Source organism: Rhipicephalus microplus, chromosome 3 (assembly GCF_043290135.1).
Source record: "Rhipicephalus microplus isolate Deutch F79 chromosome 3, USDA_Rmic, whole genome shotgun sequence".
NCBI classification, from domain to species: Eukaryota; Metazoa; Arthropoda; class Arachnida; order Ixodida; family Ixodidae; genus Rhipicephalus; species Rhipicephalus microplus.
Genome location: NC_134702.1, coordinates 53,433,034 through 53,721,391, shown reverse-complemented (window position 1 = coordinate 53,721,391; position 288,358 = coordinate 53,433,034). Strand labels below are relative to the sequence as shown.

The 288,358-nt window shown below is 47.2% G+C and overlaps 5 protein-coding genes across 8 annotated transcripts; 1 reads left to right on the top strand and 4 right to left on the bottom strand.

The window, feature by feature from the left end:
- Window positions 1-12,991: 12,991 nt before the first annotated feature.
- Window positions 12,992-45,402, bottom strand: LOC119161404 (calpain-A). The gene is made up of 19 exons (XM_075889581.1): window positions 45,192-45,402; window positions 33,178-33,357; window positions 31,567-31,636; window positions 31,060-31,321; window positions 30,325-30,493; window positions 29,131-29,196; window positions 28,434-28,519; window positions 27,384-27,461; window positions 24,744-24,919; window positions 24,348-24,511; window positions 21,604-21,821; window positions 19,340-19,382; window positions 18,605-18,827; window positions 17,856-17,914; window positions 17,302-17,370; window positions 16,444-16,522; window positions 15,692-15,805; window positions 13,251-13,309; window positions 12,992-13,132 (listed from the first exon to the last, which is right to left on the bottom strand). Exons 1-19 carry the CDS (start codon window positions 45,222-45,224, stop codon window positions 13,106-13,108), a joined length of 2,175 nt encoding a protein of 724 aa, XP_075745696.1. The 5' UTR covers window positions 45,225-45,402; the 3' UTR covers window positions 12,992-13,105.
- Window positions 45,403-75,678: 30,276 nt separating this feature from the next.
- Window positions 75,679-85,885, bottom strand: LOC119174414 (sn-1-specific diacylglycerol lipase ABHD11). Its single transcript, XM_037425310.2, has 6 exons — window positions 85,687-85,885; window positions 85,422-85,572; window positions 84,290-84,463; window positions 82,732-82,920; window positions 80,912-81,096; window positions 75,679-75,963 (listed from the first exon to the last, which is right to left on the bottom strand). The coding sequence occupies exons 1-6, from the start codon at window positions 85,812-85,814 to the stop codon at window positions 75,819-75,821; spliced, it is 972 nt and encodes a 323-aa protein (XP_037281207.1). The 5' UTR covers window positions 85,815-85,885; the 3' UTR covers window positions 75,679-75,818.
- A 315-nt stretch (window positions 85,886-86,200) lies between these two features.
- Arc42 (Activator-recruited cofactor subunit 42) lies at window positions 86,201-104,719 on the top strand. Its single transcript, XM_037425284.2, has 10 exons — window positions 86,201-86,377; window positions 87,382-87,524; window positions 88,368-88,517; window positions 89,896-90,007; window positions 91,294-91,409; window positions 93,708-93,914; window positions 95,130-95,267; window positions 99,352-99,447; window positions 101,651-101,707; window positions 103,882-104,719. The coding sequence occupies exons 1-10, from the start codon at window positions 86,323-86,325 to the stop codon at window positions 104,035-104,037; spliced, it is 1,230 nt and encodes a 409-aa protein (XP_037281181.1). The 5' UTR covers window positions 86,201-86,322; the 3' UTR covers window positions 104,038-104,719.
- A 2,486-nt stretch (window positions 104,720-107,205) lies between these two features.
- On the bottom strand, window positions 107,206-186,173 carry Traf4 (TNF receptor associated factor 4). Its single transcript, XM_037425297.2, has 4 exons — window positions 185,915-186,173; window positions 111,318-111,476; window positions 108,817-108,969; window positions 107,206-108,104 (listed from the first exon to the last, which is right to left on the bottom strand). The coding sequence occupies exons 1-4, from the start codon at window positions 186,026-186,028 to the stop codon at window positions 107,487-107,489; spliced, it is 1,044 nt and encodes a 347-aa protein (XP_037281194.1). The 5' UTR covers window positions 186,029-186,173; the 3' UTR covers window positions 107,206-107,486.
- A 10,408-nt stretch (window positions 186,174-196,581) lies between these two features.
- On the bottom strand, window positions 196,582-285,734 carry LOC142803735 (2',3'-cyclic-nucleotide 3'-phosphodiesterase-like). 4 transcript variants are annotated; one of them, XM_075889576.1, is made up of 10 exons: window positions 285,456-285,733; window positions 277,731-277,978; window positions 264,360-264,516; window positions 263,194-263,365; window positions 262,228-262,340; window positions 214,215-214,386; window positions 213,258-213,370; window positions 209,897-210,218; window positions 197,702-197,978; window positions 196,582-196,859 (listed from the first exon to the last, which is right to left on the bottom strand). In XM_075889576.1, the coding sequence occupies exons 2-10, from the start codon at window positions 277,760-277,762 to the stop codon at window positions 196,778-196,780; spliced, it is 1,440 nt and encodes a 479-aa protein (XP_075745691.1). In that variant the 5' UTR covers window positions 277,763-277,978; window positions 285,456-285,733; the 3' UTR covers window positions 196,582-196,777. The 4 variants fall into 4 exon arrangements, with proteins under 4 accessions (XP_075745691.1, XP_075745690.1, XP_075745693.1 ...); XM_075889575.1 differs by having other exon boundaries at window positions 277,731-278,028; window positions 285,456-285,732; XM_075889578.1 differs by lacking the exon at window positions 277,731-277,978 and having other exon boundaries at window positions 285,456-285,734.
- Between the last annotated feature and the right edge of the window lie 2,624 nt (window positions 285,735-288,358).

Below are 288,358 nucleotides of genomic sequence, written 5' to 3'. Positions count from 1 at the left end.
GTATTAAGATGTTATTTTGTGAAAGGCAATGAGAGCATCCCGGTGAACGAGCTTTCCAGAACTCACGCGAGAGACCAGCCCGTCACGGCATGTGAAACCTCGCGCACGGTTGTGAACTATTTCGTTTGGGTTCAGGTGTTCCGGCAGCAACGTTACTAGATACTTTTCCAGTTGTCAAACTCCGCCGCGGCGCGTGACGCTTTTCCATTGAGCGCCGCGTGGGGGCGCGCGTGACACGATTGGCCCGGTTCGGTGAGAGGTGCAACCGCGAAGGAACCGGCCTGCGAGCGCAGAAGGCGACCGCATCGTTCTGCTCAAGTTGTTGTGCGCGTTTGCTTTTGTTTCCCGTGTATAGACGTAAAATGTCGATGACTGCTGTGACTGTGTAGTGAGAAGCAATGCCCCGTTGCTTTGTGACCGGCTGCAAAAGCGGCTACGACTCTGCGAAGAGCGCAGCTGAGAAGAGACACTTTTTCAAACCGCCCAACGAAACTTTGAGGCTTCAAGAATGGCAACACGCGATCCCAAGGAGCGACAAGGAGCTCACGAGCTCTTGTGTTGTGTGCGACCTCCACTTTCAGGAAGCAGACCTTGTGAAAAACTTCGTGCACAACATCCGCGGTGACGTCGTCGTCATACCGCGAGACAAGTGGAGCCTCAAAGATGATTCCCTACCCCGCTTGTTTCCCAACTGTCCGAAATATCATTCGAAGCCTTTGCGGAAACGCAAAGCTCCTGCCGTGAGGTCACCCTTCCAACCGAAGCGTCGGAATGTTCAGGACGACGCCGAACAAGAAAACACAGCGCCGAACACCTTCGACTATGGGGAGAGAGACGGCTCTGTGTCAGGCAGCGTCACACTCGATAGTACCCAGTCCTTGTTCGAGGAGCTGTCGACAATGGCGCAAGAGGGACGGCGGCTGCAAGGCTGGTCGACTGAACTCGTTGATTCTGTTGTCGTCCAAGGACGCCCACCAAGAAGAGAAAGTCCGCCTGCATGACAGAGTGGAAGCCAAAATGATGGAAATTACAACTGCTTCTGCTGACACATCTGAGCAAGGGCCAAGCGACCACGCCTATTTCAAGGGTGAGGTGGAGGACAGTGTTGTGTACTACCTGTGTGGCTATGTCATACACAAGTTCACCAAGCATGCAACATGCCATCTCTGCATAGAGGACATCAGCTCCGCCACACCTGTGCTTGCTTCTGACAGCTACCTAACCGACTACAGGAGCTTCAAGCAAGGCAGCTTAAAGCATCCAACACAGAAGATGTTGACGTTTTTTAAAATAGTCAGCAAAGTAGTTTCAGCTTGTCTGGACAAGGAGGATCTCTGCGGGGACATATTTTGGAAAGTGCTGGAAGAGTTGGAGAAGCACCACCTTTCTCGACTCGGCTGTGACCAGCACAATTCAGCATTCACGTGTCAACTGCTGAACTTTTTTATCATCACCCGCATGCATTTCTTCTCGCGGGATGTGAACCGCCGCCTCGGAAGCAGCCAAAAAGTGGCAATAGCGAACAAAAAGGCCTGCCTGCTGTGAGCAATCACGCAGCAGCCGAATAAGGTTCTTTGAATGTGTGTACGTTTGTGTTTTAAGTGTGTGCTGGCGCGTTACTTTGGCTCTTTGGATATGTGAAGCACTCCTGCTTGTGCGTAAAATAAATGTTTGTCAGGGCGTGCATACATTTCGTCGGCGTCCGCTGCTGAGCTAGGAGCCGGGCTGCTGCAAAGGTGAGTACGAGCGCTTTGAGTTGACGTTTTTCTCTTGTCCTCGCCGGTAGTTCGCGCTTTCAAGAAGCAACTTGTTATACCAACTGCCGCAAGCAACCACGCGTGCGAGTGGGCGTGATAGTGTGCGAAAATATTCTAGCTGTTACGAACCAACGTGCTGACGCACGTTCGCGATACGCGGTGCTTTCTTTATCGAAAGTTCGCGAGCAATACAAGCCGCCCAGTCTGCGTTTTCCGGTTTTCTGTATAATAGCAGGCAACTTGCCTCAAATAGAAGGAAAATGTTAGCCGAAAAAGCATGCAGAACCTATGAACAGCACCCGCTACTGCGCTGAACTGCAGGGGAAAGTTGCCTGTTCAGCTGCGCGCCGACGCGCTCGATCGGGCCGACCGTGGCGCGAGCGCCCCTGGCGGCAGTAAACAGAGAGGGGTCAAGTTTGTGCGGCGGTCCAGGCGGAGTTTCACAACTGGAAAAGTATCTAGTAACGTTGTTCCGGCAGTACGTCTGGTCCCATGTGAGCAGAAAACCAGACAATCTGACGAAGAATGTTGGAGAGAGGTTTGCCGTGAAAAATCCCCTGGCTGCCTCTGTGGCTATCAGTCCCGATAAAAATAATTTTTTGAGTAGCGGCAAGTTGTACTTCTGGAGCTCGAGCTTAGTTAGTTGTCACAGGCGCCATTAATTAGGGAGGCGATCGCCGGGCCAATTCCAGGGGCCGAAGTATCGGCACCCCGAACTGCACTACGAAAGCGTGGACAATTTAGAAGTGGTCGTATTTAACGCGCCAGCGGACGCCGGCTGTGGTCCAAAGAACGAGCCAGAGCAGAGAGTTGAAAAACAAAACAAAATTATATTCTTAAATATGGCAGATCAAACGATACACAATTATACACACTCGACAACAGTCGACTACGATATGTCACCAATTAAACAAACGTAGTACACAGTACAATCAGCTACACTCGAAAAAACGGACACAGACAACAATACGCGTTACAATGCAATAACATGCATCGAACTACCAAGACACTTAAAGACTAAAGAATTCGAAAACTTATTCAGTCCAGAGTCCTTGGAACAAAGTCTGAATGATAATCTTCCAAGAATCACTCAAAGTCCAGCACTGTTGTGATTCCGCTGCCCCCAAATTTGCTCTTCCAGGAAACTTCGCGTCTTCAATTGGCCACTCTCCAAGCACCGAACTTCTTCGCCGGTAACACGTGCAGCTGTTGCACGTGGCTTCCCACGTGCAGCTGTTGCAACGCGTCTTCGCTCGCTGGCGGTAGACACACTCTTCTGCTTGTAGCACGAGTCTTCACCCCTCAGGTGTAAATCCTCTTCATTACCTGCTTTGTCACTGAGGACAGAAGCCTTCGCCGACAAGGCGGAACACCCTACGCACCCTGGCGCAAATTTTCTTCTTCTCCTGTTTTCCCTTCTTCACTGCTCGCTTAAATACCTTTCGCGCTATATTCCTGAAAATTCTCATCGTTTCGTCGGCCTGATGCACAGCCAAGGCTGGGGAAAGAGCGAGACGTTTCGAGGGCCATCCACGACACGTGACGCAACTCTGCATCACCACGCCCCTTTCCTTCGAGAACCTTCCAGGGCTTGCTCGGCCGCTGGTGTGAGGAGGTTGATCGGCGAAACTACGCTTTCGAGGTAAAAGGGGAGAGACGGTGTGCTCGGGGGGTCTTTGGATGCTTGTTTTCTTCTTTATCGTTGACCTTGAGGCGCCTCTTTGGCGCTTGGTCACCCGAATTCGGCGGCGCGCCCATTTTTGAGTGCTCGTTTGTGACATTAGTCCAGGGAACCAGAAGTTAAAAATATACTAGAAACGCCATGTTTTTGGAACTTTTGCACAGGCTCTCCATTAGAACAAAACGTTGCACGGAGGTAATGAGGTAGGATGACACGGTCTTTGAATGCTGAAGAGAGTGCAGCGGTATCTTTAATTTAAGCTCGCATCTGAGCGCACCCGCAAAATACAGCTGTTTAGGCATGCATTCACGCGCAACCACTGGTGATAGTGTCTGTTTGACACCTAGGTGCACTTGAAGTTCTTGATGCGTACCATACCTGTAACTTTCACTTTTTAGGAGCTTGCTCGGCAGGCTTATTATGCTCGCGCCTTGTCCGACAGCCGCCGGCGTGTACACCAGTGTTGCCAGTATACACTTCTCCGGCCGCCTCTCCGGTGATTCCAACAGTGCTCACTAGATGGGGCGCTCCCACCCGAGGCGTCAATTTTCGATGGCCCACTCGCTTGCCTCCTCGCGACTTCGTTCACTTCGTTCTCGTTGCTTTGCTTCGTAGGCACGGCAGCACGTGACATATCCCTACTCTGAGTGTTAGGCACGGGTACTGATATCCTCCCAAGCCCCCTCACTGCCTGCTCCCAACCACGTTGAAGAACGTCTGATAGCTCCACGTCTGCTACTGAGCATTATAGGCATTGACTCACGGCAGCGGTCAGTGTGGCATAAAAGGGCAGGTGGTTAACGTGATGATCCACGTGGTCAACATTGTGCAGTGTTGGCAGCGGAACTTGCCTGACAACGCTGCCTTCTAGCACTGTACACATCATGCGCCGACTCGTTAACAAACCTTCCTACAGAAATGGTGTACTATTATTAGTGCAATATTAAATACGAAACACTTTTTGCGCACTACAAGCATTTTTGGCGTCTGTATGTTTATCTATCTATCTAGCCGCTTACGTCAGAGTGCTCTCGTGATCACCCCTTTAACTTGGCTGAAACCAAAATTAGTACAGAAGGGTAAGATAGTTTGAGGAATATGACGCCCTGATCAAAACATCAATATTGTCAGAATCCTGTCTCCTGTCGCGTACGCCATCGAAAACTCCCCGCCAGACCGTGGCTCATCCCTGTGGGTGGGTATGTGCCTCTGATATGCGGTAATGTGCCACAGGTAATTGACACTTACTGTCTACCCAGAACGGAGAGAACACACATGGTTAATTTTTTTCGCGTGAAGATTAAGAAAAAGCTGACACCGCCAGCGTTGACCCGACGAATGCAAAGAATAAATGTCCGGGTCCCAGCTGGAATCGAACCCCAGAATTCTGCGTGGCAATCAAGTATTCCACAAAAGAGCCACGCCTGATCTCGGAACTGCTTTTCGAATAGACCTTATAATGTTCCTGAAACGTCAATTGTGGTTGCAGTGTGAGCTATGCAATTTTATAAACATTAGATATGTATTCCCACGATACAGCCGTCACGTCGGCTCAACGTTAATTGTGGTTTGGGGCTATCAGCTGAAGTTGATTTATGTAGCAGTGTCCAGGGCTACCATTATCGCGAGCACCATCGCTTCATATCAGCTAGTTGCTTCACGTGTTGCTAATTCTCATGCTGCTGTTGGCAGCATTTTCAAGGTGCAAACAACTCGACTGTTCAGCATATGTCTCTGCGTGCAACGTTTGTACATATATTTAGGGTCTTTTCATAGCATGTCTCATATAAAAAAAATTAAAACATTCCAACCGCATGCTTCACCTTCCCACCACATGCTTCACATAACGTCGATTTCCAAGGCACGTGCGATCGGTCGAATTTTTCGGTGTTGTATTGTGAATCACGTATAATACTTGTGTGTGTTCGTGAAGCACGAGTTACTTTCACAGTAAGTTCTAAGCAGAGGAAGTTATTTTCTCTGTGTTCACTTGCAGAAGTGTGGTAGAACATCCGCGTGCCACGTGAACGACCCGGGTTCTATCCGCACTCAGACCCGGTATTTTTATTATATTTTATTTGCATCTTCCTCAATTTTGCGGTCACGCTCGTGGTGATTTTTCGCTCACAACCAATGACGCCTACACTGACGCCGGAACTTCTGCAAAACGAGCTTTTTAACGCTAGCGCGTTAGTCTATAGTGATAATAATAGTAGACAAACTGTCAAACAGCTGGGGTGCATACCCGCGTACCTGTGGCACGTATATATACCCGCCCGTGGTATACGGGTATGTGCCACACGTGTCTGACGGAAAAGGTTTGACGACGTACGCGTGTCACGAGGCAATCACCGGGCTAATTTCAAGGGCTGACATATCAGTCTCCCGAACTGCACCACGAAAGCACAGACAATTTAAATTTGGTCCTTTTTGGCGCGCCAGTAAACGCCAGCTGTGGTCCAAAGAATGAGACAGACGCGAGAGTTGATAACAAAAGATATATTCTCAAATACGGCCGAACAAACAACAAACAAATAAGCCCACTTGGCGATAATTCAATACAATACGACACCAATCACAAGGTACTCAAAACAACGGAGAACACAACAAAGTACACTCAAAACAACGGGCACAAACAACACGCACCACAATGAAATCTCATGCATTAACTAATCAAGACACTTGTAGACTAAAATATTCGTCAAACAAATTCAGTCCAAAGTTCTTGGAACAAAGCTTGAATGCTTCTCTTCAAGGAAACACTCACTCAAATTCTAGCGCTGGTTGTCGACTCGTTGCGTACGAGGTTTCTCTTCCAGGAAACACTCGCGTCGTCAAATGTCCGCACTCCAATAACAAAACTGCTTCGCCGATGATACGTCGGCCATTCACGCGCTGTGACTACAGAGCACGTCGTCGCCCACGGGTGTTAAACACACACTCTTCTCCTGCTTGTAACATAAGTCTTCACCTGCAGGTGGAAAACCTCTTCATCTCCTGCTCACCACCATCTGCTTCTCGCTGATATACGTGCACCCTGGGTTCTGAAAGTTTCGTAAACGTGCCGCACAGTGAAAGCTGTGGAAGAGGCGAGACTTTTCTCGAACTCCCCTCGACTCGTGACGCAACCAGGAAGTGACACAACGTTACTTCTATAGTAACGTTGGGAGTGACCCACGTTTTCCTTCTTGGTGATTCTAGAGGTCACTTGGCGATGGATGGGAGGAGGTTAATCAGGGTAGCGGCGCCTTTGAGGAGAGAGAAGGCGCGCGTGTGGGGTCCTTTGATGCTTGTTTTCTTCTTTACGCCGGCTTTTTTCGCGTCTGCCTGACGCCTCGATTTCACGTAGTGGTGAGAACTCGGAGGCACGCGCTTTGTTGAGCGCTCATTTGTGACAGTCGCGTTACTATCGTACTAGATAATCTGGGAGCGATTCTCGCGGTGTACGATTCCTGGACAATTCCATTTTCGGCAAAGCGCGTTCAGTTACGCAAGAAAAACGGTGAGCCGTGACGTCATGGTTAGTCATGGCGCTCTTGATTACGTCGGCGCACCTAACTCGCCAGCACATTACCAGCGTAAAAAAACTATGTGGACGAAATGTGCAGTAACGTGACTCGTAAACAAACCTGCCGTGTTTGAACGTGCGTATGAACATGTTGCGATGTTTGAAAAGTGATGCAGCGAATGCGTACCGACCTTCCATTGGTGTCAGGCGGGCGGCCTCGTTAAACCCAATTCAAGGGCGAGCGTGATTAGAGTTCATGTACGGCATCATCGATGTGCGTCCAAAAGGGAATCTCTGGAGGAGCATTCGTTGTGGCGAACGTATTCCGTTATTTAGGGGCGAAGCTCCTTATGGCGTGGCTTGTGCATCCCTCGTTGTAGTGCGTGACCGTCGGTGGCACATACCCGAAAGAGTGGTTCTTAGAAAGTCCGCTGGATGGCGGTGCTTGTATAGGATGAATAGTTGAAAAAACAGGTCACTGACCAATGTCAAATAAAAACAAAGACGTTTCGGGATCCGTACGGGTCCCTTGTTCACAATGGGATGACGGCTGAGCAACAGGTTCTTATGTAACGTTGAGCGCATGACGCAAAGTCCGGGAGTACACGTGGTTTAGTGTGCCAGATGATCTATTGATTGTGTTACTTGTCGTTTGAATGATTAGTGATTCCAGGTTCAGTCTGGTTGTAAAATTCTTCTCCGTGGCCATGATGCGTGCGTTGTCCCAGCTTATCTCGTGGCCCGTCTTCTCGGCATGCTCTGCGAGTGCATTTGTCAATGTGTGGCCCTTGGCGACGTCATTCTTGTGTTGCATCAGACGTCTGCAGTAATTTCCACTCGTGCCAATGTACACCGATTCGCAATCGGCGCATGGTATCTTGTAAACAACACCAGGAAAGTGTTGCCGAGGGAGAGGATCCTTCACATTTAGCAACTCAGCCTTTAGCTTGCTTGCTGGAACATGCGCGATCTGTACACCACGTTTTCTGAATAGACGGGCTAGGGCTTCGCTTATATTTCGAATATAAGGAATCGATGCACGCTTTTTCGTAGACGATGTGTTATGCATGGCTTGACTAGTTGACTGCAGTTTATTCATGACGGATTTAGTTGTTTTCCTAATAAAAACCTTGGGGTATCCATTCCTGATCAGGTCATCTTCAATGGTCCGGAGCTCCTCCTGCAGGCTTCCTTCATCGGAACAAGTGCGAATCGCTCGTTGAACTAAAGACCGAATCACTGAGCGTTTGTGGGCTACCGGGTGGACTGACTCATAGTCGAGGTATCTACCGGAGTGCGTTGGCTTTCGGTACACAGCGAAGGCGAGGCCTGTGAGAGTACGTTTTACAACTGCATCCAAGAACGGAAGGCAACCGTATTTTTCTTCTTCCACAGTAAACTTGATAGAGGTCTCGATGCCATTTAGGCAGTCAAGGAAAGCTTGGACGTCTGTCTTCTTTATCACGCAGAAGCAGTCGTCGACGTATCTCAGAAAAACCTTGGGTCTCGGCTGAAATGTTTCCAATGCTTTCTGCTCAATTGCTTCCATTGTGATATTCGCAGTTGTGACCGAAATCGACGCTCCCATTGCGGTACCGAAAACTTGCCTGTAGAATTCACCCTTGTACGAGAAGTAAGTGTTGGATAGGCAAAACCGTAACAAGGTGCACAGCTCGGTGACGTCGAACGGTGTGCGATCGGCCAATGTCGTGTCCTTGTGAAGCAATTGTCTGGAAGTGTCTACAGCAAGGTCGACGGGAACACTTGTGAAGAGGGAGCAGACATCAAATGAAACCAGTACTTCGTCGACATCCACAGTGATACTCTTCATTTTGCTTATGAAGTCATTGGTGTTCCGGAGGTTAGTTTCAGTCTTGCCTGCAAGGGGAGCCAGGATGCCGTGAAGATACTTTGAGAGGCTGTACAGGGGTGACCTAGTGAAATCTACTATGGGTCTGAGAGGCGTTCCGCTTTTGTGAATCTTCGGTAAACCGTATATCGCTGGAGCAGAACCATTGGTGCACAGCAGCTGGAAGTATAACCTTTTTGCTGATGCAGGAAGCGTCTGGAAAATACTAGAGAGCGTCTTTTGCAGGCCAGTTTGGACTTTCGAGGTAGGATCCTTGTTAATGCCTTTACCTGACCAGACGGCATTCCGTCGAACTCTTGACTATAGGATGAATACTTAATGAAAAGACGTGAGATGGCTGTACTTGGATTGTTCACTAGATGAACAGACGGACCTACAGATGTGCGGACGGACTTACGGACGCACAGACAGACAGATAAGCGACAACACGAACGGATGGATGGACAGGTAGAGGGACGGCCGCATGAACAGACGCACGGGTGGAGGGACAGACAGACTCAAGAAAGGACGTACCTACGATCACACAGATGGACGGACACACGGACGGAAGCACGCATGGACCGATGAATGCTTCGCCCCACCAATCATCATTCACTCCGTGGATATGCTGCGGTTTTTTTTTTTAATTTGTATCGAGAGTTGTGAAAGGTGCGTGGCGTCAAAGTGACGTTGTCGAACGAAGAAAGGCCGGAAAAAGCCAGCACGCTGCCCGCCAGCTCCAGCCAATCGGTGGAAACCGATTTGTACATGCCCATGAAGTGGACACTGTGACAATAGCCCACTGATTTCACTTCATTTTCTACCGTGGGGGAAGAACATACAGGTGCTCACACTCTCCCCGCAATGCGTTAACAAGCGCAATCCCAGCGCGTCCAGATGATGTTCCAGCCGTTATCAGTTATCTCCCAGCATCATCGGTGGCTTCTTAAATGGCGCTACGACGAGTGGGGTCAGCCGTCTTGGTCTCGGCAACACGCTAGGCAGAAACGTGCATGCTGCTGATTCGGGTCATTTTTGTTGGCATGTGTGAACGCGCTGTTTTGAAGCCAGAATTTGATTGATATGTGGGGTTTAACGTCCCAAAACCACCATATGATTATGAGAGACGCCGTAGTGGAAGGCTCCGGAAATTTCGACCACCTGGGGTTCTTTAACGTGCACACAAATCTGAGCACACGGGCCTACAACATTTCCGCCTCCATCGGAAATGCAGCCGCCGCAGCCGGGATTTGAGCCCGCGCCCTGCGGGTCAGCAGCCGAGTACCTTAGCCACTAGACCACCGCTGCTGCTGAACAACATTTATTTACAGATGTAATTTACCGGGAGGGTGGGAATGGTCCTTAAGGGGCCGCCCGTACAAACACCATGTGGGCTCCCTCTTACGGGAGCCCATTGGCGTTGGCCGCGGCGGGGCTTGAAGCCAGAATTTTTGTTCGCGTATGTTTAATGCTATTATATCGACGAAGGTGACATCAAATAGCTGAAAGGTTCTCAAAATGGCTATAACGTGCTTCGTGCTGAATTGCCGTTCTGGCTTTGGACTTGTGCGAGGCGTGTGCCTCTCTTCAAAGTGCCGTCTGACAGTGATCGTCTGATGGAGATAGTTGACATAAATATATGAATTCGCATCGCAGAATCTAGCCATGAACAACCACGTTGCTTTAGTGTGCTGTATATGAAATATCATAAATAGACTAAAATAGTGGTGTGCGTGAGCGGAACTATTTCTGTTGACGACGTTCACACCCTGCACAACGCATTCTCGTGCTAATGAATCCTTGAACCTGGTAAAGCTTTACCTTTTAATCTGAAAGAACGAATTTCCTTCGCGCTGTAAATGTCATTCACACCGCTTGGAATGGAAATAAAATCCCAGCATACCCACGGAGTGAATGATGATTGGTGGGACGAAGCGTTCATTAGTCCATCCGTGCTTCCGTACATGTGACCGTCCATCTGTGCGACCGTCGGTCGTCCATCCATCCGTCTGTAGGTACGTCCGTTCTTGCGTCTGTCTGTCCGTCCGCTTGTGCGTCTGTTCATGCGGCCGTCCCTCTGTCTGTGCATCTATCCGTCAGTGTTGTTGCTTCTCTGCCTGTCTGTCCGTCTGTGCGTCCATCAGTCCGTCCGCACATCTGTAGGTCTGTCCGTTCGTTTATCTAGTAAACACTCCAAAAACATCTAACTCACGTCTTTTCATCATGTATTCATCATATACAAGTGCAGTCATTTAGCGGACCCTCTAAGAACCACTCTTTCAGGTATGTGCCACCAGTAGTTACGCACTACAACGAGGGATGCACAAGCCACGCCGTAAGGAGCTTCGCCCGTAAAAGTTGGGGAGACAGAGGAATTTCTATGCGCCAGCTCCACTGCATATGTACGTTGTCCGCGGCGCCAACTGACTGCTCGCAGCATAGCGCACCCGCGAGATGGAACATTATCTGGCCGCTCAGTGTCAACACCTGATGATTCTTACACCGTTTGTGGCTGAGCAAGTGGACAGAGCAGCGTGTATCAAAAAGCGCAAAACCCTGATTGGCTCGACGCTTAGCACTGACAGTTTAGTCTAATAGCGCTGACACTGACTTTTCACGCGTTTTATGAAGAAACAAGTGGCGAAGGGGAGATAGTGTTTGTAAGACAGGTTATGAAGGTGAGAGAGAAAGTACTGTTCAATGCCACCTTCATAACTTCAGGTCTGCTCACTGTTCCCCAGCCGGGAGCTCTGGTAGACACCGTCGTATTTCGCGGCAAGCGTGCCTTTCCTTGCTCACGCCACTCGACAGATATAGATTTCCAAGCCTGACGAATGCTTCGTGGCGTGCTGTGCTTGTTGGCGACATGAGAAGCCCGTTTTTTTTTTCGGTGTATGTGAACTGCGGTGTGGATATGTGATGCGCATTGTGCACTTGATATTCGCATGGTCTGCAAATACGCATGATGGGGCGATGTTGCGTGGTTGATAGTCGCGGCAGTTACGACAATCGACCGAAGGTGCGAGTGTTCTCGTGTCTTTAGGGCGACCGAAGAACGAAATGGGAACCTGCCGTTCGTCGAGGTGACGTCCGTTCTCTTCGTGACCTGAAGGTAAGCACGTGTGCGTCCACGCTACATACTTTCACGCCGTAACAACGGCACCACTTCGAACAAGTCCCGTTCTTGCCTATGATTTTAATGGACAGATAGATTGCCAAAGACTTCAAAACGTAATGCATTACTTAAACCAGCGCTTTTACAGACGGGACACTTGGGAGAGGATATGGAGCCGTGTGCCGCTTTAGCTCGGCGTCTAGATCGTTACCATGCGCCGACGCTCTCTTATCTTTGCTCTGCGTGAGGGGGGGGGGGGGCAACCATGACCCTTCGACTTTCATCAGAACGATTGTGTTGTAGATGTCGGGCCCAAAAAGGTCACTTCGTTCGCTGCGCAGGCCACGTTTGCGAAAAGAGCGCGCTTTTTATACACAGCGAAGTAACAACCGGGATGCTTGTTAGTTTGCATTCATATGTACCTGTAAATTACGTTTCTTGAGTCGTCTTTGTTTAAACAGTGCGTTAAGTGTCGAGCTGTAAACGTTGTTAGCTCGCTCTCGTCCTGTGGCTATTGTTTTTGTGTGTCAATTGTGCGTGAACGGCGCACTGCATGTTTCGATCTGCTTGACGTTCTCAGCGTTAGATTCCGAATTGTTGCTATCGCATTCATTGCTTCACCATTGTGGCGAATCCTTCATCGACATGTGACAACCTACACTTACCAATACATATTCTAAGGTCTCGAGGGCTTGGTCTTCCAGTTGATGCAGCAAATCGAGAACTGAATGTTTTCGTATGAGTACCCTTTTATTATATTGTCACATACTAGTTTATGCTCAGTCTTTGTTTTGTGTTCTCACAATTCTAGTGAACAGTGAACATTGATTGACATGTGTGGTTTAACGTCCCAAAACCACCATATGATTAAGACAGAAGCCGTATTGAAGGGCTCCGGAAATTTCGCTCACATGGGGTTCTTTAACGTGCACCCAAATCTGAGCACACGGACCTACATTTCCGCCTCCATCGGAAATGCAGCCGCCACAGCCGGAATTCGATCCCGTGACCTGCGAGTCAGCAGCCGAGTACCTTAGCCACTAGACCACCGTGACAATGCTGCGCAGTGAACAGACAAACGTCGAAAGTAAAATTATTTTATTTGCCGGTGTTAATATAGTGTCATCCGGAGCTGTGAAGAGACAGTTGGTGTCTCGGCACCCATTTCCGAGTTGGCCACCATAGCATCAGATCCTCAGCAGTACATCGTGAACTTGAGCCACTGAAAGGAAAAGATGAAACAAAAACGGAGTAGTATATACTGTCATGTGAGCACGCCATTCATCCGAGATTATGATTTTCGCTATCTGAAATTCTGCTTGAGAAGTGTGACAACTAACCTCATTCCTACTGACAACCACCTCGTTCTCGTTTTCTGGGTCCCAGGCTTCGTAAATGTCTGAAACAAGAAAGGAAAATGGCATGAGTCAATTGATATACGTGTTATGCAGGGGGTTTAAGGTAGCAATATATATATATATATATATATATATATATATATATATATATATATATATATATATCTCACGCGGACCCCGACAGAATAAGAAATAGGGAATAAAGACTTTCGTTAGTTTGACACTGTATATTTTCATTAACGTTTCGTCTGGTGGGCCAGACTTTGTCAAAGTAACAAGTACAATGAGGTAGGTTTCCTTATAATCACGCCTAAATGAGATATGCTCGCGGGGGTTATCGACATCAAGTTTGAAAAATAAAAACACGGTCATTTACCTGCAACATATACGAATCTATGTTGCATGTGAGTGACCGTGTTTTTAGTTGTATATGTATATATTCTGATATCTTGTTCTTCTATTTAGTGTCAGTGAACCACTTATGCGTATACACACCTTATATATGTGACTAACTGCAACTAAATTAAGTGAGCCAGCAAAAATTCTGGTTACTAAACATTTTCTTTCTTTATTGATGATTGATTTGTGGGGTTTAACGTCCCAAAACCACCATATGATTATGAGAGACGCCGTAGTGGAGGGCTCCGGAAATTTTGACCACCTGGGGTTCTTTAACGTGCACCCAAATCTGAGCACACGGGCCTCGACATTTCCGCCTCCATCGGAAATGCAGCCGCCGCATTTCTTTCTTTATTCTTTCTTTATTAAACGCGAAAAAAAAAGTTTGGGGTGGCTTTCCGACGCCCAGTGTCGGCTATACCAAAATAGTTGGTGAGAAAAAGAAAGTCAACTTATTCACAATGACTATAGTGAGAAAAACACGGACGCAGGTATCGGCTTGTTGCCAACTTGTTGGCCTTTTACAGTGCCACCATCGTCATTTACCAAAAGGCGAAGAAGAAGCAGGAATCGTGACAATTATCCGCATCCAATCTCTTTTATATCCTGTTGATGTTACGGATTTCATTCTTCGTGCAAAGGCTTATCATCACATCATTTTCACAGCAAGATGTTGGGGACTCTAAACGTCATCTGTGTTAGAGGTTTCACTAGTGGTGCCATTTATTTGGTGGTCTGATATAGCCGATAAACCGAAAGTGCTACTGCAATATGGTGGCTTGTACGAATTAACATTGGGTAGAAATAACTATAGACAATGAGCCATAGTTTAAAAAGGAGACACCATCCAAAATGTTTTGAGGTAACGAATTTTACTGAGTATTGAAAAGCCGGCGTGACGGCTTCACCAAGCGTATATTACAAATATGCCATTCATGTCGTAGGAAAAAAATATTAGCCCCGTATCTGCATGTTACACCGCAAATGTCGTCGAAAGACGGTAGTCTTGCATCTGGAGAGAGTGAACAAAACGTTTATTTGATGTTCTGCGCAAGAAAATTGGTGAATAGTATTCTGGAGGCGCTGCGTTAGAGTGCCTCGAGCGTGCAGCGGAGGCGAACGAGCGCATCAAGTCACGTCACACGTGAAACATGAGCGCTATCTGGCAGCTATCCTGGAAAACGGGGCGTGCCCATCGCTGAGGGGATAAGGTGTAGAACGCAAGGCGACGGTTAGGTGCCACCACCGTGTCGTCTTAGCAAAGCTTTGGATACACTTGCCGTTTCGTGCAAGCATTGCATGGCCAGCGCAGCGTTATAAAGGCTACGATCCTTAAAATTACTTATGTATGCCTTTTCTAGTAAAAAAATTCACATACATATTATTGACGTGTTGCTATGGTAAATCAGATAAGCGCAATAATTGCTTTTTTAATTGACAGTCGCACAAGTATGATCACTGAACTTTGAGCAATATTGGTGGGCGCTACGGATGGGGTCGGTCACTTTGGTGCCGTGGTACCGTTAGGGTGGACAAACAGACAAATGTCCAGACAGACAGACAGAACGAAATTTTTGCGTCGAAAGTCCCCAAAAAAGACTATCGTCTTCATAAAAAAAAAAGGCTGGCTGAAGAGCTGGAAAAAAATAGCCGACTCCCTTCTCCGTAGAAGGGAGCCGGATATAGCTACTTGCATTTTGCTGGTGCACCTCAGTCAACTCTAAAGAAGGAACAGAGTTGGTCCCGGATAATGGAGCTTCAGTTCAATAGTAAAAACGGTTACTTGACTGAATGGTCGGTCTCCTTTATTATTCGAAGGTTTTAGTTGAAGTTTCAGCTGCGGGTGCTGCATTTTCGATGGAGGCGAAAATGCTGTAGGGTCGTGTGCTCAAATTTTGGCGCACGTTAAAGAACCCCAAGTGGTTTAAATTTCGGGAGCCCTCTACTACATCGTCTCTCATAATTATATGGTGGTTTTGGAATGTTAAACCCCACATATCAATTAGTTAATGTTTCGTACTAACCGATCATGCACATGAGCTTGACGGCGCAGCCGATGAAATCTGTCAGGCTGATCTTGCGGTCATGGCCGTAACGTAAAACGAGGGCCTTCAGCACGTGCTGATTGACGCTGTATCCTGCGAAGAAACATTACGTATGTCACGAACAATTGCGTCATCTCGACTAGCGTTTCGTAAAGCGTTAGTCTCTAGTGAGTGTTAGCAACTGCATCGGTTGATGGCAACTTCTGCGCAAATCAGCACATGCTGTTCAATACACGCGATCGTTTGTTTAAAATACTTTCGTTTGTTCAGGTGTCGTCCCGTTGTTCGATATACGCGGCTTCGCAACAGTACCACTTCGAAGAATTTGGCAAAATTGATGGCGCAAAACATGCCTTTTTTCGTTTGTGAAGACCTTTAAAGCTCGATTCAGCTTGATTGATATTTACATGTGCATTCATTTATCAACAAAACATGCACAAATATCGCGGCAGACGTGTACTATTGGCTGCGTCGCTACGAAGATTTTAATGAATGGCACAGTATCCTCACAAGTTATAGTTCATGTTTCCGCATACTTTATCTCCGTTTATAATTAACTTGATAATACTGTACCTATATAAACTTCAATAATGTGTTTCTTGCTTTTAAGGGCATGCAGTTATTTTCGGCACACAACCCATGTACGTCTGCATAAGTGTTCCTTCAAGAAACTCCAAGATGTCTTAATTTCGTCACATAAATTGCAGAAGATGGCGGACTGCTCAACTCACCTGCGGACCGAAGAGCATTTCTTAAGGCATACGTGCTGAGGTATCCGGTTGAGCCTTTGTCGTACGATTGAAATGCCTCCTGCATAAAAGGAAAGAACGCCCCGAATCGACGTCACCGTGAGCATAGTTTAGGTCCAGTCCACTGCACCTCCACAAGCAACTTCCACTTACGCTAGTGAGTTCCCATTCAACGCCTGTAAGTTGTTTGGGACCACGCAATCATCTGTATCCTGTATACCTGCGGACGTAGTCAACTGAATTCTGCGTTCCCTGAAGTCTTGGCTATTGAGCTATTGTAAATTTTGGTTAAACGTTGGACGTAGTCGTAGCCGTCCAGAAAGCGCCTTGCCAAAAGACTTTTTTTTTTCGCATTGGCTCAATATTTAACAACTTATATTGAATGGCCATGCGGCTTAGTCTCCGAGGCCAACTTCAGGGTCTTTAGTTCCTTTCCTTGCTTCAGCTAGTGTCCCCAACTTTCTCCGTGGTTGGTCACTTTCTCAACTTTTTCCGCGGACGGTCAGAAGTGATTCATAAACGTTCCTTACATCGTTTACTATTTGGTCGATGCAGCTTTCCTCCATCATGCGCATTCACTTCGTGGATCGGCAGCAAATGTTTTGTTCCATCGCTGGCCGCACACTATAGCTACCTTCGGTTATTCGTTATGTTACGAATTTTCAGTCTTGAGCTATATGTTTACAAGTTTCACGTCACGGTGCGTTAAGCTCCTGCAAAGTGGTCAGAATAAGTCGTCGCTTGCCTATTCCAGTCCTATTTCGTATCATTTATACGCCGGCTGTATACGTTAAACTGTATATACTGTTCTTAATGAAATTCAAGTTCGACAGCGCTTACCTTCCACGTTTGAATGTGTTTGTAAAGCAAGGCAAACTCTTCCAGTGTCAACGTGCCGGTGTAGTCGTCCTAGGGCAGAATTGTTAAGGTAATCACGAGCGGCATATGTTAGTAAAAATAGGTGATTTCCATCCGGGTTATGAGACATTTCCACGTAAGCTTTTTTTTTTTTTTGATAACAGAAGGAATCAGTTTTATTTTCGTCATCAATGCGCGAATAACAGATGCCAGTGCAGCGCACTGATGGCATACCTTTAACACCATAAAAATTACTTTGCGTTGAAGTCTTCACTAATCAGCGCAAATAGTAAGTGTTTAAAGTGAGTGTTTAAACATAAACTTGCACTTATCACTCGTTCATTTTATAAATACTGCATTATATGTATGAAGCATGGTGCCTGTGGCCTGTGCTTATGAAATGTCAATACACTTGTAGAGTTCAGTATACGAACATGTATAGATACAGTGACAAATATATGCTCCTTACGTATATTAGGCAACAATAGAGTGCTCTCAAAACTCTTTTCTTTCTTTCTTTTTGCATTGAAGGATACATCAATGAGTGCCACCATGCTTCGACATATGTCCAAGGAGAAATCCAATGGGCCGCCATCTGAAATTAGAGAAAGAATATTCAAAAAGCAAAAAGAACATCGGGAAAGGAGCAAAAGTTGCATCCAACTTTCTGCCCTACAAAAAGAAGGGGAAACTTGTAGTTCACTTTATGCCTATTATTCCAACGAGTAGGTAGCAAAGCAAAGAGAGACAGTAATTGGCGTGGCTCGATTTAGCCATTCTGGTCTCCTTCTATTCTATGTTTACCCTTGAGCTAACAGCTTCTTGCGTACAATCCAAGTTTCAGCGTGGCAGTTCACTCGATGTGCCCGAGTGTGCTGCCCAAGTGAGTCAGTGTTATGCATGCTTGAGAAATAGCACTTGGTACAGCACAGCCAGCCAAATAAATTACATGTCCGCAAGTATTGGTCAATCGAGCCCTTTTCCGTGCGTGCATGTTTCCTCCCACGCAAAAAGCTTACCGTATAGCCGCAATTTTCGTCTAGTGAATAAAAATTGAATAAATTGAGTGGTCACCATTCAGCACTCCGTCACTTTTTTAAAACACTCTTTCTAAGGCATACTGCAGGGAAGGGGACAAATATGCTGATAACGAAGGATCTTCTATCACTACTACTCACATTAACTTCGAAGACGCATGCAAAATGAAAGTCTAATGGATTCACATCTTTCATTAACATCGCCTGGGCTACGAGGGTGATCAAAGGGTATATGCTCCTTAACGTACTCTGCTCTGACAAGTTCTTGAGCAACGTCTTGAGGGCGTTGCAGCAGACGGTCCCATCTTCAGCGGCCACCTCGTTGAAGGCGTCCTTAAGGCTCTCGTCGATCTCCTCTTCACTGTCTTCACCACCATCTTCACCGTCTTTCTCATCACCGTCGACCTCGTTCGTCGCCTCGTCTCCAGTAGCTTTTTCGTGATTTTCTTTGCCGTCATCTTTCTCTTTGCCCTGTGGTGTACAGGTATAACATGTTACAACTGATAAAGACCAAGTGATGACGTCTTATCTTTGAAAATGCTTTTTTTTATGGTCACGCCTTACTTCGAAACGTAGACTGTACTTCAGTTTGCTCAGTAATATCAGAATGAGAGGTCAACTGTATCACTATATAGAGGCGCTAACTATTGTTGATTTAAAGCATTTCTTCGCACTGCTTTGCTGGTGCTTTTTTTTGTGCCCGATAATTAGCACACAAGGTCTTACATGGTTGTACTCATGATTAAAACACTCGCACGTTGTGGTAAAAGTGTTTTTCCAATTTCCTTGCTTCAATGTCAGACGTGTAAAAAAACAAAAGACGCACACAATCAGAACTATCTTATCTGCGAGATTGAGGAGGCACTTTGTCACGTTGTACAACCCTATACGAACTGCTGTAGCCAACGATGCGGTTTCGCACGACTGCACCAGATTTCGGCTATCGTGTTTACTGTATAGATCAACGATAGAGACATACTGACCTCGATCGGCTTTGAAATTATGGCTGGTGCTTCGTCGTGTTCCCTGAAAAAGATCGTCATTCATACGACTTATTACTGCACTGTCGTTCGCAACACGCGGAATTGTTAGTAGGACACAGCATAACCCCTTCCCTTTTAAAGACGATAGTCTTTCTTAGGGACCTTCGACGCAAAAAATTTGGTCTGTCTGTCTGTCTGTCTGTCTGTCTGTCTGTCTGTCTGTCTGTCTGTCTGTCTGTCTGTCTGTCTGTCTGTCTGTCTGTCTGTCTGTCTGTCTGTCTGTCTGTCTGTCTGTCTGTCTGTCTGTCTGTCTGTCTGTCTGTCTGTCTGTCTGTCTGTCTGTCTGTCTGTCTGTCTGTCTGTCTGTCTGTCTGTCTGTCTGTCTGTCTGTCTGTCTGTCTGTCTGTCTGTCTGTCTGTCTGTCTGTCTGTCTGTCTGTCTGTCTGTCTGTCTGTCTGTCTGTCTGTCTGTCTGTCTGTCTGTCTGTCTGTCTGTCTGTCTGTCTGTCTGTCTGTCTGTCTGTCTGTCTGTCTGTCTGTCTGTCTGTCTGTCTGTCTGTCTGTCTGTCTGTCTGTCTGTCTGTCTGTCTGTCTGTCTGTCTGTCTGTCTGTCTGTCTGTCTGTCTGTCTGTCTGTCTGTCTGTCTGTCTGTCTGTCTGTCTGTCTGTCTGTCTGTCTGTCTGTCTGTCTGTCTGTCTGTCTGTCTGTCTGTCTGTCTGTCTGTCCACTCTTAACGACATCGGGTACTTGAAACAGCCGACCCCATCCGCAGCACCCACCTTGTTGCTCAAGGTTGAGCGTTCATGCTTGTGCAATTGTCAATTAAAAAGCAATTATGGCGCATGCCTGGGGCACCATAACAACACGTATATATTCTGCATGTGCGTCTCTTACTAGAAAAAGCATACATAAGTAATTTTAAAAACCGTAGCGCTTATCGGTGCGCTGACCATGCAACGCTTGCACGGAAAGGCGAGTGTTTCCAACTCTTTTCTAAAACGAAACGGTGGTGGCACTTACCCGTCGCCTTGCGTTCTACACCTTATCACCTCTGAGATGGGCACGCACACCCGTCTCAGAGCCAAGCGTCTTGTTTTCTAAGACAACTGCCAGATGGCGCTTATGTCTCACGTGTGACGTGACTTGTTTCATTGTGGCTTCGCTTGTGCGTGTACGGGCTACATCTCCAACAAATTATTCATTTATATGCAAAATTGTAGTGCTCATTACCGGTGCATTGACAAGCTGAGAAAGATTTTCCGGATCTTTCTTTATACTATAGACTTCTCTCCTTTTTTTGTTACTCTTCAAAAATTCAAGAGATCAGTCAGCGCCACGTGTTGCCATTACGTAATTACAACAAGTGGCGTGGACTGACACTCCCGCGCTTAAATGCGCATATCTACCCTAAAAGTAGCTTAGTCGTAGAGCGTCGGACGTGTTATTCGAAGGTCGCAGGTTCGGATCCTGTCGGTGGCAAGTTATATTTTCGTCCACTTTTTTTTCACGTTTACATTACAGTCACATCTAATAACATCCCATATATATACTTTCCCTGGCATTATTGTCTGTTAGTTCCTATGAGCCTTATGTCATCGTTGCACTACAAAACTTGAAAACGAACGACCAACAAGCCCTAATTTCTTGAAGCAGTCGACTGTAGAAAAGCAAAAGACGAATTCTGCAGTAGAAGTGGCCAAAAGCAAGAACAGAGTATGAAATAGGATTTAAGCATGCACGGAGAATGGGTCATCAGACTGCGTTAAAAGAACAAATACGGAGAACGGTGTGAAGACACGCCCAGGTATTTCTACATGGCGCGTATATTCGCATGTCGATTATGTCGGCTTTGTAAAGTTCACTGAAACATTGCGAATGTTACGCTGCGGAGAATGCCGACCATTTTGTGAGCTCTTGCGACTCCCTTTCTTGCTAAATAAGCCAAAACTAGTTTATATTTCAGTCTTGCGCGCTGCCTACTTCCTAACTATTTGCTGTTTTATTTTTATATTTTGTTGTGCACACTTTTTTGCTAACCGCAGCGCGACCTATCAAGAGATTAGTCGGCGCCCTAGAGCTTATGAGCTACGAATGTTTTGAGTAAACAACAACAACAACAACAACAACAACAACAACAACAACAACACACAAACATTTCAGCATAGATCGAGAGTGCCTCGGTTACCGTCAGTACACTCGTATGCATGGGCTTCGCGAAGTTTTCGTATAAACACTATAGTGGTAAAAAAGCGTGCAACTACTGACCTGCACTGACACTTCTTTTCCGTGTATATCCTCAGAAGGAAGTCTCCCGCCTTGTCGGCTTCCGCCGTTAGGGGAATTATGCAGAAGGTGCCCGGAAGCAGCCGGAACCGGGTAGTGTTCTCGCGGGAAGGGCTCAAGTGTTTGCTTTGGCCCACTTGTCGGTAATCCGCCATGTACTCGATGGTCAACGGGGCTGGGCAGTTGTCAGGGTCTTCGATCTGCGACGCAGAACTACGAGGTTTAGGAAAATAGATAATTCAATTCACTACAGGGACAGTCACAAGGCGACTACGCCTGAATGTATCCAGCCCATATCGCTACACTTCTCCACGACAAAGAAAAAAAGTTCTAGAGTGTCGGCGTTTGACTGCTAGAGGCCCTACATTATATAAATGAAGCCTTGGAGAACGACGGCAGAAAGAGAGCATCTGACACTTGTTTCTTTATTTTGTCTTTTTTTTCTTGTGTGTCACAAATGTTGTACCCACCCCCTCTGTAATGCCCTACGGGCCCTGAGGGTGTTCTAATAAATAAATAAATAAAATGTTTGCTCTATGGCATGCCCAGCGTGCTACTGATTGATTGATTGATTGATTGATTGATATGTGGGGTTTAACGTCCCAAACCACCATATGATTATGAGAGACGCCGTAGTGGAGGGATCCGGAAATTTCTGTCACCTGGAATTCTTTAACGTGCACCCAAATCTGAGCACACAGGCCTACAACGTTTCCGCCTCAATCGGAAGTGCAGCCGCCACAGCCGGGATTCGATCCCGCGACCTGCGGGTCAGCAGCCGAGTATTTTAACCACTAGACCACCGCGGTGGGGCAGCGTGCTGCTCCAGTGACAATAATGAAGCATGGAGTGGTTATACACAGTGTGAGGTGTGGAACTGTACACAAAAACAAACCCACCACATTCAAAGAAATAAACTATTTCTGTGAGACGAGGCTATCTAATAATAAATAATTGGCCGGTCGTTTTAGAGTGCTTTTTGTAAAAATTCCCTTGCAAAAACTGATTATCCTGATAGTAATCGAATGTTTAAACGTGTAGCGCGGTGCCACAAGTGGCCAGTCGACCGGGGAAAAATAAGAGTGCTGCGTGGCTCGTGCACGGTGGCGTGAGTTGGTTAGAACGTTCTGGCTCGTACGTGGCTGGTCTAGAAGTAAGTTGCAATCGCTTCTGCCCACACCCGCGTACCAATAAAGCCGAGACTATGCATGGCCTAGTCAGCCGCTGTTACGTCTTCCTGCTCTATACAAGCGCAGATGATGATGATAATGATGACTCTATTCAGGTCCAGAGAACATGCAAGACAGACCTCGCGCGACTTGGCTAATCCCACGTGTGGACCACCAATGTAACTGTTTTAAATGCGGAGCATTTCTTAGTCGAACTATGTCGCGGATCCGGCGTCGGCCGTCCACACCTCCACTGCGCATGCTCGCGTCCCGTGCCGGAGCAGGAAGACACCTGTAGAACTGTCGCTCCCCTTCCCTCTCTCGCCTCGCAAGGCCGACGCAGGCTGAACGGTTGTGCCGCTCGTGATCTCCGACGTCAGCGTAGCTCTCGCCGACTGATTCGCACACCGCGACCTTCTGACGCCGTGCAGCTCTCGCCGTGTGGTGCACCATCCTCGGACTTTTTCGACCGGCTCCCAACTTTCATATCTCTTTCTTTTTCTGTCGATTGCCTGTTCTATTTATTAACCTATTTACCACTAATATTTTTATCCCTCCTTCTCCCACCCCTACAAGGCACTGCGCAGCGTCGGCAACAGGCCGACCGAAATAAATGCCTTCTTCTTCCGCTAACAATCTCTATATATTTCCCAACATCAGCGTCCCACCAGTCGTTGAGCCCCGCCGCGGTGGTCTAGTGAGTAAGGTACTTGGCTGCTGACCCGCACGTCGCGGGATCGAATCCCGGCTGCGGCGGCTGCATTTCCGATGGAGGCGGAAATGCTGTAAGCCTGTGTGCTCAGATTTGGGGGCACGTCAAGGAACCCCAGATAGTCGAAATTTCCAGAGCCCTTCACTATGGCCTCTTTCATAATCATATGGTGGCTTTGGGACGTTAAACCACAAATATCAATCAATCAGTCAATCAATCAATCATCACTCGTTGAAGGCAACGCTTCTCCTTCATTTAGTAAATAGAGACGAAATATCAATTAGGTATTCCCAAACCATACCCGATTACGCAACATTCATGCGATATCTTCACCACACTGCGACGCATTTATTTGAGTTCCCCCCTTGAAAAGATGCGGGCAGCTTTTTTTTTTTTTTCAGAGCACCACGAACACGCGTTAAAACACTCCGGCGCTCTCACTTTCGACCTCGCAGCGCGACTGAGATCTGAGAAGTTCCGGCCTTGTGACTCCTATTGCTAGCGTTCTTGCACGGCGGATAATTTTATCCAGCGGCCGTGGTTCTTGTCAAGACGTCATCGCGATAGCGCTCCGAGTGCCTGTGCAAGTTGTTTGCAGCAGCGACGACCTGTTTCCTTTTCAATTCAACTTCGTTTATGTTCACCGCCAAAATTAAACGTGATAGATGAGGATTTCGCGGTAAAAACCATGTCAATAGTTCGAGAACGCCGTGAACACCTTTATATAGGCATCCACACGCTCTTGCGAGCAGCTGATTCCTTATCCTATACAGTTCAGATTGATCGCAATTTCCTGTTCGAACAAAAGTGAAGCACGTGCATGCAAATGAGGCACGTGTGGCTACCTCGTAGAGAACGAAGCCGATGTCGAGCCACATGTCGTCGTGAACCTGGAAGACTCGACGATTCTTCTGCAGCAGCGCCACGATGACCGTGCACTCCCCGTCTTCATCTTCGTCATCCGGCTCGTGAAGGGTGATCATGTACTGAGGATTGGTGGCGAACTTTTCTGCAAGCCAAAGGCAAGGATACCGCTTCGTAGTTCGTCTTTCGGCCGGATATTACAGTTTTTTTTTTACAAGCACAATAAAGAAACTATTCATAAACCTTTAGAAGTACATTATACGCTCCACGACGTACACGCACACAAAAAAAGAAAACGCTATCAAGATCTGGCGTGTGATTCGGCACGCAATACAACATCGACACAGTAAGCATATATGCTCAAAGTTTTCTCATACCATCCTTCTCGTCAGCGCCGCCAGCAGTTGTTCCAGGTATCCAGGAGCCTTCAAACTTCGCCACCTCCCACGTTTTCTCCTGGCCGGATTCCTTTATTTCACCCACCGTAGAACCGGGATCGAGATGGCAGAAGTCAATCATCTGGAAATACTTGAGGAAGTCCTCCTCCGAAATCCTGTGTCAATTGCAAGATATTAACGCGATAGCGTTAAAGAAATCGTTTCGAAGATATGCCGGCGTTTGTGTCGTTGGTTGTGAGTGAAAAACCATCATCTTTTGCGTGACTGAAAAATCGAGAACGATGCTAATAAAATAACTAAACGATAATAAGCCTTGGAGCACAGTGGGTACAAAACCAGGGTTGTTTAGGTCCAAGTGGGGTTCGAACCCGTGTCGTTTACGAGGCAAGCGGATGTTCTACCACATGGCCACGCATCTGCATGTGAACACAGTGAAAAGAACTTCTGTTTGGAAATGCAGTGAAAGTAGCTTTCGTGCTTCACAAACACACGCGTCCTGTATACATGCTTCACAATGCAAGATGAAATAGCGCAGAAATAATGCGCGCTACAAGCGTCTATTGCCAACGGGCTTCAGAATATGTGATTATCATAATGTCTCCGTGGTTGAGCCGGTCACCCACTAAAAAAGGCACACACGCTACTGCGCCTATTCCCTTAAGGCGACGTATAGTGGGAGCATATCAAATTCAAAAAGGTTTCATGCACTAAGTGTTTGAAATACGCGCTAGGAACAGGATGTCTGTATCGTGTTCAACTCCTAAAAACGAAGCTTTGCCGAACCCTTGCCTTTTGTTGCTAAGGTAAAAGACTTAATATGGCTACGTTAGCGTTCTCCTCCGCGATACTTTGCGAGACTTATGCGAAACCGTAAGGGCTCACAGTGGTTTCGTAAGGAATTTCAAGGTCTTGGAAAGCACCATCGAAAAACCCACGTGGCTTTCTACGAGAGAAGGATGACGTGTTAGCATGTCACCATCTTGTCACGATATCTTGACGTCACTGGGCTCCACAATAAATTATGGCGTCATCAACGTGACGTCACACCCTGACGACACTAAATGGAGATTTCGTATGAGCTTGACTTCATTTAGTGACGTCATCATGATCTCATCGGGACGTGACTTGCCGACGTCACTACACGGCGTCGTCATCCATCGACATCACTGATAGGTCTAGTTTGGCCGATCTCAGAGGCAGTGCAGCACCACTTCAACTTCAGAAAGCTACAGTGGGGGTGGAAGGAATATTATAAACGGCTGTGAACGGCAAAATAGCTTATGACATGTCCGTTACTCAGTGGCTCATTGTCTTGCAGAGGTCTGGGCCCATATTGTATAATTTAATGAATCATCAAGTGCACAGCAGGTTTTCACCTTCAGATGTTGTATGAGTGTAGCTTGCTTTTTTATTTTTATATCGGCGGCACAGTACCTGTCTACAAGATGCTATGGAGTTGGGCACGAAATTCGTAGGTTTAATTCGCTAACGAGGTGTGATACGCATAATAATTAAGACTACAAATGCATGGAAACATTACGTGGTATTAAGATTGAACGTACTTTATTGAGCTACTGTGTAGCTGAACTGCTTTTGTTACTGACACGCTAGTGACAGGTTTTATTACCTTTATTTACCTTTATTTGCCGAAACGGTAAAGGTGTACTGCCTATTCATTTGTACAAAGAACCGTCGCGTAATGACGAAGCCACGTGGTATGACTCCAACAAAAGTTCGGGACAAGTAACAGCAACTACATTGAACTCATGGAGTGCTCCACTTGCAAGGACGCGTCATCCCCGTGGGAAAGGTGCCTGTGATGAAGGGAACTTTAAGTCGACCCATGCGCTGATTCGCACGCTGCTGATGATTCCCTTTGGTGGGGGATGGCGTAATGTTTGTCAGTGCTTCCTTTTACAGTGAAAGCTGTTATCAGACCGCAACGCAGGTCGCGTGCGCTATATGTAGTTGTCCGCTGCTGCTGCCACCGCTGGTGTCCGTAACCGCTATCGCACGAAATAATGAAAAAAAAAAACTCGCTAAATAAAAAAAACACCAATGTTACGTTCCCCTGCGTGTCATCCCAATATTCTACCCTTGAGCCGAGGCGGTGCTTCAAACTGTTGCAAACTGCCCCTCCCCCCGCCCCATTACAAAAGCTCCAGGCATAATTCTTCATCGTCGTCAGCCAAAGCACGAAAAATGCACAAAGTTCGTTGAAAGTGTGCAGCAGGTACCATATGCTTCCCCGAAGAATGACGAAGGATGGCATAGTTAACGTATGCCTACTACAAAATAATTAATGGTGTAGTGCGTACTCTGCAAGTGCGCTTGTCGAAAAAAAGGTTCTGAAAGGCCGCTCTTCTAGCTTTCGTTGGGACAGTGCTGAGAGTTCAGCGCAGGCCTGTCGTTTTATATATATTGTACTACGCGGTGTCCTGTTTGGCGTACATGCATACCGCAGCGAGACAGTGCACGTGCTTAGGTTGTATTGAAGCCAGTGCTCTCCTCTCCTCTAAAGACTCCCTCCTCTCTTATTACTCCGAACGCTGACCCTTGAAAACACGAGAAACCGGGTCGCGTGATGCGTCTCGAAGTTGCCAATTATGCCTGACTCACCAGAACTCGCCGTCGTCTTTCACCACGAGTCCCAACTCCTGCCGCTTTTCTTCGCTGACGTTGGCCCATTTCCTCGACCTGCAAAAATTGTGCGTCAGGGTGTCTGACGTTGAGCCACGCTTTCAAAAATATACAAGCACAAGGCTATGAAAATTAGTTGCCAGCTCAATGGTAAGATAGTGATTGAATGAAGAAGTGACTCGTCGTGGCAGCTCGGCGGCTAAAGTGTCGTGCTACTGAGCTTGAGGATACGGGTTCGATTCCCGGTCCATGGTGGCCAAATTTCATTGGCTGTGTATTGGAAAAACACCCACGTACTCCGAAGTAATTATTGATTGAGATCTGCGGTTTAATGTCCCAAAACCAGCATAAGATTATGAGAGACGCTGTATATGAAGGACTCCGAAAATTTTAACCACCTGGGGTTTTTAACGTGCATCCGAAGTTGAGCACATAGGCCTACAACATTTTCGCCTCCATCGAAAATGCAGCGGCCGCAGCCGGTATTTGATCCCGCGACCTGCGGGTCAGCAGCTGAGTATTAGCCACAGACCACCGCTGTGGGGTGCGTGCTTCGAAGTAGATGCGTAACTACACTGCCGGTACAAACTATGCGTAAACACACAGCATTTCTCCATGACAATGTCTGATTTATTTTTTTTTGTCTCTCTCAGTGGATATAGTTGATCCTGCAAACACCCAATATAATACACCAAACACCATAAATGTACTGAGGTTCTTCATACCATTGGTTGGAGGACGGGAATAGATCTATACTTTGTAAAAGTAATCCTGTACTATTCTGTGTGCAGAAATTTTGGGCACTGTCCCCGTCGAGCAATTTATCAGATTTTCCAACATTGCACCATGTAGCTCAGAAGGAAGAACACCAACTTGAAATATTTCAAACTATTGTCAAACTTCAACATCTTTCAGTTTGGAACGTCGTGAGGTTATTCTCTCCTAAACATATTTTACGTTTATTTATCGCACCTGCTAGATTAATTGTACCAGTATGCTTCAGACATAAAAACAAAAACAAATGCATACTTGTCAGACCAAGCGCCTTTCCACTCTCCACTTCCCCATGGGTTTCTGATACGAACAAGTCGCTCCTCCCGTCCATCCACTGATACCTGAGAAGGACATAGACATACTTATTGTTTGGTTCATTGATTGACTGACTCTGATTATGTATTGAATAATTAGAAAACGCTGTAGGAATTGAAACGTCAGCACAAAAACAACGTAACAGTGAAACCGCTGGTCACATGAATTCATTATTGAAGAAGCAACACCTCCGGTGGCTTATGAGGAATTCAAGCTTCCCTAAGCCCTGATGGCAGTATTCAGAATATACCTTTGACACGCTGAGTTGTCCGCTGTGTCTAAACGCTCCATATTCATTTTGTTCAAAAATAAATGCATACCAGCTTAATTTCTACTGTCTCTCTCTCTCTCTCTCTCTTTTTATATCGGGCGATGCGATTATCTTTGTTAAAAGATTCGTATTCTGGATAGCATGAGTATATTATGCTTCCGTAAGCTAGAGAAATCTAAACGTCCAGTGCACTCAGGTTTTCCTTTTAGCAGTGGACGCGTCTGTACATGCGATGCATTTTTCCGTAAGTTATCCCATAAAGACGATGCAGTAAATTTTACAGATACTTACCTCGGAGAATCTTCACGTCCATCGATCCCCACAGTACGTGAAATGCACGTGCATATATAGTATCATTTTATTTACCTGTGCGGCACCAGTTACGCTGTACTCGTGAAAAGCTTGCAGTCCTTTTTTGCCTCGCTCCGATTCCTACAGAGAGACAGAAAAGGGGAGTTGTGGTGTCTGTGGACTACGATTGAGGGAAGAAAAGAAAATATTTGTCACTTGTTTGCACTACTTATAAAAGAAATAATGTAAAACCGAACTGTATCGTCTGCAACACTGCATCTTAAATGTGACTAAAAATTATGTCCACTTATTTTTGTGTCACTGACCGTAGTATTTATTGTCTAATTCTTTTCTGGTCCCATCGTTCTTTCCTCTTCGTTTGCTCCCCCCCCCCCCCTGAAGGAGCATGCAGGCATTGTGGCTCTTTATGCGGGAGTTGTCAGCTTGCTCCCTCCGGCAATATTTTGTTTGTTTTGTGTATGCAAACTAAGTAAAAAAATATTAATGCAGCTTGGCAAGTCTGAAGGAAGTATGGAGATGAGTGGCCTCCCTTGTGTTTTTTTCGTCTTTTGTTCTTTTTTTCTCTGTTCTGTTTGTCTGTTATATCTCTGTCTCTGTTTACTTTTATTTATTCTCTTTCTCGTTCTATCTTTCTTCCATTTCTCTCTCTGTTTCTTGCTTGTCTTGTCGCTTAGATCTTGGCTCATACCCACAAGGTAGATTGGCCACACCGTACCTTATAATTGAAACTTTTTACATTTTCTTGCTTCCATTTCGTTTATCTTTAGTCTTCATCCCTATTTTTATTTTTATTTTTTTGTGCCAGTTTATTTCTATCTATCCCTATATCTCTTTCTCTGTGTATTTCCATCTTTTTTTCTTTCTTTTCTTGCTTTCAATCTCTTTATTCCTTTTTCTCTTGCCTTCTCTTAACCTGTACCCGTTCGCTTGCCCATCATATCTATTGCATCCGACGCAGAACAGACTGGCGCACGTGTTCTGCAGGAGAGCCAAGCAGGAGATAAAAAAAAAAAAACGAAGAGAGCGCGTGCCGGATCGTTATGGCAACGATTTTCGTTCGCGACTAACGAAGTTTATACGTGCTTAAACAATTCCGCTGCTGGTGACAATAAAGGAAATTCTGCTGCTGGCCAGGACTCGAACCCGTGTCCTCGAGATCGGCAGCGCAGTGCCTTAGCTGTATAAGCGGTCACGGAGTGACACAACGAGCTCTCGGGGCTTCGAGTGGAGAAAGAAGGAAACGCTTACTACAATGGAACAGGTGATGAGCGATTTCCTCGCCAGCGCCTTCTGAATGATCTGGAACATGTTTTTGGGCGGATGCTCGAGGATTAGCTGCTCCGTGAGGCCTCCTGTGAAGGTGCCCAGGGCTTCGTTGCCGCTGCCTCCAACAAGGGCGGCGTAGCCACCGTGAAGCCTGCAGCGATACTTCAATGAAACTTCTGAGGTGTTGAGCAGCAAAGAAAAGCTTTTTTTTTGTTTTGTGTTTTAACTTGCATGAAATGGCGAGAGATATTTTGTAAGGGTATAATGAGTAGAGCACTGGCGCATGCCAGCTGTCAGTGTACATGTGTAGCAAAGATTTTTTTAGAGTAAAAATAGTTACGAACCCTTAACTCTTTACATCTGATGTCCCAAAACTACGTGTTTATGAGGAGAGCTGCTCTAGTTGAGGGCTCTCTTTTTGTTTCATTTTGTATGTACTATATCCAATGAATTCAAGAGCCCCCTTGTAAGCGCTTATACTTATGGCTAGAACTTGTGAATAAGGTATCACTATATTTTCTGTCCCTTGCGCACCGGAAGCTTGACTGAAGTACGTGAGGCCTGTGGTCGTCGAAGTTTTGACCTGCTACATTAAAATGTCGTGTCACTGCTTTCCGTACTTTCTTTAAACTATGTTTACGTCTGTCTGTAGTGTTTAGAAGACAGCAGGAAGCAGTTAATCGTCTGTCCTGCAAAGACGCTCCGAAATATGCTCACTTGGCGTAAGCTTTTTCCAGGAGGGCACTCCAGAACTCGTTGCTCGCGCTGGATGAGACGAAGGCGAGCTTATTTTCGTCTTTCCTGCACGGGAGCCTGTCGTCGACCACGACGTCGATCCATCGGTTGGCCTTCCACAGCCGGAAGTGGAAGATGCCGGCGTACTTGTCTTTCTCGAAGCTCTGGCCCTCGGGCACCACGTTTTTGAACAGGTCCTTGTGCAGGGTCAGAGTGGCCATGGATGCCAGCACCCAGCAGTTACCTATAGAAGTACAAAAGTTAGATCTGTCCAGACACGTTGCCAGGAACATTTTTTTTTGAAGGAGGGAGGGGGGGAATTGTTGAAAGCTTTTATCTACACTATTTTTGTTATTTTTCCTCGGTAAAACACCCTGTTTCGTCCGAATTTTGACCCCCCTTTCCCTTGGATACGGGCCGGATTGTGTCCAAAATCACAAGTTTCTGGCCAAATAATTGAACTGTTGTGAAGTGCACTTCGTCACTCACCAAGTCCACCTTGTTCGACGTCAAAGCGACTGAAACTTTCATTCAGGAAGGCAGGGTTTTCACAGATCTCCTGAAAAGAAAAAAAAATAATTTAGCAAATGTTTAATGATACTAACATAGGCGTGCCGCTATAGCCATACTATGTCAGGTTGTGACATGTTTCCGATTATCCAGAGCGACGTGCAGCGATGACCAGCTGAACTTAAAATTTTCTTTTTTCGGCACCTTGCATTGAATGCCTTAGCACTGTCCTTAACTGTCAACTACTGAAATATTACAGCGACTGTATGGCTCTGAACATGAAGTCGTGTATTTGATTTCCCGACTGAGGAATTCTGCCTCTACTACGGGTCATGTAGAGAGCACTTCAATAAAAAAATTCCGCCATATCCACGAAGTGAATGATGATGAGTGGGCGAAGCTCCGGAGGTAAACCTGGTAAACCATGAATCCTCTGTACATTTTGCCCACTCGATTTTATTACATCGCTCCCCCTAGCGTACGTCGCCACACTAAATCGAACGATTGCCTTCAACCAATGACACGCGCCATATGTGACATCCTTCCTATTTTATAAGATCTCGCGTCTTTCATCAACTACAAGTACCGCTTTCTAGTTTATAACATCTTGCATCTTTTCATCATCAGCTACAAGTACCACCATCTAGTAAACACTACAAGAACTAAACGAGAGGTGGCTACATACAGGAGACGGTACCGCCATCTAGTGAACACTGCAAGAACTAAACTAGAGGTGGCTACAAACAGGGGACGGTACCGCCATCTAGTGAACGCTGCAAGAACTAAACTAGAGGTGGCTACATACAGGCTACAGGGGACGCACAGCCCACGCCCTAAGGAGCTTCGCCCCTAAAAGAAAATTATTAAAACGTCCTTTATATAAACATCGACTTGTCACCATAACTTATAATAGATGCTTCGTATGCCGAACCATGGCCTCCGAGATGGCGGGCGCGCAGCCGGTTGCACCCGCCATCTCGGAGGCCATGGCTGAACTATGAATAGCTGTTAAATGCTCGTGATGAAGGCATCGCGATGATGGGACGAAGGCGAAGGAACTCGCAACACAAGCGCTGTTGTTGTTTTTTTTCGCCTTCATCGCATTTTTGTACTGCTTTTTATTGCAGTAACATGTAGAAATTGTCCATTCAGATACCCTTATGCAGTTTATAACTCTCTTCAGTATTCCGAAAAAAGGAAAGAAAGAAAAAAGCATCTATAACAGAGGATGCTTTAACGCATTACTACGCTGAAATGGAAATTTTAGATTTTCAAAAAGCTCGTCAGCACGCACTACAAATGATACGCTTGGCATCGCATACTAAAAAAGATCCAACTCTTCAGCATAGATTCAGAGGATTCTTCTGCAGCATGTCGCGTAGCCTTGCTGAGGCATACGTTTTTACGGGATCTTATTTTAGAAAGCTTGAAAATGACACGCCTTCGGCCGCGCTGCCTCCCTTATGAATGTGTTGCTCTGTTTGGCAACTTACATTTTGTAAATCAGTCAATAAATCCGAACGGGAAAGGTTACTATAAGACTAGGGCAGTGCCGATGCAATGTTTGAAAATGAGATGTTTTTTGCTTACCCAGGGCCTCTTCCAGACGATTCTGAATTGTGGTTTCGTGGTGCCCCAGGCAGTCTCCCGAACACACGGAAACTCGTGATCCTCAAACAGCTCCTGGCGTTTCAGGCATTCTTTCAGCAGGACTTCGTAGTCCTGAGGCTCGCCGCTTCTCGTCTTGGTGCCGGAGAAACGCTCCCCGAACTGCGCAGACGCAAGCTCGTTGTTGTTGTTGTTGTTGTTGTTGTTGTTGTTGTTGTTGTTGTTCCTGTTGAATTTCACTATTTAGATTATGGGAAAACTTTAGGAGGTAGGCTGTGTTAGCTGGCTGAAACCTCATAAAATTTTTGTTGTTGTTAACCTTCTCTTGTGGCTCACCCACTGTGGGAGATCGGGCAAGGACTGAGTGGTCTTATAAAATTTTATGGAGTTTATAAGCAATTATAAAAAAAAGAAAAAGTATTACCCAGAAACAATATGTATGAGTGGAATTATCAGCGCAGAATTTTTTTGTGGGCCGAGTCCTATATATATATAATCAGGACTAAGTAAAGGTACCCTCATATTCTGTCGCAATGCAGATGGCCGGGGAAGACGTATTTGAGGCAAGACACTTCCGGAAATATTCTACATCGACCCGATACTTCCCAATTGTATCTTAAGACAGATACATCTACAAATTCCATATTATAGATCTACATAATGAAGCAGCACAGGCCTATATACAAAAGCCATCGTAAGTGACCAAATGAACAAATCCTTGAAAGAGAGCGAACGTGAAGCGCAGCCGAGCATGAAAGACGGAGATAGCGCGGAAAACGCGAAAAGACAGCGACAATGGCGAGACGACAGGTTCGGCACTGACCACCCGGGGCGCCACAGTAGTGCCTGCCGCCGTGTGGTCGCCGATGACGTCATCACAAGGTATGTGGCGAGGGCGTCCACCGATGCCATATATGGAAAAAAAGCGCTGCTTAAACGGGGGCCTGTCTGCGGTGGCTGTTGTGGAACTCACCCACGCGCTGCCTTCCATGGTCTTCTGGTTAGCGATGCCCTCGCGCCTTAAGTTATCACACAATCAAAACAATTAAGCAGCTGCGCTCACAATTCGCATAAGGCAGTAGCGTAATTGTCGGTATGTTTCAACCCAGTGGTGAATAGTGCTGCAGGGGGATTCGAACCATGGACCTCTTGCATGCGAGGTTGATGCTCTACGTTACATCGCTGCATTCCGTAACATCACGTGAAATCATGTAGCATCATGTAAAAATAGTCACGTGACATGTTCCTGCCCAAAACCATGAAAAGCGTGTGCAGTGTGGGAAACGGACCGAAACAAAAGAAAAATGGCCAAGCCTGACTAGCAAAAACTCAGACGAAGCTAGGTCGAACACAAGCTCTGCATTGGGTTCCAGCCTTGCGCCACTAGTGAAAGCTGCGAATCTTTTTTGGCAGTGATGTGTTTTAGGTGTTGAGATGAACATGGCGACCAATATCCGGACGCAACAATATCTTAACATTTGGATCACTATCTAACGCGAAGTCTCGCGGCCACTTTTGCATTTTCTCATAATTACTCGAAAGCTACAGCTCTTCATTCTCTTTTTTTTTTCTCTCACTCCCAACCGAGTTGTCGACTAATCACCACAGCTCTGATCATGAAGACATGTTTGAAAAATTTCCATTAACACCACCCACTTTTCGACCTGTCGTGATTTCAAGTGGTAAATTCCTTTGGATATAAATTTGATTAAATTAGTTTACGTTCTAGGTTTAGGGGCCTATTTCTGAATGAAATGGCAGGTGCAGCTGCAAAGACATGTTGCCCCGCCGCGGTGGTCTAGTGGCTAAGGTACTCGGCTGCTGACCCGCAGGTCGCGGGTTCAAATCCCGGCTGTGGCGGCTGCATTTCTGATGGAGGCGGAAATGTTGTAGGCCCGTGTACTCAGATTTGGGTGCACGTTAAAGAACCCCAGGTGGTCAAAATTTCCGGAGCCCTCCACTACGGCGTCTTTCATAACCATAAGGTGGTTTTGGGACGTTAAACCCCACAAATCTGCAAAGACTTGTTTGAATGGCCTGGTTATTGAGGTACAGCTGGCGTCCAGATTTTTCATATAGGTGCCACATTAAGAAGACAAATGGTGGTAAATTAATTTTCTGCACCGTCAATAACGAGCACATTAGTATTTCAGCACATCCATCATTTTTGGATGAGTCATCATCATCATCATCATCAGTAGCAGCAGCAGCAGCAACCTGACTACTTACACTGCCGGAGAAAGGCCTCTCCCATGATTTGGATGAGTAAACTATGTCAATTATGAGCTATTGAAGAGGCAATCACTAGACTACGTTGTCAGACTCTATATAAAGATTTTATTTACAGATAGCTGGTCAGCCAGCTTTTGTTTAATTGTTCTTTTTGTGGAGTACATAAGTCAATGGAGCATTATCTGAATACCTGTTATAAAAATTCTCTTTTGCACAAAATTACTTGACATCTTCCGACTAATTAGATTAAATTTACCTGCACCAATTAAGTGCATTATAACGTACCCGATTTTGGAGATTAGTGGTGGATACCATGACGGGTAGCTTGTCAATGCCTCACCGGAATTCCTTAAATGCTCGAAGTAGAGTTAAGTTAAATGGACCACATTCCCTCTTGTTTTTCTTCTTTTTGAAACCACTTTTGTTCAAACTATCTTCATTTTTTTTCATTCATTCTGTTATATTTTTCTATTTAAGTTTTTTATATTTCTTTAATTTTTTTCTTTAAATTGAATAGACAGCATTTAACCTATAATTGAACGATTGTCTTTCAAAACTACTCGATTCTTGGCCAATCCCTCACTGTGGGTGCGCGTCACAGCTTCGAGGTTTTACTCTACTTTATCCCGCACTAGGTATGATACACGTGACCGAAGAAAAAGAAGCGCCGCGAAGGCTCGCCATGGCGACATTTCTACGGAGGTGCGACATGAAGAAATTCTTCTTTATCGCAGCAGCAGGCTCGCTCTCCTTCATCTCAGCGATCCATTTCGAGAAGCTTGCTAACGCTGTAGCAGCACCGCCTTCAATCTCGCTGACAGCACAGCCTCAAGAACGCGACACACCGACACAGCCTGCCTTGCAAGTCCCGCGAGATAATACGAGCTGCCCGCACAAGATCGACTCCCAGGACGTGCATGGACCGGACAAGGATTGGCACATCGGTGGGTGGGCGGTCCGCCAGCTCTGCAGTCAACCACTGGACACCCTAGTGTTTGTTCACGCGGCGCCCAGCCACTGGGAAAACCGCGCACACATGCGTGCCACACTTTTCGAAGAGGCCGCACGAGCCGCTTTCAACTGGACGGGCGTCTTCTTCGTCGCACAACACAAGGACCCCTTGGTAAACCTCTGGACGAAGCTCGAGGCCGAATTCACGGGTGACGTCGTCATATTTCCTCACCATGATTCCTTCCCCAGCGTCGTCAACAAGTTCGTCCGTGGCATGCGGTGGGTGACCCAGTACTGTCCCAAGGTGCGGAACATCGTCAAGATCGACCATGACGTCGGAGTGCAACCATTCAAGCTTCGGCAGTACCTGGACAAGAGTCTACCCCTGCATAAGAGATCGATCTCTTGCCTTGTGTGGATGTACGCTAGAGTATCCCGAAACGTCAGCGACAAGCACTGCATTCCGGAGGACGATCTCCCCATGGACTTCTACCCGCACTACTGCAGCGGTCGCGCCATGATCATGACGACGGACACGATGGAGAAGCTGTACAGGGCCTCGAAAATTGTCAGGGGTTATCAGATAGACGACACCTACGTGAGCGGACACGTCGCCATGTTGGCTAACGTCGGACACGTGGACATAGGCAGCCAAGTGAGCTTCAATGCCTGGGATAAAAGCACGCAACTCATGCTCCAACCAAAGGCGATCTTCACGCACGACCACTCTACTTACGGAAATTCTGTTGGCCGGAGAGCACAGTGGGGAATGAGTATCTGGACGCAAATGATGGAGGCCCCTGGAAGACACGTGTTCAATTTATCCTACCGATTCGTTGACCAGATGTACAGACGTTCTTTTCATGAGACACAACGTGCCTTAGGAGGAAGATTGCAGTTGCCATCGCGTAACTGGCTGTAGCACCTCCCGCGTAAACAGTTAGCGGAAAACGTACGATAAAACGCTATGAAATAAAAAACAAATGGATTCCTGCTATTTGCTAAAATGTTTCAGTGGCAGCTAGAGGGACGCACGCTAACGCTGACGTTAGCGTGCGTCTCAACCCTAACGCTTAAAGCGGAAGTCGTGGCATGCGAACTGATAGGCTTCTATTACAACGATATGCATTTCCGCTATCACAAATGCAATAAAGCCGCAAGCACCTACGGCGCCATCTAGTTACGAAAACACTACATGCACTGTAGAGACCTTAACAGTGTGCCACTAAATCGAGCTGACCCAAGGTTACCGTTGCGTCTCCATGCCGCGTTTGGTAAAGTGTCTGACGGCCCTAAACGCATCATTGTTTTTTTTTCGACATATGCCACAATCTTGTATTCCTTCAGACCCATATTTCCTGCTTCAGCTTGATATATGGCCGCATTTGCCTTATCTTGGAAGCAAGTAATTGAATACGAGGTCGCCTTCTCTTCGTGGCTATACTGAAAACACGAACGAACCTTGTGAAGAAGTTTTATTGTATGCCGTCGGCATCCCCGAATCGACTGTGTGTCTCAAAAACGTAGCTATTTTATCGGCAGTACACAGGTGGCGAAGCCTTGTTACTCAAATCTAAATGAAATGCTATACCAGTATGTGGAAATGAAGGAGTTTAATAATGCAGGCTGACGACTATAAACATTCCAAGGAGACGGCTCTCGCTTCAACAGGCACCACGACGTTTTCTTACATATATGAAATCGCTTGCGTGAGTTAGCGTTGAACGCTATATTGCATAAATAGCGTTCGTATAAGTAAGAGTTCGGGCTACGTTAACTTTGTGCCCAGGCTCAGTTTGTAGCACGCAACGCTAACGCTAAATTCTCGCGTTTGCTGTTTCCCGCCATACTAAAACTCGCGATTAGTGTTTTAGTATAGCGGAAAACAGCAACCACAAGGATTCATCGTTAGTGTTAGCGTTGCGTGTTCTTAACTAAGGCGAATGCGACCACAAGTCAATCTAAGGCAGGTAGCATGGGATCTTGGGGAATATTCGATTACTGCGTATGTCGAAAGAAAGCGATGTGTTTTCGACCGTCAGATGCAGCACTGGACCAAACGAGGCACGGAGACGCAGCAATGGTGACTTCGGGTCAACTCGATTTAGTGGCGCACTTGAGGTTTCTGCAGTGGATATAGTGTTTCATAACTAGATGGCGCCGTAGGTGATTGCGTTTTAATAGCAGGAATGCCTTACGCTGTACTAAAAAACCACCAATTGGCAGGCAGCGCGGTTTGTTTTAGCATGAGTGCTGAGACGCACGCTAACGATAACACAAGTTTCTTCCGAAACTTTCTAACAACACGTGCGTAGCACCACTGCAATTGTGGCATTGTTCAGATTAACAAAAAGCAAGCAAATAACAATAAATTAGGTTGTGCTCGACGAAAGTACATGTACTTTCGTCGAGCACAACCTAATTTATTGTTCTTTGCTTTTTTGTTAATCTGAACAATGCCAGTATTTCTTAATGAAACATCACTAGCATTCGAAATAACTTGCGTAATTCATCGTTATCAGTTCGGTAATGATAAGGCTGTATGCGTGTGCAGAATTGCATACTTATTTATATTCATATGTGGATACAGAAGTATAGATGTAAATCAATGCGAATGTACATGAATAGATACGGATATGTGTAGGTACATTCATAAGGGGGACTCGCTCTTTGGATTTCGCGTCGACAGGCTGTGCCCCCGCGATCTCTGACGACAGCGCAGCTCTGGCCGACTGGGCTCGCCTACGCCATCTCCTGCCGCCGACAAGAGCTCATGCTGAGTGGTGCCCCGTCCTCGGACTCCTGCGACCATGTCCATCTTTCCTATCTCCTATTTACTTTCGTCGTTTTCTGTCGTTCGCTATCTCTGCGCCTTGCTCTCTCCTTCCTCTCTCTCTCTATGTACCTTTTAATCCTGTCCTTTTAATTCCTCCTTACCCCCATCCCTCGTGAGCTATGGTGTCGCACTCTGATGCAGACAGTTAAGGGGCTCACTTTTTCTTCTTTTCTCTTTAAGAATCACATAAGTACATTCATAAGGGGGAATATCTACAGACGTTTTATATGCATAGGTGTCGCTAGAGATGTGTGCAGAATGTATTGTAACAATAATTCTATTCATACACTGAGTACTTGAAGTCGAACCAGTAGACAGGATCCTATTCATGCTGCTGTGTCGTGGCCAAGCTACTGCATGAAGCTGCATCTGGTTAACCTCCCTGCCTTCCTTTTTTCTCGTTTCTCTCTCTCTCTGCATGAAGTCACCATAATTGGTACTTTAGTCTGACATCAAGCTAATGTCAATATCGATTGGTCTGCCACAAAAAAATTGATTTTAATATCATAACAAGATATCTTATCAGCATTTTATGAGTCTCGCACTTGCCCAAAGTCGTCTCTATGTAGAGTGGATTTGTAGGACAATGCAAGCACAACAACGATAGATAGTGTCCGTACCCCTTTCAGGCACAGGACGCTTAGTTGACTTGTTCGCGTGACATTAAGCATCATGTCTTGCAAATCGATGATGCCATCACATTTCTCTGAAATCTCACTCGTGCACGTACAAACCTTATGGGATATCTTTTAGACGGCAGAAAGCACCTCCCAGCTGAAAAAGCGAAGCGTTTTCAGTGTAGTCATGTAAGAGCCCTTTGGAGCTGGCGCGGGGACAAAACGTCAACGCAACACCCATTGTTTTCGCTTGTTTTCGCCGCAAGCTTAGCGCGATACTAAGACGTTGAAAGGACGAAGCAGTAACGTCCGAGCGCCCGTACACTGGCTGCTATCCAGAAGCAGCTGCTGGAACAATTAACAGAAGGCAAATTCTTGCACATCCATGAAATACTCTGCTGCGGCGCCTCTCGATGTATAAACACCCAATAAGACGAGGATAACCGATCTCAAAGGTTCCCGTAGACACAATATTGCACTAGATGCTAGATAGTCAAATCGGCGTTCCCAAATCCCCCTGTAAATTTAGTGCTATATCATCGTCATCAGCAGCAGCAGCAGCAGCCTGACTACGCCCACTGCAGGACAAAGACCTCTCCCATGTTACGCCAGTCAACTCAGTCCTGTGCTTGCTTCAGCCACTTTATACCCGCAAATTTCCTAACCTCATCGGCTAGCCCACCTAACTTTCGGTCTCCCCTTCAGCCGCTTGCCTTCTCTTGAAATGCAGTATGTGATCCTTAATGACCAGCGGTTGTATTGCCTTCGCGCTATACGTGCCCTGCCTTTCTAATATATAAACAGAGATAAAGGAAAAATACATTTTAGTATATAAGAATATTGGGCATATCCCATGTACACTGGGAACTTGTTATGCGGAGGGAAGGTGACCGTGTTGTAATTTTTTATTAATTGATACGTTATGGAATGATGATAAATATATGCACGAATTTGCACGCACTGACACATGTTGAGCAGTTGCAGATGTTTATATGAGCAGTTGTTTTTACGTGGCCAATGGTGCAAACAGGAACGCGAGTATTAGCAACACCAGAAGCGATAAGGTGATATGAGGCGCTGGTGCTGGCGAGGATGAGTAGCCATAAGGTCGGTATAGCCCTGGACACTGCTACATAAATCCACTTCTGCGCATTGCACCTAACTACATTTGTCGTTAACATGACATGACGCCTTCATCATAGAAGTACATATATAATGTTTACAAGATTGGATAGCCAGCACTGCAACCACATTTGATGATTCACGAACATATATAGTCTATTTGATAAGTATAGTTCCGAGACCTGGCGTGGCTCCGTGGTAGAATGCTTGGGCTCAATTCCTGCTGGCACCCTGGCATTTATTCTTTGTGTTTGTCCCGTCAACGCTGCCAATATCCGGTTTTTTCTAAAGGTTCAAGCGTTGAAATTGCCCACTCGACGTTCCTGGGTTGATATTAACTGTCTATCAACTTCGGCACCTAGCCGCATACCAGTGGCACATACTAGTGCTCCCGGGTATGTGCCACTGTCTGGCGCGAAGTGTTTGACGACGTACGTGACAGTATTGTGTCCTTATTCATGTCTTGACCAACATGTTTAATTCATCTTACCCTCCCACACTAATTTTGGTTCAGGCCAAGTTGAGGAGGTGGTGACGAGAGCAACTAGACGCAAGCGGCTAGATAGATACATAGATTGATAGATAGATATGCAGATAGACGCCAAAAGTATTTGCGGTACGCAAAGAAATTTTCCGCATTTACAAACTGCGTTGAGACTGGCACTTCAAACGTGTCACTCAAGTTTGGCACTCGGACCCAGATTCATACAAAAAAGTCTTCCCGCCACAACTATATACTGGCGAGAGAAGATACCAGAAGACGAGTTTTTTGCTGATACAATCGGGCAAACTAGGTCATATATTCTAAAGGTGTATGGCCGATAGCAAACGGTATTCAGGAACAAAATGCTGTTTCAGTTACGAGTGCAGTGCGTCGATTTCTGCCGCTCTCAGCGTGGTATGCTACTTTTGGCAGATATGGGGTCCTTGAACGCTAAAGGAATAATATCGCCAGGTCCATGGAGGCAGCGAAGGTGAGAGGGTTCCTGAAATGAGGAGACTTCACACCTATAAGGTAGAAGTGGAACCTGCACCCCTATACTGTTTCGAACAATAAATGTTTCTTCCTCCTGCTCCTTAGCAATTCCGATAACAGCTGCTCTTGACAATCGCGAGAGGCTGGAAAGAGAGCAATATATCACATGTGACCTTTTCAGAGGGCTGAGTCAGCCTATATGCTTCTTAACCTTGACAGATTCAGCTCATACACGTTGACATGCCCCAAGTCCTCATGACGCAAAAAGGTATGAGAACAAAGGGGCGCCACCGCAGCTTACGTTCTCCCCAACAGCCAATGCGTGTGAGGCACGTTTATATGGTGAGACTGCTACTTAACACGTTATTTGCGTAACACGTTCTGCTTAACACGTCATTCGAAGCTTCAGACATCGCTGCAGCAACTGCTTGTCAGTTTGACTGGCACAATTTTTTAAAACAAAAAAAAAACAACGAAAAGAAAGGGAATCACGCAGTGTTGCGCATATCGAATTTAGTAAAATCGTTTCGCATTGGGACACTGTATAGGCGTGAGCGTCATGAGGGGGGTGGAGAAAAGGGTCATTATCTTTACTTTTTCGGACCTTTCGAGTCATTTTATAATCTGCAGGGTTATGGCTAAGCACGTTAGATGATGGTGGCGACAACGACCCTTTGACCTGCATTCAAAAAACTATTTAAGGCCCTCCCTCCCACCCGCCCTTCTACCCTGGACGCCAGGTACCAATGACAGGCCTTCACAAGAAACATGTCATCGCTTGGATTTCATTTTTTAGAGTCATGGTCGAGCTCATTTTTATTCGGGGGGGGGGGGTGCAACTTGCCTTACCCTAATCCTAAAGCTATTTACAACTTTTCCCGTGCTGCCCCGCCACGGTGGTCTAGTGACTAAGGAACTCGGCTACTGACCAGCACGTCGCATCCCGGCTGCGGCGGCTGCATTTTCGATGGAGGCAACAATGCTGTAGACCCGTGTGCTCAGATTTGGGTGCACGTTAAAGAACCCCTGAAGATATAAGTTTCTGAAGCCCTCCACTATGGCGTCTCATAATTGTATCGTGGTTTTGGGATGTTAAACTCCACATATCAACCAACTTTTCATTGCTGTAATTGCTGTTTAAATAAAAAACACAGCAAGTAAAGCGCACATGTGTGTGCGTCGCCCTATTAAACTCAGTTTTATTATCTTGCTTCTCGTCAGTCGGTCAATTTAAAGCAGCAGAAACTGCAAGAGGTAATGCGTCAGTATGTAGCGTTGGCCAAATGATGTATGGGAAACGGATAAAGAAGTCGTTTTCACAAAACGTCCACCGATGGGATATAGGATCCCTTAATAGGTTCATTGATGAGTCAGTCGCTACCCATGCACTATATTTCTTGATTATCACCTTCAAGGCTTGAGCAATATTGCATGATGTGTGTCGGACACTAGAAAAATTGCATGTTACTTCAAATAATCAGCATGATTTGGGTGCACGTTAAAGAACCCGAGGTGGTCGAAATTTCCGTAGCCCTCCACTACGGCGTCTCTCATAATCATATGGTTGTTTTGGGACGTTGGGACGTTAAACCCCACAAGTCAATCAATCAAATAATCAGCATGCTTCTTTTCAATGAAATTGTGAAATTAGCACGAAATCAGTGCTTGAAAACCTGTCGTGAGAGCAGGCGTTGTACCCCTCCAGGTGGCAGTTGCCAGCCCTCTTTCCCTCTTTCCGCTGTGTCTTTTTGTATCTGTGTATGCAAATCAAATAAATAAATAGTTGTTATGGTACTCGACTGCTGACCCTAAGATAGCGGCATCGGATCGCAGCGGATGCATTTCAACGGAGGTTGAGTGCTACAGGCGTGTGTACTTAAATTAAGGTGCACGCTAAAGAACACCAGATGGGCAAAATTTTCGGAGCCCTCTACTGCGGCGTTCTTCGTAGTCAGTGGGTGATATTTGGATATTGTAATCGTGCTTCAAGGCACACGTGTTCACCGGAGCATTCACACCGTCTGTACCATTATTACGTAGGTTAATGGCAATTTAGGTAATCACTATTCGCCTCGTAGATGATAATGCATGATATGCGTGAATTGTTGAACATGCGTGAATGACATATTGTAGGACTTCCTTTCTAGTTTGTCTTGTACAGTTTCAATTGTGCTTCAATATGGTCGTTTGTTGGGCTAGTTGTCTTTCTATACTTTGAATTACTTAAGTTGTGGGAAGTTATTTTTTTTTGTTTTCAGACTACTTATTAGGCAACGTTTACTGTACATTGTTAATTTCGTGAGATGTGAAACAAAGAAAATAACGTAGGCTGTTATACACTCTGCGCGAACATCACGTTCTGGTATACGTACACGAGCCAACGTCGGGAATATTGTGTGTTTAGAACTAATGTTCGACAACTTAAAAGTATTCAGGGTACTCTACTACGGGAGAGTAGCAAACCGCCTCAGTTACACTTAGAATCGGCAACTTCTGGGTATACTCAGGAAGCTCGAAGTCACGCATTAAACGTGGTTAAATTAACCGCGTGAACAACGTCACTTTCATGTTCGCTATCGTTAAGTCTCATTCTTTCTTTATGCCTGACTCACATATTATATATCATCATTCATTTATCATCATCTACATATCACGACAGCATTGCCTTTTTTTTTTCGGGACGGTAAACCCCCGTCAGTTAATAAAATTGTTATTTTTAGCACTGCCTTGTGTGTGTCATCCTGGTGATCATTATATCAAAATCCAGAACTGAAGCTTATGTTAAGGCATTCGCCTGTGCTCTAACTCTAAAAGTCTGTAAAAGGAATATGGTTAATTTTATCTTAAATAAATAGAGCCATCTTGCTGAAAGCTCGGAAGTGTTAGCTAAAATTGGTAAAAAGCCAAAGTGTCGGCGTAGAATCGATGTTTTATTTGTCTTTCAACTACCGTAAACAAATGCTCAGAACGGAAAATCATTACGCGAACTGAGACTTGTGCTATAGCACTTGAACAAGTGCCCTGTCTTTACTCGTTTAACGCGGTTGGCAGCTCCATAAGTAAGATGCCAAGGTAACTGGCCACCGACAGGTTCTCGCGCTTTAGTAGGATGCCAAGGTAACTGGCCACCGACAGATTATCGCGCACGTGGACAGGCGACCATTAGTTACGCGCCAACTCAGAGCAGTGGGCGAAAAAACACAATCACCAAAGAAGCAAAGAAGGGAAGCTCGTGTGATGGACACCCCATAATTTATCTCACCCTGTAGATTTTTCCCTTGGTCTTGTCCGCCATCGCCGCCGCTTCTCACCGGAAGCCCTTCGTGTAGGAGGCCTTCAACGCAGCGAGGGCTCTCAGTCACAACAACGGCGCGAGCTACACCAAATGACGCGGCAGTGCCCCTGTTCGTCAGCCAAGTGCCGCTTCACTCCCAACAATGCCGCTTCCCCGAGTAAAGCCGGCGCGATTAAAATAACCCCCCGCTGTCGCGCACTTACCCGGTGGCCGACGCTTTCAAGACCACGTGGGTGCTTCGAACACGCCCTTTCCTTCTACTTACTATCTGGCTTCGTGCCTCTCTCTCTCCGTCAAAGATTGTGCCTGGTTTCTTATCTTTTTCCGTTTAGTTCCACTACTCCGCATAGTCTTGACTATAGTTGTTTTTCTTTTTCTTAATTGTCTGTCACTAACAGACGAATGAGCGTGCGTTGAATTTTGAATACAAAGCACACTGACCGACATGCTAGTCGGGGCTTGAATGTAGTCGAGACGGGCGCACTAGAATGAAGGAGTAGAGGCTCAATGAAAGGAATGGTGGAGCGAGAGAGAGAGGGGGGGGGATTTTGTTATGGCTTCGAAGGGGAAGCGTCGCGACGTTTACTACGAGTGACACTTAATTCAGCCACTTGACATCTCCGCGACTCTAACGCCCGGCCTTCGCCCGCGGTTTCGTATTTAGCTGATAGCCCATTTTTCTATTTCTCTATCTTGCACCGTTTGTTTTGCTGCAGCCCCGTCTCGGCGAAACGAAGACGCGCCGTTCAGACGATGCTCCGCACTCTTCGTCCGTTACCGCCCGTGCAATCGCTTTTTTTTTTTTTTGCTTTTGCGAACGTGTGCATATTGGGGCGTTAACTGATAACCTAATACTGATGCGTTTTAATTCGCGAGATTGGATTTCTCAAGTCAGGCATCAGAAGAGCCATTAAGCGGCGTCTGCGAAAGCCTGCAAAATATGTGCTTGCACAATACAACCCCAAGCAGAGTGTCAACCCAACACGGTCCAAGTTCGTAACACGCTTGCTTCAAGTTCTCGCCGTACTCAGCGTGCAAGACGATCCCGTTACCTTAGCATGCAAATAGAGTGGTGCCCCTCTGCGAGATAGGCGTTTGTGAAGGGTTGTGTATACAGCGGGTTATCTCTTGCAATACGGCCTTATTTGCGTACTTTGACCGATTCATCGCCAGACGAAGTTGACAGGCTGTTTTTAAGAGATGGATGGTTTGGCGGCGTCGCGGTGACGTAGTTAGACGTTGTTTATCGTGCTACGTTGCGTGCCACAGCCAGAGGCGACCGGAGTAAACGGCGTGTGTATGTCCGAGGAATAATTGACGTGGTTGGCTAAGAGGATGTCAGTGTCACGAGAAAACTTCAAGGTCGATTGCGTGCGAGGATAAGCGACACTGTAACCATTCCCCGTACTCGGCTTCTTGCTTATGCGAGGAATCCTAGCGCTCTCAGTAAATGGAACGCCAGTAGCGTATCAGGCTGTGAGTCGGCGTGAACTCAGACGGAGACAAAAAGTGCTGGTTTACTTAATAATGTGAACAATTAATGCTGCTCATTTCACGTGATGGCTATGGGGCACCCTGTGGAGAAGAGGGTGAGGACTTCGAGCACAAGAGGTGTTTTCAGCGCGCCGCTAAATCTAAGCACGCTCGTGTTCCCCAAATTTCGCCCCACCGAAATGCGACCGCCGTGGCTCGGAATCGAACCCGCACTCTTGAGCTTGCTGAGCGCGATACGTCACGTCCTAATCTACACCGAAGCTGTTCCTGGTCATGATTTTTGTGCCCGCTGTCCGGCGTAGATCACAGTGGTACTTCATGTCCGGTGTCTGTCGTAAATCGTAGTGGAATTTTAGCCGCAGAAAGTCAGTAAATCCAACTACTAATATGTGCCGCTCCTGCGACCGCTCCCATTATACTAACTAGCTTCGCACAACTCACCACTAAGCTTACAACTTGCCCCGCCGCGGTGGTCTAGTGGCTAAGGTACTCGGCTGCTGACCCGCAGGTCACGGGATTGAATCCCGGCTGCGGTGACTGCATTTCCTATGGAGGCGGCAATGTTGTAGGCCCGTGTGCTCAGATTTGTGTGCACGTTAAAGAATCCCGGGTGGTCGAAATATCCGGAGCCCTCCACTACGGCGTCTCTCATGGTGGTTTTGGGACGTTAAACCCCACATATCAATCAAAGCTTACAACTTCGGCTTCCGATTTAACCACTTTGTTCCACTTCATTCAACCACCTTCGCTCAATCCCGCCATACATTATCAGCGTGCCTTTACAGCGAGGGGTGTTTTGGGCAGCGTCTACTTCTAGAAAATACAAAAAAGTAGCGAAAGCTGCGACGAAATCATTGCCCACCTTTTATGTGAGTGTACCCATTTCAACGCGCCAAGGCAAAAACTTATATACTGAAGTTCTGGGTAGACTAGATGATCGGCCTTTGTTGGAACAAAGGGTTCTGGGTCATTGGTCAAGCCCATCCTCAGCCCAGAAGGCTTTGAAAGCTTTGCTACGCTTTCTTGCGGACAACTGGCTTCAGAGACAGACTTTAGTGTCTTATTCTCTTTGATTACCGATAAGGTTGCACAAATGATGAAGCAGCACCACTCACATAAAGTCGGACCGGATGATCGAGGGCTTTAAATGACTCAGCTAAATTCCATGCCGTTGTGCGAAAATGGAAAGACACTGGTGTACGAAAGACAGAAGAAATGAAGAATGAACATCGTCAGAGTATACTTAAGTCTATACGTGGGCACCGTCACATAATTTCAAAGGCATCGCGTATATGTATGTATAGTCGCAGAGTCATGCGATGGTGTCAATTTTAGAGGTGACATGCGGGGTCTCCTTACGGGGAATTTTTCCTACACCCAACTGTCGCTCGCTTTGCTATCCAATACATTTAAATTGCAGGCTCTTTATAGAAGTTAAAATGTTGGGTGCACTGTTTCGTACATCTAGGATGTATGAAGCGACGCGATCATTGATATTGCCACCTACTTCTAGTAGTGGGTCGTATGCCAAGTTGAAGGCTCACACCACAGAGAAGAAAGAAGTGCGCGTGGACCCCCGCTCTGGCAAGCAAGCCCAACCAACGCGCTTGGTTAGAGCCCTGTTGCTCGAACATCAATAAACCTTGTCGACACCCCCTGGAGCGACGTGACAATTGGTGGAGGGGCGGGGTAGCCCCTCACGGATGTTTAAGACCCCTCCTGGAAGCGGCACCACAAGCCCAGTGCGAGTCCACACTCCCGTTCATCGGACAAGCCGCAGGATCAGGGGATTGCCACCCGAAGCTGACCCTACAATTCACACTAGTATGATGAGTACGTCCGTTCAAACCACTTTAACAGGAACGGGAAACCCCCCGGTGACTCGGTACACCCTCGAAAGTCCACAGGTTCCGACACCGTTTCATGGCACCGAGCTCGAAGACGTCGAGGACTGGTTGGTCGACTTCGAACGCGTGGCTGCTTTGAACGACTGTAACGACGCGGCCAAACTACGGCGTGTGTACTTCTATTTGGAGGATGGAGCACGTACCTGGTACATGAATCACGAGGAACAGATGACATCGTGGCCCGAATTCCGCCGCCGGCTGTTGGACACTTACAGAAGTGCTGATCGCCACGAACGAGCGGAGCGAGCGATCCAGGCCCGCATCCAGATGCCCAACGAAACTGTCACGACCTATGTGGAAGATATGACGCGCCTGTTCCGACGGGCCGATCCAAGTATGACAGAAGAAAAGAAGTTGCGTCACCTGATGCGGGGAGTTAAGGAGCAGCTTTTCGCTGGCCTTGTACGGAGCCCTCCGAGCACGGTCGTCGAGTTTTTGTCTGAAGCCGCCACGATGGAAAAGATGCTTCAGCATCGATCCACCCTGCATGAGCGGCAAGTGAACACGTCCACTGCTCAAGTTCTCACGACTTTTGGGAACAACACCGAGCGTCTGCGCGACCTTATCCGCTCTATAGTACGCGAGGAGCTGCAAAAGGCTGCCACACCACCACTACCTACGGTGAGTTCTATTGCAAGTATCGTCAAGGACGAACTGCATCATGCCCTGCGTGACCCTGTGAGTCTGGATAACGCCACACCCGCCCCGGCTGACTACCACCGTGCGACTTATGCGGAAGCCTTGAAGCGTCCAGCTTCCTCTTCCCCGCTGTTTGTTCAGGCACCTCCTACAGTTTCACTTCAGTCGGCGCAGCCTCTACGGTACTACGAGAACACACGCGCGCCCCCACCCCTCGTTTACGCCAACCCTGTGCATCTTGCGGAACAACCAGCACACTACCTTGACGACAGACGTGCTTCGCCTCGGAAATCTGATGTTTGGCGCACTCCTGATCGCCGACCTTTGTGCTTTCACTGCGGTGAAGCGGACCATTTGTACCGCCAGTGTCCATACCGGCGCCTCGGGCTGCGCGGCTTTTCAGTATATTCAGCGCCTCCTCGATATGGCCAGCGACCCCGGGACATTGAGGATTACCTGGCTCAACAGCGCATGCCACCGCCTTCTGGACGGCAGCCGCGCTCACCGTCGCCGAGGAGCTTTTCATCTTCGCCACAGCGCCATGCTGGCGCACGGTCCCCCAGTCCCCGCCGGGAAAACTAACGCAAGCGACCCTTGGAGGCGAGGTCGCTGGCAGTCGACGTGCTGACGACCTGAAGATCAACGCTAACAGTAAAGGGTGCGGATTCGACTGAGCGATATGTGCGGCTTTCTCTGGATATACCGGTGCTAATAGACGGATATGCAGTAGGTGCTTTAGTTGATACCGGGGCTGACTATTCTATACTAAGCGGGAAAATGACCAGACTACTAAAGAAGGTAATCACGCCCTGGCATGGCTCTGTGATTCGAACGGCTGGTGGCCACACCGTCTCTCCGCTTGGAACCTGCACGAGTAGAGTTCGGGTCTGCGGCTATACTTTTGTAGCAAGTTTCCTTGTGCTCCGTGAATGTTCACGCGACGTTATTCTTGGTGTTGACTTCCTGCAGGAGTATGGAGCTGTCATTGACCTTCAAGAGAATCGCATCACCTTCTCAGCCGACCGAGCAATCGACAAGCAGGACGACCAACAACGTGCCAACATTCTTCGTGTTTCTGCTGAAAGTATAACGCTTCCTCCAAGAGCCAGTGTTATTGTCGACGTCACATGCTGTGGATTGCGAAATGGTGAAGCGATTGCAGAAAGTAATTTTGAACACCTGCTGACTCAAGGTGTTTGTGTGGCTAGGAGTATCATACAGCTACGTGATGGCCGATCTCAACTGCTCGTTACAAATTTTAGCAACGAACACCGACACCTTTTCCATGGCACTTCGTTAGCGTTTGCAGATGAATTAGGTACCGTTCCCATCTGCTTCTCGTCGGACGCAGTGGAGGCCGCCGATACGTCTCTAAACAATATTGATGTTAATTCTAACCTCACACCAGAAAACCAGACAGCACTGCGAAAACTCTTGCTTGAATTCAAGTCATGCTTCGCTGCTTCCTCTAAGGTGCGCCAGACTTCGATCACTAGACACAGAATCATCACTTACGACGACGCCCGCCCAGTACACCAACAGCCTTACCGTGTGTCAGCGAAGGAACGAGAAGCCATTCGTACGCAAGTTCGAGAAATGCTTGACGACGGCATCATCGAGCCTTCCAACAGTGCGTGGTACTCTCCGGTCGTCCTAGTCAAGAAAAAAGACGGAACGCTACGTTTTTGCGTCGATTACCGGAAGCTGAACAGGGGGACTAAAAAGGACGTGTACCCGCTGCCACGCATCGACGACTCGTTAGACAGATTACGCCGCGCCCACTATTTTTCCTCTTTGGATTTAAAAAGCGGGTGCTGGCAGATCGAGGTTGACGAGCGAGATCGCAAGAAAACGGCCTTTGTTAGCCCTGATGGCCTGTATGAATTTCGAGTCCTTCCTTTTGGTTTGTGCTCAGCGCCCGCAACCTTCCAGCGAATGATGGACACTATGCTTACTGGTCTGAAGTGGCAAACTTGTCTCGTATACCTTGATGATGATGTCGTTTTTTTCTGAAACCTTCCAGCAACATCTTCATCGCCTCAGGAGTGTGCTACAGGCTATTCAATCAGCAGATCTTACACTCAAACCGCAGAAGTGTCACTTTGGTTATGAAGAGCTCAAATTCCTTGGCCACGTAGTCAACGCGAAAGGAGTCCGACCCGACCCCGACAAACTTGCCGCTGTAGCCGCGTTTCCGCATCCTACAGACAAAAAGACTGTTCGGCGCTTTCTGGGCTTGTGCGCCTACTATCGACGATTTATTAGAGGGTTTTCGAAGATAGCGGAACCCTTGACTCGCCTTACACGCGACGACACACCGTTTCTATGGGCTACCGAACAACAGGCTGCTTTTGCCGAGCTACGACAGCGGATGCAGTCAGCCCCTGTTCTTGCGCATTTTGACGATGATGCTGACACAGAGGTGCACACTGATGCCAGTAACATCGGCCTCGGCGCAGTGCTCGTCCAGCATCAGCACGGCAAAGAACGAGTCATTGCCTATGCCAGCTGCTCACTGTCTCGTACCGAGGTGAATTACACGACCACAGAGAAAGAGTGTCTCGCAGTAGTGTGGGCGATCACCAAGTTTCGCCCGTACCTCTATGGTCGTCCATTTAAAGTAGTGACGGACCACCATGCCCCCTGCTTGTTGGTAAACATTCGTGATCCCTCTGGACGACTGGCCCGATGGAGCTTGCGTCTACAGGAATTTGATGTTACCGTCGTATATAAGTCTGGACGGAAGCATGAAGACGCTGATACGCTGTCGCGTGCACCCATATCTTTAGTCAATCAAGAAGAAGACGACGATGACGGTTTCCTCGGCGCCCTTAGCTCATCTGACTTGAGCAGACGCCAGCGAAAGGATGAAGAGATTTGACCGCTCATCGACTATCTGGAGGGTCATAGCGCCGTTATACCTCGCCATCTATTTCATGTCATGACGTCTTTCTGCCTCCGAGGTAATGTCCTGTACAAAAAAAAAACGCCCGTTCTACGAGCCGTGCTTACCTCCTCGTCGTTCCGAAGGACATGCGGGACGAAGTCCTCTCCGCGTGCCATGACGAGCCCACATCTGGTCATCTAGGTTACTCGCGAACGCTCGCCAGAGTAAGTGAGGCGTACTACTGGCCCGGACTTTCGGCAAGCGTGAAGCATTACATTAAAAGCTGTCGTGAATGCCAGCGTCGAAAGTCGCCACCAAGCAAGCCGGCTGGATTACTTCAGCCAATTGATCCACCCCACAAGCCATTTGACCGAGTCGGCATGGACATTCTCAGCCCATTTCCTTTATCGTCCGACGGCAACAAATGGGTCATTGTTGCAACTGACTATTTGACCCGCTATGCTGAGACACAGGCGATACCACGAGCCACGGCTTCTGAGGTAGCACAGTTCTTCATGTGCCACATTGTTCTGCGCCACGGTGCTCCATCTACAGTGATAACCGACAGAGGAACAGCGTTCACTGCACAGCTTATTGATGAAGTTTTTCGGCTAAGTAACACTAGACATCGAACGACGACTGCTTACCATCCGCAGAGCAACGGCTTAACCGAGCGACTAAATAAGACAGTCACAAACATGATCTCCATGTACATCGACGTCCAACACAAAACATGGGATCGCATTTTGCCTTATGTGACGTTCGCTTATAACACCGCCGTTCAAGAAACAACCCGATTTACACCGTTTCGCCTTCTCTACGGCCGCGAAGTTCAGACGATGCTGGATGCGATGCTTCCTTATGAAGGCGCTGATCGATTAACAACTGACGCAGAAGAATTTGCAGAGCGTGCCGAGGAAACTCGCCAGCTCGCCCGGCTATACACATTGGTCAGCAGCAACAGGTCGATGCACGACGTTACAATATGCGTCACAATGACGTATCTTACAGTCCGGGAGACCAAGTTTGGGTTTGGACCCCTGTTCGACGCCATGGCCTCTCCGAAAAGTTGCTCAGCAGATACTTCGGTCCGTATAAAGTAATACGCCGCGTGAGCGACGTAAACTACGAAGTGGTTCCGGACGCTACGTCGTCAGGATTGGCATAACGAAAACAACCGACCTCTGACATAGTTCACGCGGTGCGCATGAAGCCCTATTTTGCGCGTTCCTAAAAGACCACTTTTCCTGTGTTTTTTTTATTTGTTCTCTGACAATTGCCTCAGCATTGGTGAACTTATCGCGTCTAACATTTGATTATTGGTGCCCTTTTTCATTGTTTAACCTACTTTGTTTTGGTTTTTTTTTTCAATAACTTTACAGCATCGGGATGATGCTCTTTCTTTTTTTTTTTTTGTTGAGGAGGAATATTGCCACCTACTTCTAGTAGTGGGTCGTATGCCAAGTTGAAGGCTCACAACACAGAGAAGAAAGAAGTGCGCGTGGACCCCCGCTCTGGCAAACAAGCCCAACCGACGCGCTTGGTTAGAGCCCTGTTGCTCGAACATCAATAAACCTTGTCGACACCCCCTGGAGCGACGTGACAATATGATTTATAAAATATACCAACCTGCGCGATCACTTGTGCCGGACCGGACGTTGTGCGCTTCCTTGTGTGCGCGCTTTCGCACGAATTACGAGCATACTCCTATTAGCCTTTCAGCGTCTCTTTTTCAGTTTCCAAGGGACTGCTTTCAGCTCTCCCATAGTAGAGTACCGAGTACCCTAAATTGTTAACTACTTCTTCTAAACACACAAGGAAACCAACTGGGTTCAGACTGCTTTGTCTTCCTCATTTTCTTTATGTATATGCTGGGGAAGCTATGAAAAGTGCAGCCATGAGCGAAAGTAAATGGGCCATTGCTATGCGTGTGCTTTCACCATCTGCGCCGTCAAGTGGAGGGTCATTTGCTGCCGGGAGCATTGCTCTGACGAATTACGTCAAATCCGTGCTTCAGACAGCCGACGACTCACGAATAGATGACGCAAACAGTGGTTTCAGCAGGCACCCCCATGATTCGTGTAGCTTTGTTCATACATACACTAAAAATAAAAAGGGTCGTGTGTTAAGAGATAAAATTAACATATATTTTGCTTTAATCTTTTTGTACAACACAATTTACATCTATCTATCTATCTATCTATCTATCTATCTATCTATCTATCTATCTATCTATCTATCTATCTATCTATCTATCTATCTATCTATCTATCTATCTATCTACCTATCTATCTATCTATCTATCTATCTATCTATCTATCTATCTATCTATCTATCTATCTATCTATCTATCTATCTATCTATCTATCTGTCTGTCTGTCTATCTGTCTGTCTGTCTGTCTGTCTGTCTGTCTGTCTGTCTGTCTGTCTGTCTGTCTGTCTGTCTGTCTGTCTGTCTGTCTGTCTGTCTGTCTGTCTGTCTGTCTGTCTGTCTGTCTGTCTGTCTGTCTGTCTGTCTGTAAAGCTTCTGGTAAGCCCTTAGTCTATTGAACTTCTGTTTCAGTTCAAGTAAATTATTGAAATTTCGATACTGTTCTTAAAGAGACACTAAAAGCAACTATTAAGTCGACATTGTTGAAATAGCGGTCCAGAAACCTCTTAGTGTTGCTTTCGTACCAAGGAAGTGGTTATTTTGGAATAAAATCACGTTTTAGTGGTCAGCTTCGGGTTAGCGCCCATCAAATTACCCGGCTCAAGCGGAACGTGGCGCGTCAATGTTGCCGTGCACAGCGTTGCCCGGCTTTACAGTGCGGCCGCCGACACTAGTAGCAGGAGAACAAAAGCGGCGGAAGTCACAGCAGCAACAACGGACATTGAACAATTTCCTGTCATTGACTCCAAGATAGCAAACGTGTTTTGGTACAAATGGGCCCCGCTATATGGCACGATTGATAGTTTGATATTCGAGGTTGAACGTTCCAGAACCACCCTATGACTATTAGAGACGGCGTAGTTGAGTGCTCCGGAAATTTCGACCACCTGGGGTTCTTTAACGTGCACCCAAATCTGAGCACATGGTTTCGCCTCCACCAAAAATGCAGCCGCCGCAGCCGGAATTCGATCCTGCGACGTGCGGGTCAGCAGTCGAGTACCTTAGCCACTAGACCACTGCAGCGGGGCACTAGATGGCACGACCTGCCCAGTTTAACCAGGCAAAAATTGATATTTTGAACCACTCGCGCCATTCCCCATAGTAACGTCCGGTGGTTCTTTTTTCCATGAAACAAATAGGAACGAACAAGCAGCATTTAATTATATTTCTCGATACACGGAAGGTTCCTTATTTAGTGCAGCTAGTTCGATTACTAATGATTAATATGTGGTGGTACGTGAGACGTAATCAGGATCATTTCGCGAATGTCCTATCGTAGCATGTGTTCTCGTGCATTTATCCTAATTTCATGGTAATTAGGACACTGATTTTGATAATATTGTCGTTTTATACGTTTTCATAGATTGAGTTTTCACTCTGACATCGATTGTAAGTGGAGTTTAGTGTCCCTTCAAGTAGAACAGGGACTATTTTTCTACACTACGTTTCGGAAAGGGATAAAGCGTTCAGTCAGTTACCACAGACAGTGTAACTTACACTCAGAATACAAGTCCCGGCTCTCAGTGAACATGTTCAGCTATTTGGGATATCGAGCAAAATTATGGGAACATTGTACATGGTGTACGTGAATTTTCTCTGTAACTGCAACAATTAGATTTCGACAAAGCATTCTTGCTTAAATTGAAAACGCATGACTATTGTAGCCAGGCATAACAGTTAACAACAACGCGAACAAATCTTTTCAGATTTAGTGTGCTGCCTCTTCGCAATTTTTTTCTTACTTTTCAAGGTGTTCCCTTATTTTTTTTTTTTTGAAAGATTACCTCGACGTCAACAGTCAGAGTTTATTGAACTTAAGCCATGCCACACTCGCAACGAGAGCACGCGTCAGTCACACGTAAATTTCTTCTTTATTTTGTTCCGAGATAAAAAAGGGTGCCGCTTGAATAAGCACCGAAACGTCTTCATCGCTATCAAGCCTTAGTGTGCTGTGTTGTAAGTGAAGCGTCGAGGTCTGCATAAACGCGGTACAAGTGCGCCTCCGCCGGGTCGGTAAACGTTCGTGTTATCAATAATGCATTTGCTATCTATGTCGCTCTTAGCTAGTATAGCTCTTGCATATATAGCGCTTGTGTAAGTGTCAAAATATTCTGTGCCCAAAAGTAAGCTCTTAAGTGCTCCTGCTTAAGTGCACTCGAAGTCAATGTTCACTGTTGACTTGGAAGTGAACAGTAGATGTTCTCTGTTGACTTGGAAGCCTCCACGCTCACTTCATTAGGTTCGTGCGAACCCGCGAAAGATGGTGAGTATAAAAACACACCGTTGTAGTTCACTTATATGCACTTCTAGACAAAAAAAAAGGATGAATTGTTGTGCGCACACAATGGCGTTAAGAAATTTTGAAAAGTTGTATAAATTGCTTGAAACTTTGCGTGGTTTAAGAATGACGAAACTCGATAATCACGAATCATAGAACATTGTTGAGGCCGTTGCCTACAAGGATACAACATAAGATAGATAAATCATGTCTTGTTATGTAACCGGGGGCTAAAGTCTGGTTAAACTGTTTTCCCACAAAAGGGGAATTATGCCCATTAAAGCGGTGAGACCACTGCCGAGTGCCATGAAGAAGCCAGACGACGAAAAGTGCATTGAAGCTAGTTCATTTACTCAGACGAGAAAAAAAGTATATGAAACCAACATTCCAAGAAAATAAGACTAAAGGCACTATTCACGTGTGACTCCAGATTGTTCTCTTTAAATAATTGGGTGCACAAACATTATTGGCTCACGGCTACTTATACCAGCAGAGAACAGCTAACAACAATACACGCTTGTAAATACTATATGTATACACATCACGTGTACTGTGGGACACTGAGCGCGTAGATGACTTTTACCAATAGTAGTGACATATTAGTAAACACACACACACACACACACACACACACACACACACACACACACACACACACACACACACACACACACACACACACACACACACACACACACACACACACACACACACACACACACACACACACACACACACACACACACACGCACGCACACTCACACACACCTCCAATTATGTTACGCAACCGAATTTTGTCGCAGCGCAAATCGAAGCGTATTATACTGTTAAATGGCAATCAACGACCCACCGTTGTGGTCTATAGCGGTTATTGATCTCGACGGCTGACCCGCAGGTCACGGGATCGAATCCCGGCCACGGCAGGTGCTCTTTCGAAAGGTGGAAGCGAAATGCTTGAAGCGCGCGTAGATTTATGTGCACGTTAAAGAAGCCCCAGGAGGTCGAAATTTTCGAAACCTTCCACTATACGATGTCTTTCAATTATATCGCGGTTTTGAGACGTTGAAACAAAACAATTGTTATTAAAAGACAGTGAACCTAATATGTGTGTTGCATCTGCAAGCCAAACACCCGTAACTTCCGAGATGTAGAGACTTCGTTCTTGCGTAAACTTGATTTCGTGGTAAGGGTATTTACTAGGCATTACACGATGACACACATTCCTGTAAGATCGTTTGTTCTGTGTTACTGACAATCGTCTTGTATTGAGGTCGACTCAACAGATAAGGAACGATAACAGCAACAAGAGAAGCCATCTCTGCCATTGATTATCAGATGATTACCGATAAGGTTTCACAAATGATGAAGCAACACCATTCACATAAAGTCGCAAAGAAGGCAAGAAGAGAGCGACCGGAGAAACACACTGGTATTGATATAGCTTAATATATTCATGACGGTTTTTGTCTTTTTTTCACTCGACGTAGACTTTACCTTATCACGTGTCAGGTAATGGGCTTTGAACAAGGCTCCGCAATACTCCATTATCTCGCTAGTTATAGGCTCTCTATTTTTGTTTAGCCTAAGCGTCATCATAATTTACGGCTAAAATGGGCAAATGTAAGTGTAAAGGCCGTATGTAGACCCGCCGCGGTGGTCTAGTGGCTAAGGTACTCGGCTGCTGACGCGCAGGTCACGGGATCAAATCCCTGCTGCGGCAGCTGCATTTCCGATGGAGGCCGAAATGTTGTAGGCCCGTGTACTCATGTTTTGGTGCACGTTAAAGAAACCCAGCTGGTCGAAATCTCCGGAGCCCTCCACAACGGCGTCTCTCATAATCATTCGGTGGTTTTGGGACGTTTAACACCCCATCTCAATCAAATCAAAGGTCGTATGTAGCGGAAATAGTTTTTTTTTTCTTACCCTGTAAACTCGAACTTTCTTCCTTGTTTCCGGCATCACTGAGTCACAGTTCTCCAACAAGGGAACGGTCAATGACGGTACGGGCAGCTGAAGTGGCTGAATTCTGAGTGTGGTGTTGGGCAACAGAAGCAACTCGTGTGTTTGTAAAGTGTGCGCTGTAGCCAAACCGGTCGGCAAGGGTCGTGTTTTGTGCTGTAATATGGATGCCGCCAAGACTCGCCTTCTTATTTTTCTTCCTGCGTCCGCCATCCGAGCGATACGAGGAAATAGTCGACATTTTCGGTGTATGGTGCTAGACAGACTTGTTCAGCTCCGCCGTCCTTCAATAATGGTCAACAGACGAAAAACGTCGGCAGGCTGCCGTACACGTCCATTAAAAAAATGTAGCAACAAAGATGGTTTCTATTAACGTACGTGTATTGTTGATGTACCCGCTTTCATGCACGCGTGCAGACGCGTCCCTGAACGTTCTGATGTATGTATGTAACTGCGACTGTCGTAACCGCTATAACAAGCTGCTTAGACAGACGTCGTGAGTGTTGTTTGGAATACAGAAGCGCACTTACAGTAAAGGGTTTATTGGCAAATTTGAGCAAAGCCTCCGCTACATTGTGATAACTATAAACAAAATAATGTCAGAGCCCACGCTTTGCAGTAATCGATTTCATGCGATGTGGTCACCACGTAGCCGTCAGGTTTTTCGTTTGTTTGTTTTTGCTTTAAGCAGAGCTTTGGGGAAAGCGACGTCAGCGTAAATTGAGAAGCTGTGCACAGACGGTGTGGTTACCAAGGGCGTCGACTACTCTGGCGCCCAAGGGCCTTTCCACGCGCTACCCGCACAGCCGCAACGCACGTGCCGGGACCCAAGCGGATGGTAAAAGAGCGTCGCCGATTCGCTCTCATTTGTCCCTCCCCCTCTTGTTTAAGTGCGGCAGCGGTCCTGGCACGTGCGTTGCGGCCGTGCGGGTAGCGCGTGGAAAGGCCCTAAAGGTTAGCTTATTGTCTGTCATAACAGTAGCACTCACGTCAGAGCGCAGCCGTCAGTTTTATTGGCACGAAGGTAGCTCTACGTTCCGACGACGTGCATATCATAACTAGTAATCGTTGGCGTATTTATCCGGTATCGATAAGTTTTTGATTAGCCCCGCCGCGGTGGTCTAGTGGCTAAGGTACTCGGCTGCTGACCCGCAGGTCGCAGAATCGAATCCCGGCTGCGGCGGCTGCATTTCCGATGGAGGCGGAAATGTAGGCCCGTGTGCTCAGATTCGGCTGCACGTTAAAGAACGTATCTGCGCACGCCAATGCAATATGCAAATCTATTAATGTGGCACGTGCAGTAGTCTACGTGCAAAATAACTGCTAAGAAATTTGATGGCATCTCTGTGCAAGTTAATCGACGATTGGCTCACGCGTGCACTGCCACTATTGCAGATATGCCATGTCTCAATCATCAGACGCGTTTCTTCATTCGTACGACGGTACAAAACTGCACATTTATTGAATTTCAGTGTGCACTTGTGTTCTCGACAATGTAAATGAAGATTAGAAGATGATCATCCGGTTCGCGATCTGTTAAAACCTTTTATTTTTTTCTTTCCCTAGTAGTATTCGAAGCTGCGCGACAATAACCATCGGTAGGCCAAATCGAGCCGGGGTGGCTGATAAACAGCCCGAAACAAAAATAAATAGCAAAACAGAAATAGTGACTCAAACGTGTGACCAATCAACCACGGAGCTGGCATGGAAAATATTACCAAAACAATATAAGAAGCTGAAAAAAAAGTATATATGCTTCCAAATTTTATGCATGTCAGTATTGAAAGTGTGTATAGAGGTCACATCAAATGCAAGGCAATGAGACAATGATTGATATATATGTGGCGTTTAACATCCCAAAACCATCATATGTTTATGAGAGACGCCGTAATGGAGGGCTCCGATAATTTCGACCACCTGGGGTTCTTCAACGTGCACCCAAACGGGAACACACGGGCCTACAGCATTTCCGCCTCCATCGGAAATGCAGCCGCCGCAGTCGGGATTCGATCCCGCGACCTGCGGGTCAGCAGCCGAGTGCCTTAGCCACTAGACCACAGCGGCGGGGCAAGCAATGGGCTAAACACCTGCGCACTGATAACCATGCTGTGAGCAAACATGAAAAAACATATGGCGCTACTGCGACGTCGTCTGTTTGCGTTGGTGTGCTGCCTAGCTTGTGTCGCCGTTGATATTGTTACGGGTAACGTATTTAATAAGTTAAATACGATGCACTGTGCTCGGCGAACAAGATGGCGACAGTTCATCAACAACCAGCCACCAACGTCGTCTTTCTCTTTCTTCCAGACAGGCTGTGCCGGTGGTTGCGTATCATAACCCCCCGGCGGTAGAAGCACCGTCTCGGTGCTTGAGCAACTCGGATGCGGTAGAAGGAGGGTGATAGGGCTTGAGTCGGGCTATGTGCACGATGTCACTCGAAGGTGACGATGATGACGTTGAATCGGCTGGCACGATCTCGTATGTAACGTCAGTCACCTGGCGAACGACGCGGTATGGTCCAGTGTAGCGTGACAGCAGTTTGTCAGAAAGCCCTACACGCCGAGTGGGGGACCAGAGGAGGACAAGGGAACCCGGTGAAAAGTGCACGTTTCGATGATGGGAATCGTAGAGCTGTCTTTGGTGCTCCTGTGAAGCCTGCAGGCGACTGCGGGCGAGTTGGCGTGCGTGGTCGGCTCGCGCGATGGCTTCGCCTGCATACTCCGTGACCGAGGGCAGCAAGGTGTCAAATGGTAGGGCGGGTTCTCGGCCGTATAGAAGATAGAATGGTGAATAGCCGGCAGTGTCGTGACGTGACGAATTATATGCGAACGTCACAAATGGCAAATGAACGTCCCAGTCCTGGTGGTCGGCCGCTACGTATTTGGAAAGCATGTCGGTTATGGTGCGGTTGAGGCGCTCTGTAAGACCGTTCGTTTGCGGATGGTACGAAGTGGCAAACTTGTGCTTGGCCGAGCAAGAGCGCAGGATTTCTTCAACGACAGCTGATAGGAAGGTGCGGCCCCGGTCAGTGAGAAGTTGGCGTGGAGCTCCGTGTACTAAAATAATATCATATACCAGAAAGTCCGCCACATCGGTTGCGCAACTCGTCGGAAGTGCTCGTGTGATAGCGTACCGTGTCGCATAGTCAGTGGCGACAGCGATCCATTTGTTGCCTGAGCTGGAGATCGGGAATGGGCCAAGCAGGTCGAGGCCAACTCGAAAAAAAGGTTCAAAGGGAATGTCGATCGGCTGAAGGAATCCAGCTGGTAGCGAAGATGGCTTTTTGCGGCGCTGGCAGGGTTCACAAGCGGCGACGTAGCGTCGAACAGAGCGGGCAAGACCAGGCCAAAAGAAACGACGACGTACACGGTCGTATGTGCGAGAGACGCCCAAGTGGCCCGCCAAAGGAGCGTCATGAAGTTGGTTGAGAACAGTCGCACGAAGATGTGCTGGTATGACGGGGAGCAAGTCATGGCCATATGGATCGAGGTTACGGCGATACAGGATGCCGTCTTTTACCAAGAACATTTGTAGAGATGCGTCGCGAGGCCTTGACTCAAGCTTGCTAATGATGGTTCGCAGTGAAGCATCCAGGCGTTGTTCGTGGCCAAGGTTGAGTAGCTGCGTCACAGACAGAAGGTCTGGAAAGGTGTCAGTATGGGCAGCCTCTTCCACAGGGTAGCGTGATAAGCAATCAGCATCTTGGTGTGACCGCCCTGTTTTGTACGTTACGGTGAACGTGTATTCTTGTAATCGTAGGGACCAACGAGCGAGGCGTCCTGTGGGATCCTTGAGTGAGGCCAGCCAGCATAGCGCGTGATGGTCGGTAACTACCCGGAATGGACGCCCGTAAAAGTATGGGCGAAACTTGGCGACTGCCCACACGAGAGCGAGACACTCACGTTCCGTGATTGAATAGTTGCGCTCGGCTGTAGATAGCAGGCGGCTTGCATATGCTATAACACGGTCATGTCCGCGTTGATGTTGCATTAGCATTGCTCCGATGCCATGCCCACTAGCGTCAGTGCGAACCTCGGTTGGAGCTGATGGATCGAAATGGGCTAAAATCGGCGGTGTTGTAAGGAGCGTCGTGAGCTGGGAAAAAGATGAGGCTTGATCAGCGCCCCAGAAAAACGGGGTGTCCTTCTTCAGGAGGTTTGTGAGTGGGCGTGCAATGATGGCGAAGTCCTTAACAAACCGTCGAAAGTATAGAGCACAAGCCCACAAAACTGCGAACGTCCTTTGTTGACTTCGGAACAGGAAAGTCCGTGACGGCGCGAATTTTCTCGGGATCCGGGCGGACTCCTGCGGCATCGACGATGTGGCCAAGTACGGTTATTTGACGACGAGCAAAGTGGCATTTCGACGAGTTCAGTTGAAGTCCGGCTCGACGAAAAACTTCAAGAATCGCCGATAAACGCTTGAGATGGGAGTCGAATGTGGGCGAGAAAACGATAACGTCGTCTAGATAACATAAGCAGGTTGACCATTTAAACCCTTGGAGCAACGAGTCCATCATTCTTTCAAATGTGGCCGGCGCATTACAGAGACCAAAGGGCATAACTTTGAAGTGATAAAGTCCGTCAGGAGTGACGAATGCGGTCTTCTCACGGTCCATCTCATCCACAGCGATCTGCCAATAGCCAGATCGAAGGTCGATAGTGGAAAAATACGTAGCACCGTAAAGGCAGTCTAAGGCATCGTCGATTCTAGGCAACGGATAAACATCTTTCTTCGTAATTTTGTTGAGATGCCTATAATCTACACAAAAGCGCCATGTTCCATCCTTCTTTCTGATCAGGACGACAGGAGAAGCCCAGGGGCTACAAGAGGGTTCGATTATGTCTTTTGCAAGCATCTTTTCGACTTCCCGTTGTATGACGGTGCGCTCGGACGCGGAAACACGGTATGGACGTCGGTGAATGGGACTCGCGTCACCAGTATTGATGCGGTGAGTAACAACACTCGTTCGGCTTAAAGCCGTGCTGGCGAAGTCGAAAATGTCACTATAGGACTCTAGGACGTGACGAAGGGCTTCCGCTTGATCAGGAGCGAGGTCTGTAGGTACCATGTGGTCAACGTCGACGCCCGATGAACGTGATAGAGTTGGTTCATTGTCTGAGGTGCAGCAATCATCCACTCTGAAGGGTTCAACCGTATGGTCTTGTAGAGTAGTAATTTCAGCCAGGGAGATACCTTGTGGAAGAATTTGGGCTGTGAGGGCAAAATTGACAATAGGAAGGCATGTGCGGTTTTCAACGATTGTCAAAATGGTGTGCGGAACCGCGACGCCATGCGTAAGCATCACGGCATGAATTGGTGCCACCATGTATTCACCGTCTGGTACAGGTGGTGTAGAGAAGAGGTCGATATGTGTGACACAGTTAGGCGGAAGGCGTGCGAAATCAATGCAGCAAAGGCGACTTTGGGGTGGGTTGGTCAGATCAGAAAGTAGAGGCATTTCAAGGTCAAGACAGCCGGCTGAGCAATCTATAAGGGCCGAGTGAGCGGTGAGAAAATCTATGCCTAGAATTACTTCATGAGGACAGTTTTCTATAACGGTGAAAAGAACGGCAGTGCTTCTATCGGCGATAGTCACACGGGCGGAGCACATGCCGATAATCGCGGCAGTTCCCCCGTCGGCGACTCGAACGGCTCGGTTCGAGGCGGGTGTGAGAACTTTCTTTAGGCGGCGACGAAGAGCAGCACTCATTATGGACACATGCGCGCCAGTATCGATCAACGCGCGCACAGGTACATTGTCTAAAGTAACGTTCAACAGATTCCGGGTGGTCGGTAATGTCACACGAGGATTTGTTGCAGAGGTCGTCGTCAATGCAGCTTCACCTCCAGAAGCTGCACTGCCTAGTTTTCCGGTCGGGGGCGCTGCGAATAGGTCGGAGAGGCAGGACGGCGTTGTGGGGGCGAACGAGATTGACGGCGAGCAGGGGATGGCGAGCGGGCGTAGCGAGGTCTCGTCAGAGGTGCGGCAGGATCAGCGGATGTGGTCGGCATAGGGGAACCAAAATCAAATGTTGAGGACGCCTGGTGGTGAGAAGTGGCTTGGGTAGGAGGCCCATAGCGTGCCGGCGGAGCCCAGTGATTGCGGCAGTGGCGAGCAATATGACCAACACGTCGGCAGTTGAAGCATATGGGCTTGTCGTCCAGTGTACGCCATTCGGACAAATTGCGCTGTCGAGAGTAGTTGGAACCATATCGAGGAGCGGATGGACGACGATAAAAAGGCTCGGCAGAGTAGACTGGTTGAATGGGGTGTAGGCCGACATTCGATAATTCTTGACGAACGACGGCTTGTATCAGTGAGATCGTGGTCGGTGAAGGATCAGGCGTTGGAAATGGAGTAGGTACTGGTTGCGCTGCCTCGACCTCACGACGAATGATGCGGGTGAGGTTGTCACATCGGGGAACTTGGCGGACGGAGTCATCACACGAGGAAGTAGCAGCTGTGTTCGGCAGGCGCGTGATGCCGTGGGTGACGCGGCGGGCTTTAGCCTGTTCTAGACGGCGGCATTCTGTCAGGATCGTGTCGATGGTCGTGACATTATTAAAAACCAGCAGGTTGAAGGCATCGTCAGCAATGCCTTTGAGGACATGGTTAACTTTTTCGTCTTCTGACATGCGCTGATCGACCTTGCTACAAAGCGCCAAGACGTCAAGAATGTATGACACGTACGATTCAGTAGACGTCTGGGCGCGAGTGGCGAGAGTCTTCTTGGCAGCGAGCTGACGACCAGATGAATCGCCGAAAAGATCACGGATCTTCGATTTGAAAAGATCCCAACTTGTGATTTCGGCTTCGTTGGTTTCGAACCATGTCCGCGGCGTGCCGTCGAGGTAGAACACAACATTGGCCAGCATGAGCGTCGGATCCCAGCGGTGGGTAGCGCTGACTCGCTCGTACCGGTGCAGCCAGGAGTCAACGTCGATGGTGCCGTCAGCGGAGAAAGTTCCAGGATCCCGCAGGGGTGGCAGGGTGACGTAGGTTGTTGACTCAGATCGAGAGACCGGTGGGGATGAGGCACTGGCAGTTGAAGTAGCCGAAGAGTCCCCGGTGTTGAGACCACTGCGCGTCTCCATCGAGGTACGGGAGTCGTCCACCTCCACCAATAATGTTACGGGTAACGTATTTAATAAGTTAAATACGATGCACTGTGCTCGGCGAACAAGATGGCGACAGTTCATCAACAACCAGCCACCAACGTCGTCTTTCTCTTTCTTCCAGACAGGCTGTGCCGGTGGTTGCGTATCAATATAAGCTGCAGTGTTATTACTCAAAGGTGTGCTGCCGCGGTAGTGTAGTGGATATATACAGTGCTTGACTGCTGGCGCGAAGGTCGCAGGATTGAATCATGGCATTTAGACGGAGGCGAAAATGCTAAAGCCAGTGTGCTTAGGTGGACTTAATAGACTAGGTGGACCTTAGAGGACCCCAGGTGGTTGAAATCTTCGGAGTCCTCCACTACAGCGTCCATCACGATCATGTCGTGGTTTCGGGACGTGAAACCCGAACAATAATTATCCTTAGGGGGCATTGCAACACGATATCAGCGCGAAAGGCATCAGATAAGACGGAAGCATTACACTGTTTTGGCAGCTCATTTTTCGTCTGTGTATACGTATAGTAGCAATTATTTACAAACAATATAGCGCATCTTGTGAGCTTCTATCTCATTTTTTTTTATTCTACGTTTTCATTCATGTGTGTGCAGTCCTTCAAGCTGTAGTGTGGGCGTAACACCGCAGTGCTTAAGCAGTTAGCCTTCCTTCAATTGTGCACCGAACTGCCGCGCTGTATAATGTGCGTGAACGTGTTTGCTCTGGTGAGAACTCTCCTCGGGAATTGAAACTTCTACATGCAACGGTATCTTAATCAACGCTCTCGAACTCATTTAGTGCTACTAGTATACACTACATGCTTCATCATGTGTATGAGAAGCGCGGATACGATGTTAACATTGGATTGGAACAGCGCCTTTGTATTTGTATTGGAAGTCACGTGCTTGTCATGAGACTCACAGTGTTAGCATTAGTTAGTAGCGGTATCATCAGGTCTAACTATATGTTACGCCGAACACTTTTTTAAGGACCCTGGTATGCTTAAATAAATAGCTTAAATGTGAGCTTGAACAGCTCACATTTTACGCGCTTCGAACCAGATTTTGACTTCTCGCATTTTGACTTAGTACAATTCAGCTGTATACTAAGTAGCAAACCTCAACTCGGAAGTATTCTATAGTTCAGGTTTGTCTTGGAGTTTATCTTGCCACGGAAATGAACGTGGTGCACGGGCGGCTGTTATGACGGCGTAACATGAATGCGAAAGCTTCGTAATTGGAGTCTTGTAGCAGTCCACATTTCCGGTCCGACAATATTCAGTGAAACGCTCAACCCGACATCCGGGATGCGATATTGGGGAGACTGGATATGCGGTGCTACGATATTCTTAAGCAGAACGGACAAACAAACAACAAACAAACAAACAAATAAACAAACAAACAAACAAATAAAGAAAGCTTTGTAAGACAATGTGCTCAACTACGTGGAAATTGCATTCTTGCGAAGGAGGAGAGGACATGCTATTTGAGCTATCACGTACTTGAAATAGCAACGACTTATTCGATATAAATATATTGTTGGAATATATACCCTTGTAACTTTTTTTCGACCTATCCAAAATGCAACAGGAAGCTTACCGTCATGTTTTAGACGGTTTAAATGGCATTTTCAGGTACTTATATTCGTCGTAGTAAATGTGATGCCGTCAGCGTTACAGGATATAAACTGAAGTTTTTTTTCATAGCAGCGGGCATAAGAACGACGTAATGAAGCGAACTTAGAATACTTAACTAATATGAACATTTCGCGACTGGGTAATAAATGCGCAAGATCAGATCTATTGCACATGTGTACGCCTGCGAGTTACCGTGTGTTCGTATTGTATTTGCCTTCTCAGCGTTTATTTTGTGTATGTGCGGATATGACAGGCAATATTTGTATATTCGTCATAGCAAGATGTTAGATGCTTGGATAAAGAAAGCTTTGAAATTGCTGTGTGCATAACAACCCAAACGCTAAATTGAAAATTTTAACTCTTGAGGCAGCTTTTGCTGCAAAGTAAGTAGGCATTCAGTAATGCCCTCAATACAAGAGGATAATGAAAAGACCACAGAAAACTTGTGTGTGGTTAAAGATTAAGCCATGTAATATCTACCGACGGTTCAAAAGAAACAGGAATATGTTGACGTTGTTTGCTGACGCACGGATGCTCTGATATAATGAGACGAGGGCAGCGATCGCAGCGAGATTTCTCGCAAGCAGCGTCTGAAAATCGTTGTCCTAGATGCCCTTCAGGGTGCGCTTGATTTCCTCCTCCTAAATCATGGCGAAACTGACGCGTTTGAGGAGTTGATCACATCCTCGATGCACCCCGTCGTGAAGGTTTCGATCGGTTGCTGCGCGCGCTGACGCAGGCGTTTCTCTGCTCGAAGCTTGCGAGCCATCAATTGTTTAAACCCGACGCGCTCAGGATCACCGGAAAAATGTTTTCCCGGTAACTCTAGGCAAACTTAATGCTACTTCTTTGGTATTCTCTGGTATATACTACGGCAATGCTTTGGCAGCTTGGCGGTGCGCGCACCAGTAATGTCCATTATCACAATGTACAGTCCATCACGTTGTATACCATATATGCTATTTCACCATGGTCCTTACGAAGCTATGGTTATGAATCCCTGATTAAAGGCCTGATTAAAGGACTTCGTCACTTCTGCACGTCGATTTGCCTGCGGTAGTCCACAGAGGGTGGGTCAAGGTGCTTACTGCGGAGCGACTACGATCCGCGTGTAGAAGGTTATTGCTGCGGAGCCTCGTTTGCTTATTACGCTCGATATACATATGTACTACATAGATGTCAATAAATTAATACACTGTGATTCTGCTGTAACTAAAGTAATTTCATAATTTTGTATGCAGCTTATTTCCTAACAGTGTTTTAGGCATATAAATGCTCCGACAGCAGCAAAAGTTGGCCGCCATGGTCTCGGCTACATGTGAGACACACACAAAAAATATTTAGTGATAGACTCATATCAATCATGATTGTGAGAGAACGCCACCTACAGGCTTTATATACTGGAACGCTATATACTGGTCGGCGACTTCAACGTAGATGTTATAGACCTTAGGACCTAACTTTGTCGTCGACACTTCACACAATTTACATTAAATGGGGCAGCGCTCGGGTAACATACGGTATAGTAGTCGAGACATATGCGACACACATACGAAAATATTTAACAATAGACTAACATCAATCATGATGGTGTCAGAACAATTGAAGACACCTACCGGCATGAGAGAGGGGGGGCGGATCACCGTCGAGAGCAGTCGCACCTCACTTCGGCTCCGCCAATTTTCGGCCCTCGCGTCGGTCCTTTCGACCCTATCCGGATAATTTCTTCACGGGTGGCTGGAGCACATTGTCTGGATTTCTTCGACACCCACTTTATTGCGAAACTCGCCCGGGGTGGCCCGGGAGAGCTTTCGAAAGCCTTCGACCATGCCGTGCACCGACCTAGGCCTCTTAGGCCTAGCTCGAGTGCGGCCGCCTGCACATCAGCTGACAGACGGAGCGACCGCCCGGCCGCCCGCCGCTGCCTCGTCGCCCATCTCCTAGCTGTCCACCGCTATGGAGTATATTGTCGAAGGACAGGACGTGTCCCCCGAGGAACTCTCGGACGAATCCTGGCAGTCGCCAGGCCTCCGCGCCCAAGAGCAACGCCGCGCAGCCTTGCGCCTTGCCACCGCCGCAACTAAGCCCACCACCACGCCGGCTTCTCTGCCCTCGTCGAAGCGGGTAAATACATCGCCTCCGCAGCACCGCCGCCGCGCTCCGCTCCCTCGTCTCCCGGCGGACACGATTCACATCGTCGGCCGCCCAAAAAGCCCCGTAGAACTCACCAAGCTACAACCTTGGCACTTGTACACCGCCTTGCTGCAAGCAGCGTTCCTGCAAGACCTCCCGCCCGCATCTCGCGACACGGTGCGGATCCACCCCGTCAACAACACTTTTACGCTCAGCGTCGCGGACTCGGCTCGTGCACAAGCATACCTCCGCATCACCTCCCTCACGGTTTCCGGCAACACTTTCACCGTCCACCTTTACGCCCCACCGCCAGACGATGCCCTCAGGGGCATACTGTACCACGCCTTCGACGACTTCACGGACCAAGCCATCCTTGAAGACCTTCAGGCAAGCAATCCTACCCTCTCTGTTGTGGGCGGCCGCCGCATGGGCAAGGCCCCTCACATCTTGGTCACCCTCATGGAGCCGAAACTACCGCGGTGGATCTTCTACCACGGTGTCCAGCTTCGCCTCCTTCCGTTCCGCAACAAGGTGGAAGCCTGCTACAATTGCCGCTCGACCGGCCACCGGACCGACGTGTGCCCCAAGCCGCGGCAGGAGCGGTGCCATCGGTGCGGCGCTGCTCACCCCACACCGCCCGAAGGATCGCCACCCACTTGCAACCCCCGCTGCATCGTCTGCAATGGGAATCACTCCACGTACAGTTCCAACTGTAAACACCGCTACGTGCAGCGCCCTCAACGCCAGAAGGCCCCGGCACCTGACACACACCCCCCGCCACAACAGCCTGTTCCGCCCGCAGCGGTAGTGCGCTCTTCCCAGCAAGCAGCAAGTGGTCCCTCACCAGCTCCACCGCCCAAGTCGGTTACTACCTCTCCGCCCCCCGTACCAGCGGTGCCTAAACCCACATCACAGCCCATGAATTCGACATGGCCCCGCGGCGCCCCCGGCTTGCCCTCGGAGCCGCAGGTTGTTGCACTGCAGCAAGAAAACGCCTCCCTCCGACAGCAGGTCACTGCACAAAGCGCTCAAATTGCAGCTCAGAAGACCCAAATTGATTCCCTCCAAGCGAAACTGCAAGCTCTTGAAGAGAAGCTGGAATCAGCCATCACAGTGAAATCCTCTCTGCCCTCTACCATTTGCTCCTCCTCCGACATGGACGTTCAGACTCCCGAAGGATGCACTGGCAAGCGCCGTCGACCCAACACTCCCCTTGAATCTCTTCACTTTTCTGAAGAGGTCCAGGTATCCATCAAGACGGCCTTGGTGGATCTTGAAGAGCGGTTGGATAGCCGCTTCAACTCCGTCCACCAGCTTCTCACTGCACAGCACGAAGCTCTAAATTCCCTGCGCACAGACTTCGCCGCCTACCCCCCCGCCACGTCCTTCCAATCTCTACAGTCAACAGTTGATAGCCTACAAACTGCCATGCTTGAAAGCATCCGAGCAAAGCTACCCCTCCATGCCCGCACCACCACCTCCTCCGGCGCCGCCCGAACCTCGCAAACACCGGTCGAGGCAACATCTTCCGCTGTTAAAAATGGCTGACCGATCCATCGTCACCATTTGGCAGTGGAACTGCCGTGGTTTTCGTCCCAAGCGTAACCACCTCCTTCTCCACCTACAACAACTAGACCCCTCGGACGCGCCTGATATCATCGTACTACAGGAAACTCACGCCGACGTCTCCCTCTCGGGTTACGTCGCCTACAACCAAGTAACTCACCATCCTCTGCCCCATCCCGTGACGGCCGTCCTCACCCGGCGGACGCTCGCTGTCAATCGACACGATCTACCCTTCCCTGCAGTCCATCACGTCTTTCTCGAGACACTACCTCAGCAACGTGAACAGCCCTCTCTGTTTATTCTCAACGTGTACAACCCCCCTCGCTCCACTGAAGACGCGTCTCTCCTAGCCTTGCTCCGTGCCGCTGCAGCGAAAGCAGCCAAATCACCCCTTCTTATTCTCGGCGACTTCAACGTCAAGCATCCGGACTGGGGTTACTCGAAGGCAGATGGCCCCGGAAGGAGGCTGTGGCAGCTCGCTCACGATCTCAACCTCTCCCTGCTCACCGACCCCACGCAACCAACGCGCATCGGCAACAGTGTGTGCCGCGATACCACCCCGGACCTCAGCTTCTGCCGCAGCGTGCCCGACGCGCGCTGGTATAACACGCATCAGTCCCTCGGCAGTGACCACTATGTCCTCACCATTCAAGTTCTCACCTCCCCCAGCAAGCCGCGCCCACACACGGCCCGCTATACAGACTGGGACGCTTTCCGAGAACGCCGGTTGCACTCCGCCACTTCCAACATCGAGGACCTCTCGACGTGGACCGACCAGCTGCTAGAGGACCTCGACGCAGTCACCGCCTCGATCCCCACCACGAAGGACTATCCGGCAACTGACGCCCGTCTTGCCCACCTGTGGGCCGCCCGCACCGGCCTTTGCAACCGTTGGCAGAAGCAACGTCACAACCGTCGCTTACGCCGCCGCATTGCGCACCTCGATCGTACGATCGAGCAACACACCACCGCGCTCGCCCGCCAACAGTGGGAGCAGCTCTGCTCGGGTCTCTCTGGTCAGTTGGGCTGCAGACAGTCCTGGCATCTCCTCCGCCACCTCCTCGACCCTGCTTCTGCCAAGTTGGTCGCTCGGCAGCAGTTACAACGAGTGGTCCGGGCTTACCCCGGCGACACTCCGTCGCTGATGGCAGACCTGTCCGCCAAATACCTTCAGCTTCTGCCTCCTGGCACACCTCCTCCCCCTCTCGCGTCCTACTCTGGGGCCCCCAACCCAGTACTGGACGCCGATATCACGGAAGCGGAGGTCTACGCGGCATTACAGAAGCTCCGCACCACTTCCGCCCCCGGCCCAGATCGCATCCCCAACAAGCTCCTCCGAAACCTCGACGCCCCTTCGGCTGCTACCCTCACTTCGTTCCTCAACGAGTGCTGGCGCTCCGGCAACCTCCCCCAATCATGGAAACACGCTCGCGTGGCTTTCATCCCCAAGCCGGGCAAGAAACTCACAATCGAGAATCTCAGGCCCATTTCACTCACCTCGTGCGTCGGCAAGCTTCTAGAACATGTCGTTCTCGCTCGCTTGCAAACGTACACGGACGCACACCATCTCCTTCCCCACACCATGCTTGGTTTCCGCCCCCACCTATCCACGCAAGATGTCCTCTTACAACTCCACCATGACCTCCTCGACCCACCCACATTTTCAGACACAAAGGCTCTCCTTAGCCTGGACCTTCACAAGGCGTTCGACCACGTCTCCCATTCGGCTATCCTTGCCGAACTCGCAGCCCTCAATCCCGGCACCCGCACCTACAACTACATTCGCGCGTTCCTCACCGCCCGCACGGCCGAAATCATCATAGGGGACCTCCCGTCTCCCACGTACGAGCTTGGCCCTCGTGGCACCCCTCAGGGCGCCGTCTTGTCGCCTTTTCTATTTAATCTTGTCCTCCGCTCGCTTCCTGGCAAGCTGGACCGTATCCCCGGTCTTAAACACACCCTGTACGCGGACGATATTGCTCTCTGGGTCACGTCGGGCTCTGACGGCCATATCGAGCAGACGTTGCAACGCGCAACCGACGTCGTCACGTCCCACGTGCACGCGGCCGGTCTTACTTGCTCAGCGGCCAAATCGGCCCTTCTTCTCATGCGGCCTCCCGACCGGCGTCGCTACAAAACTCCCCACCCCACCATCACGGTTCATGCCAACTCTACTCCTGTCCCCGTCGTTTCGCATCTCCGCGTGCTCGGGCTGATCCTACAGTCCAACCGCCATAATACACACACCATAGACAAGCTCTCGCTCTCGGTGCAGCAGACCGCACGTATGCTCGCCCGTGTCCGTGCGCGGCGTGAAGGCATGCGAGAACACGATCTACTTCGCCTTGTCGACGCTTTCGTCGTTTCCCGCCTCACGTACGGCCTTCCTTATACACGTCTCCTAAAATCGGAACGCGATAAAATTGACGTCCTCATCCGCCGGGCATACAAGACTGCCCTCGGCCTTCCCCCCAACACGTCCACCGATCGTCTTCTCCGTTTGGGTGTACACAACACGCTCGACGAGTTGATTGAGGCTCACCGCTCCGCTCAAGTGCAACGCCTTTACCGTTCGCCGACCGGTCGCCACATCCTTTCCTCCATCGGCCACGACACCTCCTCCCACCCTCCGGATCTGGTCTCATTACCCCATGCTATTCGAGCGGCGTTCTACATCAAGCCGCTACCTAAGAATATGCTGGCGGGCCACCACGACGCTCGCCGCCAAGCCCGTGCCGCCATGCTTCACGCAAAGTACGCCGACCACCCGGCCGTCGCCTACGTAGATGCGGCCCGATACAATGCACGCAGGGACGCCTTCGTAGTCGTTTCCGTGTCGCCCTCCTCAGCTCCTTTGGGGCCGACCATCACGGCTGGCACCGTCAGAACGCCTTACGCCGTCGAGGCGGAGGAAGTGGCCATTGCTTTGGCCGCGACCTCGGCTGACGCAAGCGTCATAATCAGCGACTCGAAACAAGCCATCTCGAATTTCGCGCGAGGTCTCGTCTCGCCTACCACCTTACGGCTACTTCGGCCCCTACTGCAGCAAGATGAGCAGTGCCGCATAGAACTGATCTGGGTCCCCGCCCACTCGGGTCACCCCGGCAACGAGACAGCTCACCAACGCGCTCGAGGATTCGTCGACCGAGCGGTGGGCCACTCAGAGTCGGACGCCCTGGTGCCGGAGCCCCTGGTCACCTACCACGACATCACTCAGCACTATCGCCTCGAGCGATATTTCTATTCACATCCTCACAGCAGCCTTCCCAAGCGGTCCGAGATCGCCTGGCGTCGCCTACAGACCCGCACCTTCCCGTGCCCCCTCGTGTTTTCATACATGCACCCAGGTGCCATCGATCCACGCTGCTGCCTGTGCGGCAACGTTGCCTCGTTGAACCACATCCTCTGGGGCTGCCCGGAGGATCCCCCGCCCGCCGACCTCCTTTGCTCACCCCCCACCGAGGGACAATGGGAGGCCCTTCTCTCCAGCAACGACATAGACATCCAGACACGGGTCCTGAAACGAGCGGAAGAAGTCATCGAGAAGCACAGCCTGGCAGCCTTCGTGGCTTAGCCTCCCTTACCCCTCACCCCTTCGACTAATAAAGTTGTTACTCACTCACTACCGGCATGAACCCTATATACTGCTCAACGACTTCAACGTAGACCTTAAGAACATGAGGACCTATCTTTGTTGTAAACTATTCATGTCAGCTTAAGTCACTTTATATCACTCAATTTACATTATATGGGGCAACGCTTACGTATTGTACGGTTACTCACCCACACGCGCCCAGAGCTTCACCCACTCGCCATGATTCCCTTTGTGGAGATGTGTGGATTTCTTTTTCTCAGTCAATGTATTGATCCTCCAACGGCCCCCTCCGAAACTTTTCGGCACATAGCGTGGTTTCGCATTGCCTCAGAGATTGGAGGCATTGCAAGGTTTCTGCCCTTCATCTGGTTTACTGCTCTGCTGCCTCCGTGATCGCACCACATTCAATCAAGCGGCAATGCCATGCTGACGTCACCATCTTGCATGATGGTGACGTCACATGCATTGGTGGTTTGTGTCGTCACCACGTAATATTTTGCATCACTCGTGCTGGTGTTGATTACGAGGGACGCCGGCTGTCTACCACCGCGTCTCATGAGGTATTTGAGACTTTCGCCCTATAAGAATACACTGCCAGTAACTTACCAGAAATTTTTTCAAGGGGTGGGGGGGTAGTGACGGAGATGGTTTCAACTATGCTTTAATTATGTTTGTGAACTTGCTGTGTGTGTGCATGTAATGTATACACATGCAGAATTGAAAAGTTAGGGGGAAGGGTTGGAACTACCCCCTTCGCCAGTCTATGCCAATGTCTATTACATAACTAAGCAACTGCAGCACCCTGACAACTGCAGATTAGTTCTCTGTTCCCTAGTATACTTTTTAAGTATACTGGGGAACTAAGAACTACAGAAGGTCAAATAACTGAAGCTGTTAATTTGCCCTCCCACGTCCCCCTCCGCAGCGGGCTTTTCATGAACAGACCTTCAACGTTTTGTTCTCGTCCTCACACAGACAACATACGGCCCACTTGGGCATATTTCACACTCGAGTATTTTTGTAACACCACGACAACCGCAGTGTTCCCATATGTATTAACCGATGCATTAGCGATAATTACACATTCAGACATTTCTCTCTTTTTGCAGGCTTTGTATACAAAATTTATTGAGCAACACTTTCTAGTTAAAAACGCGCAACTACTGTACAATTAACAAGTGACAATACACAGCAAATATGCTGACATAAGAGAGCACGATTTACAACAGACACTAGGACGCACCACCGCCCATGAACTCTTTGATCAAGTTTAAGAATTCCGCGGGTTTGTCTGCGTGAACCCAGTGTCCGCCGCCTTTGATGTAAAAAATGTTGGCGTTTGGGAACTTCTCCTTGATGCCATCATGATCCCGTTTGCTGAAACAGCAGAACAAAATGTGAGAGGGTAATTCTTGTTATGCACCTGTGGACAAAAAAAAAAAGTCACTTTCGCCTCAATGACAAAGCAATGAATGCGATGGCAACTAACTAGAATGTTATATGAAGTAAGGTTCCTAGACAACTCCCTTGGCATCCGACGTGGTGTGAATTAAAGAGGCCCTGCAACACTTTTTGAGCATGGTCACAAAACGCTGCTCATCGGTAGTAGAGGCTTCCGATAACCCGCGAGTCAAATATTATAGCGCAGCATGCAGCTTCCGATTCGTAATGAATAGCCGCATATTCGAAGAAAAGAAAAAGAAAGTGCTCGATGTCGTGAGGCGCGCGCGACGTATTTTCTTTGCCCATGCCATCACTTTTTCGTCGGGAAGAGAGAAGAGACAATGCAATTGCAGTGTGCAACAAATATTTGTACCTCCGCTCGTACTGGATGGATTCTTAAAATTTTTGCGGTGTTGAATTGGTAGGCAATAAGCTGTTTTAGTGAATCCATTTCATGGTTACCAGAAAGAGTCTTTCAGGGCCTCTTTCACAAAACGCTCGCGTAAAAAAACATGTTCGCTGAAGCGAGCGATGACACCTTCGTGTTGGTTATAACTCCATTGAAAAGTGAGCGGTGATATCGTCACCTACAAACATACAAGCCGCCTGCGAGTGGCCGGAGTGCTTCTTCTCCACTAGGTAAGTGTTCGTTGCCTGCGCTTGTACGCTTTTACTCGCAGGAAAAATATAGGAGGAGAGAGTCTATGTTATTGATTTAGACTTTCTATAGAACATCACGGCGACTTCAATGGCAAAAACACGCCGAAGGGGCCCTGAAAGTGCTATCCCAATAAAATTGGGCTTCCAAGTTGTAGCTATGTGTGGAAGACACTCAACTGCCATCGTCACTACTCTCCAAGGCAGGGGCGGCTGCTAATGCATTGCTTAGATCCATAAATTTATCTTTATTTCCTTGGAAAAGTAGAATGACAGAGTAGGTCACAAAAAATCTGCCATTAAAGGACAACTCCGGCGATTTTTCGACCATGCGAGGGTAATCGTGCTTCTATGTTCCCGAGACACTCTTGCCACGAGCCCGATAGCTCAAAAGCGCAGCAAATTCGAAAATACTTTTAACAAGCAAAAGGGCACAATACTGAAACCAAAATCAAACCGAGCTCACTGCCTGCACATGACATACTATTTGGCAAGAGCTGGGAGCCGTATACTGGTCCTGCCGGTTCGGTGTATGAAAGCTGTGAAAACCGGGACGAGTGGGCACTCGCAGCAGAGGCGGACCCGCCCATCCGTGCCGGCCAAACATCACAGAGGAAGGAAGGAAAATTTTCCGTGCCAAACACCGTCACCGTCCCTTTGTGGTCAGCAAGGTAAACGCTGTAGCGACTAAAGTTAGCGATGCCATCCGCTGCGTCACTTCCATTGACATGCCAAACATGACGTCACACAGACAGTGGACTTCGTCACTGTCTGTGTGATGAAGTCCACTGTCAGCGCATCTCTCAAGCATGTAATTTGATATAACCGACGGAAATGTGCAAAGGAATGTACCAAGCAAACTTCATTGAAATCCACCGACCTCAGAAAATAGTTGGAGTTGGCCTTTAATTACAGCATCGTTCTCAGAGTATACTGCACTCGACAGCTCCTACCATGCCTCCTCTACAACAGATGCGTTTCCATCAACTTAAACCACTAAATCCGAACAATTTGTTTTAATTTTTTGCATGCAATTACACCAAGCTCCCCAATGTAAAGCAGAGATGAAAACCTCCAGTTACCAGCGAAACTGTTTATATTTCTCAAGTTTTACTATCGCCAAGCATGCTAGTTCATATATTTCTTTATTTATCTCAATATACCACACACGAACTTGGCACAAGCAAAAGGAGCAGCACACATAAAATAAATAAAAATACAAGGATAGCTTAATACATGCAAAGGTAACTAATACAGTACAATACAGGTTCAACAACAATTATGATATGTGCATTAAATTAATGACACTCATATATAACAAAATAAAACAACATAAGTACTTAGAAAACATTTAATTTAACTTAAAATACATGGCTAGAGACACTGAATGAAGTGTGGTGACATACTTACTGAATCTAAAAATCTATTCCACTCCGCGAGAAAAAAAAAACTCGTTCTAAATGCTTTGGTTTTAGCGAAGATTGGTTTCAAGCATTAATATGGTTTTCTTTTTCACAAACATGTAAAGCTAGACATACTACGAGGTATAAGCCTCAAATATTTCCCACCGATACGGCCATGCAATAATTGCTTGCTTATAATTGACACTGTACTTCTTGTAAGACGTGACTGTTATGATGCTGCTCATCTTTTTTATACTCCTTCACTAAATTAGGCTTCTTGTTTTCCCAGAGACAATCATAAAGCTTATGCTAGCGCAAATAGTATACTTCAGATTCAAAGTGAATATTGATTTGGTCGCATAGTTTCGACTGAATAATTTTGAATCGAATTCAAATCATATTTATGGCATATAAAGAATAATGAGCACATTTGTCATGACCCAAATAGCCTGAACAATATTTTTCAGTTAAAACAAGGCAGGTGCAAATGTCATTATTTCTAGTTCATAGGGAATTAAAAGCAACTTCAAATAGTAGCAGGATTTGACTTTCGGTGCGATGAAAGCAATAACCAGTAAAATATGTTACGTTTTAAAATCTACTATACTTAGCGCATATAAGGTGGTATAACAAGCTTATTAACTTAAAAAGTTACGAATCGACGTGAAGGTGGTGTGCTCATTTAACTGTGAAGTGAAGCTTCACGGCATTTCGAATAGTCTTTAGTTAGGTGTACTCACAGCATAGCACTTCTCTAATGCAGCCAAACCACCGTTACAAAGGCTTACATGGCAGTTTGTATCTGTTTAGTCGTTGGTTTCAAATGTTCAAAATTTACAATCATTTCAATTCTAATCAAAACGAATTCGGATACTGTGACATTATCTCAGATATTCAAAACAGTCGAATAATAGCACAAGCCTGATGAAGCTACCTGTATGAGGCGCTCCGCCCGCCACTGATAAAAGCCATCCCCCTTCCCCACCTCTCCTACGGAATGGCAACTTTAAGTGCATTTCTCTTTTCATGAGACATCCCAAATGATGAGATCGTTACATAGCACAAATTAAAAAAAACACAGTGGTGGGCTAGTTGGTTAGTCATGACTTTTTATGGCTACGTGCATCAAAAATGAGGGTGGCAAATAAGCATTAGGAAAGACAAAAATCATAAGCACTGATGAATGTGCTGTATTTTTTTGCATATGATACCTTGACAAAACATGCAGAAAATTTAGAGCTAATGTTACAGTGCATGTTACACCCGAATATCAATTTGCAAGATGACTTCACTGCACGGCTTCATGAAGATACAATAAAGGATGGCTTCGCCAGCCGCAATGCAAGGAAAGTGGCATTGATACCAACGGCTCAAATTGAGAGTAGGTGGGGATGGAGGAGCGACACTGGTCACGAAAATCAGGGTGAAATCGGGTGTTTAGCAAATCCTACGTTATTGGAGAAATAAAAAACTCGATCAAGTATGCATTAGAGGAATCGGGAAGTCTTACTACAGACAAAAACAAGTTCAAATCTCTATGCGAGGAGGATTTTGTAAGAAACTACCATTATCATGAGTGCAATAACTCAGTTCTTTGTCGTGTCCTTCATCATCTGGTTGCATTGCATCTCTGAATGAGTGCGGCAATTTGCACAGTGGGGGATGCAACAGTTCAAATGGGTAAGAGAATTAGTACAAAGAGAGAAGAAGAAACAAAGACAGAGGTAGTAAGAAAAAGAAAGTGGAGAGAAGTAAAGAAATTAAAGAGATAAAAGTAGGAGAAGACCGAGACACAAAAAAGTGATAGAAAACCAGAGAGCAAGTCAAAAAGAAAAGAATATAGCGAAGCAACGAGAGAGAAAGAAACAGAGGAAAAGAAAAGTTAGAAAAAAAAAAGAGGTAGCAAGAAATAGAGAGAAGGATAGAAAAAATAGACAGAAAGAGATAGATGGCATGAGAAATCAAAAATAGAAAGGGAGAGAAAAATAAAGACATTAACATTAAAGCCCACCCAGCTCAGCTATTTCGTCAGGCTTGGCACCACTAATGTGAAGCTGCTTTCATTTTTTCCCTTTGAGATCTTCTAGAATAAATGGTGGAGTGATTTCTATGAAAGCGTAAAACTCATTTCCTTGAATGCACGGTCGCTCAATGCACAAGGACATTTATTGAAATTTTTGCTGTAGTTGGTTGTAGTAGTAAGGGAAGGTGTGAGTTACGCGCAAGGACCGGTTATTACACTAGAGAATACAATACACTCAAACCTCATTATAACAAATTCACACCTGCCACAAAAATATGCCTGCGCTATATCTAAGAATTCACTATAAACGTTGACAAGTAATGCTGTATCTGTGACTATTTTTAATTTACTCTGTTTTAACCGATAATTCGTTACATCCATGCTTTCTATATTGAGGTTTGAGTTGTTATACATACACGGCTTTTGCCAGTAATCTGAAAGGTGGTGAAAAATACACCGACATCAACGATAATGTACATTTATGTTTCACCATAACGCAGCCCCCCCCCCCCCTTTCTTTTTCAAATGCTTTCAAGAAGTTTAGCTACCCACAGAAAAATGTAGAAGAATACTACGTACAATGTCTGCATTTAGTTCAGACATACAGCCGGATATTGACACAAATTCCTTGAAAGAAAAGTAGTAGATTGTTACTACATCTTGGGAAAACTGTGCCATACAGTATTTGAGCTTATAGGAGAAAGCTATTGTTCAGCATAACTTGGTAATCCTGCTTCTGGCAGATGCAATCACAAATGCACAACCTGAACACACGCATGGCATCATTGGTTCTTCTCACCTCACATAAGGAGAGTCGCCTCCACAGATAAACAGGGTGTCCCCATCATAGGTGAGCCCTTTCAAGTCGGGCATCTGGATGATGTTGGGAAGGTTTCGCTTCAGCGCCTTCAAGTTGAACTGCCATTCATACAGGCGTTCACCCTTTTGAAGGTTGGCCAGCAGAAATTGACGCACGGCAACTTCCTACAACAGCAGACAATAGTTCGAACTGAAACAACCCACGTATACTTATCTAAAAAGTTTACTCATAGCATATTTTCGTATTTTTCAATTTCACACGAAAATTATCACACATCACAACCATTCAGAACACATCAAATGCAATCGCTGCAAGCTTCCCCAGTTTAGGATAGCATAACAGTTCTTCTAGACTGGTTGACATCCCTGCCTTTTTTTTTCTCACCTGTTCCTTTCTTTCTTCCACCCTTCCTTCGAATCTGCAAGCTCTAGTAGGAGACTAAACCATCCTTAGCAGAGAATTACCTATGTATTAATGTTTATTCAATAAAAGTCAAGCAAAACAACCTGTAAACAGTTTATGTCATACATCCTCCGATTACACGTGCAGTGAAATGTCTGACGATTACACGTGCAGCAGGCAGTGAAATGTCTCACGATTAGCGTCGTTTCAATTTGTCTACATCCTTAGCGCTTGCAGAACACCAGGTTACCACGGGTGCAAACACAAGTTGTTGGGCCCCTGGCGCAATCTCGTTGCGCATAACTAAACTAAACAAGCACATCGGTGTTATTGAGTAAGTATATATAAATTTATTTCAGTAACTTCTGTTGAGTAAATTTTCAGCAGCCTTATAAATGTGAACACGTTGCATTTTTTGACAATTCACTCATAGAACGGGAAAACGTGTTAACAAAATGTCATTCTTATGCAAAGCATTATAAAGTGTTGCTGCCAGTGTGAACTGGTACTAGCATTACACTAAGGCCATGGCATATACTGGAACATTGAAAGCACTAAAATATTGTTTTGCTCTTCCAGTCATGCCGCACGTGTGATTCTGACTTTTTTTGGCAATGAAGAGAAAACTACAGGGCGAAGCCTCTGCAGACGTGTACAAGAAGTAGTCCGCTACGATGCAAATTTATGCCGCGGTAGAAAGTGACGGCTGTGTGCAATAAGCATTTACTACCATGTCCGCTCGTGACAAGAAAGGCAAGACTTTCTGTCACGTGCAAAGGCTGAAAGTGACAACATATCTTGTAAAAAAAAAGACGAATATTTCATTAGTGTGTGCTGTGTCTTGTCTCAATGAGCTACCTGTCGGAAACAAAGGAGTATTTTTTTATATCTCGTGCAGCTAAATTGTGAGACTATATTCGTTAGTGGTAACATATGCACAATTTGGCTCTGTATCCTTTGCTTCATTGCCAAGAAAAGTTTTAGCGAGTATAGTTGCATGAATTCGCCTGTGTATAATTATGCTCATGCTAAATGTTTGTGTGACCAGCAACTTACTTTGGGGTGAACTAATTTTTATAAGTGCTTTTGTTCTTTCGAAGGCTGAGAGTAGATCTGAATGAAATACAGTGACGAGAAATAAAAAGTGTAACAGGGTCTTTATAGCGGCACTGTACTTCTAGAGGATGCTAGCAAGACATAAAACTACGTCATGAAAATATATATGAGGTCAGCGGCCAGCGGCCAGCCTTTGTCACAGTTCACTACTTCCACAAAATCCCAACAAGATAACAATTCAAATGACTTTGTACACGAAGCAGATTTACGTGTATTTTTTCATATAACCTATTAATTACTGTGCCTAAAGACATGCTTTCTAGACAAAAATGAACACTCACGGGTATGTCATTCGCCAGAATACGGTCAGCTTCCTTACGAGCTGCTGGTGAAGACATGTCTGGAGAGAGTTGAGGCAAAACAGTGTCCATGGAATTAATGTGGTTGACGAGGACATTGTCGTGCACGACAATGGATGGCATGGTAACTGGAGACACATCCACTACCACAAGCCTTTCTACCATGGATGGCTGCAAGCACGAAGTTTACATGTACAAAAAATAAGCGGGGAAGTCACATGCTTAGAAACAATGCTACCAATGATAATTTTTAGAGCATACAAGTATAAAAAAAGGAGATCTATATAAACGTACTGTCACTCTAAAATGAGCAGTACAGTTATCAGCTGTAACAGCCGTACAACTCACATGAGTGACGGAAGTGACAGCTGTACAGATGTGTCAGAAGAGCAAAAGACTACTGTTAACAGTAGTCAAGGTTACTGTCTTTTTACTATGTTTATTATTAACTGATTAATAGCTAGATTGATTCTGAATCAACTGCAACTGCGAATCGCTTCCTACGAAGGCTTACCTTACACTAGTTGGAATGAACAATAGTGCCGCATCCATCGACTGTGATGGCAACATTTTAAAAATGTATTGTGCCACTGTCCTCCCAGAGACAAACACCCTCCGATGCATTGCGACATCTGAAGAAATTTCATGCAGAAAACTACTTCACTATCTGCATGTCTAGTCGGCCTGTAAGCAGCAAATTCAGTTCCATACTACTTGACGGTGACTTGTCAGTGCAAACGCCTTGGACTGTGTGCTGCTACTCAAGCACAGGCACAAGCTTACGTCTTTATGACTACTCCATCTTTCATCTTTTAGTTCCCTTCCCCCAGTGTGAGATAGCCAACCAGAGGCTTATTTTCCGGTTCTCCTCCCAGCATTTTTTCCTTCTTTTTTTTTCCCTCCTCCTAAACCTCTTTCTGCCATGCTTTCATTACCATATTTACTCTACCCTACTGCAAGTTTTTTTCTACATTTTTGGTACCTAATGCCGATTCTCGCGTTATAATTGAGTACCAAAAGACCATTTTTTTTCCCCTGGAAACAGTGAAACACTACCCCTTGCATCCAAATTGAGTTCGCGCTGCAATTGAGTAAATACGGCACACAAGAGAGAGTGTTAGTCCCAGTAAAACTGAAATTGCACCTTTCACTCTTTACTGCTGGAAAGCGACTTATTGACAGAAACAAACAAAACACTTCCTGTGATGAGAGAGCCAAATGCAAGATAAAAAGCAATGTCATAGTTTATTGATGGAAAAAAAAATCTAAATTTTACATGCAAGTTGTTGTTGATTCTACTGACCTAGAAGGGCAGCATTTACTTTGTAATCATTGATAATTGTATTCTGTGGCCAAAATCAGGGACTCCAGCTGATTTTCATTACAGTGCAATGTCAAGGCATGGCAAAGCACCCCAGCGTTCACCACTAAATAAAAATTACACTACAAGACACCGCATATTTACAAGAAAACAGCAGAAGAGAGTAATTCAAGGTATAACTTCATCTGCTTAAGGATAAACATAAGCCGCAGCTCTTACCCTCGTCAAGGCAAATGTCATGGCTGTCCTTCCACCCATGCTGTGTCCGATAATGCCGACCTTGTCGAGACTATGCTCCTTGATAAAGAGATCTACATCATTGGCCATCAGTATGTAGTCCATTTCGTCAGTGTGTGGGCTTTCTCCATGGTTACGGGCATCCAGAACGAAAACCTGCATGAACATGTACCCATCAAAGTTAAGTTGAGCAGTTTCGCTAGTCATAACTGATACAATGGTGAGTATTGATGGCGTACGGTAATAATTCTGACCACCTTCGTTTCTTTCACGTGAACCGCGAAGCAAACGCGTTTCGAAATGCAACTATGAAGAATGCTGTCTTTGGCCCGCATCAAAATACGGCACCCGTGGCTCGGAATCAAATGTTTGTCCTTGAGCAGAGCAGCCCAATTAACATGCGTAAATAAAAGCACTGCACATGGGTAGACTAGCTTCAACCCTTAACCTGTGCGTATTAGCTTCAGCCTGGCCTTAGAGAAGCAACATCACAACGTATAGTTGTCATGTGTCCACATTGTTTAGGCAGTGAACATATCATGTGCAGCGAGCGGGGGCTGTTCCCCTTCTCCACTTTGGAATAGTGAATTGTTGAGGCCAATACAGGCGCTGCTTAATATATTTTGCCACTATTTGTTCAACATACTTTTCTTTCTTTTTCTTCATAGTAAAGTGGGACTGGCGCGGCGTGACAATACCAACATCCACAAATCAGCAGATCACTCAGTACATCAGCATGTTATCAAAATAACGTGCTACCATGAAGGCGGATACGATATTAGATCGTTCGCGCCAAAGCCCCCGAAAGTCGCATATCCCGAGAAGTAATTTAGAACACCACTTCAGATCGCGGATGACAAGCACAGGCATGTGCCGCCCCGTAGGCACGCGAACGTGTTCCTTTTACAAAATAGACGGCACCATTTCCGACCAAATGATCGTTGACGGCCTTCTCCGCGAAGTTGCAAGCATCTGATCGCGGAAATCAACATTAACTGCATACATGGACTTTTATTAGCACAGGCGCTCATTGCGCGCACAAACTTCGAACCGAAACTTGCAACACTAGTTCCGCGAGTCAACACTTCGCATATTAAACGGAAGAGCCCCGTACCTTACGTTTCGTCGCGTTCACCATCGCCTTAGATAAGCTTTTCCAATTGTTCTTGCTGCCAAATAGTCCGTGGAGGATGATAATCGGCGACCTCTGATCCTCGGCTTGAGTGGATTCGTAAGACGCGAAAGAGAGGGAGACATCTTTGGACCTGAAACGAGTTTGAATCTTTTAAGAATCTTTAAGTGTACGCACATGTCTCGTATTTCGTCTGCTGCTAGAGTTGAGAAGTTACGACCAGGCGGCACTGAAAGTGACTACGTACCCTGGCTGGGTGCTGTAACTCGCTGCGTGTGCCTTCAGAAGCGTCTCTCGGCATGCACTAACAGCTGCCCGCGGTTGAAAGGATAAACATTTTGAAAATAGTCTACCGCACGACAACGACACACGCATATTTAATCGAAAAACTGGACTTGGCCGAAAGCCGGTCGTGGACCGGACACTACCCAAAGCTACGAAACTGACGAAACTAACTATTCCGATTTTTTTAGGTTTTGTAACAAATACGTTGCACAATATTTAAAACCAAATAAAAGCCAAATACCATTCAGAAACATCTGTAGACTACTGTTTGTATTTTGAAACATTTAAGCTATAAAAACTGCAAGCAGTAAAACACATTTTTTTAATTTAAAAAAATACGCAAGCGTGCAATAATTTTTTGTTTTGTTTTATTTGCTATTTGAAATGATCGCGAGTTTTGTAGGTTTTTTTATGACTAGTTTTGTTTTTAACGGTAGCAACACAACTTTCGGTTTGCCACAATGTGCGGCGAGCAGTGCAGTGAAGCGGTTTTCCGGTTTCGCGTAAGAGCTCTGTGTCGTGCGTGCGTGCAGACAAGTTAAAACTTGGAGACGTGACTCACGAGTGCGGTTCATTTTTCTAAATAGAGCCGTCACTCATGTCGGCGGCAATGCTTCGCAAGGTTCTTTCCAGACCTCTCGGAGGGTGCAACAGTAAGAGCTTATTACTGCCTAACTTTCCGAACTTCGGCGGTTGTGAAGCGCGTAGTGATACACCGTCATACGCGTGAGCTTTTCCTTAACGCGCTCTTTAGAAATTCGCTATTCTGCCGCAAAGTTGGGCTCGTTTAGTGCGTAGGACAAAGAAACATATTTAACGAGCTTTCGCGGTGCGACTGAGAAGCATGGAAAAGCTGTTGAAAAAGGTTGTTGAAGCCGTCGGCCTTGAATTTGCCATCTTTGTTTAGCTTATCGGCTTTCCTTGCATCTGTTCGTGTAAGATAGTAGCTGTTCATGCTTAAATGCGGATGTCCTTGCGCAAATAAAAGCGATTAACGAGGGCGTTGCACGCCGCGCGTATTGATTTTAATGTTTCAGTCGTGGCCGTTGTCCTCTGTGTGACCAGGTTTCTAATTACATCCTGCGCCTTTCGTGAAGGGTGGACGTCTTGCCTTTCTAAGGTGGAGCAGTGAGAAAATAAAAGGATGACAAACGGGAAGGACAAAAACGCTAACTCTGCATTTCTAATTGATACGCGCAATGCGGTGCGCTATAGTGCAGGCATTCCCCAACCCACTTGTTTACACCCTTGTGCATTCACGCAAATCAGTCACACACTGACACATTCAATTTGAATGATGGCACAAAAACACAAGACCGGATTGTCTACGCACGAATTTGTTCATTCCCAGGCCGCGACCGCTTTAATTGCTTGTTTCGAAATAAACCAGTTGCTGTAAACTGGGATTCTTGCAGCCTGACATTTGCCTCTGTTCAAACGTTTTACGTCTACTAATGCGTGTCGTTTGTCATTGCAAGTGTCCGGTGCACGGGCGTAGCTAGAATTTTTTTTTTTCGGGGGAGAGGGGGGGGGGGTATTCGTTCGTGTTCGTGCGTGCGTTTGGATGTATGCGTGTATATATACGGGGGGGGGGGGGATTGAACCCCTTCACTCTTGGCCGCGCCACTGAACGTATACTCTCCCCTCTACATTGCAGGATGGCAGGCTGTCAGGAGCATCTTTGTTCAGCTTCCAGAAACGCACGAAATGCTGCGCAAGACATGCAGAGAGTTCGCCGAAAAAGAGCTCAAGCCCGTTGCCGGAGTCATCGACAAAGAGCACCGGTATCCGCGCGAACAGGTTAGACGCTCGGAAAATTATGGTTGCACAGGAAGCAGCAGCCTCATTGCTTCATTTGCAAGAGCCGTGAAACGCTCTCGAAATAGCGAAAACAATCAACTTTTTGCCACCTGTGTTGGAGGTTAGTTTTAGCGTTCATTGACCGTTTTTATGTGCCGTTAAAAAATGTAACGTGTCAGTTGGGACGGGTGGTTAAGCAGGTTTTGTTTCCTCCACATGCTTCTAAGGGCACAGGGGTATATTTACGAGTGGAAAGTTCCTCCCTGACAATTCACTTCTTTTCTAAGCTGTCTACAATGAACACCTGCCATTTTAGTTGCTTTCTGGTTGTGCATTAAAGTGAAGCAAGTTATGCCAGCTATCCAAGTTAAGTGCAGAACTGTACACATTCATGGCTCACATCTGAAATGGTCTTTACTTTCAGTAATAATATGTAGCATGGCAACCGCAACTGTAGGCGGGGTGGTTAGCAATAAAAATCAACTCAGATCACTTCTTTACAGTCACCCTAGGCCATCAGTGTGTTGGACATTATTCAAAATAAATAACCAATTGAGTAAAGAGAGAATAAAATAACTAAAGAATATGCTTGATCCCCTCGTCATAATAATAGCAATTAGTATAACACAAAAGTGAACCATGTTATCACACTAGTCGATTTTTAATTGTACGTTCAGCAGGCCCATAGCGGAATAAATATACTGGAGGGAGTATTTTACCAAAAATAAGCCATAAAAATAGGTATTTTTCTAAAATAGTCAGTCTTAAGCAAGTGCTGGAATAAGGAACAAGAGTGTCGCTCAATGCTCGTGCCACTGATTAATAGTCTTCTCTTGTTTTCAGGTCAAGAAATTGGGTGAAATGGGTCTTATGGCCGTAGCCGTGCCAACTGAACTGGGTGGAGCAGGCCTGGACTACCTAGCCTACGCTATTGGAATGGAAGAGATCAGCCGAGGCTGTGCCTCCACGGGGGTCGTTATGAGCGTTAACAACGTGAGCAAACCTTGAATGTTCGAGTTGTGTGTCTAGTCTCTGTGATGACTGTGCGTTATGGAGTGACTAGGAAACTGCTTGAACTGTGTGCATACCCGAGACAGTGGCAGCTGAAGAGCTTTGTCAGCTCCCCACAGCGGTGACTTACACGGCTGCTGGTACACGGTTGCTGACCTGCAGGTCGTGGGATTGAATCCCGGTTTTGGTGGCTGCATTCTCGATGGAGATTAAAATGCTGTAGGCCCATGTGCTCAGATTTGGGTGCACGTTAAAGAACCCTAGGAGGTCAAAATTTTCGGAGCCCTCCACTACAGCATCTCTCATAGTCATATGGCGGCTTTCGTGCATTAAACCCCACAAATCAGTCAGCTTTGTCAGCTGTTGTTTAAGAAGAAAACCGCAAACAGAGCTTAGATCTGTTTCACATCAGGAACACTGTTAAAACATTTGGACAAAGAAACTTAAAGTGTGATCAGGATAATAGGCATGGGCTTAGTGCTTCGTAAAGGTAATATAATGCTACTGGTGTCTCTTCAGTGTGTAATGCAGCTTTATTTTTTACCAAACAGTTGGTGTGCCTAGTGCTTACTGAAGTCAAGGAGGTACATGGGAGCACTCTAGGGCTAGCTCTTTTAACTAAATTTTAAGGAGAACCCAGTTCCACGAGCCTGCCTCTCTCTCCGTCCCTCTTTCTCTCTCTCTCACATGCACACATACACACGCCTTCAAGGAAAAAAAGACTCCTAGCACTGGATGCACTCTGAAAGCTCTCTGAAATGGCCACTTGAATTCGTCAGATAAGAAGCTGCTGGCTTGGCTCTAATAAGAATTTTCTTTTGTTACAAGAGTTACTACTAGCGGTTGATGCTCCAGCTTTTTCTTCTTTTTTGTTCTGTAATTTTTTATGGTATTCTTTTAATATCGAATGCAGAGCAGCATTCATTTGCCAACAAATAATCATTGTAGTCTTCACTGGATGCTGTTAAAGGTCATTTCTTGTGGGCTGTTTGTTCAGCATCACCTATTGGACGGGGTGCTTGATATGCTCCGATTTTCCTTTCTCTTTTAATTAGCACTGCACACTTCAATTAGTGAGTAGGTAAGTATTTTGCCTTTGCTTTCTTTAGCTTCATATGGCAGTGTGTATGTTGAGTCACTGACGGTGTACTGCACTTTCACCGACTCGACAAGCCTATACTGATAGGCTGTTTAATTATGTAGAAGTGTAACTTACTAGTTCAGATTATGCCTCTTTATTCCTTGGAACTAAAAGCCTCAATGACAGTTGTATAACCTATTTAACATAAGACGGTTGCTTTCGATACCTTCTGACTTTTTCTAATTTTTGGGGGGTTGATTTGTTTTTTCTTGGGACAAGTCTCTGTACTTAGGTGCCATACTCAAATACGGCTCTGAAGCACAGAAACAGAAATTCATTCCACCGTTCACCACAGGAGAGAAAGTTGGCTGCTTCGCCCTCTCTGAACCTGGTGAGTGTGCTTGCTTTAATAACGAAAAGTCATCATGAAAATCGGACAGGACAAAATGCATGAAAAAGATACCGAATAGTCACAATTAATCGGGAGCGTCCTGCTCTATGGTAGTTGACATACAGGTCTCGTGTCCTTCTTGTCTCTGTGTCGTCGTTTTATTCTCGCACTATAGCTATCGTCTGACACATAAAGCTTTTTTTTGGCTTTTACTCTTTTTATATTGAATGCTAAGAAAGAGGTGGAAAAGCACATGTTACCTCCACAGCTATCACTTCTTTACTGGATGTCATATTAAGGCAATAGCATCGAAGAACAAGTTCACAAGAACTCCGGTGTCAGTGTCGGTGGTGTTAGTGGTTGTGCCTCTAGTTGCGAGTGTAAAAGTAGCATTGGCCGTGAGTGACAATTCCAGATACGTAGATTCAAATAAATATAGGAACTGGAGGGCATTTTCACTTTAGCTTTCTTTGCAGCTTAGTTTAGGTCTCTACTGAGAAGCGAAGGCAGTCTAAGGTGATAGTGTGTGCATGCATTCAGATATTGCTATCATGTTAAACTTCTAAATTGAATGTGAAACTCAAGGGTCCTTCAAATTTTTTAGCTTGACACAATAGTATGCTTGCCATATGGAGGATAGCAGTGGGGCTCTTAGCAGTTGACCGAAAACCACTTTAAGCAGTTGATGCAGCATATACAGGGTCGGCCAAATGTAGGGTGAACAACTCGTTAGTATTCAAAGCTTTATAGGAGCTGATGTTTATTATACCATACGGAAAGTTATAGAGTTGTTTATGGACACCATTATTTGACATCACATGACAGATATTTGCTCTGTGAAGTGTAAGCTTTAGTGTTACCAGTTGGAATACTAGAGAAGTGCTCACTTTAGATATGGTTGACCCCGTACATAGAGGCATGTTGCTTCGATTATGAAAATTATACTCACGCTCGTGAGCATCTTAATTGTCTGGAAAGTTATCGTGTGATAAATTCGATCTGTAGTGGCTGAAGCCACATTACAGCTACACTTCACAGCACTCTTTGTGCCTCAATATCTGCCAAAAAAATGATAGCGAGCCATCTTCTTCTGCACTAAGCCTGATGATCTCGCGTGGATTGCCCACTTTATATTTGCTTCTGGTATGCAGAATTCGGCACCTCTTAAGACTTTCTCAGGGACGCATGCCTTGTAGTCCTAGTTAGGCGAAACTCGGAGCACCGTTGCTTTACGTGCTAATTGTGCCATCGTATTTCATTGCTGTTCATGCGTATATTCCTTCTAGGCAATGGAAGTGATGCGGGAGCAGCTTCTACAACCGCGGTTCTGGAAGGGGACCATTATAGGCTGAACGGTACCAAGGCTTGGATAACGAATGCATACGAGGGTGAAGCAGCTATTGTAAGTGTTCTGGTTAAGTTATGCTACAAGACAATAGGCTCTCCTTAAATGGAACCTGAGGGGACTAGACCATTTGTTGCATTTAGCAGGATTTCCCTGTATTAAAGGATGAATAAAAGTGTAGAATTAAAGTACAAGATCTGCCACATTAGAAGCGGTTGTTTCATTCACTTAGCAGTTCCATTTAAAAAACTCCTGTCTGTTGATTGTCTACTGTATAATGCATTTCCAAAACAAGCAATGAGTTTGTTAGCCTTTACGCAAAGAAATTTATAGCCATTTTTAAACATCTCTTTATTAGCTGAAGCTTTATGCCATAAAGTCTACAATAAATGAGGAGACTGTACTGTGTCATTGTCGTGGTACCACACAGTAGATATGTTTTAATGGGGATCTGAATGTCTCGGCGTTGAGTGATGATTGTGCTGCAGTCTACCCTCAATAGGTCAAACATAGACATAAAGAATTTGGATCTACGTTGAACAGTATTACATTAAATATCTGATGCATAACTACAACACTATATATAGCAAGAATCCTTGGTAATACGAATCTCACAGGGTCGCCAAAAATGTTTGTATTATCCAAAATTCGTATGACCAGAAAGCATGGAAAATCATTACATCACAAGAAAAACTTCGCCTATATTTTCATTTGTTGTTTTCCAGGGCCGCAGCAATATCTTGAAAGGCTTTGAATGATCACCACTATAGTCCTTAGTCGTCAAAAATCATACTTCTGCTCGTAAGTGTATGGCATGTGTACGCATGTGTAACTAATGAACCAGATGTGTTGTGAACCGCGACAGCTAGTAGCCCTTTGCAAATCTTAGTAAAATTCTTCACATGACGCCAGGGTAGTGTGGCAAAGGTGCCTTGAGAAGCGCTTTGCACGCAATAAATATAGGCCAAAAGATTTTTTCACCACCTTCATTCGTTACTTTATTATCGTGGTGTTGTTCGAAATACTTCCTGGGAGATTTGTGGGCGTGCCCACACAATCAGGAGGTTCGGTCAAGATTCCGGAGTCACTCATGAAAATTCGGGAGTTGCCAGGTATCTGCATCCCCGACAATCATACATGTTGACGTCGCGATGCTTAGTTATTTCAACAAGACTGCTCCTTTCCCCTTTCGATTGTTGTGTCCACATTTCGTAAGGTGTCTGATCACAAGGACATTGCTTTCGTCAACTTGGCAGGCACGTGTAAGCACAGTATGACAGCGTTGGTTCAAGCGCAGCAGCACGCATCAACGTGTTGGAAAGAAAAAAAAGTGCTATGCCAATGCCATCAGTAACCTAAATGGGAAGGCATACGAATTGAGCGCATTAAGGAATTCATGATCCAAATATCAGTCTCTGATACTAAGATGCGCCGACCTGACTGAATGGCAGTGTGGTGCTCATGCTGATGCTCGGGTTTCCATGTACGTGCACTATTGCCACGTCTTTTGCGACAGCATGGACAGCACCTGCTCGTGCTTGTGCGGTTGCGAATGTTTGTATCAAACGCCACTGGGTGAAGATTGATTCACATCGACTGTATGTACTCTATTACATTGAAGGCTAAGCGGCTTTAAACAAGGCCACAAAAAAAAAAAGGAAAAATAAATTTTGTCACCCGGAAATTTGTACAAGCTATGATCACATTGCCAAGGTTCCACTGTAGTGCTATGCATGTGTTGAGATCCTTTTCACTGTTACACTTGAGATGTATCAAATGCCAGGTCATTATTGCTTATCTCACCCACGGAAAAAAATTTGTATTGGTTTAACAGGAGTGTTCAGTAATATCATGCTTCAAAAAAAAAAAAAGATTTGCAGCAATTTCATGTTGTCATGACAGCGCTGATTACAATTACAAGTGCTTATCAAAGTTATGTTGGTGCAAAGAAATTTGTGGATCCTGCCGACCTTGCAACAGCACAGTAGGGCCCGCCCTGCCAATGTCACGGCATACAGCTCTTCTATAGACTAGAATTGGCAGCCCTCTCTGAAGTGGGAAGCCACTTTTTAAGCCGGCTGCAGAAACTGATGTCACAAAATGAGTGTGACGGCATTTAGCCTGTTGTTCTCGCAGGCTTGCCACCAGCTAGTGGCGTAGCCAGGGATGGGGTAAAAACCTGGAATCAAAATCACATCTTCCCTCGGAAATACCTAATCCCTTATTACTTATAAGGTCTTCTATTTTATTCGAATTTTATAACTTGTGCTTTTTGAGGAGTGAAACCGAGAGCATTGCGCGGCAACGTTGAAGTGTAGAGGTGATTTAAAGCAGCAAGCTGGTCGATGCACACAGGTGATGGCCACCGTGGACAAGTCCAAAAAGCACAAAGGAATCAATGCTTTCATTGTGCCAATGCCGTCACCTGGTCTGAGCTTGGGCAAGAAGGAGGACAAGCTGGGAATCAAGGGCTCGTCAACGGCCCAGCTCATCTTCGAAGACTGCCTTGTGCCGAAGGAGAACCGGCTAGGTGAAGATGGAGCCGGCTTCAAGATCGCCATGGTGAGTTCACTTGCAATTAACCGAAATCGGATAGCCCCGCTGTGGTGGTCTAGTGGTTAGGGCACTCAACTGCTAACCCAAAGGTCACGGTATCAAATACCAGCTGCGGCGGCTGAATTTCCAATGAAGGCAAAAATGTTTGAAGCCCGTGCACTTAAATTTAGGTGCATGTTAAAGAGAAATGCGATTAAAAAAAACGTTTCGCTAATCTGTAGTCTAGAGCGATGAAATTTTTTTCGTGTATATATGCTTTTAGGCTGATTTAAAATGTGTAATTAGTTCCATAGTAATTTGTACAGTTTTCGTTTTGTGCCATGACAATCTGTAAAGTATAGTTAGTTTTGGACAAACTTTTTATACCATTCAGCTGCTATAGCCCTGAGCTGTTAATGGCTGATATTGCTCGACATTAACTGTAGAATGTGAATAACTATCAAGAAAGTTCATAAAAATTACTGTAAGTTCGTAATAATTATATATGCAATATCAAGTTTAAAAAAAAATACTTCCGCTCTTCACATGGTAATAAATATTTGGGCGAAGTTTTATCCCACATTGTCAATTAGAAGTACTCAAAACATGATGTCTTAACTCAAGAAGTCGTCCAAAAATGGATCTTGAGAAAAACGCATTTCAAAGATATAAGTTAATGAACATCTATGTGGAAAAAATGTGCTTCTTAAAATGATACCTTCCATCATGAGAGCTTGGCAGTCATTGTTATTTGGAGCATGTGGCTTTAGTGAACTCCTCATGCAAAGTGAAATGGCAAATCGGAATCTATTTTTGCAGTCACACTGCAACTGTAACTGTATGTCACTTTAGTCAAAACGTGATCAGATTAAATGCAGGGAAATGAGTAATTTCCAAGGGACATTGACTGGGAGAAAAAAAAAAGTAACGTATTAGGCCGAAAAACGTATCATGCAAAATCGTATTAACAAAGTTATACTGTGCATCTGCAAGATTGTTTACTTGCTTGCAATTGGTACAAACAGCACCAAACTTGATGTCTGATATTGTAGTTGGTAATATTTTTCTTTTAAAGCAAGAAAGGTTGTCGTTATCAGTAGGTTTGTAGTACCAAGTTTCTGCGCCTGCTGGGCTTACTGAGAGCATTCCCTCGCTTGTGCAGTATTGGTTTGCGCGAAAATAATTGCCATCAATACCGAATGCCATAATGGCCTAGAATCTCTCTTTCCCCACTTTTCGCAGAGTGTTCTAGACGCTGGTCGCATCGGCATTGCAGGCCAGGCACTCGGGATTGGCCAAGCAGCCTTGGACTGTGCAATAGAGTACTCTGGCAAGCGGGAATCCTTCAACCAACCTCTCCACAAATTCCAGGCCGTTCAGGTAAGCTGTAAGGTTGGTGTAATGGAGTCGAGTGAAAACGGCAAAAAATCTCCTGTGCACATCTTAACAGCGGCATTCAGGTTTTTGATGCGAAGCAGCTCTTTGACTAGCTTGTGTAACGCTGCCTCTTCGTTCGCGTCGCTGCCCTCGTCGCAGGTGTTGGAGCGGTGCCAAGTAGCTCACGCCCTCCTAGCAGTGCATGGTGACGTCTCTCGCCCTCTTCACCGCTCACAACGCTTCAGCCCACTCGTCACACGGGCATCATCTCACCCGCGCCACCTCTCTCCATCTGTCGGTGTAAAGAAGCCCTTAGCTGGCTGGTGCGCTCGCTGCACGGGCGTTGAGAATCTCATGGCATCAGCAATGTGGACAGTGTGCCGCTGCTTGCTGTGCGATCGTGCTGACAGTCGGGACGCCGGCGTGGCATGCTTCCCGTTAGTGCGCGCGTATCTTTGCGGGCTGTTGCTGCCGTTGCAAGGGTTAGCGAAGCCGATTGTGTTCGCGAATGGCGACATCAACACTGATGAGGCGCGAGCCGGGAAAGCCAAACATAAGCGTCGGCAGTGGAAGACCAGCGACACGTACGAGATGCGAGTCAAAAACATCAATCTCATTCGGAAATACTGATGGCGCGCGGGTAACATGGACAAGACGCAAGCCAAGGAAGCCGAGGGCAAGCATCTTTAACGCATCTTGCCTCCCGTGTTTTTGCGTTTCAAACAAACGTTTACTCGGCTTCGCTTCAAACCGTTCTTTCAGCACCCGCGTCGACGCCCATTTCGGCTGGGTCAACGCCGTGCTCACCGCAGCTGCTTCACAATCCATCGGGGTTCCCTTCAGGGAGACGGGTTTTGTGGCCCTCTTACTTGTTTCTTGCAGCAGCGTTGAAGCCAACGGGAAGGGCGCAAGCTCGTGAAAATTAGTTTGCCTGCATGCATTCCTGGCCCATTAATGCAACAACTGTTTCAGTGTTGTAGCTGTTAGCAGCATTTATATTAATGTGACAGCAAAGCCTTGCTGTCACATTCATACTCTTTTTTTATTCTCATTTTTTCCCTCAATTACGCTCATCGGTACACTCTTTCAGTGGTGCTTTTCAACCTTCAGAACAAGTGTAAGCAAACACTCCTCTAAATATTCTCACTCACACTGCGTTATCAGCTTGGCATCTCGTTGGCGCTTGCTCTCCGACGTCACCGCTTACCATAGCACAGAGCAGGATATCGATGCGATAGGTGTGGCTGGTTCTGGAGGGCATGATATTGACGTGATAGGTGTGTTCGCTGCTGAAACGGTGCATAGAACTGGCCCTGAAAAAGTTCTCGTGGCACAGTGCGCTTGCAAAGCCCTCTTATCCTTGTTTTGTTTTTTTGTTTTTCACTCAGACACACTGGGGTAGGCCAGCTGGTTGCTCTGTGCCACATTGCCCAGAGAACATGTCAAAAAGGGCCTGCCTATCTGTCGTCACTGGGCAGCTTGTTTATTTATTACGTGTGCAGTTATGTGCTGCCATAGGTATGCTTCTTGTTCACAATACAGTCGAGCCCACATATAACGGCCCCACTTAAAACGAACTTTCAACTAAAACAAACAATATCCGCGTGACCGTGAAAATATACATTGGTTCAAAGGCACAAAATCGCACTTACAACAAACGTCTCAGAGCGCCGCTAATCGGTTACAGCAAATGGAGTCAGCGCTCTACCGACTTGCACGCTTTTTTCTGCCACTCAACAAAACGTCGAAAGTGTGACAGCTTGGCTTGAGCGTAATCCGTGCGTTAGGTGCTGTGTTGGGAAGCGCTTGCTCATAGCTGTTGACCACCTGGCAGCCTGGCACCCAATTTGTCGCTTTGGGGGCCCCGGTATTCAGCTGTGGAGATGGTGAATATTTTGTGGGTGGCGGTGACGGCTACGTGCGCGCTAAACTGTTTTCGCGAGGCCGACTTCATCGTCAGGCGCGATCCGAGCCTGAAATTTCCGAACAGGATCACTCCGGCGGCGATTTGTGGCAGTGCGTTGTCAACTCCGACCTGGGAGAGCAGGTGGGACATCTGTTGCGATGGTTTAATAACGGCTGATGATGATGCCGATACTGCGGAACCGTGCACGGATTAGGGCATTGTGAATGAATTACGTGGCGAGAGCAATTTGGAGGAATTGGATTGCAAGAACGACAATACTTTAGAGCCAGTGCCTCATGCAGCTCGGTGAACGAGCACCCTGCCATTTTAAATGAACTCGAGACCGCCCTTATCACTTCTGCTTTTCGAAACACGTGCGTCACGGACTTTTTGGGTGAAAAAAGTTTGTTTATTCACCCGCAACTTTTTTAAAAGCTGTGTTTCATTTACTACGAACTTCGGGATACAGCGAATGGATGCCGCGTCAGGCTCACGTTCGTTACTAGCGGACTTGACTGTACTTATTTCAGGTCTCTACTGCTTGTCAGACGTTAAATCTGCATGTTGAGTTTTTCAGTCGAGAAAGATGAAGGGGGAGCTGTTCCAAATAGCACCAGCTATCGCATATGTGATAATGTTCTGTGATTATGTACTCTTATATTACTTACTCAAGTTGACTAAAATAGCTACTGGATGTTTTGGCGTCAGATAAAAGTTTAATAATTTGTGAAATTAAAAGTTCTTGAGAGACACCAGCTCTATTTATAAAAACTGATTACATTAATTAGAGTAAGCAGTATGTTTATGTACTTACTTGGAACGTTTTGTTTTAGTCAGCGTAATTTGCAAGAAACTGTAGTGCTATTCTTTTCACTTTCAAAACATGTCATGCACGGCACTTCAGTTTTAATACCATGTAATGATCTTGACTTATCAACACTTCCAGCCACTGCATTGGCCCATGAAATCTTGCTTCTTGACTTCGGCAAAAGTTTCAGTTATGAAGACCTATCTTGTGCCATCTTCGATCAATTGCACTTGTGCTCACCGGGGCACCCAGAAGCCAAGATGATCAGACGAAACAGCACGCCAGTGCGATTTGATGAAGATGGCATGAATGAAATGTGTAGCATTTCATTCTCCCAATTTTTGTGCCCTGCACCCTTGGAATTAGGCTGCAACATACCAATTATTTATTATGTCCTCTATTTTATTAACTGCTAACGAGCAAAGTACCCCACAAGCATGTCAGAGCACGTACTCCGCCATGAAACTCGAAAGCCTAGGTTGTATTAAAAACAATGATGTCATCCTAGTACTAGTTCTTTTCGATAGTAAAAAGAATATGAGTGGAAAATTCATGCAGTTTGAGGCATGACAGAAAGCTACTTTGAATATCAATTATGAGAAGTGAAGTGCAAAGAAATGTCAGACATCCCGATGTCACGATTCAGGCTCACATCCAGGAAATACTTTTTGTTTTTTCTTCTTCTTTTGAGGGCTTTGACTATTTGAGAGAAGCAGCCATTTTAATTTTTTAATACTCCCCCCCCCCATTATATAATGAGATAAGTGTACCCCTGTTCTTGTCCCTCACCACACCCTTCTTAGTTTCAGGGCTGTCCTGAATATATAGAAATTTAGGGCTTTCCACTGGCATTCGAGAAGCATTGAGCTCATTTCACTTTTTGTAATAATCAATATATAAATATACATCTACACCCAAACCTCATTATAACAAAGTAGATGCATTTCACATGAAAATAACTTTGTTATATCCCAAAATTTGTTATATAAGTACATTTGGAACACTACAGCTATTGCAAGACTGTTGTTCATTTACTTCGTTATAAACCATACTTCGTTATATCCAGGTTCGTTATATTGAGGTTTGTGTGCACATTGCACTTTTTCTTAATAAAAAATAGTGAAATAACTGCCACTTAACAACTTACTAAGTTGTGTTCCAAAATGCGTGACAAGCTGTGCCAAAGCACTTCCGGTCAATCACGTCACTGCAAGTGGTGTTGCCAAAGACACCAGCATAATAGGCATAAGCTTGTTATTTGGTGCATTCATTAGACTATACCTTTCTCAGGCTAAAGTTGCTTATGACTGCAGTTCGAAACTATTTTTTTCTTTCTGTAATAGTTTGTTTTGTACTTTTGTTTCCCTCTCTAGTTGAAACTGGCAGACATGGAAGTGCGGTTACAAAGTGCCCGTCTGCTAATGTGGAGGGCGGCTATGTTGAAAGACGCTGGCCATAAGTTCACAAAGGTGGGTTTTGTTACGTTAAGTGAAAGTTGCATGGACACAGTATAAACGTCCTCAAGACTCTGTGCCCATTCTGTCTGGCGTCTAAAAATATCCACCTACTAATAGGTATAGCGGTGTCATAAATCATCAGTTATGATTAGAAAAAGTAATCATAAATGGATTGCTACATGACATGCAAACCTTGGCACAATAAATTGTATAGGTAGGATAGCTTACACAACTTGAGAAAATGCTTGTCGATTATAGTCTTTCTTAATGTTTTCATACATGTGGTGGGGAAATTAATGAATATGATATGTGTTGTTATAATAATATGATATTTTTAACATATGGTTTATATTAGGCACATCCATGTATACCAGCATTGCTGATAACCTTGAAAAGCTTCAGCACTAGCCTTTTTCCATCCCATGGAAGTGTCACTGACGCATCACATGGCTATATCGTTATTGTGGGCAGTGGTGCATGTGTAACGTCACGCTTTGTGGGTGTGCCGCGTGAAGGCGATGCACCGGTGCACACTCTTTGCTTCACCCTTTGCTGTAATACACTCATACCTCGTTACAATCATCTTAAATGAAAATGTTTCTTATATGTAGAAATTTGTTCTAAAGGTATATTCCTAACACTGAACCCATTGCAAGACTACTCTTCATTTATTTCGTTATAACTAGACTTGTGCGAATATTTGAATGCTTAAAATATTCGAACGAATAGTAGGGTATTCGAGTTCGCTTCGATTCGAAAGTCAAGTTATTGAAAATTTCGAAGTATTCGCAAGGAACGACTAAAAGCATATTAATTCAAATGTACTGCCTGTAAAGGTGGTTTCACTGCAATATAGGGGTGCTCAACTATGATACAAGCTGTTCAGGAGAAATCCGCTCTGCCGCGAAGCCCTCCTTCAAATTTAAGAGGGCACTGCAACACTTTTCGAGCATTCTTAGAAAACACTGCCGATCGGTAGTTGAGGCTATTGAGGACAGGCAAGCCAAATGTTATAGCGCAGCACGCTGCGTGCGATTCGCAATAAATTTTTATTCAGCCAAAAATTGCTCGCTTCTCTCGGCAAATGATTCCGCAAGCTCAGAAAGCACGTTTGACTTGTTTTCTTTCCCCGTGCCATCCCTCCCTGCTTAGCTTCCATTAACTTCCAGCGCTTTCTTCAGGACGAGAAAAGCTAGTGCACTTGCAGAGTGCGAGAAATCTTCGCAACTCCGTGCATACTAGACGGATTCTAAAAATATTTGAGGCGGTGAATTCATGAGGCAATAAGCTTCTTCAGTGAATACGTTCTGTGGCTACTTGAAAAAGTGTCGCATCGCTCATTTAAATGAAAATATCACTCTCAAATCAATTCAACTTATTAAACTTAAAAGCTAGTTATGGCAGCTTATATGCTCTAAGTATAATAAATTTTAAAATGTTAGGTATTCTAAGAGTTACGACTCGCATCCTGCTGAAAGTCAAATCCTGCTACTGCTCAGTTTTTTCGACTTCCTTTGAATGAAACAAAACATGCCATTCCCATAGAGGCCCTATTTCAATTTTTAAAAAATATTGTGCTGGTTAGTTAGGTCATGATAAATATGCCAATTTTTTTATGTAATATATACTATTCAAATTCAATTTGAAGTTATTGAACAAAAATCACTATTTGCCTCGAATTCGTTTGAACCTGAAAATCACTATCCGCAGAAGCCTAGTTATAACTGACATTTTGTTATATCCGTGTTCGCCACATGGACCTGCAGGTCCCCGCAGCGAATCCCAGCTGCGGCGGCTGCATTTTCGATGGAGGCGCAAATGCTGTAGGCCCGTGTGCTCAGATTCGGGTGCACATTAAAGAACCCCAGGTGGACGAAATTTTTGGAGCCTTTCACTATGGTGTCTCTCATAATCATATGGTGGTTTTCAGATGTCAAATCCCACATATCAATCAAATAATTAATCAATCAATCGTGTTCATCATATCGAAGTTTCACTGTACGTGCAAATTTGCATTTACAAAGTACAAGAAATGGGCCTAAGGAGGACAACAGCTCGATAGAATATTTTCTTAACAATGCTTGGCAATGATATTTTTGTTTTTTCCGCAAAGAACGGTATGCCTTGAATGCTACTTTTTGGCATATGTCCTACGCTTGGGAAATCGGTCATTTGTTGTCGCAAAGCATCTATGCGTTGCCTGCCGTCTTTGCAGGAGGCTGCCATGGCAAAACTGGCTGCTTCGGAGGCAGCAACCTTCGTGGCACATCAGGTAAGCCAACCTTGGCAGAACAGTAGAAGGCTCGTTCTAATCAAATTAATATTGTGCTAGGCAGGGCTGTTTAACATACAGGGCAAGTGTGCACTTGGAAGTTATTCACAGTGATTGAACAAAGAGATCTCTGAAATCCTCATTATGGCATGAAAACTTGTTTTTGCAAGGGTCCAAATGAAAGTTTCAACTATTTGTGCAAAGGTTGGCTTCATGGCAATTCATTCTATTTCTCGTGATCACATCTGTTTCATTTTAATTGCAAAGCATTTCTTTGCATACTTTAGGCACATTGAGCGTCTGTCCCTCTGCCCATTCCTCTGTATGCCCGTCTGTCTGTCTGTCTGTCTGTCTAATCCAATCTAATCTAGCCGCCTACATCTGGGCGCCCTCGTGATCAACCCCTTAACTTGGGGCAAACCAAAATAACTATAGAGGGTACGACTCGCTGGTCATGACAAGAATGTCAGGATCCCTTCCCGTATGTCGTCAAACCCTTTCTCCCAGACATGTGGCACATACCTGAGGGGCAGGTATGTGCCACGGCCCACAGGTACGCGAGTATGTGCCACAGGTGATGGACAGTTTTACAGCGAAAGCTATTATGAGATCACAACTCGAACCACGCGCAGTTGTCCGCCGCCACCGCTGGTGTCCCTAACCACCTCGCGCGAAATTAGAAAAAAAACCTAGCACAGTGGAGCACAAACCCGGGTCCGCTGGGTGCCAGCCCAGTATTCTACCACTGAGCTACACCGGTTCTAGTGACTAGCTGTCAAACTTGCCTTAAGCAAGCTTGATGTCGGGAAAGCAATCGCGTTAATACGACTTACAAACCATTTTAGAACAGCGAAAGAACAACCAGTCCTTGCACATTGCGAATAGCTTAACGAGTGGGCCGTCCAATGCTCCAACCCATCAGAAAAGCTTGTTCTTGCTCCCCTCTTAACTGTGGCACACACCAACTTCAGCCATAATTCCTCATCGTTGTCAGCCTCTGTATGAACAACTGGCACAAAATTCCTTGCATGTGTTTAGCGGATACCACGCTTTTCAGAAGAATGATGAAAAATAGCATAACGAATGCCGGCCTACTAGTTAAATAAATTTATTAATAATGACCTAGTGGGCATCAAGCATGTGTGCTTGCAGTATTTACCCAATGAGTGTTCAGAAAAGGCTCTCAAAGGCCGCTCTTCTAGCTTTTGCTGTAACTGTGCTGCGCCTACCGCGCAGGCCTGGCGTTTTTCATCTTACCCACAAACGGTGAGAACAGACATGGGTAATTTTAACGTGCAAGCATTAACTAAAAGTTGACATTGGCAGCGTTGACCTCATGAATGCAAAGAGTAAATGTCAGGGTTTCAGTGGGAATCGAACCCCAGCATTCTGTGTGGCAAATTCTACCACGGAGCCACGCCAGGTCTCGGAAGTACTTTTCAAATAGACCCTTACGTTTGTAAAATGTCAATTGAGGTTGAAGTGCTGGCTATCCAATTTTATAAACATTACATACTTCTATGATACAGCCATCGCGTTGAATTAACATCAGTTGCAGTTGAACGCCATTCACTGCAGTTGACTTGTGTAGCAGTGTCCAGGGCTGCCATCCTCGTGAGCACCAGCACTTCACTCCAGCTTACCACTTCTGGTGTTGCTAATGTTCATGTTATTGTCGGCAGCGTTATGTAACTGTCAACAGCAGGTTATATGAAACATATGCGACAGTTTAATGTGTCTGTGTGTGCATTTGTGCATATCTTTAGCACCTCTTTGTAACGTTCTGCTCAATAAAAAAACTACACAACCTTCCATTCACATGCTTTGCATAACATCGATTCCCAAGGTACGTGGGATCTGCCAAATTTTCGACCTACAGTTCCATTTGTTTTGAAAAGCTTCATCTTATAGAAAGCTTTGTAAGTACCTCATAAAGTTCTAATACGGACTGTTTTGCTGCATGCAGTTGGCAACAATGCCAAGCAGTAATTTACGCTATCCTATGCTTGCAGAACCCAGGCAACTTGCATGACTGAAAGGCAATCATTCCCGTTTAGCATTCTGTGTTGCAACTGCAGGAATAGTCCTTATAACTGTCTCTACTGATGCATAAAAGCTTATGAACCATTAGCTTACTCGAGTTCATTATTGCCGCATTTCTTTTTTCGTTTTAGGCATTGCAAATTTTAGGTGGCATGGGCTACGTGACTGACATGCCGGTTGAGCGGCATTACCGTGACGCCCGTATCACCGAGATCTACGAGGGCACCAGCGAAGTTCAGCGTATTGTGATAGCTTCTAACATGCTCAAGGAACACGGCATTGTGTGATTTGAATTGCTTTTTATATTGGTCCACTTCCGAGCGGGTCATAGCAGTGATACTTCGTATTTTGCTGATAGTGGAGATTCATGATTGATTTTATTTGTTTAAATGGCAGAAAGAGTAATTCCGAAGGCCTAGGGGTGCGCGAACAGGGAATGTTAGGTTTGAAGCAAATAGTGATTTTGGTCAAATAATTTCGAATCAAATTTGAGTGGTATAAATGAGGTATCACAAAAAAAATTGGCCCATATGTCATGACCTATCAAACTTGCACAATATAGATAATTTTTTAATTAAAACAAGGCTTGTGCCAGTGCCATTTTTTCTATTTCAAAGGAAGCAGAAATAAATTTGCATAGCAGCAGGATTTCAACCTCGGTAGAAGCAAGTGTTAACATGTAAAATATGTTACATTTCAAGGTTTACTAAGAGTACATATGCTGGTATAACGAACTTTTAAGCTTCAGTAATGATAATCGATGCAAAGGTATTGCGTTCATTTAACCTTAAAGTGGGGCTTTGCGGCAGAGCAGATTTTCCCGGGATAGGTGTTTTCATGGCTCAGCACTCCTCACCGTAGCGAAACCACATATACAAGGGGTCACATACACTTATACAATAATTTAGAATACTTTGAAATTTCCAATAATTTAAATTCGAATAGAAACGAATTCGGATACTCTTCGAATATTCGAAGCATTCGAGTATTCGCACAAGTTTACTACGGCCACATGTTTGCTGCTAAGCAGCAACTGTGCCCGCTATGTCGACGAAGCTTTGTGAAAGCCCTTCGGTCACAGCAAGCCTTGGAGCACTGTCTGGTTACAATGTGACTCTGCATGTACAGTGGATGCCATGGATGGAAGAATGAGAAAAGGAAGCGTAGTCATGACGAAAGACTCGGATTCCTTGTGGAGAAGAAAAGCCGTGACCTTCTTGGGTGTAGGCAAAGAACTCATATTTTTTAATAAAGTCATTGTATAGCAGATATTTGCATTGTACGGTTCACTTTCACGCAGTGCGACGGCTACACTACTGTGAACGAAAGGTACTATAGTGTGCTTTAAAAAAAAAAAAGGTAGATGTCACCTTGGCACCAAATTATTGATCATAGGTGTGTAATTCCAAGAAGCGATACTCCTCAAGCATAGTGACATAACTTGCCAACTGCATCAGTGTTGACTGATGGTGACATCCATGTTTTGCTGCATCATCATAATATTAAGTTATGCTTCATTGAAGCACAAAACAAGCATTTTGTGCTTATTACATTATAATAATGAATATTAGATTTTTCATTTGAGACTTTCTTTTTTGATTGCTGAATTACTTTTTTATTGTCCCCAACATATTTTTAAAAATTCATTGCACAGAGTTTTACATTTCATCCAACGTCACTTGGCACAAAGTTGCCCATCTTGCCTATTTTTGTTTCATTAATTTGTTGGCCCTTTGTAAACATGTAAAGGTGGTGTCGCGTTGAGACTAGACCATTTAAAACATCACCGTCTGTTATGTGACGAGAAGTCATTTCTTACTGCAATACAACATTTAAGAAATCTACGCTGTTCACACATTCAGTATATCCAATGTCTTTATTGAAGCTGGAACAATGAAGGCACGTGCATACTTTCAATATGACTACAAATCTACAGACGATGAGGATGAGCGTGGTGGACAACATGTGACTAGGAGCGTACAAATAATGTTTTCATACAAGCTTCGTTGTAAACAAATGCACATCTATAAGGCATACATGTGTAGTATAGATTTTTTTTTATATACAATAAAAACACAAAAAAGACTGAGCATTATATTAAAAGATATATATGCTATTATAAATACACAAAGTATACAAAGCATGTCAGAAAATAGTGCAACAGACATAAAGCTATATGGGGGGGTAAAAACTGTTTAAAAGGAAAGCTTTGGCCTCGAAAGCGTTTGGAAATTGCTCCAGTAGGAAGAAATTACTCAAGTTAATAAGAAAATAAATACTTGTTACTTGACCACAAGATAAACAAACGAGAACCAGTTTGTAATAGATGAAAACTTGCAGATGCCATACTTGGACAATTCATGCTATTAATTAGCTATAGACTCAACTGGTTTCAACGGTGTCATTGTATCTGATACCTAGCTGTTGCAGGTTCCAAGTATAAATGTGTACCATCGATGGCTGTAATTCCTTAGTAGGAAAGAGAAATGTGTTACTAGATTCGAAAAGGTGCTCCAAAATACGCAAGTATTGTGGTATGCCTCCGTTATAGTGGAAATATTACCATGGTAGAAATAAAAGTTTAATTCCCAAAGCCCACTAGAAAAGTTCGATGATGGCATTTCTATGCCCACGAAAGATTTTCCTGAGATGTCTTGTGTAGCAGGTATAAAGCTGCAACAGTTTGCATTGTCCTACAATGCCTTTTCCGTCGTTTATTCGTGCGCATTTCTGTGCATGTGTAACATTTTGCTTCACCCCTAAAAAAGCCATGTCATGGAAGTTCGATGCTCTTATGCAGTATTCAAGTGCAAAGCAACGTCTTGGGCCTGTTAGGTCACTTGCGTATTGGTCCCAGCGTTCCACATGTACAGTACGCACCTATTATTGCAAGCAGTGCTGTAAAAATGTGCACTGCAGCTTGCGAAGCATGACTGGAGTGGTCTATGCGTGTGCTGCTGATTGTGTGTCATTGTAATCATGTTTCCTTTGGAAGAGGCAGGCTGCAAGGGCAATATTTGCACTTGATGTGTGTATTCAAATTGATTCTGTGAAGAAAGCTTTCTTAAAATGTGTAATTGCAATGGCCTGAGGAGTGGCATGATGTTTCAGTGACTTGAACTGGCGCACATCATCATAACGCACCTCTGTGTGGCTCTCGTTGCAGTCTGTTTATGTTGGTTCCACACAGTATTGCGATGACAGAAAAGATTCGTTGTAAGCCACCTTTGCACGGAGAGACAGTTGCCCTCAAGTTTGTCAACTCTCTGCTCCAGATTTAGCAGCACTCTCTCAACAGTTCTGTTGACCCGGTATAAATTTCACAGTTACGGGAGGCCCCGAACGACTTATTGTAGATTAAAGAGCAAATACATCTGGTACCAGAGTGTTACCAGACAGCAAATTTCTGTAGAGCCATCCACATAATTTTCCAAAACATGCTCCCGAGTTTTGAATTCGAGGTTTTCAGTTTTGAAGTTTTGCAATCTACTAAATGATCAGTCAATGAGAGCCGCTCAATTTAAGACTGCAGGAGTCCGCACTGTTGTGGAACTCGCGTCCCAGAAATTTATGTGGCCAGCTGGCCCTGGCAACAAGATGAGTCTTTTCTTGCAGGGAATATTTGAGCCTTAAAATTAGTCCAATCACCACGACATTTTAGTGCCATTGATGAGCACTTGAAAGAATGCCACCGCCAGTACATCGAAAACGGTCATTTCCTCCGGGCAGTCAGCTATCACACGGCGATAATCTTGCTCTCGTCCACGGTGACCTTGATGAAGATGGTGTTGTCGCGCACGTAGTGGCACTTCTTGAGCATCTCGTGCGACACGAAGCGCGGGAAGCCGAACCCGAGCGCGTCTGGCTCCCGACTGGGCCGCTGGAAGTTCTTCCACGTCGGGTCCGGCACGAAGCTCTCGACGATGTGGCACGCCTTCTCGGGAGTCGACGGCTGGTCCAGGAGCGCGAATGACACCGTGTGCGCGAAGGGCCACGGCAGCAGTGAGTCGTACTCGCCCGGCAGCAGCTTGATGTAGACTGAGAGGTGCGTCGACTCCCCGGAGCCGTTGCCATTCAGGAACAGCGTGGCCATGAGCCGGTAGCCGTACGGGCTGGTGCTGAAAGGCGGGCTGCATATCTCCAGGCCACCCTCCTGGGCCTTGGCCTCGGCCATCTTGTGCGAGTAGTCCGAGATCTTCCAGAGAAGCGTGCCCGTCGTGTTGGCGACGAGGCCGTGCAGCGCGGTGCGCAGAGCCGAGATCTGCTGCTGCTGCCGCGACACGATGCCACACAGCAAGCCCAGGTGGCTCTTGCTGCTCTCCTCCAGGTGTTGGTCCAGCGCAAACTGCGAACCCTGCAATGAAAAAAACGGCAACCTATAACCTCTGGTGTACCATATGATGTTTGTGAAACATCACGTACGTTTGTACCATGCATATTAAAGAACTGTCATGCGGGCGATTTTCCTGGTGACATAAGTGCATTGTTGCAACTAATCTGTTTCAATGTGGCTCATTGCAAGACGTCCCGCCACTTGATTGTCTTTAAATTTCGCATGTGTAAATGTACACTTATGCACATAAATGCACTAATAAAAATAAAGTATGATGGAACCCTCCCCCAAGTTTTGTGGCTATGCTCTCGAGACCCGCATACTTTCAGTTTGCGTTGTACGATTATATTGCACTCATTCAAAGCACGCAGGCACAGTAACCGGCGAAAGTCAGTTTATTTGAGGATTTGCAGAACCGGAAACTTTCATATCGGTGGTATCATGCTGCACAAGTGTGCCACCTGTTCTTCAGCTAAGTCTGCATCAAATGCTGCAGGAGTGTGTGTACCGTACATTCCGCGATTCTCCGCTAGCATGAACGAGATGCATGCCTGGCAATTAGTTCATTCGGTCGCCGTACTCATTGCATGCGCATGTGCATTGTCAGTGGAAGACGTCCAGGCCATTCAGGACAGATCTCGGCTTATGAAAGGACAAGAGGTCACAGCTAGCCATAAGTAACGGAAAGAGAGACAGAGTTGTAAGCATGCAGGTGCATGAGGCGCGCCATCACCTTGAACTTGCATCCCAGATCCTTAAAAACGCAACCCACAGCCGCGGCAGGGCAGAACTCCTTCAGATGGTGCTCCAAATCTTCGCGCGGGATCTTTGTCGTCTCGCATTGGTGGCACTGTACCAGGTACCGCGGGCACTTGGGAATGTGGTTCTGCGAAGAAAAATGAGTGAAGTGAATGTGAGCGTTGTCCTCCGTTGGCTGCAGTGTCATTTGGATTTGAAACTTCAAAGCTAGATGTCCGCCTTAAAAGCGAAGTAATGAATGTGATAACAAATTATAATGCAGAAGGTGTAAGGCGAGCAGCTAACTGCGTTGGATCCGATCTCGTTTAACTTGTCAAAACGCTGGTGCAAGAGAATGTCGCTTATCATGGGAGCGCAACGGTTTTCGTTTTGTCCGCTGCTTCAACGCGATGCAAGTGGGGAGAGCAGAATAGGTACAGGCATATAAGGGCCGTCTACGGATACCTGTTAGCAAGCGTGACTACGCCCTTCTGAAAAGTTGTTCGAGCGACGCACCTTCCCCCCCCCCCCCTCGACCAGTGCCCCTTCATGCGCCTTCCTTCGATGAAAGAAGTGCGAGGTGTTTCCTCTGCTTCAAATGCCACGAACGCGGGACAATGTGATCTTCGTGCGACGGAGATGACCGGCTCGTTTCATTTCTGCTTCAGCTGCGTTCGTCGCCAGCGCTCGCGCTCTTTTACTTTCGCGTAAAACATACGACGCGCTGAACGATGCCATCGATTCGGACTTCATACGAAACGTGACGGTGGCGGCAAAGAGTAGCCGAGAATGTGCATAGAATCACTATCGCAATAAATTGTTACGTTCTTTTGTCAAATCATGCGGACGACAAGCTGATTTTTGCACATTTTTAATATCCGGATCACTTTCGACGTGTAAAGTTTCGGCCGAGTATGCTTCGTTCCCGCGCTTTCTTGTGTGTATTTTACACCGCCAGGCAGTCCATGAATGGGTCACGTTACTCACGTACGTGTAACACTAACATCACATTGCTGGTCTTCCGTGGCCGACCCATGACATCTCAATATGCTGGTAGCCTAATGCCAAATACCGGTGCATCGAACCTGGGGAACGCTTTATGGAACCAAAAAAAACTGCGCGCGGTCGGAGTTCGTTTACGTGCTCGTTCACGACCAATTGTCAACCGGGCTCAAAGCTGCCTTCCTTCGTTTCGCGGTGCCATTGATCGACTTCTCAGCTACCACGCTATAGCCCCACCGCGGTGGTCTAGTGGCTAAGGTACTCGGCTGTTGACCCGCAGGTCGCGCGATCGAATTCCGGCTGCGGCGGTTGCATTTTCGATGGAGGCGGAAACGATGTAGGCCCGTGTGCTCGGATTTGAGTGCACGGTGAAGAACCCCAAGTGGTCGAAATTTCCGGATCCCTTCCATTACGGCGTCTCTCGTAAACATATGGCGGGTTTGGGACGTTAGCTCCCAATAATTATCAGCTGTGTATGGCCATACTTGGCATGCGCAATGCACGCCGTTTGAGGAGGCACCCGATTCGTTTTAGCGTGCCCGTTGCTGCATTCTCCTTAGTAGGTCAAATCCTGGTTTACGTGTGCTTTATTTGTTACGGGTCTGATGATAAATATCGCAATATGATTTTTTTTTTTTTTCCTATTTGACGTAAAGCGTGCTTCTCCGTACTAAGACCTTTCGTGAGGAGAAGCCGGCTTAGACGAGCGATGACTTTCGAGGAGGGGCTGTGCACGTGGAGGATTTTTTTCAAAAGCTCGCCGAACGACCTTGACGCCGTAGTTTCGATGCACGTGTTGCTTCCTCGTATTGCCGAACGAGGTGAACTAACGAACTCTGTCGGAAAAGACAGCACACGTTTTGCGTCGCCGCGAACCGTTCGCTGGACAGTTGGCACGAGACGCGAGCATGCGCAATGGGGGTGTCGACGGCGGATTTGCGACTAGGTGCGACTATGAAATGCTCCGCATTTAAAAAAAAATCTTCAGTTCGTAGTACTTCATTAGAGAAATTTCTAGGCACTTCTCATGCTGGACGTATTATTATATTAATGTTGGCGACTGACGGCGGAAAGCACTTTCATATGAAAGCTTTCTTAATACGAGCAGTGATGACTCTTGTGTCTCTGTCTCGTACCATTCCATTAAACGCGGAAGCACCTAACAGACAGATACAGAACTTTATTGAGGTCCTGAGGAACACTACCTCGAGGAGGGAGAACAGCGGGCCGCTCCCACGTCGGAACAGGTAGGCCGGGCCTCACCGCCGCGTCGTGGGCCCTCTGTACAGCCCAGAGTTGAGAGCCTGACAGACTAAATTTAATATTACTACGTTGCGCTTTTGTAAAGCTGTGTATGTGCCGTGTTTGTAGTATTGGTTACAACAGTCACGATGCGGATACCATTAGTTGCAGATTTACATACGCCGCTCATTCTTTGCGATAGCGTCGATTCACTACACGTGGTACCTGTTAAAGATTTTGTTGGACGTTTACCTTGAGCGTGTCGAAGACGAACTCCTTGCGGCAGTAGGGACAAGGCACGAGCCGCTTGGTGCAGTCGTTCGTGCGGTGCTCTTGGAGCAGCCGCCGGGACACCTTGGCGCCGCACTTGTTCTCGCAGTACACGGGTTCCAGGGGACACTGGCTGGCGTGCTGCGATGAGAACCGGCGAAGAAAAGGTCAGTTTTTGGGCGCATTCGCGTATGCGGGAAACGGCGAGAGCTGGGTGCATATTAGCTTATTTCCTCGAGAAATAAACAGTTGTAAGTCAGCGCCCGTGGTGTCTATATTTGTTTCTTTCTGTACGTGGTTGTTCATTCGGCGCGACGTTGAATATTTACTGAAGACATGCACCCAACTAGCCCAACAGTGAACTCTACAAGCGAAAGCTACTGGCATAAAGTAATAGCAAATAATGAACACTACTTTTACGCCAAAAAAATGACAGAGTTCATTTGACGTCCTAGCTTGCTCACACGTATCTATTAGGGATATATATATATATATTAGTGTGAGCGCAGTTACCGACTCTTCTTTATCAATTGTACGTGTCATCATCATTTGTATAATTTCCTCATCTGTATATATCATCATCAGTGTGTGCCAGCTCGAGCTCGCCTCGAATAAAGCTCGTCCTCATATGTGGCCACTCACAATATATATATATATATATATATATATATATATATATATATATATATATATATATATATATATATATATATATATATATATATATATATATAAAATCTGATGGAGAAAACATCTAAATATCATAGCAGTTGCAGAAGGAAGCAATATTTACAACAGAATGTCTTCAGATTTTATTCGGATTGGAGCTGCGAGGAAACAAAGTTCTCATTTTGTAAGGAAGAAGTATAAAAAAACAGTTGTTAAGCGCGATTTTAAAAAAACGACGCAAGTGACGCATTAGCACGGAAGATGTACCTAAAGTGGTAGCGGTTCTGTCTTGGTTGCGTGCTCTCTTCCAGATCGAGTGATCTCTAAAGAGTGAAGTCATATGTGAGCAGGGTCTGTCACTCCACATAGCCGAACATCGCATCGGGGCCGTGATACGCTGTCTCACTTTGGAACCAACACAGCTGTAGCAGCGGTGTCTGTGACGTCCGTACAGTTCAACAACATTGCTTGCAACCCTTGGTGACCGATGTACGTCCGTTCTAGTTTCCATTAAACTCATCCGGCAAAGGTAACTGAAATGTTGTGACTGATCTCCCCAACCCTAGACGTGAGAGGGCAGTAGAGGTGCATGCTCTTTTATCGCATTACCCACCCTCATTTTACAAAAGATAAGACCCCCGTACGATATCGCACGCGCGTAAACAGACTAGCACAAAAGGGGACGACAACTTGACCTCAATCTCATCGATTTAGTCCGTAAGAAGGCGTCAGTGTCGCAACAGCGACGTACACTCTCGCATTCACCCTGCACAAGGGCACCAGGTCCATCTAGGCACGCCACGTGCGTTGACCCCTTCTCCCCTTCCCCTACCATTTTTTTTTCTTAATTGTCCGTAATGTCTTTCCCTCTCGTTTGTTTGGACGAACTTAGAAACGACCGCGAATACCACTCGCAGCCCGTACACCTGCGAGTTCTTGCGCGGACGAGATATGACGTTGTTCAGCACGGCACTGGTCCAACGCACACGCGTCGGTCAGGCGTGTCGACGTCACATCTTCACCGGGAGTCTTCTCCGCGGGTGAAGATGGCCCACCGCGCGCGGTCAGAGGGAAATAAAGCAAAGAAACGCACGCACGCACGTGGGGCTCCGTTTTCCCACTGAAACGCACTGTCCTCGTCCGGTCATCTGGGTGACAGGGGCCACGCATTGGCACCGCCCCCTCCCCGCGTAGCCCTTTGTGCTATATACCCCGAGAAAACATACGCGCGTAGTCGTGACAACGGCGTTATATATACCACAGTGCCTACAAGACTTTAACGAGCGGTAGAGACAGCGCCAGTCCCATACTGTCTATTGTGTGCGACCGTACGCGAGAGAGCGTTGCGACCGTTTCTCTTTCTCCTCGAAACTCTCGATTCAAAGGTTTGGGGTTCGTCACTTTCTGCAACTCTTCCCCCTCTGTCCACTCCGTTCGTTCCACAGCGCCGGCGCTCTCCTAGGGAGGGGACGCGCTGCATTCCTCGCTTGTTGGCGGTGTGCACCATTAGCACAGACAGTCAACCTTGAGGTCTCTCTCACGGGCTCTCCTGGCCCCATGAAGAGTATCTACGATAAAGGAGGCGACTGCGGGGGACGAGCGGAGGGGGTCTCGGTTTTGGCAGCGTTCCCGGCATTGCTAGCCAGCTATTCCCGTACACTTAGCGTACCAGAAGCTTCTCGGTAACACACACACACGCACCTGCTCATTGACTTTCTCCAGCCAACCCTTTTTTCCAACTTGGACACGCTCTGTGGGGCTTCGCGCTGTCGCTACCTGCGTACGGCTATCCACTGAAAGAGACTGCGGTGCTTCGGCCGAAAACGGCATACTTCTTTTCTGAAATACCAAACAAGTGCAGTCTTAGGCGGCGGTTATTCCCCGTGCACGATTCTACGCGTCTTGTATTTAGTTCTTATCATTGCAGGTGTTACAGTGGCGTCGTGTGATTCGGCGCCTCCACTGAACGTTGCCATGTACAAGCGCATTCGCATTAAGATGTATTTGGATAACATTCTGTACATAGCCTTCATAGATTACGAGAAGGCGTTTGATTCAGTAGAAATATCAGCCGTCATGCAGACACTGCGGAATCAGGGCGTCGATGAAGTATATATAATCATCCTGGAAGAAATCTACAGGGGATCAACTGCTACCATAGTGCTTCATAAAGAAAGCAACAGAATACCAATCAAGAAGGGCGTAAGGCAGGGGGACACAATCTCCCCAATGCTATTTACCGCGTGCTTACAGGAGGTTTTCAGAAGCCTAGAATGGGAACAGTTAGGGATAAGAGTTAATGGAGAGTACCTTAGTGACCTGCGCTTCGCCGATGACATCGCATTGCTGAGTAACTCAGGGGACGAATTGCAACTCATGATTACGGAGTTAGACAAGGAGAGCAGAAAGGTGGGTCTTAAAATGAATCTGCAGAAAACGAAAGTAATGTACAACAACCTCGGAAAAGAGCAGCGCTTCGAGATAGGTAATAGTGCACTTCAAGTTGTAAAAGACTATGTCTACTTAGGGCAGGTAATAACCGCGGAGCCGAACCGCGAGATTGAAGTAACTAGAAGAATAAGAATGGGGTGGAGCACATTTGGCAAGCACTCAAATTATGACAGGTAGATTGCCACTATCCCTCAAGAGGAAGGTATATAACAGCTGTATCTTGCCGGTACTTAGCTACGGAGCAGAAACCTGGAGGCTTACAAAGAGGGTTCAGCTTAAATTGAGGACGACGCAGCGAGCAATGGAAAAAAAATGGTAGGTGTAACCTTAAGAGACAAGAAGAGAGCAGAGTGGATTAGGGAACAAACGGGGGTTAAGGATATCATAGCTGAAATAAAGAAGAGGAAATGGACATGGACCGGGCATGTAGCGCGTAGACAGGATAACCACTGGTCGTTAAGGGTAACTAACTGGATTCCCAGAGAAGGCAAGTGGGTTAGGGGGAGACAGAAGGTTAGGTGGGCAGATGAGATTAAGAAGTTTGCAGGTATAAATTGGCAGCAGCAAGCACAGGACCGGGTTAACTGGCGGTACATGGGAGAGGCCTTTGTCCTGCAGTGGACGTAGTCAGGCTGATGATGATGGTGATGGATAACATTCGTCTTTATTGGAGCCTAACGGAGAAATACGTTTGTACAAAAATATAGATACCTTTGAAATTGTGATCAGCACTTCGTTGTCATCATTATTAAACGGTACTCTGTTGGGTGTGACACGCGCGTTATACAGGGATAGCGCAGTATCTTTCATCATGGGCAGAAGGAAACTTTTTGGAGAGCGTAAGTGCACGCCTCGCCGCTAAGCTTGAGGGCGTGGGTTCGATTCCCGACATCAGAAGCCGCATTTTGACGGGGATCTAATGTAAAGAACACCCCTAACGCTTACATTTAGGTTCACGTCAAAGAACCCGCCCGGGTTGCCGAAATTTACCTGAAGTTTTCCACCGCGTGATTTTGACCGTGTTGGGATTTTGGCACGCAAGAACCCAGCAATTGTTATTATTATTATTATTATTACCACCACTACCTCCTCCTCCCCGGGCGCATCGGAAATGCGTCCACATTGGCAAGCGTGCTTCTGCATTCCGCTGCGTTCGGTTCGTGCCTCTGAAAACATGGCTTCCGTGCGCGGCAAGATGACGCTCTGGAGCAAATCACGGAGGAAGCGCTGCAGCTCGCCAGTAGCAAATAACCCGTCGCGCACAACCGGCGTTGCATCAAGTAACGTAATGTCCGGCGGCTCCGGCGGGCAGACAGGCGATGGCGCGTTCGCTCTGCAGGTGAGTTCTCTCCCACGCTCCTGACGTCGCCCCCATTCTTTAGAGGCATCGTATAGGATCCGCAAGATGCGTGCTGCTTTCCATTTAGCTTCTTTCTTTCTTTCTTTCTTTCTTTCTTTCTTTCTTTCTTTCTTTCTTTCTTTCTTTCTTTCTTTCTTTCTTTCTTTCTTTCTTTCTTTATCTCTTCGCTATACGCTTTGCTTCTCTTTCTGGTGGGCACCGCGCTGCCTTCGCGGTGCCCTGCTAAGAAGTCACGCGAGCTCACCGTTCTCTCGAATTGCGACGTCACGCTCGCGCCCTGCGGCGGTGGCGACGCATACCGGTCGTCAACGAATTTTAAGTGACGCGCTTGCTTGCTGGCACGCAAGCGCGCCGACTGTAAAATAGCGAGGACGGGTCAAGGCGCTCAGAGGCGTGGAGGGTGCGTGGTCGTTTTAGTCGTCGATTCTTGCCTTGGTCGAGCCTTCCCACATGGTTGATGTGAATGAATGTCAGATCGCGCGCAGCGCCACGCCTCGGCAGTCTGTGGAATTACGGCCGCGACCAAACCAGGCCCCGGAAACTCGGCGCCATAGTTTCGGTTTCATGGAATATGCACGCCCTTAGCGACATCTCTCATAATCTAATGGTGGTTCTGGGACGTTAAACCCTACATATCAATCAATCAATCAATCAATCAATCAATCAATCAATCTTAGCGGTTACCGGGCATCATAAGATCTGATTGAACGGAGTGACGTTGGTGTGAATGTTAGCATTTGTTGGCTTTCGCAAGTTTTTACAAATAAAAAGAAATTCGATAGTTCCCCCCCCCCAAAGAATTTCTCTTTTGTTTGTTTGTCTGTCTTTTTTTCATTTTTACTTTCTGAATTTTACATCAGACGTTGCGCGGAAAGGGATCGACTTGCGCTCGCAGCGCTTGCCTCCGCTCCTTCTCGCCCCTCGCTCAGCGATATCAAAAGTTGGATCGCGCTCAGTTATCTGGCTCGGTTGGCGTGTCAGCTACGGAAAAGATAAGGACAACGAGTTGTGGCGGGCAGAGAACGATAGCCACAGTGATCTACGCCGGACAAGTCAACCATACATTCGTCGAAAGTGGCTTAAACGGGCCAACACATGTTTTGCGCGGCTCTGCGGTGTGCTAACCCGGGGATTTCTAGCTCCGCGAAGGTTCTTCAGCGTCTCCTAAAGGCAACAGGTGAGCACAAGAATTTGGACCCATTATTTTAGCAGTTATTGATTTTGCATGAGTACATATGATTAAACCCAGTTCTCTGCAAGCCTGACTGGAAGCCTGACTGGACTGACAGAAGTGCAGTGTCGCTCGAGTAATTGGTCAAGGCCCTGTCGGGAAAATGCGTTTATTAAAATACTTGAACTTGATTTGGCTCGGCTAGTTTTAGCTTGCAGAAGGGTTTCTTGAAGGGCTAGTTGGTACATGATACTGAGGGGAACAGCGCAAAAAACGGGATGGAGAAAGATTGAACAGCGCTTGTGACGTGTGTTCAATCTTTCTCCGTCCCGTTTTTGCGCTGTTCTCTTTAGATTTAGCTTCTTTTACTTTCGGTGCATAGTTCAAACGATCTCAAGTAATTATATCTCACTTCCTGCCCATGAAATTCCTGTAGCAGCGGTCTGAAAATTTGTGAGCCTTTACTTCAAATAGCGTCACTCACACGTGATGGACGAAATGCTTCTAAAATTATTACAGAGAGTGTCGTGGAGCCAACGTTCTGACGAGCGAGCTTTTCTTCGTCAAGACAACGCTGTTGCCCTGACATACATTTAATAATAATAATAATAAAGACAGGTTATCTTGCGGAAACGCTGTTTTCAGCGACGTTCTTTCTCGAAAAACTTCTGATCGCTTCAAGCTCTCTGTGGCGGTCTCGTTCGGCACACAAGTTCGGTAAGAAAACTATGCGCATCGTCATAACAAACGTGATTGAGTCGAATACAAGGTGTCCTACTCGCTATTGTTGATAATGTTCGCATTGGTTCCTATACTATGGGTTCAACGTTTGCTCATTATCTTTATATGTCAGTTGTAAATTCAAGCTATTTTTACGGATTGACCCCTTCACACTACGTGTATATGTCTGTCTTTTTATACAAAACGTGCAATTAAAAAGTTCATTTTATTTGTGCCGATCGAGTTGCGTCTTACTGAGAAATCAGTCAGCTTTACTTTCGCCTCTTCAGAGAACACGAACAAAATAAAAAAAAGTTCAAGAAAAATTTTCGAACGGCTGCATCGCCCGAGCGGCTAGCAGACCTGAAAGAAGGCACGGGCGCATTCCGCTTGCATTCGAAGGGGGACAGGAGTGCTTCCATGGCAGCCCTCCTGCTCACTGTTTTTCGTCCTTTCCCTCTATTTATGGGCGTCACCAGTGACGTCATGAAAGACATTTCCTGTGTCTAATTTATTTCTAGTTGGATGCCTGGCAACTGCCAGTGGTAAAATCTGCGCTGCCGGGAGCGAACTTACATGCGAAGTATCGGGAGTTTCCGCCCCCTAACCAAACGGCCGGCGGTCCATTGATATATACCTTCTAATCTGTGGGGCAGCGCACAAACGTCAACGCCAAGCAGCTATGTGATCCATTTCGCTCCCGTGTCGTTCATAATAATTGGTGGGGTGAAGTGTCCTAAAACCACGATATTATTACGAGAGACGCCGCAATGTGCGGCTCTGGAAATTTTGATCACCTGGGGTTCTTTAACGTGCGCCTAAATCGCAAGCGCGCGGGTATCGAGCATTTTCGCGTCCATCGAAATGGAGACAGATAAAAGCGCTCCTATGCGACTCTTATGTGGATCCTATGCGACTGACAGTCACGTAAGAGCGAATTAGAAGTCACACAGGAACGCCGATACGTGACTCAACAAGTCAAATATAATTAAGAGCGAATTACCTCACACTGCTTCGCGCTCAAGACCCATTGGTGCGCGCAACGTTCATAAGTCCAGGACCAATTCTGACTAGACAGAACCGGACGTGCTTGCGGTCGGACCGTCAGACATCCTATACTTTGAATGACGAGATACATCACTTTCGCATGAAGAACGATCGCCTGTCCTTCTCCGAGGGAGCCATGTGGAATGATGTATATGTGCTGTCAGTTCCGGAATATCTCACTCAAAGCGGAGAGCCGTTGGAGACGCTATAGAAGAGTCGCGATTGAGACGGGAAAAGAAAGCGTTTCACGGCACCCTGGCTGCGATTTGCCTTCTGCATGCGCGTGAATCGGTTGTGCGGATCTGCCACGCGTACACTTGAACTCGCGGATATCCCTACTGAAATGTTCCGTATGCGATGTCCAATAATTCCGTATGTTTCCGTAAGAATCTTACGGAACTATATGGGAAACATATGCATTCTTTATGGAAACATATGGAATTATTGGACTCGCATACGGAACGTTTCAGTAGGGATGCATGCGGCTCTCCCCTTGTTTTCTGTGTCGTCTTATAAAAGCGTATACGCACGCACCTCGCGTGCGTAGAGGAGATCGTTGCACCACGACATCGCTCATCACTTCGGCGACGGTCGTGCACAGCGCTTGCGTAACCTGCTTGTAGCCGAGTGACGCATTCCCGCGCTTAGTTTCCAAAGCGCATGCAGCAGCATCTGCAAGCGGCGCACATTTCTCCGTCCCCTCGTGGTCGCCTCACGCCGTCGCCGCATGCCAGAGGGGCAGATGGAAGCGGGCGACGGCACGGGGCTTCCAGAAGAGGCCTGCAGCGCGCGTGCCAGCCGTCACTGGCACCGCGAAGTTTCCAAAGAAAGAAAGAAGAAATGAAGAAACGCGCGGTTCTTTCAGCAAATGGCCACGTCCATTTGCGCTGCTGCCGCCTCCTCGCATTACGAGAACAGCTGCATGGCATTCCTCGGCTGGATGGATATGCGGCCTGTTTATATAGGATGTTGCGGGTTAAAAATAGGCGCGACCGAAGCCGCAGCCTCCTCCTATATAACCCCCCACCCCCTCTTGCCTTCACCCCTGTCTCCCTTGTAGTGTATATGATCGTCACTGATATGCATCAATCCTCTCTCTCGTTTTCTGAACAGATGCGTATACCACTGCACTCGCCAAGTACGCGCAATCTGCTTTAGAGATCGCGGCAGTTTGCGGTCCTTTAGTGCGTGTTTCTGCAGTTTGGTTCGAGGAAGGAACACTATATAGAAATAGGCTTCTATCCGGGGATTTTCGGGCGCGAACGAGACAAACGAGCAAACGTTGAGCTGGCCGCATGATATGATTCTTCAGCTTGTGTATTCCCGTGAATATACCATGCGGGGCACGTCCGTGAGTCAGAAATGCTTGCACCATGACAGACGCCTCCCATTAAGCTCTTACGCCTTGTTGGTTCATTTCTATCTTCATTTTATTATCACTAGTTTATCATCATTAGAATACACGTCCCGCGTGTGTAATTTCTCACGTGGAACAAACACTAGCACAGCTCGCAATTTCCGAATTTATACTATGGTAAACCACCTAATTTTGCCAAGCGAATGCCGCACATCGCGTAGCGTAAGCGTTCATTTCGATTGAGATTTTTTTTTTCGTGTCGGGGTCCACCGAGACTTTCATGACGTACTTCCGTCACGGAAGTACGTCAGCAAAATAAACGCGCCCAGACAGCAGAGAAAAAAAACGTAAACAAAATCTTATGTTGCTGGGGGTCGAACCCCATGTCCTCGCGGTCCACGGTGATGGCTGGCGGGCGTTTAACCCACTACGTCACCGCCAAAGCCGTGGAGGAGGCTATTTTCAGAACGCCACGAGTACCTTCTTGATGTAGCCTCCATGCCCGCTGTTCCCAGCCAACGCTCTATATAAGCCGTTTCCTATATAATGCTCCCTGAAAAGGGCAGCAGCCGCAGCATAGAGCGGTGGCGTATATATATACATCTAGCGTTTGTATAGACAAGACTGTAATGTTCTCAGAACGTGCGACCCTTTGCAGAACGAGCTTCTTGTACGCCGGCGCCCCAGATGTGGTATACGATGTCGCTACACAGATGTCACTACACTCGTGCACTGCTGGGGCAAACGCGGTCGCTTGCCGCCTTACGACATCCGACGTTCTCGGCAGCGAAGGACATTACAACGCGGACGACTTCTGTAACGTTCCTCGTCATCCGCTGCATTCCTCGCGTGCGATGTCCTCCCCACGTCGAGTCACTTGGAAACACGATGGAAGCCTTCGGTCTCTCTCTTTCTTCCAGAGGATGATTCACGGCGTACCGACTCCGCGGGACTTGCGCTGCGCGCCGTGCATGCTTCTTCCCAGAGCGATTCAGCTCACGTTTTCGCTCAAATGCGATCTCAGTCGTATGTTACCGTGCTCCGGTGAAAATAGCGTGCATGTCTCGTAAACGAGTGTACTCTATACGTCACGAAAGCGTTATAAGGAAGGACTGTAAAAGATCGTAGCGGCGAAATCAATTGAAAAAAAAAACAGAAAAAAAATATATAAGGAAGACGTCTTTCTGTGTCTTGAGAGTGTTGTCATACCGTGCTTTTTCATTGCAGTTCACTACTCGGTGGCGTAAATGCCAACGAAAAATTGAGAGATGTTGCGCAAAACGGTCTGTATGCAGCACCGGAGATGTCCGCTACCTATTCAATCAATCAATCAGTTTATTATCATGTCATAAAAGGATGTTACAGGGAGTAAAATATACAGAAGAGGGTCCCAAAGTACAAGACTGCAACGGGACCTGCAACGGATTAGAAGTATATAGGCCAGCCACGTGATCATCTTCAGTACACTGATGTAAATTGTGTCCGACACGCTATTTTATTCATCAGAGAGTTAACTGCATGAGCAACTTCTCTTTCCCGCTTTTTTTTCTTTTTCATAGATTTGTAGAGATTTGTAGATTGTAGAGAGTGTAGAGATTTCATATATTTGTGGCGAAGGCGCGTTCTTGGTGTGTCCATGTGTGCCTGTAGGGAGTGCATATATATATATATATATATATATATATATATATATATATATATATATATATATATATATATATACTTTCGATATAGAAAAGTAGAGAAAGGCAGGGGAGAGGCAGAAGAAATTTTGGAAAGTATGCATCGGTGCTTCCTATTCGCAGCGCGCGTACATAGATGCACCAGCACGCGTGAGCTGCGCGACCGCTGTCGTATATTGAGCATATAGAAGAAACTCGGTGATTATCAATATAAAAATAAAGAATACAAAAAGAGCACGACGTCTCAGTTCGTTGCGGGGTGAACGATCGTCGGAAGCAGTACGCCCGCCCGCGGTTTCGCGACAGCTGGTCTATATAGAAGTAGTCTACATCAGTCAGTCTTCGAGACCAGCCGAGGGCGACCGGCCGCGTCGTCACGTCTCCCTTTCCATGTCGAAGCAGCGACGCGTCGCGAGCCACTTCCTGCGTCTCATCCGCCATTTCTTTTATTATATATAATCTCTCATTGCGAGCACCCAGGCTGGGCTTCTTCTAAATCAACATGCGCAACGTATATATACAACGTGCACACACGCACCTTTTCTAAGGCGACAGGAAAGAAATTCATTACGCCCGCTTGGCCGATCATGCTATGCTCGTGTGCTTTCTTGTACATTCGAGCGCGAGTTGTCCATGCGTGGTCGCGCTTGCGTGGCCGCTGCCGCGCGCTGACCACACGCGTGTCTATGTTCGCGGAGCCTGCGAAGGCTTTGGAGTTGTCTTGGAAGTCGACGAACCGATGCAAGTGGCGCTAGACGCGTCTTCACGGAACCGTGCTTCCACTTTCCGTGCCACGCGGTCTCGCGCGCTCCGACGCGTTCAGTTCAGTACGTGTGGGTGGTATATAAGGTGTTGCGAAGGCAAGTTCGCATAAATATATATTATTTCCCATTCATGGGCGCCGTCATGTTGGGACGCTACACGATGACTTGTCCGTTCTGTGCATGGCGAGTTCGATTTTTTTACAACTACGAAAAATGCCGAACTAGGCATGCAGACGCGCGCAGCCCGTGTATACGGTGGATATATTCATCTAATTGTTGCTGGCACAAATGACAACGTTAAAAAACCCGGGGTGGCGGCGCCTAAATGCACCCGTAAGAAAGCCTTTAAAACGTCTTGCGGGCCAGGGTACTCGTGCTGGAATCTCGTTAATCCCGCGGGCCGCACCCATCTGTATCCTCGAATTCAAGGTTTGAGTGTGTATCATACACAGAATTCGAGAATTTTGTGCAGTGCACAGAATTCTCGACCTAAGCGTAGTGATACATTAAATTAGAAACGCCATGCAAGAATGATATTGCGAACTGCACGTGGTTATCGTACTATTCCGGCATTATTAGCTATAGCTGTTGTTCAGCGAAATGGCATTGGTTATGGGATCACAGCGTGCGGTCGCGTGACTTTGCGTAATGCAAGGTCGAGCTCGCCGCCACGCGCGGAGATAGAACGCACGACGACAGCGCCCATCACGATTACACATTGATACTGAGAACAGCTCCATGCATTTCGTGGTACATCAACCTCGAGCCACTCCGAGCTTTCCATGCGAGATCGAATGCGACGACATGCAGCCGCGCGGTGACTCGCCATTGACTTACGTACACGCGATCGACCACAAACGGCCTTCCAAGTGCGCAGACCCAAGTGCGCGCTTCGTCTCGCTGTTCGTTCTTGCTGTCCAACTGCACACTGGCACGCCAAGAAGCGCAGGCCGCGCACGCTATGTGTCGAGCATTCCCGCTATGTACGTGTGTTTGTGTTCCCTCGCTGTTTTCCCCAAGGGCACACTCTTCTCCGCTGTGTAAAGTTGACCTATAGTGGCGCTCATCAAAGCTGTTGTACATATATAACCCGTTGAAGACGCAGCGCAAAATACCAGGGACATAAAAGGACGCGCGGGTGCACGCAGGAAGAAACAGCGCAAAAAAACCCGGACAGAAAAGGCACATGCACAACAACACGTTCCCCTTTGTGTCCTGTTTTTTTGCGCCTTTTCTCTTATAGGATAGAGTCCACCAACTAGCAGACAAGTTCACCCTTCAGCACGAGTGTGGGGTGTATATCACTAGCAAAGGGCAGCGGCCCGAAGAACAGTTACCACAAGACTGCAACTATATCGCACGAAGTCGAGCCAAGACGAGAAGCACTGCGCACCCGTCCGTTCGCAAGCGCCGGGCCAAACTGCGTGCGCCTTGCACGCCACGGCGGCGAGCCGCGAAAGCACGCTTCGACGCAGCGCGCCGTGTAGCTGTAGCGTAGTACGGCGCGTTGCTGCTCGCGCTGCCACGGTTTTTCGCGATGCCTGCAGCTGCAGCGACCCCGCTTCTCATGCGCTCTCATTTCCGCGCGGTTCTCCGCACGAAGATGATTGCCTCAGCAGTTTTCCGTTCCTTTCGGCTTCCCCTCTTTAGAATTGCCCGCGTTTATAGCGCAACCTTATGAAATCACTGTATTGTGAGTGGCTTTCATTGGACTTCATTTCCGCGAACATTTATTTCTTGATTTCCTTCCTATCCCCAGTGCTTGGTAGCCAACCGTGCCGAATCCTGTTTAACAGCGTTGTCTTAGATATATAACTTTAATTAATTTATTTATTTATGTATTTATTTTCTTTGTCAACTTTACGCCCAGGCTCGGTGTTTAACGATTAGGGCATTGTGTTGGCTTCGCGGTGGTAACTTTTTTCTAACAGAATTAGGAAAAGCGCGTTGCTAACCAGCCAGTTAAAAGCGTCAGATGCGATCATCTTCTTTAAACCAGAACTTTTAATTATATGACTGGGTTACAAGGATTACGGAGCAATGGACAAACAAGTTGGTGGGGCGCTCGACACCGTTAAAAAAGCGGTGCGAGTTTTTGGGCACACAAAGACGGACTAAGGTGTGAAGTCCTGGTTCTTTTCGCGCCTCGGCACAAGCAGGAGGAGGAGGAGGAGTCGTGGCTTCGCACGCGTCGTCACCCCACACTTGCGAGGGCTCGCCTCAAAGTTCCCGGAACCATTAGCGACCGAAGGCACCCCGCTTTTCAAGAACGATGCCACACACAGAACTGAACACACATTCACACACACACTCGCGCGCACACACAAAGTCCCGAAACTGTTCAATAAGCCAAGGCAGTAAGCGCTTCGAACACTAGCCGCTCTCAGCGCGCAGAACAGGCATTGCTGCTGTTTCTCGCGATCAAACAAGTTGTGACTGCTCACTGAAAATGATGGTGTGTCATAGTTATGCGGTGATATAGTGATGATTGCCTCGTCATGACAGACTCTTCCTCTTCTTCATTCTTCTGCATCCTCCTTTCCCGTTCTCAAGTGCAGGCTATAGCCGACCGGAAATGTTCTTTGGTTAACCTTCATGGCTTCCCCTTGCCCCATCTCTTGCTTTATTTCTTAGTCCTTCACGGTGGAGCAGTGGGTATGGTGCTCGGCTTTTGAACCGATGGTTGCGGGAACGATCCCAGTCGCGGCAATCACGTTTCAAACGAGGCGAAATGGTAAAGACCCGTGCACTGTGCTATGCCAGTGCGCTTCAATTAACAACAGATGGTCAAATTTTTCAGAGCCCTTCTTGTCTCTGGTGTCGTCGTTCTGTTCTCGCGCTATAACGCCATGTCATACCAACTAGCCCAAGCTGCCACACCTCTACTACGGCGTCTCGTATCGTGGTCTGGGGTGTAAAACCCCAGTTATTATTAATTTCTCTTTGTTTTACTCCAGTTCCGAGGAAAGACAAACGCTTGTCTACGCTGCACCATCACTCAAAAGCGCATGGCCCATTGCGCATTACTTCTGCTTGCCTCTTTCGTTGTCAGGGCCCTTCTTCGAAGCCCGCATGTTCCGTCATCTCGTGCGAGCGTCTTGTGACGGCGGGGCTAATCTTCCTTCTTCATCTTCTTCCTCCTCGGGGCCGAGCGTGCGCGCCACACGGATGCGCATAGTGGTTCTCCGTCCGCGTGCGTTCGCACTTTAGACGCCCCATTGTCTCTCACGGACAGCGCTATCAGCGCGACCTTCGGAGCGTGTCGCCTCCGAAGCCGAGCTCTGGGCCTCATTAAGGCGCCCCTCGACGACGAAAGTAATGCGCGCCGCAATCCTTAGCCGTCGTTCTGGATCTGCGGACGTGCTTGCCGCCGACCAAAGCGACTCGCTGTATAGTCGCTTTCGGTATATAGAAGCCGGATAACCGGATGTAAACTGTATGCGACGTGTATGGTTGTTCCAACAGTTTCGTGCAGTGGTGCTCGGAATAATGATGATGATGATGATAATTAATATAGTGTCTCGTGGTGCGAAAGTCGTATATTATCACCAAGGAGCGCCAGGTCACCAATAATTAGCACGACAGCATAGCGGTGAATTAAACGACCTATATACGCCAGCTTGCTGCAAACGGGTCTAAACAAGTCGCTGTAAAGTTCTTAAAAGTCATATCCACTGTAAGAATAAAAGAAGGTAGTTTTGAGAGCTCGTTTCTTTGATACAATCTCAATGAAAACCAACATATAATTAAGACAAGAGAGGGCGCTTATTGTACTGTTTTAAGTCTATTGTAGTTTTGGCGGCATATATGCAAATAATGTAAAACGGGCGAACTCGCCGCCTGCAGGAACCGCGCTTGCAACCTTCGGATAATGCGCCTCGATGCTCTACCAATGGAGTGACGGCGGCTATACGTATTGTAAGCGGGCGATATGTATTATATAAGCGGGATCTACTCGGTCTGGCTTATGTTTAGGTTGGTAGTCAACGTCCATACCACCTAAATAAAAGCCAGAGAGGTTGTAGCCCGCTTACAGTATAAAGTTTACTATAAAATGGTACAGTGTGAAGTGAAAGTAGTGATGCAGATTCCATTACACAGTGTGGTATGGTGTCAGTGATGCGTGGTATAACGCAGCGTATATACCGGTGCAGTTGGCGCACACGACACGTTCAATCGCACATTTGGAAGGAATAACCGTTGTTGAGAATACCGGTAGATCCAAGTTTCGTATTGTCTATATACTCTATATACGCTGTCACCGTAGGGTTCTTCACTACACGACATCGTGTAAAGTGCGTGCAAATGTCAACGAGAACGTTCCGGGTGAACAATTGAAGATCATTTTTCGAGGGTCATGCACTGGCATGTAAGACGGTCCGATTCAGTGTTTTAGGCTGCACACTGCGTGCACACTGCTGCGTATACGTCTCAGTGCGGGTCAGTGCACGCTCGCGCTTTGTACACAACCGAACACGCCAGCGCTGAAAACGCGACACGCGCGCCCTCTTTAATGCAGCTCACGGCGCGCACTCTTTTCGCGGATGCGGTCATTAGCATAGTTATCTCGACTGGAAGTCTATAACCCTTCCTTAGACAGCCTTCAATTTTTTTTTTAATTTCCGCCACTCACTAGTTGCAGCCATGCGGAACAACGCGCGTAACTCGGAGGGAGCTCATGCGCTTCTTTCTCTGCACGTTTTACGCTTTGTCGTGGTGTTTATACCACGGCGCGCGAAACAAAAGGATCCGGTTGGAGCCGTTGACGCCTGTAGTTAAGACTGTGCGGTTCATGGAAGCCGCGTTTGTTTCGAAGGTCCAAGGACCCGTGGGTATGCATGCGTGTCTGCAGAGAGCAAAAAGAAGGCGCAGAAGATGAGAACGCTATATGAGAAGACTTTTCGTGAGATTGCGTTTTCGCGTAATCTCTTTCGCGTCGAGCTGATGTACAGCTCCCGGAAGCAGCGACACGAGTTAGAAGTAGTGAAGATTGCACGCGATGCCTCCAAGCTACGACACGATGAGAACTCGCGCATCATAGCTATCTATCTATCTATCTATCTATCTATCTATCTATCTATCTATCTATCTATCTATCTATCTATCTATCTATCTATCTATCTATCTATCTATATATATATATATATATATATATATATATATATATATATATATATATATATATATATATATATATATATATATATATATATATAAATCAACTTAATTAGCAAACGTGGGATACAGGCATTAGAATTAGTCACCTCTCATTGCCTTCAATTACCTTAACTACCGAAGTTGCGATAACAGTAGGTTTTGGGCAATTGCAAGATGGTACATGTTGTACTAAGAAAAGAAAAAAAACAGCGCGAACATTCCAGTCAGGCTTCGAGTGATTCACTTTACGAGTCCAAATTTCGCCCTTTTTTTCTATGTGATAGTTCTGTAAGATTCTACGCAGCCTCGTGCACCTTTTTTTCTTTAACACTGACAGTGTTAATGCTAACGCATTGAAAGCTTTCGGAAATGCGAAGAACGCGAGTACGCTCAAACGCACCGTGGATCAAGCATGTAGCCTGCATTTCAATTACAAATGTCCCATAATTAGTCTCAAGTATATTACAGTTTGAATGAGCATGCGAATCCCACGTCAAGGTTACCGCAGTTTCCTTCTTGACGCCGTGTAGTAGAGGGGCAGATGAGCGCATAGTTTCGATTTCATAACCGTGTACCGCGTTGGTTGGTTACAGCCTCATATAGGCCTTGCAAAGAGTCGTTGCCTGTCACTGCTTCGTATTAAGTTTTTGACAATGGTGCGCGCTGTTGATCTATACCAAATACTATACCAATTAAAATGCCTCTTGCGGCTAGCTCTCCGGTAACTCTCAATTCGTTAGAATATACTGGACCCCAATCAAGTTTTCATCATCATCATCAATAACGAGGCGACGGGAGTGTGGTGGAACAACGGAAGAACGTTGACCGAATCTAGGCAGGTAAGTGGCCCTCTATATATGTCGGGGGTCACGAAAATTGTGAACTGAGGGAGAGCAGGGGAGAGTGTTCAGTGAGCGTCATACTCACTCTTCAGTGAGTATGACGCTCATTGAAGAGGCCGCCACCCTCCATATATGTCGGGGGTCACGAAAATTGCGAAATGAGGGAGAGCGGGGGAGAGTGTTGAGTGTGTCGCTCACTGAAGAGGCCGCCACGAAAGAGCCGCCGTTTGACAGGCGCGAGTCATCAATCTTGTTGCGTCTGCAGGTTTTTGGACGGCTAGACGTGCGAATGGCGTTGGACTCACGAACAAACATACGCGCGCACCCTCCCGCTCTCCACGTGCACAGCCCGAGTAGAAAGTGTATTAGCCTCGTTTTCGTCTTCAGTAGAGTCGCACTGTTTTGGCCGATCCGTGCCACCTTCAACCGTCCGTCCCTCTGAAGTTTTCTCCGTTGCAGTTGACAGAAGAATGAGTCAGCGTTCACCACCATAAGGGCACTGTACACAGGTGCTTCCGCCGCAGGAACCACCGTGTATTTTTTACCTCGACGCCACGAAATCGCTGCTGTTTAGCGTGCCGCACGTGAGAAAGACATCACCCGCCGAGGCGGCAACCCGATTCCGTGCCTCTCCGTGGGAAGGAAGCGACGCGAACATGGCTCGCCCGCTGAGCGCGGTGCACCGCGTGACATCTCTCGGCGCGCGGGAACTTTCACTCGGGAAATGGGGACGTTTTCGGATGCCGCTTCCGTGCGCGGCTTCCAACGGGGAGCAACGCTTAGGTGCATCTTTGTTTAGACCTTTAGCATCCATCTATAGTGTACGCGGATGACTCTTATACCTACGAGCGAGAACTCCAGATTCGTTAAACGACATATACGGAAACATCGTAAAGTTGCAAAGTTATTCTTGGATTATATTGCTTATTTTAGAATTAGTTCGGAGAAAGGTAGAAGCCTGAAGAGGCGAAAATTTCGACAAGGAACTTGTCTTCCAAGCAGCAACTCCTTTAGAAAACAAAACCGCTTGTTGAAACGTCGACTCGAACTTGCGTTCTTTTACCAAGAACTATATGAACTTTTAGCCTGACAGAGGCACATATTTTTGCACAATCTCTACGGTTTTAGTACAGGAAGAGACTTACATCTGGCGGAGGCAGCCTTGAAATCGTGTGCATATGTAGACGTCTACAGTGATTTCGGCCGGTGGGACAAGCTTTTTTTTTTCTTGTAGGAGGCAGTGGACAGTCATAATTAAACACTCGTGCCGCTATTCCTAGGGCCGACATGGTCATTGCCCGTTGGGACTGACGGTCACTCTCACGAATATTTTATGCAAAGTTAGTAAGTGATTGCCCAATACCATTGCGCGCTAACTTCAAAATTTCGATTTCTGCCGAACATTATGCATCGACTTTTAGATACACTCGCGCTAGCGTTTCACAGGGAGGTTTATACGCGCCTTTGTGTCGCGGCCCTAGAACCTATAGCACACTTTCACTCCTGAGGCCTCCACGCTCTTGTTTTCCTACGCGCCGTACCGGATTGAATACGCAACCCACACGCACCGGCACCGCAATACGCGAACATCGAGCGAAGCCGGTCGGACCGCTCGCGATCTCCCGGCCTCTTCTCCTCCCATCCTTGGCATTGCCGCCGCTTTCTCGCTACATCCACGGGCGAGGACCTTCTTTCTCCGTCCGTCTCGAGAGAGTTCAAGTTCTCGAGCGAGTTTTTGCCCTCTTTCTCTTACTTATCATTAGGTTTCTGTCCCTCGCGCGTTGCACGCATCGTGTGTGTGTGTGTGTGTGTATATATATATAGATAGATATACGGAGTCGCTGCTCAGCGGGTGGCGGAGCACGCGTAGATGCATCTGCCGCGGCAGCGGCGGTGCCTCTCGACTCCCTCAACTCGGAGAGGGACGCGTGCCGTGTTTAGTCGGATACAACGATGAGCGGGATGACGCGGAAGGGGCTCCGATTGTGTGGCTTCAAGTAAGTACGGTGGAAGAAACACGCCCTGTCTTGTCTCGATTGAAGAAGAAAAATAAAACACGATAAAGCAGGGAGAAAAAAGGTTACCCTCGCATCGGCAACTGAACCTCTGTCGCAGTAGACGAAGGCGAAAGGCTTATATGCCTCACAAAACGCGACGATATATTTTCGCGTTGCTGAAGTCAACGATCTATAGATCGTTGACTTCAACACAAGTGACGCAACTAATAATCGTGATGATGTCACCATATAGCGATATGAGTATAGCTGTGCGCAGGGCTCCTCTTCCAGTTGGGGGGAGGAGGAAGGAGGGAGGTCGTCGCAACACCTTACCACCCTTCTGTCAACGTGTAAAGCTGAATTTGCACCCTCACTCTATCACGTGACATCCCCCTTTTGTGGGCACGCTTATGATCACGACGACACAGATCGTAAATGTCTGCGACGTCACATAACATGACATCGCACGATGACGTCATCATGCGACGTCAGTACATCGACGTGGAAGAAAGAAGATGGCTATCACCTTCGAATCGTCTTAGGCGAACGCATCGAGGATTTCGCTCAATCGAAATTCTGTTCAAGAGTAAGTCAAAGTTTGCATCCGGATACACTTATGGCTCGCCGAAATGCAACCGCGCAATGGCTACTGGTATGCAATGAAAGAAAGCATCATGGGACGGCACGTTACGTGACGTTATGGGGACGTCAACAGTTTTGGCGTCCTGTGACGTCATCGTGACCTGACCAATTTTCGCGTTTGATCTAAGGCTTTCGCCTTAATAAGGTGGGACAAAGGAGAAGCTGGGTGGTAAGAAAAGAGAGAGAGAGATAATTTTGAAGGAAAACACTGAGGTAAATCAAACACGCGTCCTGTTAAGAAGGTTCTAAGAACTGACATGCTGACTAGAAAGAAAACAACGCAGGCGGTTTGATCGGGAAGAGGGAGAAAAGTGAAAAGGCAGCTTGTACGCGGGTGAGTGTGGCACCCCCGGGGAAAACACCAGAAACAATCAGCAGCAGCAGAGAGAGCCTCCCTTCGGTGGCACACACACACGTGTGCGCATGGGACGGAGGAGCAGACGATCCGACCGGCCCAGTCGATTAGAAAACGCGGTCGTTCGCTGGGATCAGCCGGACGAGGGAAAAACCGCAGAGACCAGCACTCTATCGGCGGTCTTCTATTTTCTGTTCCGAAGCCCTCTCGCAAGAGGGAAAGAGACAGAGGGGGATAGGGAGGGAAGCGATAGATGCGCCCTCCTCGTTGATTAGACGAGCGTTACCGTGGCGACATGATGTCCTTCGCGTGGGAGAGAGCTGCACTTCGCAGCGAATACTATATACTTAACATTGCGGAGGTGAAATACCACCTCGACCGCCTTTCATTCGGTGCAATACTAAATCGTGTGCGGGGTTGAGTGGTGGTCTCGTGCATAATTGCTCTCGGCGGGAAAATATAGAAGGCTGGAATATAAATGGTCACATGTCCGCCTAATATACGCGAGCGGTGGGTTGACGAGACGATTGCGACGAGTATATAGGCGATATATATTGCGCAATCACATGAGATGATCATTTAATTAAGAGGACTGGCTTTATTATCATTCTCTTTTGCTAGTTCATTTGTCGTAGTTTTTCTCTTTTTTTTTTTTTACATATAAGCGCTGTTGGCGCGCGCCGAGCATCGCTTCTTTTCTGTCCCGGCATTGCTTCTGAAAGAACCAATTTGAAAACATTGCTAAAAAATATTTATGTAAACAGTATAGAGTAAAGTGGGAAATCTTATTAAGCAGGAACTTGCCAACGAAGTTCTATTGTATAGTGCAATACAACAACGAGGAACCAACAACGCAGCAGGAGAATTGCGAATAATTGAATGTAGATGGCTTCAATATCTTTTTGTTCGAACTTTCCGCTTGGCTATCAGAGAAGAGAATATTCATTAACTGCGACGAACCTTTGCTCTGAAATGGGGGCGCGCAAGAAAGAATTAAACACACAGAACATAAAGAAAACGAACGAACGAGACACCGTTCTTCTCAATCAGGAGAATGGGAAACAGCAATCGAGTTACTGAATCAGGGGCATTTCTCGCGGCATGCTTGTTTCGCGATAGAATCGTTATTGAGACCGGTCCTTCGCCCGTGACGTTCGAGAAACGTAAGAACGCTTACGCACACATTGATTCGTATTTTTCGCACACGAGCCACCAGGATACACTTACTGATCGGTTCAACTGTATGTGGACTTGTCGAGCAAAAAAGTCTCACACCTCCTACGTAACTTACGTGCACATAACATTCTCTAAGTTGTTCCAGCAATATCTGACTGAAAGACATTATATGGCTGTCGCGTATACAAACAAATGATGCGATAATGCGTGGTATCAGTCGTATATAGTGTCTTCGTCACAAATAAGAATGTCTTATTTGCATGTTGTGTGAAATGTAGTGCACAGTCTTTTTTAAAAAAAAAGAACCCTTGGTAGATCTGTGTGCATTTGGTCGGTATTTGTAACGTGTTGATTGAAGAGGTACAGGTACAGGTATTTTCATTACAAATGCACCACTCCTTATCGTGTTAGGAGTGGCGCGCGGCACCTTTGGCGAAACTTGTCTTTTGTAATGCAGTGCGGGCTTGTTGTATTGGAACCTTGGCGGACGCGTGTTAAAGAACCCCAGATGGTCAAAATTTCCGGAGCCCTCCACTACGGCGTCTCTCATAATCAAATGGTGGTTTTGGGACGTTAAACCCCACAAATCAATCAATCAATTGGCGGACGCGTCCACTCCAGGCACGTACGGACGCAAACGGAAAAGAGGCACGTGAACACACATTTACCTCGCCGTGCCTGTGTGTTAATATACCTTTCTCGCATCACGTATACTTTCTATCTTGTCACTGTCTGATCGTTTCCCCGGGATTCGCTCGGAAATCGCCGATGAACGACAACAACAAACACTGCGAGTTTTATGTTCGATCACATGAGAGACGGGAAGATGAAAAGGTTGCGGTGTTAACCTGGTACTGTAGTAACCATGTCGGCTACCCTATGCAGCTTTTCACGTTGCGCCAATACCTCATCCGAGTCTCCAGGTGTGCTCCGCTGTCTATCAATTCTCTCCCGACGAGTCCTTACGCATGTGAAGCACCCATGCCTCCAGGCCTGTACACAAGGGCAATTCCTCGAACCCAACGCGGGGGTCTTTTTTAGAGCAGTGATTGCGCGCCACCGAACTTTCCTCAAGGCTGCCAGGTGGCCGCTTTGAGAAGCGGGATGAGAGGGGCGCCACGCGCTCTTGCAGGAAAGCACCGTCTCCGGCGCAGGGTCACGCATGCCACGGGAGCAGCTGTTCTCTCTCGAATGCATGTTGCGAGAAAAAAAAAAAAGTAAGAACAAGGAGCGCGTGGACCCTGGCGCTGCGAATTGACTCGGAAAAGCGCGTCTCCATCAACCAACCATAAAGGCGCTAGAAAGCAACGGTGTGACGCGGGGCCCGGGCAGCTATCGCGTGGCGCTGTACCCTCACTAAATCTGTGCAGTGCCGCGAAACCTACGTGACACACACTGGTATAACATGCAGGCGCGTTCAGCACGTTTAATAGATATCTCCAGAACCAACCATTGGACGACATTCGATAGAACAGTTGCAGTCACGGTTCTCGTGTAGGCGAAGCCGCGTACGACTTGGCTACATGCCTAATTACAACGGAAACAAAGACAATATAGTTGTGGGCTGATTTTAAATAGTGCGTTCAGATCTGGAGAGCGAAGGACGCGGGCTTTATCACTTTTCAAAGCTAGGGCTTCTATAAAGTCAGCGGGTCGGAGTATACGAAACTGTAAATCTACAATACAACACAGGTGCGAAGTGCTCTATCTGCATCGCCTCTGGCGTGCGCTGTTCCATTCTGACAACAGACTTTAGCATTATGTCATTCGTGGCCGAAGTACTGTATACTCGATGTGAGATGTTTTTCCAAATTTTCGAATAAAGCCTATTGAACAAGAGAGTTTGAAATTATAGATTGCTTCCGTAGGCGCATCTGTAGTTAATCACCATTCTCTATTGGATTCGCCTGTTCTTACTCCAACGTTTATTAGCTCTACGAGGCAGTTCATCCTCTCTCTATCTATGCACTCATTAAGATATCAACCATGAACAGTAGAACAGTAGATATCAACCATGAACGTCGATGCTGCAATGCCGATTACGCGCGCAGTGTGGACGTCACGATTGGTCGGCTGGGGCCTTCACTATACATGCCTGACGAATGGTGTATTAGAAGGTGGAGACTCAAACGGGCGATCAAGTGGTGCCTCAGTTTGGAGATGACGTTTCGGCATAGGTGCGTGTGTTCGTCATTGCTCTTCATCCACTCAACCCTCGCCAAAGCGTTGGTGTCAGCTTGAGACTTCTTCCTTGCTTTTGATCACGTAGTATGCATCGGGGTGAACTATTTGTAAAATTTTTACTGTGCACAGTGGTTATCACTCTTGCCGGTAACGACCTTTACGTTCAGTACAACCTCCGACCACACAACCGTACTCTCTCCGTACTCTCTTTTTCGAAGACACTCCCAAAATACGGTTTTCGAGAGACACCAATATAAGTTCGCATTCGCTGTGACGTCACGGAAAAAACCGGACTTAATTAGCGTGTCTAGGTGCGGGGTCTCTTTCGCATTCTGCTTGGTGGTGCAGCCACGGCTGAGCACCCTCACGTCGAACCGTTATCACCGACAGCCACGGCCTCCAAAATGATGCACTCTTCTAAAGGCGCACGCATCGGAAGAACAAACACAACTCGAACTATACGGGCGAACGGTCGCAGCAGCATCCAAAAAGACCTAAGGAAGGGGCCTTCCGGTGACCGTCCGGTGTGCTGGGGGGGTCACTTCGCTGATGGCTGGGTGCTCGGTCAAAGGAAGAGCGCGCTCCCAACTGATGGTCCCGGTGATGGCCGGCGCTGCGGGAAAGGAGGGCGGCTTCTTGCTCGGCATGCTCGCTTTCCGGCGCCCTGCCTGTCGCACTTCCCTCGGCTAAGCGGTCCGCGCCGCTCATGCCTGGTCTCGAAACAAAGCGACACGAAGATACGTATTGCACGTTGGGCAAAACAAGCATTCACGTCCGCGGTCCTTGCTACTACCAAGTGAACAAAACAGAAAAACTAAAAAGAAAAAAAAAGTAAAGCGTCGTGCCCGAGGCAATTGTTGTCGAGAGGTTCGGTGAGGAAGTTTAACCTCGGTCCGCTTCAGGGCGATCGTCTTTGGAAATGACGGCATAAGAAGAACGCCACGCAGAGATCAACAAACGGCCAAGTGCGACGACGGGTGAAAGACTGGGGGACCCTGTCGATGAACGCGTGCCAAGAGGGGTCGCTGGCGACGTGTGGAGAGGGCTGGGAGGGAGAGGCCTTGGAGAAAGAAAAAAGGCTGCAGACGTGGTAAGACCTGGGGCGCGCGCGCGCCACCTGTCTCACACGACGGCGCGCCAGCTTCTTGCTTTATGTTACGCTTTTCTTTTTATTTCATCATCATCACGTTGTTGTTTCGTTGAATCCGTGTTCCGCACAGCCGGTCCCCTTAAGGTGGCGGTCCCACTCCAGTGGCAAGAGCTCGACATTTTAGTCGTTGTTTACTGGCTCACTGTGCTTGCTCTGCTCAATGGAAGAATATGAGTTCTATTGCATTAGAAAGTTTACGTTCTCCGCTTTCTAATGACAACTAGTATTTTCGCCTAGTCTGGAGTGTTATTTCATGGCAATTAAAACAGTGTGAGCAAAAAACAGCGTTTTTGCTGTACAAGCCTCCGTTGTACTGCCAGTGCAGCAAAACTGTCCAACATAACAAAATGAAATTTGCTGAGCCTTTTAACGAAGCGTTATGCAAGGTTTCTATGAAGAGATATTGCCAGTAAAGCAATTAGAAATTGGTGCACACTCTAATAAAAATGGGCAAAAGAATGAAAGTTTATGAGTAAATAACTTTTTTTTCTATTTTGTGCAGAACAACAATATTGAATGGGTTTCCAGGCTACAATGTACATTATGTGTACGCGAAGTTGTTTTGTGTTCTAATGAACAGTTCTTGAATTATTACTCCTTTAATACGGCAATTTATGGCGCTACTTGGTCAGGCATTACCGACGAAGGGACAAAACTATCCAAGCTGAAACTCTGAAATCTTCAATAATAAATCAGCAAGCCTTTCCCTAGGTTTCTATGAAGAGAAAATTGTCGTAAGTTAATTAGAAAATTTGTAGGACAGCAGTGAATTCAGCTCATTTTTCTTCTTGCCAGGTTCGTGCAAATTTCCTTTTTCTGTCTTTTGTAGGCTAATTCACAACAAGTATTGCACATTAGCAGGACCATGTAGTGTCTTGTAATCACCAGTACTCACTAACTTTACGAAGCGGTGCTTGAAACAAAATATTTTTCAAAAATAATAAAGCTCGCAAACACTTTCTGACGGTGGCGCCATCTGTCAAAAAACCATCAAGTTGTTTCACGTCAGTTCCGATGTTCGTCAAAAGTGGCGCTTCTAAACATAACTAAGCCGCCAAAACACGGATGGACTTCTTTAGACTTCAGTGGCTAAATCCTGCTGAAAAAGAAAGAAAGAGAAGGAGAGAGAGAAAGGAAGAAGGGAATAAAGCGTGTTGCACTGTACATCAGGAATGCATAGCCAGCAGGTTAGGCTATTGTGCCAAAGATTCCAGGAATTGCTTGGTTGCTCGCCTTTGTACTCAGGTGACTGTAGAAGCGTTTTTGAAGGACACAAAGAACTGGACCTTGCCTCCCCATATTTTTGAAGCCTGTAGGACATTATCTGAAGCGCGCTTTCCCATCGCAGGGAGGTGACGAGTGTCTGGCAGTGTATGTGTGTTTGAATATTTCACGTGACGCCGGTTGAACTAGGATAACAATGGACTTTTTTTCGGGAGACTAGCCTGCGCATGCGAAGTGGTGCAAGTGGTGGTGACTTGACGCCATGTTTTGGGGGAGTAACAGAGCCAAACAGCTTCTATAAACGTTGCACAGGGCGGCGACAGGTGCGAACTGAAGGGCACCTGGCGTCGTTTGCAAATTATCCCGAAAAATACCAGGCCTACGAGATTTTTCTACCGGGCCGTGGCGGATAACTTCGGAGGCCACGGACTCCCAGTTTCGATTTCGGTGATCTCCACTGGAGGCGCTGTTCGGACCTGAAAAAGGCCCATTGACTCTGATGATTTGAGGCTGATCCCTTTGTATCGGGCGGGCAAGATTAATTCGCCCTAATACCCTCTAAACTAGCTGAGGCCTCTTGACGTCATCACACTACGACGGGAGCGGATGCCGCGTTCTCAGAAATGCCCATTGCTACGCGCTCGTTGTGTACTCAACGGCGCGCTGCGAGTCCATTCGTTCATGCTGTCTCCCGTTTCCCGAAAGCGCCGACAAGGCAACTCCGTCGTAGAGGGTGTTGCACCTGGCGCCCACTTTGCAAATACCTGTAAAACTTCTGCTTCCCTGACTGCTTTTCTCGCTCTAAACGTGTTCACCACTCCACATTCATACGAAGGGGCAGGATCAGCACCAAGACTTCTCAAAACGTACTTCAGGAATGTCACGCCTCATTGTAAGTTTCCTCTTCCACTGAGAGAAAGGAGAAAACGAAAGAAAGGAAAGACAGGGATTAGTGGTAAATGGGAAAAAAATTATTCGTCTGCTAGTCTGTGGTTGAGGCTTTCGTGTGGAAAACAAGCTTACTCGCATATGCGCAGTAACTCTTTTGCAAGCCGTTAGTTAGCGAGCCATGAGTAGCTTCTGAATGTAGCGACATAAGTATCAAGCGGACCATGCGCGACACCCACACTACATTCACAGTCGAACCAAAGCTGCTGACAGTGGAGAAATCTATAATTACTATGCACGTGCACAAGGTCGGCGTTGTTCCACGCGACCCAGCACTGCCGGTATTCAGGGCCACTGAAGAACTTCCTCGAGAACTACTCTTTTTCTACTCTTTTTCTTTCTACTCTTTTTCAGCGAGGAAGAGAAAGAGTTGGTTCAGAAACCAAACCATTATTTCCAGCAACCCTTGCGGCAGCGCGGTTCAGCGCTCTATTGTAAATAGTTATACGTTACCAGGAGAGAGAGAGGCACCTCTTTTCCGGACAGTTGCACGGGAGTACAAAGGCTCTCGGGTCCGTGCCTTTTTTTGTTGCTGTTGTTGTTATTGGGGAGCGGGGGGGGGGGGGGGGGCGTCACGCACATTTGAAACGTTTCAAAGGAGATATGGGAGCAGCGGCACCCCCGAAAAGAATGGATTAGTTCCAGCAGGAACAGGCTCTTGGCCACTGCATGCTACGACGGCGGAGAGTGCATTTTCCTCCCTTTTTTCCAAACGTGACTTAGTGGCGTCTTCTGGTGGCTCAAGCAGAAACTACTCGCAAGATGGCGACGGTGGTACCGTCACCTTAAGCGGCAGATGGTCGGCGACGCAGAGCGCGAGACAGGCGCACGCCGGCCCTTGTTTATGAAGGCATTCGGGGCTCCCGGAGTGTGACTTGTGTCCGCTTCTCTATATCTCTCTCTCAGTTCACAGAAACGTTCGATTCGACAACATGCCGGCTGGAAGCGTGCTTGGAATGCGACTATTTGTTTGGTTATCTTAGTCTGCGGGTCACCTTACGGCAAGGGGGGGCTCGTGACCTGCCTCGAATTGCAGTGATTTCTCCTGTCCACAAACAAAAAATAACCGGCGACTGCGTTGAAAAAAATTAAGACGCGTACATGTAATTGCGTGGAGTTGCAGCGTTCACACCTGCGTCGGCGGCAGCTCCATGGCTCGAGCCTGCCACGCGTCGCCGTGCTTGGTGCGTGAAGGCACGCGCCCCACGGTGATCGAAGCGTGCGTGGTGCGTGGCGTGCCAGCTGCGCATGCGCGGCCGTCTGTCGTGAGGGCCGCACCCTCGCGTAAGTATAGCATGCAAACAAACAAGCAAGCGAATAAACTTATGCAAGCCGGAACAAGATGTCTTGAAGCTTTATTGCTATACGTGAGTGCTGCCCCACCCTGCACACAAGTGGGGGAGGGGGGGGGTGCAGTGCAGCCGCAAAATGTACCAATGGCCCACCGTGCATGCGTCGCCTTCTCGTGTACTTTTCTTGTAATGCGCATGTAGCTTCGTCATCTATGAGAACGTCGCTGCGTTGGGCCCCTCTTCGGCTTTGTACCACTCATATTTTACTCCATTTCTGGTATAGAAGGTCATTTCTGATTCCGAAGGCCACTTCTGGTGCTGGAAGTCGTATCAACTGTGCGCATTAGGCGATCTCTGAAAACGATTTTTTGATCATCCGGTCTGGAACACCGTAAAATCGTGTTTCGCAGCGAAGTGTGGCAGCTTGGGCTAGTTGGTATGACGTGACGATAGTTATAGCACGAGAACAGAACGACGACGCAAAGACAATAGACACGTCCTTCGTGTCCTTCTTGTCTCTGCGTCGTCGTTCTGTTCTCGCGCTATAACTTCGCGGCGAAGTTTTTTCGTAATTTTTTGTATTCGTAACGGTACAAAGCGTATATATATATATATATATATATATATATATATATATATATATATATATATATATATATATATATATATATATATATATATATTATATTATATTTTCTGTGTACCAAGGGCCTGGAGACGGTGTCCTGGTCATGACTTTTGTAGCGTTAGCTACACTGGCCTCGCTGAGCCAATTTTTTGTTTTTACTAGCAGAAAAACCCCTTCATATAGCATAAATACTGTGCTCGCGAAGGTTTCACTCATTTGTTCTAATTGGTGATCGGAGGTGGGCTACAAGCACTAAACTGATGAAGGGGGGGGGGGGGGAGGGCTGCTAGCTGACACAGACTCTGAGGAGGGAGCGTTCGCCCCTATACTTTCCACCCCCCTGTATCCGCCACTGGTGTGTGTGTGCGCGCATGCGCGATGCAGGACTGCATCACGAAACAAATGCATGTCGCTCATCTTGTACCCTATACTTGTCTTTAAACATTGCCTGCTGGCCACGAGCTCCCGCGATGGCATGAGACAACCTCTATACTGCGTCCTAAGTCTCGACGCTCGCGCAGAACCCCGTTGCAACATCTGCGAGCAAGCTGTGCTGGTATCGGTCGGGTCCAATGCCGCATACTTGCGATCTCCCGCGTGTGCCGCAACTGCCCATTGTCTCCGATTCGTAACCGACCGTAAATAGCATGCAAGCAGCGCCGCCGCGGTCCGCTTCCATAATCTCGCAGGCTCGCGCGTATACACTGAACGCTATATCCTCTGAGTTCGGTGCACGTATAACGTCGCGTGCGTACCGTTGTGGCCGTAGCGCGGCGTATCATCCATCGCGCCAAATTTGGGCAGCACGAGCCGAGCATTAACCCGGTTCGCAGTCGTGATGCGAAGAAAACACCTGCGCACCAGGCCGCTCGTCGCTTTGACGCAAAGCAAAAAAGAACGACTCAAAATAGAGGAAGGGACGAAGGAAGTTTCGAGGTTCTTTTAGTGTTTCGAGCAGAGAGACTGAAGAGCAAGTGACAAGAGAGAGAGAGAGAGAGAGAGAGAGAGAGAGAGAGAGAGAGAGAGAGAGAAGGGTGGACGAAAATCAACCCCTGCTAGAAAGCTCCCGCGCACTCCCGTGCAAGCCCGCGTCTATGTTATGTCTTTTGACTGGATGGCGAGGCTGCGAGAAGAAAGAAAAAGATGGGGAGTTAGAGAAATGCGGAGCAGAGCTGTTTAGATAATGCGTGCGCAACTTTCGTATCCTAGCTGCGTTGCTGCCGCGGGGGAGAAATTAAGCGAGTGGTCTAAACGGTTTCGGCACGACTTTTGACTCTTGCCGTTTGGTGCGGTACGATAACACCTGGATGATTACGTCGCAGTCGTATGCGGGGTTCTCTGTTGCGGAATTCGTCGTATGAAAAAAAAAGTGCACATCGTTAAATGTGGCATTTAAGACGTAATAGAATGCATAATAGCTTACAGCTATTGTGCATTCGAGAAGCCCGGTAAAATGCCCTGTAACAGAATGCCTTCGAAGTTTCTTTCGATAATGATTGCCGACGGGCACTTCCTTGCCGCTTCGTCGTTCTTTTTCTCGAGCCAAGTGTGCGGCACCATGCTCGAATGTCCGTGAGCTAGTTTCCTTCATCGTTTGTACTATACAAGTGCAATACTGTACAGGCCTCGTACGCTATACATTACCAATAAATGGAAAAGTATATATGAAACTGCCTAGGTACCCCAGATACTGAGGAACTATATAGATTTTTTTTTTGGTACCAATCAATAGCTCCCGACATCGTCCGTATAAATAATATTTTGTTGCCAATAGAACGCAGAACGAAAAAAATCAATCTGCGTTATTTACTGCTATAAATTTCCATGCAGGGACTCTAACCTTAATATGCATTAATGGTTAACTTAATGGTTGAATCTTGTCCTTCAGTGGAGTGTCTATTTTATCTCGTATACATCGGTACGACACCTTGGATCAGGATCACTGGCGTAGCCGGAGTAATTTTTCCACGTCACATGAATACATACATGTATACGCACAGACACATACACACGCAGGGTTATAATTATGGTGCGTGACCGCCCTTCCCCTCTCGAAAAACATTCCTGGCTACGCCCCTTCCGTAAGATGCACGGCTTTTCTTTTGCCTAAGTTCCGTTTCAATCTTTGAACACTTTGATGACAATGAAAAGTTGCAAAGAGTACGTAGAATTTACTTGTGTAACGCGCACAAATCTATAAAGTAACGCGAAGTTGTCGTCTTCAGCAAGCCGCAGCGATACCCGGTGCCTCAGCGCGCGATATTTTACCAGGAAAATCGCATAGGCATGCAGAGAAAGGCCTGGACCACCTGGACCCTTTCCATGTCCACTGACGGGCGAAAGCTCGTATAGTGGTTCTCACAGAAAACAGGTTATTTTACAGCGCTTGTTGCCGTAGAGAATGTACGCACCTCGCTATTTCGTGCAAACTCCAAAAGGTGAAATCATTGCATGATTTGCGCTGCGCTGCAGACGAAGACGAAAGGAACACAGAGCGCACAGGACATTTCGTTTTCGTCTCTTGTATACGTATAGCTACATCAATAGTGCAAGCATTCCAACTAGCCCAACTTTTTTTACTGTGAATTATTGCAGCAAGCTCACGCACAGCTACACGCGACTAAAAGCGGCAAACACATTTTACGAGCACCTCGCGTATTAATAAACAAGGCCTGAGGCATTTTCTTTGTCTCTCAATAAACCTTATAAGTACATCCGTATACACGGATACACCCCATGTTACGGCCTTCCTGCCGGCATAGTGTATCACAACGCCTGGCGATTTCCGTCTGCAGGGAACTCCGTGGGGCACTCCAGGACTGCAAGTCCGCGCACGTCCGTTGTTCTTTGGTGAAGGGGGGCAAAAAACCGATCGCCTTTCTCCGCCGTCAACGTGGGTGGTCGCGGTCGCCTCGTTTGCCTCAGCCGCCCCGATGATTAGAAGAGGACGGAGACCGCCTCTTCAAGCAGTTCTGTGCGTGTGGTTCAAGGCCGCGTTCAAGTATACCGTGGAACAAGCCGAGCTGAAGCTCCTCTCGGTCACACCAGCGGCAATGTCTGAACGCCATGAGCGCGTAAAGTCGACCCCCCCCCCTCCCCCATCCCGCGTTTCTCTCTCTTTCTCTCTACCCGTATTTCCAATGAAGACGACAGTGAATACGCGAGAATAGCCTGGCATATCACGTCTCTATCCGTGTTTTAAGTGTGTGCGCTCTCCTCCCCACCTCCTCTCTCTCTCTGGAATACCGCAAAGGGCAATACACGTCACGGCTTAATTCGCACTTGCAAGCGCGCACAGGCTGCCACAGGGCCGACCCTCAGCAGGATCGGTGCTTGACGGGAAGGCGAATGCGAGTCCGCGCTGCCGCGACTGCAATATAGAGCGCGCTTGTCCTATAGTGGACGTTCTATACTTGTTTAGCTTCTTGTGCGATTCGCGTTCGGGCGAATTTCGCCATGCGTGCATATGTGTATATACGTTATATAGCCACGGTTTCCGGTTCACGCTTGAGAACACGCCGTGACGCGTTCCTTCTTTATGACGAAACTTCTCAGACATGCTCCGACAGTGAATTGCACCGCTCGTGAAGAGAAGGGGTTGTTACGGTTGCTATACAGATGCCACGTTCTGTGACTTGTCGAGACAAGCGCGGGTTTTTTTTTTGAGGCGAGGTGCCGCCTCAGAAGAAGGCGAAGGATCGCCGGATCGCGTTTCAATTTACCGGGCAAAAAAATTGAGTGTGACTCAACCCAGCTATGCCTGAGAGTGCGTACAGCGAGAGGTGCAGTTAATTTTATTGTTTAGTTTGGTTCTCTGTATATACCGTTATATACCCAAGCGGGTAGGGGGAGACAGAAAGTTAGGTGGGCAGATGAGATTAAGACGTTTGCGAGTGTAAAGTGGCAGCGGCAAGCACAGGACCGAGTTGACTGGCGGAACGTTGGAGAGGCCTTTGCCCTGCAGTGGATTTAATCATGATGATGATGATGATGATGATGATGATAGATGGTTACGCTTCTCGAGGCGTGCCGCTCGTTCTTAGTCCGTCTCCTCGGATCGCTGCCTCCTTTTGATTTCTTTCTAACGACGAAGCATGGCTCCTTTCAACCTCTCGAACTCACTTTCGACATCTTCCGATCGAACCTCACTGAGCCGCCCCTTCTACACATACGATTCAACGCCGGCTCTTCCTGTGTTGCTGCAACGCAGTTCCACCGGGCTCCTTCTCTGATTTCTTGCTAAAAATTTTGATCTCATGCTAAAAAGACGGGGATGCACAAAACGAAGGCCAGGTTTTAGTCCTTGTGGAGAACTGCATCAATGTATCTCTTGAATTCTGAGCACAATCCTCCTTGAAATGATTGATCGTATGTGGTAATGTGAGGTACAAATGTGCTCTGTCGAGTGCAGAGCACATTTCTTCGCTTACCGACTCACCTTCTTCGCTTACCGACTCACCACTTCAACCATCTCTAGTGCCCCGGTCCTTGCGTGACTGCTGCAGCCCGCTATAGGTTTGGTCAGTTTGATCACCCTGTTGTATATCTTGGCCTCAATTCCAGCTCATTTTCTAGGGTACGCGTGAGAAAGCAGCGAGCGCTCGTGCATAACGCCCTTACACGGCGCTTGGATACACGCGACACGCGAGATTTAAGATGCGCCGGGCCGGCCGCTTGCATAACTTACGGGGGCAGGAGTTCGCGCGAGACAGAGGAGTGATCACCTCTGAAGCGGTGGACCGAGTCTTTACGTTTCTGTGGTCGCTGCGTTGAGCACATGCGCTCAATCGTATACACGCGTTCAGGCTACTCCATACACATGTGTGCTGCGCGGTGATGAGGAGTTTCCCACCGCTTATACGCTCATCTGATGTCTTGCCGCTTCGGTTCGAGTATATGTGACGTCGATTGGTATACGAAAAGGAGACGCCTGAATACGTCCACTGCAGGACAAAGGCCTCTCCCATGTTCCGCCAGTTAACCCGGTCCTGTGCTTGCTGCTGCCAATTTATACCCGCAAACTTCTTAATCTCGTCTGCCCACCTAACCTTCTGTCTCCCCCTAACCCGCTTGCCTCCTCTGGGAATCCAGTTTGTTACGCTTAATGACCAGCGGTTATCCGGCTACGCGCTACATGCCCGGCCCATGTCCATTTCCTCTTCTTTATTTCAACTGTGATATCCTTAACCCCATTTTGTCCCCTAATCCACTCTGCTCTCTTCTTGTCTCTTAATTTTACACCTACCATTTTTCTTTCCATTGCTCGCTGCGTCGTCCTCAATTTAGGCTGAACCCTCTTTGTAGGTCTCCAGGTTTCTGCTCCGTAGCTAAGTACCGGCAAGATACAGCTGTTATATACCTTCCTCTTGAGGGATAGTGGCAATCTACCTGTCATAAATCGAGAGTGCTTGCCGAATGTGCTCCACCCCATTCTTATTCTTCTAGTTACTTCAATCCCGTGGTTCGGCTCTGCGGTTATTACCTGCCCTAAGTAGACATCGTCTTTGACAACTTCAAGTGCACTGTTACCTATCTCGAAGCGCTGCTCCTTTCCGAGGTTGTTGAACATTACTTTCGTTTTCTGCAGATTAATTTTAAGACCCACCTATATATATACACATTTTGGGTTTATATGTGAATTTAGAAGTAGGAGTGTCAGTCAGCGCCAGCGCCATCTATAAGCCAAGCGACGAGTGTGAAAAACTGTTTTATGCGCATGTTTGGCGTCACGTAGCACGTGAACTTATTACGAGCGGGCAGCTGATTAATAGTCGCTCCTATACAACCTAATGACACCAAGTCTACCAGTACGAGACCCTCGTTAATGAATAAGGGAAAGAAGTGTATACCTAAGAGCTCGTTTTTCCGTGTTTTGACACAATATTAATGAGATGTAACAGACAGTAATGCCAAGGAATGAAGGGAAGGCCGCTGTGATAGCTCAGGGGTTAGAGCATCGAACGCGTTTCTCGAAGGCCGTAGGTTCGATTCCTGCTCACGACTGGTTATTTTTTCACCCATTTTTCTTTCTTCATATTTACATTCCATTGGTTCTAATAAATTCCCCTGTTTATTCCTTGGCATTACTGTCTGTTAGATCTCATATATATATATATATATATATATATATATATATATATATATACACTCACGCCTAAACTTCGAGACATGCCTACTTGACTGTTATGACATATTTTAGCTAAATTAACCTTAAAACGGATTACTTTCCTATCGATCGTTCCGTTTTTATGTTCATACGCGGCGCCGCTGTGGTTATCTGACAATTGTTTCTGTGAGACCCACGATAGACCAGCCAGTCGTGGCCCTGGATGGTTCTCTAACGAAAGACGAGGTACTGCAGACGGCAAACATTGCGAGTTTTCTGGATTCGATCCTGTTCATGTATCAGAAAGGAGAATTCGTTTTACCACGAGCAGCCTTCGTGATGACGATTTTTCCTGCACACCCGTTTAGCCGCCTGACTGATTTTTAATCGCGCGCTCAACACTTGGAAGGCCCGCAGAATGGCTCGGCGATCGCCCACACTGTGCGGGGGCTGCCTCGTTAAGTAAAAAGGGCTGAGCTGTTTACGCGTAATCCATCATCGCACAACAAACCCCAGCCACGGCGCTCGAGGTGCGAGGTCGTTAAATAACCTTCATGCATAATGGCGAACATAACCTGGCCAGAGGCGGGAACTTGGGCCGCTCGTGCGTATGTAGCGAATTCGACTATGTATGTGAGTGAACGTAGTTCAAATAGTCTGCCTTAAGATGTACAGTGTTATCTCTCTTTATCTGTGTGTGTGTGTGTGTGTGTGTGTGTGTGTGTGTGTGTGTGTGTGTGTGTGTGTGTGTGTGTGTGTGTGTGTGTGTGTGTGTGTGTGTTTTAAGAGACTCTACCGTCCTGCCAGCAATGACGTAACGCACGCAACGGACCCGCAGTCTGAGTCACTTTGAGCAGTGTGTGAAGGAGCGGTGAGCTTAATGTGACATGCGTAAATATTGCTCACCCGTAAGAAGACACAGAGAAAGTGCCACGAACTGGTGATTGTCAAGTTCATCAACGTTTTTTGCGAATTCGTTCGTGGTGATTTTTTTTGTTGTTGTTGTCAATATTACTACCAATGCAGGAACGGCTATATTGTTCCTGGAGCTGTTACATGTTGCTCTCGTATTCATTGTAAGCATCACAGCGGTTTAGATCTGCAAACATTACAAACCGTTGAACAAAAACGACTAACATTCGGGCAGCAATGTTCGCAGCTCGTACGTTTCCTATACTCGTAACGCCTCACTCAAACTCTCTCAGTCACTCACCCTATTCGAAGGTCGCGAGTTCTGTGCCATCCGGCGGCAAGTTGTCTTTTTTCGTCAATTTTTTTTGTTCTTCACATTTGCATAACAATAGCTCCTAATAATATCTCCTATGCTTCTTTGTGGCATATTTGTCTGCTAGTTCCCATAATACTGTGTCTAACAAAGAAGAGGCTCCCTCTTCTTCCCTTCATCTATGATCACTTCTTTGCACTTCTTGCCTTCATCTATGATCACTCCCTATCCTAATCATTCACTAGCATTCATTCACTCTCACTCACTCGCGCTCAAAAACTCACTCGTGCGCACTTAATCACTCTCTCAATCCCTAAGTCATGCTCACTCACTCTCTCAATCACTCAGATCTAGCTCGGGTACACTGAACCGTGAGTCAGAGTTTGCATCTATACGTCATCGAAGTCTCCAGTCACCCACCAAATACCTATGTCAAAATGGGTCGTCCGCTCGGAATTCGACCTTGGGGGCACGCCCCTCTGAAAGCATTACGTATACATAGTACACGTTTTATTAGAACAAGCTTGCGCAGAGAAGGCTGTCAGTTTCGTACATATATACCCTCCTGTCTCGCGTGTATTTGTTCATTTTTATTTTTTCCCGAACATGCCGGAAGGCCCCAAGTCTCGTTGCGACGCTATACCGCAAGAACTCCCGTTCTCTCGCTACAGTGGCATTGAATTTATTTTTCTCGAGTGACATTCAAGAAAGCCCGGGGCCACTCGAGACCGTGTCAGCGTAACAATAACAAAAAGGGCGGAAAGACCACGAAAATAAGCACACGGCGGTCAAGAAAAAACGAAACTGGCAGAAGTGACAGGAAGTGAAGCTAATCTGTGCGCGCCACGACAAAGCGAGTTCTTTATCACTGCTTCTATTTAATTCGTTTTGCGTCGCAAACCTTAACGGAGCGAGTGGGGGGGGGGGAGGCAGATGGGTGAGAGATATAAAAAGAAAAAAAAACGACGTTTAAGAAACGCAGGAGGGCAGACGGGAAACGCGCAGTGACAGCTGTGGAATGCGTTGTGGGGAGCGCGCGCTTTCTTGCCAATATATGATGATCGAGTCGCCCCCCTGCCAACCACAGCCGCCGCCGCATCAGTCGCCTGCCTGGATTTCCCAACTGCGTGTACACGTGCGTGTGTGCTCCTTCGCCGGTTGCGCTAACGTTGCCCAACGAAATGCCGGGCAAGGAACATGTATTTTGCTTTTCTCTCTTTTCTTTAGGATGGGGGAGAAGGGCGCTCGCGTATTATTATAAACGTCGCCCGAGGGGGGCCTCTGGTTCACTCATCCACTCGCCTCCCCGCAACACTTCCTCTCCGCTCCCCCGCTACGCTTTCTCTTCGTCCTGGCTATTCTCTAGGCGCCCCACGCCCAACGCTATCAGATGCACACTAAACGCGCTCGCACGCGCGTATACACTCACAAACACGCACCCGTCTCAACCGTAGACCATGGCCAACCTATGCCCCGTGCACTCACCACTCACTCAATGCTGCTCCCCGTACAACTGTCCGTCTATCGTCGTCCAGGGCAGGTCAGACGGAGGAGAGAGCGCACCGACGCAACAATAACAACAATGGCCGCGTCGCCGGTCCGCCCGAAAACCTGGCGAAAGGCAGTCGGAAAAAGAATGGGGGGGGGGGGGGGGCGAAAATAATAAAGGCGAGCCGCCCTGCCGCGGCAGACACAGCGACCATCTGTCTTGAACAGGCTGTGTTGTAGCGTTTCGCCCGGTTGCGCGTATGTGTGTGAGCTTGCGTTTTTGTGTGTGCCCGAGGGGCCACCCCGAGCTCGTCGAATGGCCCGGCATCCGCCCCGAGCGCGTAATGAATGCGTAGGCGACACCGCGGCCAGGAACCCACGCTGCCGAAGTAGTGATAGCGGACCGCGCACTTCGATACGCGTTCTCTCGTGCGGCATCCTTTCGCCCGTACGCGTGGCCTCCGCCGATCGCGGAGGCCACGACGTACGACAGAAGGTGTCGAGACCGTACACTACGCGTCCCTTTATACGCTAGTTTGTTTGCGCTGGCGGACGCGGGAGGTCGCGCGGTTAGTTCAGTGTGTCGGTTAGGTTGTTTGTACGCTTGTACACGGCGGAGGGAACGAGAGAAACATGCTAGGGGTCAGCTACGCGTTATCCCAACAGTCTGGAATTCCGGTCAATGAAGAAGCGCTCGCATACGAAAGCCCACTTCCGCCAACCTCCCTTCATTGACTTTCCTGTCGCAAAGTTCCTTTGACGTGGACGTTTCACGCTGCGTGCGCAGTTTCTGTCATGGCCGATAATCGAGTGGGGTGGTACATGCACACATTTCTTCGCAAGTGTATGGTACGATCAGTCTATCTGCGAGGCATAGGTGCCCGTTAAAATGCCCTCGAAGAACATGACGGAAAGAGAGAGGGATATCAGCGAGCGTCGAGAAAGACATTCTGAGATATCGCGAAGTGGGCAAAACGTATGCATGTGGTCGCTGTACTAATCTAGTCGTAGAGTGCTGCTTAAGCACCGCAAAATGACAGACAACTTCATTTCGTGCCCGCCAAGTTATATGGATTTCCGGACTATACCCCGCCTAGGCGTCAGCCACGAGCCCTTGGGTTATGGCGGCATCTTCAGACCACTGGATCGCCGTCACAGAGCCGATATTCGTATAATATAATAAAAGTAATAAAAGCACTTGCTCGCTGTAAGGATTGTGCGGAGTGTCTTGATTATTTGTATACGTTATTATAGGCGATACGAGTTACGTGTAGGGTGTGACAAGTTTGCCAGTATGTACCCAGTCTTCTCAGTCGCACACGGACACACCGCTCACCGAGAAGCAAGCACGTCCACTTCAGCCATGTCCACGCGTGGATGTCCGAATTAGGACCACGCGCGAATGTATAGACAAGCGTTCCGACTTGTACTCAGTGAAACAGTATATTAACAGTGTATACTTCAGTGCCACATTTGTCCCGAACGCAACGCGCATGGCAGCGAATGCGCACAACACGTGGGCACAGCAGTACGACACGCTTCATATAGCAGTATAGCTTGTTCAGCGCTATCATTGATCTCTGTAAAACGTATCAATTCAGTTAATTATGGTTGCATGGTCAGCAAGGAGAAGTTACAGGTAGCTTGGTCCGAAGACGTGTGGTCATAGGAAGAAATTTGGAAATGTCTGTGGATAAGGGGGGGAGCGGATGTTAATTAGCACTGTGAGCACTAAAGTCACCACCGTGCAAACTGCGGCGGTGTGGCTATCGCACCCCTTCAACGTACTTCTGTACATCTACCGTCCGACACCGCTACGGCGAAACAAACGAAACACTTGCATGACCTCGCTGGGACCCCATCTCTGACCGCGCACAGGGAGAATGCAATGAGCACCATAACGCAGCCGATGCGTGCGTATACATATAGAGACGCTCTCGCAACCGAGCGTGCCTGCGAGCCAACCGACGTGAGGTCACGGGGCGGGAAAAACGAAAGGGAACGCGGAAGAGATCGGCCCGAAACCTGCGCCGGGTGTACTGGATGTGGCCATCGCTGCCGTTATGTTACTACAGGCAACGTGCTCTGCACCGAAGGTGGCGGAAGGACGAGCGTGCACGTCTCTGAGCCGTTGCTTTTCCTGCAGTGCAGTTACGTGGCCCGGCTTCCTTGTGCAGTGACGGTTCGCCGGTTTCGCGTTCGAACAATCGAGAGGCGTTATGCAGTTCGCTTAAGAGTGCCGAGGCACGCTGCAGAATGGAAGAGTGCCTGCCTTGTGTGTTTTTCTTTCTTCTATGCGGTTTTCAATGCCTTCTGTTGTCTGGCGCGCTGAAATGACTGAAGAATGACCGTAACCCACCCGCTGAAAGGTAAACAAAAAAAAAATGAAGTAAAAGTGGGATGGGATACGGACGTTTGTCAAAACCTCATAGGTTTTTAGTTGTCATTGACTTCTGTGGACGTTTGACTGCCTAATTATTTAATGTCAACACCATTGCGGATGTATCAACGACGAAACGAAACACTATAGTTACAAAGAAATAGAAGGTCAATAAAGATAGCTGTGAGTTGAATATTACGACGTATATTGTGAGCTAGATGAGATGGAATACTGAATTCATGTTTATGCAACGATTACTTGTAATGTGCTGACATGAATGCGCTGATTTGATATGCCAGATACACCTTCCCTTGAGCATTTAGTGTATTGAACACTTCGGCGCTTGCAAAACTGCGTTTAACCACTGTGACCTTTATCTACACTTCGGTCCTTCAAAAAAAAAAAAGAAAAGGAAAAAAAATCTTTCGTTACACATCGCGGGCGACGTGACATTGAAACACACTGCCAGCGCAGCAGTCGAATGCACGCAACGTGTGAAGTCAACCGAATCAATATAGGCGCCACTAACCCGTGTTTGATATATGCGGCGATGTTGATTTCCGTGTACGGGTGTTGGCCGCCATGCCTGCTTTCGTAACGCGTTTCTTCCCGGTGCACGGCGCTCTATAGTTTACAGCGATGCTACGGAACTTGGCGCCTCATTACGAATGAACGAGCATGAACAGCTCTTTGGACACTGAAGACCCAGGCCTTCTGTTTGAAGATTATACCTCCTTTAGGCCGAATCGAGTGAGCAGTATAGACGAAGAACGATTGGTGTGTGTGTGTGTGTGTGTGTGTGTGTGTGTGTGTGTGTGTGTGTGTGTGTGTGTGTGTGTGTGTGTGTGTGTGTGTGTGTGTGTGTGTGTGTGTGTGTGTGTGTGTGTGTGTGTGTGTGTGTGTGTGTGTGATTGAATGAATCGCCCTGCTTCACTAGAGGCCTTAACGTGGTCCTATATAATAAAATAAATAGTCTTATGCGCATTATGATGTTGAGCGTTGTTGTTTTTCCACCGTATTGCCTGTTGAATCTTTCAATGATCGGTGTCTTTAATCTAAAACTATGACTTCTCGTGTAACCCAATTTCATCGATAATATATTATAGCATTATTCAGGCACACGCTTCCTCAACTTCGGGAACCTAATGGAACGGGATACTGAACATTCCTCGTGGAGAGTTTGCAGAGTACTATAAGGGCCCTTTACACAGGGGGAGTCCTTATTCCGGGACTACGCTGGACAAAGCCATTACCCGCGCCCATTGGACTACAGCTCTTTGATCTTTCAGTCCTAAGCAATTGAGTAAGGCTGTCTCCAACGAGGAAGAGATTCTTGAAATGAAAGAGGCTGAAAAGCGGAGTTTAGTCTGTCTCGCGTGCCTTTCTAGTAAGTGAAGGGTTAAAGGGAAGGGAAGGATTCACCTGACAATTGGAGACATCCGCTTCAAACGCCGTGTATTGATGTTGCATTTGACTGCGTTACATGCCACTTTTTACTAACAGCAAGGATAAGCTCTTACGGATGCAACTTGCACTTGCATAAATTGAAAATGTACGGCAGATGATTCGACTGTAAGGACTTAACGATTCTTTCTTCTTGCGCTTGATTCGTGGTCCTGTGAGCTCCGGATTTAAGCGTTATCGCAGTAGTTCGAGACGTTTTGAGCGGTAGTTTATAGCTGATAAGCATGGAACCAAGTTAGGCAAAAGCAAGCCCTACACTACACGCCGGCTCTTTACAGCATAGCCCATCAGATGCAAAATCGCAAAGGCGAAACTTGAAAAAGCAGATAACGCCGTTCACCGAGGGGTTTTCGACCTGTTCACGGTCTCGTATGAAACTGCAAGCTAATCCCTAATGTCAGCCATTAATTGAGAGATAACTGAAGAGCTGTATAAGCATACGACCATATAGGATTATGCCACCGGCAGTTAGGTGCTTGTCGAATGAAGGCCACGTAAGATATTGTGCTCTCATCCACAAGAGCAACGTCCGCCGACTTCCAGCCGTGACTGCCGTTCGATGAAAGAATGAATGAATGCATGAACGAATGCCTGTAGGCACACTGTTGTTAAGGTCACACAAATTTTCCCGAGAATAACTGATTTTATGGCGCTTCGTCCAATACGTACGTATACTTGACTCTGCAGCTCGTAATTACGCCAGCTTGCAATAAAGCACATGTGTCAATTGACTGCATACACATTTATAAACCGCCGCGCTGTTTTCTGGCCTCATTTCCTTGTCTATATAGGCTATATAGGCTGACTAATAACCTTGAGAGTACACGTTTATATGCGCGAAATCGACAAGCGCAGGACAGCGCTCCCTGAAGGCAAGCACACACCTTGAGGCTTCGCTCTAATTGCACTCGTGCCTATAAACCTGTAGGCGCGGAGCCTTTAGCTATAACGCACGGTCGGCAACTATGTATACAGACGGAATCACACTTTAATGCACCTGCTGCCGGCCCCTGCATGCAGCTGCCGTTTTCTGCAGAAATATGCAAAGTCCGACGCTGTAATGATATATATACCAAACACAGTCAAACCGCATAGGCTTTTGTGCCTTACATATTCAAGCATGAACGGAAGCTTGCAGCTATCGCAACAGTGTCGACAGTCATGGGGACCGCTGCTCCAGACAAGTGTGATCCCATAATCGTACACACTCGCCGCCTATACATCGAATCCGTCGGGCGTATACTGCGCTCTGCGAATGGCAGTGCACGTCGAAGACGCGGAAGAGTCAACAGCTGCATACGGGCGCGTCCTTTTGAACAAGCGACGACCGCATTATGTCGGCGCGCCACGCGTAGTACACGTGCGGCATGACAGGTCTTATACTCGAAGGTCACACACCCTTTCAACACCCTCTTAGAAGGGTGTTGAAGTATAAGAACACCCTAACATTTTGCTGAACACACTTCGTGTAGGGTGTTCAGCTAACACCCTTTCAGTAGGGTGTATCTGAAAACACCCATGGGGTGTTCCTCTGGCGACAACCCAGTTTACACCCTTAAGGGTGTAAAAAATTTACTGTGTAGTCACGTCGTGCTCGACGGCTGGCAAAGGGTGTGCGTGTTTTCCGTATATACCTGCTCTTACCTAACGCGCGCACACCTCTATACTCTCATGTATTACGCATGCGCGCGATGTTGTCGCCAGCTAATGCCGTGGTTGCCTCGTGACTTGTGTTCGAGTTCCTTGATGTATTTGTGTCAGACGCGACGGTCCCTAAGTGCTGCGTGCAAATGTACTGTATTTATATGCCTTGCATTTTCGTTGCGCACCTGAATTAAAATAAGGCGTCGGGACTATAGAAGGTCTCGCAAAAAGAGAGTTACTCACCTTACACATCCTATCATATACCTTTAAGGTGATGCATATATGCAGCGTACGCAACCCTCATTGGCACTGATGTAAATTCACGCGAAACTAACACGTGTGGCACGAAGCAAGAAGCTATACAGTCACACAAGCAGGGCGGAGAACCAAAATTTCAAGGCTGAGAATCAAAGGGGGAAGAGAGCAAGCTTGCTACAACGGCGTCATTCTACAGGTGCGACGATTTAAAACGTGAAGACGTTAACGTTAGCGCGTGTTACGATCGATCCAGATTTTAGCCTCGCCCCGCCGCGGTGGTCTAGTGGAAGGTACTCGGCTGCTGACCCGCAGGTCGCGGGATTGAATCCCGGCTGCGGCGGCTGCATTTCCGATGGAGACGGAAATGTTGTAGGCCCGTGTGCTCAGATTTGGGTGCACGTTAAAGAACCTCAGGTGGTCGAAATTTCCGGAGCCCTCCACTACGGCGTCTCTCATAATCATAAGGTGGTTTTGGGACGTTAAACCCCACATATCAATCAATCATCAATCAGATTTTAGCCTGCCCCTTCCCTTTCCATCACCACCTGAGTCGACTGAATCGGCACCGATGGGGAAGAGGAACAGCGCCGACTGGTCACCCAGGCGGCCGAAATGCTTGGCCTTTAGTAAGTGGCTGAAAATAAAAAGTCTGTTACTACTATACTGCTACTCGCTTCTCACAGGCACAGAATTTTTTTTTTAATATTTGTTTAGATGACCTCACTAGGGGCATCTCAAATAACTGGGCATGGCAAGCACGTTTATGGGAGACGCAAGCGGTCGACACACGAAGACACGTTCGCTGGAACTGGCATTTCGACAAGCGTACATATGCCAAGGCTGCAACTAGACAGATCAAGTGACGCTAAATCTAATATCCCACTCTTTAGCACCATAGAACGGCGTTGACAGACCCGCCACGGTTGCACAGTGGATAAGGCACTCGGATGCTGACCCGCAGGTCGCGGGGTTGAATCCCGGCTGAGGCGGCTGCATTTTCGGTGGAAGCGAAAATGCTGTATAGGCTCGTGTGGTCAGATTTGGGTGCCCGCGGTAAAGAACTTCAGGTGGTTGAAATTTCCGGAGCCCTCCGCTGCGGCGTCTCCCATAATCATATGGCGGCTTTGGGACATTAAAACCCGCATATTATTATTATTATTATTATTATTATTATTATTATTATTATTATTATTATTATTATTATTATTATTATTAACGGGGTAAAGCAAACGACGTTGTAAAAGCCTATATTAACTTTCGAAGGAAACAAACGCTCTAGTGTGATGTGCGTAATTGCGAACGGCACATGCATAATCAGGAAGGTATACAGAAAGCCATGCATGCGTGATTACTTATTATATACAGTGTCGCCAACTTCCTTTTTTATTTTTTATTTTACGCCCCGCGGTGCTACATTTAAACCATGACGCTCCTGTAATTGAATTTCCATAAGAAACAGCCACCCAATCTTAATCAAACTCTTTTTTGCTGTGTTCAATAGCTGCCATCCCGTTGCCTCAACAGACCGCATGCTTCATTCTGTTTGCTTCTCCGAAATATTGAACAATTAAAAGCGTATCTCCAATAAATATGACCCATGTTCGTTAGCGTCGATTGGCGAGAACCCAAATCGGACCAACCCTTCTCGCTGCTTCGCATCGTTACCATTCCGCTATCACACATTCAGTGATCTCGTTCATTCGATTAGGTTTTTTAAGAAAGAAAGAAGAAACTGACTGTTTTTGAGAGATTCTGATTAATGGGTCCACAAAAAAGAGATTGGAAAAGACGCTGGCAGGCCTCGCTGGCAGGCCTTCGCGTTCATTGTTGTGTGAAAATGTGTGTGCGTGTGTGCATGGCCTTGAGGGTTTTCCGCGTAGCCGGTTTGGAAGATCGGCCAGCGCACGGCGACACTCCGTCGGCCGCGCGAAAGGCGGATCTGCAAGTTGAAGCAGGTCGCGCGCGGACCACGTTTTTTTCCCACGAAAAAAGGAGCTGTATATTGCCACCGCCACCGGGGTTTTCTTTTGTTGTTGTTTTTGTTGTTGTTGTTGTTGTCCATGTTATCATTTGGTGTTTTCACGACGGTATGTAGGCATAGAAGAAAGCTTAGAATGAATTAGACGAAATACATAATAAACAGAAAGATATCCCCGCGAGCGGCGATACCGTGAGATGAGAGTATCGGCGACCAAGGATGAGTTCAGTTGTTGTTTTTTTGTTGTTTTTTTAATACTGAATAGAAAGGAGAGCCCTATCGGCTGTTGTCCACTGAAGCTGCAGTGGCCAGTAAAGCCGCGGTGTGTGTGTGTGTGTGTGTGTGTGTGTGTGTGTGTGTGTGTGTGTGTGTGTGTGTGTGTGTGTGTGTGTGTGTGTGTGTGTGTGTGTGTGTGTGTGTGTGTGTGTGTGTGTGTGTGTTAGAAAAAGCGGTGAACGATTAAGAGTACTTGCTACTCTACTATGGGATGGTCAACGCAACCATGGTTTGTGCACTGTGCTTGGAACTTAGAAGCACATGTGTTTTGAAAGCTGAAGGCGATTATCGGTTATTCGAACGTCGTTCCTGTTCGAATGTTCGTCTTTCTGGGATCTATATCGGCGGATGAGTGCTTTTCTTTGTTTTGTTTTTATAAGTACATGATGACTGTTTTCCAAGGGTTTAAATCTTTTTTAACCCGGTTGTTTTAAATTTGACCTTACTTATTCAAATCAATTGTAAAAGAAACATAAACATAATGAAGCCCTCCGTGTGGCTGTCAACATGATTGCTCCCGACGTATTCCGATACCGTGTTTTTCTACTGCGATAAGTATTTTGTTTTTTGTTTTGTTTTTTCGCCTACGCTTATGCCACAGGAAGTGGGAAGGGGGACGCTTGAGAACGCATCGACGCGGTGTGTGCGTTTCTTGTTTTTAAGCATACGCGCTTCGCATGTGTACAGAGGGCGGCCAAACCGGCTACGCTTGGCTAGCTGCGAGGCCTACTCGCCTGAACGCCACCCGCATCGATGGCGGTGGCAGCGGTTAGCCTGGTCACGTCCAACATTGCTTTCTTTCGTCCATTTGCGTGACTTCTTGTTTATGTTTTTTCTAGCTGAACTTCTCGCCACCACACTAACCTTCTAGCTCAAGAAGGCGGGGCATGGTGGGTTGACACGTGACACTTCCGCCATATTTTTCGTGCTGGACCCGACCATCACAGGTTTTAGCGTACGGTGCAGCCACAAAGCCAGAATGCCGGAGGCGATCGACGACTCGCGTTTATGGATTATGTGTATCACAAATTTATTTGTGCATGTTGCATCGCTTTTTATTGCCAGCGGAGGGCAAATGCTTGTAAGATGGAAAATCACTGAGCAGGGGAACGCGACGAGAAACCTGATAGTATAATCCTCTTCTGCGAGCGTCCCGGCTAGAGTATACAACAATAGGTTTCTTAAATCATTTAAATTTGTGCCCAATTTAGACAACTTCGTAGGCGCAGCATCAAATATTACATATAAAACATGAATTTACGTGTCTTTTCAGCTGGCGTGCTTGTTAATTAACGATGACAATCGAGCCAGAGTGTATAATGGAAAGACGCTAGTCAGGACAGAATGCGTTGTATACTTTTTTGTATTTTGTGTCGTATGCGAACGTTTTATAAAACCACGACCGTCTGTATATAAACGTCCAAGTACGCGCTGTGACCAAGAAGTCTTGCGTGACATTGTTCACAATACTTTGCGGCAACAGCTGGCGTACATTATACAAAATGTTCGTCTGAGAACCCATTATAGCTTATCGCACCAACTTGTTTGCTTGAGAAAAACTCCGTCCAGCGTTGTGTCCGTGCGTGCACTACAGGGCTGGTCAGTCGAGCTCGGCTACATCCGGCACGCGGAGACACAGGTGACATCCCCCGGCCATTCAAGTGGAATACAATTAGAGGACACTAATACGCGAGAAATTCGCGCGCTATGTGCCTTTTTTTTCCCGCCGATGCGGATGCGCTCGGGCGGGCGCCAATTATTTTGCCGCAGAATGAATGGGAGACTAACAAACAAGATTAAATCAGGAACGAAGACGACGGAGAAACGAAAAAAAAAATAGAATAAGGAGATAAATAAAGAAACGACTCAGTTGGCGAACGGGTGTACGACCTCTCGCTCCTGGGCTTGTAAGGCCGGACGGCCGTCAAGCCGGTCGGTGCGAAGTGCATGGCGTCGGCGGACGCGATTCCACGCTTGGCTGCGCGCCCGTCCGAAGCGCCGCCGTCCCATTGTTCTTGCTCGTCCCTGAACCCCGCGAAACAACGCCCCTGGCTGGTCGTGGCGCCGGACGAGGCCTAATTGCCGCGACCGGTGTGGGGCCGTATACAGCCCGAGGGCACATGCCACTGCCATCTCAGCCCGCGAAGTCCAAGAAGCGCTCGTCCGAGAGCTATATAGCCGAACATTGTTTCTTTCTTCGCGGGTCTTGAGCCGCGACGGTGGCGCACCAACCGTGAGCCGCTGTGCAAGGGTGCGGAAGAGTGACGGTGGGAACCAGACCAGACCCCTTAGTGGAGATCATTAACTGCTATATATATATATATATATATATATATATATATATATATATATATATATATATATATATATATATATATATATATATATATATATATATATATAGAGAGAGAGAGAGAGAGAGAGAGAGAGAGAGAGAGATGGCAGTCGGCGCGAAACGGTGAATGGTTCCCAGGTATAGGCAAGTGGAGCGTATCGAGCAGGCCCGGGAGCATGGTGGACAGTGTGTATATATAGCCAGTGCAAATAATGACATACGATACAACATGCAAGTGGTTCAGTGCCATGCGATGACTTGTGCACAACATAATGTGCACGTGTCCAACAGTTCTTCGGCGTTGAGACCCGTGTCAATGACTTAAGCAACCGTTGGCTAAGGCGTGTGGAAACGTAATGACCACCCACACACTTAAACGTGCTCACGTGTGACAGCAATGAAATCAAGGAACGTGAAATAGACAAGTCTTCTGCGTAGATTTGTGTCGCCTAGCAGTCATGGCCCATGTGCCCTGTAAAACGATGCATTTAAGTAACGGCCGTTGAAGCAATGCAAGTTTATACCATAAACTCTCATTGACAAAGTTCTGTATACCAACAAACACGTAACGTTTAACATAAACGCATGCGTCGGGAGATTTCGAACACCATAACCTTGCATCTCTTCGTTGACCTTTTGGACCACACAGGAGCTTTCTTTTCTTGGTATCAAGAACTACACGCTGGTATTCTGAGGTTCGGACGTGCTTCAGACGCGCGGCGTTTCTTCCGGCTTCCAAAGGCCTGGGAGGTCAGTGCGGCGGCCTCGCAGTCTCATTCTAATATGATAGTGGACTCGCGGGTCACCATGTACAGCTATTCTTGTAGCGTGTCTAGTGGCGTGCGAAAGTCACGGCTTATGCAGGGTTCTCTCTACGCGCGCCGAGAGAACGTCTATATAATTCGTCCCGGTAACTTAATACCGCAGATAAGCTTCGCCCGATTTGGGCTACTGGAGTTGCGTGTGGGCCCGGTTCTGAGCGTGAAGCGCGCTACGACGGTGTGATATACGATTTGAAGCTGTAGCGAGAAGAGGCTCGCTGCAAAACATGGGAATGTATACGTTCTCAACATGCAGATCCTTTTGCCGTTCTTTTTCTTGCGCGACTCCATTTAGCGAACACAATGAAGGACGTGACCTTGAGCTTCTGTTGTTCTTTCCCTTCTCGGCTTAATTCGTGCGCTGGGGGTCCCTCCATTGCGCCACTTAACGAAGCTTCACTGTATAACGGCGACAAGACCATTGTTCGCGATTTAAGGGTCACCCGGATAATCTGCATCTAAACGTGCAGGTCATCACGTGACCCCTGTCTTACCGGCGTAGTTAAAGCAATTTGTATGGAGTCGCCGGGCCCCTTTGATGCTCAACAAAGTCGAGTTCATCCTTGCGTATATACACGCTGAGACAAACACCACTGTAGTTCGTTCGAAATGCGAAATGTGGCGCTGAATGACGCTCCCTCATTTCTATGCACATATATACCCTATAAAGTGAACGGGCAGATGACCGCCACCGTATAGGTTAGTGGTAAAGCATCGGACGCGTTATTAGAAGGTCACAGGTTCGGATCCTGCCACTGACAAGTTATCTTTTCGTCTACGTTTTTTTTTTCTTCATATTTACATTACAGTTACTTCCAATAACATTCCCTATACCTTCCCTGGCATTATTGTCTGTTAGTTCTCATTCATATTGCGTCTAACAAAGAAAGCGAGCCCTATAACTTACATTAATTCATGATGTATCTTCTCTCTTCACCTAAGACGGAATGTGGATGTTGCCACTGCGAAAATATGCATGCCCTCAACGCGTATGCCGGTATTCATGGGGATGTTCATATAAGGATGTTTTCTCCATGCATGGAGGCAACATCGCCCCGCCGCGGTGGTCTAGTGGCTAAGGTACTCGGCTGCTGACCCGCAGGTCGCGGGTTCGAATCCCGGCAGCGGCGGCTGCATTTCCGATGGAGGCGGAAATGTTGTAGGCCCGTGTGCTCAGATTTGGGTGCACGTCAAAGAGCCCTCGAAATTTCCGGAGCTCTCCACTATGGCGTCTCTCATAATCATATGGTTGTTTTGGGACGTTAAACCCCACATATCAATCAATCAATCATGGAGGCAACATACAGCTCGCGCACACATTCGTCTTTTTAGTGCACTCAACGCAGTCGACACTATATGCATTTTGTCTTGTACGGGCGATCTGCAGAGGATACCATATATAAGAAATGTCTATAGCCGCGGTCACAGTCTAATGACAAAAACGACACCGCCCCGAAACTTCAGCGTGTCTGGCGTTAATCTGCGCAAGAAAGACGTGCTCCCCGACCTAAACGTGGCTGTTTTTTGCTGCATGACGAATTATATTTTTGTCTTCCCTTCTTAAGACGCTATTGACTGTTTATTAATGATGTCGGAATATTTTATTTAAGTCTGCCAGGAAGTACACGATCAACCAAACCCAATGCTGGACTTGTTACTGGGCGAGGAAGGCGGCCCAAAAGCGAACAAACGCTTAAGTATGAAAGAAGCGCTTTGTGACGATCAGGTCCGACAGCAACTGCCATGAGAGACATAATTACGGTGGCCTGCTGGCAGTACAGGTAATAAGTCACACTCTGTACACCATTACGATGCCACGACGAAGAAATAGTTTGCTGGAGAATGAGATGGATCGTTTCAAGATACGGCCTCTCCTCCCTGCGATGACATTTTGATAAATCTTGTTCTGTCCATGTCATTCCGCCGCGGCCCACGAAGACGAAATGCCTTTATGGTGCATGCACTCTGCAAGAACCCTGGGTGGTCGAAGCTTCCGAAGTATACCGCAGTCTCGTGCCCCTCATAATCGCATCGTAGTTTTGAGAAGTAAAGCGCGCCAACCGTGCTATCAACTTTTCGTGTCATCCGCTATACGTTGTCCCCCTTGGCTCAATCTCGGGTATCCAATATAAGTGTTTCTACTATGCGAGACAATTACACTAAAGAGAAGTGTGCGTACCGGAAAATGATGGATTCATTCGTGGGGCTTACCGAATCAAACGCACAACAACAACAACAACAACAACAACAACAACAACAACAACAACAACAACAACAACAACAACAACAACAACAACAACAATAACAATAATAATAATAATAATAATAATAATAATAATAATAAATCTGAGGTTTCGCGTCCCAAAACCAAGATATGATTATGAGAGACGGCGTAGAGGAGGGCTCCGGAAATTTTTTGACACGTGATCAGGCGTTTTTTAACGAGCACTGAAATCTCACAGTATACACATGCCTCGGTCTCCATTCGCCTCCATCGAATCGAACCCGCGACTTTGGGTCAGTAGTCGAGCACCCTAGCCACTGTTCCACCGAGGCGGACAATGTAGTTCTGCGCAACACCTTATATAGCTACATTTGAAATTTGGACATATACGCTGATATCCCAAAAGGAGGGGTTGCAACTAGCCACCTAAATTTCTAGTTCACTATAGATTACAAAAGTAAAATATACACGTATGTAAACAGGCGCGTCTACAAAATAGGCCAAGCTTCCTCCCGCCCCCGACCTTAAATCTCAGATACGCCTATGTGAGGAATGTCGTGCACAGCTGAATCGTGTTCCGCGTAAGGTGTATATGAACACGTTCATTTCTTTCTTCTAGCTTTTAATTTTAGTTAAACGAACGCCATAGATATCTGACCAAGCGCGAAAAGTGATCGTCGGGTTTCGGCGACGCAGGCACGAGTGACGAATGAAATCATCAGCACATCGTGACGTCATGGGTCACCGAATATGTGACGTCATATGATGCCGTCATCATACGAAATCGTCGGATCAGGGAGACATGGATAAAAGGAGACACATTCAAGATAACACAGCGCTGTGGTAGGCTCGCACGTGCCTTTTTTTGTTCGTGTTATCCTGCGCTATCTTGAATGTGTCTCCGTTTATCCATGTCTCCCTGATTCGACGATTTCGTATGATGACGACATCATATGACGTCACATATTTGGTGACCAATGGATGACGTCACGATGTACCGATGATTTCATAATTGATGGTATACCATCAATTATGACCATACCAACAAGCTCAAATGGCCATCCTCATCTACTACATTAAGAGAACGGCAAAACAATAGCGTATCTGGTCTTCGTACTATACGCGATTCCGCCATTTATTAACCAGCAGCGGTTGCATCACGAACCGATCCCTAGTTGCAACAGCAATGCGTATAAGACGATAAAAGCGCTGCGGGCGACGCTCGGGGCCTATATAAAGCAGCTCGTTATCCGCGGCCGCGGCAGATTATATCACACGGCCGCTGCCCGTTTGCGCTTCCACTTGTGTCGCCGCCGCCGCTGCTGCTGTGTCAGAAGCTATAGAACAACAAGAAGAAGACGCTTCTTCTTCCGTGGGAAAAGTCGGCACCGAGCACCCACATCCGTTCGTTTTTCTCTCTCAATCGCGGACCGACAGTGCATGGGACCACTTGTCTGGCCAGCCGCTCCTCAAGTGTGTGGCGGTTATACAGCCTCTTCACATAAGCGGGTTGTAAGTATATTAACATATATACTCAACGCGCGTGAGACTAGTGCTTATATCAAGAGTCTAATATTGCGGAGAGAAGAAAAAAGAAAGGAAACTTTGAGAGCTATGTGCGCGGAATAAGAACGCCGGAAAGAACTTGCTCGCTCTAGAGTAAAAAGAAGAAAACGAAAGGAAAACAGCTAAAGAGGAAGAAGTGTAATAGATGTAGTAAATACCTTCTTTTTTTTAGGAGGCGTTGATGTAGTTTAGCGTGTCACTGAACTCCTCGATAATAACTGCCAAGTGGCGCAGTGACTGTGTCGTGTTATATTAAACGCTATGCCGGACATGCTTTGCATGAGAATCGATAGTAAACATTTGTGCGGTAAGATACATATCATTCCGCGTATACCCTCGGTGGCACTGCTTGTACAAACCGACTTAAGTAACCGGCCTATGCAGCGCTAATGTTTTGACAGCGTATGTATAGTACTTAAAAAGCGGCGTAAGCGCACAATTCTTCCTTTTGATTTTCAAAAAGACTTTGAAGCAAACTCTTTTTTTTTTCAGAGCGCAGAGCTTTGCGTTGGTTCGCTATAAACGCGGAAATACCTGGGCAGGAACTGCTTTTTAATGCGCTGCTATATTTCTAAGTAATGTAGATGGAGGATCTCGTGAAACACTTCGTCGCGCACGCACCTTAGGACCATGCGCAGTGTACAATTAGGTGGCCTTCGCTATACGCAGCGAGTGCAATGCGTATAGCCATGCAAGTTGCAACAGCAGTTTCTTGCTCTTTCCAAGAGCAAAAAAAAAACAAAAAGATGGGCAAGGTATACACGCTTTGCTTAAGCACATTGCCGGTACGTGTCATGTTACGCAAGCCGAGTGGGAAAAGAACAGCGAGAGCGGCAAAGTGACTTAATAATAATAAAAAAGCGCGGCATTCCGGTCTGAATAGTGACCACACGCAGTGCGCCGCGGAAGCATCGTTCGGGTTGGCGAAAGAATACGCACACATCGCGCTTCACGTGAAGAAACAGGAAAAAAAAAATGCGTTCGGAAGTGTATAGAGCCATTACGGAATCGTAAACCATTCAGTGGCTCGAGTTTTCTTTCTTTTCTTTTTTTTTTTTTTTGCCCGAAATGTGAAAAGTTTCCACACGCAGCGTGCCCGTATACGCGCCAGCGGCGCGTCTAACGGGGCCTTTCTTCATCGCATCACGCTCCGAGACTCGGTCTCACCTTCTTTACGCAAATAAAAGTCTTTTCTCTCTCTCCCTCTCTTTACGCACGCACACATGCACGTATAACATCGCTCGAGCAACATCAGATCAGGCGCCGCGAAACCTCACGTCAATTCGACGGCTGGCTTCGAGCACGTATAAGGTGTGCGTAACATCGGCGAGCGATTTCTAACGAAGAGGAAGAAGAGGAGGACGACGGAAAAGAAGGCCACTTAAAGAAGAAAGAGAGTGGGAAAGACAGGTCGTGTCTGTCGTGTAGTTCGGATGCTAATCAGACACCCGTGAAGCGAGCGTGCAGCGCGCCCCGGTCAAAAGGATAGACGAAAACGTGACGCGCTGGGACCTCCGTATCAAGCCCTCGCGGAAGTAGAAGTAGAAGAACAAGATGAAAAACAAGAACAAGGAGAATAAGATACACAACAGAAAAGCGATTATGCGCGTGTTCGAAACATGCTACAGTGCATCGAGAGCGCAGGGAATACGTGACGATGCTTCCAACGGGATCGAAGCGTCACCCATGCATCCGTCCAACCGTCTATGTATACGGGACAGCCGCTACCCGCATGCCTTTTCTTTGCACGCTCACACACACGCTCACGCACGCAAAAGGTGAAGCACGCGTATGTACGTAATGCATCTGTACATGCATACACTACGACGAACCGTGGGGATGGACTCGCGACCTTCCTTTTAGCCTTGCAGCTCTTTCGATACCGCCTGTCCGTGTCTTTTCGTCGATTAATTAAGTTCAATAGGTTTTTGCGAAGCGCAATACCATACTATGCACTGTGAATGACTCTTGTGTGTGTGTGTGTATTTGTGATTGTACATGCGTATTATTTATGTGCATATGTAGTCATTGTGTATAGAACAGCCATGGCCTGATTAGAAATCTATCTATCTATCTATCTATCTATCTATCTATCTATCTATCTATCTATCTATCTATCTATCTATCTATCTATCTATCTATCTAATCTTTTTACTGCACCTCTTTCCAACACGAGCCATTCTATCTATCTATCTATCTATCTATCTATCTATCTATCTATCTATCTATCTATCTATCTATCTATCTATCTATCTATCTATCTAATCTTTTTACTGCACCTCTTTCCAACACGAGCCATGGTTATCTCAAGGCGGCCATCGATTTCTCAATCGTGCAACAAGCATCTTGAGAAACGAGAGGAAGATTTCAGAGGAGGGGGGCCAAGGCGTGAGGAAGTGACCCCGCGAGGGCGATGCGGCCGGACCTCGCACGTGCTTTGCCAGACCGCACGGACACGAACCGTGCCTCCGATCATCGGTCACTGAAGAGGCCAGCCATAACGGAAGAACATCGAACCGCCGCCGCCGCCGCCGGTCGAGTTCGTGCGCGCACAGCAGCCGCGCGCGATAAACAAGGGCGCCCGGTCTATACGCTGCGGACTGATCTATTAATCGCGACGGTCAACGAAGCGTTCGATGAACAATGTATCACTCTCCGCTGCTGCTGTGTATCGCGACCGACCTCTTCTATACGGTCGCCCACGCGTGCAACTGCAACCCACGGGAGCAACGTGGTCGTGTCCACGAGTGATGGCCGTCCCAGTTACCGTGGTAACCTATATGAGAAAGTATGCGAACGAGACTGCTTGCAGTACGAGCCGCGTAGAAGACTATAGGTGATATATTGTTTCTTATCACGCGGCTTATCGAATAAGGCGGTGCTCGACATTTTGAAAGTACGTCGAACGTACACGTACGTACAGTGAGTCGGACAGTTCCAAAGGGTTCATTGTGTCTCTTAGGTGCCAAGCTTTGCAAGTACACATGGGCACAAACATAACAGTGCATCAATCCCGATGTCCTTACAGTCTGTAAGAGCGGCATTTTTAGCGTCAGGTTCAGTGATTACAATGAATAAGCAACCGTCGTGCTCTTCCGAGGCAGTTGTCAGCCGGCTCCCGCGCGCTTTTTTGGCATTGTGTTGTTGATTGATATGTGGGGTTTAACGTCCCAAAACCACCGTATGATTATGACAGACGCCGTAGTGGAGGGCTCTGGAAATTTCGACCACCTGGGGTTCTTTAACGTGCACCCAAATCTGAGCACACGAGCCTACAACATTTCCGCCTCCATCGGAAATTCAGCCGCCGCAGCCGGGATTCGATCCCACGACCTGCGGGCCATTGTGTTGTTCTTCGATAGTTATTTATGTATGTATGTATGTATGTATGTATGTATGTATGTATATATGTATGTATGTATGTATGTATGTATGTATGTATGTATGTATGTATGTATGTATGTATGTATGTATGTATGTATGTATGTATGTATGTATGTATGCATATTGTCACGACTAAAAACTGTCGCACCGTGGTCCTGTGACCTGTTCTTTCCGCGTTGCGACACTGGTGGAAATGCTGGATGTCGATTCTATAGTCCGTCTCAGGGAAAGAACAGGACACAGGACCACGGTGCGACAGCATCAAATAGCAATATCCCCAAGAAGGCATTTGAGTACCTCCGTTGTTCAGAACTTAATGATGCAGTGACAAACGCCATGCGTGCGTTCAGCTCTGCACAAAACGTTAATGCGCAAGAGTCGCAGTTTGCGTGCGTGATCAGCCCACCTTGACGTTGAGTGCTTAGCGCAATTAACTCACAGTATACGGGAAACAAAAGTAAGGATTGAAGGGAGTATAAGAGTCTTATCCTTCCTTTTACCCCTACCCTTCTTCTGCGGTGCAGCTGACAATGACACCAGCACCCACGCGTATCACATGTCTGCCGCGCGCTTATGAGCCGAGATATCGCAAAGATAACCTGAGATAGAAGAAGCAAGGAGTGAGATGAAACCAGGTACGCAACGCAGCCGACTCCTTATCGCTACATCTATAGAGCGGTGACCGTCGAAAGAATATGCAAGTTAAGATGCACCGTCTATAGGACGATCTCAAGTGTGGTCGCAGCGCAGAGTTGGTGATTCGCCCTTGCCACGGCGTATATATAGGAACACAAAGAAGCGGGCTTGCCGTGCATGCATGCATGCTGTGTTCTGCGCGACGTGGAACGAACCGAGAAGCTGGTCGGATTGATTTGCGCGTATGAGAACCTCGGCGAGGCTACTACGTCTCGCATGAATATGCATATCGCCTTCGCCGGAAAGACAATCGCGCCGCATGGCAGGGACCGGAAACGATGTCCATGATCGAAGAGAGAAGACATGCTCGACTTCCGGTTCGCGAATGCCACCTGACCCGCGGTATATAGAGAGGCCGCGGTGTATGTATCCTCGCGGCGAATCTCAGGATATCCGTGGTTGGCAGGCGTCGTTCTCACAGTGCATGAAGGAGATCTCGCGCCACGGTACGTTGTGCTTTCCGACGGGTCGCAGGAAACCGCATTTCCTTTCACTGCAGGTGCTGTTGAGTTTGTGTGCTCCTAGCGTGTGAGTGTACATGTTTCTCGCTGGTCAGCGTGAAACCTGGCAGGAGGCTTTTTTTCCCCCGTACGGGTGTTCGAGCGGAACGCCATAAACAGGACTATATATATATTATGAGACCACGTCCGGTACGGCAGCAACCAGGTTATCTTTTTTTTCTTTAATCCAGACGCACGAGCCAGACAGCCAGCCCGCGTGACATACGATGATGATCACTACAATGGTTTGGTCATGCAGATGAAGATGAAGTACATAGTCAGCGCTCACACTATATACAATATACAATACGCTGCTACAGCGATGAGATCACATTTTGTTTTTCTGTTGTGAAATAGGTGCTGAAGCCGGCAGTGTGACAAACATGAAAAAATGCAGCCAGTAAAATCAAATTGAAACTAGTACTGACTATACACGCTTTACTGACAGGTTCAGCACCGACGTGCCTGAGTGGATAGCCACAGTTGTGGGACAGTTTTGCATAGTACGCCGTTTGGCCTATAACTCGACCAAATCAATCGGTAGTGTGACGTATAACGCATCCTGAACAATCAAGCTTTATTGTAATTTGGCAGTATTATTAGAGCTTTTGTTTCAGTTTTAACCTGTAGCTATTTGCGAAGGTTGTAGCACGTGTCTTACAATGACTGACCGACAGACTTATATGTCTCCACTGCAACAGGTTACTAATAAGACAGTCAGCCGCTGTGGTACTGTTGCAATGGCTGCGTCAGAGGTGCGACATCTGTGAGCGTAAATGTTTCCGAGATCGTTTCGTCACAACTTGTACCCCGTTCGAAAGCCACGAGGCACTCGAGAACACTTGCACACTTTCGAGTGTCTGATCTAGTTCATGAATTTATATGCAAAGTATACCAGTAGAATTTGAAGGCGCGTGAATCGCAATTTATAAAGAAACCGTTTATCGAAAATCGTGTCAAACCATTTTGTTTAAACTTTCTTTTCCCAGCTTCGTTAGTCGGCTTCTACGTTTAATATTTCTTCAGTGCGGAGCGGTCTCACGTGCGTGACTTGCATTATGAACCGTCAGCCACCGTTAGAGATGTAGGTTAACCTGGAGTACAGTTTCGAAATCGCTGACGTTCGAACTTGGGCTGTAAGTATTCGCAGCTTTTGGCCCCCAAAGAAATCGGTAAACGGAGCTCTGAGATAAGAGATACGGCCGACATTGCGGTAGTGGTGGGCGGAGGACCGTACACAACCTTGTGTCACGTGCTTGGCCCACTGCTGTATAGACGACCCTGAAACAAGAACCGCTGGCCTTATATATGTGTTTCTTTTTTTTTTACGAGGTCATTCAGACATCTGTTCGTTGGCGCAGTATTTGTAAGGAAGCTTCTTCTTTCTTACTTTTCTGCCCACCCAGCGTTATTTGGAGGACCGCGTAATATACAGGTTTTTCGCGGGGAACCCAACAGCTGTTCGAGAGATAAGAAATTCTCCAGGGCGCAACGCACGGTCGATCGAACGGCAGACGCGCGCACACCTACGCGACGACTTCGATGCGTTCGCTACGTGGGCGGAAGGAAAGCATGGTACACAGCGGCATCGAGTACGTGGTGTGCGCGCCTAATGGTGACTCGCTCGTTTGGTGCCGGCGCGGGCGGGTCTGTACTTTCCGCGGTTGACACACACGATCCCCGCGCGACTCGGAGCTGAATATTTGCCGCCTCTCGGAGTCAGTGGGGCGGAATGCGCGATGGATCGATATTGACATTGCCGTCTGTCTGTGGCTACGGGGGCTTGTTCGCTTTCGACTCTTATGCACACTTCAGCGCGTCATTTATTAGCAACGTGTGCCTTGCAAAAGTGTGTTCGAGATACCCAGAAGTCTTCCTGTTTGTCCGGCACTGTACATATACGTGGTGAACTGGGCACTTGGCCATGTGCTCGTGCATGCCTGTTTGCTTTGAAGGGTGTGTCGGAATCGTGATGTGATAGTGTATGCGTATGCGCGCTCGACGTGCAAACCGGGAAGTCGTATCAGCGACGCGTCGGGGGTACACGGATGGACACACGAGCTTTTAGTCATGTCCTGAGTAAAGTACAATATATAGCCAGGAAAGCAGACTTTTTTTTTTCATCTGGTTTGCTGGCTAAAGCTAGCACCTTATTTGGGTGACTGATTATAGGTATATACGCGTGTGCAAGATATGGAAGGCTGCTGCATCCTCTAACATTATTAAACCTAAGCACGAACTTCACAAGGCATGGCACATTCAAGATAATCCGCTGGTTTAGAGCAGAAGTTAGGTTCGAACTGTCAATTTTTATTTCTGAGTTTTTTTTTTGTAATTGTCAGAGAAAATTACTCTTGCTCGTCTCCGACGAGAAGTGTGGCGAATAGCGGATGATTAAGACTATATTAACAGGAAGACATTGCTTTACAGTTCCGTTCATTTTTACACGACGCATATATGAAAACAAAAGAACTTAAATCACTGATCGGGAACTTTGCCTGTTCACGGCATGCGTCTTACACAGCCTGTCCGAAACAAATTTGTGCCTTTAAACTAGTGCGCAGTATTTCCGAAAAAAAAAAACTGATCATCTTTACCATAATGCGTGTACATATAACAATGACTCGGCCTACTCGAGCTTTACTTGCGGTAATATTATCAGGCCATGTGTTCTAAATTGGAGCGTCACACAACATAACGTGATCCTTCAGACGCTATGTACTGATATTCTCGGGATTCCCGAAATAAAGGACAGCGTGCGAGTTTGTACGTGAACGCCTCGCCAATGCTATAAATGACGACAAGCTATTGTGCACCTACGTTATGTCTCCCGTGAGTGCACCTCCACTGTACAACATATTCTTCGGGCGAATTAACGTGTATACCAGTGCGAAAGTACTTCGAGTTGGTGAACTGATCCGCCATACGACTATTCTCGGTGATCACTCGAGCTGAGACTTGAGAGTATATTAAGCAATCCTGAATCACACCCTCTATGAACCATGGGAGTTTTTTTTTTCCCTCTGAATCAGACTCGCACAGCTGAAGCGTAGGTGTCAAAGCGATCGAACTTCGAGTCATACCTGTGTCATTCATGTGATCCACAAGAAAGAAAGAAAGAAAGAAAGAAAGAAAGAAAGAAAGAAAGAAAGAAAGAAAGAAAGAAAGAAAGAAAGGATGAAGCTTCTCCACTTTCGGCTCAGCGAAAACATTGCACGTCTCGGGTTATTCCTGGAAATCCACGCATGGCCCGACCTCGACCGCCAACGCGTTGAACTCACAGGGGCGCGAGAAGAGAACGGATCCTCAACCTCCGAAGCATAACAAACAGCCCTCCCATGCTGGGCGAAGGACAAAGCCACGCAGCTTTGGGCGCTTCTACGAGAAGAAAATCATAAGCGACGCGTGGCGCGTCCAATGACGACGTCGAGCTGCAAAGTGAAAAAAATACCCACGCAATCGCATGTGCGCGCACACAGACGCACGCTACGACCTCCCGTTGTCCAAAACCTCCCGTCGTGTGTTGGTACGCGTGCGTGTATGTACTTCGTCGTGTCTGTACGCAGTGCGGTACATGCCGGTCGGTGCTTGGTGCTGGACGAGTGAGCTGGAAGCATGCGCCGGCACGTTTTTTTTGCGCGTGTGGGCGAGCCCTCGTCTCCGTGGCTGCTGCGCCCTGCATTTCGCCGATAGACCGGGCGGGCGGGCGGCGGTCGGCTACGATGCGCTCGTTGATACATCCCTTTATTTTTTTTTATTTCTTTCCGTCTTTCTTCTGTTAGCCAGGCAAGGCGCCCACGCTATATCCGCCTTTCGGTTGGACTCTTGCGCGAAACAGCCTGCAATTTAATGATGACCCGTTTCTCACCTTCTCCCTTTTCAGGGCAGCTGAGTACACACGTAAATTATTGTTGCGACACTACCGAAAGCAACGGCGCGTCCGCAACCCTAAATTAAGACAACGGCTTCATTTCCCGTACCTCGAGCATATCCGAGAGTGACATCCGGGGTCGCAGGCCCGTACGTGCGACTTCGGTATTTGGGAGGTCACTGCGACGCCTCGCGTACATCACGCGACGTTAGGAGACCGCTGACGCATTACGCGGGCCATTCCATGTTCATAGGCTGCATTTCTTTCTTTTTGTTTTTTTAACATGGCTTTAGGAAGGACGATTTATAGGTACGTGAGACAATTTGATAGTGTACAAAATGAAGCACACTGATGTGGTATGTACGCACAGTGCCGTGTTCGCCATATATAGGCAAACCACATGAACGCGGCGCGGTTTCGAAATAGTTTCCGAATGCGTTTCTTTTTTTTTAATTGATATCTTCCACAACATTCCATTCACGAAGAGCAGGAACCAAAAGGCAAGATAGATGACCCTGCGCGGTTATCTTTTGTGTCCGTTTAATCAAAGCTATACTGTGTACGACTGCAAGTTATAGGTATGTGGTTCCCGAACCCCGTAATAGACCGAAAATACATTCACATACACGTAATAATCTTCCGGTATATCCGCGATCTTTTCCAAGCGCCCCTGAAGAGACTCTGGAGGAAGGAATACGGCGTTTCTTCGTGGACCGACTCAAAAAATAGTACACCTCGAGAACGGAATTAGTGGGCAGGTATACCCGGCGACGCGCTGTAATCAATTACACCTTCAGGCTATCGACAATGCGCAGACGCGTCCCACGCACGAACAGCGAGTTTATTATAGTTATCCAAGTGTTTAAGTCACTCGTGTGACGTCCTTGTTGCGACTGTCCTTGGGGAACTGTGCAGAGCCCGCTTCAGAAGCCGCATCGCGCTTGTCATGGCGCTTGATGGAGGTCTTCGCCCGGCCGCGCTTCTCCGAGGAGTTTGAAAGACTCTCTGTGATTAGCGAGGGGCGAGGCAGGCTGCGTGCGCGGTGATTCATCATTCTGACCGTGTTCGTGCTGTTGTCTTCCGTGGCAGTCGAGAAGCATGCGCGTCAAACACACAGCTGGTTTCAGATGGTTAAATGTATTATTAATACTGCATATTATCTGTGCCTCGGAAAAGAGCAGCGCTTCGACATAGGTAATAGTGCACTTCAAGTTGTAAAAGACTATGTCTACTTAGGGCAGGTAATAACCGCGGAGCCGAACCACGAGATTGAAGTAACTAGAAGAATAAGAATGGGGTGGGGCACATTTGGCAAGCACTCTCAAATTATGACAGGTAGATTGCCACTATCCCTCAAGAGGGAGGTATATAACAGCTGTATCTTGCCGGTACTTAGCTACGGAGCAGAAACCTGGAGACTTACAAAGAGGGTTCAACTTAAATTGAGGACGACGCAGCGAGCAACGGAAAGAAAAATGGTAGGTGTAACCTAAGAGACAAGAAGACTGCATAGTGGATTAGGGAACAAACGGTGGTTAAGGATATCATCGCTGAAATCAAGAAGAAGAAATGGACATGGGCCGGGCATGTAGCGCGTAGACAGGATAACCGCTGGTCGTTAAGGGTAACTAACTGGATTCTTAGAGAAGGCAAGCGGGTGAGGGGGAGACAGAAGGTTAGGTGGGCAGATGAGATTAAGAAGTTTGCGGGTATAAATTGGCAGCAGCAAGCGCAGGACCAGGTTAACTGGCGGAACATGGGAGAGGCCTTTGTCCTGCAGTGGACGTAGTCAGGCTGATGATGATGATGATGATCTATGCAGTAAAGCGAAACTATGCATATTGGAAGTGCACGTTGATTATTTTTCGAGAGCTCGAAGCATTTTACGTTGCGAACTGTTATGTCGTAGCCCCAAAAGAGAAATATAAAGAGAAGATGAAGGCAGGGAAGTTAACCAGGCGGTAGTATCTGGTACCTGCACTGGGGTCGGCAAATAGGGGGCTAAAAGTCGGAGAGAAAAAAAATATTGCACTTGTTCCTGCGTCCTCGATCGGAGTGTATACACCTGTGTACAGTAAATGCGCCTTCCGAAATAAAGTATACATCAGTTATTTTGCTTGTTTGTCGGTTAACCGTTATACACCACAATTAACGCATAATCACGAACGCGTAAACACGTTTGCAGGATAAAGTGCGCCAATCACTGTAATTTCAGGAACTATGTGTTCGAATATATTGAAACTAATAGTGCGGATAAGTAAAGTATCTATGGCTCTGACAAGCGATCCTTATGCTTATCTTTCGCTTTCTTTGGAGGACATAAAAATATTGTCCAAATCTGGTCGCACTGAACACTTCTGGGGTACGCCAGAAATTTTTCTCGTTAAGGGGAACGCGGGGGAGGGAGTCCCCGTACGTTAAGTACGTTCGTGCGTTTGCATGTGTTTGTGTACAATGTATACATATGCGTAATCGGAAAAATTCTGGGGCCTTAAACAACCCCCTCCCTCCTTTCGCCCCCACTGCTGCGCCAATGGTCAGAAGATAGATGAGATCACTTCGGTTGCGCTTTCTTAAAGTTAAATAAAGATCATTCTTCCTCCTCGACATGCAGATTGAGGTCACGACCCATCAGCGAAGTCCTCACAAAGCGCGCTGTTACACGACTCGGCCTGCTACAGCGGCATCAAATTACGCCTCGAGTAAGGGGCTTCAAAGGCGCCACTGAGTCACGGCGCACGGGTTCCCATGGCTGAAGGGTTAATTAAGAAACCGGTTCCGGCATTCCTTATGTAGTGACTGCTTTGAAGCCGTTATACATGCTCGCGACTGCACTGAAACTGTGTGCAAGCATGTCTGTGTGTCACAGCTTGAAGTTACCATGACGGCTGAGCTGATCAGTATAGAATTCACACGGTCGATTATAAGACGTCTCGAAAGCATAATCCACCTTCATCCTTTTTTCCCCTTATCCTAATTCTGCACCTAACGCGATTCAGCACTGCCTCAGAGATCGGAGGCAATGCGAGCTTTCCGCAACCCACGTGATCTTATACATTGCCTCCGGGATTAGCCCACCTTTAAACCAACTGACGACGTGAGCTGATGACGCCGTCATCTGACGTACGTTAAGTCACATCACAGTGACGTGAAAATGTTGTCACGAATTTTCGGGGTCTTTGTCGTCGTGATGACATCAAAGGGTCACGAATCCTCATGACGACGTCACAGATTGCGAAAATTTGTCGGTTTGTGACGTCACGATGACATCAAAGGGCGACGTCATCACATAATGATCATATCACTGCGCCGCTCGTGTTGACGCCGGCGGCCAGTTTTTGTGTTTGATGTAGCACCTAAAGCTTTAGCCTTAAAGGCCGCAAAGTGTAGCCGTGACTTTACGCAGAGGCTTGCCTTTCGAGAGGCGCGTCGACTCCGAGGTTATCCAGCAACGCCTTCCACACGCGGTGCAGCAGGAGGTTACGTCACAAACTCGTACAACTCATCGGACGCGGGTATACTATACAAGAATGAGGTCGCACACGACGACGGCTTCATTATCTTACAAAGCAGGCTTACACACGCACACACGCTGTGAACAAGGGCGGGCGCAGCTATAGATGTACGAAGCGCGCGCCCCACTTCGCGCAGCGAAGGTCCATTGTTTCTACAGAGCGCTTCCTCTGGCTTCTATCGTTGGGCGCATAATACAGCAGCTCGGTGTGTGTGTAGAAGACTTCCTCAAAGTGAAGTTGGGGCGAGCTTTTGTCCCGGGACCGCCTTCACTTTTGCGCTATCCGCTCTCTCAAAAGGGCACCGAACAACGGCCATATAGGAGTGTATACGGCGGCTACCGCCATGGTGTCTCAAACCATAATAATAATAAAACAACAAAAAGAGCATCCAGATGGATTGCATATATATCTCTCTCTTTTACCTTGTCCTCTGCCACACTTATCTTTTATTATTATTATTATTCGACAGGGCCTCAGATTATTGTATACCGCTAGCTGCATGGCATTCATGACCCAGTGAATGGGGGCTCGACGGATATGGACTGTTGATGCCGGATGCGTGACTGAGACATCAGGGCGTCGATATACGAACCTAGCACGCGTGTAATAAACGCACGCGTTGCACAAACGGTGATACGCGAAAACGACGCGTGGCCATATAGCTGGCGCGACTCGACTCGCAGGGACGCCTATACGCGTCTCATTTTCCCACCGATGATTTCAAGCACAGAGACCGCCAGCGCGTTAGCGCGTCGTTGTGATGGAGTCGTATACGTATCTATACATCTTCGACGCCCGAGCGTTACGAAAGCTCGATATCCCCGCCACACAATTGAAAAACGATTCTCCCCCTTTTCTTCGCTTGTACCGTGTGTGGCGCGCTCGTATAGCTTTATTCTTCTTTCAATCGATCGCTGCACGCGTTACATTACATACACCGGCAGCACTGAAAGAAGGCCGGACGTGGAAATTGCGCTGTGGCCAGTGTACGCTATCCAAAAAGTATGCCACGAGTCAGTATGGCGAGAAATTGCCGTTCGGTAAATTGCTGCGGGTCTAAAGGGCGTAACGGTGAGACCTGCTAGTCGGAAGCGTTATGTGAGGGGAATTTCGTTGTGACGAGAGAGGCATGAATGGCGCAATAATGTATATCCTATATAGCTGCAGCGCGAATACTATAGACACGATCAATGGACGCGTGACAATTGGTCGTGATGCACTGGACACACACGCTGGGTCACATGGCTGCACGTCGAGTGCCACTACGGAGTGTGCATAACGTTCTTGCAAAACCTATTCATGCGGAGAGTATGTGGACATTCGCATACCTAACCGGCTCTATCTTTCATCCCATCCCCCTCCCATGCGCAGGGTAGCAAACCAGCTGCCTATAGACTGGTTAACCTCCCTGCCGTTCTTTTCCTCCTATTTTCCTTCCTTCCTACAGGCAGGCTATACGTGTTAGCGATTTCGAGCAGGCGAAGACGCGTGTCCTGTTCTATTGCCGGCATATGTGCTATACGAATGTATACGGCACAAAGCTGAGGGTATACATATAATCATCTCGCTTTCGTTCTCTATTTAGTGGTCGCGGAGCTTCTGTCGTATTGATGCGTGTATAGCATCCGATATATCGTCGCAGTGTATTACTGTAACCTCTTTTTTCATCCGACATTTGTTTGCATAATTGATTGTTTAGTAATGTTTACATGTATTGTACTGACTATATTGACATCACGCTATGCTTTCTGCTGAGAGCAGCCGTTTGGAAAGTAAGTAAAATAAATAAATAGCAACCACGCACTGCGTGTGATCGTATTTTACGTTCATATTCTGTGGACTGTACGGTAATTTTGCGGCATGGCAGTCGCTGGCCGCTTTCGAAGCGGCGAGCAATCTAAAAAAAAAGAGGGAGAAAGAGAGAGAGAGAAAAACCCTCTGGGAAAGGTAAGCAAAAAATATAGTGATCCAGTCTCTTTGGACGTCATCGTCCACTGTCATTTACCCGTCGCGTTGCAGTGACATTTCCTACAACGAAACACAATCCGTATTTTTAGTTACGACGCAGACGGAAAACAGAATGGACACAAACGAGCACCGACTCACAATTGACAGTTTTAATAGAAGAAAACAAATTGTGAAAAAAAAGCGTATCAACATTGCGCAGAAATGTTCAAAAAGGAATGCAAAAAGTTACATGGGGTATCACTTGAGGCCGCATGTGCTTAGAAGATATGCGAACTCTTTTTCTGTGAGATGTAAAGCGACGCCTCACTGACGCATGCTCCATCCATTCGTTTAAACACGGAAAGCCTCTTTCACTTCCCTAGTTACCTGGGATCTGTGCTTCGACAAAATCTCTGTATCGGCAAAGACAGGCGAATAGTCACACGTGCTGCAGTGCGATGTCATGCACTGCAGTGCGATGCGCTGTAACCGAAAATGCATCCGTACCGACTAGCTCAACTTTCACTACTATTTGCAATGTGTATTATATACTCGCGACAATGCATTGCTTCTAGTTACGCGCATAATATGCAAGTCTGCGAGAAAACTGTGTGTCGGGCTATAGTTTATGATGGTGAGAAATAGCTGGGCGAATAACTGACTGTATATACGTAACAGGTATACGGAAAACAGCTTGAGGTGAGGGACTGTGTAGTTCTCGAGACGGAAAAAAAAAAAGCTGTTTGGGAAAGTCCAGAAAAGAAACGAGTTTACAGATTTCTCTGCTTCGTAGATATATCTGTTGTCCGTCATCATCATCACCGTCGTCATCATCATTCCAGCCTGTTTTCATGCTCACCACCGGATGGAAGGCATCTCTTTCCCAAAGGCATCCAATTCACCCGATCCTATGCGAGCTGGTTCCAGTTTATTCCTGGTAACCTGCCGATTTTGTCGCTCCATCTAGCCATCTGCTTGGCTGCGTCCACAACCGCGCGCAACAAAAAGGTTTCGCTCGTTGTGGTCCTCAAACTTTTGCGCCTGAACGCGCGCAAGCAGCCGTCGTGCCCCTCCAGGTGGCAAACTTTGCTTCGTTGTAAAATCACCGAAGTGTTTGCCTTTTATAGGGACACTAAAGAGCAACAATAATTTAGTTTAGATTGATAAACTGCACTCTAAAAACTCAAACGCCACGTGTTTCACTATCGTAGGTCCATTATTAGCGGAGAAAATCAAGCTTGAAGTTTCGTTTTTAAATTTCTCGCCGAAGTTTTCGCGCGGGACGTTAGAAATTTGAAAATGTATCTTCCGTATTATCGCGACATTGGCTCGATGAACTTTTCTGAAACTTCGCCTTCTAGGTCACCCACAGATGACGATGTAGTTCAATGCTTTAAATCATAGGCTACGTAGGACCCTGTAAACGCCTTCAACCTTTATGACGTCACGGTGCTTAGCGCGGGAATCTCAAGGTGCACCTCCAATAGCATTTTCTTTTCGCGCGTTTTCTTGCTTACTAAACGTCACGTCGCGGTGAGAATGGTGTTTACTGGATCGTAAAACAGTACTTTACTAATACGCGCCAAAGCGTTTTGCTCTTTGGTGTCGATCCTCTTACGTCACTCTTGAAGCCGTGCATTACGAGCGACAAGTGGATTGCAGTGCGAACAGGGTGCAAATGTGTCTGCATAAACTATGAATACCACCAGCTCTGTTTACGTTGAGAGCGTTGAACCCCAGGGCGGGGCCAAGCACGAGGGGTCGCACTTTGCAGCAGCTATGTATCGATCGCCGTGAGCGCGAACGCGACTACGTATCGAGGGGAAAGCTCAGCGACCGCGTGGCGTGCCACTCATATATGCGTGACAATCGTATACGGGAGAGGTCAGCCGTTGCGGTTTCCTGTACGGATATATATATACACGTTCGAGGCGACCCGGATATGCGCAGACAGAATGGTCGGCTGTAACGATCGTGATGAAACATGCAACAGCGACGACAACAATCGAGAATCTTTTTGTGTGCAATGATTCACTACGCTGTTACGGTCGTTTATACGTACATTGTTAATTGATTGATTGATTGATATGTGGGGTTTAACGTCCCAAAACCACCATATGATTGTGAGAGACGCCGTAGTGGAGGGCTCCGGAAATTTCGACCACCTGGGGTTCTTTAACGTGCACCCAAATCTAAGCACACGGGCCTACAACATTTCCGCCTCCATCGGAAATGCAGCCGCCGCAGCCGGGATTCGAACCCGCTACCTGCGGGTCAGCAGCCCATTGTTAATTGTGTTTGTCTTGATTATAGTATGACCTTAATGTGTATGTGAGTAAGCGCGTTCAACATTCCGATGTAACTCTTCTTTTTTTTCCTAAAACGCATCCACATTCGCAACTCCGAAAGCACCAGAGAGGCTTGAAAGCAATCTGTTTCCAAACCATAGACATTACAACACAGCAACGAATACCAGTACATTTAGTGACTATCGTGGTTTGGTCGATACAGTGCTCGGCTGCTGACCCGAATGTCGCGGGTTCGATCCCGGGCGCGACCATCGCGATTCGCCGAAATACTAGAGGCCCATGTAGTTTGGGACGTCATTAAAGTACACGAGATGGTCCAAACTACCGGAGCCCTCCACATGCGGTGCGCATCGTATTTGTGCCTGTTTTTGACACGCCAAACCCCAGAAATTATATCGTTTAGTCACTGTCTCAAAATAAGAGTTCGGACTAACATAACGAGCCGTGCGGATATAAACCATATTACAGAAAATGAGCGAAGGTAGTGGAGACAAAATTTAAAAAAAATGTCAAAATACAGGAGGCAGGACCAATTTTCTACTCGTTTGGCAGATGTCTTCTCAAGTGTCATTTACGAAACGAAGAAACGTGAAACAAATATGGGTCGTGATGAGCATTTTACTGCAGGGAAAGACGTTGACGACGAAGTGCACACCTAAATATGCGAGACGTCTTCACGCGGCATCGTATTCTTTTACTCGTGTTTCCAGCAACGCTGCGCTCTTCATTTTCCCTTTGTTCATTCGGCTCACTTTCACTTCTTACATAAGTCGGCCATTTGCCGCATAGGTGTAGTCTCTCGAGCGTCGTTTCCAGAAGACTTATACACTTCAGGAGAGTGATTAAAAACGGATTCCAGAAGCATTGCGTGTGTACACGAACATACTACTTCCTTCGCCGTAGTAAAGAAAGAAAGAAAGAAAGAAAGAAAGAAAGAAAGAAAGAAAGAAAGAAAGAAAGAAAGAAAGAAAGAAAGAAAGAAAGAAATGACGTTACAACGAGGAACGAGGTTTGCGACATCCTGCCAGATGAGGCCGCAGTGGATGACTTCCCCCCCTTCGCCTTCCCGCCCAGAAACACTATTTTTGAGCAGACGCACGACGCTATTAGTCAGTCAAAAGTGTTCACTGCTGTCGCGTAGGTGGAAGCAACACGTGCACGGAGATTGACACGCGTGCGCTGTCGGTCACACTTTCTTTAACGAGCTTTTGTAATCTGTCTGCATGGCTGTGTACGAAGCTCGAAGGCACCAAACGACAGCGCAACGGGGGCAGCTGTCATGTCCCCAACGTAGCAAGAAAGTAAGTTCCGCTAATGGCCGCTCAAGGCAGCACGTGCAAATGACGAGGAAGAAGATGGAGAGGAGCGTAAACAAAGCGAATAGATAAATGTTATTGTTCCTGCCTCGCAGCTGGAGGGATGTGACGCGCAGCGGAAGTCCTCGTTTGAGCTGTTTCCGGTCGTCTGCCGCCGGCGACGCATGCACGGCCGTTTTTCTTGAGGGCGGCTTTGTTCCTATGTAGGGGCCTCTCGCTGTCAGGAAGACAACGCGTTAGCGCAGTGTTTTTTCGCTAGGTCACGAAGAGGAAGCGATGAAGAAGAGGAAAATAATGAAGGAGAAGGGGCTTTTTCGGTGACCGGGAGCGGCGGTGGCGGCCGGAAAATGCCGTTTCCTGCCAGACTTCTGCCGGAGGCCGTAGGGGCTTAGTCGTGGAAAATTTAAGGTTACAGCAACTACTCGTGGCCCTCGGATCCTCCGGTGCTGACGCTGTCAGAAGCATGCTTCAGTATTGATCGATGTGCTGTGTGAACGATGTCGCAGTGTGGTTTTCGTCATGCTAAACACCGCATTCCATAAAACCCCAGGATGCATGTCAAGATTGGAAGGTTATGTGGTTCGGACGCCACCGACGGAAAATTGCTTTCTTTTTTGCTTCAGCTGGTTTCAACTTATGTTGTAACTACTACGCTACAGTGAAAAACAACAACAAAAAAGATGTCACCTGCACTTTCCTTGGTTTCACTGTCTGTTTGATTTCTTTTGGTTGTGTCTGACAAACAAACGGGCCCATCGAACAATTCTTAGATGCTTGCAAGAGTACTTTATAATGCAGAATGCGGTGTACTTCCTGTAAGAGAGCGAAAGCGACTTCGTTCGAGCGCATTTGGACGGATAGGCTAAATGATATAGATCCGCTGTTTGACCGCGGCTTTGAAGTCTTCTCTCTTGCTTCAATTCGCGAAGTGCGGGAAAAGAGGATATCCCAACCTGTTCTAGCAGGTAATGCAAGTCTGTACGACGCAGGCATTATCAAAATTACGAGTGATCTACTAATGAATTTCAACGTTCGCTGTCGTCAGTTTGAGCAAGCAAGTAAAGCGATAAAGAAGACAAAAAAAGATCCCACGGGGTCACCATTTACCCGATACCAAAGTGCACTATAAGCCTTGTAGTTCAGTGTGCCCGACGTGAAAAAGGGTTGACTGCGCCAAACTTCGCTTCGCGAAGTGGCGAGCAATCGGCGGTTCGCCCCAAAAACCAACGCTCCCTAAGCTTCAACTCTCAACCGGAAATGAAATGTTCACCCGTTTGACGGCCGGGCCCATCAACTACTGTCTCCCGCCCCGGAATGCGCTGCAGCCAGAGGCGGCGCTTCCGGCAGGCCCAACAAGCTGCTCGCTTTCGTTTTTGCACAACGCGAGAGCTTCCGTTCGGTCCTGGAAGCCTCCGCGAGAAGCCCAGGCACTCTTCAAGGAGCGACCCCCTTTCTTTCTCTTCTGGTTTACCGACCAGCCCCCGGAGAACGCGGGCGCGGCCGACGAACGGGAAGTGCAGCACCCCGAAACCGTATAAACAAGCCTCGGCGTGCTGTCGAACTCCGGCTGCCTCTGTTCGGTTGCGCGCGTGTCGCGTGCAAGCGAGCGCGCCCGCATGGATGGATGAATGCGCGTAGCAAACGCAGAACAGAAGGGAGCACAAGCAGCGCTGCAACACCCCCCCCCCCCCCCTACTTCCCTATGGACCATACCCTCTCTTCTTCCTGTGGGCGAAGCAAGCAACCCGCAGCTGGATGTACTTTATATATACACAGGCGGCACGAGCCACGCTTCTGTTCTTTCCAAACTTCTATATATGTAGTTCGAGCGTTTCAGCACGCTATCATCGCTCATAAATTTATCTTCGCCTCTTGGCGCGTAAACAGTATGCGCGCGAGTGTATAAAACACTGCACGAGCGAGTTTGCAGGCATCGACGGAGATTACCCACATGCGGCAGCTGACTGGGAAGGGATGCGAAACAAGCGGGATATATTGTGGTTGGGATGGGCGCGCGCTGAACAAAACCACGAGTGAGGAAAGAAGCTCCCTGCGTGGCCTTCTTCATCCGATGGAGACGCTTGCTGCGTTGAGTGTTTACAAAGGCGGCATCTGGACGACGCATGCGAGAGCACATGTGGTCTCGAACCGATTGGGTCGACGTTAGGGACCTAGGTCCTGGCCTTGTGGAGCGCAAATTGATGCCGGATGACAAATGTTCTTTCGCGCGACATTAAGCGAACCAGCTGGCGAGAAGGATTACGACGATGATGAAAAACATTTTTAATTATGTACAAGGGAAACTGGGAGGGCCATTTGATAAATAAGTATGTGCTGATCGATTGTTCACAGAGGCGTAGAGATGCATCTTCTGCATGTTAGGGCGCTCTTTCTTTGGTGTGTATAAACAGTTGAGATAACATTGTGGCGGGCGTGCTTATAGACCTTTTTAACGGTGACGAGGATACCCTCCTTTCTGGGATGTTGCACGGGAGCACGAACGCCGACGTAACAGCCTCGGCAGTGCATTTTGGGTGTCCCGCATGTTAACAACATCCCAGAGCTTCACTCTGGGATGTTTTTACGGCGGCGCCCAGAGAGCCACCAGTAGAAAGGTTTACATCGCGAGGTCAGGTGCGTGGCCTACTCAAAAACAACCATGTCATGCGTGAGATCAGTTTTGCGCCCGAGAAACAAGGTATATGAAGAACGGGAAGAGTGAGCTGGCTGGGTGTGAATATAACGCGATGACAAACACTAAAATCCAATAGCACCTTGACTTGGGCGTGTTGGTACATGCTCTAATAGGCTTCGGTGCGATTTAGACGAAGACCCAGGAGACAAAGCTCGTCTTTGTTCTCTTTGTCTTCGTCTAAATCGCACTGAAGCCTATCCGATTAAAAGCCAGTTGGGCCATAATATCGATGCTTCAAGTCGACGTTGTCTGCTTAGGCAACTGAGTCAATTCACTATACAAGTAGAGCATACTTAAGAAGGTGATAGCGTAACTTCAACCAGTGAACGTGCTGGATTACATTCGTTGGCACTTAGTGAGACGCTCCTTTAGCGCACTCTAGATGGTTTCTGAGCCTTATAGCTTCACAAGTGCATACTTGTGACGCCTCTTTATGAACGTAGGAAAGGCACATAGTTATATTAGCAGAATACACTGTTTTGTGCATTCTATCTTTCACGGTTAAGTACGCGGTACACTGTGATAAAAGTTACACCCTTAGGGTTGTATTTCTGTCTCACAGTCATGATTGTCATCTACCTTGCATGCAGTACTTCTCTGCTTTAACGAAGACACCCAAGTACTTTCAGGTGGCGAAAGGCGTGCGTGCTTTCGTTTATTCTACAGGAAGTCTCGAGCTCCAAGTCTTCAAGATGGGAAACGCGTGCAAGCCTGATATTGTTCGTGTGGGACAAGAAAAAAAAAAACCACAGCATATTCACGGAGTGAATGATAAGTGGGGCGAAGCGTCCATCCATCCTTCTGTCAGTCTGCTAGTCTGTCTGTCTATCCGTCCGTGTGCCCATCTAGTGAACACTTCCAAGTACCGCCATCTCCCATCTCGCATCCCCACCGGTGTTTACGTACTACTACATGAATACAAGGGATGGACATACCCCCGAATTAAGGAGCTTCGCCCCTAAAAAGATCCGCAAATGGTGGGAAATGTCTTTAGAGTGTAAAAGAAAGAGAATCAAAGCTTTGAAGTGAACTACTTTCAGCGCTGGTTTCTGCATATATCCCTATAGTTTCGTGCATATGCTGCAGTGAGGACAAGTTCGATTGTAATGTTCTATAGCATACTTCTGCAAACGTGGTATACTGACATATACCGCGAGCAATGAGAAAATACTGCAGTATCTCAGCAGTATCGTCGAGGGGACAAACCAGCGGCGAAAAAACCGTACGATCCATATACCACACAGCACCGTCGAAGGGAGTACACGAGTCGCGAACGGGAGGCGGGAAATAGCTACTCGAAAAACGCGCGCAAAGCTAGGTAATGGGCCGGCGCAATTCATCGCGACTCCATGAAAAAGCAATTCACCGAGGGCAAGCGCAGCAGAGTATGCACGAAATTATAGACGACAGTAGTCATTTCGCTAGGTCGTTGTTGCAGGACTTGGAACTAACATCACGCAGAGCTGCACAGTTTCGCTGGACGTGCCGCCGTTTTGCTTCGTGCGCTTTGCAGAAAATGACCTCGAATCGGGAGAAAGATGAACGCAAAAGAAAGAAAAAATAAGAGGGAAGGGGTGGGGGGTGGGTCTGTAAGCGAGTCCAGAAACGTTCATTAGTTATTTGGTCAGCGAATGCGATTCCTCGCTAACGTGCCAACCTGGCCATCCTAACGTTAGTTTTAAACAAGGTATACGCGCAGTGGACTGCACTGTTCGATCAGCCCACGTCCGGTTACATTGCGTGTGTCGCAAGCGACCGAGCTCACCTGCATCCGCTCGGAGCCGAATGCTTTGCAGACGGGACATCGCTTGGCGGCCGGAGGCCTCGCCGGCAGGATGAGTTGGTCGTCGATCATGGGGCCCCTTCGAGACGGCATCATGGGACAACGGAGCACTTCTAGGCACGAAACCACCTAACGTCACTTCGCTGCACGATTCAGACGAGAAGACTTCGGACAACTTGAAAGCCCGAGCGCGCCGCGCCACAGCGCGTCAACAGAAACGACGGCACGGTTACCAACCGTGGCACACGGCATCAGCGGAACATCTGCCGTCGCCGGAGGAGCGGCGGCAGATCTCGCATGGAGGGGTGGGGGTGTTTTCGGCGAGGGAGGGTATTGAAAACAGGGAAGGGGGGGCAGCAAGCGGCGGCGACCGACGACGAGTCACTAGTCGACCTTTCCTCCTCACCTATTTCACTGCTCTCCCCTATTCTTCGCCTTCTTTCGACAGCCTCCCCCTCCCCTCAGAGACGCTGTGGTCTTCAATGCCCGAGGAGGCGCGGTCGAAGTGATGGTGGAAAGGACATCGTGATTGTCGTGGCATTGCCTTCCCGAAAGACGCGACTGGAGGGAGGGTGATGAAGGGCACCCGTTATAACGAATTCGTGAGCTCTAATTCGATGTAAGAGGAGGGCAATGATGTTCCGTTGAAGGAAATCCGCTCCTCCGTAATCTGAATAGCCCCTTCTCTTCATTTTGATCTTGATTTCTTCAGGAGTGTTGGTTGAAGCGTAACAGCCGCTGTATTACGAAGATTTCTTCTGACACGCCCAAGTTTATTCGCCGGTCGACGACTACAGCTCTTTTGTGACGAAGTCGCCTCGTCTGTATCTTGCTCCTTCGCGATTCTCTGTTCACGAGACTGCTATGTTTTGTCTGGTAACTCGTTTAATTTCGCGCAGTACAAGTCTTCTTTCTGAAGTTTCCAGTAATTCCACGACTTCAGTAAACCTACGTGCTTCTATTAGAGGCACTCGCTTCGCCCCTACAGCGCAATTTTGCACCACCACCGTATGCTCCATTTGTTGAAAACAAAGAGGAGCCGAATTCACAAAACTTCTGTTTCGTAAATTCATTGCCTCACTCGTCAGTCGGCTTCGCTAATTGTATGTCCATCATTGTGATTGATTAAAATAGTATGTTTGAAATTTTTTTATCGTAAGACGTTTTTGTGAAGAAGTTCCTACCCGAGAGCTTAATAGGTAGCATTTCCACGTCGAAAACAAGTGATCTGTTCGAATAGTGGATGGTTTGTTTTTGCCTGCTCTTAGTTTATTTACAATTGTGTTTTGTCAAACGTTTGACTTGCTGCGATTACGCTTTACAGGATCACACACACCGCAGATCACGCTTGCTAAATTTGCGCGTGTCCCGTGTGGCGGAAAATACATTTTTGAGCTTTTTAACATTTATAACGCACAGAAAGGACAAGAATACGGAGGCACGACATGGACGCAGTGCCTGTCCTTTCTATGCGCTATACATAGGCGTTAAGATGGAATACCAGCGTGCCCGAATACACGTATTTCGAATTATATGTGAGCAATTTTCAAGCAATCAACATTAAGCATCCCCCAAATTTTCCTCCTCTTCAAATACATAGAACCTACCAATCAAAATGTCGGATAATTTCCTCTTTACATGGTTTTACCCAGAGGTCAGTCTAACTTCTAGTCGTTATACGGTTTTGTAAATTTGCGTAATAACTTGACCGATAAATGCATCCGAACAATCCCCTGTGAAATTATCCCGCTCATCCTTCATTGCAAAAGCGGATGTTAGTGCGTGGAAATACTTTTCTTTATATCATATGCCTTTTGAAAAATAGGCGCATATTCAGGGACAACAGCTGTGCTAGACAGTTCCGACAGAAAAAGTAAGGACATTCTTAAAAATAAGCACGAAAAAATTATAGGTGTTTACGGTGAAGTAAGCTTTACAGGAACAGAACACGGCGATATGAAAGCTCACAAGAGGCGCCACTGCAGGTGGTGCTCTGCCAAAACGAGGTCCGAACAACTTCCCTCTTCGCAACTTGAGAAAGGGTACTCTGCGCCACTTGCTTCGACCATTTCATCCCAAGTGCTCGTTCAAACAACTGCGACATGATGTTTTCATCAGGCAGTGGGACAGTGTCTTTTTTTTTTTCACTTTTTTCAAAGCACTCTCACGATGAACCAGTGAAACACGTTGTATGTCCCACTTTTTGTTTTTTCAGTAAACTACTCTTGAATTTGGTGAAATTTGTTTCACACTACTTCTTTGTAGTTTATATCAATAGGCCACGTCCGTTTTTTTTTTCTCTTTTACATCACTGTGCCAAGAATATAGGTCAACCTACAAAAGGTTAAGCAACAAAAAAATTACATCTCCCGCCAGAGGGAATCATGTGTATATGTGAAGCAGTGGGCGCTAACGCCTACACTGGTGGCGGCGTCGACGCTGATGCTCCATCGCGGCGTTGCGCAGCAGAGAAACAGGCGCAAGCACGCAGTAATGCAACGGTGTATAGGCTACAGGAACATGTCGATCGCTGCTGATGGGCAATTAGAGACAGACGACCCCAACTGGGCGCAGAGACCCGCAGTCTGCTTTTAGTTGACGCGCACGCCGCAAATTCTTATTGTTCAATAACGCACAGAAAAAAATCTCCTGTCAGTATTACCTTGGAGGTCAAGATTTAGTGCTTATATTTACGTAAGGTCTCTAAAAAGTTGGCAGATCCCACGTACACTGGGAATCGCTGGTGTGCGAAGCACGAATGAGAAATGTTGATATGCCACTTTAAAATCTGCACAACGTTACGAGGTGGAGGTAAATGATGCCGTACATGACTTCCGTGTCATGATGATCATGTTCGGATGTGTCGTTTACCTTCGTCAGGCTATTCACGTCACGAGATACTAAATTTAGTTTATGTGGAGCTAGTAAAATGGCCGCGCGCACGATATATGAGCGTGGTATGTTGTGGTGTTCTCACATGACACGCGTGTCAGGATTATCATGTTTGCACCAGTCATATATTTCGTCATTCGTTGACGTCACGTAACACCAAATTTGGTATATGTGGAACTAGCAAAACGGCCGCGAGCGCATCATGAAGAGTCCAATATACTCCAATGTAGCGTTGACGCGCGTGCACGCTGGGCAAACGATGCAACGTTAGCAAAACGCGAGCACTCTATAGTCTGATGCCAGGCGCGACCAGCATCTGTCGGCGCAGACCGACGGCAACCGGCGCGAAATGCGACATGCTGCATTTCGCGCCGATGCGTTACCCAGACAACACTGCGTCTCCCTCTTTTCTCGACGGAGGGACGCCAGACGCGCTGAAACGCGCATGCGTCAAAGCAACGCAGTGCGGCGCGCGATTGCGAGTATATGACAGGACCGGCACCTGGCGTGGCAACGCCGGCGAGCACGCGCACCGCGACACGTCGAAACGTATTGGCGCCTTTACTGTGGCATGCAGTAATGTTCACGCATGACACACATCTCATGATTATCACGCTTGCACCAGTCACATAACGTCGTCATCTATTGGCGTCAGGTAATACCAAATTTGGCATATGTGAAGCTATAGCGAAATGGCCACGAGCGCATCATCAGTTTGGCATGTAGACATGTTGCTACATGACACGCATGTCGTGATTATCATGTTTAGGTGTGTCATTTACCTATGTCGCCCGTTCAAGTCACATAATAACAAGTTTGGTACATGTGAAGCTAGGGAAATGGCTGCGAGCGCATCATGAGCGTAGCTTGTAGTCATGTTGTTACATGACACGCATTTCTTGATTATCATGTCTGCATCATGTGTGTTGTGGAAATGGTGATTGTGGTCAAGTCCTAGGCCCTTCTTCGCCAAGTATGAAAGTGATTTCGTAGCAGCGGCACTTGTATAAACATATGTATAAAAACACATGCGTAACCTTCCTTCACCGAAATAAGGTAGGTTTTCTCCATAGTTAATCTATAACGGAGGACACATGCCATATAAGTTGAGCATAAAGTTAACCTATAACGGAACCGTATACCATAAGTCTAGCCTAACTTATAGTTAATGTAGTGCTATTGTACGTGATAGAATAACCTTATTGACACATTACTGTTGCCTAAGATTTTTCGGTGCAAATGTTCTTAATATCATTATTAAGCGAAACTGCGTGATGTTTTGGAGAATCCGATTGTGCGTCTTTCCGTATAGTACGCTTTAAAATTTTCTTCTTTTTTTTTCGAAAGCATACGAACGAGGTTCTGCTATGTATACAGGGATACTTGCCAACTGGGGAATAAACTTTACTGGTGACAAATGGGATTGGGAATGGGGAAACTGGTCTGTCAGCGCCCTGTGTAGTCGCTTGGCGCCATCTATAGAGAACAAGGGCAACAAAGGTTCGGCCGCAACGTACGCGGCCTTTGAAATGTGTAGTTCTGGACAAGGGCGCAGGTGCGCGTCCAACATGCGATCAGGCATGCAGTGGTGGGTGGGGTGTGCGCAAAAGTGGACGAGGCGTGGTCACGTGGGAGTCGGGCGTATTGCTTGAGCGGTGTCCGGTCGGGTGTAACCCTAGACAGGGTCGAAGTTCATGTGGGTGCGCCCCTGTAGGTCAAGAAGATGACTATGTTTCACTGTTGTGTTGAATTACTTGCGCGCCTCTTTAATTTTTTTTATTCATTCGCCTCCTCGGCATTCTCAACAGCAGACTAAGAGAACACACATAAAAGAAAACGGGCAGGACATAATGAAGTTACATTATTTTTTTTCTTTGCGAGCGTTCTCAGCCAGTTTCAGACGCACTGCCAATGATGTTCGCATAACTGCGACGCAGATAGCAGGCAACCATCCCCTCATCATCGCGGGGGACTTCAACGCCCCCCCATGTACAATGGGGTTACAATCGCACAACACAGAAAGGACGCCACTTACAAACACACATCACTCAACACAATCTCATGTTACTTAACGACCTCTCTACCCCCCCACACATAGGTAACTCAGTGTCACGGGACTCATCCCCTGACCTGACCCTAGTACGCAACGTTTCGAACCCCACATGGGTTAATCTGCAAGCTAACCACGGTAGCGATCACTTTATCTGTAGCAAAACAGTCAATATAGGCAGCCTCGAGCCCAGAGACTTTAAAGTAGTAGACTGGAACTTTTTTAGGCAAATACGCAAACAAGACACCAACCATTACTCTTCACTCTCTGAACTCTTTGCGAGACTACAGCTGGACGTAAAACAAGCTACCAAAAATATTTCTACAACACGCAACATAGACCACATGGACAGCCACCTCGCACATCTTCTGGAGGCTCACAAAAGTCTTCAAGAAAGATGGAGAATGCATAAACTCAATCATAGGCTACGAAAAAGAATTGCATTGCTCAACCGACAAATCGAAGAGTACAGTCACACACTAGCACGCAATCAGTGGAATGAGGTGTGTAATTCGCTTGACGCACGCATGAGAAAGGGTCTAAAATGGGACCTCCTCAGGCATCTGCTCGGCGACAAGCCCACCAAGTCAGAGCAACGACTAACTCTAGATAGACTGTTACACAAAGCGCGAGGACAGCAACTTACCGACGCGCAGATTTTAGATGCTACAGCAGCCCGGTATCTATGCACAGAACCTACCTCACATGAAGACTATCCACCTTATGCGGGGGCCGCAGACGACCCATTTGAGCATGCTATAACTAGCGCTGAAATACGCGCGGTAATAGCAGAGCTCAATACAAAGTCAGCTCCGGGTCCTGACGGAGTCACCAACAAGCTACTCCGCAACCTGGCTGACCATGACATTGAATCACTAGCCACCCACATGAATGAGGTTTGGGAGCAAGGGAGCGTCCCGCCAGAATGGAGGGCCGCGACCGTCATACTCATTCCCAAGCCGAACAAACCCCTGGAACTCGACTCTCTACGACCCATCTCCCTCACATCCTGTGTGGGTAAGGTCATGGAGCACGTCATTCTCCGTCGAGTCACAAAATATTCAGAGCGAAAACACCTCTTCCCATTCAATCAAGTAGGGTTCAGGCCGGCTATGGCCACGCAGGACGTACTTCTCATGCTGCAGGAGACGTTACTTAGAGTAAGGAGCAAAGACCTCCGAGCAATCCTAGCTCTTGACTTAGAGAAAGCTTTTGATACCATAAGCCACGCTCATATACTACACGAGATTCAGGAGGCAAGCTTAGGCCGCCGTTTCTACGAATACGTCCGCTCTTTCCTAAGAGCCAGAACGGCCACACTTAAAGTTGGGGATCTCAAGTCACACACCTACAACCTAGGCCCGCGCGGCACACCGCAAGGGTCGGTGCTCTCACCGTTTCTTTTCAATTTAGCCCTCAGGCAACTTTCGCAAAATCTGAGACACATCGAAGGCGTAGAGCACGCGCTCTACGCCGACGATATTACTATTTGGCGTACTGGAGGGAGCGATGGACAAATCGAAGCGAGCCTTCAGGAAGCAGTCACTGCAGTACAAACATTTTTAAAGCCCACGGGCCTCAGACTATCGGCACCTAAGTCCGAGTTGCTGCTTCTGCCACCACAGTACGGCCGCACCAAAGCCGAACCTACCATACACCTCTCCACAATGGATGGCTCGGTTATCCCGATAGTGTCGTCGGTTCGAATTCTGGGCGTTACCCTACAGGAGAATGGCAAAAACGACTTAACCATCACACATCTCACCAAAAAAGCTGAGGCAGTCATGCACCTCGTCCGACGCGTCGCTAATAGACACGTAGGACTCACAGAAGAAAGCCTACTATGCATCTTTCATGCGTTCTTAATGTGCCACGTTCACTACGTTGCCTGCGCTCACCCGTGGAGCAAAGGCGATGAAACTAAAGTAGACAACCTAATCCGAAAATGCACAAAGCGAGTACTTGGTCTACCCATGTCCACAAGCACGCAGCGCCTGCTATCCCTTGGGGTACATAACACGTTCCAAGAAATCATCGAAGCACAAAGAATGTCCCAACTCATGCGCCTGTCTTCGACAGCTGCGGGTCAGGAACTCCTCTCACACATAGGTCTTCCTATCCCAACTCAAGTCAACGAAGCAGAATCATTACCGCAACACCTTCACGCTAAAATCACAGTACTACCCTTCCCCAGGAACATGCACCCGGTGCACAATCAGGCTCGAAGAAGGGCACGAGCTCAATCCTTACTAAAAGCGGCCAACCTACACGCGACAGACGTGGTTTTCGTAGACGCCGCTAAATACGTGGACAAACCCTACTTTGCAGCTGTGGCGGTCGCCCCAGACGGAAAAGCTCTTAATGCTCTTACCGTGAAAACTCAGAAAGCCTGCGAGGCTGAACAAGTGGCCATTGCCCTTGCTCTAGCACTCCCTCAGCGCGACACAATATTTACCGACTCTAAACCCGCTGCACTGGCACACCGCCGCGGTACACTTTGCCAGGTGGCATTAAGAGTTCTAGCATCTGTTCAGATAACTGTAGACAAGCATATCCACTGGTTCCCTGGTCATGAAGGGATCAACGTTCAACCAGGGGTCCCCAACGGTAATGAGCTGGCCCATAACCTCGCGCGTGATCTTACGTGCCGCGGGGGGTCGCGGTCCGGCTTACTGGCCGGGGACACCAACACGCACCGGGAGCCGCTCCTATCATATCATGAAATTTGCTCGCACTATAAGTTATTTAGAAAGGAATTCCCCTCACCTCACTCAGCACTAAATAAAGCACAACAATTAACGCTTCGACTGCTGCAAACGCTAAGTTACCCCAGCCCCTATATCTGCAGCAAATACCTACCAGATATAAGGCCAGAATGCCCCAAATGCCAAAATTCAAGGTGCGATTTAAGTCACATGCTGTGGCAGTGTCCCGTGCTAAACGCTAGCTTCGGGTCCCCTGCCACCGAGGACGACTGTTTCAACCACCTCAGGAGCCCCGACAGGGCCCTTCAACACCAGGCCGTCCAGAAGGCCCAAAAGGTGGCTGGCGAGCTCCGACTCCCAGTCCCCACATGGGCGGAGCCACCGGGCTAGCCCCCGTAAGGGGTGCCCAGGCCCCTTCAGGACCTTTATTAAAGTTAATTCTCTCTCTCTCTCTCGCATAACTTTTTGTAGGGGGATGCACCCGTAATGCAAAAGCGAAAAGGGGGGGGGGGGGCTCCTAGCACGGACAGTCTTTTATTCTTCTCTTTAACTGCAGTGACATGACCAGAGTGTCAAGTTGGCTGGATATGCCGGACCTGAATGTGCTAGTAAAGCTGAGTTGCATATTGCTACTAGGTAGTAAAATGTTATCCAAAATCCCGATGGTGGCAGGCGCCACCGCCCACCTTTCCGTACGCCCAGGCGCATCGCCCAGGTGGTGGTATTATCAATCTAGCTTGAACTGAGAAGGAGGTGGCGGAGACATGAAGGAATGAGTTAGGCATGCAAATGCGATTCCAATGAGAAGTTGTATTTTGACAAGACGACGCGCCTGGTTTCTGCACAGCCTGCCACAGTGTACGCGTACCGAGTGGTTGGTGTATTCATAAAGAAAAAAACAAAACAATCGCGTTAAGGTTCGCCCGTGTGTGATTCACTACAGCGCGCAGAGCTTGAAACCTTGCACCGCAAAGAGCCTCCAGGAAAAATCGTCACAACAGAAAAGTTGGTTGAATTTCACTATAATATTTTCTGGCAACATTTTCATTCGCTCATAACAATATGTGTGAGTGATTAGTGTGGTTAGTTTCCGCGTTGGTTTCCCCAGTGTGCAACCGGCAGTGAAGACCATCGAAAGGGGGGGGGGGGCTGAGCCTCCCAATTTTTCTCAGTGGGGGGCTCGCGCCCCCCTTGCTATCCTGGCTGATACGCCTATGGGCGGAGGGCGTAAGACGTAAGACGTAAAACTATAACGATTCTCGTAAGACGATTTATTGTTAACGCAGTGACGATTGCCAGTCAGAATAGCACCGATCTGACAGGAACGCAGATCTCGTGCACCACAACAACCACAACGAACTCGTCGTCTCCTTCACACCACAATTAGCGTCTTAACCGGTAGAAAAAGGCGGTCGAGTCAAATGGTACGTGGTTTCGTTCTTTTTGCGATTAGTCCATGGCCATTTTGAAATTTCTGAAATGTGGCCAATCAGCGCGGAGCGTTAAAATCTGACTAATTCAGGAGGCGAAACTGAAATCGACGTACCAAGCAGCACATCTACCATAACGTCCTCAACGACGACACTTTCCCTCGCCGTTATGAACCGTTGATCTAGAAACTTCGTTTCGTGGAAGCGCTTTCCTGCCACATGGCCGCTTATCAACGCTCGCTTATCCTCCTCCCCTGATGCGAGGGAAACAGTGTCCTCACTGAGGGCGCTTTCGATTGATATGTGGGGCTTAACGTCCCCAAACAACCCTTATGATTATGATAGACGCCGTAGAGGAGGGCTCTGAAAATTTCGACCTCCCGGCATCGTTCAACGTGCATTCAAATCTGAACACACGGGCCAGCAGCATTTTCGCCTCCATCAGAAATGCAGTCGCCACAGCCGGGATTCGATCCTGCGACCTGCGGGTCAGCAGCCAAGTACCTTTAACACCTCCTTTTGTATACTAAACACATGCCACATTCTTGTATTCGTATCAATAAAAAGCACGAAAAAAAAACCCTTAGCCACTAGACCACCGCGGTGGGGCCCAGTTCGTTGTTCGTTTTCCAAATGAATAGTAGATGCGCTGTTAGGTGCATCGGATTGGTTTGGCCTGATAAATAATCAGATTTTATCGCTCAGCGCTGATTAACGGTGGACATTGTGTGTGTATGCACATATGGCGACTAGAGTTACTGCGTATGTTCTCTAGGTAGCATATACAGCAAGTCCAATGGCGACCACACTTCTCGCTATTCGTAACTCGACGAAAGCGTGACACACGCGTTATATGATGTTACATTCCATAAGAAGTATGCATATCGTAGACAACGCAACTGTGTTTAGTGGGGATATGCAGTCAGCATAAATAGAAAATTGTTCATTAATAAGATGCTTCCTTCATCAAGCCAATTAAGTGCTTTGACTTTTTGCTTGTGCAAATTTGCTTTCAAATTCTTGCATGTATATACCCATCTGTCTGCTGGCATCGCGCCAGTAACGCCTGTTCTCAACGACATGCTTTATTTATAAACACGGTGAAATAGAATGAGTGAGGCTCCCAAGCATTATGCAATGAAGTTATTTCAATCAATCCTAAACAATACAATATCAATTTATTTCGTTTTTAGTCGTAGCTAACGGTTGTAAGTGAGCAGCAAATGTGTGCAGCCAATTCAATCGACACAAGTTATTATTTATATGCTTTAAAAAAAAGGACACTTTTACAGATATTTGCTCACAAGCTAATCAAACAGCGACATCATTTTAGCGCCACCGTTAACGCGCTGCCATGAAAAGAACATAACACAAGTGAAACAAATTTTGGTATAAGTACAGTAGTGCAGGCTAAGAGCGCTTGACATAGCAATCTCTGCGGACCGCTGTCGACGTCAAAATGAAGTTTCTTCGAAGATGTTCTGTCATGTACGCCCCCGCACACGATGGTACGCATAAATCACTGCGAGCTATATTTAAAAAAATTATGATTTTTTATTTGGCACACGGCTGAAGCAAAAACAGCGATTCACTGGCTGTGCCAGCAGCGGGGGTACAAAAAATAATGTTCAAGCAGTAAATGGAAGACTCCGCAGTGGCGCACTTTCAGCAACACCGGGAACACTGCTCGGTCAGGCTTGAACGTTGTTAAAGAAGTGACTGAGGGATGACCTTGCTTTGGCGCTCTCTTCTGCGCCACGTTCAGTAGTCAGTAGCGATCGTAGCTTCTGCGCCCCCACGGTCTACCTCCAACAAAATTTCGAGTCGTGGACCAGCTGTTCCGACTCAGCCTGCATGGTGAAAACAAAAACATACATTCACCGTGTGTTCTTAACGCTAATGGGATGGGTTTCCCAGTAGAACGTGTAACCATGTAACACAAGTAATGTTTTTATTGCCTGGGCATGGCCAGGCAGAGGGGGAAGGGGAGGAGGAAAGAACTTTATTCAGAGTCCAGCGAGTAGATGGGGTGGGCGAATGGCCCCGCCTAGGTTGCGACCAGGAGTCCTTGGATCCTGGCGGCTTTCTCGGCCCGATGGACGGTCCACATTTGGTCTTCGAGAACGGGGCTGAGCATTGCGGCTTCCCAGCGCACGCGCGAAGGCTGTCACCAGAGGCCGCATACTCGTTATGGGCACTAATCTCTCTACATTCTCATAAGATATTCTCCAGAGTCGCTCTGGAGTCGCAACACTTGCATCTGTCTGTTTTGTAAATATCAGGATATATAATCTGCGAGAGTGCAGGACTCGGATACGTCCTAGTTTGTAACTGCCGCCATTCGACTCTTTCCCAACCCTACCGCCTTCGTATGAAAGCCAGCAGCCAGATCCAAGAGCACAGTCGTTTGCGTCCCATTTCGAAGAAGCTTGGCTCCTCGGCTGTATTCGTAAACTGAACAACTGCTAGTTTAGCCTGCAGCTTTCGTTAAAAGCGCGACTCCACATGCATGAACAGAATAAACAACAATCTCTTTCTTTTCCGAACTGAACAAGACCATTTCCACGATGCACTCCTGATGATCTGGTTGGAAAATGAGATCTGCATGTGCTATTTGAAGTTAGCAACCCCGCAAGTACCGTACAACTCGTCGCATTGCCGATGGCAAGAATGAGAAGAGCCTGGAGCTTACGGAGTCGTGTATGGCTGGTAGTAGCCCGTGAAGACCACGTCCAGTTCGCAAGTCTCTTCATCCACCAGGAGGCAGCAGGCCTCACGACCGGATTCGGTGGCTGCGTAGACCTCAACTTTTCCGTCTTTCTTCGCGGCTTCTTCCGCTGTTGGCGAAGTCCAGGAGCGCAGCTTTGTCGCCAGCAAAGTCCACGGGGCGCCGACGGCTCGGGCGAAGCTGTAGTCGGTGCCCGCCACTGAGCGAAGAGGCATGATGGTGATCCTTGATGGATGCGTGCCTTAAAAAAATGGCGCCAACGACACTCGGTTATCGCCTGAACGAGGATAACATTTTAGGGTGCTTCAAAACACAGATATACTGTGCTGGGATTCTAGAAGCAAGCACTGTACAAGGGGTGATGCGGGAACTAATGTAATGGCCAATAATTGTAGACAAACGCTGTCACAGAACGAGCGCTCAAAAAGGGCGCGCCGTCAAAGTCTCGCGATGAAGCGCCAGAGTGGCGCCGCGAGGTCAACGACAAAAGAACAAAAAAGAGAAAACAAACATCCAAGGCTCCCCGGGCGCGTGACTCTCCTTTCGGAAGCGTGGCTTCGCCGATGAACCTCCTCACCCCACATTGGCGGCCGAGCAAGCACTCGAAATTTCTAGAAGGAAAGGGGCGTGTTATGACGGGTTGTGTCATCTGTCAAGGACGGCCCTCGTACAGTCTCGCGCCTTCCCCCAGCCTCCGCTGCGCATCGCGCCGACGAAATGATGAGAACTTTCTGGAATGTCGCGCGGAAGGTATTTAACTGAGCAGCGGAGATGAGAGATCAGGAGAAGACGGAAGTTAGCCCCAGAGCGCGTAGGGATTCCGCCGTGTAGTCGGCGAAGGTTTTGTCCGTAGAGACAAAGCAGGCGACGAAGATGATTTCAACCTGAGGGGTGACGACTCAAGCTACAGGCAAGAGTGTGTGTTTACCGCTATCGAGCGAAGACGCGTGGCAACAGCTGCGTGTGTGAAGCCGACGGGTTTCCGGCGAAGAAGATTGAAGCTTGGAGAGAGGCCAATTGAAGAAGCGAGGTTTCCTGGAAGAGAAACTTCGGCGAGGTTTCCTGGAAGAGAAACTTCAGGGGCAGCGGAACGACAACAACGCTGGACTTTGAGTGAGTGATTCTCGGAAGAGTATCCTCCAGACTTTTGTTACAAGAACTTTGGACTGAATAGGTTTTCTATCTCTTTGGTCTTTAAGCTTCTTGGTTGTTCAATGCATGCGACTGCATTGTAGTGCGTATTGTTGTCTGTGTCCGTTGTTTCGAGTGTGTCTGATTGTACTGTGTAGTACGTTGTTTGTTTGGTGATATATTGTACTCAACTATCGTGGAGAATGCATACTTGTGTGTTGTTTCGATCTGCAATTATTGAGAATATAATTTCGTTTGTTTATCAACTCTCGGCTCTGACTTGTTCCTTGGGCCACAGCCGGCGTCCGCTGGCGCGCCAAATAGGACCACTTCTAAATTGTCCACGCTTTCGTGGTGCGGTTCGGGGGGCCGATACCTCGGCCCTTGGAATTAGCCCAGCGATCGCCTCCCTAATTAACGGGACCTGTGTGACAAACGCTAAACTACGAAATTAAGGAAGCAATTACAACATGGGCAACAGAGGAAAGCTCCAATAGCCACAAGCAAGATGAGACGTCCTTGTTGCACCTTTGATCGCACCATCAAATGTAATCCGTTTGTCAAATCAAGCAAGTTTATGCAACGACCATTTCAACACGCGGCCGACATGGAGTATCGTGGACAAAAAGGCATCAAGGCTTGACGTGGTACTAGACCCCGCCTAGCAGGCAGCAACAAAGGATGCGCGCACGCACACACACAAGGATATTAACACTAATAACAGTGAAAGTACTATTCAGGATAACTATATGGATATGTTAGAAAAAGTGAAGTACATGACCTACATAATGAATAGTTTTCTCAGCTACAGTTAGTCACTATCGCTAGTACAGTGCAGAGGACTGAAGAATACCTAGTCACAATTACATCTGGCGTAGGAATCACTCAATTGAAATAAGAGGTCTTCCACAGTCGGGATCATGCAAGCAAGCGAAGCCTGGCGTGTGCGCGTCTGATATTTTCTAATTCTCGCATTTCGCAAAGCTCCCTTAACTCTTCCCTTCCCACATGCCAAAAATTCGACTCGACATTCACCCACGTATAAGGCAGCGCAGCACTTTAGTTGCTGCAGGCATCAACGGTGGTCGTGCATGAAACAATGAAACGCAACAACGAAAGGTAACAGTGAAATGTGGCAAGTGCAATGACAAGCGGCCTCGATAAAAGGTCGGACTTCCATATCAGAAACGGCTGATGGCCGACAAGCATACTGTAGAGCGGGCGGCAGTAATCGGAATAACGGCACGTAAAAATAGACACGTGACTGGCCCTGCTTTGAGGAGCTATTTGTGTGCACTTGCATGTCTGTACACTCGTCGGTGCCATCATTATTGCGAGTTATGCCATCGCTGCCACAGCAACACAAGTGCAGGAATCATAGATGCTTCGCTGTATATATATGCCTGTTATATACAAATCCCTGCCAATTAATCCAATTTTCCCATCAGGCAATAGAATTTCGAAAAATCGCCCGAGTTTGTATCAACACGGCAATGAATCTTCCTAACCTTAACGCGAAAAAACAAAAAAAAAATGCCGCGCATCTGCATGCATCATCATCATCAGCCTGACTATGTCCACTGCAGAACAAAGGCCTCTCCCATGTTCCACCAGTTAACCCGGTCCTGTGCTTGCTGCTGCCAATTTATACCCGCAAGCTTCTTAATCTATTCTGCCCACCTAACCTTCTGTCTCCCCCTGACCCGCTTTTCTTCTCTGGGAATCCAGTTAGTTACCCTTAAAGACCAGCGGTTATCCTGTCTACGCGCTACATGCCCGGCCCATGTCCATTTCTTCTTCTTGATTTCAGCTATGATATCCTTAACCACTGTGTTTGTTCCCTAATCCAATCTGCTCTCTTCTTGTCTTTTAAGGTTACACCTACCATTTTTCTTTCCATCGCTCGCTGTGTTGTCCTCAATTTAAGCTTAACCCTCTTTGTAAGTCTCCAGGTTTCTGCTCTGTAGCTAAGTACCGGCAAGATGCAGCTGTCATATACCTTCCTCTTGAGGGATAGTGGCAATCTACCTGTCATAATTTGAGTTTGCTTGCCAAATGTGCTCCACCCCATTCTTATTCTTCTAGTTACTTCAATCTCGTCGTTCGGCTCCGCGGTTATTACCTGCCCCAAGTAGACATAGTTTTTTACAACTTGAAGTGCACTATTACCTATCTCGAAGCGCTGCTCGCTGCTCTTTTCCGAGGTTGTTGTACATTACTTTCGTTTTCTGCAGATTCATTATAAGACCCACCTTTCTGCTCTCCTTGTCTAACTTCGTAATCATGAGTTGCAATTCGTCCCCTGAGTTACTCAGCAATGCAATGCCATCGGTGAAGACATAAGGTACCCTCCATTAACTCTTATCCCTAACTGTTCCCATTCTAGGCTTCTGAAAACCTCCTGTAAGCACACAGTAAATAGCATTGGGGTGATTGTGTCTCCCTGCCTTACATCCTTCTTGATTGGTATTCTGTTGCTTTCTTTATGAAGCACTATGGTAGCAGTTTATCCCCTGTAGATTTCTTCCAGGATGTTTATATATACTTCATCGACGCCCTGATTCCGCAGTGTCTGCATGACGGCTGATATTTCTACTGAATCAAACGCCTTCTCGTAATCTATGAAGGCTATATATAGTGGTTGGTTATATTCTGAGCATTTCTCTTTTCCTGATTGATAGTAAGATTGTGGTCGATTGTTGAGTAGCCTGTTCGAAATCCTGCTTGTTTCTTTGGCATGCATCCTTCCCTGCAAATATCTTCAAAAGACGATGCCAGCCGTCTTTTTTTGTGTATGGCGTCGTATTTTCAGCGCGTCGTAAAGAGTTTCACTAGTGTTTTATGAAAGAAGTGTATTTTTAAGGGTTTGTTTTTCTTTGTTAGACACAGTATTAATGAGAAGTTATAGGCAATGACTGTCTTTTACAATGACCGTCTTCGTTGGTTCTCATTATTAATGTGTCTAACTAGGAACTTTAGAAATATGTATCTATACTTAAGTAATACTATATTACTTACGTAATTTATACTTATACTTGCATATTGTTGTGCTTCAGATATGCGTAATATTTGCTTTTTCGTCGACAATGTTCACAAGTATGAATGCAAGATGGCTGTGTGTTCAGCAAGTGCTTAAACTTTGGCAGAGAGGCTAAATCGTGTGACAGACAGACAGACCAAAAATTTTGCCTTTAGGTATCTCAAGAAAGACTATGGGCTTTATTAACCAAGGAAAGTTGTTTTGAAATCATCTGGCCTTGTTTATTACATGCAGACGGCTTCTTGAGTCACTTTCGCCGCAGTACATCGGTGTCATGCAAAAAGGCATACTAAAATTGGCAAGAGGCTTTACTAAATCTCTACAACACTCCCAGATATGTATATCATAATGGGGAACATGCATTCCGACCTCGTATTCTCAAGTTACTTATTATTGTGAGAGCAAATATATGGACACTCTCAGCTGTTTTTTGTTGTCGCCGTCAAGTCCCAAATAGGTATATGTATCCATATATTTCTAAACACTTCAAAGAAAAAAAATTGCCGCGACCTTTCCGAAGAGAATCGTGAGGAAATCCGAATGCATTTCTTGTGCAGAGAGTACACGACGTAGTAACTTTAATCGCGTAAATCAATCACGAGACGAGGATTTGTATCGTAACTATTTATCTACACATTCATCAGCCAGCAAACGGTGTGGAGTGAGGCGCGCGCTTTACTCCTTTTACATATACGTACGAGCGAGCGGGTGGGAGAGTGTGGCGTGGGGAGGAGAGAAAGCAAACGGCAATAGAAGCAGCGGCGAAGCACTGCACCTATTCTCTCATACACTGCCTCCGCACACGCGGGAGCTACGCTACACTGTATACTAGAGAGATCTGTAGCTCCGCCAAGCACCCGTGATGCGAGTGCCCTCACACGCCAGAAAGCGCTCCTCCTCTCCACTCACTCTCCGCTACTCTCCCCGCACCACCTGCTTCGGTCGGTAGGGGTGTCACACATGTCCCGTTTATTAGGGAGGCGATCGCCGGGCTAATTCCAAGAGCCGAAGTATCGGCCCCCCGAACCGCACCACGAAAGCGTGGACAATTTAGAAGTGGTCCTTATTGGTGCGCCAGCGGACGGCGGCTGTGGCCCAAAGAACAAGTCAGAGCCGAGAGTTGATAAACAAACAAATTATATTCTCAATAATGGCAGATCGAAAATAATACACAAAAATGCACACTCCACAATAGTTACATACAATACGTCACCAATCAGACAACGTACTACACAGTACAATCAGCCACACTCAAAACAACTGACACAGACAACAATACGCACTACAATGCAGTCACATGCATTGAACAACCAAGACACTTAAGGACTAAAGAGATAGAAAACCTATTCAGTCCAAAGTCCTTGGAACAAAAGTCTGAATGATACTCTTCCGAGAATCACTCACTCAAAATCCAGCGTTGTTGTCGTTCCGTAGTTCTCGAAGTTTCTCTTCCAGGAAACCTCGCGTCCTCAAATGGCCACTCTCCAAGCTTCAAACTTCTTCGCCGGAAATCCGTCGGCTTCACACACGCAGCTGTTGCCCGCGTCTTCGCTCGATAGCGGTAAACCCACGCTCTTGCCTGTAGCTCGAGCCGTCCCTACGGACCAAAAACTTCGCCGACTACACGGCGGACTCTCTACGCACTCTGGCGCTCACTTCCGTCTCCTCCTGTTCTGTCACTACGGGCAGAACCTTCGCCGACTCCACGGCGGAATCCCTACGCGCTCCGGCGCTAACTTTCCGTCTCCTCCTGATTTCTCGTCTCGGCCGCTCGGTTAAATACCTTGCGCGCGACATTCCAGATGTTTCTTGTCGTTTCGTCGGCGCGATGCGCAGCGAAGGCTGGGGAGAGGCACGAGACGGTTCGACTGCCCTCTACGGAGGATGATTCACTCGGTCTGACCCCGCCTCCTTCGTTCTAGAAAAATCGCGGCCTTGCTGGGCCGCCGATGTGGGGTGAGGAGGATCGTCTGCGAAGCCGTGCTTCTGCGGGGAGAGCGCGCGCCCGGGAGCCCTGGATGTTTGCTTTCTTTCTTTTTCTTTTTACCTCGCGGCGTTTCTGCCGCCCGTTGTCGCAAGGATTTGGCGGCGCGCTCTTTTTTAGCGCTCGTTCTGTGACACTGCCCCCCACTTTAAGAATATTATCTCATAATATTCAAAACCACACAAACGAGCGCGAACAATCACCGCACATTCTCACAGACTGTAACACCATCAGTCGCTCATGACACTTCACATTCACAATAAATCACTTAATACAATTGTACATTGTAATTCAATTAAACAACGCGTGAAAACACAACCACAAGCACATGAGTACAACACTCCACCACACATTCCCAATAATACAAATGCACAAAGTTCTCTCACTACAACAAAGGTACAATACTATACATCACATCACAGCACAACACTTCGACACTTGTGACACAGGATACCACAACATTAACACAACATATGGCACTCAACACTGCCAAACACATTCTGCTTTGACCTCAGCACTTATCTTGAGTACTTCGAACAGCGCTTGCGCCCCTTTCTGCGGTGCTCGCTCGATCTCTTCTTGTGCTTCCACGTTCTTTTTCGGCGAGCCCTTTCCAACGACGATATCTGAGGCGTCGTCTCAGCCATCGTTGTCTCTTCCGACACCGTTAACGCGTCATTACATTCGACGGGTCCTGTCTGTTTATTTACCCGCTTGATCATGCCTCTACTTTTTGCCCGGCTGGCCAACTCCGTCTCCTTTACACTGTCAGTCGGTTGAGGTCGTGCCGACGTACGTCCAGTTGCTCGGCCTGTGAACTTATTCGACACGATCGTCTTCTCCTTCGCTGTCTCTTGCGCCGCAGCTTCACCTTGGGCTCTAGTGAGATCCGTCACGGGATGCTCCTCCACTGTATCTCGCAGCCGCTGTGTTGGCAAGGGCTCTATCTTCGGGTCTTCTCCCAAACATTCTGGATCACTTGGCCCTCGCGCCCCGTCGATGTTTCCGATGACAAGGTCATACAGGGGGGTCGTCATGCGTAACGCAGTAACCTTCCCGCTGAAGTACGGGGTTTCAACCTCAATTTCTGCTTCGGGAAGCATCCGGACCGTACGGTCAATTAGGCAAACCGGTTTCGTTCTGCCTGTCAACTCTCTTTCCCGTACCAAATTTCTCCTCACGATAACCGTGGAGCTACCGGTGTCTCTTAGAACCGTAATCTTCTTGCCTGCAATCTTTCCAGGAAGCGTTGGCATTCCCTTCGTAACACCGGTTGGCTGTTTTGACATTACAGCCCCCACAATAGGAATTTTCTCCCCATTCTTCAACTCTACGAATCCATCAGTGACGGCATCATTATCAGATTTCGGTGCTGCTTGCACACAGGATACCTGGTGAGTATGACTCACTCCGTTCTGACATGCATCTGCTTTGTGCCCAGTCTGACCACACTTGAAACATTTTACTGCCGTAGGGCTCGTAAAGATCGTTCGACAGTTTTTCGCGCGATGACCCACTCGGTTGCACAGAAAACATCGCGGAATGCTCTCTGGTGCACGCTTCTTTTCTTCGGGAGCCAATTTCTTCGACTCATCGGGACAATCCTTCTTGACCTTGGCCAAATTAGTTCAACCTTGCGCTTCCAAGAATTGATCAGCCAATTCAAGCATTCCTTCAAGCGACTCAGCCTTCCTCTCTTTCAAGTACAGCGACAGGCTCGGGTGGCAACTAGTAAGAAATTGTTCTCTAATTAGGAGCTCTCTAAGCTCATCGTACTCCTGCGCTGTCCCTGAAAGTTCAATCCACCTGTCGAAATGATGGCAAAGTCGGGCGGCATATTGCGTAGCCGTCTCACCGTCAGCTGGCTTTCCTGTCCGAAATCTGTCCCGGAATCCTTCCACAGTGAATCTAAATCGCTTCAACAAAGCAGCTTTCACCTTTGCATAGTTGGCTGCATCGGTCGGCGTCAGCCTACCGTACACACTGAGCGCTTCACCACTCAAGCAGGTACTTAAAGCAGTTGTCCATTGATGTTCCGGCCAATTCTGGCTCTTCGCAATCGTCTCAAATCGGTGAAGGTACGCGTCAAGGTCGTCCTTCCTTTCATCAAACGCTACAAGCAGCTTGCTTGGGTTCAAGCGGAAACCATTATCTTCCCGTTCGCTGCTTTCAACTCTAGCTTGGACGGGAGTTTCACTTCGCTGTTGCAAACGCAGCCGCTCGAGTTCCATCTCGTGCTGCCGCTGCCGCTCCCTTTCAGCCATCTCCGCTTCTCTTTCTTCTCTTGCCCTCTCAGCCGCCAGCTTTTCTCTCTCCAGCTCCAACTTCAACTGTTGCTCTCTTTCTTCCTTCGCTCTCTCAGCTGCCAACCTCTCTCATTCCAACTCAGCTGCTTTTTCTTCTTTAGCTCTCTTTTTTTCTTCTTTTTCCTTCTGGGTGACCCACTTCCGTAGTTCGGCGCCAGAAAGACCCGTCTTCTCACCAAGAGCAACTAACTTTTCGAGATCCATCGTGTCTCGCAAATAAAACCTTGCCGCGTGCAAAAAGTATCTGCCTCACTCAGTCTATCGGAACACTCCACTGCACTCGTCAACGAGAACACTGAACAACACACAAAATCGTTCCGATAGCACTATCAACACTCGAGGCTCTTTCTCCCTACTTTCGACACACTGTGCACCAAAAGGTCCTATGTCGCGGACGCCAGATTAACTGTCACACATGTCCCGTTTATTAGGGAGGCGATCGCCGGGCTAATTCCAAGAGCCGAAGTATCGGCCCCCCGAACCGCACCACGAAAGCGTGGACAATTTAGAAGTGGTCCTTATTGGTGCGCCAGCGGACGCCGGCTGTGGCCCAAAAAACAAGTCAGAGCCGAGAGTTGATAAACAAACAAATTATATTCTCAATAATGGCAGATCGAAAATAATACACAAAAATGCACACTCCACAATAGTTACATACAATACGTCACCAATCAGACAACGTACTACACAGTACAATCAGCCACACTCAAAACAACTGACACAGACAACAATACGCACTACAATGCAGTCGCATGCATTGAACAACCAAGACACTTAAGGACTAAAGAGATAGAAAACCTATTCAGTCCAAAGTCCTTGGAACAAAAGTCTGAATGATACTCTTCCGAGAATCACTCACTCAAAGTCCAGCGTTGTTGTCGTTCCGTAGTTCTCGAAGTTTCTCTTCCAGGAAACCTCGCGTCCTCCAATGGCCACTCTCCAAGCTTCAAACTTCTTCGCCGGAAATCCGTCGGCTTCACACACGCAGCTGTTGCCCGCGTCTTCGCTCGATAGCGGTAAACCCACGCTCTTGCCTGTAGCTCGAGCCGTCCCTACGGACCAAAAACTTCGCCGACTACACGGCGGACTCTCTACGCACTCTGGCGCTCACTTCCGTCTCCTCCTGTTCTGTCACTACGGGCAGAACCTTCGCCGACTCCACGGCGGAATCCCTACGCGCTCCGGCGCTAACTTTCCGTCTCCTCCTGATTTCTCGTCTCGGCCGCTTGGTTAAATACCTTGCGCGCGACATTCCAGATGTTTCTTGTCGTTTCGTCGGCGCGATGCGCAGCAAAGGCTGGGGAGAGGCATGAGACGGTTCGACTGCCCTCTCCGGAGGATGATTCACTCTGTCTGACCCCGCCTCCTTCGTTCTAGAAAAATCGCGGCCTTGCTGGGCCGCCGATGTGGGGTGAGGAGGATCGTCTGCGAAGCCGTGCTTCTGCGGGGAGAGCGCGCGCCCGGGAGCCCTGGATGTTTGCTTTCTTTCTTTTTCTTTTTACCTCGCGGCGTTTCTGCCGCCCGTTGTCGCAAGGATTTGGCGGCGCGCTCTTTTTTAGCGCTTGTTCTGTGACAAGGGGCGAGGTTAAGCACGCGCACCCGCGCTTGTTGCTATGCGAGAGAAAGTGAGAGCAAAGAGAACACCTGCCAGCATGCGGACGCAGCGGGACGCCTGACATAGCCCGACTAAGAAATGCATTCGCTTTTAAAATAATCCAGAAAACTGTTTCCAACGCGAGGAATAGATCGAGGGGTTTCTCGCTCCGCAGCGCGCGGCGTTAACCGCTCAGCTACAAAATGCACGTTCTTAAACGTTCCAACGGCGAGCTATTTATATACACCACTCATTTCTGGTCGTGACGGTCTCGAGGGAAATAGCGTGTTCCAGCATTTACCAGCGAGATGGGGAGACGGCGCTAAGGGCACGCGCGCTCATCTCCCACGCGAAATTTGCCACGAGGGGGAGGGGGGGGGTAGACGCCCAAGCGTTAGTGCGCTTATCTCGCGGTGGAGCAGAATTGTACGCTTTGGGCTTTCACCGGAACGATTGCGTTGTAGTTACCTGACGCACAAAGGTCACTTCGCTTGCCGCAGTCTCTCCATTTGTGAAAAAAAGAGCACGCTTTCCAAACACAGTGAAATAACAACTGTGACAAAGTTCGCGCTCATCCTGTGTGTGTTCTTTTTGTGCGTTCTTTCGTATTGAGCAGTGTGCTGCACGTTTCGAAAATTTCCCTTGTCAGCTGGTCACGATGGCGGAAAAGAACCTTTGTTCTCGAAAAGTCTGGGGTGCATCCACAGTCCTGGCAGTGGCATATTTACCACTTAGCATATTTTTTTAGCACCCATTTTGTGGTGTACGTGATAGAAACAAACGTCTTCTCTTGAATTGTCGTGTTCACAATCAATCTTAAGTTCGGACAGTAGTCTGCCTATCCTAAGCTTAACTATAGAAACTTCTGACAGCTTTAAAAACTTTCACTAGTTGTGAAACCTTGCACCTGGTATGTTGAGATATCGGCGTCACGAAATTGAAGAGTAATCACCAACGTATCGCTAAAAAGCGCGTACACAATGGGCGCTGAAAAAGGCGAAGAGCCCCGGCGGAGCAGGCGAGTGCGTGCCGTGACGTCACATCGCCACGACCACAGCGACGCCAGTGTTCGTTCTCGAGGCTAATATCTTAGAGGCCATGCGACTCTTGCTTTAGATCAAAAGTATGCACTCAGCGGTTGAAGGGCGCACCAGGGGTTGGATTTCACAATCGCGTTCATCTCTTTATGGCGAAGCTTAACAGTCCCCTAATTTTCGCTATGACGTTCATTGCTTCGCCCTTGCGGCGAAACTGCGGCTTTTACTTTTACGGCGAAATTTGTATATGGCTAGTAGAAATGAAAAACTATCCGGCAACGGTGTCACAAGCGATCTCCATTGGCTGTACTATTACTTACATTGTTCTTAGTTAACCGCTCAATATAGTCCTCCATGTCCGTGATGATGCGAGGCACACAGTGGGGCATATGAAAAAAACACTCAGGTAAACCCAAGCAAAACGGGTGTCTAACCTCATTATGAAGCACGAATATGTGACCAATAATTGCAAAAGGTTTCAGTGCAGCGTCGGGTTGAAACTACTGCTGAACACCGGGCCGCATATTTCAACTTCCTCTGGTTAACCAATTGTAGTGTTTGGGTGATGAATTTTATTACTGTGGCTTATTATTACTGTGAAATTACTGTGGCTTGCAAACCCTCAAGCATGCTTATAAGCAATGTCTTTTGTTTTACCCTAGTCCACGAAACATATGACATGCATAGACATCAAATCTAACCTAAAGAATATGGTCCATATATATCTATGCTGCCTTGGTATGATCCACGCCAAATGTTTGTCTGTAAATACTCATGTTAGAGATTCGTGCTCGTTTTTATTAACCTTAGTTGCTACGCTTGAAAGAAACATCTTTTTTTCTGATATGGGTTGTTTGAGCCGTAATCACTTGCGCTTACTACATTGAAATGCGCAGTCTGATTTATTATTATTTGCCAGCTATGAAGTTGCCCTGCGTATGAGGTGGCTAGTCGTTCATCTCGAACTGCAGAGTGCAGCCCCTGCTGGCTAAACATCCTCGTAACTCAGCTGCAAACCAATTCTATTCAATTCAATCACTTGTCCGACTCATTTCAAGGAAACTCACTCTTGATATCAGTCTTGTCCGCAGCTAGGCGCAAGGCGTCTTCCCCGTCGTCCCCGCCGCCTATTTCTGGGGCAGCGAACTTTGCAAGATCGACGATGCAGGAGACGTCCTCCCAATTGGAAGGGCTCAGGCTGAGGCACATGCGCTCAGCCAAATCATCCACCTCCTCGTGGCCGACTTTGTCCGCAGAGCTGCCGGAGTCGCCTTTCTTGAGGAGCGACGCCTGCTCCTGGGTGAGCTCCGCCATAGCGAACAAGAAGCCACACGTCGCGGCATAGCCGAATACACGAACGGTGTCGTGCCTCCCGTAGGCTTTCTTAACCTGCATGCGTGTGTTGGTTGATTGGGATTCGTGGTCAGGTCTACACGGCTAAAACTTGCGAGTAAAACTTGGCAGCTAGGTCTAAAGGTGCAGGGCCGGACTAACACAGCTGCACTTGTGACAAATTTAGATTATAATCAAACTGTTAATTAGCAAAGTCTGAATTAGCAAGGTCTTTTGTGTCTCTGTTCAGCCCGTCTCTCTCTCTCTCTGTCTGCTTTGTGCCAAAAAAAGAAAACCTGCATCGCACAACATTCGTGTCAACCTCAATGGATGTGTTGGCCACAGGTCTTAATGTCCGCCAAATTAATAGATGGCACAAAAAAAAGTGTACTGTAACTGTCCTCACTTCCAAAGTGTACGCCGTCAAAAGGCCCCTAAATCGCCTCCGATATTTTTTCAAACATTACAAGTAAACACGTGCATCGTGTGCAGAATGCCGTCGCGATCAACGATTCTGAGCGTGCCAGAATTTCAAGAAACAATCCCTCATTTTCCTCAAGAATTTCGGACCTCCGCGTGACGTCGAGAAGTTGAATCTCTGACATGTAGCGAAAATATGCTGTGATTCGTCGAGCAAGAGCCTACGACTTCGGGTTAAACTGCAAGCAGTTGTCCGCACTGCTTGTTGTTCGTCGTGTTGCCCGGAGTCGATGGAGGGACGGAGTCGCGACAACCGGAAAAAGACGGTTTTCCGAGCAGCGCGTCGGTGATGACATATGCCGCGCCAGATAGGGTGGGGTGCTCTGTGAGAGGGCAAAGTGGCATTGGAAGAAAATACCAAAGGAGGGTCAGGAAGGAAAGAGCGAAAGAAATAATTGCCGCATTTTGATAATCGAGCATGTCTAACTCCGCTATTACGACAGCGGTTCAAAAAATTATCACGGCTCCATGTTCGTTGTAAAGCGTGCACAACTTCCCAACCACAACAGAATTTCGGCCTCTGGGTGGTTTAGAGGCCCTTTAAAAGCAGGCTGTCTTTATCTATCGTCAGTTCTAAGATGAGAAAGAAGACGAAGACAACGCGTTCCAGCCGAGATATTGCTTTGCACGCAGCTTACTTTTCTGGTCATGCGAAACAGCTGAACGAAGAGCCTGAAGAAGGTCTGCTCTTAAAAATGCGAGCTGCGCGCGCAGACATCGCTCTCTCTCTCACAGAGAATTTGCGTCATCCAATAGCACTTACTTATTTTCGTGACGTCAAGAACTTTTCAAATGCTTCAGACAGTTGTCTTGCTTAAAGAACCCCAGGAGGTCGAAATTTGTGGAGCCCTCCACTAAGGCGTCTCTCATAATCATATTGTGGTTTTGGGACGGTAAACTCCACATATCAATCATGTGTGGAGGGATCAAACAAACAGTGGACTTGCCAGTAGGGTCATCCCGCACCAAAGGCCCAGCCATATTGGCGACCATTTCAAATGTATTCGAGAAAAATCATGCTGACTTATCGCATCGAAAAGAGTGAATTGCTAGAGTATTTCGAAGAAAAAAATATGTATGTTGCATAGGAGCCTTCGACATTTTGCAAAATGTCATCTGAGCACTGATTGTCACAAAAATGATTCTGAAAGTATCGTTCCTCGATTTAATACCAAATTGGGTTTACATACTAAGCCAAAGGGTTAATATAACATGTTCAAAGCTCAACAATATTACTGCAAATTTCCGCCCTGTACGTTTTTGAAAATATCGCCAAGATATCTTATATTTGCATTTTCTTTATCATAGTATTGTCGCGAGAGCAAGGTTTCGCGGAGAATCTTGTTCTTTTACGGCTTACAAACGGAGCAGTCAAGGTCGCCCCCGTTCGGGATTAGAAGGGGAATGCTTACTCGGAAAAGCGTCTAGCAAGAGGCAGGTCCGGCGCCACCGTCTGAGTCTAAGCCATTGTTGGCAGGCACGCGTGTCATTGAGAATGACATGGGGACGCGACCACTTAGCCTGACCGAGACATAGTGGCGGCAGGTAAACGACCATATTCTCCCGCGCTGTTGTTAGGATGTCGGGGCATCTCACTGTCGCATGTACACCTGGTAAGCGCACAAAGCCCAATGGTGTACCCATCGCTCTTAAGGACGCTGCTAGGAAGCAACAGTTAATGAAAGATCGGACGGGGCCCGAGCGTGGGAACGGCCGCCGACGGTAGTCGGCCGAAGGAGGCAGCACGAGTAAGGTTGGGCAGCACGGCCTGGCATGGGAGAGAGTGTCACGTGCGGAGGACCTTTCCCTTTGCGTGTTTCATTTTGGGGACGAGGTTTTTACAAATGTAGTGCCTTTTATGAAAGTGTTTCTGTGATTGGTTGTGATGCTGCGAGTCCCAACATGTGATTGGTTTTCGTGAAGACTCTTTGTTCGACCAAGGGTTAAAAAGAGGATGTTTGAATTTGAAAACAGAGCGGAGTCGGGGTCAACAGCGGATCTCCCCACTGGAGACCAGCTATGCAGGCCGAGGGGTATGCCACCATTTTCTATGTTTTGTCTTTGTGACCCAGTGCATTTTGTGAATTGAAGTCGTGTTAGCTAAATAAACCCCCAATGAGTGCTCCCCGAAATCATCGTGTTGACGTCTCTTCGATTGCCTCCGCGGAGTTTCACCCACACTTATTCGTCTCCCTGGTCGTCCGATGCGCCTAACTTGAACAACCCTGACGTTTCGCTACAGTATAACGCTATACAAGCTTGAGTAGTGAATAATTACTCTACGCAAGATACTTTTGCATTAAAAACATTTTCGGACTACTGCATGAAGTTCCTAAAGTGTACATCCTATGCTAATTTTTTTTTCATTTTTCGAGCATGCAAAAAAGTTTCACAATTTTAAGGTTTCATATAGCATACATGATTTTTGGGGTAGTTAGTTCTCGCGGGAACAAATTAATGAATGAAAAAAACTAGACAGCAAACATAGCAAGAAAATGTTTAGGAGTGAAAGGACCAACCATAGGCCTTGTTCAAGTCGTACAGCCGCATGCGCTGTCGTACGTGCGATCATGATCACACAAACAGGGATTTGCAAACATCCCAAAAAGAGGGCACCTTCTCGCTGCTGCAGTAGTTGCTTTCCGCTGTGGTTCTCCCGAACACACAAACCCTGGCCAGGCAGAAAGGGAACACGTTGCTGCTGGCGATGTCTTTTGGTGCCAGAGCAGCTGATCAAAAAAAAAAAAAGACAGAAAGCAAAAAGAGCAGCCACAAAGCAAGTAATTACATAAACAAACAACTAAACGTGCCAGAAACGTAGTGCGCGTAAACACTAGCTTGAACGTTTCCCTCCCTTCAAGGCACTGGCCTAACTATGTAGCAAGCTCGCACATTGACATTTGAATTGCAATCTCTAACTGTTGGGAAAGCTCCTTATATATATTAGAATCCCCCCCCCCCTCCTGCTGTATCTTTTTTACCATCGTACGCTCGTTACACAAGAAGAAAACGTTTCTGTTTCGAACACCACTCGTTCATACACACTGGTGAAGTTATCACTTGACTTACAATTATTTTTCTTCCTTTATTTTTTGTGCGAGCACCCCAAAGTTTTTCGACAAGATATGGTGTGCGCCTTGATCGCTATGACGTTAGCGATCATTAATATTTGAACGAATCCAACTTCTACTGCATTAACATGCATACTACCCGCCTCAATTGGCAGTGACTATAAGATGACGGTTAAATGATGGCCGATGTTCACAAGTACTGCCTAATGTCGGCAAACGATGACTAAATGACTGAAAGTATGGGCTAAGATGATGCCGTAAGCTAATACTGGCTAAATGTAATCTTGGCTACAAATGTCTAAGTGACTGCTAGCGCTTACTCTCGGCTAATGATTAACTAACGACTTATGTAAGCTAGGTAACGTTGCCTAAAGTAGGTAATGCTGGTTGAGCAAGGGTGAATGAATACAAGTTTCAGCTATTATTGGTGTGCTGCTGCTATAAAAACATTCCAATCAAGATCTAACGACTAAGTTCCACATTTTTTTTCTTTTTCACTTACGATCAGCCTCGTGCAACGTCTCCCTGAGCTGTCGGTAGCGATGCAGCAGCTTCGCCGCGTCTCTCGGTCTCGGCGCCCAACCCGTGGCGAACGGATGCACCTCTTCCCACTGCCTAACCCGCTGGGTGATGTAGGACTCGCCCAGGCCTTTGTTGTTCGTTGCCGTCAGTACCTGTGCAAGCCGAGGATATGCATGCCCCAGTTCGCACCTACTGTCCCAAAGCTGCTTGACAAATATAGTGCTGCCCCTACACTCTGTTGCAGGGCGAGACGGGCAACGTATGCGCATGCGCACTAGCCAGAGAGATGCAGACTTGTTTCTGTTTGCTTTCAATAGTTGATTGATATGTGGGGTTTAACGTCCCAAAACCACTATATGATTATGAGAGACGCCGTAGTGGAGGGCTCCGGAAATTTAGACCACCTGGGGTTCTTTAACGTGCGCCCAAATCTGAGCACATGGGCCTACAACATTTCCGCCTCCATCGGAAATGCAGCCGCCGCAGCCGGGATTCGAACCCGCGCCCTGCGGGTCAGCTGCCGAGTACCTTAGCCACTAGACCACCGCGGCGGGGCGTTTGCTTCCAATGGTGTCGTTATTCATGATTTATACTAGAGCGACGAATAAGGTCACAATTAAAGAAATAGGGACAAATTATAGCAAAAGGAAATGCTGACGTGAAATAGTTATATGCACTGGCGTTATGTAAAAGCTTTTGCTTCTCTTCGAAGGCGAGTTCCCGGGTGCCACCGTGGAATGGCATTCCTTTTTATCAATTCTATTTAAGTGGTCCCTGACGTTTAGCACGCACGTCATACGTTGTGGATATTAAACACCCGCTAGGTGCCAGCGGATTCACCTATGCATGTGTCTTTTTAGTGCGTCGATAAATTTGTATTGTTCCAACAGGGGCAAATAGGCTTGTGTGCAAAACTGAATCATGGTAACGGTCTGCGTATGACTGCCTACAAATTTTGCCTAGCACAGAACGAAACAAGACTAGACATTCTCAATGACAATGCACCCACACGAAAATGAAATGATGCAGTAAACAACGCAGTTTAGGTACTGTACATGTACCCCACGGAAACATTGACGTCGCGTGGTTCACAGCGTCGAATTGTGCATTTGTGTGCATTCATGGAAGAATCAGTATAATGTTTACCTTTGGATCCAAGACGAAATGAAGCGGCATGTCGACGAGAATGACGGTGTAGCCGTATCTCGACGCCAGCACCAGGAACTTGGCGATCTCCCACACCCTGACGTTCGTGTTTCGATTTATTATCACGGGCGCATCATTCTTCATAAAACTCTCAATTCTGAAAGCATCAAAATAAAAAATAAGATAAATTATAGCACCTGTTTACCAAACTTGCAAACACTCATGCAAGTGATATACGAACACCGTTTGGATAGCTAGCTACACAAGAGCTATGACAACGTGCGTGACCGTGAAATCAACTGTGCTATTCGTATCGGAAATGTCTTTTTTAGTTCGAGAATGCACGCTCATTGGCTGATTGACAAATATCATTGAGTCATTAACATACTGGCTTTCATGATCCAAAGTATCGGAGAAGCCAGCCGAGGTACGCCATGAAATTGGGGGGGGGGGGGGGTGCTGCGTATTAATGTTTACGATTTGAACGAGTGCTATTGTGGATCAAATTTGCGTTCCGCCGCTACTCGACTCTGGGTAGACAAATCGTGCAAGCTCTTTCAATCCGAGCAGTCAAACAAACACTATTACCACACTATTACCTGTCGTCGTCATCGGTGACATCGCCTATACCTTGCTCTATTAGAACCCGATCGTTTGCCACAAAAATCGGCTCTAATCGCCAGTACCCATGGGCGTCGATAAGCAGGGGTGTGCACAAGGACACCTGCTCTGGTTGGTCCTCCCTCCCTCGATGTACAATACGGCCTTGCACTTCCCAGACAAAAACCTGCCGAAGCCCATGGCAGCACCCAAACCGACGCTATGCCAGATGTCTTCCAACCAACGCTAGCAAACAACACGTGCGTGAGCACGGCGAACATGCCGGTAAAGAACTTCAGGAGGATTTCTTAAGCTTGTTGGTAATTCATCTGGATATAGGCTACTCCACACAAAAAAACAGGTGCACAAGAAGGACACAAGGTTGTGCTTCGTCGTCTGCCTACCTGCATTCCTTTTTGTGTCCTTCTGTTTTTGTGCGCGAGTCTAAATTCAGCGGAAAAAAAGACAGATGTTATGTCCGCCCTCCCACCTCTATGTAATTTAACAAACTAAACCTGAACTCCCCTTCCAGTATCGCCGCATTTTTGCAACTATATCTGCTGTCACTGACAAAACGTTATTGCTTCGTTCAATGCTTTTTGATATATGAAATGCTGCGCAGGCTAAAGCCATGCCTTCTAGGAGGCACAGGCTAAAGCTTTCTAGTTCTTTTTTCTAATCACACTTATTTTAAAGCTCGCCTCGGCAACGACGGCTCGTCATTTAAATTATGATTTGATATGTGAGGTTTAACGTCCCAAATCCACCACATGATTATGAGAGACGCCATAGTGGAGGGCTCCGGAAATTTCGACCAGCTGGGGTTCTTTAACGTGCACCCAAATCTGAGCACACGAGCCCACAGCATTTCTGCCTCCATAGAAAATGCAGCCGCTGCAGCCGGGATTCGACCTTGCGATCTGTGGGTCAGCCGTCGAGTACCTTAGCCGCTACACCACCGCGACTGGACGTCATTTAAATCACGACTGGTTGTACACTTCGTATGCATTTGCGGTGGAACAGGCTACCCTCTCTCCATGCCCAAAAATTCATCGCTGACCGTTAGCGGAGGAGACGCTGGCGGCGGCGAGTCAAGACGTGCTCGCGTCGGCTCCCGGATTTTGCCAACTTTTCTAGTATTTTGTCGTCGAGTATCCATGTTTATTTGTGCAAATCTTTTCCGCGAAGTTCTAAGGACCACGCGGACATCCTCTTTTGCCACAGTGAGTGATTTTTCACCATTTTACGGACATTTTTGTGCCTCCGTCGGCGGCGTCTCACCTAACGAGCACTTCGGAGATCAGGCCTAGGCCTAGCTCATCTAGGCCACCCAGCCGGCCTCAGGGGTGGCTCGGCGCCACTCGTCCGTTACCATGATGGAATATCGAGTAGAGGGAGAAAACATTTCCCCGGAGGAAGTCACTCAAGACCAGGGATGGCAAACTGCGGGCGCCAGAAGAGTTAACGCCAAATCGCGGGGAGGTGGCCCTAACGCCGCAGCAACGCTTTCGGCGTCCCGTGGCGACAAGCATAGCGGCGCAGCGCTGAAGTCCAAGATTATTAGGGCAGGCCGAATGCCGGTTCTTCCAAAAAAAGACACCAAAATCGTCATTCGACCAAGAGGTGGACTGAATATCTCCAAAATTGGAGCGGCTGCGGTGGCTGACGCTATACTTGCAGCCGCCGGCATCAGACCCGATGAGCTCTCACAAGACACTCTGTGCCCGAACTTACAGCAAAACATTATGGTGGCCAGCACTCCTAGACGGGAAAATGCCGATCGATACTCCCGCCTCAAGCAAATCCGCATCTCGGGCAACATCCACGAACTCTGCGCGTACGAGACTGCCCCACACTCCACGTGCAAGGGGGTCATACGTGGCATACCGTTGCAAGACGACCCTGCGACGCTGGATGGCAAGATCGTTAACCAGAAAAACCCGCTCGCACTGGCAGCTAAGAGAATTGCTCAGACGGAGACTGTGATCATCGCCTTTGACGGGCACCGGGTACCGAATTTTGTCAGGTACGGAACGCTCCTGTTGAAATGTTCTCTATATAGAAAGCAAGTGGACGTATGCCACGCCTGCGGAAGACTCGGGCATCGCGCCGATGTCTGTCCAACACCTAGCGACGTCGTCTGTCGGGGATGCGGCCTTCCAAACCCTGATGAGCAGCACCAATGCACCCCAATATGCAAGTTTTGTGGCGGTCCGCACCTTACTGCCAGTAAAGAATGTGCACATAGATTCAAGACTCCGTACATTGTTCGCCGACGACGCTTCGAGCGCGCCAGACAGCAAGAGGAGCTCCCCCCGCAGTCGATCCTTCGACCCTCCTATTCTCAAGCCTCATGTAGCCCTAGCCCTAGGGGAAAACGACGCTCGCGCTCGCGAGGTCGCTCCATGAGCCGACGGGGCTCCAAAAGCCGCTCTGCCCCAAGATCACGACCATCATCGCCTTCTCCAGCGCGCTCCGGCTCCAGAAGCCGCTCCACGTCCCGCACCCGGAGCGGCTCGTCCAACAGGCCAAGGTCCAACACCCCCTCCGGTGGTAAAGGCAAGTCCTATCTAACGTGGGCCGATAGGGCCCGTGGCAACCAAGCGCAGGCGTCCAACTCTCAGGACTCGCATGACCCGCGTCTCACGAACGAGCTCAAAGAGCTTAGGCGTGCCAATGATAGTCTTAGGAAAGAAAACGCCCAGTTCAAGCAGGAAATCAGGCGGCTAGCCACCGAGATAGCCGAAATACGAAAATTGGCGCTCAAACCGCCGGCTCCTCCGGCCGCCACGAGTTCGTCGGCCATGGACACGGCGGAGGCTCCCCCCAAGGCGGGTGCAGTGAAGCGTCGCGCCCTGGATAGCTCAAGGGAAGACGAGACTCTGGAGCTCCTTTCGGAGCTCAAGAAGGCCATCTCCAACATACAGTCAGGCCTCTCTCAAGTACAAGAAATGATCGCGCACCCCCAGCTGGGTCTGGTCGCCCTCAGCGAGAGAATACTTAGACTGGAGGGGACCCACCACGGATTTTTGCCAAGCACATCGACAACACCAGTCCCAAACTTGAACAGTGTCATTGCCCCGCCGACAGAGGGTGCCATCCTGCAGGCGGCCCTCTCGAAACCCATCCCCAAGCCCAAACATGGATAACGAAACTAACGTCATAACAATGTGGCAGTGGAATTGCGCAGGGTTCGTCAGCAAACGGGCGACCCTGCGACAATACCTAAAAGGCATAAAGGATAAACCCCAAGTTATCACCTGCAAAGAAACGATCACATCATCAAACATCAGGCTCCCTGGTTTCGTCACTGTGGCTTCCACTGAAGGGGGAAGGGGGGTGGCCACTCTGGTCAGTAAAAGGTTCACGTGCATTCAGCGAGACCTCGGTCCAGTGGACAATGGGGTCGAGTACGTCATGACGGAACTCCTAGTCGACCCCCCTAAGCGGTGCTTACGAAGGAACAGTATTTTCATATTAAATGTCTACTGCAGGCCCAGCGTACACAGAGCCAGGGCTGGTGGTCTTCTGAAGAAGGTCGTGCATTTTGCCGGCTGTCAACCTCTTGTCGTCATGGGGGACTTCAATGCTTAGCATCAGGCGCGGGGTTACCTCACCAATACGAAGAAGGGTAGAGACATATGGCTCACGGCAACGGAGGAAGATCTGACACTGGTAACCAATAAGGACTTCCCGACCAGGAGAGGGAACTCGGTGTGCCGAGATACAACCCCGGATCTCACCTTTGTCAAGAGTCTGGAAAACGTCAAATGGACCAACACAGCTATCGACCTCGGTAGCGATCATTGCATCATCGAAGTGCCCATAGAGGTTGCCCGCAACAAGACGAGGACCTTTAAGTTCATCGACTGGGACTTGTTCCGAGCCAACCGCTCCGAGCGCGCCCTTTCCCCGGATGCGGACCTAGACTCTTGGTGCGACGGGTTAAAAGAAGATGTGGCCAGCGCCACCAAAGAGGTGACAACCGATCTGGAGGTGGACAGGATGGACAGTAGGCTCGCGCATCTGTTGGAAGCCAAGCAGGCACTGCTCGCGAGATGGAAGACTCAGCGCCATAACGGAAGACTGCGCAAGAAAATGTCCGAAATCAACAAAACGGTAGGAGATCATTGCAAGGTCTTATGCAAGCAGCAATGGGATGAGCTCTGTGATTCTATGGAGGGCCAACTCAAGACCGGTAAAAGCTGGAGACTCCTCACACACCTACTGCACGACGGCAACACCAAGTCCAATCAGAAGAGAGCTTTGGCGAAAGCTGTCCATTTGGCCACCGACTCAACTCCAGATGAGGCGATCACAGAGAAGCTCATAGACAAGTACCTGGCGGCCACGGACAATCCGGTACCTCCCCAGTTTCCCGACTACGAGGGGCGCGACGCGCCATCGATGGACGAGGACTTCACCGTGGCTGAGGTCAAGCGGGTTCTCGCATCCCTCAATAGCAGATCCGCCCCTGGGCCAGATGGGGTAACCAACAAAATGCTCAAGCACCTCGACGACGACTCGATCGAATTTCTTACAGAGAAGATCAATGAAATCTGGCGAAGCGGTCTCATTCCCAAGAGCTGGAAAGCGGCCTGCACAGTACTGATACCCAAGCCGGGTAAGGCACCGAGCATCGAGAATCTTAGGCCAATCTCGTTGACGTCGTGCGTCGGGAAGGTGGCCGAACACGCCATGCTCAACCGCCTCACTGACCACCTCGAGTCTAACGAATGCTATACCCACAACATGATTGGCCTTCGGTCGGGGCTCTCGACTCAGGACGCCATGAAGCTGATCAAGCACCAGGTCATTGACTCCGGCTCCGCCGACACCAAGGCGATTCTTGGATTGGATTTGGAAAAGGCTTTTGACAACATATCACACGCCTTTATTCTCAAGAGCTTGTCTGAGTTTCACGTCGGCAAGCGGGCGTACAATTTTGTGCGCTCCTTCCTTTCGTCGCGGTCCACAAGACTGAAGATTGACGATTTTTTGACCACGAAATTACCCTTGGGCCAAAAGGGACACGTCAGGGGGCGGTGATCTCCCCGACGCTGTTCAATATCTGCATGATCAACCTGTCGAGGGCCTTGAACAAAATCCCGAACATTAACCACACGATCTACGCAGACGACATCACCATCTGGTGCCTCAGCGGATGTGAGGGTCAGGTCGAGAGTGCTTTGCAAGAGGCCATCGATGTGACGGAGCGCTATCTCATCCCCACCGGGCTAAGGTGCTCGCCCGCTAAGTCCGAGCTCTTACTGTATAAGAAGAGGCCCAGAGGCGGTTCTCACCGGTCCTGGAAGCCAGCAATGGAGAGCCACATTACGTTATTCACCGGTAACGGCTCCCCAGTTCCGCGGGTGGACACTATCAGGGTCCTTGGAATGTTTATCGAGTCTAACGGAGCCAATGGAGCCGCCGTCAAACGCATTTGTTCCAAGACCGAAAGCGCCCTCGGACTGATTCGAAGAATCGCTAACAGGCACCGCGGAATCAGGGAGGACAATCTGATCCGGATTATCCACGCATTCGTGCTATGCCACCTCGCTTATTAGGCGGCTATGCACAACTGGCTCGTGTCGGAGCGCAACAAAATCAATGCCCTAATCAGAAGAGTCTTCAAGCTGGCCCTTGGCATTCCCGTTCGAACGCACACGGAAGACCTCCTGAAGTTGGGAATCCACAACACGTTCGAAGAAATTGTCGAAGCCCAAGAGTTTGCACAGTTTTTCAGACTGTCTGGCACCCCAGCGGGTAGAACCATACTCGGCATGCTGGGACGAAACCCCACGGTTGTCGGTCCTGACGCTGTGAAGCTGCCCAACGACGTAAGATCCAAGATCCAGATTGCGCGGATGCCGCGCAATATGCATCCAACCTACAACGAAGCACGAAGACGAGCCAGGGGTAAATCTCTGCTCGCCAGTGCCCGCTTGGACAAGGATCAAGCCTGCTTCGTCGATGCTGCTTCGTACATTCAAGAAGAAGCCTTCTCCTCAGTGGTCGTCGACTGTGATTGCAGAGTCATCAGCTGCGCTACCATCCGCACTTCTAGTTCCAGCGTTGCAGAGCAGGTTGCCATTGCTCTTGCATTGACGGATGGTGTACATGACACAATTTATTCAGACTCCAAGGCCGCTATCAAGGCCTTCCAGATGGGCATGGTGGCTCCCCAGGTCCTACAGATTATTCAAAAAGTCAAAGACCTCAAAAATCACTCATTGGTCTGGTTTCCTGCACACCTTGGAACCATTGAGGGTGCCTCGCTCAATCCCAACGAGGAGGCGCACTCGGCTGCACGAGGTTTGACTGACCGTGTGCCGGGTAACGCGTCATCTCCTGGGCGACCTGAGCCTCTCTGCTCGTACAACGAGGTATGCAAGCACCACTATCTGTCAAGAAGACTGCTGCCTCTACCACACTCCTCGCTATGCAGGGCCCAAGCTGTTACTCTCCGACTGCTACAAACAAACACTTACACGAGCCCTGCGGCACTGCACACAATGTACCCTGAACGGTTTCCAAGCCCGGACTGCCCCCTGTGTGGTGGTTATGCGGACTTCGAGCATGTACTGTGGGGCTGCGCCTCTGCCGGTCCCCCTTTCACCCAAGAGGAAATGAAGCGACTCATTAAGGCCCAGGACCAGACCTCTCAAATACTGGCTGTCCAGAGGGCCCGCGCGAGGGCCGTCAGGTTTAACCTGATGGTCCCCGAGTGGGCCTAGCCAGGTGACGCTGAGTTTACTCGCGTCTATTGTGGACCGAATAAAGTTGATTCACTCACTCACTCACTCACTGACCGTTAGCTTTATTAAATGCGAAGCATTTCTTAGCGAACTTCGGCGACTTTGAGCGTCTCTATCTATCTATCTATCTATCTATCTATCTATCTATCTATCTATATATCTATCTATCTATCTATCTATCTATCTATCTATCTATCTATCTATCTGTCTGTCTGTCTGTCTGTCTGTCTGTCTGTCTGTCTGTCTGTCTGTCTGTCTGTCTGTCTGTCTGTCTGTCTGTCTGTCCACTTACAACTTTAGCTCTCCTGCCAGTTTCTATAATTCGATAATGGCATCGATACCAAACTTGGTATAGCATAACATGACCGCATGAAGAACATATTTGTTTAGTCATAACATAAAAATCATGACAAGTATGTCATGAATATCATGATTTGCATTTCATGGTCTTGCAGCTCTTGCGGTGGTTTCCATCACATGGCATGTCGCAAAACTTGTATGGTATGACATGATTGCATGGCGAACACAAGCAAATGACCCTAACATGAAAATCATGACATGCGTGTTACGTAACAACATGACTACATGTCACGCTCATGATGCACTTGCGGCCGTTTCATTAGCTTCACATGTACCAAACACAGTATTACGGGACAAGAATGGATGAGGAAGGTATATGACTGCTGCAAACATGATAAACATGGGATGAGTGTCATGTAACTACATGACTGCATGCTACGCTCATTATGTGCTCGCGGCCGTTTCATTAGCTTCACATGTACCAAACACAGTATTACGGGACAAGAATGGATGACGAAGGTATGATACTGGTGCAAACTTGATAAACACGACATGCGTATCATGTAACAATATGACTACATGCTACGCTTATGAAGCGCTTGCGGCCGTTTCACTAGCTTCACATGTACCACACTTGGTATTACGTGATGCAAACGGATGACAGAGGTAAATGACACATTCACACATGATAATAACGACATGCGTGTCATGTGTCAACATGACTACATGCAACACTGATGACAAGCTCGCGGCCGTTTCGCTAGCTTCACATATGCCAAATTTGGTATTACGTGACGCCAATAGATGACGAAGGCATGTGAGTGGTGCAAATGTGATAATGCGTGTCATGTGAGAACATGACTACATGCCACAGTCTAGGTGCCAATACATTTCGACGTGACGCGGTGCACGTGCTCGCCGGCGTTCATTTCGTCGCGACGCACGCCAGGCACCGGTCCTGCGATATACTCACAGGCACTCACCGTGCTGCGTTGCTTTGACGCATGCGCGTTTCAGCGCGTCCCACGTCCCTCTGTCACGAAAAGAGGGAGACATAGTGTTGTCTGAGTAATGCATCGACGCGAAATGCAGCATGTTGCATTTCTCGCCGGTTGCCGTCAGGTCGCACCGACGGACGCTGGTAGCGCCTGGCGTCCATCTAGCGCCTGGCGTCAGGCTAACGTAGCGTCGCTGTGCCCAGCATGCGCACGCGTCAACGCTACATTGGAGTACATTGGGCGCTCGTGGCCGTTTTGCTAGCTTCACATATACCAAATTTGGTGTTACGTGACATCAATGAATGACGAAATATATGACTGGTGCAAACATGATAATCCTGACACGCGTGTTATGTAAGAACATGACAACATACCAAGCTCATAACGTGCTCACGGCCATTTCGCTAGCTTCACAAATACTAAATTTGGTGTCACGTGACGTGAATAGATGATTAAGGTAAACGACACATCCAAACATGATAATCATGACACGGAAGTCATGTACGGCATCATTTACCTCCACCTCGTAACGTTGTGCTGATTTTGAAATGACATAACATTTCTCATTCGTGCTTCGCATATCATCGATTGCGACTGTACGTGGGATCTGCCAATTTCTTTTTATTCTACGGCGTCTTTAGATATCGCAGTAATCAGTCTGATTCCCCCTGCACGACAAAGGTCTGCAGGTGTTTAACTATAGCCATAGATAAAACTCATGTGTCCACGGGATGGACTCAACTTAGCGAATGAGAAGAGAGAGCAGCACTGTTGCAACAGAACTTACAGAAGATGAGGTATAATGACAGGATGCACGAACTCGTTAAGGCGGGAACAAACAGCGCTATAGACACGGGACGTTGACAGAACAACAGACGTGAGCGCCCAGTCTATCGTTGTCACCGTCCCGCCATTTCTTCCCGTCATAACTAAGTACAGAGAGCGCGGTCCACTGTGGAAGGGAACGTTGGAGCCCGTGGCTGACGGCAGCTTGGTGCCACCGCAGGAAGGCCGCAATGAGTTTTGCGCATGCGCAGTAAGCTCTGAGAGTGGCGTCCTTTCGTAGCATGAACGGTTCGTTTCGCGACGCTTTGAAGTGCGGAACAGCGCCGCAAAAGGCCTGATCTCAGGAATTCGTGGCAGAGCGTCGGCGTGTGCTTTTTTCACGTGGCACCGAGCCCTCTCCTATATGGAGAGAGTGGGTGCGCAGCTTCGCGTAGCTACACACCCACTCTCTCTACAGGGAAAGGGTGCGGCGCCGCGTTGAAAGGCCACGCGCCGCTGCGCTGCAACGGATACATGGGGTCAGACCGTGGGGAAAGCCTGACCACACGTGGGCGTTGCAGCCCGTCAGCGTGTGACTTTCTGACGCGGCTCCATGCCCTTTCCCTATAGAGAAAAAGGGCGCCTGGTTGCGCGATGCTGTGCGCCCACTCTCTCCGTAGAGAATAAGTGTGGCGCCGCGATAAGGCTTTAAAGGCATCACCACGCGCACCTATTGCAGCGCGTGGAATACTGACGCGACCTCGCGCCCGCAGCGTCACGTGTCCACGCGCCCTCTCTCTTTTTTCTATCGGGAGAAAGGGGACTGCACGCTGATGCGCTGCAACGGGTACATGTGGCCAGGCCTTAACAACGCCTACTCTGCCTGCACCTCGTGGCCTACACAAAACCCGTAGCAACCAACCTCCGGCGGCGGCGGGGCCAAGAAACCGCCACAGACTCCGATGCTCCCGTAAAGGGCCCCTAACACCCCGCGTTCAAAGAGAGAGGAGTGGCTTCTTTCTCACGTTCGGGACTCTTCCTACAGGCGATATCTCTTTCTCGCCACGTGTATCTTAAATGTTGGTGTACTAGTCCAGCAGTTAGCATTAAGCGTATCGAAATTTCGCCCCGGTCAGCGGCAGTTATATCTCCGCTTGCGCAGTCGGAAATGCACTAAGTGATAACAGTTGATAGAGCACGATGATAATGCGAGACAAAATGAACTGGCGGCCGGTTACATGGCAAGGTATTGTAGGAGACAATTCACATCTGATATTTAGCCAATACGGATCAATCGAATGTATGTACCGGAATGACGTCCAGGAAATCACTGTTCGTGCATCACGAAGTGCGAAAGCAAGACGAGAAACGTCAGTAAAAAGAAATGCCTTCGTTTTTTATATTTTGTATTTTCAGAGGCAGTTAGGGGCCTTTGAAAGGTGTATACTGACATGAACTTAGCAATTTTATGTACTTTTGCTCGAAACGGAGAGACTCGTATCGAGAACTCTGAAAGAAGTACCACGCATGGTGCCTCAGAACATATTGTATATATGAAACCAGTGAACTTTGTTGATTCGTCATAACATCCATTACAGTGGAGCTGGTTCGCACATGCCCGAGCGACAGAACTTCATAATATAACAAGAACATTTCACACATGTTTGCTGGATAAGGTATGTGGAGATGGCTAAAACTGCAAGCTAAGGAAATGAAAACTTACAGTGTTCCTATGCATTCACCTGAGATGACTGGAAGGCTAAAGCCCCTTCATCATATTATTTTTCCCAGTCATTGCATTGAACATCCTATACCACCCTCCAAGATGTTTCTGCACCCGTAAGGTGATTTTCTTGCTGCCTCAAGGATCGCAGGCACTGCAAGCATAGTGCACTTCAGCTGGTTGTGAATTGTTTCGAGATCGGCCCACCATTCACCAAGCAAAGATGACATGTGATGACGTCATCGTGTAACGTTACGTCATGGGACATCATGGGGATGTCAAGATGACTCCTTGATGGCGTTACAAATATTGGTCATCAGTGACGTTATGACGACGTCACATGGTGGCGTATTCACGTGATTTTGCATTACTTACGTTGACACAGAGGCTGAGAGACGCCGACGATCTATTTTTGTGTTTGATGAGGCATCTAAGGCTTTCGCTTTAAAAATCTCATTTTGTGATGTTTTAAAATCGTGTCAGTGTCCCTTTAACAATGGACCGCTGTAGGCCAACCAGCCCAGTTAAGCTGTGTTCACACGACTTACGAAATCGCGATTCGACCCCGAAGATTGCGTATTACTTCACCCGTTCCCGCTTCTCCACACCAGTCCGCGCGCAGCTATTCGTGAAACGACGGCTGTCCAAATCACAGTTGGGATCCTCGGGGAGCAATGCCGAAATCCTCGCTTGTAGCGTGAGTTCTCCCCTGTCGTGTGAATAATGCTGGCTGCGAAAGATCAGAATCACGTCACATGTCACGTGAGTGATACGTCCGCGATCATGTTGGTCGTGTCAATACTCACTTGCTGAGGCAGAGGTCGTGGGACTCGCGTATGGTGACCGTGTTTCTCTCGGGGGCCACGGGCGAACTGAACAGCTTGTCCGACCAGTAGGAGCGGCACTCCGGGTACAGCTCCTCCAGCTCGGCGGCCACGATGTTCTTTCCCGAACCGGGAGGACCACGCACCAGGAAGAGCAGGCGCCCATGGGTGCGCAGGAAGTCCAGCGTCGCCTCGTGCTTCAGGCAGGGAGCATCCACGCGCTCCAGCAACTGCGTCGTGTCCGTCGGACAGTCGGCGCCTCCGACGTCACTCGACCCCGCTGCCGTGTGCCGAAGCCACGCGTGTATATATATATATATATATATATATATATATATATATATATATATATATATATATATATATATATATATATATATATATATATATATATATATATATATATAGAGAGAGAGAGAGAGAGAGAGAGAGAGAGAGAGAGAGAGAGAAAGAGAGAGAGGATGTTTCACGAAATGTGTCGAATATTTTTTAAAAATTACAGAAAGGAGGTATCTGTGTGTTACTTGCGACGTTGCCTTTCTGCTTTCTGTGATAGATGGCATCTTCAGATGGATACAAACATTATTTACAACAGTAATTATACAAATTAACACAATTACCTTTTTAAACAGTGGTAATAGCCGCTTTAGTCGAATGGGCAAATTCCTACGAATTCCCTTCCTACGAATTCGTCCAAAGCCACTATGAAATTTTGGAAAAGCGGCCACTGGTAATCACCGTGGAGAAATGCAATCTGACCAATTTAGCAGGGGGAAAGGTAAACCGACGGACCAAACAGCGCATCTACCATTCACTTCTACAACACCTTCAATGACGGCACTGTTTCCTTCGCATTGAGGCAGAAAAATAAGCGAGCTCGATAAGCGGCCTCGAAACGTAGTGTTTAAATTGACGGTTGATAACGGTGATAAGTCTTACTGACTTAAGAGGGGGGCGCAAAGTATGCCCCATACATTTCATTTCACATAAGGGGGGGGGGGGGAGTGAGCGTGGTGATAAACATTTCGACGTTGAAGAAATAACTGTGCCGGACTTTTCATTGCTCCGTGCGCTGTACTATTTCCGTATAGAAGAAAGGAAGTTATTCATGTTGGTAGCTAGTTCATCGTACTCGGGAAACCACAGCGTACTAAACGAACACGAAACAATATGAACACAGGAGAGGTGTTCATCATGTCTCGTGTGCGTAGAACACCATGGTTCCCAAAACAAGACCTTTCCTTAATTTTTCGTATTTTTCTGAAACATGATATAAACCTGCTTTTCCATATGTCCTGAAAATTTCATTCAATGATATATCTCTAGTTTATGAGCGTTTATTACAGCACTTCGAAAGTTTGCTCGCTTCCGAAACGATGGCTCGATTATGTACTCGCAGGAAATCGTAACAATATATATATATATATATATATATATATATATATATATATATATATATATATATATATGGCAGGCATGGTGGTTGAGTGGCCGTAGCGTTGCAATTAGATCCTCCGTGAGCGGTCACAACGTGGTTTATTTCGACGTTTCGGCCTAGAGTCTGGCCTTCATCAGGATTGAGAGTACAGTTTGGTGGTGCTCAGCTTTATACAATATTACATCAGAGGGGGAGAGAGAAAAAGACAAAAAAAAAACGAAAGGAAAAAGAAGAAAAAAGAAAAAGAAGTAAAAAAGAAGAAAAGGAGAGTATGAGGTGGACTCCCCCGGGCGCGACCTTTCACTCTTCCTTCCCTTTCCCCCCTATCTCTCTATCTTTTCTCCGCAGTCATCCTAAAGGTGAAAAAGAGAAAAGGGGGAGAGATTGAGAGGGAAGGGAAAAGAAGAGTGAAAGGGGGCGCCCGGGGGAGTTCACCTTATAATATCTATCTTTCTTGGTTTTTTTTCCTCTTAAGGAAAAAAAACCATATATAAGGGAAAGAGGTGTATACCTAAGGGCTCGTTTTTGGGTGTTTTGACACAATATTAATGAAATCTAACAGACAGTAATGCCAAGGAATGTACAGCGGAAGTTATTAGAACCAATGACCAATGAAATGTAAATAAGAAGAAAGAAAAGTGGGTGAAAAAATAAACAGCCGTGAGCAGATATATATATATATATATATATATATATATATATATATATATATATATATATATATATATATATATATATATATATATATATATATATACACACGCCTTTCGCACCGATCCTCATTCGCGCTCTTCGCGGGGAGCATGTACGCGCATGTGCCCTTAGTTTTAATGAGAGTAATAATGACATTAGGGGGCTTATAGGTCTCAAAACTACGATATGATTGACAAATGCCGTAGTGGAGAGCTATGTGAATTTCGAACACCCGCTGTTCTTTAAAAAGCGCCAAAATCGAAGTACAAAGGAATCTACTGTTTCGCCTCCATCGAAATTCAGCCGCCGATCTCAGCAGCACGACAAGAACGTTAGCTGCTCTAAGCTACCAGCTTAGTAAAACACACAAGCTCTTTCTTATGTGTCATAGAGTATCAGCGATTAACAATGCGTCTCTACTTTTAATTGCTACGCGAAGATTATCTTGGATGAAAAACACCGAATAAGTTGCAAGGGTGACGAATTTTGAATTTACCGCCTTCCGATTAGGTGCTGTTGCGGTAAAACCGAGGTAAGACGACACGTACCAATAAAAACCATGCACAGCATCCACCACTAAGTTTTCGGTTATCGTTCACTGGTTCATGCGAATTGGCGTGAGACAAGACAGTCGCCCCCAGCGTTCTTTCAGCGAGGCGCAAACTCACCTTGCATGCTTTGCACTTGCAGCTGAACGAGTTGAACGTTCTGTTCTTGAAGGCCTTCTCTGTTGCGGCACGAGTTGAACGGCCGGGTATGTGTATTCGAAGCAGAAAACTTCGTTTTCGTCAGACCCTACGCACGGAAGTCAATGAACTAGCTTGCTTGCTTGCTTGTTCCTTTCTTTTGTGGCTCTCACCCACTAAGGGCGATTGGCCAAGAAGCCGGTGGTTAATGCAAGTCAATACCTACAGATTTTGTAGACTAGGGGGATATGATTACCGTGTTTTGACTGTGAAATTAATTTGGTGCAATGTAAAAAAAAGAAAAAAAGGGGGGGGGAGAAATAATAGAATTTGTTGAATATCTGAGGTGGAATCGTTATATGAAATTCTCCTGAAAGTTGAATCATTGCAGTGTATCAGCTAAATAATAAGTGGTAGTGTGGCTAGTAAAATTCGAGAGCTGATTGCTGACTCAGCAAGGTAATCTTCTTGTGTTATATATGAATTCGCAGAGGCCCGCAGATGTTCCTGTCGCTGTGTCCCAATGAAGTGGCCCCAAAAGCCGCAATTAACTACTTATCGAAGGACCGCAAAAGAAATGTCACTACCGATGCTGCCGACGGTACGCCGTGATCGCAGTGTTTCTGTGTTTAGAGAAACCATACCACCCAGCACGAAAGCCAACGTTGCCAAGCCAGAAATGTGGTTTGCTGCAAAGATTAGTCGCTATGAATTACTTAGCGCTGCCATCGCATGTGATTTTGAATGAATGAAAAAAAAAATGATCGGTTTAGGTTTACGTGCGTCGGACAAGCCGGGCCACGGAGGAAGGAAAGGTGAGCCGGGCACACGTAGCCTTCACAGTAGTATATAGTTTATTGCGCATTCATACATGAGAGCTTGTGCGATTACAATGCATTTTCGGACCGTTTCACGCGGATGTGCTGACGTTGACTTCAAGAGGCGCATTTTCATTCACGACCAAAAAATCCTTCAATAGACGGTTTCGGCGTTTGTAAACAAACTGGCTCGCGCCGAACGGCCTACCTCAGCAGATTTCCGGTGCGACACTTTCGGCAATGCTTTTTTAAAGTTCTGGTGGTGTTTTCATGGTGTGTTTCGGTTTGCTGCTCTCTGTTATTTCTGGTGCATTCCTTAGGATGTGTTTGCAGCAACGTCTAGCGGCTACATGAAGGGGCTCACTGCTCACGTGGCCGATTGGCGCCGCGCAAAATATCCTTCGTGGCGTTCCGATGAGCGCGGCCCCCTGCTCCATGTTGCCTCTCATAGAGGCCGCGCCTGCAGGAGAAGCTTGCCAACGAACTAAATTGGGCCAGTTGGTTCTGCATGTCGATGTGAATGCGCTTTGAAGACGCGGACAGAGAAATTGACAGCGCACACTTGTGTTTTCTCTTTCCACGTCTTCAAAGCGCACCCACATATATGCAGGAGAAGATTGCCCGATTCATAGTGAAGTTGTTCAATTCAGCTTTTCGACTAGAACTGAAAACCTACTTCTTGTCATACCCCGAACATCTTTGTGTTTTCGTCTAGACACACAACCTCAAGATAAAACGCTTATCTTTGCGCCTGTGTAACGCCGGGTTCTTTATAGAGATCATTGGCGTTCGGATTTTCTCGCGATCCGAAGTGTTCGCGTGACCAATTAAATGTATAATGTACAGGTTATGTGATAACATCAACAGAAGCAATTGGTCACGCGAACTATTATGGTTTACTCACGAGTAAGCTATTCATGAATCAAACTTTTAAGTTGAACCCACCTAAGCCATGTTCACACCAAAACATAAATGAGCTAGAATGCAGCGATATTATTTAGCGGCTGAAAGACAGGCGATGAGTCATTTGCTCGCACAGATAAGTGCCCACTCGCGATCGTCCCTTTAAAAAAAATTCAAATCCAACGACAACGAAACGTGGACACCACGACGTACACAGTACGGCGATTTATGTAGTGCATAGCTAATTTGTGTCGTATGTCGTTTCAACAATAGGCATCGTTATTATCGTTCAAACTATACGAGAAACACCTTTGCGATAAATTTTCAGTGTTCGCTTTCACGTTTTGTTACCTATTTCAGGCGTCAGTACACGTATCTGCCATGAGTGGGAGACGACAGCGACTGATGTGTTCCCGGTAACCAGAACCTTCGACTAATCTAATATCTGAGTATCGTCTCTGCGCCATCAGTGTGCGCTGAGCTTTACATTGCCTTTAATGAAGTGGGAAGAACAAGCCTAGACGCTCTTAACGGGAATCTAGTCTGCTCTCGTGATCAAAACGGAACGTTTTGACTAGCATATAAAATTAGTTCAGGCTTGCAGACTGCATCCTGGCTTGACAAAGCTGTGCTCGAGTTGCAAGCGCTTCATCGGAATACTTTTATTTGCATAAGATATCGAAACACAAGCAACCGCGGCCAACAACAAAGGCTGAAACCACGCAAGAACAGGCTAAACCGGATATTTCCTGGAGTGGTTTTCTGGTGAACGCACAATGTTGCCAGAGACTGGTAGGCTCTTGCGAAACCGTCTACATATCCTATTTTCATACCCTGGTACAAAAGAGGAACTCATTCAAGCCACGCTTTAAAAAAAGCTTTGGAACGAACGGAACGACACCTTCACACCAAGTAAGGTAGAAAGGACCACCACAACCTGATTTAGACAAGCCTTTTACGGACGCCGAGATCAGAGCAGCCATATTTAGTACCAGAGGAATACTGCGGTGGGTGTGGATAAAATCACCAATGATATGATCAGGAATGGCGAAGCCATTGAAGCTCTCATTAAATGCATAAACAAACATTGGCTCGCTAGAACTGTTCCACAAAAATGGAAACATGCGATTGCTGCCGTGTGCCTAAACCAGCCAAAAAACTTGCCTTTGAGAACATGAGACCCATCTCCCTCAAGTCTTGCTTAGGAAAAATCTTTGAAAAACTGGTCATCACCAGGTTCCTCAATGTCTCGTGTACAACGACCTCATGTCCGACACCATGTATGGCTTTCGCTGACACCTTTCAACGCAAGATGTTCAATTACTTTTAAAAGAACAAGTATTATTGGACATTTCTATGATTAGGGAAAATATCGTTATGGCAGTTGACATAAAGAGAGCCTTTGATAACATCAGTCATAAAGCAATGCTGGAAGGTCTCGAGAAAGCTAACAGTGGAGAACGAATATTCGAATATGTCAAAAGTTTCATTAGTCACAGGATTGTAATAATCAAGCTTGAAGATTACGAATCGAACATTATTTGACCTCCAAACAAATTGGAACACCTCAAGGAAAGGTCATTTCACTGACACTTTTCAACATAGCCATGACAGGTCTTGCAAGAAAATTCAATGATATTGCCAGTCTACAACATGCGATATATGCAGACATCACGGAATGGACAACCACAGCCAGCCTAGTGAAGAAACAAGATAGAAACAAACAGGATAGGAGCACCATAGAAGAGTGCGCAAAGATACGGGGTATTCAATGCTCAGCAGAAAAGTCTGAGCTCATTCGCTTCACGACAAAAAACGCAAGGAGGATTGACCCGAGTCTAAAGTTGGAAGTCAGGCTCGAAGGAACTATCATTCCTTACCTTACGAATACTAGGTGTGTGGCTACAAGCTAATTATAGATGTCTGCACACACTAGATCATCTCAAAACATTGGCAGAGTACGTCTCACGCATGACCTCGCGTATAGCCAACAACCGTAAAGGCATGAGAGAACAAAAGATGACCTAAGACTGGTCAAAAGCCTCGTCATCAGTCGTGTTACATACTTGCTTCTATATCACATTATGAACTGACAAGAAAAAGAAAAAGCAAACCAAATAAATAGAATGTCCTACAAGACAGATTACCGCGGAATACTTCAAAAGACAAGCTACTGGTGCTTGGTCTTCATAACACAATTGAAGAATTATGCAAGGCCCAGATACTAGCGCAAGAAAATCGCCTTCTCCAGACCCCAACTGGCACAGCAGTCCTAACAAAATTAGGGTGCAATACATTGATACAAAAACACTAAGAAACTAAAGCGAACTTAGAGAAGGGTACACTGTATTGCCAATACCAAGCAAGGTGGATCCTACTCTGCATGATGGAAGGTGAAAGATAAGGGCTGACCACATTGACAAAATGACAAGATATATGAACATGGCCTGATTCAATGACGCCGTGCCTTATCAGACTGATGCGAAAAAAGCTGTGTGTGTAGCCGCAGACCGTAAAGGGAAAATGACAGCCTGCACTTCAATAGATCGGGCTTCGATAACACAAGCAAAACAGGTCGCCATAGCACTCGCAATAAAAGAAGGATGGAGGACGCAAAACGCTCCATTAACAATTATTACAGATTTGCAAAAAGCTTGCCGAAAGTATCTGAGGGGCAAAATCGGAGCACAGGCGCTCCAGATATTGGTTGGAACAGGACAGAACCCCACAGAAAAATACAAACAGACTGTGACTTGGGCACCGGGGCATGAGGGCATGACAGGGAACCTGCATGTGAATGAGACGGCTTGATACCTTACAAATAACCAAGCCACTCCAGGCTCTGCAATAGAGGAACCCACACCCCTGGACCCTCGTTTCGCAATGATTGTTAAGTACTACAGGGAAAATAGGCAGCTCTATCCATGTCCACATAGAAAGCTCAGTGCTGCGGAAGTGACAGTGCTAAGATTACAGACAAACACTTACATAAATATCCACACTTTCCATCCTATCTTCCCCACGACATGGGGTAGATTGGGTGAAAAGTGAGCATGCCCGCGGTGTCGGGTGAAAAGTGTGCAGAGCACGATGAAGAACACGACACCGATGGCACATGCGACGAATGAGAGACGCTGCTGCATAGCCCTGCTCTGGTGGATCAGCTGCTACTGATCCACAGAGCTGAACGGATGGCTCGTGTCAGTGGAGCCCTGGAATAGGGGCACGTCCTCTTTGGACAAACTACTATGCCCTTCACCCTGTATATTCCCCAGGACACTGGGGTTATAGCCTGTCTGGTTTATGCATATAATAAAGTTTTGTATTACTACTACTACTACTACTACTACTACTACTACTACTACTACTACTACTACTACTACTACTACTACTACTACTACTACTAGTCGTTTGAAGAGAGAAGGCCATGCCTCACTTCTTTATTTTCAACAGGTGACCATAAGAGTATGCGTGTCAGAAACAGTGAGAATCAAAGGAACATATTTTATGGCATTCGTTGCGATAAAGTAAAGCTTCTCAGCTATCCTACAAGACGCTCCACCCTGCCTCCTCTCACTGCCCACGCCTATGCCTTTGACCGTTAGTACATAGTGAAGGAGATCCAACTACAAGGTCGTTTTGCCAAGGCTGGCAACACAGACCTCTTGCATTATTATATTAAGGTTATAGTTCACTACAATTAAGATACAGTCAGCGGTATTGAGGTGCAAAGGCTGCGAGAAGTTTCCTGAAGGTGTGGGCTATGTATGCATAAATTTTAAACTGCACACCTGGCAACGAAGTGCATCTAGGGATTGTATATTGCGTATTGCGAGGTCGTTTTTTTGGACAGCGAGCTTGTTTCATGACCCAAGTGACGTGTTTTTTTTTTTGTAAAAATGTCCTGTGGTCTGGTTTGTGGGCTTCTATTTCGTGGGCTTTCAGTAAACCCATTGTTCACTGGAACCCTTTGCTTGGAACAAAGGCTTCCAGTGCTGAAGCAAAGCAGTGGTGGCTAAGAGCTTCAGCCTCCAATAAGAGTGCGATTTTCACATAGGTGTAGAACTTTTACTTTCTCAGGTAAGGGGCAGGGTCTTGGCATGCTCTTATCTCTCTCTCTTCTGCCATACTCTCAACTGCTTATCACACCCAGCTCTATAGGGAGCTATGCAGAACGACTCCACCAAATAGGAAACTTCACCAAATAAGGTATTTATGTCCTAGACATATGGCTCGACCCACCTTAGGGAATCCACCATGAATCGTGTGACAGTACAACTTTGGAAAAGAAAATGCTAAAATATTATGCTTAGATATATTTATAGACCAGTGCTTATCTTAGTTCTTTTATTGCATGTTAACTCCCTCCTTCTTTTCTTCCTGCAGGCACCCATAAGCTGGGTACTTCCCTGTGTTCTCCTTCCTTCTCTACTCCAGCCTCTGATATAAGGCATGTCACATTATTTTGTGTTTTTGTGAATGTGTGTGTGCTGTTGAGTTATGATACTGTACAGGTGTTTAAGTGAGAATTTTCAAATGTGAACTTTATGGGCAGTTTTTTTAGGGCTTCACTCTCTCCATTATTATAATGCACTCTACATGGGCCGCTTGTAATCAATATCAAGTGCTGTTACTTTTTCTGTCTTTAACTATTGCTATTTCTTCATTGCATAAAACAAAAATGTAGGGCCATTAAAGAGCAATGAGTTAACAAAACAAGGGGATACAAAGTGCGACTGTACTGCCACACAAGTTAAACCCAGATATGTTGAATTCAAAGGGGGAACATAATGACTTCACATATATCAATAAATCGAAATGAAGCAGATGCCCATCTGAATCGGCAAAAGAATGTTGAAGTTTGTCTTCCAATGACAAATAGCAGCAGGGACTTAGGTTCACTGTGCAGGCGTAATGTTTATCTATGCAACGGGCATTTTTCACCTCGTCATGCAATCTGGTCATGCTAAGCCACAGCAAATCCGTCATCATGGAATTAAACTGAAATTATTGATGCACGAACCATTCACATCCTGGGACAGGTACATTGCTCTTTTCCCTACTGTGTTTGCACTGCCCTTCATTTTTAGTGTTGTGTTCAACAAGGCCTTCCAAAATCACACCAACTAGTTGGCATGACTATTTTCGTTGATACGAGTGATGTGGCAGATGGGACATGAGTAGCTGCAAGTGCACAACATGGCGCAGTGCCCGATATGTTGAATGGGTGTTGAATGGGGAGTTGCATATATGGTGAGAACGGCACGATGCCTTTGCATGGGATTTCAAGGGGTATGCTAGCGATTCACATGTTCACATAGTGAATATTGACTTTATAAATGTTAATTTCAACTGTATTATACGGAATGTTGACTGCAAAGCAGTGAAGAAAATTATACTAGTCACAAGCGAGTTTTCTTTATTGGTGCAAGCACCAAAGAACAAAATCACGTAGCAGCTGCATCACAAAGTAATTTTCTATATGTCTTACCGTGTATCATTAATTTTTAAAATTTTTGTCTTTTTTACAGTCGTTACCTTTTTCTCCGTCACACCTTCAGTCGTATAGATTCAGTCAAAACAGACCCTAATTGATATAGACTTGACTCTAATAGCATCAAGTATTTACAGTCATTGTTCACATGGCGATAGTGAGTCAATGTAAGGTGGAGTACTTTCCACCCGACTTTGCTGCACGTCTTCGGTGCCTGCAGACTCTTTAGAGTCAAAGCGGCACTCAGTGAAACCGACTGAAAGCTTTGTAGTGACCGTCATGATTGAAAGGCAGTCTTTTGGAGCCAGTGTTTTGCGCATGTGACCGGCTGTGGTTGCTGCGCCTAGATGTAAAAAAAAGAAAAGAAACATTTTGAGTGAGGCTTTAATCTGAAGGTAAGTACATCTTTCTGATGTGAGAAAAAGATTCATGCTTAAAAAACAACACAGAAGTTGGCTGGCCATCACTGTCGAGCACCTAGTCTAGCACACGTACCCAAGGTGAATTATTTGAAGCCATTTTAATGCAGATGAAACAAACACAGTTAAGCACCCGATTGTGCCTAGACGAGTGTCCAATGTTTGACCTTCTATTCATGTTTGTTTTACTGCACAGCATTTGCTTTGAAAGGCTCTATGTAGCAATGAAGTATAACACAGAGCAAATGTGCACGCAAGCTTAACCAGCCAACTAAACTGTTTGGCCAAGCCAAGCATCTTGAACAACAATATTCCGCTTTCTCCAACATCCCACCCAAAGATTGGCCTCCCCTCCGCTAAATTATAGCGTAGTGCCGCTCCTTAAACTGAAAACGCTGTACCCCTCGGTAGTTGCAGCTAACTGTCAATCAAGTGCAGTGGCCTCTTCTGTCATAAGGCAACTGCCATCAACTTTCTCAACTGCAGATAAAGTAAAGAAATGTTCTAAAGAAGTGGTCTGAAAAAAAAAACCCTCGTGCAGTAGCACTAGTACATACACGACACAGTAAGAAGGATTTCACAAAAAGTGTTCAAATAGTTAAGAATTCCAATTAATATTTTGTAGATAATATATATTGCATAGAACCTTTTTGTTTTTTATTTCTACAAATATCTATATAGAGAAACTCTGATCATTTGATGTTGCACTAAGCTTTCCCACTGGTAGCTCGCCTAACCATTGTAACAAATTTTAATTCTTGAAATATATTAGAAGTGCAAGCACTTGTATTAACACAAGCTGCTCTGAATGCGACAACTAAGCTATTGATGGCATTTTCATATTTTCATTCAGTGTTTGTCATATAAAAATACGAGTGAAATTACTTGACTATCATGTTTATGAATATATACAATAATAGTGTTGTTGTATAGATGTAGCTTCTAAAGAGTGATCATTATTTATATGTATGAATCCTTCGCCATCAGCAAAACTCTGTGCAAGGAGTTAAAAGAAAAAAAATTGATGACACAAATGCTACCAACAAACATACCAATCTAGATCATTCTGCAGTTGCAATTTACAAATTCGCGTTTTCTGCACCTATTGGGAGTGTACCATGTGATGACTACACTCCATTTTACTACAATGTGGCCGCTTGAAATACTTCTTCAAAGACTATAGTCGGCATTCTTTCAAGCCATAAGAATCCTTCCTTGACTCGTGAGCAATAAACTGCAGAGTTCTCAGGGTGCACGTACCACACTGGCAGTGGATGTTGAATACATCAATGATGATAGTAATACACATGACCCTGTAACAATTTCATTCTCCCGTAAGAACATAATTGAGTGATTACTGTTGTGATAAAAAACTACGCCTTACTTGTTGGTTTCCCCAGCATACAGCCAAGAGTGACGGCTGTCGAAAGTGAGGGGGCTCAGCCCCCAACTTTTCTCAGTGGGGGGCTCGCGACCCCCTTGACCCCCCCCCCCTGGCTGATACGCCTATGCTTCCCAATGTATTCGATTCCACTGCTTTCTTCGTCGCCACTTTGCAAACTGCTGTCAACGCTCCTAGTTACCATAAGCGAGGCTGATCAGGTTTATCAGAGTCTAGAGCGGAAACCTTCTTTTGGCGCTTCCAGTATGGCAAAGATAAAATATTTCAAAAGATTCGTAACAATCATCGGCCCACAGCAGCTTCTACAGAGCAGTGATGATGCTATTCATTTTTGACGAAAAAAAAACCCCTTTTCCTGAAACACAAATTGCTCTGGCTGGTCAATAAAACGATTTCTCGTTCCCATTCATAACAAAGCAGGCTACAGCACAAGACGATCTTGTGCCTTGTACTGTAGCCTGCTCTACAATGCTACAGCACAAGATGCGAAAGCGTCGCATAGGTGGCCCGGACCGCAAAGAGCCTCCCGGAAAAAATCGTCACAACAGAAAAGTTGGATGAATTTCACTATATTATTTTCTGGCAACATTTTCATTCGCTCATAACAATATGTGTGAGTGATTAGTGTGGTTAGTTTCCGCATTGGTTTCCCCAGTGTGCAACCGGCAGTGAAGACCGTCGAAAGTGGGGGAGGGGGGGGGGGGCTGAGCCCTCCTTGCTACCCTGGCTGATACACCTATGGGCGGAGGGCATATTCAGATGCGTGCAATCATGAATTACGGCAGTAACTATAAAAACTATAAAAACTTTAAAACTATAAAAAAAACTATAAAAAACTATAAAAACTATAAAAAACTATAAAAACTATAAAAACTTTTCTCAGTGGGGGGCTCGAACCCCCCTTGCTACCCTGGCTGATACGCCTATGGGCGGAGGGCATATTCAGATGCGCGCAATCATGAATTACGGCAGTAACTATAAAAACTATAACGATTCTCGTAAGACCATTTATTGTTAGCGCGCAGTGACGATTGCCAGTCAGAATATCGCCGATCTGACAGGAACGCAGATCGCGTGCACAACAACAACCACAACGAACTCGTCGTCTTCTTCACTCCACAATTAGCGTCCTAACCGGTGGAAAAAGGCAGTCGAGTCAAATGGGTGGCTTCGTTCTTTCAGCGATTAGTCCATGGCCATTTTGAAATTTCTGAAATGTGGCCAATCAGCGCGGAGCGTCAAAATCTGACTAATTCAGGAGGCGAAACCGAAATCGACGTACCAAACAACACATCTACCATAACGTCCCCAACGACGACACTTTCCCTCGCCGTTATGAACCGTTGATCTAGAAACTTCGTTTCGTGGAAGCGCTTTCCTTCCACATGGCCGCTTATCAACGCTCGCTTATCTTCCTCCCCTGATGCGAGGGAAACAGTGTCCTCACTGAGGGCGCTTTCGATTGATATGTGGGGCTTAACGTCCCAAAACAACCCTATGATTATGAGAGACGCCGTAGAGGAGGGCTCTGAAAATTTCGACCTCCCGGGATTGTTTAACGTGCATTCAAATCTGAGCACACGGGCCTGCAGCATTTTGGCCTCCATCGGAAATGCAGTCGCCGCAGCCGGGATTCGATCCTGCGACCTGCGAGTCAGCAGCCGAGCACCTTTAACACCTCCTTTTGTATACTAAACACATGCCACATTCTTGTATTCGTATCAATAAAAAGCATGAAAAAAAAAACCCTTAGCCACTTGACCACTGCGGTGAGGCCCAGTTCATTGTTCGTTTTCGAAATGAATAGTAGATGCGCTGTTTGGTGCATCGGTTTGGTTTGGCCTGATAAATTAATCAGATTTCATCACTCAGCGCTGATTAACGGGGGCCATTGTGTGTGTATGCACATATGGCGACTAGAGTTACTGCGTATGTTCTCTAGGTAGCATATACAGCAAGTCCAATGACCACCACACTTACTTCTCGCTATTCGGAGCTCGACGAAAGCGTGACACACGCGTCATATGATGTTACATTCCATAAAGAGTAGGCATATCGTAGACAACGTACCTGTGTTTAGTGGGGGTATGCAGTCAGCATAAATAGAAAATTGTTCATTAATAAAGATGCTTCCTTCATCAAGCCAAGTGCTTTGACTTTTTGCTTGTCCAACATTTGCTTTCAAATTCTTGCATGTATATACCCATCTCTCTGCTGGCATCACCTAGGCGCTCAGCAACGCTTGTTCTCAACGACATCCTTTAATTATAAACACGGTTAAAAAGAATAAGTGAAGCTCCTAAGTATTATGCTAATAAAGTTATTTTAATCAATCCTAAACAATACAAATTCAATTAATTTCGTTTTATTCGTAGCTAACGGTTGTAAGTGAGCAGCAAATGTGTGCAGCTAATTCAATCGACACAAGTTATTATTTATATGCTTTAAAAAAAAGGACACTTTTACAGATATTTGCTCACAAGCTAATCAAACAGCGACCTCATTTAAGCCGGACCGTTAACGCGCTGCCATGAAAAGAACATAACACAAGTGAAACAAATTTTGGTATAGGTACAGTAGTGCAGGCTAACAGCGCTTGATATAGCAATCTCTGCGGACCACTGTCGACGTCAAATTGAAGCTTCTTCGAAGATGTTCTGTCATGTACGCCCCCGCACACGACGGTACGCATAAATCACTGCGAGCTATATATTAAAAAAAATGATGATTTTTTATTTGGCACACGGCTGAAGCAAAAACAACGATTCACTGGCTGTGCCAGCAGCGGGGGTACAAAAAATAATGTTCAAGCATTAAATGGAAGACTCCGCAGTGGCGCACTTTCAGCAACACCGGGGACACTGGTCGGTCAGGCTTGAACGTTGTTAAAGAAGTGACCGAGCGCTCTCTTCTGCACCACGTTCAGTACTCAGTAGCGATCGTAGCTTCTGCGCCCCCACGGTCTACCTCCAACAAAATTTCGAGTCGTGGACCAGCTGTTCCGACTCAGCCTGCACGGTGAAAACAAAAACATACATTCACCGTGTGTTCTTAACGCTAATGGGATGGGTTTCCCAGCAGAACGTGTAACCATGTAACACAAGTCATGTTTTTATTGCCTGGGCACGGCCAGGCAGAGGGGGAGGGGGAGGAGGAAAGAACTTTATTCAGAGTCCAGCGAGTAGATGGGGTGGGCGAATGGCCCCGCCTAGGTTGCGACCAGGAGTCCTTGGATCCTGGTGGCTTTGTCGGCCCGATGGACGGTCCACATTTGGTCTTCGAGAACGGGGCTGAGCATTGCGGCTTCCCAGCGCACGCGCGAAGGCTGTCACCAGAGGCTGCATACTCGTTATGGGCACTAATCCCGCTACATTCCCATAAGATATTCTCCAGAGTGGCTCTGGAGTCGCAACACTTGCACCTGTCCGTTTTGTAAATATCAGGATATATAATCTGCGAGAGTGCAGGACTCGGATATGTCCTAGTATGTAACTGCTTCCATTCGAAAGACTGTCTTTTTGTTAATTTTGGGTGAGGGGGCGAGATATGCCCTCTGTAATCTATATTTGTTTTGTAATGTCACTGAACGCAGCAGGCTCTTTCCCAACCGTACCGCCGTCATATGAAAGCCAGTAGCCAGATCCAAGTGCACAGTCGTTTGCGTCCCATTTCGAAAAAGCTTGGCTTCTCGGCTGTATTCGTAAACTGAACAACTGCTAGTTTTGCCTGCAGCTTTCGTTAAAAGCGCGACTCCACATGCATGAACAGAATAAACAACAATATCTTTTTTTTCCGAACTAAACAAGACCATTTCCACGATGCACTCCTGATGATCTGGTTTGAAAATGAGATCTGCATGTGTTATTTGAAGGTAGTAACCCCGCAAGTACAGTACAACTCGTCGCATTGCCGATGGCAACAATGAGAAGAGCCTGGAGCTTACGGAGTCGTGTATGGCTGGTAGTAGCCCGTGAAGACCACGTCCAGTTCGCAAGTCTCTTCATCAACCAGGAGGCAGCAGGCCTCGCGACCGGATTCGGTGGCTGCGTAGACCTCAACTTTTCCGACTTTCTTCGTGGCTTCTTCCGCTGTTGGCGAAGTCCAGGAGCGCAGCTTTTTCGCCAGCAATGTCCACGGGGCGCCGACGGCTCGGGCGAAGCTGTAGTCGGTGCCCTCCACTGAGCCAAGAGGCATGATGGTGATCCTTGATGGATGCGTGCCTTAAAAAAATGGCGCCAACGACACTCGGTTATCGCCTGAACGAGGATAACATTTTAGGGTGCTTCAAAACACAAATATACTGTGCTGGGATTCTAGAAGCAAGCACTGTACAAGGGGTGATGCGGGAACTAATGTAATGGCCAATAATTGTAGACAAACGCTGTCCCAGAACGAGCGCTCAAAAAGGGCGCACCGTCAAAGTCTCGCGATGGAGCGCCAGAGTGGCACCGCGAGGTCAACGACAAAAGAACAAAAAAGAGAAAACAAACATCGAAGGCTCCCTGGGCGCGCGACTCTCTCCCCTCGGAAGCGTGGCTTCGCCGACGAACCTCCTCACCCCACATCGGCGGCCGAGCAAGCACTCGAAATTTCTAGAAGGAAAGGGGCGTGTTATGCCGGGTTGAATCATCTGTCGGGGACGGCCCTCGTACAGTCTCGCGCCTTCCCCCAGCATCCGCTGCGCATTGCGCCGACGAATTGATAACTTTCTGGAATGTCGCGCGGAAGGTATTTAACCAAGCAGCGGAGATGAGAGATCAGGAGAAGACGGAAGTTAGCGCCAGAGCGCGTAGGGATTCCGCCGTGTAGTCGTCGAAGGTTTTGTCCGTAGAGACAAAGCAGGAAACGAAGATGACTTCCACCTGAAGGGTGACGACTCGAGCTACAGGCAAGAGTGTGTGTTTACCGCTATCGAGCGAAGACGCGTGGCAGCAGCTGCGTGTGTGAAGCCAACGGGTTTTCGGCGAAGAAGTTTGAAGCTTGGAGAGAGGCCAATTGAAGACGCGAGGTTTCCTGGAAGAGAAACTTCGGCGAGGTTTCCTGGAAGAGAAAAATCAAGGGCAGCGGAACGACAACAACGCTGGACTTTGAGTGAGTGATTCTCGGAAGAGTATCCTCCAGACTTTTGTTCCAAGAACTTTGGACTGAATAGGTTTTCTATCTCTTAAGTCTTTAAGTTTCTTGGTTGTTCAATGCATGCGACGGCATTGTAGTGCGTATTGTTGTCTGTGTCCGTTGTTTCGAGTGTGGCTGATTGTACTGTGTAGTACGTTGTTTGTTTGGTGATATATTGTACTCAACTATCGTGGAGAGCGCATACTTGTGTGTTGTCTCGATCTGCAATTATTGAGAATATAATTTCGTTTGTTTATCAACTCTCGGCTCTGACTTGTTCCTTGGACCGCAGCCGGCGTCCGCTGGCGCGCCAAATAGGACCACTTCTAAATTGTCCACGCTTTCGTGATGCGGTTCGGGGGGCCGATACCTCGGCCCTTAGAATTAGCCCGGCGATCGCCTCCCTAATTAACGGGACCTATGTGACAATTATTCTGGCGTCCACGACAGGACCTTTTGGTGTACAGTGTGTCCAAAGTTGTGAGAAAGAGCCCCGAGTGGTTGATACTGCTATCGGAACGATTTTGTGTGTTGTTCAGTGTTTTCATTAACGAGTGCAGGAGAGTGTTCCGATAGACTGATTTAGGCAGATACTTTTTACACGCCGCAATACTTTATTTGCGAGACACCATGGATCACGGAAAGTTAGTTGCTCTTGGTGAGAAGATGGGTCTTTCTGGCGCCGAACTACGGAAATGGGTAAGCCAGAAGGAGAAAGAGGCGGTGGAGAGAGAGAGGTTGGCAGCTGAGAGAGCCAAGGAAGAAAAGGCAGCTGAGTTGGAACGAGAGAGGTTGGCAGCTGAGAGGGCCAAGGAAGAAAAAGCCGCTGAGTTGGAGAGAGAAAGGCTGGCCGCTGAAAGGGCGAAGGAAGAAAGAGAGCAACAATTGAAGTTGTAGTTGGAGAGAGAAAAGCTGGCAGCTGAAAGGGCGAAAGAAAAATGAGAGGCAAAGGAGCGCCAGCTGAGAGAAGAAAGAGAGCAGCAATTGAAGTTGGAGCTGGAGAGAGAAAGACTGGCAGCTGAGAGGGCGAAAGAAGAAAGAGAGGAAAGAGAACGGCAGCGACAGCACGAGATAGAACTCTAGCGGCTCCGTTTGCAACAGCGAAGTGAAACTCCGGTCCAAGCTACAGTTGAAAGCAGCGAACGGGAGGACCACGGCTTCCGCTTGAACCCAAGCAAGCTGCTCGTAGCGTTTGATGAGAGGAAGGACGACCTTGACGCGTACCTTCATAGATTTGAGACGATTGCAAGGAGCCAGAATTGGCCGGAACATCAATGGGCAACTGCTTTGAGTACTTGCTTGAGTGGTGAAGCGCTCAGTGTGTACGGCAGGCTGACGCCGACCGATGCAGCCAACTATGCAAAGGTGAAAGCTGCTTTGCTGAAGCGATTTAGATTTACTGTGGAAGGATTCCGGGACAGATTTCGGACAGGAAAACCAGCAGATGGTGAGACGGCTACGCAGTATGCTGCCCGACTTTGCCACTATTTCGACAGATAGATTGAACATTCAGGGACAGCGCAGGAGTACGATGAGCTTAGAGAGCTTCTAATTAGAGAATAATTTTTACTATTTGCCACCCAAGCCTGTCGCTGTACTTGAAAGAGAGGAGAGCTAAGTCACTTGAAGACATGCTTGAATTGGCTGATCAATTCTTGGAAGCGCAAGGTGGAACTAATTTGGCCAAGGTCAAGAAGGAGTGTCCTGAAGATTCGAAAAATTCGGCACCCGATTAAAAGAAGCGTGCACCGGAGAGTGTTCCGCGATGTTTCCCGTGTAACTGAGTGGGTCATCGCGCGAGCAACTGTCGTACTAACTTTACGAGCCCTACGGTATTAAAATGTTTCAAATGTGGTCAGAATGGGCACAAAGCAGACGCTTGTCGGAACGGAGTGAGTCAAACTCACCAGGTATCCTGTGTGCAAGCGGCACCGCAATCTGATAATAATGCCGTCACCGATGGATTCGTAGAGTTGAAAAATCGGGAGAAAATTCCTATTGTGGCTGCTGTAATGTCAAAACAGCCAACCGGTGTTACGAAGGGAATGCCAACGCTGCCTGGAAAGGTTGCGGGCAAGAAGATTACGGTTCTAAGAGACACCGGTAGCTCCACGGTTATCGTGCGGAGAAATTTGCTACGGGAAAGTGAGTTGACAGGCAGAACAAAACCGGTTTGCCTAATTGACCGTACGGTTCGGATGCTTCCCGAAGCAAAGATTGAGGTTGAAACCCCGTACTTCAGCGGGAATGTTACCGCTTTATGCATGACGACCCCCCTTTACGACCTTGTCATCGTAAACATCGCCGGGGCGCGAGGACCGAATGATCCAGAATGTTTAGGAGAAGACCCTAAGATAGAGCCCTCGCCAACCCAGCGACCGCGAGATACAGTGGAGGAGCATCTCGTGACGGAACTCACTAGAGCCCAAGGTGAAGCCGCGGTGCAAGAGACAGCGAATGAGAAGACGATCGTGTTGAATTAGTTAACGTGCTGGGCAGCTAGACGTACGTCGGCACGACCCCAACCGACCGACAGTGTAATAGTGACGGAGTTGGCCAGACAAGCCCAGTGCCGTGACATGAACGAGCTGGTAAATAAACAGACAGAACCCGTTGAACGTTATGACCCGTTAACGGTGTCGGAAGTGACAACGATGGCTGAGACGCCGCCTCAGATATCGTAGTTATAAAAGGGCTCGCCGAAAAAGAACGTGGAAACACAAGAAAAGATCGAGCGAGCACCGCAAGAAAGGGCGCAAGCGCCGCTCAAAGTACACAGGATAAGTGCTGAAGTCGAATCAGAATGTGTTTGGCAGTGCTGAGTGCCATATGTTGTGTTAATGCTGTGTTATCCTGTGTCACAAGTGTCGAAGTGTCTGTGCTGTGATGTGATGTATAGCGTTGTACAATTGTTGTAAAGACAGAACCTTGTACGTTTGTATTGTTTGGAATGTTTGATGAAGCGTTGTACTCATGTACCTGCGGTTATATTTCATGTGTGCGAGATTGAATTGTAATGTCCAATTGTATTAAGTGATATAATGTGAATGTGACGTGTCATGAGCGACGGACTATGTTACAGTCTTTGAGAGTGTGTGGTGACTGTTCGCGCTCGTTTGTGTCGTTTTCAATATTATGAGATAATATTCTTAAAGTGGGGGTCGGTGTCACAGAACGAGCGCTCAAAAAGGGCGCGCCGTCAAAGTCTCGCGATGAAGCGCCAGAGTGGCATCGCGAGGTCAACGACAAAAGAACAAAAAAGAGAAAACAAACATCGAAGGCTCCCCGGGCGCGCGACTCTCTCCCCTCGGAAGCGTGGCTTCGCCGACGATCCTCCTCACCCCACATCGGAGGCCGAGCAAGCACTCGAAATTTCTAGAAGGAAAGGGGCGTGTTATGCCGGGTTGAGTCATCTGTCGGGGACGGCCCTCGTACAGTCTCGCGCCTTCCCCCAGCCTCCGCTGCGCATCGCGCCGACGAAATGAGAACTTTCTGGAATGTCGCGCGGAAGATATTTAACCGAGCAGCGGAGATGAGAGATCAGGAGAAGACGGAAGTTAGCGCCAGAGCGCGTAGGGATTCCGCCGTGTAGTCGGCGAAGGTTTTGTCCGTAGAGACAAAGCAGGAAACGAAGATGACTTCCACCTGAAGGGTGACGACTCGAGCTATAGGCAAGAGTGTGTGTTTACCGCTATCGAGCGAAGACGCGTGGCAGCAGCTGCGTGTGTGAAGCCGACGGGTTTCCGGCGAAGAAGATTGAAGCTTGGAGAGAGGCCAATTGAAGAAGCGAGGTTTCCTGGAAGAGAAACTTCGGCGAGGTTTCCTGGAAGAGAAAAATCAAGGGCAGCGGAACGACAACAACGCTGGACTTTGAGTGAGTGATTCTCGGAAGAGTATCTCCAGACTTTTGTTCCAAGAACTTTGGACTGAATAGGTTTTCTATCTCTTTAGTCTTTCAGTTTCTTGGTTGTTCAATGCATGCGACTGCATTGTAGTGCGTATTGTTGTCTGTGTCCGTTGTTTCTAGTGTGGCTGATTGTACTGTGTAGTACGTTGTTTGTTTGGTGATATATTGTACTCAACTATCGTGGAGAGTGCATACTTTTGTGTTGTTTCGGTCTGCAATTATTGAGAATATAATTTCGTTTGTTTATCAACTCTCGGCTCTGGCTTGTTCCTTGGGCCACATCCGGCGACCGCTGGCGCGCCAAATAGGACCACTTCTAAATTGTCCACGCTTTCGTGGTGCGGTTCGGGGGGCCGATACCTCGGCCCTTGGAATTAGCCCGGCGATCGCCTCCCTAATTAACGGGAGCTGTGTGACAAACGCTAAACTACGAAATTAAGGAAGCAATTACAACATGGGCAACAGAGGAGAGCTCCAATAGCCACAAGCAAGATGAGACGTCCTTGTTGCACCTTTGATCGCACCATCAAATGCAATCAGTTTGTCAAATCAAGCAAGTTTATGCAACGACCATTTCAACACGCGGCCGACATGGAGTATCGTGGACAAAAAGGCATCAAGGCTTGACGTGGTACTAGACCCCGCCTAGCAGGCAGCAACAAAGGATGCGCGCACGCACACACACAAGGATATTAACACTAATAACAGTGAAATAACTATTTAGGATAACTATATGGATATGTTAAAAAAAGTGAAATACATGACCCACATAATGAATAGTTTTCTCAGCTACAGTTAGTCACTATCGCTAGTACAGTGCAGAGGACTGAAGAATACCTAGTCACAATTACATCTGGCGTAGGAATCACTCAATTTAAATAAGAGGTCTTCCACACTCGGGATCATGCAAGCAAGCGAAGCCTGGAGTGTGCGCGACTGATATTTTCTAATTCTCGCATTTCGCAAAGCTCCCTTAACTCTTCCCTTATCACATGCCAAAAATTCGACTCGACATTCACCCACGTATATGGCAGCGCAGCACTTTGGTTGCTGCAGGCATCAACGGTGGTCGTGCATGAAACAATGAAACGCAACAACGAAAGGTAACAGTGAAATGTGGCAAGTGCAATGACAAGCGGCCTCGATAAACGATCAGACTTCCATATTAGAAATGGCTGATGGCCGACAAGCATACTGTAGAGTGGGCGGCAGTAATTGGAATAACGGCACGTATAAATAGACACGTGACTGGCCCACCTTTGAGGAGCCATTTGTGGGCACTCGCATGTCTGTACACTCGTCGGTGCCATCATTATTGCGAGTTATGCCATCGCTGCCACAGTCACACAAGTGCGGGACTCGTAGATGCTTCGCCGTATATATATATGCCTGTTATATACACATACCTGCCAATTCCTCCGATTTTCCCGTAAGGCAATAGAATTTCGAACAATCGCCCGAGTTTGTATCAACACGGCAATGAATCTTCCTAATCTTAACGCGAAAAAACAAAAAAATGCCGCGCATCATCATCATCATCAGCAGCAGCAGCAGCAGCAGCAGCAGCAGCAGTATCATCAGCAGCAGCAGCAGCCTGACTACGTCCACTGCAGAACAAAGGCCTCTCCCATGTTCCGCCAGTTAACCCGGTCCTGTGCTTGCTGCTGCCACTTTATACCCGCAAGCTTCTTAATCTCATTTGCCCACCTAACCTTCTGTCTCCCCCTAACCCGCTTGCCTTCTCTGGGAATCCAGTTAGTTACCCTTAACGACCAGCGGTTGTCCTGTCTACGCGCTACATGCCCGGCCCATGTCCATTTCTTCTTCTTGATTTCAGCTATGATATCCTTAACCACCGTTTGTTCCCTAATCCAATGTGCTCTCTTCTTGTCTTTTAAGGTTACACCTACCATTTTTCTTTCCATTGCTCGCTGTGTTGTCCTCAATTTAAGCTGAACCCTCTTTGTAAGTCTCCAGGTTTCTGCTCTGTAGCTAAGTACCGGCAAGAGACAGCTGTTATATACCTTCCTCTTGAGGGATAGTGGCAATCTACCTGTCATAATTTGAGTGTGCTTGCCAAATGTGCTCCACCCCATTCTTATTCTTCTAGTTACTTCAATCTCGTGGTTCGGCTCCGCGGTTATTACCCGCCCTAAGTAGACATAGTTTTTTACAACTTGAAGTGCACTATTACCTATCTCGAAGCGCTGCTCTTTTCCGAGGTTGTTGTACATTACTTTCGTTTTCTGCAGATTCATTTTAAGACCCACCTTTCTGCTCTCCTTGTCTAACTCCGTAATCATGAGTTGCAATTCGTCTCCTGAGTTACTCAGCAATGCAATGTCATCAGCGAGGACATAAGGTACCCTCCATTAAATCTTATCCCTAACTGTTCTTATTCTAGGCTTCTGAAAACCTCCTGTAAGCACGCGGTAAATAGCATTGGGGAGATTGTGTCCCCCTGCCTTACACTCTTCTTGATTGGTATTCTGTTGCTTTCTTTATGAAGCACTATGGTAGCAGTTGATCCCCTGTAGATTTCTTCCAGGATGTTTATATATACTTCATCGACGCCCTGATTCCGCAGTGTCTGCATTACGGCTGATATTTCTACTGAATCAAACGCCTTCTCGCAATCTGTGAAGGCTATGTATAGTGGTTGGTTATATTCTGAGCATTTCTCTATTCCTGATTGATAGTAAGGATGTGGGCGATTGTTGAGTAGCCTGTTCGAAATCCTGCTTGTTCCTTTGGCATGCATGCTTCCCTGCAAATGTCGTCAAAAGACGATGCCGGCCGTTTTTTTTTTTTTTTGTGCATGGCGTCGTATTTTCAGCGCGGCGTAAAGATTTTCACTAGTGTTTTATGAAGGAAGTATTAAGACGATCGAGACCAGGGACTGCTTCGAACGAATACGGTTTATTAGAAGTGAAGTAGCGCGCGCTCGCTCCAGGCAGCAGTCTTCTTTCTTCTTTTTCCGGCGTTTGATGATGATATTTTATAGGCTCCCGTCCGCCCAAGTTGAAATGCGATAAGCTCTGGCGGGCTATTTGAAACAACCTTCCATTGGGTATATGTGGTTCACCGATCTTCTTAGAAGCTCTTTTTTGCCTGTGCGAAGGAGACAAGCTCTTGTGATTCCGTCTCGCCCAGGGTAGAGCTTTTCAATCCGGCACATTTTCCAAAATGTTCTTGGAGCCTTGTCCTCAACCAACACGATGTCACCCCGTGAGAGTGGTTTTGCTTGCCGTGTCTTGGCTTTGACCGTAGCTCCTATTTTCTTGATATATTCTTGATGCCATCTTTTCCACCAAGCGCGCACGAGTTTGCATCTGCGTCGCCATGCGTCTTCAATGTCACCGTTGTATAGTCTTGTTTGTCCGTCTTGAAGCTGTCGCCGTCCACCTATGATGTCTGCCGGCGTTAGTGGCATTGGCTCGTCAGGTTCTCCATATACGTAAGTCAATGGTCGATTGTTGAGTGTTCCTTCAACTTCTGCTACAATAGTGCGTAGCTCCTCTACCGAAGCTGTGCTTTTCGATATTATTTTTCGTATCGACGTCTTCAAGCTTCTTATGAGGCGCTCGTAAAATCCTCCCCACCATGGCGCGCACTCGGCTATTGTTTTCCATTTAATTTGTTGGCCACTGCAGTAATTCTTTAAGACCTCGTTGTTAATTGTTTTGAGCATTCTGTTGATTTCCGTTCCAGCTTTTTTAAATGTTTTGGCGTTGTCCGAGTATATTACGGCTGGTATTCCCCGTCGAGCTGTAAATCGTCGGAATGCTTGTAGAAAACTCGACGATGACAAATCGTTGGTAACTTCCAAGTGTACTCCTCTTGTTACCGCGCAGGTGAATATCAGTACATATTGCTTCACAATCTGGTACTTGTCCTTTGCGTAAAGAGGTACTGTGAAGTCAACTCCCGTAACTTTGAATGGCTCTGCTTCAGTGACTCTGTCTGCCGGAAGTGGAGGTATGTCTTGAGCCGCCGGTCTGGAGTTATGCCTCTTGCAGACGACACATTTGTTTAGAACTCTTTTCACTGCTTGTCTACCCTGCAATATCCAGAACTTAGTTCGGAGTTGCGCTAGCGTCACTTGAACTCCTCCGTGTGATACCATTTTATGCACGTGACGTATTAGCAGTTCCGTGAAATGCTCATCCTTTAGAATTACTATTACGTGCTTGTTGAATTCTTGGCTGCACTGCAATCGTCCTTTCTGTCTGATGATTCCATCGTCATCAAGGTAGATTTCGTGTCCATTAATTTCAAATGATCGATCGTTCGAATAGGCCTCACCCTTTGTTTGTCTCAGTAATATTTGGGTCTGTCTTATCCAGTATTTCTCTGCATTTGTTACCTCTTTTCCTGTCAACGGCCCTTTGTGATTTTCCTTTCTTGTGTTGTTTATGAATCTGAACACCCATGCTGTCACTCCTATAAGCCGTCCGTATGATGAATACCTTTCGATTTCCAAGATTGGCGCTATTTCGGATCTTCCCATGCATTGGTGACATTGTGTTTTATGCTGGTCTTCCACGTCTGTATTTGTGCCAATTATGCTTACCAAGTTCTTTTCCAGTGATATTATCCATTCGGGACCGTTCCACCATAACTTTGACGTTATCAATGCCTTTGCGCTTATTCCTCGTGTAAGTAGGTCAGCAGGGTTGTCGTCACTTTGAACGAATGACCAGCTTGCTTGAAGTGTTTTTTCTCTAATTTCTGCGATTCTGTTGGCAACAAAAGGATCTCTTTTGCTTGTTCCCTTGATCCAGTGCAGCACAATCATCGAGTCCGTCCAGCAGTGTATTTCCTGAAAGCTTTCGTTGAAGTGACCTTTGATGTAGTCGCATAATCTTGATGCTACCACCGCTGCCATCAGTTCAAGTCACACCAATGTCAGCTCTTTAATTGGAGCTACGCGGCTTTTTGTTGTTACTAGCCTTGATTCTTTGCTTCCATCGTGGTATACTGCTATCAAGTATGCTGCCGCTCCATATGCTAATGGGCTTGCGTCGGCAAATACATGCAGCTTGTATGCTTGTACTAGTTGATTCTTGCTTGCGTAGCCTCGTTGGATTTCTAGAACTCGAAAGTCCTCCGCTTCAGACATAAGGTTCTTCCATTTGTCGCATTCATCTTTAGGGAGCTGGTCATCCCACGTGACGTTCATTTTCCACAGTCTCTGCAGTCCTATTTTCGCGCGTACTGTGAACGGCGACAACAAACCGAGTGGGTCAAATATTTTCGCTGTGGTTTGTAACACAGCCCTTTTTGTCAAGTGCGTTGTATCTGTTAATAAATTCCACTTTTCAATAGGGAAGCAAATCATGTCCTTTGAGTGTTTCCATATCAAGCCCAGAAGCATTGTAAATCCTCTAGATCGAATATCTATGTGAGAATCGTCTCTTTCGTTTTCATCAATTATTTTGTTTAATCGCTCTTCATTGGATGTCCATTTTCTCAAATTCATTGCTGCCTCTCTGAACACTTGCTTTGCCTTTTTGTACAACTTGATTGCTTCATCAAGCGTTGCTGCTCCCAAAATGACATCATTCACGTAGATCGCTTTCTGCAGTGTCCTTGTCGTATCAGGAAACTGGTCTTCCAATTGTTTCAAATGGTGTTTAATTGTAGCTGCCAGTATAAACGTGCTTGGTGTTGTTCCGAACGTTACTCTTGTCATGCGCCATGTTTGCACTTCATTCATTAACCTTCCTTCGGCATCATGCTTCCACCAAAGAAATCTCAATGCATCTCTATCCTCTTCATGTATAGAGATTTGTAGAAATGCCTTTTCAACATCTCCAACTAACGCCACCTTTTCTTTTCGGAAATTAATGAGCAGCGATAGCATGTCCTCATTCAAATTGGGTCCTGCCTCTAGGATCTCGTTTAGAGGCATGCCTTTTTTAGAATGTGATGAGGCGTCAAACACTACTCGAACCTTTGTTGTGGCTCGGTCCTCTCTAATGATCGCATTATGTGGCATGTAGTAGCAAAGTGCATTTGGCTGTTCTGATGGCTCTTGGACCTCCTCTGCGACTCCTAATGCCATGTACTCTGATATAGCTTTGTCGTAGCGATGCAGCATGCCTTCATTTTTTGCAGCCTTTTAGTCAGTTGCTGTAGTCTTTTTATCGCATTTTGCTTGTTTCTTTCCAAGTTTACGTCCTGTTTCCATGGCAAGCTGACTTGATAGCGACCGTTTTGTTGTGCAATCTTGCGCTCGAATTCTTCGACCCCTTCATTTCCGGTGTTATCCAAACTATTTCTTGTGATCCCCATTGACTCCAGGCTCCAGAACTTCTGCAGCTCTTGCTGTAGTTCTGTCTCCGCAGCTTCGACCTTGAGAACCATGACTGCTTGATTATGTGTTAGTTTTGTCTTGCTTTGCTCTGCTGGCCCTTGCAGTACCCATCCTAGTATAGTTTCTACAGCGATCAGTCTGTCCTCGATTCTTTGAGTTCTACCAGTAAAGAATTCCCAATAATAGTCTGTGCCGATCAGTAGTTCTACAGAATTTGTTGCAGTCGTCTTGGTCCTGTGATCAGCCACTTGCATATTTAGAAGTTTCATTTTCTCGCTGAGTTTCTTCGTTGGAGTGGGTATACAACTGTGCGAGATGACGTCGACTTGTAACGCTTCAATCACTGTTGTCAGCTTGTTTCTCGTGATCCTACAGTCACTTGCACGACGTTCATTAGTTTGACCTTTTCGTCTCCTCCAAATGAACCAATCGTCAGCCTTTCCTGTCGCAACACCTTCGCAACTATTTCTTTTGCTAATCCCGCTTCAATAAATGAACGTTGACTTCCGCTGTCTAATAACAAATGGCAATGTCGGCCACATGTTTCTCCTTCTACGCACGCTACAGCCGTCTGCAAAAGCACAAACTTATGCTTGATATTTTCGGTTGCGTGTAGCGTAGACGTCATCGCTTCGGCTTGCGCTGTTGAGACCAGCTCTGCCCTTGTTTTCTGCATCACCGTTCTACACACTGACGTGGCATGTCGTCCCTTGCATTGCTTGCATTTTACTTGGGCCTTGCAAATGCGTGCAGTGTGGTTTGGTCGCGTGCACCTGAAGCATGCTCTATTTTCGGTAAGCATAGCTTTCTTTTCATCCATTGGAATGCTTCTACGACAGTTTTCGGTGCGTGGGTTTTCTGCTTGCAGAATAAGCATATTCTGTCCGCTGAGCTATAGAAGCTTGAAGTTGTGCGCATCTGTCCGCGGTTCTCTCTTGGTTTTGCAGTTATCCTCTCTTGTTCACGTTGTGTTTCTTCACGAAAAGCCGCTTGCTCTCTTAAGAATAACATAAGCCTGTCCAGATTTTCCTCGCACGCTTTTCCCGTTGCGTTGTTTTGCTCGCCATTTTCTGAAGCTGAGCTGTTTCTCATAGCCTTTTTTGACTTGAACTGCACTGATAATTCTGGTGGAATTACTCTTTTCAATACCGGTAACAACATCGGCGCATAGCTCTCGGTTTCCACTTTTAGTGACTTGAGTGCCAATATGTTAACTTGCACTCTCTGTACTAGCCTATTTAAGTCATCGGTATCTTGAACAGACCTCACTTTCTCCAAGCTCAATAGCTCATTCATGTGCATTTCAATGGAATGTTCTCGATTTCCGAACGTTTTTTGTAGTATTTTGATTGCGTTATCATAATTTTCCTCTGCCGAGTACTGAAATCCTTCAATAGCAGCCGCAGCTTTTCCGGTTAGTGATGCTAACAAGTAATTGAACTTCTGTCCCTTGCTCATGTTCGGTCTCAGGTGAACTGCCGACTCGTACTGAGACCAAAAGCGGTTCCACTCCAAAGTTTTTCCCCCAAACTTTACCATTTCAAGCTTTGGTAGCTTAACTAGTTCCGTTGCTCCTTGTCCCGTACTTGAGGGCGTCACCTGCCTTGTCCTATCGCTTGAATCCGATTGTTCAGGCTGTCGAAGTCTGATTTCTATTGCAGATAAGATCGCCGTTAATTTCATGTCGTACTCTATGACACTTTCGAATTCAGCTTCAGCATTGTCTTCTGTTAGAAACTTTTCCATTTGCTCGTTTGCGCTCTTGAGACTGTCGCTTATTGGTTTAATCGGCGCCTGCGTTGTAAGCAGCTGCTCCCGGTTAGCTCCATCATTCATTTTCTACTCGGCTGCGTTAATCAGTCGCGTGATCTGGGAGCGAAGCGCTTTCCTTTTCTTCGTTATCACTTCTTTGCTAATATTGAGGCGGTTAACAATGACTCCTTACTTGTCAATCGTTCGTTCTAATGCTCGTACTGTCCACCGTGGTCTCGTCGCTCGATCCAGGTCGATCCTCTGCTCCTCCGCCGTTTTCTTCTCTGTTGCTCCGTGGCAGGTTGACCTTTCTTGCCGGCTGCGAAGCCGTGCTTCTGCGGGGAGAGCGCGCGCCCGGGAGCCCTGGATGTTTGCTTTCTTTCTTTTTCTTTTTACCTCGCGGCGTTTCTGCCGCCCGTTGTCGCAAGGATTTGGCGGCGCGCTCTTTTTTAGCGCTTGTTCTGTGACAAGGGGCGAGGTTAAGCACGCGCACCCGCGCTTGTTGCTATGGGAGAAAGAGTGAGAGCAAAGAGAACACCTGCCAGCACGCGGACGCAGCGGGACGCCTGACATAGCCCGACTAAGAAATGCATTCGCTTTTAAAATAATCCAGAAAACTGTTTCCAACGCGAGGAATAGAGCGAGGGGTTTCTCGCTCCGCAGCGCGCGGCGTTAACCGCTCAGCTACAAAATGCACGTTCTTAAACGTTCCAACGGCGAGCTATTTATATACACCACTCATTTCTGGTCGTGATGGTCTCGAGGAAAATAGCGTGTTCCAGCATTTACCAGCGAGATGGGGAGACGGCGCTAAGGGCACGCGCGTTAAGGGCACGCCCGGTGTAGACGCCCAAGCGCGTGTGCGCTTATCTCGCGTTGGAGCAGAATTGTACGCTTTGGGTTTTCACCGGAACGATTGCGTTGTAGTTTCCTGGCGCACAAAGCTCACTTCGCTTGCCGCAGTCTCTCCATTTGTGAAAAAAAGAGCACGCTTTCCAAACACAGTGAAATAACAACTGTGACAAAGTTCGCGCTCATCCTGTGTGTGTTCTTTTTGTGCGTTCTTTCGTATTGAGCAGTGTGCTGCACGTTTCAAAAATTTTAATTTGTCAGCTGGTCGCGATGGCGGAAAAGAACCTTTGTTCTCGAAAAGTCTAGGTGCATCCACAGTCCTGGCAGTGGCATATTTACCACTTAGCATATTTTTTAGCACCTATTTTGTGGTGTACGTGATAGAAACAACAAACGTCTTCTCTTGAATCGTCGTGTTCACAATCAATCTTAAGTTCGGACAGTGTTCTGCCTATCCTAAGCTTAACTATGGAAACTTCTGACAGCTTTAAAAACTTTCACTAGTTGTGAAACCTTGCACCTTGTGTGTTGAGATATCGGCGCCACGAAATTGAAGAATAATCACCAACGTATCGCTAAAGAGCGCGTACACAAGGGGCGCTGAAAAAGGCGAAGAGCTCCGGCGGAGCAGGCGAGTCCGTGCCGTGACGTCACATCGCCACGACCACAGCGACGCCAGTGTTCGTTCTCGAGGCTAATATCTTAGAGGCCATGCGACTCTTGCTTTAGATAAAAAGTATGCACTCAGCGGTTGAAGGGCGCACCAGGGGTTGGATTTCGCTATCGCGTTCAGCTCTTTATGGCGAAGCTTAACAGTCCCCCAATTTTCTCTATGATGTTCATTGTTTCGCCCTTGCGGCGAAACTGCGAATTTTATTTTTACGGCGAAATTTGTATATGGCTAGTAGAAATGAAAAACTATTCGGCAACGGTGTCACAAGCGATCTCCCTTGGCTCTACTATTACTTACATTGTTCTTAGTTAACCGCTCATTATCTTCCTCCATGTCCGTGATGATGCGAGGCACATTGTGGGGCATGTGAAAAAAACACTCAGGTAAACCCAAGCAAAACGTGTGTCTAACCTCATTATGAAGCACGAACATGTAACCAATAATTGCAAAAGGCTTCAGTGCAGCGTCGGGTTGAAACTACTGCTGAACACCGGGCCACATGTTTCAATTTCTGTTGGTTAATCAATTGTATACTGCTTGGGTGATGAATTTCATTGCTGTGGCTTATTATTACTGTGATATTACTGTGGCTTGCAAACCCTCAAGCATGCTTATAAGCAGTGTCTTTTGTTTTACCCTAGCCCACAAAACATATGACATGCATAGACATCAAATCTAACCTAAAAAATATGGTCCATATATATCTATGCTGCCTTGGTATGATCCACGCCAAATGTTTGTCTGCAAATACTCATGTTCGAGATTCGTGCTCGTTTTTATTAACCTTATTTGCTACGCTTGAAAGAAACGTCTTTTTTTCTGATATGAGTTGTTTGAGCCGTAATCACTTGCGCTTACTACATTGAAATGCGCAGTCTGTTTTATTATTATTTGCCAGCTATGAACTTGCCCTGCGCATGAGGTGGCTAGCCGTTCATCTCGAGCTGCAGATTGCAGCTCCTGCTGGCTAAACATCCTCGTAACTCAGCTGCAAACCAATTCAATTCAATTCAATTACTTGTCCGACTCATTTCAAGGAAACTCACTCTTGATATCAGTCTTGTCCGCAGCTAGGCGCAAGGCGTCTTCCCCGTCGTCCCCGCCGCCTATTTCTGGGGCAGCGAACTTTGCAAGATCGACGATGCAGGAGACGTCCTCCCAATTGGAAGGGCTCAGGCTGAGGCACATGCGCTCAGCCAAATCATCCACCTCCTCGTGGCCGACTTTGTCCGCAGAGCTGCCGGAGTCGCCTTTCTTGATGAGCGACGCCTGCTCCTCGGTGAGCTCCGCCATGGCGAACACGAAGCCACACGTCGCGGCATAGCCGAATACACGAACGGTGTCGTGCCTCCCGTAGGCTTTCTTAACCTGCATGCGTGTGTTGGTTGATTGGGATTCGTGGTGAGGTCTACACGGCTAAAACTTGCGAGTAAAACTTGGCAGCTAGGTCTAAAGGTGCAGGGCCGGACTAACACAGCTGCACTTGCGACAAATTTAGATTATCATCAAACTGTTAATTAGCAAAGTCTTAATTAGCAAGGTCTTTTGTGTCTCTGTTCAGCCCGTCTCTCTCTCTCTCTCTGTCTGCTTTGTGCCAAAAAAAAACCTGCATCGCACAACATTCGTGTCAACCTCAATGGATGTGTTGGCCACAGGTCTTAATGTCCGCCAAATTAATAGATGGCACAAAAAAAAGTGTACTGTAACTGTCCTCACTTCCAAAGTGTACGCCGTCAAAAGGCCCCTAAATCGCCTCCGATATTTTTTCAAACCTTACAAGTAAACACGTGCATCGTGTGCAGAATGCCGTCGCGATCAACGATTCTGAGCGTTCCAGAATTTCAAGAAACAATCCCTCATTTTTAGTAAGAAATTCGGACCTCCGCATGACGTCGAGAAATTGAATCTCTGACAAGCAGCAAAAATATGCTGTGATTCGTCGAGCAAGAGCGTACGACTTCGGGTTAGTCTGCAAGCAGTTGTCCGCACTGCTTGTTGTTCATCGTGTTGCCCGAAGTCGATGGAGGGACGGAGTCACGGCACCCGGAAGAAGACGGTTTTTCGAGCAGCGCGTCGGTGATGACAGATGCCGCGCCAGATAGGGTGGGGTGCCCTGTGAGAGGGCAAAGTGGCATTGGAAGGAAACACCAAAGGAGGGTCAGGAAGGAAAGAGCGAAAGAAATAATTGCCGCATTTTGATAATCGAGCATGTCTAACTCCGCTATTACGACAGCGGTTCAAAAAATTATCACGGCTCCATGTTCGTTGTAAAGCGTGCACAACTTCCCAACCACAACAGAATTTCGGCCTCTGGGTGGTTTAGAGGCCCTTTAAAAGCAGGCTGTCTTTATCTATCGTCAGTTCTAAGATGAGAAAGAAGACGAAGACAACGCGTTCCAGCCGAGATATTGCTTTGCACGCAGCTTACTTTTCTGGTCATGCGAAACAGCTGAACGAAGAGCCTGAAGAAGGTCTGCTCTTAAAAATGCGAGCTGCGCGCGCAGACATCGCTGTCTCTCTCACAGAGAATTTGCGTCATCCAATAGCACTTACTTATTTTCGTGACGTCAAGAACTTTTCAAATGCTTCAGACAGTTGTCTTGCTTAAAGAACCCCAGGAGGTCGAAATTTGTGGAGCCCTCCACTAAGGCGTCTCTCATAATCATATTGTGGTTTTGGGACGTTAAACTCCACATATCAATCATGTGTGGAGGGATCAAACAAACAGTGGACTTGCCAGTAGGGTCATCCCGCACCAAAGGCCCAGCCATATTGGCGACCATTTCAAATGTATTCGAGAAAAATCATGCTGACTTATCGCATCGAAAAGAGTGAATTGCTAGAGTATTTCGAAGAAAAAAATATGTATGTTGCATAGGAGCCTTCGACATTTTGCAAAATGTCATCTGAGCACTGATTGTCACAAAAATGATTCTGAAAGTATCGTTCCTCGATTTAATACCAAATTGGGTTTACATACTAAGCCAAAGGGTTAATATAACATGTTCAAAGCTCAACAATATTACTGCAAATTTCCGCCCTGTACGTTTTTGAAAATATCGCCAAGATATCTTATATTTGCATTTTCTTTATCATAGTATTGTCGCGAGAGCAAGGTTTCGCGGAGAATCTTGTTCTTTTACGGCTTACAAACGGAGCAGTCAAGGTCGCCCCCGTTCGGGATTAGAAGGGGAATGCTTACTCGGAAAAGCGTCTAGCAAGAGGCAGGTCCGGCGCCACCGTCTGAGTCTAAGCCATTGTTGGCAGGCACGCGTGTCATTGAGAATGACATGGGGACGCGACCACTTAGCCTGACCGAGACATAGTGGCGGCAGGTAAACGACCATATTCTCCCGCGCTGTTGTTAGGATGTCGGGGCATCTCACTGTCGCATGTACACCTGGTAAGCGCACAAAGCCCAATGGTGTACCCATCGCTCTCAAGGACGCTGCTAGGAAGCAACAGTTAATGAAAGATCGGACGGGGCCCAAGCGTGGGAACGGCCGCCGACGGTAGTCGGCCGAAGGAGGCAGCACGAGTAAGGTTGGGCAGCACGGCCTGGCATGGGAGAGAGTGTCACGTGCGGAGGACCTTTCCCTTTGCGTGTTTCATTTTGGGGACGAGGTTTTTACAAATGTAGTGCCTTTTATGAAAGTGTTTCTGTGATTGGTTGTGATGCTGCGAGTCCCAACATGTGATTGGTTTTCGTGAAGACTCTTTGTTCGACCAAGGGTTAAAAAGACGATGTTTGAATTTGAAAACAGAGCGGAGTCGGGGTCAACAGCGGATCTCCCCACTGGAGACCAGCTATGCAGGCCGAGGGGTATGCCACCATTTTCTATGTTTTGTCTTTGTGACCCAGTGCATTTTGTGAATTGAAGTCGTGTTAGCTAAATAAACCCCCAATGAGTGCTCCCCGAAATCATCGTGTTGACGTCTCTTCGATTGCCTCCGCGGAGTTTCACCCACACTTATTCGTCTCCCTGGTCGTCCGATGCGCCTAACTTGAACAACCCTGACGTTTCGCTACAGTATAACGCTATACAAGCTTGAGTAGTGAATAATTACTCTACGCAAGATACTTTTGCATTAAAAACATTTTCGGACTACTGCATGAACTTCCTTAAGTTTACATCCTGTGCTAATTTTTTTTTTCATTTTTCGAGCATGCAAGAAAGTTTCACAATTTTAATGTTTCGTATAGCATACATGGTTTTTGGTGTAGTTAGTTCTCGTGGGAACAAACTAATGAATGAAAAAAAACTAGACAGCAAACATAGCAAGAAAATGTTTAGGAGTGAAAGGACCAACCATAGGCCTTGTTCAAGTCGTACAGCCGCATGCGCTGTCGTACGTGCGATCATGATCACACAAACAGGGATTTGCAAACATCCCAAAAAGAGGGCACCTTCTCGCTGCTGCAGTAGTTGCTTTCCGCTGTGGTTCTCCCGAACACACAAACCCTGGCCAGGCAGAAAGGGAACACGTTGCTGCTGGCGATGTCTTTTGGTGCCAGAGCAGCTGATCAAAAAAAAAAAAAAGACAGAAAGCAAAAAGAGCAGCCACAAAGCAAGTAATTACATAAACAAACAACTAAACGTGCCAGAAACGTAGTGCGCGTAAACACTAGCTTGAACGTTTCCCTCCCTTCAAGGCACTGGCCTAACTATGTAGCAAGCTCGCACATTGACATTTGAATTGCAATCTCTAACTGTTGGGAAAGCTCCTTATATATATTAGAATCCCCCCCCCCCCTCCTGCTGTATCTTTTTTACCATCGTACGCTCGTTACACAAGAAGAAAACGTTTCTGTTTCGAACACCACTCGTTCATACACACTGGTGAAGTTATCACTTGACTTACAATTATTTTTCTTCCTTTATTTTTTATGCGAACACTCCGAAGTTTTGCGACAAGATATGGTGCGCGCTATGATCGCTATGACGTTAGCGATAATTAATATTTGAACGAATCCAACTTCTACTGCATTAACATGCATACTACCCGCCTCAATTGGCAGTGACTATAAGATGACGGTTAAATGATGGCCGATGTTCACAAGTACTGCCTAATGTCAGCAAACGATGACTAAATGACTGAAAGTATGGGCTAAGATGATGCCGTAAGCTAATACTGGCTAAATGTAATCTTGGCTACAAATGTCTAAGTGACTGCTAGCGCTTACTCTCGGCTAATGATTAACTAACGACTTATGTAAGCTAGGTAACGTTGCCTAAAGTAAGTAATGCTGGTTGAGCAAGGGTGAATGAATACAAGTTTCAGCTATTATTGGTGTGCTGCTGCTATAAAAACATTCCAATCAAGATCTAACGACTAAGTTCCACAATTTTTTTCATTTTTTTTTTTCACTTACGATCAGCCTCGTGCAACGCCTCCCTGAGCTGTCGGTAGCGATGCAGCAGCTTCGCCGCGTCTCTCGGTCTCGGCGCCCAACCCGTGGCGAACGGATGCACCTCTTCCCACTGCCTAACCCGCTGGGTGATGTAGGACTCGCCCAGGCCTTTGTTGTTCGTTGCCGTCAGTACCTGTGCAAGCCGAGGATATGCATGCCCCAGTTCGCACCTACTGTCCCAAAGCTGCTTGACAAATATAGTGCTGCCCCTACACTCTGTTGCAGGGCGAGACGGGCAACGTATGCGCATGCGCACTAGCCAGAGAGATGCAGACTTGTTTCTGTTTGCTTTCAATAGTTGATTGATATGTGGGGTTTAACGTCCCAAAACCACTATATGATTATGAGAGACGCCGTAGTGGAGGGCTCCGGAAATTTAGACCACCTGGGGTTCTTTAACGTGCGCCCAAATCTGAGCACACGGGCCTACAACATTTCCGCCTCCATCGGAAATGCAGCCGCCGCAGCCGGGATTCGAACCCGCGCACTGCGGGTCAGCTGCCGAGTACCTTAGCCACTAGACCACCGCGGCGGGGCGTTTGCTTCCAATGGTGTCGTTATTCATGATTTATACTAGAGCGACGAATAAGGTCACAATTAAAGAAATAGGGACAAATTATAGCAAAAGGAAATGCTGAAGTGAAATAGTTATATGCACTGGCGTTATGTAAAAGCTTTTGCTTCTCTTCGAAGGCGAGTTCCCGGGTGCCACCGTGGAATGGCATTCCTTTTTATCAATTCTATTTAAGTGGTCCCTGACGTTTAGCACGCACGTCATACGTTGTGGATATTAAACACCCGCTAGGTGCCAGCGGATTCACCTATGCATGTGTCTTTTTAGTGCCCCGATAAATTTGTATTGTTCCAACAGGGGCAAGTAGGCTTGTGTGCAAAACTGAATCATGGTAACGGTCTAAGTATGACTGCCGACAAATTTTGCCTAGCACAGAATGAAACAAGACTAGACATTCTCAATGACAATGCACCCACACCAGAATGAAATGATGCAGTGAACAACGCAGTTTAGGTACTGTACATGTACCCCACGGAAACATTGACGTTGCGTGGTTCACAGCGTCGAATTGTGCATTTGTGTGCATTCATGGAAGAATCAGTATAATGTTTACCTTTGGATCCAAGACGAAATGAAGCGGCATGTCGACGAGAATGACGGTGTAGCCGTATCTCGACGCCAGCACCAGGAACTTGGCGATTTCCCACACCCTGACGTTCGTGTTTCGATTTATAATCACGGGCGCATCATTCTTCATAAAACTCTCAATTCTGAAAGCATCAAAATAAAAAATAAGATAAATTATAGCACCTGTTTACCAAACTTGCAAACACTCATGCAAGTGATATACGAACACCGTTTGGATAGCTAGCTACACAAGAGCTATGACAACGTGCGTGACCGTGAAATCAACTGTGCTATTCGTATCGGAAATGTCTTTTTTAGTTCGAGAATGCACGCTCATTGGCTGATTGACAAATATCATTGAGTCATTAACATACTGGCTTTCATGACCCAAAGTATCGGAGAAGCCAGCCGAGGTACGCCATGAAATTGGGGGGGGGGGGGGGGGGGCTGCGTATTAATGTTTACGATTTGAACGAGTGCTATTGTGGATCAAATTTGCGTTCCGCCGCTACTCGACTCTGGGTAGACAAATCGTGCAAGCTCTTTCATTCCGAGCAGTCAAACAAACACTATTACCACACTATTACCTGTCGTCGTCATCGGTGACATCGCCTATACCTTGCTCTATTAGAACCCGATCGTTTGCCACAAAAATCGGCTCTAATCGCCAGTACCCATGGGCGTCGATAAGCAGGGGTGTGCACAAGGGCACCTGCTCTGGTTGGTCCTCCCTCCCTCGATGTACAATACGGCCTTGCACTTCCCAGACAAAAACCTGCCGAAGCCCATGGCAGCACCAAAACCGACGCTATGCCAGATGTCTTCCAACCAACGCTAGCAAACAACACGTGCGTGAGCACGGCGAACATGCCGGTAAAGAACTTCAGGAGGATTTCTTAAGCTTGTTGGTAATTCATCTGGATATAGGCTACTCCACACAAAAAAAACAGGTGCACAAGAAGGACACAAAGTTGTGCTTCGTCGTCTGCCTACCTGCATTCCTTTTTGTGTCCTTCTGTTGTTGTGCGCGAGTCTAAATTCAGCGGAAAAGAAGACAGATGTTATGTCCGCCCTCCCACCTCTATGTAATTTAACAAACTAAACCTCAACTCCCCTTCCAGTATCGCCGCATTTTTGCAACTATATCTGCTGTCACTGACAAAACGTTATTGCTTCGTTCAATGCTTTTTGATATATGAAATGCTGCGCAGGCTAAAGCCATGCCTTCTAGGAGGCACAGGCTAAAGCTTCCTAGTTCTTTTTTCTAATCACACTTATTTTAAAGCTCGCCTCGGCAACGACGGCTCGTCATTTAAATTATGATTTGATATGTGAGGTTTAACATCCCAAATCCACCACATGATTATGAGAGACGCCATAGTGGAGGGCTCCGGAAATTTCGACCAGCTGGGGTTCTTTAACGTGCACCCAAATCTGAGCACACGAGCCCACAGCATTTCTGCCTCCATAGAAAATGCAGCCGCTGCAGCCGGGATTGGACCTTGCGATCTGTGGGTCAGCCGTCGAGTACCTTAGCCACTACACCACCGCGACTGGACGTCATTTAAATCACGACTGGTTGTACACTCCGTATGCATTTGCGGTGGAACCGGCTACCCTCTCTCCATGCCCAAAAATTCATCGCTGACCGTTAGCGGAGGAGACGCTGGCGGCGGCGAGTCAAGACGTGCTCGCGTCGGCTCCCGGATTTTGCCAACTTTTCTAGTATTTTGTCGTCGAGTATCCATGTTTATTTGTGCAAATCTTTTCCGCGAAGTTCTAAGGACCACGCGGACATCCTCTTTTGCCACAGTGAGTGATTTTTCACCATTTTACGGACATTTTTGTGCCTCCGTCGGCGGCGTCTCACCTAACGAGCACTTCGGAGACCAGGCCTAGGCCTAGCTCATCTAGGCCACCCAGCCGGCCTCAGGGGTGGCTCGGCGCCACTCGTCCGTTACCATGATGGAATATCGAGTAGAGGGAGAAAACATTTCCCCGGAGGAAGTCACTCAAGACCAGGGATGGCAAACTGCGGGCGCCAGAAGAGTTAACGCCAAATCGCGGGGAGGTGGCCCTAACGCCGCAGCAACGCTTTCGGCGTCCCGTGGCGACAAGCATAGCGGCGCAGCGCTGAAGTCCAAGATTATTAGGGCAGGCCGAATGCCGGTTCTTCCAAAAAAAAGACACCAAAATCGTCATTCGACCAAGAGGTGGACTGAATATCTCCAAAATTGGAGCGGCTGCGGTGGCTGACGCTATACTTGCAGCCGCCGGCATCAGACCCGATGAGCTCTCACAAGACACTCTGTGCCCGAACTTACAGCAAAACATTATGGTGGCCAGCACTCCTAGACGGGAAAATGCCGATCGATACTCCCGCCTCAAGCAAATCCGCATCTCGGGCAACATCCACGAACTCTGCGCGTACGAGACTGCCCCACACTCCACGCGCAAGGGGGTCATACGTGGCATACCGTTGCAAGACGACCCTGCGACGCTGGATGGCAAGATCGTTAACCAGAAAAACCCGCTCGCACTGGCAGCTAAGAGAATTGCTCAGACGGAGACTGTGATCATCGCCTTTGACGGGCACCGGGTACCGAATTTTGTCAGGTACGGAACGCTCCTGTTGAAATGTTCCCTATATAGAAAGCAAGTGGACGTATGCCACGCCTGCGGAAGACTCGGGCATCGCGCCGATGTCTGTCCAACACCTAGCGACGTCGTCTGTCGGGGATGCGGCCTTCCAAACCCTGATGAGCAGCACCAATGCACCCCAATATGCAAGTTTTGTGGCGGTCCGCACCTTACTGCCAGTAAAGAATGTGCACATAGATTCAAGACTCCGTACATTGTTCGCCGACGACGCTTCGAGCGCGCCAGACAGCAAGAGGAGCTCCCCCCGCAGTCGATCCTTCGATCCTCCTATTCTCAAGCCTCATGTAGCCCTAGCCCTAGGGGAAAACGACGCTCGCGCTCGCGAGGTCGCTCCATGAGCCGACGGGGCTCCAAAAGCCGCTCTGCCCCAAGATCACGACCATCATCGCCTTCTCCAGCGCGCTCCGGCTCCAGAAGCCGCTCCACGTCCCGCACCCGGAGCGGCTCGTCCAACAGGCCAAGATCCAACACCCCCTCCGGTGGTAAAGGCAAGTCCTATCTAACGTGGGCCGATAGGGCCCGTGGCAACCAAGCGCAGGCGTCCAACTCGCAGGACTCGCACGACCCGCGTCTCACGAACGAGCTCAAAGAGCTTAGGCGTGCCAATGATAGTCTTAGGAAAGAAAACGCCCAGTTCAAGCAGGAAATCAGTCGGCTAGCCACCGAGATAGCCGAAATACGAAAATTGGCGCTCAAACCGCCGGCTCCTCCGGCCGCCACGAGTTCGTCGGCCATGGACACGGCGGAGGCTCCCCCCAAGGCGGGTGCAGTGAAGCGTCGCGCCCTGGATAGCTCAAGGGAAGACGAGACTCTGGAGCTCCTTTCGGAGCTCAAGAAGGCCATCTCCAACATACAGTCAGGCCTCTCTCAAGTACAAGAAATGATCGCGCACCCCCAGCTGGGTCTGGTCGCCCTCAGCGAGAGAATACTTAGACTGGAGGGGACCCACCACGGATTTTTGCCAAGCACATCGACAACACCAGTCCCAAACTTGAACAGTGTCATTGCCCCGCCGACAGAGGGTGCCATCCTGCAGGCGGCCCTCTCGAAACCCATCCCCAAGCCCAAACATGGATAACGAAACTAACGTCATAACAATGTGGCAGTGGAATTGCGCAGGGTTCGTCAGCGAACGGGCGACCCTGCGACAATACCTAAAAGGCATAAAGGATAAACCCCAAGTTATCACCTGCAAAGAAACGATCACATCATCACACATCAGGCTCCCTGGTTTCGTCACTGTGGCTTCCACTGAAGGGGGAAGGGGGGTGGCCACTCTGGTCAGTAAAAGGTTCACGTGCATTCAGCGAGACCTCGGTCCAGTGGACAATGGGGTCGAGTACGTCATGACGGAACTCCTAGTCGACCCCCCTAAGCGGTGCTTACGAAGGAACAGTATTTTCATATTAAATGTCTACTGCAGGCCCAGCGTACACAGAGCCAGGGCTGGTGGTCTTCTGAAGAAGGTCGTGCATTTTGCCGGCTGTCAACCTCTTGTCGTCATGGGGGACTTCAATGCTTAGCATCAGGCGTGGGGTTACCTCACCAATACGAAGAAGGGTAGAGACATATGGCTCACGGCAACGGAGGAAGATCTGACACTGGTACCTAATAAGGACTTCCCGACCAGGAGAGGGAACTCGGTGTGCCGAGATACAACCTCGGATCTCACCTTTGTCAAGAGTCTGGAAAACGTCAAATGGACCAACACAGCTATCGACCTCGGTAGCGATCTTTGCATCATCGAAGTGCTCATAGAGGTTGCCCGCAACAAGACGAGGACCTTTAAGTTCATCGACTGGGACTTGTTCCGAGCCAACCGCTCCGAGCGCGCCCTTTCCCCGGATGCGGACCTAGACTCTTGGTGCGACGGGTTAAAAGAAGATGTGGCCAGCGCCACCAAAGAGGTGACAACCGATCTGGAGGTGGACAGGATGGACAGTAGGCTCGCGCATCTGTTGGAAGCCAAGCAGGCACTGCTCGCGAGATGGAAGACTCAGCGCCATAACGGAAGACTGCGCAAGAAAATGTCCGAAATCAACAAAACGGTAGGAGATCATTGCAAGGTCTTATGCAAGCAGCAATGGGATGAGCTCTGTGATTCTATGGAGGGCCAACTCAAGACCGGTAAAAGCTGGAGACTCCTCACACACCTACTGCACGACGGCAACACCAAGTCCAATCAGAAGAGAGCTTTGGCGAAAGCTGTCCATTTGGCCACCGACTCAACTCCAGATGAGGCGATCACGGAGAAGCTCATAGACAAGTACCTGGCGGCCACGGACGATCCGGTACCTCCCCAGTTTCCCGACTACGAGGGGCGCGACGCGCCATCGATGGACGAGGACTTCACCGTGGCTGAGGTCAAGCGGGTTCTCGCATCCCTCAATAGCAGATCCGCCCCTGGGCCAGATGGGGTAACCAACAAAATGCTCAAGCACCTCGACGACGACTCGATCGAATTTCTTACAGAAAAGATCAATGAAATCTGGCGAAGCGGTCTCATTCCCAAGAGCTGGAAAGCGGCCTGCACAGTACTGATACCCAAGCCGGGTAAGGCACCGAGCATCGAGAATCTTAGGCCAATCTCGTTGACGTCGTGCGTCGGGAAGGTGGCCGAACACGCCATGCTCAACCGCCTCACTGACCACCTCGAGTCTAACGAATGCTATACCCACAACATGATTGGCCTTCGGTCGGGGCTCTCGACTCAGGACGCCATGAAGCTGATCAAGCACCAGGTCATTGACTCCGGCTCCGCCGACACCAAGGCGATTCTTGGATTGGATTTGGAAAAGGCTTTTGACAACATATCACACGCCTTTATTCTCAAGAGCTTGTCTGAGTTTCACGTCGGCAAGCGGGCGTACAATTTTGTGCGCTCCTTCCTTTCGTCGCGGTCCACAAGACTGAAGATTGACGATTTTTTGACCCACGAAATTACCCTTGGGCCAAAAGGGACACCTCAGGGGGCGGTGATCTCCCCGACGCTGTTCAATATCTGCATGATCAACCTGTCGAGGGCCTTGAACAAAATCCCGAACATTAACCACACGATCTACGCAGACGACATCACCATCTGGTGCCTCAGCGGATGTGAGGGTCAGGTCGAGAGTGCTTTGCAAGAGGCCATCGATGTGACGGAGCGCTATCTCATCCCCACCGGGCTAAGGTGCTCGCCCGCTAAGTCCGAGCTCTTACTGTATAAGAAGAGGCCCAGAGGCGGTTCTCACCGGTCCTGGAAGCCAGCAATGGAGAGCCACATTACGTTACTCACCGGTAACGGCTCCCCAGTTCCGCGGGTGGACACTATCAGGGTCCTTGGAATGTTTATCGAGTCTAACGGAGCCAATGGAGCCGCCGTCAAACGCATTTGTTCCAAGACCGAAAGCGCCCTCAGACTGATTCGAAGAATCGCTAACAGGCACCGCGGAATCAGGGAGGACAATCTGATCCGGATTATCCACGCATTCGTGCTATGCCACCTCGCTTATTCGGCGGCTATGCACAACTGGCTCGTGTCGGAGCGCAACAAAATCAATGCCCTAATCAGAAGAGTCTTCAAGCTGGCCCTTGGCATTCCCGTTCGAACGCACACGGAAGACCTCCTGAAGTTGGGAATCCACAACACGTTCGAAGAAATTGTCGAAGCCCAAGAGTTTGCACAGTTTTTCAGACTGTCTGGCACCCCAGCGGGTAGAACCATACTCGGCATGCTGGGACGAAACCCCACGGTTGTCGGTCCTGACGCTGTGAAGCTGCCCAACGACGTAAGATCCAAGATCCAGATTGCGCGGATGCCGCGCAATATGCATCCAACCTACAACGAAGCACGAAGACGAGCCAGGGGTAAATCTCTGCTCGCCAGTGCCCGCTTGGACAAGGATCGAGCCTGCTTCGTCGATGCTGCTTCGTACATTCAAGAAGAAGCCTTCTCCTCAGAGGTCGTCGACTGTGATTGCAGAGTCATCAGCTGCGCTACCATCCGCACTTCTAGTTCCATCGTTGCAGAGCAGGTTGCCATTGCTCTTGCATTGACGGACGGTGTACATGACACAATTTATTCAGACTCCAAGGCCGCTATCAAGGCCTTCCAGATGGGCATGGTGGCTCCCCAGGTCCTACAGATTATTCAAAAAGTCAAATACCTCAAAAATCACTCATTGGTCTGGTTTCCTGCACACCTTGGAACCATTGAGGGTACCTCGCTCAATCCCAACGAGGAGGCGCACTCGGCTGCACGAGGTTTGACTGACCGTGTGCCGGGTAACGCGTCATCTCCTGGGCGACCTGAGCCTCTCTGCTCGTACAACGAGATATGCAAGCACCACTATCTGTCAAGAAGACTGCTGCCTCTACCACACTCCTCGCTATGCAGGGCCCAAGCTGTTACTCTCCGACTGCTACAAACAAACACTTACACGAGCCCTGCGGCACTGCACACAATGTACCCTGAACGGTTTCCAAGCCCGGACTGCCCCCTGTGTGGTGGTTATGCGGACTTCGAGCATGTACTGTGGGGCTGCGCCTCTGCCGGTCCCCCTTTTACCCAAGAGGAAATGAAGCGACTCATTAAGGCCCAGGACCAGACCTCTCAAATACTGGCTGTCCAGAGGGCCCGCGCGAGGGCCGTCAGGTTTAACCTGATGGTCCCCGAGTGGGCCTAGCCAGGTGACGCTGAGTTTACTCGCGTCTATTGTGGACCGAATAAAGTTGTTTCACTCACTCACTCACTCACTCACTCACTGACCGTTAGCTTTATTAAATGCGAAGCATTTCTTAGCGAACTTCGGCGACTTTGAGCGTCTCTATCTATCTATCTATCTATCTATCTATCTATCTATCTATCTATCTATCTGTCTGTCTGTCTATCTATCTATCTATCTATCTGTCTGTCTGTCTGTCTGTCTGTCTATCTGTCTATCTGTCTGTCTGTCTGTCTGTCTGTCTGTCTGTCTGTCTGTCTGTCTGTCTGTCTGTCTGTCTATCTATCTATCTATCTATCTATCTGTCTGTCTGTCTGTCTGTCTGTCTGTCTGTCTGTCTGTCTGTCTGTCTGTCTGTCTGTCTGTCTGTCTGTCTGTCTGTCTGTCTGTCTGTCTGTCTGTCTGTCTGTCTGTCTGTCTGTCTGTCTGTCTGTCTGTCTGTCTGTCTGTCTGTCTGTCTGTCTGTCTGTCTGTCTGTCTGTCTGTCTGTCTGTCTGTCTGTCTGTCTGTCTGTCTGTCTGTCTGTCTGTCTGTCTGTCTGTCTGTCTGTCTGTCTGTCTGTCTGTCTGTCTGTCTGTCTGTCTGTCTGTCTGTCTGTCTGTCTGTCTGTCTGTCTGTCTGTCTGTCTGTCTGTCTGTCTGTCTGTCTGTCTGTCTGTCTGTCTGTCTGTCTGTCTGTCTGTCTGTCTGTCTGTCTGTCTGTCTGTCTGTCTGTCTGTCTGTCTGTCTGTCTGTCTGTCTGTCTGTCTGTCTGTCTGTCTGTCTGTCTGTCTGTCTGTCTGTCTGTCTGTCTGTCTGTCTGTCTGTCTGTCTGTCTGTCTGTCTGTCTGTCTGTCTGTCTGTCTGTCTGTCTGTCTGTCTGTCTGTCTGTCTGTCTGTCTGTCTGTCTGTCTGTCTGTCTGTCTGTCTGTCTGTCTGTCTGTCTGTCTGTCTGTCTGTCTGTCTGTCTGTCTGTCTGTCTGTCTGTCTGTCTGTCTGTCTGTCTGTCTGTCTGTCTGTCTGTCTGTCTGTCTGTCTGTCTGTCTGTCTGTCTGTCTGTCTGTCTGTCTGTCTGTCTGTCTGTCTGTCTGTCTGTCTGTCTGTCTGTCTGTCTGTCTGTCTGTCTGTCTGTCTGTCTGTCTGTCTGTCTGTCTGTCTGTCTGTCTGTCTGTCTGTCTGTCTGTCTGTCTGTCTGTCTGTCTGTCTGTCTGTCTGTCTGTCTGTCTGTCTGTCTGTCTGTCTGTCTGTCTGTCTGTCTGTCTGTCTGTCTGTCTGTCTGTCTGTCTGTCTGTCTGTCTGTCTGTCTGTCTGTCTGTCTGTCTGTCTGTCTGTCTGTCTGTCTGTCTGTCTGTCTGTCTGTCTGTCTGTCTGTCTGTCTGTCTGTCTGTCTGTCTGTCTGTCTGTCTGTCTGTCTGTCTGTCTGTCTGTCTGTCTGTCTGTCTGTCTGTCTGTCTGTCTGTCTGTCTGTCTGTCTGTCTGTCTGTCTGTCTGTCTGTCTGTCTGTCTGTCTGTCTGTCTGTCTGTCTGTCTGTCTGTCTGTCTGTCTGTCTGTCTGTCTGTCTGTCTGTCTGTCTGTCTGTCTGTCTGTCTGTCTGTCTGTCTGTCTGTCTGTCTGTCTGTCTGTCTGTCTGTCTGTCTGTCTGTCTGTCTGTCTGTCCACTTACAACTTTAGCTCTCCTGCCAGTTTCTATAATTCGATAATGGCATCGATACCAAACTTGGTATAGCATAACATGACCGCATGAAGAACATATTTGTTTAGTCATAACATAAAAATCATGACAAGTATGTCATGAATATCATGATTTGCATTTCATGGTCTTGCAGCTCTTGCGGTGGTTTCCATCACATGGCATGTCGCAAAACTTGTATGGTATGACATGATTGCATGGCGAACACAAGCAAATGACCCTAACATGAAAATCATGACATGCGTGTTACGTAACAACATGACTACATGTCACGCTCATGATGCACTTGCGGCCGTTTCATTAGCTTCACATGTACCAAACACAGTATTACGGGACAAGAATGGATGAGGAAGGTATATGACTGGTGCAAACATGATAAACATGGGATGAGTGTCATGTAACTACATGACTGCATGCTACGCTCATTATGTGCTCGCGGCCGTTTCATTAGCTTCACATGTACCAAACACAGTATTACGGGACAAGAATGGATGACGAAGGTATGATACTGGTGCAAACTTGATAAACACGACATGCGTATCATGTAACAATATGACTACATGCTACGCTTATGAAGCGCTTGCGGCCGTTTCACTAGCTTCACATGTACCACACTTGGTATTACGTGATGCAAACGGATGACAGAGGTAAATGACACATTCACACATGATAATAACGACATGCGTGTCATGTGTCAACATGACTACATGCAACACTGATGACAAGCTCGCGGCCGTTTCGCTAGCTTCACATATGCCAAATTTGGTATTACGTGATGCCAATAGATGACGAAGGCATGTGAGTGGTGCAAATGTGATAATGCGTGTCATGTGAGAACATGACTACATGCCACAGTCTAGGTGCCAATACATTTCGACGTGACGCGGTGCACGTGCTCGCCGGCGTTCATTTCGTCGCGACGCACGCCAGGCACCGGTCCTGCGATATACTCACAGGCACTCACCGTGCTGCGTTGCTTTGACGCATGCGCGTTTCAGCGCGTCCCACGTCCCTCTGTCACGAAAAGAGGGAGACATAGTGTTGTCTGAGTAATACATCGACGCGAAATGCAGCATGTTGCATTTCTCGCCGGTTGCCGTCAGGTCGCACCGACGGACGCTGGTATCGCCTGGCGTCCATCTAGCGCCTGGCGTCAGGCTAACGTAGCGTCGCTGTGCCCAGCATGCGCACGCGTCAACGCTACATTGGAGTACATTGGGCGCTCGTGGCCGTTTTGCTAGCTTCACATATACCAAATTTGGTGTTACGTGACATCAATGAATGACGAAATATATGACAGGTGCAAACATGATAATCCTGACACGCGTGTTATGTAAGAACATGACAACATACCAAGCTCATAACGTGCTCACGGCCATTTCGCTAGCTTCACAAATACTAAATTTGGTGTCACGTGACGTGAATAGATGATTAAGGTAAACGACACATCCAAACATGATAATCATGACACGGAAGTCATGTACGGCATCATTTACCTCCACCTCGTAACGTTGTGCTGATTTTGAAATGACATTCGTGCTTCGCATATCATCGATTGCGACTGTACGTGGGATCTGCCAATTTCTTTTTATTCTACGGCGTCTTTAGATATCGCAGTAATCAGTCTGATTCCCCCTGCACGACAAAGGTCTGCAGGTGTTTAACTATAGCCATAGATAAAACTCGGTCTGCAGGTGTTTAACTATAGCCATAGATAAAACTCATGTGTCCACGGGATGGACTCAACTTAGCGAATGAGAAGAGAGAGCAGCACTGTTGCAACAGAACTTACAGAAGATGAGGTATAATGACAGGATGCACGAACTCGTTAAGGCGGGAACAAACAGCGCTATAGACACGGGACGTTGACAGAACAACAGACGTGAGCGCCCAGTCTATCGTTGTCACCGTCCCGCCATTTCTTCCCGTCATAACTAAGTACAGAGAGCGCGGTCCACTGTGGAAGGGAACGTTGGAGCCCGTGGCTGACGGCAGCTTGGTGCCACCGCAGGAAGGCCGCAATGAGTTTTGCGCATGCGCAGTAAGCTCTGAGAGTGGCGTCCTTTCGTAGCATGAACGGTTCGTTTCGCGACGCTTTGAAGTGCAGAACAGCGCCGCAAAAGGCCTGATCTCAGGAATTCGTGGCAGAGCGTCGGCGTGTGCTTTTTTCACGTGGCACCGAGCCCTCTCCTATATGGAGAGAGTGGGTGCGCAGCTTCGCGTAGCTACACACCCACTCTCTCTACAGGGAAAGGGTGCGGCGCCGCGTTGAAAGGCCACGCGCCGCTGCGCTGCAACGGATACATGGGGTCAGACCGTGGGGAAAGCCTGACCACACGTGGGCGTTGCAGCCCGTCAGCGTGTGACTTTCTGACGCGGCGCCATGCCCTTTCCCTATAGAGAAAGAGGGCGCCTGGTTGCGCGATGCTGTGCGCCCACTCTCTCCGTAGAGAATAAGTGTGGCGCCGCGATAAGGCTTTAAAGGCATCACCACGCGCACCTGTTGCAGCGCGTGGAATACTGACGCGACCTCGCGCCCGCAGCGTCACGTGTCCACGCGCCCTCTCTCTTTTTTCTATCGGGAGAAAGGGGACTGCACGCTGATGCGCTGCAACGGGTACATGTGGCCAGGCCTTAACAACGCCTACTATGCCTGCACCTCGTGGCCTACACAAAACCCGTAGCAACCAACCTCCGGCGGCGGCGGGGCCAAGAAACCGCCACAGACTCCGATGCTCCCGTAAAGGGCTCCTAACACCCCGCGTTCAAAGAGAGAGGAGTGGCTTCTTTCTCACGTTCGGGACTCTTCCTACAGGCGATATCTCTTTCTCGCCACGTGTATCTTAAATGTTGGTGTACTAGTCCAGCAGTTAGCATTAAGCGTATCGAAATTTCGCCCCGGTCAGCGGCAGTTACATCTCCGCTTGCGCAGTCGGAAATGCACTAAGTGATAACAGTTGATAGAGCACGATGATAATGCGAGACAAAATGAACTGGCGGCCGATTACATGGCAAGGTATTGTAGGAGACAATTCACATATTATATTTAGCCAATACGGATCAATCGAATATAGGCACCGGAATGACGTCAAGGAAATCACTGTTCGTGCATCACGAAGTGCGAAAGCAAGACGAGAACCGTCAGTAAAAAGAAATGCCTTCGTTTTTTTAGTTTGTATTTTCATAGGCAAATTAGGGGCCCTTTAAAGGTGTATACTGACATGAACTTAGCAATTTTATGTACTTTTGCTCGAAACGGAGAAACTCGTATCGAGAACTCTGAAAGAAGTATCATGCATGGTGCCTCCGAACAAATTGTATATATGAAACCAGCGAACTTTGTTGATTCGTCATAACATCCATTACAGTGGAGCTGGTTTGCACATGCCCGAGCGACAGAACTTTACAATAGAAGAACATTCCCCACATGTTTGCTGGCTAAGGTAGCCACATGTTTGCTGGCTAAGAGGCATAAAACTGCAAGCTAACGAAATGAAAACTTACAGTGTTCCTATGCATTCACCTGAGATGACTGGAAGGCTAAAGCCCCTTCATCATATTATTCTTCCCAGTCATTGTATTGAACATCCTCTACCACCCTTTAAGATGTTTCTGCCCCTGTAAGGTGATTTTCTTGCTGCCTCAAGGATCGCACGCACTGCAAGCATAGTGCACTTCAGCTGGTTGTGCATTGCCTTCGAGATCGGCCCACCATCCACCAAGCAAAGATGACATGTGATGACGTCATCGTGTAACGTTACGTCATGGGACATCATGGGGATGTCAAGATGGCTCCTTGATGGCGTTACAAATATTGGTCATCGGTGGCGTTATGACGACGTCATATGGTGGCGTATTCACGTGATTTTGCATCACTTACGTTGACACAGAGGCTGAGAGACGCCGACGATATATTTTTGTGTTTGATGAGGCATCTAAGGCTTTCGCTTTAAAAATCTCATTTTGTGATGTTTCAAAATCGTGTCAGTGTCCCTTTAACAATGGACCGCTGTAGGCCAACCAGCCCAGTTAAGCTGTGTTCACACGACATACGAAATCGCGATTCAACCCCGGGGATTGCGTATTACGTCACCATACGTCACCCGTTCCCGATTCTCCACATCAGTCCGCGCGCAGCTATTCGTGAAACGACGGCTGTCCAAATCACAGTTGGGATCCTTGGGGAGCAATGCCGAAATCCTCGCTTGTAGCGTGAATTCTCCCCTGTCGTGTGAATAATGCTGGCTGCGGAAGATCAGAATCACGTCACATGTCACGTGAGTGATACGTCCGCGAATATGTCGGTCGTGTGAATACTCACTTGCTGAGGCAGATGTCGTGGGACTCGCGCATGGTGACAGTGTTTCTCTCGGGGGCCACGGGCGAACTGAACAGCTTGTCCGACCAGTAGGAGCGGCACTCCGGGTACAGCTCCTCCAGCTCGGCGGCCACGATGTTCTTTCCCGAACCGGGAGGACCGCGCACCAGGAAGAGCAGGCGCCCATGGGTGCGCAGGAAGTCCAGCGTCGCCTCGTGCTTCAGGCAGGGAGCATCCACGCGCTCCAGCAACTGCGTCGTGTCCGTTGGACAGTCGGCGCCTCCGACGTCACTCGACCCCGCTGCCATGAGCCGAAGCCATACGTACGTATATATATATATATATATATATATATATATATATATATATATATATATATATATATATATATATATATAACTTGAAGGGAAGGCACAACAGGTCCGGGTATTTTCTATATTGAATTAACTTGCAGATAGCACATAAGAAAAGGATCGTATTTACTAACGTTTCGGCCGTGGCACGGCCCTCTGATGTGTGTGTGTATATATATATATATATATATATATATATATATATATATATATATATATATATATATATATAGAGAGAGAGAGAGAGAGAGAGAGAGAGAGAGAGAGAGGATGTTTCACGAAATGTGTCGAATATTCTTTAAAAATTACAGAAAGGAGGTATCTGTGTGCTACTTGCGGCGTTGCCTTTCTGTGGCAGATGGCATCTTCAGATGGGTACAAACATTATTTACAGCAGTGATTATAGAAATTAACACAATTAACTTTTTAAACAGAGGTAATAGCCGGTTTAGTCGAATGGGCGAATTCCTACGAATTTCCTTCCTACGAATCTGTCCAAAGCCACTATGAAATTTTGGAAAAACGGCCACTGGTAATCACCGTGGAGCGATGCAATCTGACCAATTTAGCAGGGGGAAAGGTAAACCGACGCACCAAACAGCAAATCTACCATTCACTTCGACAACACCTTCAATGACGACACTGTTTCCTTCGCATTGGGGGAAAAAGATAAGCGAGCTTGATAAGCGGCCTCGAAGCGAAGTGTTTATATTGATGGTTGATAACGGCGATAAGTCTTACTGACTTAAGAGGGGAGCGCAAAGTATGCCCCATACATTTCATTTCACCTAAAGGGGCGGGGGGGAGTGGGCGCGGTGATAGATAGATAGATAGATTTATTTCCAGAAATACAAAGATTCTGGCGGATACCATCGACTAAAAGCTGTTGTCAAACAGCTTGACGGGGTCGATGGTCCGTTACAAGGCATATGTGGCAAATGTACACAACAATATCTGAAATTATTGAAAAACAATGAAAACAAAAATTCCATGCAGAAGAAGACAGGAAATCATACACAATTTGCTCTGACAAGTGAATCATAGAAAACAATAATAGTAATACGTTAAGTCATCACATGTTAACAAAGAGAGTCCTGAGTTCCTTGGCTGAGAAGCACTTGACGTCTTTGTATTTATTTAAAATATGCGGCAAGTTGTGCTCTAATGATTGTAGCCTATAGTTATTGCGAAATCTAGGAACATACCACATGTCACTGTTTCTAGTATTGGCGGAAGTGATTCTAGGTGTCAACGATGCAGTAGACGCAAGAAAATTATGAAGATATTTTTTAGAGAAATAAAAGGAATAAAGTAGGCGAAAAGTGTAAAGATGTTCTATTTTAATGATTCTATGATTTAGGAAAGCTGGCCGTGTTGTCTCTAAGAAGCCCATATTGTCAATGTGCCGAATCATCCTTTTTTGCAGAAAAAATAATTTCATAATGTTTGTTTTCCCAGTAGTCCCCCAGACTAAGCTACAATAACTTAAATGAGAAAAGAATAGAGCATAATAAATGTTAAGTTTTGCTTTCGGTGGAAGAAGATACCTACATCTAGATAAAGCACCTGTTATAGCTGACAGTTTTTTACAGATATTTTCTACGTGTTTATCCCAAGTAAGATGCGAAGAAAAAGTAACGCCTAGTAATTTATGTTCATCAACAATTTGAAGTTCTTTACCAGCAAATAATAACGTTTGTTGGCAAGTCAGAGATTTGTTTTTAGCGCGAAATAACATTACTTTAGTTTTTGTAGGATTTATTTTAAGGCAGTTAGCAATCGACCATTGAGATAACTTAACCAGTAGATCGTTGCATTGTCTTATTAATTTCTGTGAATCCGGACCAGAAACAAGAAGTGTAGTGTCATCCGCGTATATGATAAATTGAACAGAGGTGGTAATATTAGTAATGTCATTAACATAGACATTAAAGAGCAGCGGACCTAATACACTACCCTGTGGTACACCGTTTATTATGGGAAGAAAACATGATTTTTCGTCTCTTATGCAAACAGATTGTTTGCGATCAGTTAAATAAGACTCGAATAATGTTAATGGAATACCTCTTAGGCCATTCTGTGATAATTTCCACAGTAGAATTTTGTGATTTATGCAATCGAAGGCTTTACTAAAATCAATGAAGAGCGCCAAGGTGAAAAGATTTCTCTCAATATTTTTCAGTACAAATTCCTTGAGTGTGAGCAGAGCGGTTTCCGTTGACCTGCCTTTACGGAAGCCGAACTGGGCATCAGATAGAACACTGTGTCTGTCAAAAAAACTTGAAACACGCGAAAAAATAATCTTTTCTAAGCCTTTGGAAAATACTGGAATTATTGAAATTGGTCGATAATTTGACGTATCATTTCTGTCACCTCCTTTAAAAATAACAGTTACCCTACTCATTTTCATTTTTTCTGGGAAAATTCCATACTGTAAAGCCAAATTAAAGATGTGTGTTAAAGCTGGAGCAATGTATTCTAATACATACTTCACAGGCTTTATCTGTATGTCATCTATATCGAGAGCTTTACTATTCTTAAGATTCTTAAATGTGGTAAATACTTCATATTCATTAGTGGGATTTAAAAATAAGCTATTAGGAGTGGAAAGAAACGATGATGTATTTGGTGGAGCTTGTTGTGGCTGTTGTACCGCGCTTATGCTTGCAAAGTACTCATTAAAGTGATTAGCAAGTGCTAAACCAGAGATTTCGGTTTTATTGTGGATTAACTTCTCCGGCGCGGCAGAATGTTTCTCGCGACCAAGAACCTTATTTATTATGTTCCACAAGATATCAGGATGTTTACCCGTGGCGTCTGTAAACATACGCTCATGATAAGCAATCCTGGCACGCCTGAGTTGCGCATTCAGTTTGTTTCGATACTTTTTAAACATTATCAGCACCTCAGGCGAACGTGTAGCAAGAAAACTATGGTACAATTTATCTTTGTGTTTTATCATTTTAAAAAGTTCTTGCGTAATCCAGGGTTTTCTTATCTTTCTAGTCTGTCTCAATTTCTTGAAAGGAAAATGTAGATTGTAAATTTGCAGGAACGCAGAAAGAAACTTCGAATACGCGACATTTACATCACTTATTTCATATAAGAAAGACCAGTCATATTTGGAAATATCATGCTTAAAAAGATCCATGTTTTTCTCGCTTAAATCTTGTATTGCGAACACATTTGATTTAGAAAAAGTGTTTTTAGCATTCGCACAATACGTCATAAATACAGGGCAATGATCACTGACGTCTGATGTCACTGTTCCAGTATGCTCTACTACAGTGTCAATATTCGTAATCAGAATGTCAAGACATGTAGACGAAGACAGTGTTACACGAGTTGGGGTGTTAATTAGGTTGACAAAGCCACCAGAACTAAGTCTATGTGTAAAATCTACTGAGACAGCACTGTTTACAAGAAAATTTATGTTAGTGTCTCCCCCGCATACAAGTCTAAATTCGTTAGCAGCAACATATTCCAGTAAATTATCAAAGAAACTCATAAATTTGAAAACATTTCCATTAGGCGGGCGATACACCACCGAAATTATGTCAGACAAATGTTGAAGTGTTAACATTTCATAGTCGCAAGTTGTTTTACAAAAATCTGCTAAGAGTTCATATTTTTGTCCTGATGCAATATAAATTGCAACGCCACCTCCACGTTTATCAATTCGATTTAAAACGTAATCAGCATAGCCATCTAGGTACAGCCGAGAATTGCTGTCCTGATACCATGTTTCTGTTAGCATGATGATATCGAACTTAAAACAGAACAGATTTAACAAGTTGCTAATATTTTCTTGTTTATTGGCTGCTGATCGAGCATTCAAGTGCAGCACGGAAGTACTGGAATTTTTTTGAAAGTGTAATTGATGCGGTAAGATGAAATCGTGATATTCCATGGTGGTTCTTAGGAAGTGGTTTGTGTGGTACCAGAAGTAATTGAAGTAATCTTAGCAAGATCACGTTCTTCCGAGATCTGCACAACATCACCACCATCATTTTCCCTTGCATAGATTTTTCCGTTGCTGCTCCATACAGATTTCCATTTGTGCTCATATTTCCTTTTCACTGCCATACCAAGCAGCCTCTTTAGTGATGGGCAAAGATGCTCGTTCACGTAAACGGGACAAGTGGATTCTAACCCCAAGTCTCTGTTTGTGATCCTTGTTTTCTTTGCTTTTTTCAGAGCAGCGTCGCGTTTAGCTCTGGATTTAAACTGTACAATGATGCTTGTTTTCTCTGGGTTGCGAGTTGGAACACGGTGACAACACTCGACGTCAGATGAACTGATAGGCTCATGAATTGCCTTGCCTATTTCAGACAGAATAGTAGAAAGGTCCTCATTTTCTTTCTTGACGACACCCTGGATTTCGAGGTTCGTATTTCGCGAGTATTGCTCCGAATTCGTTAGCCTCCTTTCAAGTTCTGATGCTTTTTTTTCCAATGCTGCACATTTTGTGCGTAGTTCATCATTTTCCTTCGCCAGACTAGTATTCTTTGAAATTTCAGAAGCAAGGTTCTGTTTCAGTTCTTCGACCGATTCAAGCGAGAAGTCAATGCTCTGGCTCATCTGGCGTTGCTCAGTGCGCACATCCCGTATCTCATTCCTGAGATCACGCTCCAGTGATTCTTTGAAAAACTTGAATTCCTGCCTAATTTCTTTAAGCAATTCAGTCCTCATTTCTTCTTTGAGCTTCGCTAGTTCCTTAGCCATATCAATAAGCCTAATATTCAGTAACAAGCGCGCAAAACAGGCAAAAAATCACAAAATCAAAAAATTGAAAACTTGGCAGTGGTGACGACACCATATAAATGTAACTGTACAAAACTGCACTAACCTGTAGTGAAACAAGCAGCGAAATTCAGTAGAGTGTCTAGCAGCGTAGTCACCACTGCCAAGTGAAAGAACGGGTGGCCGGTAGTCTGCTTTTATAGCAAGGTGGTATCACAAGATGCCGAGTGATTGCCGAGTGCTGATGATAGGCCACACGCCTCCTGGTGGCAGCCAGTCCTAGGAAGATCGTTCAGTGCTTTCGCTGACCACGGCGATTGCACGTGTTGAAGATCGCTTCTTCCGTCGGTATGCAGCTCCGGTTCAAACGGCTATCTGTAGTGAAACAAGCAGCGAAATTCAGTAGAGTGTCTAGCAGCGTAGTCACCACTGCCAAGTGAAAGAACGGGTGGCCGGTAGTCTGCTTTTATAGCAAGGTGGTATCACAAGATGCCGAGTGATTGCCGAGTGCTGATGATAGGCCACACGCCTCCTGGTGGCAGCCAGTCCTAGGAAGATCGTTCAGTGCTTTCGCTGACCACGGCGATTGCACGTGTTGAAGATCGCTTCTTCCGTCGGTATGCAGCTCCGGTTCAAACGGCTATCTGTAGTGAAACAAGCAGCGAAATTCAGTAGAGTGTCTAGCAGCGTAGTCACCACTGCCAAGCATACTGATAAACATACCACCCCTGATAAACATACTCCCCCTCCCCTCCCCGAAGGGAATCCCGGCGCATAACTTTCAGGTAAAGGCTGCGCTGTAAAGTTGATGACGTTTTCCCTGTAATGCGCTTTCCCTGCGTCAGTCCAGTTTTTCGTCCTCACCTCGCCGCGGCTGCTGACCCGCAGGTCACGGGATCGAATCCCGGCTGCGGCGGCATTTTTGATGGAGGCGAAAATGCTGTAGGCCTGTGTGCTCGAATTTAAACTCAGTTTATTCAGAGAAGAAGTTATATACCAGAAAGATTGGAAAGGGAAACAACTGGGGAGACACCTGATCAAAGTGGAACCTTCTCCCCAGTTGTTTCCCTTTCCCATCTTTCCGGTATATTTCTTCTCTGAATAAACTGAGTTTCAGTCTGCGCTTGTTCGTCTCTCCTCTTGTGTCCTGTTGGTTTGCGCTTCCAATTATTCCATCATGCGCTGATAGACCTTTTAGAAAAACACACACGCAGTTGTAACGGAAGTCTGAGGCCTCCATTGCGCAACCGTTGAGCAATGAGCGATGGATGCACTACATCCATCACTGACGGCGCTGTTTCAAGGACAGGCGAGTTTACAAGCCGACGCCGTCGCGATATCGGTTTACGCCTGCTCGGTTTGCCGCACGTTCTTCGATGCGCCGTCTGACAAAAACAGGAAACGCGAGGCACCGGTGGATAAAAACTCGCACGGTCCCTTCAGCGCTCTTGCGAGGCGACTCGAGTGCAAATCCACCTGCATGTTTTTTCCGTTTTTCCCCTCCTTAGTCGATGTATTCATAATTCAAGTACATAATCAAGCGATGCGCTATACAACTTCACAAGCTAACTGTAGAGCATTTAGGACACCAGCACCGTCATTCAGAATTATACGTGTATACAGAACTAAGGAAATCAAACGTTTATATAATAAACAGATTTGTATTTATTACCCCGAGTGCATATACTGGCGAGACTGTTAAGGAACTTGTTCGTGAATTTTTTTGAAGGAAACAGTAAGAAACACCAAACTATCCAATAATGAGTACTTTATACACTTAACCATTCCACACACGCACCTTTTTTCGTGAAAAATACACCTTAAAATCGCGCGCACGTTAGGTTTGAGCATAGACGTTTCAACTGGCCCATAGCTGTACTGTTTGTTTTCGGGTCATATAAATCAGGCGCGCGTTGGAATGAGGTAAATATGGTATGCTTAGTTAGCACCTGGTTTAGGTTGCACAGCGTTTTGTACCTCTGTCTGTTTGTCCGTGGTTCTGAAGTATGGTGCTTCGTGTCCAGAAGGAAAAGTTAACAATTCAGGGCGCTAAGTTTGTGGAGAAGCAGTAAGCTGTCACTGTACATAGAGACAATGAGTAAAATTCGAAATAAAATAGAGGCCAGACGGCAATGAGTAGTTCACTTTCACCTTTTTGTTAACTTAATTGCGCCTTTCATATCAAGTCCTGCGATTCTCCAGGGCTTTTTATCGTGCGCATTAATGCCCCCCACTCCTTTCTCCCACGTCGTTACTCGCACAAAGGTCTTATCTTTAGGATGAAACGTATACCCTGCAAGCTTAGATACGCATGTTAGTAAATGCACACAAGCTCTTCCTTATGTGTCATAGAGTATCAGCAATTAACAATGCACCTCTACTTTGAATTGCTACCCGAGGATTATCTTGGATGAAAAACACCGAATAAGTTGCAAGGGTGACCGAATTTCGAATTTACCGCCTTCCGATTAGGTGCTGTTGGCGGTAAAACCGAGGTAAGACGACACGTACCAATAAAAACCATGCACAGTATCCACGACTAAGTTATCGGTTATCGTTCAGTGGTTCATGCGAATCGGCGTGACACAAGACAGTCGCACCCCAGCGTTCTTTCAGCGAGGCGCAAACTCACCTTGCATGCTTTGCACTTGCAGCTGAACGAGTTGAACGTTCTGTTCTTGTAGGCCTTCTCTGTTGCGGCACGAGTTGAACGGCCGGGTATGTGTATTCGAAGCAGAAAACTTCGTTTTCGTCAGACCCTACGAACGAAAGTCACGAACTACTTATCAAAGGACCGCAAAAGAAATGTCACTACCGATGCTGCCGACGGTACACCGTGATCGCGGTGTTTCTGTGTTTAGAGAAACGAAACCACCCAGCACGAAACCCAACGTTGCCAAGGCGAAAATCTGGTTTGCTGCAAAAATTAGTCGCTATGAATTACTTAGCGCTGCTATCGCATGCGATTTTGAATGAATAAAAAAAATGGTCGGTTTAGGTTTACGCGCGTCGGACAAGCCGGGCCACGGAGGAAAGAAAGGTGAGCCGGGCACACGTAGCCTTCACAGTAGTATATAGTTTATTGCGCAATCATACATGAGAGCTTGTACGATTACAATGCATTTTCGGACCGTTTCACGCGGATGTGCTGACGTTGACTTCAAGAGGTGCATTTTCATTCACGACCAAAAAATCCTTCAATAGACGGTTTCGGTGTTTGTAAACAAACTGGCTCGCGCCGTACGGCCCAACGTTACTAGAATAGCTTCAGTTGTAAAACTCTCCGCCGGCGCTCCTGGTGCCGGTGTCTCCACTCCTCTGCCCGCCGCCAGATGACGGCACCGCTCCATCTTGCTCCGCAGCAGACGCTCCGCCGCAGCCGGCTGCGGCCTAAATCCCTCGCGGACGGAGTGTTTGTGGCTGTTTCACGCGTATTTTCACGTTTTCTGGCGTTCTGCGTTAAAGAATTTGTCATACCAGGCGAAACCGGTATTTACCCACAGCGGCTTGGTATATTTCTTCGCGTATTTCACTTCAAAACTGGGTCTCCGCCGCTGTTTCAGGAATGTAGCAGTTAGATACACGGGTACTTTTAAAGGCAATTCGATGATGCCCGCATAAAGTTTGTGAAAGTGCCAGAGGCGCCCGAAAAGTGTTTACACTCTGGCCAATTCACACTTCATTCTTTACAGGCTGGTATCGCGTGCCTGTGAAAGATGTGCGGCCGTTCGCCTGTTTCTGCCACTATCAAATGGTGGCTAATTCACTCCTGAGAAGTAATGGGAAAATATCTCCGTCCCGATTTTTAAAGCGGAGATTATATGGATACGGTTCCATGTACTTTACTGTCCGGGGACGAGGGCTCCCACTGTCTCTGAAGCGCGTGATGCGTTGGAAAAGGAATGTCCGATGTGTTTGCTAATAACACGCGGTCACCACTAAAGCCGCACGCCGATAAAAGCGGGATTTAGAACCCGAGCGTATACGGCTAATCAACAGGATATGCACCACCGTCAATATTACATTGTGACTTAGATTTTAAACCTTCTGACCCTTGGATGTGCACTTTGAGGTGATTAGAGTTAGTTACCACTATTTTCAAAGTTGTTGAAATAAAAGTGTGTGCGCGTGCGCACACGCATTTCTATATTAGAAATTATCGCCATCTACGATCACGACGAAATATTGTTCTTACCTTTCTCCTATACTCCGTATCAATCCCATGTCGTGTGTTAAAAAGCTTTCGTGGTCATCCACCTTTACGTGAATGGAAAGGTTCACGAGTTTTTTGTTCTATGTATGTTACAATGCGACTTAATGTGATTGGGGTCAGTTGTCAACTAGCTAGTGAAAACACCTTTCATTTAATCTTATTTGGGTCAATTGTCAACTAGCTTTACGATTCAGAAAACGAACAGCCCTACCGTTTAGAATCAACAACTCACGTTTTGAAATGAAATGACTTTACTTCAAAAAAAAAAAAAAACAAGCGCTATTTTATGGGAGATATTTAGGGGAAAAGGTTGTGGGTACGCTACTTGACTGGCCCTAAAATAGATGGCAGGCTGCTGCGTAGCAAGACACTTACTGACAAGGGAAAAAAATAAATAAAAACAAAGAGGAGAGAGCGAGAGAGAGGAAGCAATGCACAACTGACAGGTTACAATCCTACTACAGGTTACACAGGTTACAATCCCAGCATTTCACAAATATATATATATATATATATATATATATATATAATGTGGACATAGCTATAACACCTAAGCAAAAACAGACAAACAATGAAATTTCCTTCACACAAGCTATGTACAACATAATTTCTGGCAAAGAAAAGTGCCCCCAGGGTTGCCCAGGGTTGAAGCCTACAGCAGCTTTGCCCGCTTTTTCGCTGCCTTTACTTGAGCACTGGAACTTCAATGCTGCTCCAGAAATCTGGAGTAGAAGTGCGTGCGTGTTGCAAGGTAAAATTTAATAACTCGTGCACTGAGCTCCTGAAAGTGCAAGGAGCACCCAACACGACTAAGCGTATTTTCTGACAACTCTTCTAGAATTCTCCAGAACAGGTCGCCAAAAACCTGGTTTGACTTAGTGTGCCGCTCTATGACGCACTCGATGCCTGACAACATGCACGTTAAAGCTGCAGATGGATGCTTAAAAGCGCAAGGCACAAAAGACTTTAACTCAGTGACCTGAAAAGACCTTAACTCTCCCCTGCCGCCCGTCGACGCGGCCGGCCGCAGGGGAGAGGTAAAGCTCGATGCGACTGCAGTGCCACGAGGCGCACGGACAAGCGGCGGTTCCGCGCAGCTCCGCCGAGTTTTACAACTGAAGCCATTCTAGTAACGTTGGTACGGCCTATCTAAGCAGACTTCCGGTGCGACACTTCCGGCAATGCTTTTTCAAAGGTTCTGGTGGAGTTTTCGTGGTGTGTTTCGATTTGCTGCTCTGTTATTTCTGGTGCATTCCTTAGGATGTGTTTGCGGCAACGTCTAGCGGCTACATGAAGGGGCTCACTGCTCACGTGGCCGATTG

Coding starts and splice junctions, on each gene's coding strand:
- Arc42 (XM_037425284.2), top strand. CDS start 86,323: ATGTCGGCGGCAATGCTTCGCAAGGTTCTTTCCAGACCTCTCGGAGGG. Junction 95,268..99,351: donor ACAAATTCCAGGCCGTTCAG/GTAAGCTGTAAG, acceptor TTCCCTCTCTAG/TTGAAACTGGCAGACATGGA. Junction 101,708..103,881: donor CAACCTTCGTGGCACATCAG/GTAAGCCAACCT, acceptor TTTTCGTTTTAG/GCATTGCAAATTTTAGGTGG.
- LOC142803735 (XM_075889575.1), bottom strand. Junction 263,366..264,359: donor ATTTCGTCTTGGATCCAAAG/GTAAACATTATA, acceptor CGGCTTGCACAG/GTACTGACGGCAACGAACAA. Junction 196,860..197,701: donor TACCAGCCATACACGACTCC/GTAAGCTCCAGG, acceptor TTCACCATGCAG/GCTGAGTCGGAACAGCTGGT.
- Traf4 (XM_037425297.2), bottom strand. CDS start 186,028: ATGATGCCGTCTCGAAGGGGCCCCATGATCGACGACCAACTCATCCTG. Junction 108,970..111,317: donor TCGTCTTCGACACGCTCAAG/GTAAACGTCCAA, acceptor TTTTCTTCGCAG/AACCACATTCCCAAGTGCCC. Junction 108,105..108,816: donor ATCTGGGATGCAAGTTCAAG/GTGATGGCGCGC, acceptor TTTTCATTGCAG/GGTTCGCAGTTTGCGCTGGA.
- LOC119161404 (XM_075889581.1), bottom strand. CDS start 45,224: ATGGCGGACAAGACCAAGGGAAAAATCTACAGG. Junction 29,197..30,324: donor TCATCACCTGTTCCATTGTA/GTAAGCGTTTCC, acceptor GTCTCTCTGTAG/GAATCGGAGCGAGGCAAAAA. Junction 15,806..16,443: donor AAATGCTCTTCGGTCCGCAG/GTGAGTTGAGCA, acceptor GTTTCTTCGCAG/GATACAGCGTCAATCAGCAC.
- LOC119174414 (XM_037425310.2), bottom strand. CDS start 85,814: ATGCGTGTGTCGTTGTCGTGCGGTAGACTATTTTCAAAATGTTTATCC. Junction 82,921..84,289: donor TGACATTTGCCTTGACGAGG/GTAAGAGCTGCG, acceptor TCGTGCTTGCAG/CCATCCATGGTAGAAAGGCT. Junction 75,964..80,911: donor GGCGACTCTCCTTATGTGAG/GTGAGAAGAACC, acceptor CTGCTGTTTCAG/CAAACGGGATCATGATGGCA.